General features: G+C 43.1%; 3 protein-coding genes, 1 long non-coding RNA gene and 1 pseudogene across 11 annotated transcripts; 2 read left to right on the top strand and 3 right to left on the bottom strand.

Moving 5' to 3' along the window:
- Positions 1-56,733: 56,733 nt before the first annotated feature.
- ATE1 (arginyltransferase 1) lies at positions 56,734-218,364 on the bottom strand. Of its 7 annotated transcripts, none has more exons than XM_080822854.1 (13): positions 217,832-218,364; positions 214,685-214,748; positions 213,494-213,556; positions 208,470-208,573; positions 206,458-206,709; positions 199,833-200,065; positions 197,828-197,956; positions 196,765-196,893; positions 168,370-168,402; positions 142,430-142,611; positions 138,575-138,674; positions 98,942-99,062; positions 56,734-57,439 (listed from the first exon to the last, which is right to left on the bottom strand). In XM_080822854.1, the coding sequence occupies exons 1-13, from the start codon at positions 217,914-217,916 to the stop codon at positions 57,261-57,263; spliced, it is 1,674 nt and encodes a 557-aa protein (XP_080678980.1). In that variant the 5' UTR covers positions 217,917-218,364; the 3' UTR covers positions 56,734-57,260. The 7 variants fall into 7 exon arrangements, with proteins under 7 accessions (XP_080678980.1, XP_080678979.1, XP_080678977.1 ...); XM_080822853.1 differs by lacking the exon at positions 217,832-218,364 and adding an exon at positions 217,296-217,447; XM_080822851.1 differs by lacking the exon at positions 196,765-196,893.
- On the top strand, positions 169,976-174,769 carry LOC308355446 (ubiquitin-ribosomal protein eS31 fusion protein-like; annotated as a pseudogene). The gene is made up of 2 exons: positions 169,976-169,980; positions 174,294-174,769. The product of its transcript is annotated as a ubiquitin-ribosomal protein eS31 fusion protein-like (transcript).
- An 18,153-nt stretch (positions 218,365-236,517) lies between the features above and the next one.
- Positions 236,518-237,135, top strand: LOC308354721 (uncharacterized protein ZNRD1-AS1; the record flags this gene model as incomplete). Its single annotated transcript, XM_080822343.1, has 1 exon — positions 236,518-237,135. The coding sequence occupies one exon, from the start codon at positions 236,518-236,520 to the stop codon at positions 237,133-237,135; it is 618 nt and encodes a 205-aa protein (XP_080678469.1).
- Positions 237,136-241,467: 4,332 nt separating this feature from the next.
- NSMCE4A (NSE4 homolog A, SMC5-SMC6 complex component) lies at positions 241,468-254,041 on the bottom strand. Its single transcript, XM_080823033.1, has 11 exons — positions 253,652-254,041; positions 252,892-252,969; positions 250,855-250,985; positions 248,889-249,040; positions 246,989-247,088; positions 246,014-246,104; positions 245,058-245,152; positions 243,470-243,518; positions 242,654-242,748; positions 242,478-242,563; positions 241,468-241,631 (listed from the first exon to the last, which is right to left on the bottom strand). The coding sequence occupies exons 1-10, from the start codon at positions 253,941-253,943 to the stop codon at positions 242,489-242,491; spliced, it is 1,158 nt and encodes a 385-aa protein (XP_080679159.1). The 5' UTR covers positions 253,944-254,041; the 3' UTR covers positions 241,468-241,631; positions 242,478-242,488.
- Positions 254,042-270,812: 16,771 nt separating this feature from the next.
- LOC308354862 lies at positions 270,813-273,846 on the bottom strand. The gene is made up of 4 exons (XR_013967912.1): positions 273,790-273,846; positions 273,122-273,478; positions 271,989-272,124; positions 270,813-271,170 (listed from the first exon to the last, which is right to left on the bottom strand). It is a non-coding gene; the product is annotated as an uncharacterized lncRNA (long non-coding RNA).
- Between the last annotated feature and the right edge of the window lie 14,512 nt (positions 273,847-288,358).

Genomic DNA, 288,358 nt, shown 5'->3' with positions numbered 1-288,358 from the left:
TTAAACTATCATGTTAATAATATTAAATTAGTTAAATATCAAAATTAATATTACTTAATAGAAAATTAAATATATTATATTATATTGTATTACATATTTAATATATATCATTATATACACTAGTATATCTATTATAACAATTATTAAATTAATATTCTATAAATATGAATTTCTACATTAAATATTTTAATATTTATTATTTATGATCTAATTTATTATTATTATTATTATTATTATTAATGGCTGCTTAGTGGTTAATAGCAAGGACCCTGGAGCCAGACCATATAAGTTCAAGTCTCCTAGTGGTTAATCTCAGTTTCCATCCATAAAATGGGGCTAGGAGGAGGATTAGCTGAGCTGCTAGGTGACAAGCATGCAAGACAGTGGTAGTGTTGCCAAGCCTGGCGCGGACACTACTGGACGTGAAGTCAGGCCAGGGTCTTTGCGCGCAGAGGCCCTGCCCATCTGCGATGTCACCTTTACCATCACCACATAAAATACAGTATGGGGCCTCCCTTTTCCTTCACCACTTTTTTCCTTTTTTTTTAAAAAGATTTATTTATTTATTTTGGAGAGTGCACGAGTGATCAGGAGAAGCAGCAGAGGGAGAAGGAGACGAGCAGAGTCCCAGCTGAGTGGGGAGTCCAATGCGGGGCTCCATCCCCGGACCCAGAGACCATGACCTGAGCCGAAACCAAGAGTTGGACGCTCAACCGACTAAGCCACCGGGCGCCCCTTCTTTCACTGCTTAAGTGAGGTTAAGTTGTGACCTGCTCTTCCTCCCACTCAGCGTCCTGGAGCTGGAGGCTGCTGTCCCAGGGGGGACCCGGCTGGCCCCCCGGCAGTCTGTGTCTGTGTCTGTGCCCCTCAGGGGGCCTGTTAGTGAGAACAAGGCCCATGGTGCCTGCTGGTGGGAAGCCGGGATGCAGGGTGGGTGTCCTCCTACGGGGAGATCCTGCAGTCCCACTCAGGGGGCTTATGGCCAAGACAGGAGACTCTTAGGGAGAAAATTAAGGTGCCAACCTTTGTGACCCAATGTGGCCCCCCACGGGAGAATCAGTTGGCTCAGACTGGAGGCCAAAATTCAGAAACAGCCTGTGAAAAGCTGCTTGGTCGTCTTGGGGAAAAGGAACCACAACAAAACAGGCTAGGCTAGAGATGGGGATAGGGAGAGGATCCCCCCTGATGAGATCGTTCTCCTGAGCATTGGTCATCTGCTGCCCGGACCTTTGGGGAGACCGTTGTCCCGGCTCCCCAGGACAAGGGGGCGGGGAGCCGGGAGGGGTGCAGCCCTGGAGCCTGGGATGGCGGCCTTGTTTCCTGGACTCCGAAGCCGAAGCTGAGTGAGGTGGAGAGAGCACACGCCCCAGAAGCGACCTCCGCACCTCCTAATCCAGGGCCTCGGGGTTCAGATTCCCTAAAGCACCCCAACCCCCGAGGTGTTCTAGCCCAATCCAACACACAGGGATTCATGGCCCTGTGGGCTCAGGGATTTCACTGTTGCGGCCACCATGTCCCATTGTGGTTTGCTTCCCCTTGAAGAGGCCCCAGCCCCAAATGCCAGGGTTGGGAGAGATCGGAGTCTGGGGCAGTCGGGGCTGTAAGGGTGGGCTCCCGCAGCCCGGCCACAGAAGTAGGAGAAGACACTTCACACGCTTCTCAGAGTCTGGGCAAGATGACAGCCCCTCGGGTCAGAACCTGGGCAAGGTGATAGCCCCTTATGTCTGGAGCACGAAGAAAGCGCAGTCTGTTTTACTGGGGCCGAGAACCTCATTTCCATATTTGCCAGGAGCCTCCTTAACTCCAGGCCTCAGAATGTCCCCACGACGCCCAGGCCCCAAGTGATGGTGCGACCCCAGGGCACCTTCACTCTTCCCAGTGGCCCACACGGTCTTGTCACCACGCCTTGGCTTCTGGGGTTCCCTCCCCCACAGACACCTGCACTTCCTGGGTCAAAAATCCTTCCTTGCAGGCACACCTGGGTGGTTCAGTTGGTTGGGCAGCTGCCTTCGGCTCCGGCCGTGATCCCAGCGTCCTGGGATCAAGTCCCACATCGGGCTCCTTGCTCAGCAGGGAGCCCGCTTCTCCCTCTGCCTCTGCCTGCTGCTCTGCCTGCCTGTGCTCTCTCTCTCTCTCTCTGACAAATAAATAAATAAATCCTTAAAAAAAAAATCCTTCCCTGCTGTTGGGAGAACCCAATGAAGTGCCCAACAGGGGACGAGAGGGACGGACCCCCCAGAAAGCTGGGGCGGGAGGCTAGGAGCCTTGGGGCCGAAGGTGCCCGAGATGATGGGCAAGTAGCACAGGGCCCTAGTGGCACCCAAGGGAACACCTGAGAATGTCCCAGCTCCAGAGCAGAAGAGAGAACCCCCAGCGTAGGGCAAAGGGTCACGGGTGCCAAGCGGGGGTTCAGCGTCTGACAGAGGCAAGCACAGCCCCAGGCGGGCAATTGTCCCACAGCAGAAGTCAGTGGGCAGGAAGCTCAGAAGCGCAGAGAAACACAGCACAGCTGAAGAAGGGGCCACGGCTCCCTGGCCGCCAACAATGGCATTTTAAAACACTCTCTTCTATTCTGAAATAATTATAGATACATAGGAAGTTGCAAAAATAGCGCACAGGGGACCTGGGTACCTTTCACCCAGTTCCCCCCACGATAACATCTCGCACCACTAAGGCACACATCAAAACCCGGAAGCCGCCTTTGGGACGACTCAGGGCCCTCACTCAGACTTAAACAATGGCATGTTAGGCACCTCTTGCAAGACTTTCAACAATGGCTGCATTGCCGGGAGTTCCAGCACCGCTCTTGAATGGCTCGGCTCCCACGCTCCAGGTGCACCCACGCCGGAGATGATCGGGAGACCCTGACCCCCCACGCCCCGCCATTGATTCCTGACAAGAGCCTCCAAGGCAGGTGGAAAAAGACACTGGCCCCTCCCTCGTTCCCTCAGTTTCACCAGCAGCCAAGGAGAGCGGGTGACAAGGGACGGGAGGAAAAAGAGAGGCAGGCAGCCAGGCTTCCTATCCTTGCCCTGCCCTTTAGAGGACCGTGACAGGTTCTAGAAGCATCATGGGCAGGTGGGGCTGGGTGCTGACCCTGCATATGGGTGGTGGGTTGTTTGGTCTCTTGAGTGTCCCCCTTAGGAAAGGTCCTAGCAGTCTGTGCCTCAGTCTTCTCGTCTGTAAAATGAACGTAATAATGAGTAAGAAGTACCTCATAGGACCATTAGGAAGGTTCAACGAGGTGATATTTGTAGAGAGCTCGGAATATATTGGGGGATATAATAAATCTACACACGAGCTTGATAAACTAATAATAAAAATTAAAATAAAATAAAATATCCGTAAATGACTTCCCAGAAGAGCTAAGCCAATGTTTTTCCAAATAGCCTGGAGCACGTGAGGCTTTAGGGAGGCATGGAGGTCTTTGATAGAGCATTTAATTGATATGGAGACTTTTTTGCTTATAGAATCAATATGACATGCACATAAACTGGAGATGATTGAAGATTATTAACCACGTGCTCTGAATATGAGGGTATTTGACAGCATCCATCAACCCCACTGTGAGCCTTGTCACCAGTCATGTTTTTGTCCCTAGCTCTGGTCGCTGCCCTCCTGTCTTGTGGGATTAGCAGGACTACCTCTACCTGGTCTGCAGAGTCTCTGTAGGTATCTCCACACTGCTGGGGGTGAATCTGGACATTTATTCAATGTTTGGCTCATTGTTGGAAAGTCTATCAGCCCTGAAAGGACACAGGCGTGAGCACGTTAGCCGGGAATTCCTAACAATGAAAGAACACCGCAGTTAGTGGCCACTTCAAGATAACCAGCCAGGACTCTGATCCCAGAACAGAACGTGCCCCGGGGCACATCTGCTGGTTGAGACTTGCTGCGAGGGCCTGCTGGCCAGGGGTTGACTCTCAGCTGGGACACACTCTCCCTGGGGCCGTTCAGAGAAAGCCAGAAATCCTTTTCAGTACAGACCACAGCAGCTGGGCCTGGGAAGTAGGAGGTTAAACAGATTATGTGCTCAACAGCAGGGAGCTCCTAATAGACCCTATTCAAAGGGGACCTAAGACCCAAGGATTCTGCAACAGAATCTGGCAAACCCCCAGTTCTTTATTTCATTATAGTGGTTAAAAAGGAAAGCTGTGCTTTTTTTTTTTTTTTTCTACTTTGGAAAAATATAAGTAACATCAAATTTACCATTTTAAACATTTTTAAGTGTACAGCTCAGTGGCATTAATTATATTCACAGTGTTGTGCAAATATCCCCACTGCTTATTTTCCAAATGTTTTTCAACACCTTAAACAGAAACTCTGTCCCCATTAAGCAATACCACTCCCTGCCTCCCTGCCATGACCCCGGGTAAACTCTGGTCCGCTCTCTGCCTCTCTGAATCTGCCTACTGTGGCTCTTTCACGTAATAAGTGAGATTATAAAATGATTTGTCCTTTTGTCCTTATTTCACCTAGAGTAACGCTTCCCAGGTTAATCCATGTCACAGCGTGTGTCACTACTTCTTGATAGGGCTGAAGAGCATTCTACAGTGGGTACGTCTCCCGTTCTGTCCATCCATTCATCCGTCGACGGACCCTGGGTTGCTCCCACCTCTCGGTGATTATGAATAACGGCGCTGCTACGAACACGGATACCTAAGCATGTGAAGTCCCTGTTTTCAAGTATTTTGAAAGTATGCCTAGGAGTGGAATTGCTAGGTTATGTGGTAAGGAAAGTCTCGATTTTGCTTCAGAGCTTTACTTTCTTGGCTAAGGCTTGCCCTAGACTACCAGACAGGAGCCGCAGGGACCATGTGTCCCACAGGTCTTGCTGCTGGAGCCCGGTCGTGAATTAATGTGTGCCTTTCTTACAGTAAATGGCTCATACCTTACGCTTTGGCCAGGAATGAGAAAAGTGAGCCAAGGGAGACCCAGAGCAAAGGTGAAGGATGATGAACGCCTTCCACATAGGAAGCCTCAGGTGCAGAAGAGCTCGCCAGGTACCCAGGAGGAAGCACAAAGCTGGGGGACAGAAGGAAGCCCTCTGTGGGACTGGAAGCCCAGCTGAGCATGGCACATCTCTTCCTTAGAAGCCACTAGTACTTGTTTGAAATTGAGTATTATCCTACCCGCACCATGAGACTTTTTTATTACCACTGACTTTAGGATAGCTTTTTTTATTTTTCAAGCAGTGAGTTTAGGGTGGCCTTTTTTTTTTTTTTTTTTTTTATTCGTGCATGGCTTCATGACAGGCAGAAGGTTCAATCCCCATCCGTCATAAGCAGAAATACCCTGGCGCCTCCTGGAAAGGTAGCTGTTGCAGGTGTTTGGGGATATGACATCGTTCATGTGTCCCGTGAAGATTAAATGGGGCGACTGATTAAGGAGCACATAGGATAACACCTGCGTGTAAGTGAGTTCTGGGAATGAATTTTATTCAAGGGATACTAAGAGAAGCCTGGACCCTGCTTCCAGGTTGCTCATAGTCTAAGAGAGATGATTTCTAGCCCAGAGGTGAGGAAAGTCTTACAGAGCAGAGGTGATGTGGCATTTTAGCTAGGCTTCTGGTGGACATGGATGGGGTTGAAACCCAGCCATTGGGATTTCACCACGGTGTTCGGGAGGAGTGCACTAGCCCTGTGGCACAGTCCTGGTGGCCACGCGTGTGCACACCACACACCAGGGAGCTTGTAAGAAATGCAGATTTTCCAGCTCCATTCCTGGAGGGAGCATCTTAGGGGGTGTGGAGCTGTGGAGCAGGGCTGGGAAGCTGAAGTTTTAATCAGTCCTTCAGGGGACCCTGGTGCGGGTGGTTCTCAGGTATGGTTTGGGGGTTGCTGGCCAGATCGGAGGGGAGCAAGTTAGGAGGAATCAAGTTTACATGAGTCATGACCTCTGAGGGTCTAGAACCAGAGTGAAGGTGTGGGCGGGAATGGAAATTCAAAAGAGAGAAAAGAGGACATAGGACAGTTATTCTGATACATGCCATCTTGTGGATGAACATGGAAGCATGACACGGAGTGAAGGAAGCCACACACCAAGGGCATGTAATGTCTGATTCCATTTACATGAAATACACAGAACAGGGAAATCTGTAGAGACAGAAACCTGAGTAGTGGTTGCCAGGGTTTGGGGGAGAGCAGTGGGGATGACTTCTCTTGGGGCAAGGCTTCTTGTAGGGGTGATAAAAATGTTCTGGAAGTAGACGGTGATGACGGCCGCACAAAGTCAGGAATGCGCCAAATGCCACTGAACTGTCCCTTTTAAAACTGTTAAGATGGCAAATTTTACAGTATATGTATTTTACCACAATAAAATCAAAAGGTAACTGAGCATATTTTCACATGGTGATGGGCCCATTTTTTAAAAGATTTATTTATTTACTTTAGAGAGAGAAAGTGCGAGCAGGGGGAGGGGCAGAAGGAGAGAGAGGGGAGCCCCACGCCCTGAGATCATGACCTGAGCCAAAACCAAGAGTGGGGTGCTTAACCCACTGAGCCCACCCAGGCATCCCACATGGGTCCGTTTTGTAAAGAGTAAAAGGCGACTTTTCTCCCATTCGAGAACATTCGGTCCGTGGTCCCAACCAAACAGTGTTGCAGTGTATTTTACTTATATTACTTTGAAGGTAGCTGCTCAGGACCTCTGCAGGGGACTTCTGCAAAAAAAGAGTCAAGAGAAATAAAGCCTGAGGCGTAAAAGATACGCTGAAATGCACACGCACAATCTCTCTCTCTCTCCCTGCCGCCGCGCACCAGGTCGTCTGGAGGGAGGTCCGCCATCAAAGCTGTTTCACGCTTTTATTTTTACTGGCAGGAGAGAGCAGGAGGCAGAAAGGAGAAACAGCAGACGTGGGGGCTTCGGGCCGGGAGCAGAACTGGTGCTCTGGTTTGCAGCAGCGAGGACAGAGTCCCGCAGCCCCGGGGGCCGGCCCCCAGCCTCTGGGATGTGGCTTCCAGAGTGGGGGGAGCTCACTGCTGCTCCCAGGTCTCGGGGGCTATATTCCCCCTTCTCGGATGGAAGCAGAGGGGCGGGATCCATCCCAAACCAAGATTCAAAGGCCTCGCAAACCGAGCTGCCAGCCTGGCCAGCTCTCGTGGCAGATATTCAAGTGCCCATGGACCCAGCCAAGACAAACACTCAGGGGCTTTCAAAGCAGCCTCTAAAAGCCATGTGCCCCTAGCACCCGGTTCCCGAGCCCACCCGAAGGTGTGCGAACTCCACGCCACCTGCATAGACGCCGCTGCCCCCGCCCCGGTTCCACAGGTGGGCTTCTTCAGGAAAGAACACCGCCAGAAATATTAGTTTAGCTGCTGGCCCTGAGGGGCGAGAATGCTAGAAAGCTCTGGTGGGTGTAAAGGACTGGTGTTTTCTTTTTCTTTCCTCACCGTAGGTTACGAGCTCCGATGAAAGGGTAGACTTTGATCCCACTCCTGCTCAGCCATCCCCAGGAAAGGGAGAGCCAAGGCCAGCCAGCAAAGCCAGGAACCTGCCACGAGCGGTGCAGAGTCAGCAGAAAACTGTCTCCCTTGATGTGGAAAGAAACTGTTGGTTGGGACTCTGAGCCCTTCCAGAAGGCTACATTGAGGAATCATCACATCTCGGTGTTCTGCTTTGGCTCCAGAGACCTAGGGAGTCTCTGGCGGCACGTTCTTTTTTTTTTTTTAATTGAATTTTTAAAAAATATTTTATTTACTTATTTATTTGAGAGAGAGCAAGAGCATGCAGCAGTGGGAGAGGGAGAAGCAGGCTCCACGCTGAGCAGGGAACCTGACATGGGGCTCAATCCCAGGACCCCGGGATCACGACCTGAGCAGAAGGCAGACGCTTAACAGACTGAGCCACCCAGGCACCCTGGGTTTACAAGCACTCCTGAAATAGCTTGCTTTAACCCAAACCCACTCATTCATTCATTCATTCATTGCTCGCTGAGTGTGTTCTCTGTGCACAGAACTGGTCCAGGGGCAGCGGGGGCCCAAGTCCGGCACCGGGCTCAGCACCCCGTAAGTAGAAAACACTGAATGTGTATCTGCTGAACAAAGGAACGAGTGAATGAAACTTGGTCTTCAGGAAATTCACAATCTAGTTTGGATGGCAAAACAAACACAAAAAGGGTAATTAATTCTATGACATAAATAACATGAGGGAGGGTCAGATTTGGGGTGAGAGCATGCGTGGATGGTTCAAGCTTGGGGGCGAGAGGGAGGCTCTTGGTCAGTGGGAGGAAGTCATCATGGGGAAGTCTGATTTGAAAGGAGTCGAAACGTAAGCATGTGGGGAAGGGGTGACAACAGGCATGCGGGGAGGTAAGTAGGACAGTCTGGAGGGAGAGGTGCAGAGAACCATGGGAGAGGGAACGAGGAAGGCTGTGAGGACAAGAGTATGCGTTGTCCTACCGGCAAGGGGAGTCTTGGCAGGCTTTGGCTTGTGGAACAAGACATAAGAGTCGATTTTGGATAGACTATGCTAACATCACATACAGGATGAACTGGAGAGAGAATGAAATCAGGAAACCAGCGAGAGTGACGGCAATGAACTTTTGCCAGGTCTCAGAGTCCTCCTAGATTCCACTGAGGACGAAACGACAAGCCCACTTGTCACCAAAACAAGTCTTGACACATACAACACTGTGTGTATGCTCTCAGGGGGTGGTTGCAACCCCAAAGCCCAGCCGTGGACTTCCTGGGGTCCGGGGACCACAGGTTAACCTCTGATAGGGAAACTAGCCTTTCCTGAATGACCGTGTGAGCCAAGCTGGATTCTATGGGGGGGTTTGAGAGTGATGCGTATGTGAGGGTTGAAGGAAGAGGAGCAGACTCTTTGCTCTGAGGGTTAAGCATGAAGCTCAGAGAACAGCCCACAGTGGCCATGGCCATGGCCCAAACCATCGGTACGTGCTGGCCAGGCCATGGAACAAGAGGAAATGTCAGGCTCGCCGCTGGAGACACTACGGGACCTTTGCCGTATGGCCGTGCGTGTCGCCCACAACACAGAACTGAGAGGGCACTTTGTGGGGAGCCGAGCAAAGGCTCATCACTCCAGTGAAAAGGACGTGATGAGGCAGGCATTTGAAAGGTAAAACTATTGCACACATTTCCTTTTTGTTATTAAATCAGGAAAATGCTTTTTCTCAAGCATGACACATACATTGGGAAGGGGGAGGGGGAGAGTTTTGCTTTTCTGGAAAGCCAAAGAAATCCATGTGGATCTTTGGTTGTTGTTGAATGTGTACCCCCATGATAGGGTGTGTGGTGGGCCAAGGCTTACCCAGTGCATAAGGATCAATTCTAAAAGGGAGAGGGAAGGAAATTAAAGTTCTGTGATTCCTATGTAAACCTACAGCAAATATGATAAGAGAAGACCAATAAACTAGAAACACACACACACACACACACACACACACACACACACACCAGAGGTTAAATGGATTATGCACATTCTTTGGAACTCAGTTTTCTTTTCTTCTGCTGCAGAGGCCTGGGACACCTCCTCTCACAGGGAAAGCAAAGCCCCATCGGCAGGAATCTATCTTAGTTTCGTATACTGCGAGCCTGCCGGGCTTCACGCCTCCTGGGCAGCTGAAGAAGGGAACGACTTGTTATGGACACACGTGGGGGTCAGAGAAAACCAGCAAGCAAGAGAACATGAGGGCCTCCAAGCCCAGAGAAGAGGAGACTGCCACCAGGTTTCTAGCATGTCCCGGGGAATCCAGGCAATACCTCAAGGAAAGTTTAAAGAAGGTTTTAAGTCCCCTTCGATAGTTTGCTCCAAATGGGCTCCAACAGCTGCGTTCATGGAAGACCCAGCTGCGTTTTTTCACTAAGTACCCAGCCGGCAAGGCATTGTATGGGAGAAGGAAGAGAGGGCCTTTGAAGTTGGCTGGGTTTCTTTGGGTGGCTTAGATGTTCCGGGGGGACCGAGCTCTGCACATCCATCTTCTGGTTCTAACTTGGCCTCCACCCAGCCAGTGACATAGGCTCTACCTTGTTGCTTATTAACTAGGAGGAATGCCTGTGGGGCTTTTAGGTGCTTTCAAGAACTTTGCCATTGTAACAGCGCTGATTTATGGTTCTGCTTTTACAGCTCCGACTCTGTTCAATGCGCCCAAAGAAGCGGAGGTCGCTCCCCCGTACAATGCACCGATGACTCACGGATCCCGAGGGAGGCACAAAGGAAGGGAAACCCAGCTGCCAAGGGGGGCTGCTGCGCTCCCTTCCAGGTCGGGGGTCCTGGATAAAACATGGACAAGAAACCACGGGCGATATTACAGAATCCCCCACCCTAGGGCAACCGAGTCACGCCAACGACAGGCGGGCAGCATTTCCTTGTTACTGGGACAGTTCCCGTTCAATCCCAGTCTTCGAGAACAGCCGAAACAGGCCTCCCACCAACCGGAGAAGTCCCTGCGCCCTCGCTCATCAATATTTCCTTTCCCTCCTGCCTGACAGCCGATACTTCATCTGTTAAATTGCTTCTCTAACACAAAGGGAGAAATCAGCGCGACTCACTTCTGAGAAGGGAGATGAGCAAGTCCTCTCATTAGCCGGATAGACTTCTTCTGGGTGAAAATAAAAATTGCAAGCGTGGAAATCAAAGGCGAATCCAGCCTGAAAGGCTTCCTGCAGCTTTGCGGGTTGGGGGGGGATTGGCTGGGGTTGCAAAGGGAAGGTCCGTGCTGACCTGTCCGCCTTCCCACCACCGCCTTAGCTGTTCCTTGCTTAACTAGAAGGGCTTTGGGATTTTTTCAAAGGCATTTTAAAGAAGTCTTGCTTTTTCCTTTACTCCAACCAAGGAGCCCAGAAGACGAACGCCTTCTGCTTCTGTTACTTTGCAGCACAACTTAGGGGGACCACTGCCTTCAACTTCTTCTTCCTCTTCTCCTTGTTAAACAGCTACATTTGAAGCCTTTGCCTTTATAAGTGCATGTGCCATTTCTTGGCTTTGTTTACTGGCATTTATTGGAGATGGCTTCCTTCCCTTTGGCTTCTTAGTGTTTACTTTTAATTAAAAAAATTTTTTTTTATTTGAAAAAAATTTGTTTAAACACACCATCAGTCCCAGCCTCGGATCCTGAAAGAAGTCATCGCCCACGCGGGCTGAGTCCTCTACGCCCACCCCGCCACCCCCCAACCCACACCGGGGGGTGGCGCACTGGGGACAGCTCTGTTGATTATAGCGTTTGCCTCCAGGTATAAAAATCTTGAACAAAGGCTCTTGTAGGCGAATCTGCAAACTGCCTGAGCTTGCCACATGTTGAAGGGGAAGGGGAAGCCAGCATGTTGCCAGGCTTCTCCTGGAGGGCATCATATCGCAGGGACAAGCACAAAGAAGGCTTTGCTCAGAGCACAGACCCCAATTCGCTTACATTGCGGCATGTCCTGTGGACCCCTTACTATTTTCGATCTTTAAAATAAATAGCCCTGAGGGGAAAGCTGGCTTTACATCAACACACAGAAATTTAATTTTAACTTCTATGAATACAGCTATTACAACGGTCCCTTTCGGGTAAGAAGGACGCCGACCAGCAGAGACCTTGGCTGGGACGCGAGCTCCTGTGTTTCCAGAGCAGTCCAGCATGTGCATCTAAGAGTGTGTGTTTTCAATAGTGAAAATAACACTGCACAACAGAGTGCCTTTTACCTCTCTGTCTCTCATGTAAAAAATTCTTTCCAGATCCTACCATCTTGAGTACGGGAGCCACCAACGCAGACTTTCCAGGGCTCCAAACAGAAAGGCACATGACTACCAACTTTGAAGGGGACGATCCCAGACCACAGCACCGAAGGCTGACTTTGGATTAAGGAGGGCAAACTCTCAAAGCAGATGGCAAAAAGACAGTTAGGAAAGCAGCGCCATGAGATGTGGGTCGCCGCAGAGGATGGCACAGCGTTCCTCCGAACGAAAGAATTACTCTCCTCGGAGGGGAGTTTGGGTGAAGGGACAGTGGGTCAGGCTGGGAAGAACGCATTCAGCAACATCCATGGTATGTATGTCGGAAAGGGCACAAGACCATTTTAAAGAAGGCTGCACGGTACAGAGACATTTTTCCTCAACTGTATTTTTCTGCAGTGTTCCCACTCTTTGGATTTTTAGAACAGCAAAAAGGGAGATTTCCCTGTGATAGCTTTGATCCGTTTGCTCTGTCGAAAATATTGTTTTTCTACAAAAGGCTGATCTCCTGTACGGTGTCTTCCCCCCCCCCCATAGGATCACACCCCCATCTCTAAGAAATCAATAAGACGTGCTTGGCTAAGGGAGCGTACCTATTCCATTATCCAAAGTCCCAGATCTAGTTTAAGCCTACAAAGTAATCGGTCCTGAATAGGTTGAAATGCGGCTCAAACAGCAAAGTGTTTTCTGTAGGAAAACCTGGATACGACGGACACATTGCCCATTGGGCCAGAAGGGGCCCCTTGGTTTGTACAATCACACCAACCACCTTTTCTCTCCTAGCACTAACCAGGATAGGCGGAAGGATTCTGCCGGTTAAATCACACATTAGAGATACCACAACTTGCCTCTTAATTCGTGATCTTTCTTTACGAGCTCGGACAGGTTCGTTGACATCTTGCTTCCTGAGTTAACTTCTCTGCAAAACGGAGGCTTTAGGGGTTTCGGTCACAAGATGAAATGACTGTAATTCAGATACAACACTTCTTTGTAAATCAAGGTCAAGTTTAGGAATTTGTGAGAATCATTGTCTTGTCCTCCAAACTATGCAGCCCCAACTTATCTCCATCCCAGCTCCAGTCCTCTGTCTTAGCAGAAAGCCCCAGGCTGGCCTCTGAGGCTCAGAATGGATCCCTTTCTCTCCTTCATCCCCTTCGTCCCCATCCTCTGGGAATGATTTTGCAAATGTTTTCACGCACTCCTCTGCTGATATCTACTTTATGCCCACACGGGCCCTACCCAGGGCATGGCCATGGCATGACTGTAAAAAGTGGTTATCTAAGCTAGACTGCTTATCAAAGATCTTGGGCCTCTGTTTCCGCCCTCTTAAGGACACGTACAATGACCCTGATTCTGGATACTGGATGCTGCCATTTCTACATTGGTTTTGAATTCCTTAGAAGATGCCAGGCTCTGACTTATTTTTTAATTTCTTACTACACGTGTCACTTCAGAAGAGGAATAGCACTGATAAGAACAAAAAAAGCTACGGGGGAGCTTGTAAGGAAAATGATCCCAATTACCACACATCCAGATCACAGCTCCGAAAAAGTAGCTGAGGACAGGAATTAAGATGATGAAGCTTTTTAAGGCTTGTAAGTACAACTCTTTGAAACCCACTATCTTTCAAAAACATCGTAATGATCTTGCCATCATGACTTCAAACAGTCTTAATGAAACCCACAGAGAAAGGCATGCACAGCTTCTCGGTGGTAAGGGGAAGAGGTTCGTTTAGAAAATTAATAGAAAGTGGACGAGTCATTACACGCAGCCGTCCTGTTGTTACAATAAATTATGACATTGTTGGAGGCTTTTATAAAATTAGATACCACGGTAGCAAGAGAACAAAAAATGAAACCCTGCCTCATTTATCAGAAGGATCAGTGGAAACTGAAATAACTCCATCCTGAGAGAGGATTAAATTCTAACCTTTCCAAAAAAATGTCATTGAAATGAAAAGGCCCATCGAGCACGGTGGCTCATGCTGGAGCCTGAGCCTGCCTCGGAGATGTGGACGGCGATAGGCACCCTGCTTGCCTGTTCCTGCAAGTCCTAACGAGATGATGTCTTCCTTATCCACCTGCCTGTCTCACACCCAGGCTGGATGACAGCTAATAGCCAGGAGCTCAGAGCAGGGAGCGGCCTGGCTGGTTTGAACTAGTTTGAAATGACACATGTAGCTTCCTTGTCACACGTTTTGATAGGTTCACGGTTCCCCTTACAGATCAGATACCCGGGGAAAAATATCTTCGGGATAATTTTCAATGCTCAGCTCCCTCCTTAAGGAGCATATCAACCATCTTGATCTAATTAAATTGCGAAGAAAACGTCTAATTCCAATGGCCTCCCAGACCACAGAGTTACCCCGGGGAACACCAGCTCGGCGGGATTTGGTTTACACGTCGGTCTTGTCTGGCCTGGAGGAATTGTATCTTCTGAAATTCTCTGATAACTGGAATTCCTTCTTTTTGCTCCAAAGAGCCTTTGCTTGGGCACCTGCCTTCCTCATGCTTTGCATGCATAGGGACCTGATGACCGGGCCCACAAGCAGCCTGGAGAACATGCTGAGGACCCTTTCATTAGTGAGGGTCTTCTCTCATTAAGCAGCCAGGAAGCCTTCTGCTTCTTCATTGCTCTCCAGGTGAGAAAGTGCAGCAGAAAAGACCCTAATCCAGGAAGACAGCCACCAAAGAACCAGCGCTCTTCTCGAAAAATTAGCTGGAAGGAACCTTCGAAGCCGCTCAGGCAGGTCTCCCTTTTTATGAATGAAGAAGATGTCCTGCTCTTGCCTTCTCAGATCGCATCCCTGCCCCAGCTGGCCCCCGTGGTGGCTTCCCCGCTCTCTTGCCACTCACCACGGAATGCTTTCTCATTGACCTAGGCCCCTCTGTGACAGACCCGTCCCAGCTCTGGGAACAGCTGGACCCTGGCTGTTCCAGGTTCCAGAACCAATAGCCAGCAACAGCGTGCCCGCCGAGGGAGTGAGGCAGCCGATGCCACATGGAGCCAAGGCAAGCTGCCCCACCAACTCCGGTCTCAGTTGCGGAATCCTGGGCAAACAAATGGTGGTTTTCAGTCCCTTTGTTTCAAGTAGTTTGCTGCACAGCTATGGATAACCAGCCACTATCTGAAATAATCTCGTTCCCACACTTGTTAACTTTCCACGACCTTCCTCCCCTTTGCCCCACCACCCAGCCAACGGGCCATAAGTTCCATGAACTTACCCATGGTCATCCCGGGATCTCCAGCACTCAGCACAGTGCCTGGCCCCCAACATATACTCAGTAAATATTCACTGCATGAATGAATGAATGAATGAATGAGAGAAGTGATACAAGTTTTGACTAGTCAAGCCTCAAAACCCAGCGTCCATGTTCTCAATCTTCCTCCTGTTCCGTCACTCCCAGACACCACCATTACGTGAATTTTTCTCTCACATATCATCCCTTCGGTCTTTAGTGGGGATTTGAGTCCTAGAGTCTGCCTGATCTACTCAAGTGCATATCTTTAATGCCTAAGGAAACATGCTCAAGGCTAACCATGTCTCCTGCTCACCATTCAGAGACTGAGTCCCTGCAGACACTACAGTAATCCTAGGGGACACCTGTTGAACACATCTACAGGTCAAGCACTGCATGCAGCCCTCTCTATGCATCGGTGCCTTTAATCCTTTTCACTCCCCTATGAGACGGGGACCATTACTTTTACAGATCGAGACACAGAGATGGGGAGAGTCTGTAACTTGCCCAAGGTCACTCAGCGAAGTGATTGGTAAAGCTGGGGGGTGGGGGAGACCAGGGTGCCCAGCAGAGAATGGGAAAAGGATCCTTCCTTCTGTCTTGGAGACGGAGCAGGCCCTCTGCTGGTTTCACCAGCACTGAGCATGGTTACCCGTCTCTCCCTGGTCTTGCTCCTTAAAGACTTGGGCTCTGGCTGGGAGATGTTGTTGTGGTGGGTCTCCTAGAAAGGGGGACAGCATCTTATCAAAGGCTGGGAAGGTAATGTGGAGGCCAAGAAAAATCAAGGCCATCCCACCTCAGGTTTAGCCTTAGCATAGGTACAGCCATCTTAGCTCCGGCAGCCACCTCAGACCCCTGTGCCCAAGGGCTGAGCTTTCCCCGACCCTGCTTTAGTAAGCCCCACCCCGCTTTGGTTCCAGGAATCCCCACCCTGCTTTAGTAACAGGAACCCGTAAATACCCCTGCCTTAACTAAGCTAGGGGTCCAAGTCCCTAATCCGCTGTGTCGGGTATACTTGGGCCCAAGCTTAAACTTGTAGAATAAACCCTCGTGTGATTGCATTGGTGTTGGCTCCTTGGTGGTCTCTCAGACGCAAAAACTCGGGCATAACAGTAATAGAGAAAACAGTTCATCTTCCTCTCTCTCTTTTTTTTTTTTTTTAAGATTTATTTTATTTATTTATTTATTTATTTTAGAGAGAGGAAGCTCGGGCAGAGGGAGAGGGAGAGAGAGGGAAAGAAGCAGAATCCCCACTGATTGAGCACGGAGCCCGGTGTGGAGCTCGATCTCATGACCCCGAGATCGTGACCTGAGGTGAAATTAGGAGTTGGACGCTTAACCCATGAGCCACCCAGGCGCCCCTTCCTCGTCTTCTTCTGAAGCCAAAAGTTTCCAGCAGAAACCCAGCCCAACTCTTAAGGCATGGTTGCCTTTGGGCAGAAGCTGGTATCTGGGTGGAGGGGGAGAGGTCTGCAATCCCACGCGGAGAAACTCAGGAAATCTGAGGTAGCGGTCCAGCCCCATGAGACCGGCCGGGCTGTCCTCCGGGGGGCACAGCCTACTGTCAACCATGTCAGTTCGGCATGGCACACGGCCAGCACGAGGCCAGCATGACCTGGGCACCGTGCCGAGGAAGAGCTTCCCACACCTTCCCTCGGAAAAGTAGAGCCCAGGAGTGGGCAGTGACCAGAGGAAAGGGTGCTGAAGCTCCATGGGAGCCTGGATGACTTTATTTCCAAAGGGTATCTTAAAAAGCCGTGGGGTCCCACACTCGGAAGTGAAGAAAAACTTTTTTTTTTTTTTTTTGTCTTATAGTTGTGTATTGAGGCAGAAAACCCACTCACAGGGCACTGGCTAAGATGACCCTCCATAGGAGCCCCACGGCTTTGGGGGCTTAACATCTTCCAACGGGTGAAATACACAGCTGTCTGGTCTACCATAGACGGCGTTTCTGTTTCACAGGCTCCGTTGTGCCAACCCTCGCGCCTTTTATCTCCCGCCCCAGCCACTGCCCGAGAGCCCACGTTCTGTCTCTGCAGTCGGCTTCCTGGCGTTGGTAGGAATTGCATGCCTGGATGGAGAACGGGTGTGGGGAGAAATGCTCTCGCCGGGGCTTCAGGTCAGAGCAAGATACCGGTGGGCAAAGGGAAGGCAGACGCCTTGATGCGGTCCGAGCCGGAGAAACAGCCCGTGTCAAGGAGGAATCCACGCCGGTGCCCGCTGCACAGGGGCAGAGGGCAGGAGAGCAGGCTCCACGGACCGGACTGGTCCCTGCTGTCCTGGGACGATGGCCCATTTGGATGGCTTTCTGTGGGTCCTGAGAACACCTGCCCCCCCACCCCATGAATGTGAGTAGACACCAGTGGAGCGGAAAACAGTGGGCGCACCAGACTCAGATTCTCTTTAAAAATGGTTCGGGGGGGCCTGGATGAACTCAGTTGGTTAAGTATCTGTCTTCGCCTCAGTTCATGATCCTGGGGTCCTGGGATCGAGCCCTGCGTCCCTGGGGCTCCCTGCTCAGCAGGGAGCCTGCTCCTGCCTCTCCCTCTGCCCTTTTGCCCCAATTGTGCTTCCTCTATCTCTCTTTCTCACGAGTAAATAGATAAATCTTTTAAAAGATTTATTATAAAAAATTAGATTATAAATTTAAATGAAATTATTAAAAATTATAAATTAATTATAAAAATAAGATCATTAGAAAAATAAAAAATTTTTAAAAGCTTCCCTCTCCTCAGTGTTTTCAAGCACAAACACAAGGAAACAGTAACGATCCTTTTTTATTCCCCTCGTGGACTTTATAAACACACCATTCTGAACCATTGACAGGTTCTGTCACAAACTCCGGAAGCCAGCCAGCCTTCTTGATCGCCTCTAGCTTAGGCTTAGAAAGTTGTGAAAGTTTTGAAAGTTTTTACTGGTTTGAAAAGTGAGAGGAGGCTCTCAACCCAAACTTGTTATTTTCAGCTCAGCAGAGCTTCCATCCTTGGGCTCCAGAAGTCACGGGGACTGGGCCGACCTGAGGTCCCGGCTGTCGCTGCCCAGCCGGGTGACCCAGGCACGTTTCCCATCACGCGGACGCTCCTGCAGGTGATATGGACGGCTTCCCCCAGAGCCTGAGTGGAGATCGCACCCAGCCTTTGTTGGCACATCATCAGCTCCAAATGTATTAGGTGGAGGACGACAGGAGGCTCAGAGCGAAGGACAGTCACATTCGCCAAGTTCCCTGGAGCGCACTTAAAATGTCACCTTTGAGGTTGGCATGACTGTGAATTTTTTATTTGAGAGGAAACTGAGGTTCGAAGAGCATGGAGGGGCAGCCCAAGGCCACAGTGCAAGGGAGGGGCTTTGAGGGTGTGGGAAATCAATGCCTTCTGATTGCTAGCCCACAAGACAGTGTCCCTGTTGGACTGGATCTGCCACGGAGGAGTGACAGGGTTGGGGCCACAGAGGGCAGCCACTTCAAGGATATATTTCCAATCCTCCAAGCCATTCTTTGTAAGTAAAAATGGGTAAATATTGGGTAAATGGGTAAATAAAGATAATATTGTTATTATTTTCAAATTTTAATGGAATGAACACTAGTGTGGTTATAACTTACAAATTTCAGGAAAGTATTTCTCTCTTCTTTTTTTAAATTTAATTTTTTAAGTGTTTTTCTCTCCTTTAGAATAGGTGTCCAGACTACCTCTTGTCCCTTTTTTTAAAAAATAGAGCTTTTGGGGGTGCCTGGGTGGCTCAGTTGGTTAAGCATCTGCCTTCGGCTCAGGTCATGATCCCAGGGTCCTGGGATCGAGCCCTGCATTGAGATCCCTGCTCAGAGGGAAGCCTGCTTCTCCCTCTCCCACTCCCCCTGTTTGTATTCCTTCTTTTGCTGCCTTTCTCTGTCAAATAAATAAAATCTTTAAAATATATATACATAGAACTTCTGATTTTTAGCTGGGCATATGGTTACTCAGACTAGAAACCAGATCTCCCTGATTGGCTTCCCAATCAGACATAGAGAAGCTACAAATTAACTTCTGGCAAGTAGGATGTTAGAGGAACTGTAGTGTGCAGTTTTTCCCCCTTTTCTACTGATTGGTAGGTTAATGGGATAGCTGGAGCTTATGCAACTATTTTGGACCATGAGGTTCAAGCTAAAGCTGATAAATAAGCAAGATAGAAGAAGCCAAGATCATGGGGCTACCATCTCAACATAGATTGCCTATCCATGGACCTTTATAAGAAAGAAAAATAAACTCTCTCATATAAGCCATATTACTCTGGGTTTTCTGTCACAGCCAAATCTAATCCCACCCATCTTCCCATATATTCCCCATAGAACCATCTCCAACCACTTATGACCCCTTTCCCCAACACAGTTGGTGATCTCTCTTTCTGACTTTATTTTTAAAATCTCTCTCATTGATTACATGCCTTTATTTCAAGATGTCAAACTTTGGAAATGGTATATAAAACCCAGTAAATACACAGTTGTAGTACAATCACTTATCCTGAGTGCACCACAGAAAACTCTATCAGGGATTTTTGTGGCTCTAACTGAAAGTAGCACTGGAAATATTAAATGAACAGGAAAGTGGGAGTCCATTTACTATGACTCTTGGGTTCAAGAACTCAAGCCTTCTTAGCACAGAGGTCTCCCTGGTCTCTCCAGAATGAGTGAATAGACTGGATCCCATTTAGAATAATTACTATGTCCCCAACCAGAACCAAATCACCTTAGCCAAGAAGTTTAGGCACTTAATGGATCCATGTTTGTGCTTTAAAGACCCTTGATGAGTTGAATGGGAAACCTCGATATTTGTCAAATTTCTTAGAACAATTTTAAACTTCCATCTAACTTTTATATACCTTGCAGAAAACACCCATTTTTTGCTACCACTTGAGAAGGAGGTTTTACTACTAGGATCAAAACCCCCAACTTCCTCCCAGTCTCACCCTTTCTGAGACCTCTCGAAAAACAACCACATATCCAAATACACCTGCAAAAGGCTTGAAACGATCAGAATTTCCCCTTTGTTTTTGGATTACTGAAAGATTTTCTGTCCTTCTGAAAGTTCACACAAACATAGAGGGCATTTTTATTTCAGCAAACCATCTTACCCCTCCTCCTATCCCACCCCCACCCCCCACCAAAAAAACAAAACCCATACTGACCTCACTGGCTCAGTCACAGGGACAGGCCACTTGGCCCTCACCCCAGCGTATGCCTAGATTTTTCCTCTTAGGTATTGCCAAGGAGGTGTTTGCCATTTTCCAAAATGCAACCCTAACAGGAATTACCGAAAGACATTCAGCAAAGTAAAGTAAATAAAAAATAAAATGCAGGAGTTTAAAATGATGGGAATATTAAAATTATTCCAAAGGCCATGACCATCTATCATGAGCTGACTCTCCTCGGAAGAAAACAGGCACATAATTAGCTCCCACGGTCTCTCCACTACTTCAAACATCCGGGCGTGTGTGCGTGTGTGTGGGTGTGCAGGTGTGTGCGCGTGTGTGTGGGTGGGTGCGTGCGTGTGTGCACATCTGATGCTGTTTTGTTCTATTGATATCAATTTGAACAAGTGCTTTAAGAAAAATCTTCCCTGGGTGTTACAAGTCCTACCTTAGACTCAAAATTAGTTTAGGCTTCAGTCCTTAAGCTCACCATTACTCATCTGGGGACTGTGACTCTGCCCCAGAGAGCGGAATCTTGGGAGCCTGACAATGACAAAGCCAAGGAAGGGTAAGAAAACGAGGCCCAGAGAGAAAGGCCTAAGGCCCGCCGGACTGATCGGGACGGCAGAAGACGGAGTGAAGGAAAGCTTCGTAACAACCAGCGGGGTCAAAGCCTCCTAGGAACAGAGTCCTTGTCCGTTCTCCATCTTGGGAGAAAACTTTCCCAATAAAAGACTCGGAGTGAAGAATGAAAGATGAAGGTACAGCAAAGGCCTAATTTCCAAGCCGGCAGAACCATTAGTCAAGGGACAGGCCACCGGCAAAGGCAGCTCTCGCTCATTCTCTGCGCATCTTTTAAAGGACAGAGGCCACTCACCTGGGCACAGAGCTGGAGGGTCGCGTGGGACATCTCTGTTTGTGGTGTGACCACGCAAACCCAGGTCACCTCCCGGCCCAAGATTTCACGTCCCGCCTCTCCTCGGGGTGTGGGCGGGGGGCGGGGACAGCTTCTTCTGGAGGTCGCATTCATGATGTCCCTGGAAGCACAAGGGGCAGACGTTGAATGAGCTCCCCCGGTTACGGACGGTCTGTGAAGTCCCAGTGTCACCCACGCCCAGAGCGTCCTACTGCGAGCCAGGGGCCTCTGTCGACACCGACAGCCTCGGCGACGCGGCCCTCACCTGAAAATATTGATTTTAATGGAAAATAACCCCGTGAGCTAAACTCAAGCAGAAGTGCCGTATTGCAGGAACATATTCCATTTACTCCAGTAGGTCTCTGAAAACGGGCGCTTGGAACACGTGCAAGCGAACCCCAAGAGAGGCAGGGCAGTCTCGGGGTCTCGTGAAGAGTACCTTCTCCCCCGCTTTGTTCCTGTTATAAATACAGTTCGGGTGCGGAGCGTCAAGGCCCAGCTACGGCGGACGCTATTATGAACACATAAAAGCGAGGAAATTCCGAGTTATGAATCCCATCGCCACAGTAACTCACACACATCATGCAACCTGTTTGTAACGCGCACTACCGAACGCCGTGTTCACTTTTACGGTCTCTATTACATATGTGTGATGTGAAGAGGTTATAGCGGGAGAGGGAGTCATAATTCCGAATTTTCTGATACTTATGACTTTCAAGTGAGTGTAAAATGGCTACTCTTTTTCCCTTGGTTTTTCTTGCTTTCTGGCTGAATCTGCTTTTCATTGTATCTTGGTTTCTCAGAACTTTTCTGGAAGATTCTTTGTTTCATCAGAGATTGATTATTTACTTCTGTCCGAAAAAGATTTATTAAGTGTCTGTTATGGGAAGAGGAGTTCCAGGACAGACCGAGGTAGCTAAATAGCTTTTGTGTTCTCGATTTTCATCACGACACAGAAAGGGTAGGAAGAGAGGGCTTCCTGATAACACTTTTGACTGCACAGAGGGTGAGGAAGGGGAAGGGATCAAAACTGATACTCACTATTGACCTCTACTGCACAGCAACGTGCTAAGTAGCTTGTGGACATTACATTTTATCCCTCACGTTTTATACAAAAGACATTATCCCATGTTAAAGATGTGCGTACACAGCTAATCCTAGCCTCTAAGTTAGAAGCTGGCTCTGAACTTCAGTTTGACTCATCAAAAGCTCATTCTCTTTTCTATCATCTGAAGAATTATCTCCCATCCCAGGCTAGGTCTTGAAGAATATGTAGGTTTTATTTTTGAAATCCTTTTTTGTTTTTTCTTCCTTTCTTAGGGCAAAATATATTTAATATCAAAAATTCAGGAAACCCACGGGGCGCCTGGATGGTGCAGTTGGTTAAGCATCCGACTCTTTGTTTCAGCTCAGGTCATGATCTCAGGGTCGTGGGATTGAGCCGCACGTTGGGCTCCCTTCTGGGCGCAGAGCCTGCTTGAGATTGTTTTTCCCCCTCTCCCCCTGTCCCTGCTGCTTATGCTCTCTCTCTCTAAATAAATAAATCTTTTTTTAAAATTCAGGAAACACAAAAAGTAGAAAGAAAAACCGCACGCATGACTCTAGTACCCAGAAACAACCACTTTGAATATTTTAGTGTCTTTTCCTCAGAGTTGTTTTTTTTTTCCCCTGAATGGGAGCTTTTGTTTATTGTTTATTATATAAGTGTTGCTCTTTTACATGAATGTGCTCATGACTTTTTTTGAGAGCGAGCGAACGTGTATGATTGAGGGTGGGAGGGACAGAGGGAGAGGAACCTTAGGCAGGCTCCGGGCCCGGTGCGGAGCCCAAGAAGGGGCTCCACCTCAGGACCTTGAAATCATGCCCTGAGTCCAAATCCAGAGTCGGACACTTGAACCAACTGAGCCACCCAGGTGCCCTTCATGACTTTCTTTTTAAATTCATCACAAGCCGTTCCAGGTGGGGAGAGCACAACAGGGGAGTAAGAGATGAGTGGAAAGGTGTGTGGGGTAGTGGACGTAGCAAAGACAGGTCAAGGGGTGTCCAGCATGCCACAGAGCTTGGCGGAAGCTTCTGAGAGCCAAATGGGCTCCAACCAGAGGCTCCCCGATTCTTGGTTTCAGGATGGGACTCTGTTCCGTAAGACACACACATGCATGCTCTTTAGCACATGGATGGCTGCTCTGAGAGTTTAAATACACTCGGAGGGGGAGATGCTGAGGGGAAATGCGATTGTACGTGTGCCCTAGGTCTGTTACTCAGGCAGCAGCATGAGGTGGGGTGACACAGGGCACGTGGGATCCCTCTCACCCCGTCCGCCAGGTGGGGGAAGGGCTATCGGAAGGAAGGCAGGTGCAGGATGTGAAGAAAGGAGCAGATGGATGAGTGAAACATGGACGTTCTCCGTGGAGCTGTGCAGATTTTGTGACCCCAAACTCCTGAAACAGGAGATCAGTGAAAGCTTCAGGTTGTAAGGGCTGAAAAGAAACCCAAACTGTTTCCTGTGTGGTTTTTAGATTCGCCTTAGAGACCGATTTCAGGTAAGAAAAAAAAAAACTCCGTTACCATCCTAAGGCAAATTTGCATTCTACTTCATTAGTTTTGCCCCTTTGATCACTTCTAATGCATGGGGGGGGGGGGGGAGTGTCCATGACCGCGTATTGACACAGAATTCTCTACTTTCTCCCTGAAGCCGGGCAGGTGATCCCGCCACACGGAGGCTGACTTCACAAGTCGGGGGTGTGAAAGCAGGCAGGACTGTGCACCTGGGAAAAAGTGACTGCAAACATCCCCATGTGCTTCATGCCAGTGGAGTTACAAGTATTTGTTTCCATATCTCACTCCTCTAGTGGTGAATTTCTCAGGCACAAACTGTGTATCGTCTGTATTCTAAGCAGCTAGCACCATAGCAAACAGAGCGAGCCCTTGATAAATGGTCCTTGAATGAAGCATCAGCTGCAAGAAATTGTGTGTGTGTGTGTGTGTGTGTGCATGCGCGTGTGTGACCACAGGTACACGTATATGTGCAAATCTGTATATGATTGTCTATCTACAGATATATGTACATGTGTATATATATTTCTGTGTATGTATATTCATCCAATAAGTTGTACCTGCCCCTCATCCAGCTGCACTACCCTCCTTCCTGACCTAAAGAGCTTAACAAAGAGATTTTTTTAAAATATTTTTTTATTTTATTTATTTGATAGACAGATCACAAGTAGGCAGAGAGGCAGGCAGAGAGAGGGGGGGAAGCAGGCTCCCTGCGGAGCAGAGAGCCCGATGCAGGGCTCGATCCCAGGGCCCTGGGATCGTGACCTGAGCCGAAGGCAGAGGCTTTAACCCACTGAGCCACCCAGGCGCCCCTTAACAAAGAGATCTTGCTTATTCATCAGTGTCCTACTCTACTAAAGAGGAAGGCCTTGCTTTGTGCAAGTGTTCTGCAAGAAATTCCCTGCAAATCAGAATTTTCTACACTGAATCCGATTCTAAATGCACTGAAGGAGTCTGTTGTTTAATGTTTCCCTCACATCGCATTTTGCAAAGGGCATTTTATGGAAACGCACATCAACAACCTTAAATTTTCTGTTTCAAACCCAGATACACCAGGTCTGCTTAAAATTGGGCCATGCCTACCCTCTTCCATTTCACCCTTGGCTCATCTCCCAGGGCAGTTGGAACAGGGACTTCCCTTCCTCCCTTGGCATGGCAGGACTGGCTCAGTGGAACGTAGGGAAGGATCCGTGTGGGGAGGTCCTGGGCCCTCAAACACTGGGGTTCCTGGGAGGCATAATAAGCATGGGCATATCATCCTGATCACGGTTAGCACAGAAGTTTTATGAAATAATGTAATAGTTCAACTTCTGCTCCATTAAGCGTGCCAATTACACATACCATCGAAGCCAGATATGAGTACGAAAGCAAAAGGTAGGCCGCTTGGAAGGGACAGACGACGGTGTGTGCTAACCCTGCTTTAACGGCGGGCTCTCTGGTTTAGGAACGGGACGTGTGTTTTTCTCCAGGGAGAGGGGAACAGGGAGAGGGTTGGGCTATGACCTCGGCTGTCCTCACACGGCCTTCGCCCACGCCTCTCCTGTCACACGTCACCCACATGTCCAGAGGAGTTAGAAAATTGTTTGGGGGGAGGGGTGTCTTTATTTGCCAGGGTTCTCATAACAAAACGCCACAGATGGGGTGACTCAGACAAGAGAAATGCATTTTTTTTCGCAGCTTCGGGGGTTAGGAATCCAACATTGACATGCTGGTTGGTTTGGTTCCTTCCGTGGCTTCTCTCCTTGGCTTGGACACGGCTGCCTTCTCGCTGGGTCTTCACGTGGTCTTTCTCCCACACCCACATACTTCTGGTGTCTCTTTGCAACCCAACGTCTTCTCACAAGGACGCCGGTCAGAGTGGATTGGCCTCACCCTAACGGCCCTCTTTTCACACCCCTCCTCAAAGATCCCATCTCCAAATGCAGTCACACACGAAGGGGCTTGGGGTTATAAGGTCAACGTAGGAGTTCACAGGAGGACACAACTCGGCCCGGCACTGGAGAACACTCCTCACGGCCCTACTGAACCCCACATCCTACCCCACTTCAAGAGCGCGTGAGGACCGGGAGATAGAAACACCTGCCTGCCGGTTCCTTCTTCCCCCAGAACAACAAACCGGTCCAAGAAGACCTGCTCTTTGCAAAGACCTCACCCGGGGAGCCGCGCTGGGAGCCCAAAACCTGTCTCTAAGATACAGAGTGTCCACCCAGGGGGAAAAGCGGCTCCCCTCACCCATGTAATTAATTCTCCATGCTGATGCTCTTCCCCGGTGTAAATTCCCACTGCCTTCTCCCCCCCCCCCACCGCCCCCCCCCATCTCTGGCGCAGTCAGACCAGGTTGATGCTGACAGCCGGTTATGCCGACCATGAATTCATAATTCAAAATAAACCCATCAAAACATTTGCTCTTACTTTTAACCCCATTGTACCCCGAGTGGAAATGTTAACACACAACAGCAGAAGAGATAAATATGGCAGACAAAAGTTTTCCCACAGCCTTTAGCCCCTTAAACATTCTAATCCCATTGAGGATCCTTGTGCCCGGCCAAACGCTGCCGCTGGGGGCTGGGCTCCCGCCGGCGGCCCCCTCGCAGCGCGCCCGCCGCCTTTGTAGAGACCAGCTGCCGGTTGCTATGGCGATTTGGTTACGGAAGGGCAGCGCAGGGCACCTCACCCAAGTGCTTTTTTAACCAAACCACATGCTTATTAAAAGAAAGGAGAAAGTTTCCATTAAAATATCTGGGCTGATTACATTTGGAAACTTAATAACATGTGTTGATTCAAATAACTCCCATTGAACTGAACCCCAGCAGGACTTAAGAGTTCACCGGGGGAACAAATATCTCTGATGAAACTTGGCATCTTAACCCTGTTTAACATTTTAATTAAGAAGGGAAAATTCGGTGTCATTTGCTTTTCTGCGGTCTCCAGGAGCGGCAGGGGACATGCTTGAGAATTCCTCCAAGAGGGCAGGCGGAAAGAAATACATTAGCTAATTAGGGACGATGCAAACATCTCTATACAAGTTCTATATGCCAGCACTCGCTTGCCGCCCGCCTTTTCTGCCGCCCTTCTCCTACCGGACAGATTTCTCAGAACCCAGGATGCATGAGTATTCCTTCTACTTCTTTTTAATACTCCTAATTGAGAATTCAGTGATGGCCGGAGTCTTTTGTTCTAGGCAGCTAGAGAAAAGCCCAAGACAGGGGCACCCATCTGTGGCCCCCGCTCTTGGGAAATGCCCAGAATTTGGTAACTTCACAAAACTCCCTCCAAGCCCTCATTTCATAAACATCAAAACTCATCTTTTTTGTATGAGCATTTCCTTTTTTCTGGCCCGGCAGGCACCCTGGGGAAAGCTTCTTCCTAGGATGGCCCAGTTAAGTAGAAAATATTATCTTCCCTGTTTTGCAAATGAGCTTGTGAAAGGGAGTTTGAAACAGCGGCCAGGGAAAAAATCTGGAGCCGCTGGCTGTGGGGACAGTGGTCGCCTCTATGGCCAGCTAGAGTTTGTCCCAGTTCTGGGGGAAAAAAAAAAAAAAAAGCAAATTGAAACAAGAGATAGGAGGAAAATCAGTTTCACCAGAGGGTGTATAGAGATCAGTGTATTTCCAACTCAAAAAGGAGCCAGAGGCTTTTCCCTCTGTTTTAGTTTGTGTTGCTTTGCCCTGAAACACTGAGTCAACCCGCACCCTGAGTTTTTGTTAATTTTAAGCTCGCTCCTCTTTGGGACGAGGACAAATACGCCACCTAGTCCTGTATCGCTGACAGTTTCCTTCCTGGGAACCCTCCCTGCCCTGCTTGCTCTGCCGTCTCTCGTGGGCCCCGGGGAAAGCCAGACCCCCCAGCCCCCTCCATCTTGGGGCCCCAAAGGGATGGGGAACAACTGAACTATGTGTTAATTGCGTTAAGGCGCTTTCTCTAATGAAATAGTGGCTTTCTCCATAGTAACGGTGATTAAAAGATGCAGAATGGCGGGTCCTTCAGGGCCCGTCTGTCTGGGAAGTGATTGCCACTTTACAGAACAATTCAGTCCAGATAGAAGTTTATTGTGTACATTTCGCCTAAGCTGACTGCTCAGGTCACACTTCCCAAAGCCGCTTTCTCTCCCTCTGAGCGCTATTTTCAGGCTGACTTGGGGGAGGGAGCCACAGGATATTTGCCGCCTGGCTGCGGGGGGGGGGGGGGGGGGCTGCAGTGAGGGGTGGGTGGTGGTAAATGGGGGCTGTTTGGAGCTAGGGCTGGGAGAGAGAGAGAGAGATGAGACCTGCTCTCACTCGTGATCAGAGGATGGAGGAGAAAAACCCAAAGCTTGCGGCTTGGATGTAGGTCCACTCTAAAGCCCCGTGTTTCATTAAGCACCGCTCAAAGTGCTCACTGAGGTGCCCAGAGCGGGTAAGGTAAATTCCCTTTCCACTTCATGCACCTTTCTAAAGCATCGGGCTTTCCTACTTTATACACTGTAGGGTAAGTGATTTTCCAAGTTGGAGGGAGGGGGAATTAACATTATGAGGAACAAAACATGCAGAACAGGCTAAGATAATGGTCCTAACTGATTGGAGACTCCCAAACGGGCCAGTGGGAGGCATCCTTCCTGCGCTGCTCTCTCCTGCTTCTTCCGCACCCGGATTCTGGGGTGTCCTCTCGTAGATAAACCAGAAAGACGACAGGCGGCTGCTGGGACGCAGCGCATACCCAGACCACTCCTCTGATGCGTACAGAGGGCGGGACGGTAGAGGCCACCCGTCAGAAAAGGAGCTAAAACTTGCCGGGAGGCACGCCCGGTAGGTAAAGCACAGTTTGGAATACGAAAAGAAACTAAATATGATCGTGATTTAAAAACCCAGACTCAAGTCTGAACATATCCTGGAATATGTTCTCAACTTATGATGGGATCAGATTTAAAAGTATCCAATTTAAGAGCGTGGGCTCTGGAGTCCCAGGCCTGGGGGAGATTGCTGGCTCCACCGGCTCAGCTGCCTGAGCTCAGCTAAATTCCTGAAACCTCAGGTTTCTCCGTTTGAGAATTAGAGATGAGAATTAAAGGAGACAATTTTGTAGAACACTGACTTCCTGGCTTGCAGCAACGGTCCCAAAATTATAATAAAAACAGTAATTTTTATTATGCAAAGTAAGGCTCTATTACATTTGTCGGCACTCTCTGAATCACAAAGTGCTCCTACTTATCTTCCCTTCTTACAATCTTCCTAACAACCCTGGGCTGTTCCGATAAGCCCTGGCTGTGCCTGGCTGGAGTGAGATCAAAGCCCCGTTCCAGGCATTGCCAGCTCAAGCAGAAAAGGCCGGTTGCTGGGGACGAAACAAACCCAGAAATCCCAACTTCAGAATCTACCCTGGGAACTGGAAGTGTTCTAGGCTGTAGGATCCAGGAGTGGGCGAGGGCAGCACAGCCCTGCCAACCTGGGGTGGACAGTTCCGGAGGGCCTCGAGGGAGTCCTGGAGGGGGCCATGGAAGTGGAGAGCCCAGGCAGTGGACCCAGGCCCAGGAAAGCAAGGATGTCTTGGCAACTCTATTTTTCTTAAAAAATTTTGCAGATAACCCCCTCGAAGGGCCTTCGAGTGTTTAGACTTCTGTAGGAAATGAAAATGCTATTTATATTGGCATAAAGTATAATTATTCACACTTTCAAAAGTGTTTGGAGACGACTGGAGGAGGGCCACAAATCTAAATATTTAGAATGCCAAGAAATCCGTGCGCTACCGTGATTTGTTTTCTACTTAGAAAATAACTCATTTTAAAAATTATTATGACCCCAACTTTTTAATCCTACGGGAAGCCTTCAAATTTTAAACAAAAGCTAATATACAATATAGCTTGAGCAAAGAGCCTTCTAATTACACTTTGTACACGGCCCGTTATGTGGGTATTTGATAGGAACTCAACACACTCAACATTCCCCAAAGGTATTTACCCAAACAGCTCCAGGAGGATCAGTTACACATTCATGAAGACCACAGTGGTCTCTAGGACTGACAGTGCCCGGATAGCCACCACAAAGCAGACCCGTCTACGCGGTCACCTGCACCCTTGAAGTGTGGTGCCTACATGTGGTCCAAGAGTCAACCTTTTCTGCTCCACCTGGGAGCTCCTGGAAATGCAAAACTGCAACATCCTCACCCCCTACCTATGCCTACTGACTCAGAATCTCCATTTTAACAAGATCCCCAGGTGGTTCATATGCGTATTAAATTTAGGGAGTAGAAGGTCTACCTACCCAGGGTTTGCACTTAGCAGGGAGAAAAGGCACAGGGGTTGACCAGAGACTACATATCCCAGCCTCCCTCGCAGTGAGGTGTGGCCGTGCGGCCAGAGCCTGGCCGTTGGTAGATGAGCAGAAGTCATCTGTACAGCTTCCCGGTGCCGACCTTAAATGGCAGAAGCTTGCCCTTCCCTTCCTCTCCACTTTTTTTGCCGGCTGGATAGGAGACTTGTGGCAGAGGATGGAGAAGCCATCTTAGATCCCAAAAGGGAATCCTCGCGCTAAGGGTGGCGGAGCGAAGAAGAGGCTGGTAAGTGACAAGAACACGGTTCACACCAGCTTCACCTCCAGATCACTACAACTCGTCTTTATTTCTCCGCCTCTTATGATACCACCTTCTAGTGGTTGGCCAGGATATATGTTCTTTCTCATTACAGACTGCAAGGTTTTTATGGACAAGAACCAAATCTTATTTTCTTTTCATACCCCTGACATTGTCTAGTTGTACATCTTGCCTATGATAGGTACCTGAAACTCTCAGTTGAATGAATGAGCAAATGAACTAATGAATCTATGAGTGATTTATTATCAAGAAGCACTTGTTAATTTCCCACTGGCCAAAGATGGTGCTCTAGGAGTTTCAATGAGGAGAATAATCACAATGGATTAACACTCACAGAATGTGTTCAAATATGTTAAATATGTTTCAATGTGCATGTATAATATGTAAGATTATATATCTATATCACTGAGACAGTAAAGGAAGGGATTCTAAGGTACTGGTAAAGTTCCAAGTTATGACCTGCATGCGATTTATGGGGGTGTTTGCTTTATTATAGTTCATTAAGCAATTTTTTAAAGATGTGCCTTTTTTTGGTTGTTTTGGTTTTTTTTAAAGATTTTATTTACTTATTTGTCAGAGAGAGAGAGAGAGAGCAAAAGCAGGCAGAGGCAGAGAGAGAAGCAGGCTCCATGCTGAGCAAGGATCCCGATGTGGGACTTGATCCCAGGACCCTGGGATCATGAGCTGACCTGAAGGCAGCCGCTTAACCGACTGAGCCACCCAGGCATCCTTTAAAGATGCACTTGTAAGTGACTTCCTGTACATGGGGATCAGGCTGAGGTGCCATGATTGTCACTCCGAGGCTGTGCTACCTATGGAAAGGACACCAAATTGACCGTGTCCCCTTAACCAGTCTCAGCCCAGGATCAAGAAGAAAGCTTAGGACCTGGTTAGATCTAGTCCACTTCCATCATTTTACAGATGGGAGCACTCCCTTCCAGAAAGGGAGCTCAGAACTATTAAATCACACTGTCTCCATATCCTGTATTTCCTATCCCACCCATGCTGTCTTCTCTTTGTTGCCCATCATGCATGGACATACTGACTATCATACCATGAGGGTTAAAATATTAAAATCCAAGTGATTTTCCTGCTTCCTTCTTCACTTAGTTCGAAGGTCTGGACAATTCTACCAGGACACTTTCCATGATTAAATCATCTGATTCAATATTCATTTAAGATAATATTTATTTACCTTTACTGACTACTGCTATTTAAGTATAAGGACCTAATCTTTGAAAAAAGAGTTGTAGTAAAATGAATTCATGCAATTAATGAAAAATCCAAATAGCAAAAAAGTAAAAAGATCGAAAACTCACTTTAAAGGCTATTTTTAGTTTCTCCATCCCCAAACCACAACCATTGCTACTTCACACATGCACTTCCAGAAAATAATTTATGCAAATGTATATGTAGTAGTATATCCATAAGTAGATATGTGTAGTCTTTAGAATTATTTTTACATGACTTAGATATCATATATAGATTGGTCTTTATCTTGCATTTTTCACTTAATATTTGGGGAAGATTCCTATTTTAGCATATAAAGTCATACTTCATGCTTTGTAATGGTTGTATCATATTTTATTATAAATCTGTTTCATAATTTATTTAACTTTTACTGGTGCCCATTTAATTCTTGGAATTTTGGGCTACCACAGACATGCTGAAGTGAACATCCTGGGACAGAGATTGTTATGTAATTTTGAAGGATGTCCATAGGGTGGATTTCTTAGCAACAAAATTGCTAAGTCAAAGGATATGTGGTTTTTGGATTGTGAGAGAGATTGTCAAAACACCCTGTCCACTTTCACAAAGTTTTACACTCCCCACGACAATGTGCTTAGTACCTACTTCTCCACGTCATTCACAGTGCAGGCTATCACCACACACTTACAGTTTCACAACTGAGTAAGTGAAGAATTATACATCGCTTATGGTTTGACTTGCATTTCTTTGATCGTGAGTGAAGTTGCTTATATCACGTGCTTATTGGTAACCTTACCTTTTTTTCTGTGAATTACATGTTTAAATCCTTTCTGCCTTTTTTTTTTTTAAGATTTATTTTTTTTTACAGAGAGAGATCACAAGTAGGCAGAGAGGCAGGCAGAGAGGGGGGCGGCGGGGGGGCGGAAGCAGGCTTCCTGCTGAGCAGAGAGCCCAATGCGGGGCTCAATCCCAGGACCCTGGGATCATGTCCCGAGCTGAAGGCAGAAGCTTTAACCCACTGAGCCACCCAGGCACCTCTCTGCTTTTTTTTTCTTATCAGACTCAAATTTGCTCTTATAGGGATCAGAAACCTAGAATTCTGACCGAGATGCTTTCTTATTATTACCAAGAGGATTAACTACACAGGGCATACCATTAGCTTCCCTCTTTTCAAATTTGGTCTCTCTGAAATGTTTACCATTATACAGTGTGGTCAGGTAACGTAAAAAAGAACCAGTCATTATATTTCCTTGCCATTTTCGTTATAGTTGCTGACATCTTTTTAGCCATGATAAAATTTAACCTAATTCCTAATCAAATAATTTTGTCATTATGCAAATTATTTGGATTTAATCTTCCCCCTTCCCACAACCAGTAAAAGGTCATCACATGAACACTCCTTACTACCTTGCACATTCAATTAAAAAAACGTTATCATAAGCACACTGGGCTTCTCTAAGACCCAATTTCCCTATCTGTAACAGAATTTCCCTATCTGTAATAGTTGAACTAGATGTTCCCTGAGTTTGCGGTTCTCTTTAGATCCAACATCCTGTGAAGCTGTGCCCACAAACTGGGATCTCAAACAGAATTAATTTAGGCCTGAAAGGAGGCCAGGCTGTGTGGAAGGAGAGTCATGTCTAATATGAAAATCTGACAACATGTGACCCAAGTTTCCTTTAACTAGTCTTATGGCACTGGGACTTGTAGACTGCCCCCTGCCCCGCCCCCCGGCAATCTCGACTTCACAGTTTCCATAAGTTTTTTTGCAACTAGTAATGAGACCAGTCAAAATCCACTGAGGCATTCCTTTGTTGACTGAATCCTCAGTGAGATCCTAATTCCGTGCGCACATGCAGTTAATTGTCCCAAATACAAATTGAGAAACTAAGACACTCAAGCAAATCCCTACATAATGTGTTGTTTAACGAAAGCCCATTTCAATAAGTGTATTGCTGGTGAGAGTGTTAGCATTATTATTCTGGGACTGGAATGTGTGTGTTGCTCATAAAGTAAATGAGTAATTATGTTGGTATCCCTGGGGACTGGGACTTTTCAACATGGAGCAAAGGGATGTAGGTAGATAGGAGATTGGTCTGAGTAAGTAAAATATATAGATTCCTAGATTTGGATCAGAAATATTATTATGAACTTATCCTATAGGTTTTTTTGTTTTGTTTTGTTTTATGTATTTCTTAGGCTTGTTCCTTGAAAGGGCCTAAAATGACCCCCAGCTCAGGAACAGTGAATGTCCTTAGTACCTAGTTTGTGGTCTCTAAATACCATTTCACACTAAAAAGCTCCAAGACCCCTTAGAGAAGTGGCTTCCTCCAGAATTGGGCAGAAATTTGCAAGATAAGCTTGCAACAACTTGTCATACCCAAAAGCTTAGAAAGGCTTCTATCAAAAAACATCAGAGACTTCTGGGATTCTGTCAAAAGGCCACAGCAACAAATCTGAAAAGATACCCATTGCCCAAAAATAGGATAACTGAGCGATCATTTAAGAATAATAAATATAATGGACTAAAACCCACCAATTCTGGGGGCACCTCAGTGGCTCAGTTTATTAAGCATCTGCCTTCGGTTCAGGTCATGATCCTAGGGTCCTAGGATTGAGCCCCACATTGGGCTCACTGCTCAGTGGGGAGCTTTCTTCACCCTCTGCAACCTCCCCAAACTTGTGCTTTCTCTCTGTCTCTTTCTCCTCCTGTCAAATAAATAAATATAATCCTAAAACAAAACAAAACCTACCAACTCTGTTTAAATCCATGAGTTTATGTGATATTTTACTTCTTCTTTTTTTTTAAGATTTTATTTATTTGACAGAGATCACAAGTAGGCAGAGAGGGAGGCAGAGAGAGGAGGAAGCAGGCTCCATGCTGAGTGGAGAGCCTGATGTGGGGCTCGATCCCAGGACCCTGGGATTATGACCTGAGCTGAAGACAGGCTTTAACCCACTGAGCCACCCAGGTGCCCCTATGTGATATTTTAAAACAAACTTGTTGGTTACCTGTGGAATATGCTAGGAAACCAATTCCTTGTTTCAAAAGTTGCTAAAAAGCAAGAATGAAGCACTTAGCCTAGCTTTTCTACAAGAACTGTGCTTTGGGGTCAAATAGTGGATGAGGTAAGGTATCTTTACAGATAACAAGCAAAGATGAAATGATAAAATTAGACTATCACCATTTTCAACCCTTAACTAAATAATAGATCGAGGCAATAATCACTAGTGGCTGCTAATATCAACAAAGAGGAAAAAACAGACATTTTCTTTCCACTTTTATTGGGAGAACACACATTATCTCTGAACGAGTCTTATTAAAAATCTCAAACCTGGATTTCGTTAAGCCTTGAGATGGAATCAGCAATTGACAAAAAGTACAGGGGAAAGAGGAACATGTTCAGTGACACCAGGGGGACATAACCAACAAAATCTGGACTTTGAGAAACTCTGCAAGACAAATGACCAGGTTTCTTTAACTAGCAACTTCCAAGGAAGGTAGAATGTGCGGACCAACTTACAGATGGAAATAAACTTAAGAGACATGTTAACTGATTACAATGAGTGGACCTAATTTGGATCCTAATTTGAGAAATTAGTGAAACAATTTATAAGATAATAGAGGAAATGCTACCACCGAACAGTTAGTGATATGGAGAAATTACTGACGATCACAAAAATGGAGCTGTGACAAGGAATGCTGGGGCTTATGGTTGTTTTAAGAACATGTATCTTTGGGGCATCTGGGTGGCTCAGTGGGTTGAGCCTCTGCCTTTGGCTCGGGTCGTGATCTCAGGGTCCCGGGATTGAGCCTCACATCGGGCTCTCTGCTCAGCAGGGAGCCTGCTTTCCTCTTTCTCTCTCTCTGCCTGCCTCTCTGCCTACTTGTGATCTCTGTCAAATAAATAAATAAAATCTTAAAAAAAAAAACATATATCTTTTAAAGATACATGCTGAAATATTTATTGATGGAATGATATGACATCAGGATTTATTCGAAATAATTCAGGATAGTCAAGGGGAGTCAAGATAAGGAAGAATCTAGGGGAGTCAAGGTAAGAGGGAACAGATAAAATGCATGAGAGGATTGTTGTTGAGGCTGTGTGATAGGTATTTAGGGGCTCATTCTATTACTCTAATTTGTGTTTAAAATCTTCCATAATGAAAAATTTATCTTTTTTAGTGGAATTACTACAATCCTAAGGATACTAGTCTCTACTTTCAGATCTGACACTGAGCACCCTGAGTGAGCCTGTTGGCCCCTTTCACTCATCACAGTAAATGAATAACATCAGAAACTTCTGGTCACAACTCTCAAGAGGTCAGCGTTGCTCATAGGTCCATGGGATGGACTATTGCTGTTCTCTCTTAAGCAAGAGCCTTTTTGACCTAAAGAAATATACCCCGAGGCACCTGGGTGGTTCAGTCAATGAAGGTCTGACTCTTGGTTTCAGCTCAGATCACGATCTCAGGGTCCTAGGGTTGAGCCTTGTGTCGGGCTGCACACTCAGTGGGAGTCTGCTTGTTCCTCCCTCTCTCTGCCCCTCCCCCCACTCACACATGCTCTCTAAAATAAATAATTAAATCTTAAAAAAAAAAAGAAAAAAGAAATACACCCTGACCAAAGATACCCCTGGAAAGGACCTACACACACACACACACCCCTAAGACGGGGTTGAGGAAGGAGGCATCGTAACTACCATTCTGGAAGTCCAGCCCCTCCTTTCCATCACCAACCTCTGAAAGCTCAACCTTTCCTCCTTTGGGAGTCCTCATTCCCAGAGAAATGAGTGTATGTTTCACAGAGTCATAGCACGGGCAATATTTTTAAGAGGTTCAATCCAGCCTTTAACTGGGATGTGTGGAGAAGGTGGGGCGACAGGTGCCATCAGCATCAGAGAACTCCCACCCTCAACCTGGGCACCTTCCCTCTGACCACTTCGCTACTCCCTCTTTTCACTGTTGGGCTACTTATGAACTGCGTGATTAGCCCTATGGCGAGGGATGGTGGGTGCAACAGTGACTTTAGTCCACAAACAAGACATGGCCCCTATTGCCACCATGTTTGCATTATCACTGTCCTGTTCTACAGAGGGATACTTCTTCATGGCTGTAGCCTGGGAAGCTGTATCATTTAAATAATTTGCATTGTAGAGTCAAAAGAACATTCTTTTTCTTTGGGCTCTTTTCAGTTATTATAGGGTAATAGATCAATAATATAAAGCCATATACATTCATCTTATCTGAAAGGGTAAATTACAATTAACTCATATAGGCTGGAAACAAATTAACTGTTCCCCAATTCCTTTTAATCACCAGCTTCTTTTTCTGCTGGAAAATGGGAAAGAGGGGGGAGGGCTCACTTGCTTTATTGGTGGTCAGAAGTGAATGAAACCTGGAATGCTTAGGTGGCTCAGGCAGTTAAGCGTCTGCCTTTTGCTCAGGTCATGCTCAGGTCATGATCAGGTCATGATCCCAGGACCAAGTCCCACACCGGGCTCTTTGCTCAGGTCAGAGCCTGCTTCTCCCTCTGCCTCTCCCCACACTTGTGTTCTCTTTCTCTCTGACCAAAAAAAAAAAAAAAAAAAAAAAGTGGATGCATCCCTACTGCCTAAACACATTCAATGAATAATCCTAGACTGGAAAAAAAAAAAAACCCAAAAACTATAGAAGACGCTATTGGGAAAATTGACTACATTAGACATACTGTGGATAACTATCGTGCTAATGTTTCATTGCCTGATTTTGATCATTGTACTGTGACAATATGAGACACAGAAAGAGGAAGAGAAAGAAAGACATACTGTTGACAATGGACGAAACGGGGTAAAAGATTTGCAGTAGTTCTTTGTACTGTTCCTGTAAATTTTCCATAAGCTTGAAATTATTTAAAAATACAAAATTTCAGGACATGATGAGGAATCTGAGAGCCAGGCCCACCGATGCTGGAACCTAGCCCTTGCCCAGGGCAGCATAGCATGCTCCCACTCCCCATGAGCAAGGCGGTATGTTATTCTAGGAGTAGAGGGTATCAGGCAGCCAAGGAAGAACTGATTCCTTTTCAAGGGCCAGAGATGAGCCAAATCAAAAGTTAGAGCCTTCAGCACTCTCTTAGGCCAGAAGCCTGGAGACATTTATTACCAAAACAAAATAACGGCAATCAGAACAAAACAAATATTCCGTATGGTTTAATCTTTATTTTTACAGGATTTGGCAGGAGCCGTAAGGTCTGGAATGGTGGGTCTTTTGGGGAACTCTGTATTTATTAAAATGGTCTGGACACTGGCTCGTATTATTCTTTCTCTTCCTTTGAAGTGGGAATGGAACGTCTCCTGATAAATGCGCAGCGCGTGGTCCAGATTTGGGTAACTAACTAGTCTCATAGCCTTTTGTGCTCCAGTACCAAAATGTACCCCTGCAATTTACTTTCTTAAGATTCTAAGTTCTCAGCTACCTAAACTTGCTAAAAATCCTGTGCCAAGTGGAGCACATGGACCGTTGGTCATGTCAACAACAGGACAAAGTTTCACCTGGAAAGTTTCATCTAAAAGAATCTTATAAATATTATAAGTTTACTACAGGGGATATAATTCATCCTTCTTAGAAGAGAGATGGAGTTTATATTTTGTTCTACAAGTTCCATACAGTTTACGAAGTTAACTTCTTCTGCCAAATACTGAAATTCAACTTCATGAAATAGGGCAACAAACACCCAGGTTGCTCTATTGTAATGTAAGCTTAATTTTAAAATTATTTTAAATATTTAACTGTTAAAATACGCATAAGGAAACCTACCATCTTAACCACTGACAATGTACAATGTTGTAGTGTCACATATACTCACACCGTTGCGCAACCAAATACCCAGGACTTCTTCATCTTGCCAAATTGAAACTCAGTACCCACAAAACAACAGCTCCCCTCTTCGCCTTCCCCAGCCCCCAGCAACCACCATTCTGCTCCCCATCTCCATGACTTTAACTCTTCTAGACATATCCGTGGAATCACACAGAATATTTGGCTCTTTGCAGCTGGCTTGTTCCACTTCGCATAATGCCCTCAAGTTCATTGATCATGAACAAGGTTCATCTGTGTTGTAGCGTGTGTCAGAACACACTTCCCTTTCAAGGCTGGCCAGTATTCCATTACGTGTAGTCACATTTTGTTCATCCGTTCATCCACGTGAGGACACTCCAGCTGCCCTCAACCCCGACAACTGTGATTAGCGCCGTCACGAACTCGGCCCACAAATGTATCACTCACATCCGGCTTGTGGTTCTTCTGTATATGTACCTGCAAGGGGAACTGCTGGATATACGGTAACCGTATTTTTCATTTGAGACACCCCCTTATAGAAGCGCTATCATTGTTCATTCCTACTCACAGTGCAGAAGGGCTCCAATTTCTGCACATGTTCACCAACACTTGCTCTGCTCTGACTTTTTGTTAATAGTAGCCATGCTCTGAGGAAGTGGTTTGATTTTTACATGGAGCATTTCATGGTACGACGAAAGGCTAGCTCAAAGAAATATGAGGAATCCGGGAAAAGGCATGGAAGGCAACCTCTTACCTTTTTCTAAGAGTTTATTTTAAAGTAATCTTTTTACCAAATGTGGGGCTCGAATTTACAGCCCCAAGATCAAGAGTCGCACGCTCCCCCAACTAAGCCAGTCCAGGCATCTCTAGCTTGTCTTCTTAGAGAAAGGAACGGCCTTTGCCAATTATTCAGCCGGACCGGACTGCACTGGGGAGCAGACTGAAGCTGGCAAGCCCACGAGGAGCCTCTTGCGCTGGCTGAGCTGAGGACAAATGCAGTGCACAGACGTTACTAGCATCAGAGGAACGAAACCACCGAGACGCGCAAACTACACCGGAGATGAAATGGAGAGGGCTTTCCAAGTGACTCTGTGTCGGACACGAGAGATCGGACTCCACGATCCCGCCGCACCAAGTTGCAGTGAATCAGCTCAAGAACGAAGGTGTTGGCAGGTAGAAGTGGGAGCAGAGAGGAGACGACGGCAGGTGACCCCTGACGACACCGAAGGAGGTAAAAAGAGATCAGGGGACTCGGCGAGAATAAAGGAATTTTGATGCATCGGTCCCACGTGGGCTTGTCCCGCCAACTATGTCACCCGGAGGAGAGCCAGGGACCCTCCCCGGCTTTGGCCGAAGTGTTCCAGCAAAGGCATCGGCAAGCGCCGGCTGAGTGCTGGGCACACCCAGGAACCACTCTCGCCCCCCTGGCTGCAGCCCACACGGGGATGCTCAGCTCTTCCTTCTGCAAAATGGAATCCACTGGGGGTGGCGGGGGGTGTGGGCTGCAGGCCGAGCCCTTCTTGGGAAAGCCAAGCCAGGCTCTGGCTACTGCTCCAGCAGTTGCGGGGAGTGGGGGTCCCTCCTTCGGGGGATACAGGGCAGGCCCCGCCCCTCCTCCAGCAGTGAGAACAGGTTGGCAGGGGAAACATCAGAAGATTTGAGGCACCTTCTTCGCGTTGGAAAGGCGCACTACCTTAGACACAAACAACACGTTGTCGACAGAATACGGAATCAGGGGCGCCTGGTTGGCTCCGTGGGTTGAGCCTCTGCCTTCGGCTCAGGTCATGATCTCGGGGTCCTGGGATTGAGCCCCACATCGGGCTCTCTGCTCAGCAGGGAGGCTGCTTCCTCCCTCTCTCTCTGCCTGCCTCTCTGCCTGCTTGTGATCTCTCTGTCAAATAAATAAATAAATAAATCTTTAAAAAAAAAAAAAAAAAAGAATACGGAATCAGCTGTTTTCCCACAGAACAGAGTCTGGTGATCAAGTCAGTGATTCAGCCGTAGCAGCACGGGGAGGACGTGGCGCACAGAAATTGTTTGAATCCCAGCGTTCTGCCTTCTAGAGAACCAGCAACAAGCTTCCATTTCAACATCAGCAACGACCCTTGGCCTATCACACATAATGAATATTTGCAGCGTGTGTGCGTGTCTGTGTGTGTGTGTGTGTGTGTCCGTGTGGGTTTGCATGCCACGGCAGACACATTTGGTTTTCATTGTCCTTGACTGACTGGAGGAGTAAAAGCCCTCTCCTCCCTGGAGAGAAAGCGTGGGTCAGCCCATACATTTTCCAAGCCCAGCATGTGGTTTCTGTCCCATGTCCCTTATTAGAGTCCGTGGAAGCTGTGTGGGGGTCGGGGAACGCATGGGCCCCAGCACTCGTTGAGGAAAGGGGGCACTAGGACCAGAGTTGGTAGCCAGAGCAACACAGAGTGAGGTGTTCATTCCAGACCGGGTCTCCGTGGTCCTGATGTCAGGGACGGGCTAGATCCCCAGCACCCCCGGGGAGCAGGACCTCGCCTATCGATTATGCATCTCACGGTCACGCCAAAAAGAGGTGGGCAGGACTGGGGCGAGCACGTGCCCTGGGGCAGATGAGCCCTGCCGGCGGGCAGATCAGGGAAAGGCTTGGAACCCCAACCAGCCTCATGCAAACGGCCTCAGTGACAATCAGGGCTCCAGCAGAGACGAGAGTCACCTTACACTTAAGAGAGACGTAGGTGGAGATTTTCCGGTTTTGTTCTTACAAAGCCACAATTTAAATAAAAGGAATATTTGCTTTTTCTTTATCATTGGAACTATGTCCCGGTCACCTTGAGTATCATGTTTCCGAAAGAAAGAAAAAAGGATCTTCAATGGATAGCCATATATCCATATATATTCTCAAAGAAAAGCACGGAGTGACCTTCACCGAGAAGGCCTTAATGCCAGGCATATAGGGAATTTCACCGGGTGCCTGGCTGGCTTCGTTGGTAGAACATGTGACTCTTGATCTCAGAGTTGTGGGCTCGAGCCCCACACTGGGTATAGAGATAACTTTGAAACAGAAGGAATTTCAAATTTTCCTTGATCCTTTCTCAGTTTTATCTTCTTTTTCCCTCTGGTGAGTCCCATTCAGTCATTCACAAAGTGTTCACTGAGAGCCCACTAGGGGCTGTTCCGAGTCTGGTGATATTGCTGCTGGCAGGCCAGACAGACGTCTGCCCCCAAAGCTACCAGTCCACGGATGAGACAGACGGACAGACAGCAGCACGAACAGGAAACACAGTCTGTAGAGGGCAGGCCCCACGCAAGAACGCAACGACATTCTAATAGTCTTGTTGAAAGCCGATGCTTGGGTGCTGATTTAAATAGGGGAACAGAGGCCTCCCCGAGGGGAAGCCAGCAGAGCCAGACCAGGGAGAATGGCATTCGTGGGGGGGACAGACAGTGGGGCCCCTGTACACTGGGCGGGCGGGAACCTTGTTCTTCCTCAGGCCATGTGAGGGTAGGACACCTGTCCAAGTCCCCAGCTCTCCGGTGTCAGATCCAGGGTGAGAACTAGATCCTCCCCTAGTCCCCTGTTCTCCTCATTGGCCCCAGGTGGCTCGCTGCCTTCATCCCTTCCCGTGTGTGTGTGTGTGTGTGTGTGTGTCCACACGTGCACGTTTTCTTTTTACTATCAAGTCCATTTTCTTAGCCTTGCCTCCTCTTACCCCTGTGATGCCCTCACACCTTCCTTCAAGCCCTAATTTCAGTCTTTCCAGATCACTCGTCCTTCTTATGTCAACATGTCTTTCTAGGTCCTCATGATCAACGGGCCGCTCTCTTGTGGACTCTTCCCCGGGAACACACCAGTTACAGGGCAAGGGGCTGATGACCGCAGAGCCTGGCTGCAATCACGGTGTCTACTCACCCCTGGAGGAGGAGGGCTGCAGGGACGGTGACTCCAGCATCTCGGCAGGAGGAGCTGGTGCGGTTCCGGGCAGCGGCTGCCGGGTTTTCTGCCTCTCCTGCCCCTCTCTCGTTCCCCCAGGCCCACAGGTGTTTCTCTGTGGGCTCAGAGCTCTCTGTTCACACGCCCCAGCAGCAAAGACTTCTGAGCCTTGTTGTGGACACTGCCGGGTGCCCAGACCCAGAGGCTGTGCGTGCGTGTTGGCCCTCAGCAGCTCCTCCTACCCCGCTGCGGGGGCGCAGCCCTGGGCTGAGCGGAAACCCACCTGCAAGGTCATTGCCCTCACCTGGCTGGGGCCTGGGTCCGCTGAGCCCAGCCCTGCTTAGTCCCTGGCCTTGTGCCCTCTGCTTCCTCCTTCCCCTTTCCTCAGCAAGCTCCCTCTGTCCAACTACACCCCCTGTCCAAGAAGCCCAGTAGGGCCCTGCGTCTGGGAAATCTGACCCAACACCCGCCTGTTCCTCTCGCACAGACATAGTTACTTACATATTCCGTGCACCTGCAGCGTCCTCTTCCAGGGACGCCCCCTTCTGCTCTTTCCTTTGATGCTAGCGCGCCCGTTCTCGGGATCGATCCTGCCGTTTCCTTCCTGCACTGGTAGCACACGAATTTTGGTTTTTACACTTAACATTCCAAGAAGGAAACGACAGTTTGCCCAGGAGCAAGGGCGGTCTCCTGCCAACCTCAGGGAGCGGCAGCGGGCTCGGGGGCGCGGAGGGCGGGCTCGGGAAGCCCACGCGCTTATCGAGGTGATGGGCCGCAGGTGCTCTGGGAAAGCTGCCCAAGCCCCGGTCAAGGACTGTTCGTGCCTTCCTCACGGACTTCTTTTGGAACGGGAATTTCTTGGTTCCCCAGCCACGTTGGCCACGCACTCTGTTGCATCCTTCTGGGGCTTTTCTCGTGGGGGCCCTGCCTTTCCGTGTGGCCTCCCCCCGGGGGGGCCCCCTCTGGGAGAGGCTTAGGACGCTCGCATATTCCGCCCTAGGTCTCCTGGTGAAAACAGCAAACCAGGTTAGCTAACGCTAAGCCATATCTGGTATGTGCATTTGTGGTGGGTGTTCTTGGTTTCTATCCTGGCGTCTCCTCTCCGGCTGGGACACGGCCCCTTCCAGCCATGGCTGCTCCCCACTGTCGCCCAAAGTGGCTCCCGGGGGAGCTGCCGGGGGCTGGGGGGGGGGGGTGATTTCGCACACCATGGCCTGCCAGTGTAGAAGCCCGCCCTCCCGAGGATCTTCACTCACATCTACCCCCGTGCCCGTGACTTTCTTTCAAATTCTTTAAAATTCAGCCGCATGAGAGGGCCCCCGCTCTCGCGCCCTGTCTTTCTGCCTCCGCACCGGGTCTTGCTCTATCCCTTCTGCCTGGGACGCCCTGACCCTCCTTTCTCAAAATTGACTGTACGTCAAATCAACTCCCTCCAGAAACGGCTCGGATCGTTTCCGTGAGATGCGAGCTTTCCTTCCTGAGTGTCCCTGGGATTTCGTCTACCCTCTGGGAGCGGTTCTCGTCCCAGTCCCTGGGTTTGGGTCAACCCTCCGCCACCGTGGTCTCCGAAGAGCCAAGAACACGAGCGCTCCGCCTCGGCATCTTTAGGACGCCACGTTCCCTTCACCCCGCGCCCACAGATCGTCGCCGCCTCCAAAAGCCGTCCCTGACACCCCGTCCAAAGTGGCCTTTCGTGCGACCAAACACAGTCCAGCACTCTGACTCCTCTGTTGGCTGCAAACCCGTCTGTCTCTCTCGCTGGAGTGAAATTCCAAGGAGACAGGGTCTCAGACTTGTTCACGTCTGTGCCACGCGCAACGCTGGCTGCAGGACAGGGGCTCCGATCGCTGCTGGGTGGACGGATGGATCCATCCAAAAAACGCTCGAACGAAGCCTATGTGTGGGGCCGGGATTTTGCGGAAGAGCTTTCCGAGAGCGAGCATGCGGACAGCCCCGGCCCCTGGCGATGTCAGGCCGCAGCCCCATGACGTGCCAGCCAGGTGAGGGCCGTTCGCGCTGGAACCACCCCTGCCCTCCCGCCGGCTGTAACGGCACGTTCTGCCGCTGGACCGGGTGGCGATTCCCTACAAACGCCGCTGTGTCCTCGTCCCTCTAAGCCGGTCACAATCCACGTGAACCGAGCAACCCGTGTCACCCAGGTGGGCCTGTTCTTGGGCGCCCTCTGAGCTTCCAGGAGAAGCGGTGGCCTCGTCAAGTTCAGGAAGAATTAACAGAATTTAAGACCAAGTGAAAGGACCAGCAAGGGAATCTTCGAGATGAATGCGGGGCCTCACTTCAGCACCTGCACCTGCCTGCTCTTAGGGAAGCCCCCAGCGCCTGAGGTCCCCAGGGTGGGCGACTGGCTCCCCAAGGCTCTCGGGTGGTGCCAGGGCTCTTTTCTGGACGGGGGTGGGGGGGGAGGAATTTGCAAGGGTTTTCTCCTGCTTTCAGGATCTCAGTTAGGGGCAGGCGGGGGGGGGGCTTCTCCCCCGGTGCAGAGCGCGTCAGGGTGGGTTAGAGGCCCTTTGTGTCCGTTGCAAGAATGTCTCGCCATATGCAAAATGAATTAAGAGGAGAAGTCCAAATTAAATAGGGATTACACTGATCCCCTTTAAGAATTTTCAATTCATATCAGTGTTTTGTTTTTTTCCCTTGGTAGAAGAGCTCTAAACCAGAACAGGCCTGCCCTCAAGTACTGGGTCCACAGACCCATTAGGCCAGGAATTTTTTAGGCAAAACAGCCAAATGTCCCCCGAAAATTCCTCCCCGAAGACTCCCCTGTCTGCCAAGACCTGCCTGCCCCCCGGCACGCACATGGGGTCCTTTATTCTCTCTCACTGTTCATTCGGCAGCAGGTGACCGTGAAGGGAGCTGTCGAGGCACAGGTATCCCCACAAGCAAAATCTTCCCCTCTGGGCCAGCTCGTCCCCGTTCACCCCGCCCCCGTGTGAACACGCTGCCGGTGGAACCGCGGACGCATTCCCTAGCGATCACCTTAGTCACCGCCCGTTCCAAGGCAAACAGACTGCGGCTTCTCTAAGGTTATAAAGAGAAACTCTTCACTTAGGTACGTCAAATTTACAGCTCGCCTTTATGGGCATTGCCGATGTTCTTAACGTGTTACGAGCCTGCCACGTTCAAGCGATCGCACTACGGACCCACTGCTCAGCATTTCCACCCGGTGCTGTGAAGCTGAGTCCGGGGACCAGACTCGTCCTGGGGGCCTGGGAGCCGGGTCTCAGCACCCACCTACCAGACACAAACACACTTTCTCGAGGGAGGTTTCTCCGAGGAATCCGGGCTCTGGCCGGCCCTCTGAGAGCAACGCGCATCATTCCCGTGGCCCGACTTGTGTTGCTTGTCTCGAGCCTTAAGAAAGAATTGTGACTTGAAGAAAAGCCTCGGATATGGTAGACCAGGGGTTCATGGGGAGGTGGCCGCTGGTGTAGACCTTGCAGATTAGAGGGTCTGCCGACGGAAGAGGTTGGAGGTCAAGAGACAGGCAAGAGACGGCTGAGAGTAGGGTTTATGGAAGGGAGATGCAGCGAAGGGCCGGAAACGGAGTGGGGCATGCCAGGGGGCGGCTGAGGCTTCATGCAGTCGGTAATGCAGAGCTGTCTGAGGCGGGACCAGGAGAGACAGATGAGGGTCAGATGTGTGCCGGGCGTGAGAACTGGCTGGGAAGGTTGGCAGGCTATCGCAGTGATCCTGGTAAAAGGGCCTGGGGGCCTGCACTGGCCCAGTGAGGCTGGAGACAGGGAGGAAAATGCGGGAGAGCCTGGGCTGCTGTGTCAGGCCTGGAGATCTCAGAGCTAAGTCGTCCGTCAATATAAAATGCCTTCATGGCTTTCCTTGCAGAAAGACGACTTAACTTAGAGACAACCCAAATCTGAAAAAAATCAAGGATGTGGGAAATAAGAAATACAATTTATATCAAGAACATTGGCCCAAATGGACCAAAGGAAATGTTTACCTTCCCATGCAGAGTTTAGTCCGGGGGTGGGGGGAAGGCAAGGAAGATTCTTTCTGCCCCCTGGTGGCTTCCGGGAGAATTGACTAGGAAGGGCAGAACGGAGAAAGGGGACCCGCTTCTCCACCTTGCGCCCAGCGTCAACGGAGCAAACACCGCACCAAACACAACGAAGACGTTTCAGACGTCCTGACATCTCAGATCTTCTGCCTGAGGTCGGCGAGCAGAGGTCGGGCCCCCGCCAGTGTGGTCTGCTGAGTGTGAGCCTGTGGCTCTGCCCCCCACGCCTGGCTGGACTGTGGAGTTGGTTGGCCCCAGAGATCCTAACTCCGCTTGCACTGAGCACTTGCTAGAACGTGACCTGGGAGCAGAGCGTCTCTGACAATGCTCAGGAAACAGCGCCACCGGCCTCCGTGTCGAATCGCACTGGCCCAGGCGCTGGGCACACAGCTCTGCACACAGCAGAATGCACTTTTAATTAGGCTGGGGTTTTCTGGTTTGAGGGGGTGTTTTGGGGAGGCAGTAAAAGAGACCAATCTATTTCCCACTTTTGTCTTCGGGCTCGCCTCTTGTCCCCCACGAGGGCGGCATTCTGCGGTCCTGTGTAACATCACTCCTTCTCCACTCGAAAAAATGTGCTTTTGGTTTCCTGCCCTTTTCGATAACGCTCTTCGGCTAACGTGTGGCCTTGTGAAAAGCCGATTTTAAGAGGTAACGCCTCTTCCAGAATTTGCCTTCATGCAGGGGAATAATGCAGGAGCAGTTGGGGGCTGGCTGAACACAGTCCAGGCATTACCACTGAAACTGTAAGTGGGTATGGCAGCCCGCTGTGCGGGGCATTTGGCCCGGCCTACAAAATGCTGCTGGTTTTCCAGATATCCTGTTGTTTAGTTTTGTCTCAAACAAAACAAACAAAAATGCGCATAATTGTACTGGGCCTCAAAACCCATTTTATTCTCCCAGTATACCAAGGAAGTTCTGAATGGTGGCACCACTGGAGAGCGAGGCCCTCCGTGGGTTCCTCTGAATAATTGTTTATCCACACTCTGTTAGACAGAGGCCAGCCAATGGAAAGTTTCTGCCTCTCTAACATGAGAGCATCCTTTGTGAATGGGCCATTCCAAATGGATTCTAATTCCGTAGTCGCGAAGACCTGTTTCAGTATGGTGAATTTTGCAGATAACTGGAACTCATCCAGTTAATGGAATCTTTTTACTATCACAATTTTGAATAGAAATATACTCGAATGTACTCGAATTGTTTCCTTGACCAGTCAGCATTGTCATTACCAATGTCAACTCTGATTGCCCTGACCACGTTGTGTGCTCGGGGGCTGTTGAGATGTTCAGGCTTCTAGGCCTTGGATTGGTAGGGTCTACTCTTTCTTTCTTTTTTAATATTTAATTAAAATATTTCTTCATTACCTTTCTTTTTGTCGACATCTGCTTTGGGCAAGGTGTAATGGGCTGCAGAGCAGGGGCCGGGCGAGGCCACTTCTGCAAGACAGCTGTCCTTGACCCCTACCAGCTGCCCCCCCCCCCCCACTTGCCCAGCTCACTGCTCCCAATGAGGAAGATGAGGTTTGCTTGCCTTCTGGTCCTGGCCTAAGGTGCCACAATTAGTTAAGCGATCCCAGGACTTGAACCTGGTCTGGCTTGTCCCCAGGGTCCCGGTTCCCTCCATATTTTGTTAACTTACTGAGGTTAATGAAAGGACCTGGTTGCTCGTGGAACACGGTCAGAAGGTCACTCTAGGTCTGTGTCGGCCCTCCCCGCTACAGTCTATCTTCCTTCCTACAGAACAGGCTCCCAGCACTGCTGTCCACGGGGCAGTGTTGAATGTCAGTGGGCACACAGTAAGAGCTGTCCAGGAGGTGATGTACACCCTTCCACTAACATGCCATTTCCACATTTTATCCTTTTCCTTCGGCACCAAAAATTTCTTCTCTTTATGCCACGCGGCCCGAGTGGCTGTCCCATTAATAGGGCATGAGCTCTAGAGCCTGGATTCAAGCCCCATTTTGCTTCTAAGAGGCAAGTTTCTTTCTTTCTTTCTTTCTTTTTTTTTAACCTTAATTTTGGACACTCTGTTCATGTTCCAGATGGTGAAGAGCCTGGATAAGCAACCTGCAGATAAGGACAGTCGGAGATCATCATGACTCACAAGGAATGCTGGCACAGGATAGTTTCCATATCTTAACAAAGGCAATAAAGGAGTAATAGAAATGAATAATGTGTTCATTATCATAAGCTCAAAGTGGTCTCCAGATTTTCTCCTCCCAATGTGGATCCTTTATTTCCAAACTTTCTCGACAGCATCTTTGGTGACATGATCAGAAATATTAATTACCGCAAGCGTGAACCACCAGCGGCTGTAGACGGAGAGCTCGTAATTACACACAGTTGGCTACACACGGATGCTTCTCTGGCTGACTTATAAAAAAGCATATGGAATAGAATTACGTAAATCACAGTGTGGCTCTGGAGAAGAGGCAGAGACCCGGGAGACTGGAGACCGTGACCCTTAATTCCTGCAGGCATTGCCCTCACCCCCTGCAGAGCCCCTGGAGGCCGCTGACCAACCTCGGGGGCTCCTGCGGACCTTCCCCACCCCCCACCGGCTCTGCTCATGGGTGGCCGCAAACAGTCTGGGGAAGTGAATCCAAACAGATGTCTCTGTATCTAAATCCCACGCCTCTGGTGAAATGCCATGAAGATCTCCACGTTGAGGACAATGACAGGCAGTTTGGGTCCAAAGTAGGCTGTACTAGGGGAAAAAAAAAAAGCCAGTATTCAAAATCACCCTTAAAAATACAATAGTAGGGATGCCTGGGTGGCTCAGTCGTTAAGTGTCTGCCTTTGGCTCAGGTATGATCCCAGGGTTGTGGGATCGAGCCCCGCATCGGGCTCCTTGCTCCGCGGGAAGCCTGCTTCTCCCTCTCCCGCTCCCGCTGCGTGTGCTCCCTTTCTCGCTCTGTCTCTGTCAAATAAATAAATAAGATCTTTTAAAATAAAATACAACAGTAAAGGCATAAAATATCTTTAAGGCAGACCTGTAAATCAATCTAATCTGTCTTCTGGACTTACTCATGTGAGGTAACCACCAGCTGTGTATTCAACAAGACAAGAGAGATGTGTAATGAGGATTTATTTTTCCCATTTTCTTTTGCACACAGGTTCACTGCATATTTTTGTGAGAGATGCATATAAATCCTTTTATTGGTACAGATTCAAAGATTTTTATTGATACATTTATAAAAAAATTTTTTCCTACTTGATCAAAATAACCATGTAACTAGAACTAGAAACCTAAAAGAAAATACACATGAAATATATAAAAATGGAAATATAAAATGGAAATAATAGGGGTGCCTGGGTGGCTCAGTTGGTTAAGTGTCTGCCTTGGGCTCATGATTTCAGGGTCCTGGGACTGAGCCCCTTGTCAGGCTCCCTGCTCAGTGAGGAGCCTGCTTCTCTCAAGAGTCAGATGCTTAACCAACGGAGCCACCCAGGCGCCCCCATAGTTTAACTTTAAATCACAGTGACGTGGCAGTTACATCAAGAAACTGAGGCAGCCTCACGGTAATGAGATACTGAGAATCTGCAAATTCATACGTATGGGCAGCAGCACTTACAGATGAGACAAGATCGCTCAATGTGAGTTACAATGAGAAACCAGACACTGTCAAAGTAAGTTGCCCTAATGTCCCACTGGATTCGCTGCGCGGTGTTTGGCCATGTAGAAACGTATAAAACATATCAAACCATGACATTTTCATTTTGTAAGATGGCCTTTCTGCAGCACCGTCCACTAGAACTTACAACAGTGGAATCGTTCTGTATCTGTACCGTCCAATGGGGCCGCTCTGGTGGGTGCGACTGTGTCCCCCACAGGGGCACGGGGCTGGCTCCGTGGGTAGAGCATGCAACTCTTGGTCTCGGGGTCATGAGTTCAAGCCCCCTGTTGGGCTTGGAGCCTCCTGAAGAAAAAGGAATTGTGTCCCTCTCCACCCCCAGCCCCTGGCAAAAAGATAGGTTGAAGTTCCAACCGTCGATGCCTGGCTGACGTATTAAGATAAGGTCATATACTAGATTACAGTGAGCTCTAAATCCAGTATGACTGGTAATCCTTGTGAGGAGTTGACCCAGGGAAACACACAGAGACAAGGCGGCCTTGAGAACAGGGAGGCAGAGACTGGGAACGAGGCAGCTGCCAGCCAAGTACACCGAGCATTGCTGGTAACCAGCCGCAGCTGGAAGGCTCCAGAAAGACTCCTCGTGGATCCATCAGAGGGAGCACAGCCCTGCCGATTCCTTGGGTTTGGACTTCCAGCCTCCAGAACTGTGAGAATCAATGCATGTTGTTTTCAGTCGTGATAAGCTATTACAGCAGCCCAGGGGCCCCACAGAACAGCTGTGAGCCCCTGAAATGTAGCTAGTGAGGCTGAGAACTTTTAATTGTAATTAAATGAAATAGACAGCCGTGGCTCTCGTGGACGGGGCAGCTTTACCGGTTTGTCGGACTTCTACACTAGTCCTGTACATCCAACCCTTTTAGTTGACCCGTGAACGACACAGGGGTTAGGGACACCGACCCCCCGCGTGGTCAAAAATCTGACTCCCCCAAAACTTCACTCCTCATCGCCTACTGTTGCCCAGAAGCCTTGCTGATAACATACCCAGTCGATTAACACATATTTCCTGTATCATATGTATCGTACACTGTATTCCTACCATCAAGTCAGCGCTCGTAGAGAAAACACAACGTTCTTAAGAAACTCAAGGAAAATACACTGACAGCACAGTACTCTACTTATTGCAAAAAATCTGTGTAGAAGCGGACCCATGTGGGCCCGTGTTGTTCAAGAGGCAACTGTATTGAGCTGATTGTTTGATTTAAAACTGAGAATAATCATACCCTTACGAGTGAGCTTTCATGAAGCACACGCTCTCTCCCACTGTATGTGTAGATACATACAATCTTTGCTTTAATGGTCAGTTAAACAACAGCAACGGTTAGCTTCCATTCTGGCCATCTCTGAACATTCTCAGACGTGCAGACAGTGTGTAGAAGGTTCTACATACAACCGATCTGAGATCCTTAAGCTCTGAATTCACAAACCCCCAAATGCTATTTTTCTTATTTCATGATCAAAAAGCTCTGTGAGTTGAGAGATGCTATTCAGACTCACTGAATACTGAATTAACGAAGTGTTATGAATGGGACTGCACGAAGTATTCATGAGTCTTCATTTAACACTAATTAAATAACATTTTATAAAAGGCCCGTGTTAAACGATTTTAAGACCCTGGCGCAGACTGACAAAAGCACGAAAAATTAAGGGGCAGGGGAAAACATGATCCAAAAACCACAGAGTTGAATTAGGCAAGCAGGGAGCACAGCATTTATACCTTTTTGGTATGATGGCTTTAGCATGCAACCTATAACTGGTTATAGAAACCACTTTCTGTCTATTGGTTTTAATCAAACTGTAATGATCAAAGAAACAGATACTCGTGCTGGTCACTCGTGGTCTGCTTGATGCATACCAGACAAGTGAGGGATGTCTTTCTCTCCTCCGAGGTGGCTGAAACACGTATTATGGAATTCCATATTAAAGGGTAATTCTTAAAAATCACAAATGCCACATAGATTTAAGATTTGCTCTGCTAGGTTTCATTTTTTTTTTAAAGATTTTATTTATTTGAGAGAGAGAGAGAGAGCACACATGCAAGGAGAGGTGTAGGTGGGGAGGGAGAGAATCCCAAGCAGACTCCCCACTGAGCTCAGAGCCCAATGTGGGGCTCGATCCCAAGACCCTGAGATCATGACCTGAACTGAAATCAAGAGTCAGACGCTTAACTGACTGAGCCACCCAGGCGCCCCCAGTTTTGTTTTGTTTTGTTTTTTAACAGCACGTCCATTTGAAATTTCTTCTTCCTATTGCAAGTGGAGAGATATAGTGAGAAACCCCAGCGATAAAAATCTGTAAGCTATTTTGGAGCTCTCCGTGAATAAAAAGTTGGCATACCAAATATATTTAGCAACTTCAGTTCTTGGTCTGATTGAGAATTAGACTGTCAATAGGAAACTATTTCCTGGACAGGACTGGACCGAAGATACCAACTGCGACAATTAACTGGATACAGAAGTGCCGTTTTACTTAGAATTAAATCTTAAAAAGCCAACATGTTTTTCAAACTAAAACACTTGGCTGAGCTAACAGTAAGAGCCCACCCTTTCCAGGTACCCATTTTAAGGGCTTCTGTTGTATAAAGAATCCATGAATCAGAACCTTAATTTGTTTTAAATAACCTTAAGTTTTTAAATAAGATATTTTCTAATTGGGAATTTTAGAGGTGTTCAAACTGTAAAAACGGTAGGACAGTCTCCCAGAAAATATTTAGTTGAGGGACAATGACAGGAGGCGGCACTAACTTTTAAAAGCTATACCTGAACGTTCAAGTTCGGCGGAAATCCCTACTGTTGGGGAAAGGCATTGGATCGAGGAAAAGGAGCGGTAAGAACCACGTAAGCCCCCTTTCTCAAAAGATACTAGACACAGCTATTACTGAACTGCCATGAAAACAATTATATTCTTGGGGAGCCTGGGTGGCTCAGTGGGTTAAAGCCTCTGCCTTCAGCTCAGGTTGTGATCCCAGGGTCCTGGGATCGAGCCCCGCATCGGGCTCTCAGCTCATCAGGGAGCCTGCTTCCTCCTCTCTATCTCTGCCTGCCTCTCTGCCTACTTGTGATCTCTGTCTGTCAAATAAATAAATAAAATCTTAAAAAATTATATTCTTCATTTATTTTCATGTTCACAAATGGATTCAAATGTTCAAAATTATGAAATATACATGACATGATTCCATTTTTTTTTTTAACAGAAGAATTTTTTTTTTTTTTTTTTTAGATTTTATTCATTTATTTGATAGAGATCACAAGCAGGCAGAGAGGTAGGCAGAGAGAGAGGGGGAAGCAGGCTCCCCGCTGAGCAGAGAGCCTGATGCGGGGCTCAATCCCAGGACCCTGAGATCATGACCTGAGCCGAAGGCAGAGGCTTAACCCACTGAGCCACTCAGGCGCCCCGATTCCATTTTTATTTAAACATAAGACAGGGGCGCCTGGGTGGCGCAGTCGGTTAAGTGTCTGCCTTCGGCTCAGGTCATGATTGCAGGGTCCTGAGATCAGGTCCTGGACTGGGTTTCCTGCTCAGTGGGGAATCTGCTTCTCCCTCTCCGCGCTACTTGTGCGCTATCTCTAGCTACCTGTCTCTCAAATAAAAATAAACAAAATCTTAAAAAAAGAAAAAAAGACATGTAGGTAGAAAAAAGTTTGAGAGTGTACAACATCAAAACATGAATGGCAGGGGTGGTGATTACTGATGGCATGGTAAGTGATTTTGTATTTTCTTCGGTAGATAAAAAAAAATGTCAGTGGGAATTATAACCAACATTTAAATCACTTGGAAAATAGGATTCATTTTATCCTAAACCTACCAGGGACCTCTTTACTGTAAAAAAGACAAAACACTTGTAAACGTGTTCCATAAATATACTGTGTACTATTATGAACGATTAAGGTACACTTGCTTTATGGGGTATTTTAAGAGAATTTCTCTGTAAACTAAGCTTTTTAAGAGAAATTATATTTGAGTTTGCTACCTAAACCCTATGTCTATTTCCTAATTTATCATGTGAAATCTGGATGTTTTTCTTAAAGTGAGATTTACTTTATTTTTGTTTACTCCTGAGAAAGGAATCCATCATGCTTTGATTTAGGTAACCAAATGATCTGGAATTCCCAGAGTTACTGTAAATGAGATACTGTGATTCATACAGCCAATGTTCTACCTCTGTTTTCTGCATATTCATTACAGGTAAAATGTAATAAGAAATTGAAAAGTATGGAAACACATGTCTTTTAAGTATTGATCAGCACAAACCACTGCAGATAGAAACAGCTTTATTTTTTTCATTCAAGATTTATCAAATGGACTGTTCAAAAGGCATACACAAGAGCAAAAAAAAAATCACATGCAATCAAACTTGTTTTGCTTTAGTCACTGGTTTTCTTTTGGAAAAGAACACACATTTGAATAACTTCTAATTCAAACATTATGTTTCCATTTCATTTCCTTCTTTTCTCTAAAGTTAGCAACCACCAAAACCTTCTAGATAACTCGTCATTATATTCTTCCTCACTTTTATTCACACTTAAATAATACAAAGCCTATACAATCAAACCATAGACTGCTCAGATATCTGAAAAGGTTCATTTACATAATAGATTCTGCTATGTTAAGAAACCACACACAAGTGATATTTTGCAAAATGGATAAAAAATAGGATACATTGTCTGAAAGCAAAGCTAAACAGTAATGATTTCTTATCTAAATAATTTTAATCAAATGAATAATATATTCATTTGGTAATAGGCTCTTTTATAGAATATTTTTTTTAAAAGTGCTCAGATTACATTTTTAAAAAATAACAAAAATCTCACAGAACTGGAAATATTTAAATAAAGATGGTGGCCTGGAAAACCTCGATGGCATTTCTGCTCCAGAGACAAGAAGCAGGTACGCATTTACGTGCATCTGGAAAGGAACTCCAACTCTGAGAGCGTGAATGCGCAGCTTAAAGCCTTGAAAAGATAGAAACTATCTTTGAAAGGTTCTCGAGTGTCTTTCTTTGGATGAAAGCCATGAACATAAAACCAGATTTCTCAGCTAGACTGCAGGTCAACCAGCCAAGCCGGGTCACTTGCCTTGCTGCCCTTTTCTAGCACGCTACCAGTACTCAGCCAGGATGCCAAAGAACGAATAATTAACTCATTAGGCTCAATCCACTATCTCTTCCCCAAAGAACAGCACACGAATACAGCAACTGAGCAAAGCATCTTCGTGGCCAGCTCTCTCTGGAGGTTCGCTGTAGCCAGCCTTGAATGCCGCCCACAGGGGCAGGACCCTGGTTCCCAGACAGGGATGTGATAGATCACTTTGCTCTGAAGGAACCCGGACTGAATTCTGCAGGAGGAAACCAGAGGCGTGGTAAGATGTAAGAGTCCGGTTTTCTCTTCATGGGCTGCTCAAGAGTGGTGATCTCTAGGGCTGCTATTTCACGTGCCAGTCACGGAGATAAAAGAGGGTGTGATGCAGTTGGTAGCATCAAAAAACATTCCAACGCCAAGGGTACCAAGATGCAGCCCCACCCCGCCACCTTTCCTGGTACTCAGATGACTCACACACTTCTGAAGTCTTCCTTTGAAACGTCTTTCAAAATTCAGCTACGTCCACAACACAGTGTATAGAGCATAATTCCATGTATATCCAAGTTATGTATGTATGTGTGTAGATATATAACAATTCTCTCTTTCTCTAGTATGGTAGAATTTCAGATTATATTTTACCTTCTTATTTATAGTTTTATTAATATTTGAATTGCTTACAGTGAGTACCATTTTGTGATTCTAAAAACATTAAGCTATCTTTTCGGAGGAAGCAGAAAAAAATCTACAGATACTGAAGGCATTTCCAAACAAGAGTCTATCAAATACTCTTGGGAGACGACTTTGAAGAACAAAATCTCAGAAGAATGTAAAACCCACACGATCAGAGAAAATGGCTTTCCTCGCTACTCTCACCTCAGTTGGCAAAGTACCTGCATGTGGCAGTTGTTTTACACACACACACACACACACACACACACCCTCTGAATGAATAAATACACAGTTTATTTGGATGTTGAATTCCTAGACATGTGATTTTTAAAATCATTGTTTAATGATCCTTCTTTTAGCTAACCGAAATTATTTTCTAATGTCTTATCTAAATTCAGTGTATTTAGAAGAAAAGTTTAAAACCAGTAGTAGATTTCAAAGTACTATGTTTTATAATGTGGTTTTTAAAAAAAATATTGATAGAAAACAGGCAAAATGGGGAATGGAATGAACTCAGTGGCCAAGCAGCGGGCAGAAGCCCGGGGGTCAGCTGAGAGAGCGCGCAGGAAACTAACCCTCCTCGGTCCTTCATCGTCTCCAACACAATTCTGTTCTGTGAACTGAGTGGCTGAGTCTCTTTCCTCCCAGCACAGGGCCTGCAACCTTGACCGGGGTGGACAAGGGACATTTGCGGACTGGGTGAGGGGCCAAAAGCAAGTGAGAGGACACAGGGCGAGCATGTGCTGACTCCCAAATCAAAGGGCAAAAAAGGGATTGCTCCACCCCTTGCCCTGGAACAGAGGTCAAGAGGATTCCTATGCTTCATCAAACGTGATCTGCAGCACAGCTATAAAAGTAGTCAGATATTAACTAATTTTTAATCAATAACCGAAGACAAGTGTTCTGAGTTCTAAGGAGTGAAAAATTTAGTATATAGTTACTTCTGATGGGTCTTAGGTCAAGGCAGGAGCTAACAGTTTCCTAAAACAGGCAAAAAAAAAAAGCCCCCAAAACAAAAAACCAACAACCCCCCCCAAAACCTCCATTTCTTCGATTTTTAGAAATAGAACGAATAATATGTCCAACTAGGGTAATCATATTACTTTGTTGTCAAACTGGGATACTTTTGAGAGTAAAATTATTTGAGAGTAATAATTAGTCTAGGAAAAAACAATCGTGTCAGGACAACAGACATGACAGCAGGGGGGCTGTCGTGGGTAAAGGATCCTCTGAGGCTCACTGGACCGCCTTTAAGGTTTGTATTTTCTTTTTCTTTCTATCAACTGCACAACCTTCGGCAGGGATACTAAAACGGGGTGCTCTTGAGAAGAGTCTGCGAAGAGGGAGGCCGACTCCCCGCCTCTTCGGCAGCCCTAGGCCTCCGGGCATCAGCCGACGTCTTGAACGGCTCTGAGCAGAGTCGGCTGTAACTTCTTGGACCAAAAAAGCACGACGGTGATTTAAACGACTTAAGAGCCACTTACTCATTTTACTTTCCAAAATATTTAACATGAGACATCGATACCGTATCTTGTTCATAAAACAAACTTCCGGAACGAGAGACCCCCACGAGGAGGCCAGGTCACGACCGGTTTTTCAAATCTTTACAGGGGCCGGGGATTCTCACGCAAACACCGCCACGAAATAGTTTAGAAAAGCCATAGAAGAGTCAAAATAAAAAACGTCTCCTCTGCGGGCAGGCCGGGGGCGTCCCCGGGGCGCGGGGGCGCTAGGGGGTGGGGGAGGGGCGTGGGGGGCGCAGGGGGGCGCAGGGGGCCGGCGCGGGGGGGGGGCGCGGGCGCGTCAGTTCCGCAGCAGCAGCATCCGCTCGGCGCACGCCTGCCCCACCAGCCGCGCGTACTGCAGCACCGCCGCCTCCTCGGCCGCCGCCTTGTGCTGCCTCTTGTAGACGCCGTAGGGCAGCACGGCTTTCTTGTGGAACACCTGCAGCCGGTCAGGCTCCTTGCTGCGACCTTCGTCCACTGCAAGGACAGAGAAGACGCATTAAGCCAAGTCACGGTCCCGCTGCTTTCGCCCCCGAATGCAAGGATGATTCCCGCGATACGAATGAGGGAGGAAGACACCGCCCTTCGGGATGTCCGAGCGGGGACGGCGGGGACTGACACCCGCAGGCAGGAAGAGGCCCTACCCCTGGGGGAGCTGAAACGTCGGAGGAGAGCTGTACACAGCTAAAGCCCGGGCCTTCAGCCCGCTGTTCTCTCGGGCGGTCAGGTTTGCCACCGTCCTTCCTGGGTCCGAACTGCACTGACTCTGCGTCTCCCCCAGGCCGATGTCCTGAGGTTCCCCGCGCTGCAACGAAGCTTTCTGTGACTCCGAGGCCCAGGCGGACTCGAGCGGGGCAGGTCCTGGCCCTGGGGCGTTCAGGATCTGGGGGCGGAGGGCAGAGCTCACAGCCCTGGGGAGGGGACAGGGCAGGGGCGCCTGGTGGCTGTGGCTCCCGGTTCTTCTCCTTTTTCGATAAGCAAAGCCCTGGCTTCTACAGGACACACTGGTCGCCTGGAGGAAAGCCTGTGTCCAGCTTCCCCTGCAGTTGGGTCCGGCCCTGTGACCAAGCTCTGGCCCAGGGGACACAAGTGGAAGTGTTCCGTGGAAGTTTCTAGGCATCTTTTAAGAGAACAGCTGGTCTGTGCCCTTCAACCCTTCTTCCCTCATTGTGCTGCCTGCATCATGGAAGTCATGGCAGAAGCCCTGACCCCTCTTCTGTCTGTCTGTCTGTCTGTCTCTCTCTCTCTGTGTCTCTCCTGTTCTTGAGATTAGAAGATTTCCCTTAGGTCAGCAAAAACAAAAGCCAGAGGAACCCGGGTACCTGAGGACTCCGTGTAACACAACTCTAGTCCTGGTCTGCCTATGTAAAGAATTTCATAGAAAAATGAAACGATCTTGTTTAAGCCAACTGACTTTAGATTTCTTTTTTTTTTTTTTTTAATTTTTAAGATTTTATTTATTTGACAGACAGAGATCACAAGTAGGCAGAGAAGCAGGCAGGGAGAGGAGGAAGCAGGTTCCCTGCTGAGCACAGAAACCAATGTAGGGCTCGATCCTAGGACTCTGGACTCTGGGATCGTGACCTCAGCCGAAGGCAGAGGCTTTAACCCACTGAGCCACCCAGACGCCCCTGACTTTAGATTTCTACTACTGGCAGCTGCTCCTAATTCTAATACAGGGAACAACTTTACACTATCAACTAAAATGTACCATGTTTTTTGTCACTGACTCAGCCAGGCCACTTGTAAGAATCATCCTGCAGCTGCGGTTCTCAACCCTGACCACATACTGGAATCATCCGAGGACCCTTTAAAAAATACCAAAAAAGTCCTGGATCCCTCCTCCAGACTATCCTGATTTAGAAACTGGTCTGAATAAAACCTGAGCATCGGTATTTTCTTAAGCCTTTTAAAGTGGGTTGAGTTGGGACGCCCGGGGGGCTCAGTCGGGGTTGAGCGCCCAGCTCTTGGTTTTGAAATCTCAGGGTCATGAAATCGAGCCCCCGCCCCGCTTGGCGCTCAGCACGGGTCTTCTTGAGATTCTTTCCACCTCCCTGTCCCTCCCCCTCTGCTCCTCCCCCAACTTGGACTCTCTCTCTAAAACAAATGAATAGATAAAATCTGAAGAAAATAATTTAAAAAATTAGGTGGGCTGAGAACAGAGAAACACACACGTCAGTATTTATACGTGAGCATAAGCGTGTTTAGAGCCACACTCAGCGGTACTGAGGACATGGAAACAACGCACGTGTTCACCAACGGAGAACCGGCCAGATGTGTAACATCTGTTACATGTGTTACAGGCATGTGATAAAATGCTACACAGCTATCAAAAAGACAAAGGAGGGCAGATTGTTAAGTGAAAAAAAACGGAGGCACAAGGTAACTACTGTTCTTTATAAGCCTAGTATATGCACACAACAAATCAGAGCAAATATGCATCAACCTTTTTACAGTTACTTCCCTCCATTCCCTTTGCCTAGAAAGACCCTTTCTTTCCCCCAGAAAAAACCCGGCTCACCCTCCTGCTTCCTCAGATGACTTCGGAGCTTGGCTCAGAGGGCCTTCCCGGACTCTCTACAAACCAGCGCCCGGTTCCCCGAGCGCTCCTTGACTGCCTTCATTGCACTGACTACCACATGACATACGTAGTTATTGCCTGTTTCCTTTTCCACTAGGAAGCCCTATGTGAATACAAATTAAATGAAAAATTGTGACTGTTTTGCCCACTAGTATTTCCTCGGTGTCCAGCACAATGCCTGACGGCAGGTGCTCCATACATACTCGCTGGACGAATAAACGCATCTACCTCTGGAGGCAGGAGCGTTACAAGAGACTTTGACACTGTGGGAAACACACACACATACGCTCATCATTTCTTGGATTTTCTATAATCGGCATAAGGCTTTTATAATTTTAAATAGTTGTTTTTAAGGTTGAGTTAGGCATTTAAAAAAAATTAATTTGGGTTGGGGCGCTGGGGTGGCTCAGTCGTTGGGCATCTGCCTTTGGCTCGGGTTATGATCCAAGGTCCTGGGATCGAGCCCTGTATGGGGCTCCCTGCTCGGCGGGAAGCCTGTTTCTCCCTCTCCCACTCCCCCTGCTTGTGTTCCCTCTCTCCCTGCATCTTCTATCAATTAAATAAATAAAATCTTAAAAAAAATTTAATTTGGGTCTTCTGAAACTGAAAAGTGGAACTGCTAGTTTCCTTTTCAACAAAAGGATTCTTTTAGAAGATTTCTCAGGATCTTTCAGCTATAAACTTCTTCAAAAGTCATCATAGTTTCACAATAGAGTTGCTATAAATTCAACATTTTATTGGGCACCTCACAGAAGGCTCTATGTTTTTAAACATTTGAACTGAATTACATCCCTTTTTACTGTGAAATTTAAGCAACAGTTAAATGTTTATTCTTCCTCAACTGAAGCTGTTTCTTCCACTGGGTATTCACTAATTAGTCTAGGTTAATCATCCAGCATCAGTTTCAGAAGAGACAGAAGTCAAACTACGCTTCCAATATTTAAAAGAGAAAGAGACATCACATTTTTGGACTCATAGCATGGGCTAGCTGATCTCAATCATCAGAAAGTGATAAAATGAGGTAGGGCATTCCAAAATTATACTCTACATCTGTTCAGAAATTTGTTAAAGGGAGATGCAAGCTCATCATGTACTATTACCCCAAAAGAAGTTCTCCATTGTCAGAGAACGCCACATTGGTCCACTGAGAACCCTACGTGGGAAGGCATGCAGATGTGAAGGAAAGGGGACACCAAGGATGCCAGCCAGAGGGTCTTCATGTCCTCAGAACCAAGTGCCAGTGTAGTTTTAGATTTTCACTTCAGGGGAGATCAAGGTGAAGGGGGACAGAATCTGGAGAGGCAGGGATCCAACCGCTCACTACTTGATTTATCTCCAGCACCATGCCTAGGCCTGTCTGCCCTCCCTGCTTCTACTGCTTGGCTCTGCGCTGCAGGAGGCTGGACCAGGGGGCGGGGGGAGACGGAGCCAGGGTTTCTCCCCCAAACCTGGCCTCTTTCTTGGCTCTGCTTTTCAGCAGCAGCGACAGCTACGCTTGAAGTGGTTAAGGTTCCAGCTTCTATTGGTAACCCTGGGGTGGCGCAGGGGTGGCCCAGAAGAGGCAGTGGCTTCCAACTGTCGCTCATCTCTGGGTCACTCTGTCCTTTGCCCGGCTCTCAGCAGCACCACTCTCTGTTATCACCGATTCCCCGCATTCAATGTTCACTGTTTTAAGTACCAGAAGTGGTTTTGGTGCTCTGGTTGGACATACCGACTTCAAAATATGTGTGCTCAACAAATTACTTTGTCCAGCTGAAGGAGGAAACCCACATACTTTAACACAATGAAATACTTCGCATTTGCTAGGTCTCCACACCCTTTACTAGATAAGTGACAAAGGAGAAGGGCAAGGGCCTGGTTCCTGATGTCAGCTCTGGGGATTTCTAGGTCCACATACTGCAACACAAAAACTAACTCCATCACCTGGGTATAAATGCAGCAAAAAAAAGGTAGGCTCGAGTATGTTTAGAGTCTAATACAAATAGAAAACTGGTAAAGGTCACTGAGAGCAGCCAAGGAGCAAGAACACTGGCCAAACTGTACAATATCGTCTAAATCTAAAGCCTTTGAATTTTTTAAATTGGAATTTTAAAGTATGTCTGCTGAGAGACAGCAGCAGAAAAATGCTCCCTTTTAGCCCCGAAGGCTGACCTCCAGCCCGCATAGCTCCGATAAGGATCGAATACGTGCCGGTTACTACATTCTTAAAGGGTCTCATGACTGCCTGTACATCTCACCGATAGTTAACATCAAGCTGAGTGATAAGCACTGGAGAAACGCTGCAGAAGTAGTTTTATGAGTAGAAATTCACGGGTATTTATGATCTAATACTCCCTGCAAAGCCCCTCCGCCTTGAGCACTAAGCACATAACCAGCAGCTTCCTACAGCAAACACGCACCTCTTTCTGCCGAGCCCTGTCCCAGTGCTGTCACAAAAGCACCTTTTTGCACCGAAATCATCTCATTTGTCAAAATAGAGAGTTCATTTCTCTTTAAGATTACAGGGAGAGTTTCCAAATGAAATGGGTGTCAAATCTGGGAGAAGGACTACAAATATGCGAGCTTCAACCACCGAATTCCACGTTGGCTTGTGACCCCATGCTGCTGCATCCATTGTGAAAACATATATAGTTAATTAATTTTCATAGAATTTCTAAATTAATTTATTGCATTTTCAGAGAGCCTTATAGCACAGAAATCAATCAAGCTCCCCAATTCTTTTTACTCCAAATACTTTTGAGGTCTTGTTCTGAGTCAAAGTAAAAAGTAGGTATGGGGGGGGGTGCACCTGGGTAGCTCAGTGGGTTAAAGCCTCTGCCTTCGGCTCGGGTCATGATCCCAGGGTTCTGGGATCGAGCCCCACATCGGGCTCTCTGCTCAGCAGGGAGGCTGCTTCCTCCTCTCTGCCTACTTGTGATCTCTGTCCAAAAAAAAAAAAAAAAAGGTAGGGATTGGGGGGCGCCTGATGGCTCAGATGGTTGAACGTCTGCCTTCGGCTCCGGGCATAGTCCCAGGGTGCTGGGATCAAGCCCCGCATCAGGCTCCCAGCTCAGGGGGGAGTCTGCTTCTCCCTCTGCCTCTCTCCCCTGCTCAGGCTCCGTCTGTCTCTCTCTCAGATGAATAAATAAAATCTTAAACATAAAAAGCAGCTATTGACCAGCGATTCCTTTTAACATCACATGTAACGACAAAAAAGAGGTAATGATCAATTTTGGAATCCTCTCCCCATCCTCTTTAGTATTATTTGGAGATGCAAATGTATTTGGTCTTGGTGTTTAAATAATTTGGAAGTTCGTGGCGTTAGTGTTATCGTCATGTTGTTTAACACGGCACTGACTCTATCGCCAATTCACTTATCTGAAGCTTTTTATTGATTTACTGAAATACAAATAGTTTTCTTAATTGCCTTAATTCTTCAATTTCCCCGTTAAAACAACTCTGACCTTAAAAAAGGCACTGAAACGTGATACAGATAAGAAGCAGCACTGACAGCCTTTCTCTCCCACCTAAAAAGACCTAAATTGCAAGTCAGACTTGAAATGTAACCTAGAATTCTGTCTACCCAAACATGCCAAAGATATGCCTCTAGAACTGTCAGAAAAGGGGGTGCAGAGCTACAAGACATATAGGAGAAACAAATGAAAATGAAAGACACACTTTTATAAATTTTTTAAAACCTGACATTTCGGGGTGCCTGGGTGGCTCAGTGGGTTAAGCCTCTGCCTCCGGCTCAGGTCATGATCTCAGGGTCCTGGGATGGAGCCCCGCATCCGGCTCTCTGCTTGGCAGGGAGCCAGCTTCCTCCTCTCTCCCTGCCTGCCTTTCTGCCTACTTGTGATCTTTGTCAAATAAATAAATAAAATCTTTAAAAAAACAAACAAACCTGACACATCAATAACTTGAACTCATGTAACAAATTTTCTGGGAATTAGTCAACAAAATTACCAAATACTCTAATAAGCACATTCATTCTTAAATTTTGTATCTTTTTAATCATAAAAGTAATGCTTGTAAATATTCAAATAATCTAGAAGTAAACAGAGCGATATCAGCCCTCACACAGAACCCTTTCTCTCTCAACTTCTCCCTGACTCCCATCCACATTACCAGCGCTTAACAATTTCAGAGGATGCATTTAGGTATCAGGAGTTTGGGATCACACTCTATGCATAACTTAAAATTAAGGCCAGAAAGTGAAATCAATCACCCTTTCAATGGGTATACTGTATTAAACTTCAGAAACCGGGGGTTCCTTGGTGGCTTGGTGGGTTAAGTGTCTGACTCTTGATTTTGTCTCAGGGTTATGATCTCAGGGTCATGAGATTGAGCCCCACATTGGGGTCCACACTCAGTGTGGAGCTTGCTTAAGATGTTCCCCTGCTCCCTTGGCCCTTCCCCCAACTCACATGTGCCTTCTCCCTCTCTCTAAAAAAAATAAAATAAAAAATAAAGTCTTAATTATTAAAAAAACAAAAACAAAAACACAACACTTCAGAAACCACCGATTATCATAGACATAGACAAAATCGCTTCTGGGCTTAACACTCCACAGTGTTATTATCACCCGTTACATTTGCAATGAAGGCCAATTCTGATTCCTAGCCCATTTATTAAAACCAATTTAAAACCTAAACAAGAAAAATTCTGCCAGATACTTAAAACACCAAAAAAAGTTATGATTTATTTACTAAAGTTGAAAAAAAAAAAAAAAAGCATCCCAATCCTCACAAAACCTTGTGTGATCACGCTGACTCGCTTGCCTGACAAATGCCATCAGTGCTTGTAGACAAAACCCTCCACAGTTCAATCCATACAGCACAACAGAAGTCTTCTTAATGGGATCCCAAAGAGACCAGAAAAACAACCCATTCTAAGATTAACGACCATTTGCCATCTCATCCAAGGGAAACTGCCAGCTTATTGGAAGGTCTTGGAAATGTGTGCCGGAGCGTCTGCCTTTGGCTCAGGTCATGATCCTGGAGTCACAGGATCGAGCCCCGCATCGGGCTCCCTGATCATCGGGGAGTCTGCTTCTCCCTCTTCCACTCCCCCTGCTCAAGCACTCTCTAAAGTAAATAAATGAAATCTTGATTAAAAAAAAAAAAAAAAAGGAAATGTGTGTCAACAAGGACCTCTTCTACCTTTTCTTTCTCTAATGGATAACAATTTAATTTCGTAAACTAAAAACCAAAGGCAATCCTTCGAACTCTGAGTTGAGCATCTGATCACTGGCAATACAAATGTACTGTTAGATCAATGATGTTTTAGTCTTCAAGGAAATCTCGTCATGAGGGGCCACAACTGCTTGATTTTTAGTCACAAAAGAGGAACCGTGCATCACAGGTATCTTCCAAGGAAAAGAATCTAGAGATCAAGGCTTTACTTCTTCTTATGGGGATTTGACTCATTCATTATTCTTATAACATCTACACTTTCCTGAAAATGATGAAACAGTCTATTTTCCTAACTTCATTATTTATTGCCACTGCATTATTACATAAAGATGAAGAGAAGTTACATATTTAACGTTTCTCATGAAGAAGGTGGTTCAGGTGGCGGACCTGGCAATGTGAATGAAGCTAAATACAGTTGGGGGGAAGTTGTGACATAAGGAATGTGAAATTGTGAAGAGAGACATGATAGAACTCAACTTTGAAACCAAATGCAACTCTGGAAAGTTCAAAATAAAACATGATTTAGAATATTCTGGAGTGACAGGAGGTATTAACAAATGTTCCGATCACCGTGGAGGAGGGTGGGGAGGATGTGTGAAAGGAGTGTTCAGTATGGGGATCAAAGGGCTCGGCACGGGAACACGTAGTACCTGTCAGAAATGAACTCAGGTCAGTCAGCTAATTCTTCAAGCCCAGCTGGTGGGAGGCTCCAAAAAATTGCTTTGAGAATCCAAAAGCAATTAGGGAGAATTACGCATTTTCATCATCCATAAGGAAAAATATTGCCAGTCACTTTTTAAAAAAAGATTTAATTGATTAATTAATTAATTAATTAATTTGACAGACATCATAAGTAGGCAGAGAGGCAGGCAGAGAAAGGAGGAAGCAGCTCCTGGCTGAGCAGAGAGCCTGATGCGGGGCTCGATCCCAGGACCTTGGGATCATGACCTGAGCCGAAGGCAGAGGCTTTAACCCACTGAGCCACCCAGGCGTCCCACTTTTTTTTTTTTTTTTTAAGATTTTATTTATTTATTTGACAGTGAGAGACAGCGAGAGAGGGAACACAAGCAGGGGGAGATGGAGAGAGAGAAGCAGGCTTCCCGCGAACCAGGGAGCCTCATGTGGGGCTCGATCCCAAGATCCTGGAATCATGCCCTAAGCTGAAGGCAGACGCTTAACGACTGAGCCACCCAGATGCCCCGACCCTTGAATATTCTTAAATACTTCCTATTTCACCATCAGTGTTTAACCTAAGAAAGGCTACATTTAAAAACTGATGACAATATAATGAAAGAAATGTCCATTAAAACACACAAAACATCCCATTACAGAATTCCTCCAAGATAAAGGGGAAGTTGGTTTGCATAGCTGCTGTTGTGTGCAGGGGCTGGGGCTGCAGCCGAAGAGGTGGTCGGGAAAGTTCAGGGCCGGCAGGACTGGGCCACCTCTGACCTGTGTGGTCACATGATTAGTAACATGCAAGGGAACTGGTTATATAAATACATATATTGAGAAAAATGGGAGTCAGATTGCTCTGTCAGAGAAGGGAGAGAGAGAGACAGAAGACTAGAACAAATTCTATTGTGTTGGATTAGAACTGGAAGTACTGGTGAAAACTCATGGTTCTTACACATTTTATAGACAAGCAGATGTAAAAATAGAAGTGTGTATGTGTGCACACCCGTGCATGTACACACACACACCATTCTGTTCTAGATCTGTCTGCTAAGAGGACTTGGAAGCAAAGAAAGCCCTGTAGTGATGAGCACACTTACTGTCCAGATCGTGTTTTCCAAATATACTCTCCATGACAAAAATTAGAGCTCCTCAAAGAAAGGCCTGAATGCAGAGCTGGGTCAGGTGAAGTACAAGATGAGCCTGGAATATTTGGGGCCACAAAGTAATTAAATGCTCAAACAAGGATGGGGAGATGTCAAAGGAACACAGGAGTCACCGTGAAAAGGTTCCCGCTGGCCAAATCTGAGACAATGTGAGCATTCACAATAAGTAATGAGAGCAATGGATTATAATACATTGACTAAAATGCTAGGATTCCAGGAGTCCACACGGATACAAATGAACAAGGAGAAAGGATTGCTCTCTCTTCCAGCAGAATGCCAATCAATAGAAGTAGAAGGAATGATGGAATCAGAAAATCCTCATTCGGCAGCCATCTCAGTAATAAGTGATTCAATAAAGAATCATCGTTAGTGGATGTAAAAACTAGCGACATAAGTTTGATAGAACAGGATATTTACACTGTCTCAAAGTATCTCCCAATAAGATATTTATCAGTAATTAACATATACAAAATACTTACTGATTTTAGAGTGGAGACTCTTGGCACCTATTACTTTACCACGTGATATAAATTCCCACGCCCAGCAGTGAGCTGGGTGGACAGCATCACTTCCCACTCCCTCACATGATGCAGTAAGAACACAGCGCCCGTTCTAGGGTATTCTTGCCAAAACCATGTAACCTACATCTAATTATGAGGAACAGCTGATGAACAGAACTGAGGAATGTTCTATAAAGTGACTGGAATGTACCTTTGAAAATGTCAGGGTAGTAAAAGACAAGGGTATATACAAAGAACTGTTCCAGTTCTGAAAGGAGACTGAAGAGACATGACAGTAAAGCAGCATACAGTCCTGTCTTGCACCCTGGATTTAAAAAAAAAAAAGAAGAAGGAGGAGGAAAAAGGAGAGTAGGTTTGCAAGTGTGTGCATGCATTTTTGTGTCATAAAGGGCATTACTGGGAAAATCTGGGAAATTTGAACAGGATTATATGGATTAGATGGTAGTAATGTAACACTGCTTGCTACTTTCCTGGTCTGGATGGCTGGCTATGTAGGAAAGCATCCGTGTTTTCAGACAATACACACTGAAATACTTATGGGTGATGGAGCAATATATCTGCAACTTATTCTCAAATGGTTCAGAAAAAAATACAGAATAAAGGAGGGGGAGTGAGAAGGCCAGTATTTACAAGTGGGGAATCCGGATGAAGGGTGTGCAGAAGTTCTCTGGATTAGTCTTACAATTTCTCTGTAAATTTGAAATTTCAAAATAAAAAATTAACAGATGCTAAACTGTTTTCTTCAGCCTCTCATCATATTGTATTTGTGGATTCTGAAACCCCAGCCTTACATCTGTACTAATTGTTGAATTTTGTTCTGACACATTCCCATCACTACAGCCTCTTGAGGTATTTTCAGCTTCTGTTTCTTCTGACATGTTAGAGATCATAATATCTGGAAATTCAGCTATCAAGATTAAGAATAAAAATCTTAATATTTATTAAATCTGAAAAAAGGGAAAAGAAAGGATAATACTGCTTTTAATGTAAGTCGATACATGGATAGCTGATATTTTGATTATCAAATACACTGAATTCAGTGTTTTTTTTTATGATCTATGTTGTTCAGTTGGTTTGACAAATTAGTTTTTTTAATCAATAGCTTTAAATTCCATATTTGACAATTCATGAAAACTTATTACCATGATAATAGGTAATCCCATCAGTAGCCTCACTGATATGTGACCTCACTGAGTCCTAAAACCATTCACAATGAAAACTAGCCACAACGCTTATTTCCAACAAATGAAACTGGCATTGGGTTAATTCTGATTCCATCCAAGGATTTTGGAACTGAGCTAGAAACTTCCAAAAGTACCTTCAAACAGAGCAAAACTTTTGAGAATTCCCAGGGGCATAAAATTCAATTCAAAATTATAGTATTTTTGCCTTCAGAGCAAATACAAATTCACTTTTCTTTGCCAAAGGTCTCGATCTGGAAATGCGTCCTCTTCCCCATTCTTGGCCTCAACCCGATCTGCATACAATCGCTGTAAATTACAACATCTCCTGTAATCCATTTTTCTTTTTAACTAGTTCCTTTCTATTCCCTTTCACAAAAGCTTAAGACTGCCTTCGGACAGAAACACACAAAACTCTGTAGTCTCTGTTTACCCTCCAGCTAGTTCATTCCACTTTTCTCTCCTTCTTTAAAGGGTATTTACTTAACGGCCATTTCCTCGCCTCCCACTCACTGAACAATCTATTTATTGCCATGTGTGTCTTGCTCCGTCAAGTCCACTCTACTCACTGAGGTCAAAGGTCTCACTGCTCTTGAATATAATGAACACATTTCAGCTTTCATCTCCCTCAGCAGAGTGTAAACTCAGAGGAGCACGTCCTCTTCCCTGAAATCCACTCCAGCCTTTCTGACAACACTCGCCCCAGGTCTTCTCTTTCCACCAGGCCAGTTCTTCACCGGACCGTCAGACGCTGGGAGACAGACAGTGTTCTGTTCTAGGTCATCCCCTCTTCCCCGCTACACTTTCGTCCTAGGAAACTTCATCCATGTGCATGGATTCAGTTACCATCATTAATCCGACCTCCAAATCCTCAGGTTAGAGCTGAAATCCTGCTCTTGAGCCTCAGGAAGACACGGTAACACCACGTGCAGCTGAGGTTAGGAGGCTGTGGTCTACAACTTGTCTTTTGCCAGGCAAACTCACATGGTCTTAGAGCAATTCTTTTAGGACTGTGTCCTGCAGAAATATTAGTATGTGTGCAAAAAGATGTATATTTAAGAGTATGTTGTGGCATTATCTGTAATAGCAAACTACGTAAAACTTAAATGTCCATCAATGAGGGTAATGATTACCAATAATACATATCACTGTATATAGCCTTTAAGAAAGTACAGGTAATCACACTTAGACCATATGGTCCAATAAATATGCTTCTCAGTATTTCCCCAAAGGATCTGAAAACTTTTTTTCTTCAGTTTTTTTTTTTTTTTTTAAGATTATTTATTTATTTATTTGACAGACAGAGATCACAAGTAGGCAGAGAGAGAGGAAGGGAAGCAGGCTCTCTGCCGAGCGGAAAGCCCGATGCGGGGCTCGAGCCCAGGACTCTGGGATCATGACCTGAGCCGAAGGCAGAGGCTTTAACCCACTGAGCCACCCAGGTGCCCCTTCGGTGTTTTTTTTAAAGATTTTTTTTTTTTTAAATAATCTCTGCACCCAATGCAGGGCTCAAACTTACAATGCCAAGATCAAGAGTCCCATGGTCTATCACCTGAGCCTGCCTGGAGCCCCAAGGAGCTGAAAGCTTATGTCCACACAAAAACCTACAAACAGATGTTTAAAGGAGCTTTACTTGTAACTGCCAAAATACAGAAGCAAGAGAAATGTTCTGCAATGGGTGAATGAATAAACAACCGTAGTACTATCATTCAGTGATGAAAAGAGATGAATTTTCAGGCCGTGAAAAGACATGGAGGAACTTAAAATGCATATGACTAAGTGTAAGAAGCCAATCTGACAAAGCTATGTGCTACCATAGGGTTCCAAGTCTATGACATTCTGGAAAGGGCGAAACTGTGGAGGCAGGATAAACATGAGTGGTTGCCAGGGGTTTATGGCAGGGAAGGGGGATGAATAAGCAGAACACAGAGGGTATTTAGAGCAACGAGACCATTCTGTAGGACACATGTCACTATATGTTTGTCAAAACTCAACATACAACACAAAGAGTAAACCCTAATGTAAACTGTGGACCTCAGTTGATCATAATGGATCAATACTGGCTATCAGTTGTATCCAAAGTATCCCATAATGCAAGATGTTAATAATGTGGCAAATGGGAGGTGGGAGTTGAAGGGCAGATGGAAATTCTCCGTACTTTCTGCTCAATTTTTCTATATACCGAAAACTGCTGCAAAAAAGTCTATTTAAAAAAAAAGAATGAGAAAAATGTAAGATACTGACAAGAGAGGAAACTGGGTATGGGGTATGGGAGAAGGCTCTACATTATCTCTGCAATTTTTCTGTAAAGCTACAACTCTTCTAAAAAAGTTTATTTTTATTTTTTTCAAAGATTTTATTTATTTATTTGACAGACAGAGATCACAAGTAGGCATAGAGACAGGCGGGGGGGGGGGGGGCAGGGAGCAGGCTCCCCGATGAGCAGAGAGCCGGATGCAGGGCTCAATCCCAGGATCCTAAGATCATGACCTGAGCCGAAGGCAGAGGCCCAACCCACTGAGCCACCCAGGCGCCCAAAAAGTTTATTTTTAAAAAGAATGAGGAAGTCTATTATACAATAATAAAGATTTTTCAAGATAACCTAATGTTAATGTAAAAAACGAGCCACAGGATATTTTTAGAATGATTTAATTTATATGTATAAATTGTATGTTAAATAAATGATATAATTAAAAATTGGAATTAAAAAGCATATCCACAGCAAAGAACCCGAGGCCTTCTCACCAAACTTCAGCAGCGCTTACCTCTGCAGAGCCAGGCATGTGCGTGTGTGAGCAAGTTCCCTTGCGCTGGGATGCGCTGTGGGATTTTCACTTTCCGCATCATATGTTTAATAATCACAAGCGTATTACCCAATCATGTTTCTGGTAAAAAAAAAAAAATTCTTAAACCAAAAGAAGCCACCCAGAGCTCAAGCGCTGGTGAATAAATAAATATGAAGCGTCCAGCCCAGGATGGGTGCTCAGAGCAGCAGCACGACTGCCACCGCTGATCTCAGTAAAGGCAGTGCCGCTCTTCTCAGCACCCACGGGAATGCCCACTTCGGTCACGAAGGCTCTGTTTAAAGAGAGTGCTCACATCTGCGCTGCCTTTACCGTGTGAAGCTGTGGGCCGGAGCTGGGTGTGGGGAAGGCCTGCGCGCGGAGCTCCTGGAAACGGGAGGGAGCTTCTGAGTCAGCTGACTGGGGCTGCACACAAGGCAGGGTCCCCCCACCGCAGTGCTGGTCCCAGGCCGGGACCTGCCTCCGTGCGAAGTCGCCCCTGAGGGCTCATCTAAACTTCCGTGTGAACGAATGGTCCCAGAGGCAGAAGAAAGTGCTGCCAGTCTTCCAAAGAAACCAGGTATTACAGACAGTGAGCTAAATTCTACTGCGCTGGCTCTCCATTTTGATGGCATCTTAGGGTCCTGTGCGAGGTTTTAGGCAACTCTGATCCTCAACATACACTGTGGGGCCATCAGAGTCTCAGGGAGTGGGGCCCAGAGATAACAGTACAGAAATACCCCATCATGCCATCAGACAAAGAGGAGATCTTTAAAACACACCAGCGCGTGAACCTAAGGGTATGTTAACAATTTCTTGCAATTGGCTTTAAAAATAGTGCTCTAGGACAGAGAACTAGCAACCTCCCCCACTAAAAAAATCCAACCCCAAAACCAAAAACCAAGGCTACAGCAGGGAATTCCTATGCTACCATCTTCATGGGGCCATTTTTCATTTCTGCTTCCATTAAAGCTTCAGAGTGGAGAGGGTGGACCTCAGGAGTGCCCGGACAACGGCGCTAATAGGAACCTACAAGATAACCCCGCTTGTCTTTTTATATCTGATAGAATAATGTTCTGATCCACTAATTTTGTGTTAGAAGTCAGCAGACTTCCAATTAATTTTATTTGTGACTTGATAAAGTGACTCAGTGAAGACTAAAAAACCCAATATATTAACATAGATGAGAGAAAAAGAGACATTGATAATTCCTTAAGAATCAGTTTACAGACCGTCAAAACGTGAGGAGTAAGGGTCAGTGGTATCGTCTCTGTAAGTGCTTCGTTACTGTTTAGCTTTATGCTTTTGAAAGTTTTCTTTTTTGGATTTTTAAACCTAAAACTGGTTGCTATAATCTCTCTGAAAGTTCATACGGCAAGTTAACGTTAGTGATACAAATAAGCCTTTTACAAAACTTGGATCAGATTTTATCAGGTTTCATTTTTACCAGGTAGTAAATTAACCAGATTTTCTCAATTACTCGTTTGCTACACATTAACTACCGGCAGCATGTTTAATATTCTTCCCAATATAGCTGGAAATGCACAGCTAAAATAACAGTAATAGTTTACACATTTCTAACTACAAAAAAATAGTTCTGGGACTTTTTTTTTCTTTTAAATTAAGACAGGAGGGTTTCCACTTCCAGAAGAGAATCTCTGCCTACTTCTCCCTCCTGTCCCATAGGACAGAAAACCCTGCACATTATACAACAAACGTAAGAAGACAGAGAAATGAAAGAAGAGGCAGCCCAGTAGGGACTCTGAGATCTGAGGCACGATAAGGTGAGCATCCTGGGCTTTCCTTTTGCCTCAGGTTTTCCAGAGGGGATACTGGAAAGCTAGCAGCCCCGAAGAGCCAGTGCACTGAGACAAAACAAACAAACAAAAAGTAATAAGAAAAACCTCCCTTTAAATAGAGATCCAGGAAAGTGGCAGCCTAGCAAGAAAGGAAACTTTCTGCCAATAATCTCAAAAAAACATAAACTGCCACAACTCACCCAATATGTACATAGCCCTAAAGCTAGTAAAGAAATTGAGTTTGTAATTAATTTTGAAAAAGAAATCTCTAGGCCCCAATGGTTTCACTGGAGAATTCTACCAAACATTTAAATAAGAATGAGCACCAATTCTACACAAAATCTTTCAGAAAATAAAAGAGAAGGAACCTAAATCAGAGCAAAAGAAAACTGCAAAGCAGTGCCCGCTAGGCGTATGGATGCGGAAATCCTTTACAAGTTGTGGGCAAACACGATCCTGCCGCTGCACGTATTCCCAGAAGGCAAGGCTGAGTCAGTATTTGAAAGCCAATCAATATACCTCCCCTATTAACAGTTTAGAGAAAACATTTACATAGTCACATCAACTGCTGCGGGGGGGGGGGGGGGGGGGGGAACACCTCAAGGGTTCAACATCCAACCAGGCATGATAAAAACTCCCAGAAAACTAGGATTGCACAGGGATTTCCTTAACTTGATAAAGAATGAACGCTTTCCCCCTAAGGTTAGAAATAAGGTGGAGCGCCTGGGTGGCTCAGTGGGTTAAGCCTCTGCCTTCGGCGCAGGTCATGATCTCAGGGTCCTGGGATCGAGCCCGGTATCGGGCTGTCTGCTCAGCTGGGAGCCTGCTTCCCCCCCTCTCTCTGCCTGCCTCTCTGCCTACTTGTGATCTCTCTGTCAAATAAAAAAATAAAATCCTTAAAAGAAAGAAAGAAAGAGAAGGCAAGAATCCGTACCCTCACCAGTTTTACTCAAAATAGTGCTGGAAGTCCTAGCTAAAGCAATAGGAACAGAACTGAAAACAGGAACTGAAACGCATGCGGATAGGAAAAGAGGAAATAAAATTGTCCCTATTTGCATACAACATAACAGTGTCTGTAGAGAATCTCAAGGGTGCTAGAAAACAAATCCTCCTAGAACTGTAAATGAGCCCAGCAAAATCACAGGATAAAAGATCAACATACCACAATCAACTGAACTGTAAATCACACACCTTGTAAGGGACCAATATCCCAGATATAAAGAACTCCTAAAACTCAACAACAAAAGAACCCAAATAAATTGATTCTAAAACAGGCAAAAGACATGAATAGACATTTCTCCAAAGACGACATACAGGTGGCCAATGATCATATGAAAAGATGCTCAACATCACTCATCATTAGGGAAATGCACATTGAAACCACAATAAAATACCATGTCCCACGCATTAAGAAGATCATTGTCAAAAAAACAGAAAACAGCAAGTGCTGGCAAGGATGCGGAGAAACTGGAATGCTCGCACCACTGCTGGTGGGAATGTAAAAGTGTGCCCTCTGGGAAAAACAGTATCAGTCGTTCCTCAAAAAAGTTAGAATTATTATATAATCCAGAATTCCATTTCTGGACATAGACCCCAACAAATAGAAAGCAGGGTTTCAAAGAGATATTTGGAGGATACCCATGTTCATTGCAGCATTATTTAAACAGCCAAAAGTGGAAACAACCCAGGTGTCCATGAATGGTTGAATGGGTAAACGAAATATGGTCTATCCATACAATGGATATCATTCAACCTTAAAAAGAAATGAAGTTCTAACGCTACAATATGAATGAACCCTGAAGGCATGAATGAACCCAAAAGGACAAATAATGTATGATGCCACTCTTCCATGAAGGACTTAACAGTCAAATTCATAAAGACAGAAATTAGACTTGTGGCTGCCAGGAGCTGAGAAAGGAATGGGAGTTATTGTTTAATAGGTAGAGTTTAGTTATGGGGCCATGAAAAAATATCTGAAGACGGATGGTGGTGATGGTTGCACAACAATGTGAATGTACTTAATGCACTAAATCATACACTTTTTAAATTCATGGATTGGAAGACTTTTGAGAAAAATATTAATTCTCTCCAAGTTGATATACAGATTTAACACAGTTCCCAACAAAATCTTTGTAAGTACTTCTACGGATATAGGCAAGATTATTCTAAAATTTATACAGAAAGACTGGGAGAGCTGAAACAACTCTGAAAAAGAATGAAGTTGGAGAAGAATCATTCTACCCAACTTCAAGGCTTGCTTCACAGCTCCAGCAATCAAGACTGTGTAGTATTTACATGGGTAGACACACAGATCTGTGGAACAAGACAGAGGATCCAGAAACAGCACCGCACAAGTCCGGCCAACTGATTTTGACAAAAATGCCAAAGCAATTCGGTGGGGGAAGAGCCTTTGTAATCAGCAGTTTGGGAGCAATTGGATACCCATAGGCAAAAAACTAAATCTTGATCTAATCTTTCCATCCTAAACAAAGGCTAACTCATGAATCATATGTTACATGTAAAAGTATAAAACTACGGAGGGAATACCTCTGATACCTAGGGCTTGCTGAAGAGTTCTTAGGACACAAAAAGCATGATTCATAAAAGAAAAAGAAAAAAATGATAAATTGGACAGCGTCAAAATTAAAAACTTTTCCTTTGTGAAAACCAACAAAGGACAAAAAGACAAGCTACTGAGGACCTGTATTTAAAAATACATAAAGGGGGGCACCTGGCAGTCTCAGCTGGAAGAGCATGCGACTCTTTTTTCTTTTTTTTTTTAATATTTTATTTACTTATTTGACAGATCGCAAGTAGGCAGAGAGGCGGGGGGGGGGGTGGTGGTGGTGTGTGGGTGGGAAGCAGGCTCCCCGCTGAGCAGAGCCTGAGGCAGGACTTAATCCCAGGACCCTAGAATTGTGACCTGAGCTGAAGGCAGAGGCTTTAACCCACTGAGCCACCCAGGCGCCCCGTGCACGCAACTCTTGATCTTGCGTGAATTTGAGCCCCACATTGGGTATAGAAATTCCTCAAATAAATTTTAAAAACTTTACAAAAATAAAAAAGTATATAAACAACTCTAGTAACTCAGCCATATAAAAACAAATAAGACATGGGGTGCATTTCACTGAAGGGAATATGCAGAAGGCAAGTAAGCACATGAAAGGATGATCAACAGGTATTGGGGAAACACAAATTAAGACCATAGTGGGTTACTGCTATCCACCTATCAGAACAGCTAAAACAAAAACAGTAACAAAACCAATGCTGGCAAGAATGTGAAGAAACATCGTCTTAAATACATGTTGGTGGTAATAGAAAATAGTACAGCCACTCTATAAACAGTTTGGCAGCTTTGTAAGAAATTAAACATATATTTAACCATACAACCTAGCAATTATACTCTTGGTCATTTATCCCAGAGAAACAAAAAATAAGTTTACATGAAAACCTGTGAGACAGATGTTTACAGCAGGTTTTTTGGGTGAGAGTCCTAAAATGGAAACAAACCAGATGTCCTTCAACAGGTAAATAATTAAACAAGCTGTGGTATAACCATGGTCCATACCATGGACTACTTCTCAGCAGTAAGAAGGAACGGATTATTAATACATGAAGAAAGAGAGAGAGACACACACGTATACTCCACCCGCCAACCCCACCCCCTCACACATATAAAGAAGGAAAGAGGGAACTCACAAAGGAAATTTAGTAAAACATCTAGTACATTCTTATTGGGCCATGTCTTTGTAATTAAGTTATTTTAGCATAAAAACCCCTAGTAATCTCTGAGATTAGTGGTCAAAGGTAGTATATTTCAGGATTTTACTTATTTTCATAAGCAAAAACAAAACTATAGCATTTTATGTATAAATTTAAAATATTTTCAGGTTTTATTATATATTGTGTTCTTTAAAATTATCTATCTGCTTTTGAACCTTAAGATCAATTACTTTCTTTAACTTCTGGCTCAAAGTTCACACAATGCTATAAACCAAATACACTGATCAATAAAGCCAAAGTTCAATAAGTCTGATCTGACTTAATAAATAACTCACTGTGTTGATTTTTAATAATTTATTATTCAAAATGAGTAGGGGATTTATAAGATTATTTCCTTAACTGAAAAAAATGATCGTATCAGGACCTTTCATTACATACTGCAATTAAGAACAATCTCAAAATGAGACTTTGCACATTCACTGTTTTAAAGAATCTTGAATGAATGAATGAACAGATGTCTAAAACTTCTTAACCATAAAAAACTCAAGTCTAGGTGCCTGGGTGGCACAGTCGGTTAAGCATCTGGCTCCTGGTTTAGGCTCAAGTCATGACGTCATGGTGGTGGGATCGAGCCCCGTGTTGGCTTTGTGCTCAGGGTGGTGCGATCGAGCCCCGTGTTGGCTTTGTGCTCAGGGTGGTGGGATCGAGCCCCGTGTTGGCTTTGTGCTCAGGGTGGCATCTGCTTGAGATTCTCTCTCTGGCTCCCTCTGCCCCTCTTACTCATGCTCTCTCTAAATAAATAAATAAATCTTAGAACAAACAAACAAAACTCAAGTCTCAGAGCTAACCAGGATATCTATAAGAATGACACTTGCCTCACTGAAGCTCGCAAAAAAATTTAAATAAAGAAACATACAGCACTAGCAAATGAAACCAAGGCTGTCAGAGAAAAAAAAAGCAACCGAAACAAAACATCAAATTAGGTCCCTCAAAAATCCTCATAAAAGGCTGAGATAAAGTGAAGGCCATCTCTCTCCACTGTAAGTAGTGATTACTATTATTTTTTTAATTTTATTTATTTATTTGAGAGAGAGTGCACACAAGTAGTGGGGAAGGGCAGAGGCAAAGGGAGGAAGCAGGCTACCCACTGAGCAGGGAGCTCGACGCAGGGCTCAATCCCAGGGTCCTGAGATCACAACCTAAGGACCTGAGTGGAAGGCAGACGCTTAACTGACTGAGCCACCCAGGTGCCCCTGATTTTTCTGAATATCAAGATAAAGACAATCTGCGGGTCTCGAAGCATGCTTAATGCAAACAGAGGCACTGTTTACCTAGGAAGAAAGGCCAGAATCAGCTCCACTTCTGGCCCCAGATTCACCAGCCATGAACAATCCAGCTATCCTACAATCCTAAAGCTTTTTCATACTCAAAACACACTTTAGATTTTTTTTTTAAGATTTTATTTATTTATTTGACAGACAAAGATCACAAGTAGGCAGAGAGGCAGGCGGGGAGAGAGGAGGAAGCAGGCTCCCTGCCAAGCAGAGAGCTGGATGCGGGGCTTGATTCCAGGACCCTGGGACCATGACCTGAGCTGAAGGCAGAGGCTTTAACCCACTGAGCCACCCAGTCGCCCCTAGATTTTATTTTTAATCCCAAACAATGGTGGGAATGCAAAGGCCAGTGAACAGAGTTAATGGCCATAATCAAAGTTTCCAAGATCTTTTATGCAAATTAGAGAAAATATAACTTTTTTAAAAAAAAATCCTCACCCCATCCATCCCTGGGATCTAAGCCTGCAGGTCTGATGGAAGCCAAAGTAGCGAGAAGAAAGTGAAACTCTTACAGAGTTCACTTTGCATTTTTAAAAATGCAAAGATTTGCATTTCTATGGATACTGCATATCCATTTCTAATAATTTTTTAAATGTTCTCACAATTCAGAGACTAAAATGGAATGAGCAATAAATTCAATACCTAAGAAAAATTAGCAATGAGGAAAATGCATGCAGCATTTTTTTCTACTTTGGCCAACTTTGCCTGGAAAAATGCAATTTAAAACCTCAGCAATTTTGTCCCTGTAAGCCATCTTACTGTCTACTGAGTTTTTCCTTTTATTATGACCACTTTAAAACGGAGCTTTCCTCCACCCAGCTTCACTGAGGTAAACCCGACAAGAATTAGGATCGTGCATATGTAGTGTGTACAGCGTGGTATCTGGATACACGTACACACTGTGAAATGAGTATCACCGTCAAGCTGATTAACACATCTATCAAAAGTGGTTTTTCATGCAGAAAAAGCCTTTTATAGGAAGAGTATTCTGGTTGCGTTTTGCCATTTTCTCTGTGGGTAGCCTAACCAACCTGACTGTAAACTCCCCGAGGGTGGGAAGCAAGTCTTGTACTTCTCGGCTGGGGGCCCAGGCACCCCATTCCTGAGATGCTGGGGATGCGGAGACACACGCGGCGCAGTGCTGAGTGGGCATCCGGTCAATGTTTGTGGTTCCTGGGGCTCATCTTTCTCCCACTCTAATTAATAGACAAGCAACAGAAGACAGATCTTCAGAGCAACTACCCAGCTTTCATCCGCTTTCTTGCTAATTAGTACCTCATGTTTATTACTCAGTGTCTGAATTCTCCAATTAAATCATTCTTGGATTGTTTTGTTTCTGAATGTGTAATAAATATTGAAATTAATCAGGTCACAAAAGCTTTAAATTGTGTTCTGTGCTAATCCATTTTTAGGACAAGAATGGTATCTGGCATCTTCATAAAATTCCCATTAATTAACCACAGTAAACTGTACGGAAATGATGTTAACTGCAAACAACCCGTCAAACATGCCCTAGGTTTATCTGGAATGAAAGGCTGTGTCTCATGCTTCACATCCTAGTCTAGTCTATGTCTGCTTCTCCAGAGAGACTAAGAATTCTAGAAACAAAGAAACTGTGTGGGGAGTACCCATGCTCCAGACCTTTTATGAACTGGCAGAACTGAACTGATGATTTGTACAAAGAGAGGAGTCTGGGCCCAAACCGGACAGTGAGCCACAGCCAAAGTGAACGGCGTAAGCAGCATTTAAGGATACTCCTGAGTCAGGCACGAGCTACGAGTTGCTTTGCTACTGCTCAAAGGCCCCGGTGCTCAATGGTCCCTAATCCAGTGAGCATAACCTATACCTGAGTGTTTGATTCTACTATCTTTGGACACTAGGTCGGAACCCGCAATCCACTTTCGGAAAGCAAACTCCCTTTCCCGAGGTGATCAATGAAAGCATGACACCAAATCAGTTTTGCTGTTGCTCAGAGGAAGGAATGTTTTCTTTGACCCTCGGAGAGCCACGCAGGTTCCGCTGTTTTTGCTTTAATCTTACTAGATCCTTCCACCCCTCTCGCGTGCCAGCGGGCTGGTGGATTCGTCCGTGCACTTCCAGAGCTTCTGCTGTGCTCTCACTGGGTCACATTTGCTTATGATGAAATCCATTTGTTACTTGCTGACTCAGATCTCCCCAAGTGACTTAATGCTCTTGGTTTTCATGTTCTTCACAGTGCACTGAAAAGCTCTACTTTGAAGTAAAATGTTTTAAGAATGAAAATGTGTACACTATAATAACAACATTAAAACTCCTTTCTTGTCATTAAATAAACTAACCAGCAACCAAAGGCAAAATTTCACCATCGATACATAGAACCTCTGAACAACAGAAAAATTCTCTTTTGTTCAGGCTACATTTCAGACTCTCTCCCGTGTTCTTCATCAGCTCTGACGGGTCTGACACAGAAACTGAGTTTTTGTCTTCCTGTTGCTCAGCTACAAGATTTATCCACAAGCCCCAAAACTTGAGACTTTCTAAAGTAAATTCCAGTTTTTTTAAAGTTTAAAATAAATCTCTAAGAACTCTTCCTACATCCCAACTACTTCTTTTTCTCCTCCTTCTCTTGCTTTTTTTTTTAGATTTTTATTTACTTACTTGACAGAGAGAGACAGCAAAAGAGGGAACACAAGCAGGGGGAGGGAGAAGCAGGCTTTCCGATGAGCAGAGAGCTCGATCCCAGGACCCCGGGATCATGACCCGGGCAGAAGGCAGATACTCAACAACTGAGCTACCCACGCACCCCCCAACTACTTTTTTTCTAAGACCTGAACTTGTTATAGAACTTTTGAGGGCAACAACACAAGACAGAATCAGAGGCTTTTATAGAACAGTGTTGCTTGGTCCTTTGAATCCAAACATGTTTCTGTTACATATTTTTTTTAAAACTCTCAACTATTCCTTTAATGTATTTTGAAAAACAAAATAAGTATTGTTACTAAAAATGAATAAAGCAGTGTTACAAAGCACTGTATTTTTAGTCCATACACACTCCTGTCTCTTGAGAACAAATTTATTTTAAAAAATACAAGCTGATCCTTAAATAAGTTTGAACTGCATGGGTCCACATACACACAGATTTTTTCTTTTTGATAAATACAGTATACAACTGTGAATGTATTTTCCATTCCTTAGGATTTTCTTAATATTTTATCTTGCTGACTTTGTTGTAAGAATAGACTATACAATTCATATAACAGAACAATTATGTGCTGTTTATGTTACTGGTATGGCCAACGGTAGGCTCTTAGTAGTTAAGTTTTGGGGGAGTCTGAAGTTATATGCTGATTTTCAACTGCATGGGGGGTAGGTACTCATAATTCCTGTTGTTTGAGGGTCAATTGTATTTTCAGAAGTGTGCAGTTAAGAAAAAAATGGCTACAGTTTGTAGTGAAAGCCAGGTCTATGGTTCCAAAATGACCTCTAGCACCACTGGCAAATCAGAAAGTGCTCATAAACTGAAAGGTCCCTTCTGATTTTCCTTGCTTTCTTCAAAGCAGTTTGAGTGCTTCAAGAACATGTTCGAAACGCCGGGAGGGTGTGGGTGGCTCAGGTGGTTAAGCGTCTGACTCCGAATTTCAGCTTAGCTCATGATCTCAGGGTTATGAGATCGAGCCCTGTGTTGGGCTCTGCACTGGGCATGGAGCCTGCTTGTGATTTTCCCTCTCCCTGTCCCTTGCCTTTCTCTCTCTCTCTAAAAGGAAGGAAGGAAGGGAGGAAGGAAGGAAGGGAGGGAGGGAGGAAAAAAGTCTCCTATTCAAAACTCCTCATTTTTAAAATGACAAAGTAACACAATAACTGATTAGCCGCACTGCAGAAGAGCCTTGGTTTTGTCAAGATTCACAGTAATGGATTTAACAACAGGGTGTTTTTCAAAAAACATTAAGAAATACAGTTCAATTTACAATCACTTTTCTGAAAACAGTATTGTATTTTATAGAACAAGGATCCTGCAAATTTAGTGAACTAGCTCAAATGCACTATTTACACTGAGTCAGTACATCACAGCACCTAATCCCCCTGCTCCCCATACCCTCTAATTTCGTCAACTTGAAAGGAAAGTTTTCTGGTTTAATTCACAGTTTTGAGGAACTACCTGGCATCACTTTAAGATGCGTATCAAAGCTCCCACGTGGGCAATAATTCGCTTCAGGCTGCTAAGGCCTATACAGACGGAGGTGGAAAAAGTGCCGAGGAGAAGTTCAAATCATACTAGTGTCGTTCCAGAGCCCTCCCAGGCGCCTGCAGCGCGGGCGTCCCTCAACAGCTGCCACACGTACAACTGACTCTTCGGAAGAGACAGATCTTCTTTATGAAGGGACTTAACTCAGATCTGAATGTGAAGTTAGAACAGAGATCCTAAAGCCGAGGCTCAGACCACTGCAGTGAACTGCTGTTGTCTGCTCAAAGAAACGATCTATGCGATTTAACATTAAGTAAGCAACAAAGAAATTAAAAGAGGAAAATACAAATGGTATTTATTTAAATTTTCTCTAGCATACTCAAATCATGTTTACTTAAAGTAAAATACTTTTTAGGGATGCCTGGGTGGCTCAGTCAGTTAAACAACCGACTCTTGGTTTCGCTCAGGTCCTGATCTCATGGGTTGTGAGATCAAGCCCCATGTCGGGCTCTGAGCTCAGTGGGAGTCTGTTTGGATATTCTCTCCCTCTGCCCCTTCCCACACTCACACTCACTCTCTCTCTCAAATAAATAAAATCTTTAAAAAACACACATACACATAAAATAAAATCTTTAAAAACACATATATATAAAATAAAATCTTTAAAAACACATATATATAAAACACACATATATATGTGTTTTTAAAGATTTTATTTATTTGAGAGATAGAGAGATTACAAGTAGGCAGAGAGGCAGGCAGAGTTGGGGGGGGGGGAAGCAGTCTCCCCACTGAGAAGAGAGCCCGATGCAGGGCTTGATCCCAGGACCTTGAGATCATGACCTGAGCCGAAGGCAGAGGCTTAACCCACTGAGCCACCTAGGTGCCTCTAAAAATATATATTTTTTAAAAGGCATCTTTGAGGGGGCACCTGGGTGGTTTGGTCGGTTAAGTGTCCAACTCTTGATTTTGGCTCAGGTCATGATCTCAGGGTCACAAGATCGAGCCCCACACTGAGCTCCATGCTCAACGGGGAGTCTGCTTGAGATACTCTCTCTCCCTCTCCCCCTCCTCCCCATATGTATGCTCTCTCTCTCAAATAAATAAATCATAAATACATAAGTAAGTAAGTAAATACATGGCATTTTTGGATAACAAAATCAATGGACATAGTATTTCAGTCCAGGCTTTGTTCCAGGGATATAAGCCTATAAGGTCACTTCTTTCTCCAAAGGCAGACACATCTGGAGAATCCGGATGCTTGGCAGACAAAGATAGTTACATTACAAACAAAACAAAAGTGAGGAGTTATTTTAAAAATTAGGCATGCAATTGTATAGTTTGCTAAAATACATAATAAACAATGAGATTACTGTATGACACCACAGAATATAACTTGGTTTCATTTTGGACAGTTTTCAGTTAATTATCTAGCTAGGGACATAATCTTTGGCATACCTGCCCAGTAAAATTACAAATTTAGGCTGTAGTAAAATATAAAAATGTTAAGAATCTTGACCAAGACAGTAGACCACTTGTAAGAACAGAAAGATCTGTGCTAACTCTGTCTGTATCTGTGGCAGCAGAAGAGAGAAAAAGAACCAGTTTGTCACTTTGCCAACAAACAAGTGACTTCTCTTACGCAGAGCCCATATATACACGTGGATACACAGAATAAAACACAAAATGAAAACCCTGTGCAAAACTGCTGTCTTGGTTACCAGTATCACTGGAATTAAGAAACAGAGAGAGGCCTGCAGCCACAGACCAGTTCAAACTTGTACTAGTTTTTCCTGCCTGTAGCCTAGTTCTCGCCTATACTTTCCTCAGGCTTTTGATGAGTGCACCCATTATGTCAATCAGGCAAGTTTCATCAGACAGGCTCAAAATATCCATCTAGAACCCCCACCCGAAGCTGTCTCGGGTAGTAACTGGTCGTTCAAATATGGCCACTCAGGGCTGTGGCGGGCGTGTTCCCTGGTCTGACCTCAGTGTTCAGGGATCACTGGGTATACCCACCACACACCGATAACACCCACTGGTCACGGTCGCAAAGGACTCTCAATAACCACAACGGTGTGATGTTTACAAAGTAATTTAAAGAAGTCTTCCCAATGACAGATATACTCTAAGATGCCTGCCCACCCCAGCCCCTTTCTACTACTCATCAGTTGTTTGCCTCATGAATATGGATTTAGAGCAACAGGGTCAGTGTGGGGCTGAAATAAGCATTTAGCACAATGCACGGACCAACAAATATTAATCACAGCACTCGCTGCCACCATGACTCCGTCTCCCAGATCAGAAGTGGAGCACAGCTGGAGCAAGAATCCAGGGCTTCTCCCATCCCTCCTCGTCTCTTGGTTGTAGATGCGTGTTTTACTCAGCCATAAAAAAGAATGCAATCTCGTTATTTGCAATGACACAGATGGAGCTAGAGGGTATTATGCTAAGCCAAATAAGTCAGAGGAAGATAAATACTATATGACTTCACTCAAATGTGGAATTTTAGGAACAAAATAAACAAGCAAAGGGAAAAAAAAGAGAGGCAAACGAAGAAAAAGACTCTTAACTATAGAGAACAACTGATGGTTACCAGAGGGGTGGTGGGTAGGGGAAATGGGTGAAACAGGTGATGGGGATTAAAGAGGGCACTTGTGATGGGCACTGGGTGATGGGAAGTGCTGAATCACATTGTGTACCTGAAACTAATATAACACTGTATGTTAACTTTGGGAATTTACATAAAAACTTAAAAAAATAAATAAAAAACCCATACTAGGATTCTTAACTTTATATAGTCTGAATTTCCCACTTCACAGATAATGAAACTGAGGCTGAGAACTTGTGACCTCCCTGAAGTCAAAAAGCTAATGTGTGACAAAACCAGAATCTTTGTCTTTATATCTCTGCCTTAAATATGTTACTTGGCATTCACACTCCAGTTACTTGCTATTCTACGGTAGTAATGGTTAAGTATTAAATACAAAGTTAATAGACTGATTTTGGAAGTTGTTAATGAAAAAATCAGAAAATGCTATGAAAGATACTAAAAATTCAACTGAATAATAATATTACTCAACTCTTAATTTGAATGATCCTAAGAACACGACAATGTAGTCAGTATGTTGGTCAATATGACAATACCATCGGTTCAAAGATCTTTAGAGTTAGTTATGAATCAATGACATATTTTTTTTAAAAAGATTTTATTTATTTGAAAGAGAGAGACAGAGAGAGAGCATGAGAAGGGGGAGGGTCAGAGGGAGAAGCAGATTCCCTGCTGAGCAGGGAGCCCAATGCGGGACTTGATCCTGGGACTCCAGGATCATGACCTGAGCCAAAGGCAGTTGCTTAACCAACTAAGCCACCCAGATGCCCCCAAATCAAGGACATATCTTAAGACCTATATGCAGTGCACACGACAGTCAAGATACAATCTTTGGGGCTTAAGCAATGCAAACTTCAATGAGTAGACAAGAAATTTGCTGAGGAAACACATGGTCATGGGCTATGTGTCCATCTCTTTGGGACACAGTGTCCCTGAAACGGCACTATACAGCTCTGGTGTGTCTTACAACCTGGAAAAACTGAATTAAGAAGGAAAATGTTTGAGAATAAATACTACGGTACTAATAATGGTGTTGAGGAATCTGAGCGTATTTGCTATTTTTGGTACTTATAATGTTTGACTGACCTGGGTCCATTAGAATAATAAACAGATCGCTCTCATGATCTCATCTGTCACCTTAACAAACATTCAATCTTCAGTCTATGAATGTGGCAAATCTCTCCATTATTTAGGTCTCTGAAGAATGTTTTGTAGTTCCCAGACTTGTAGCAGTCTTGATAAATATATATATCTAAGTAATGAATATCTTTTATGCTACTGTAAGTAGATTTTTTTAAAAAATTCATTTTCCAATTGTTTGTTGCTAGTAGGTTAAAAATTCAATTGATTTTTGTATATTAGCCTCACATCCTGCTATCTTGCTAAAATTTACTTACTAGTTCTAGTAGTTGATTAGTATACTTCTGAAAATTTTTGACGTAAACAATAATTTTTGTCTCCAACAGGAAATGCATAGTTAAATAACTGATTAAGACTTGTTACTTCCAAACTAAGTAAAAATTTAGGTTCATCACCTCTATAAATTTATTACATTTATATCAGAATTCTATTTTAGTCTTTTTTTTTTTTAAGATTTTATTTATTTGAGGGGTGCCTGGGTGGCTCAGTGGGTTAAAGCCTCTGCCTTTGGCTCAGGTCATGATCCCAGAGTCCTGGGATCAAGCCCCGCATTGGGCTCTCTGCTCAGCAGGGAGTCGGCTTCCCCCTCTCTCTCTGCCCGCTTCTCTGCCTACTTGTGATCTCTGTCTGTCAAATAAATAAATAAAATCTTTTTTTTTTTAAAGATTTAAAAGATTTTTTTAAAAGATTTTTTTTTAAAAGATTTTATTTATTTGAGAGAATGAGAGACAGTATGAGTAGTGGGGAGGGACAGTGGGAGAGGGAAAAGCAGGCTCCCCACTGAGCATGGAGCCCGATGTGGGACTTGACCTCAGAACCCTGGGATCATGATCTAAGCTGAAGGCAGATGCTTAATGGCTGAGCCACCCAGGCAACCCCATTTATATGAGTATTTTATCAGACAACTGAATTATAGGGAAACAGATTACATTACATTTATAAAAGAAGTTTTAAAATGTTGAAAGAGATTTAATTCACATTTTATAAATACAATCAAACATTATTCAAAAGCCCCTTAAAAAATGATTGCTAAAATGTGCAAAACTTGCACACTGAAAACAAGATTTATAATCTGAGTTTAAATGTCTAAAGAAGAAACAGATGTTATTTTAATAAACTATCACTGTAATGAACAATAAGTTCTGAAATTAAAGTGAACCTTGACATTGTCTTTCTTGCAAACAAAAATCATGCTCACAGGCACCTAAAACTTACTCTTCAACAGCTGATACCATTATACCCACAAATTTGAAAACCCAATACATAAATCTTTAAAAGCTGAGATAAACCAGTCTTCAAAAATTCCAAGTGGTCATTTTTTAGTGGGTTATGAATCAATGTAGTGGGTCAAAACGGCCTTTTTTTTTTTTTATAAAATAGTAAAGCAAATGGAGTATATCACATCTAATGAGGATAAGTCTTATTTCATGAAACTTTGGTTTCAACTGCATATCTACACGGACAGACACAACACTTGCACGCAGGCACGTGTACAAGGGCTGTGTGCTAGGTGGAGATACAAATTGTATTTTTCCTACGGGTTGTAGTTAAAACTGTGAAAAAAACAAAGACAGATGCCCTCAACATCACTATCTACACAAAATGAGATTTTTCTAAAAAACGGTACTCTCTCTATTCTCTGTCACTTACTGATGCCCAGGAGGCACTCCCACCCCCACCCCACCCCCCGCCCCGTGTTTACATTACTGGGGGCTAGCAGCCTGAGAATTATCTGGTAAATGAAAAGGGGCTTCATTCCGGGACATCACCGCTCCTGTATCTAATCTAATGGCACCAAGGAATGGAAACCTCTGGCAGGTCTGTCTGCTGCACCATGTGGTACTGGCCGCGGCTGTCGTCCTGGTTGCGTCAGTCTTCCTCAGTAAGCCTACGTTCATTCCACTTTAGCTCCCCAAACCCCAGGCCACAGCCTGCCGTGCCTCTGGAACTGTAAAACCAGACACCCCTTTTTCTCTGGATGCCATTTCGTATTCTTGATGGTTTCAGTGAGCCCGTCACCTTGGTTTTCAGAGATGACCAGTCCTGTGACCCTTTCTATGACGTTTTGCTCCATTTGTCCTAGCTTTGGTTCCTTTCTGACTGACTTCAGATGCTATTACCATACTTCAACCATTTCCCTGTCAACAGCTTTAAATTCTTGCCCTTTCACGGCAACGAACAGCCTGACCAGACGACTGTCTGCCTTCTCCAGGCTGGAGAGTCTCCATCTACACAATCACCCTCGCTGATTTTTTTTAAGTTTTATTTAAGTAATCTCTACCCCCCAATATAGGACTCGAACTCACGACTCCGAGATCAAGAGGCACATGCTCTTCTGACAGAGCCAGCCCGGCCCCCCTCACCCTCGCCGATTTGGACAAGGACTGGCAACTGGCTCTGTCTCCCGTTCCTCTTGTCCCTGTCACTAGTACCTATTTTGAATGGAAAACAAAAGGCATCAGAAGAGAAAGCTTTCAACCTGCCGCCACCCACCGATCCAATGATGCTCACCGCACTGAGCCTTTCCTCACCCTCTCCTACAACAGAGGAAGGGTCCTTACTCTCTAAGGCTCATCTTCCTGTCTGTGTGCTTGGCTTTTCTTGTGCTTCATGCCAGAGACCTGGATATACTGGTTTCCAGCCCCTTCTGTTATCGTTACACTTTCTCTGCCCGAACCCCCGTCAGCTTGTGAAAATGCTCAAATCTCTCTCAGCTCTGAAGGCCTTTAGTCATCAGATTTACCTTTCTGACTAGCATCTTCAAAATTCAGATTTGATTATGTTACCTTCTTAACTTGAACTTCGTTTTTTTCCCCCAAGATTTTATTTATTTGAGGGGGGGGGGTAGTAGGAGCACGGGGAGGGGGAGAGGCAGAGGGAGAAGCAGGGAGCTCAATGTGGGGCCTGATCTCGTGACCTGAGCCGAAGGCAGATACCTAACCAGGTGCCCCCTCTCAGTTTTTAAGGCTTGACCCTGCTTCATCCCCCCTGAGCTGAGACAGTTCTTGCTGAGCGACTCCAAAGGTGCTTCTCAAGCCCTGTCAGCAGAGTCAGATGCTGCTACTGCTCCCCCTTCTCCCTCTTCTTGAACATGCTTCTTGTGACTTCCATGACTCTGCGCTCTCTTGGCTTCTCCTGACCTCTCTGGTCTCTAGTGGGGATCCTCATCTATTCGGTCACTCCACGGTGGGCTTCCTCGGGGTTCTCACCTCAGACCACTGCTCGTCACTGCAAACAACCGCACTCACTCGTCAGGCTCCTTTGCACATTCTAATGCCGCCTTCCCAGGCCCTTCATCGGTGTCAGGTCTGTAAGTCCAACTGCCTCCCCGACACCTCTGTTCATGTCTCCAAACACCCTCAACTCAACGTGTCCAGGCTGAACTCACCGTCCCTCTCCTCCCCCGGATCTGCTGCTCCTTCCATGTTCCTCATGTCAGAAATGAAGAGTCAGCATTAATTCTGTTCCTGTCAGGCTTGACCACTCTCTTGCCTCACCCTCACCATATACAATTAACTGGCCAGTTCTGTGTGCCCCATCTCCTGAATACCCTTAGCATGTGTTCATTCCTGTCCCAGTCCCAGTTGTCACCACCCTGGCCCAGGCCACCATCATCCTTTGCTTAGCGCACCCCACGCAATCGCTCCAGATTAGTCTCCCCACCTCCAGTCTTAACTGAGTCCTGGTCATTCTCCGCATGTAGAATAGAAATGACAGAACTGCAGATGTTACTTAAAACCCTTCCCTGGCCTTCCAGTGTGTTCAAGAGAAACCTCGAAGTCCTTAAAATGATAGAGCCAAGTTCTCTACTAGCCAGCTGCCTCTCCCCCACCAAGCCCAGCATCCCCTGCCAAACTCTAGCTGTGCTCCCTGCGCCGCAGCACCCCCTCCCCGACCCAGGCCTTCTAAATATGCCCTTCTCTCTTCCTGAAGCTCTTGTGTTCCCTCCCTTTAAAAGTTCTAACAGATCACTTCATCCAAGAAGCACTCCCTGCCCTCCCGAGTCCAAAACAGGAATGAGGATCCTCCCATGGGAACTAACTGCTTTTATCTCCCCCAATATGCCACTTACACACTTCACTGAACCTGCTGGGGACCTGTCGGCATCCTCCGCCGAGCTCCCGGGGGCCTGGGATGACTAATTTACATTGCCCTCATGAAGCATAATACTGGGCTGGATAAACATGTGTTGAATGAAAGATTTTATGAATTCTTCCCACTTCTGATTCTAGTTCTTGGCTGGCTCCTCCAACTATTTCAAATCAGACTAGCCTTTTTTTTTTTTTTTTTTTTTTAAATCTACTACTTTCTCCTGTTTGTGGTCCTTACTCTGTCTGTCCCAATGCCACGGACATGGTCAGCTGACACTAGGGATATGCCATCTCAATACTTCTTCTATGTCAGACACTGCCTGGGCATTGCCTCTCATGCCCCGGGCCTCATCTCTGACTCATGCCATGACTAACGCGCACAGTTCTGTGAAGGGGAGGTGGACGAGGTCTGTCTTGCTTCCCGCCTTTCCGATGTAGCAGCCTGATCTCCACTCGGACATGTGCAAATGTACAGCGCAGAGACGTTAACACCCAGTGAGACCATCATCAGCCAGGGGACCGAGAAAGCCAGGGGACACATACGTCTTCCTGCGGTCCTTCAGGCAGCCAATTCTGAGACATCCCTCATCGTTTCTCAAGGGGCTCAGTGCAGTCATGTAAGTGCCCGTCCGCACCATGCGCACCCACCATTCTGTTATCTCTCCCTCTTCCCTTCACTGGTTCACTGTCTCTGGTCCCCACTCCTGCTCCTGGGAAAGCAAGCCCATGTTTCAGGAACTGCTTCTGGAGGGAAAGCAGGCTAAATAACTCTTCAGCATCACAAATTTTACTCTTGTTTTCTTATTTTGATAGGGGTTGGTAGAATAGGTAGCTTTACTTCTTTCCCGATTGTCAACATGTACTTCCTATTTTCAGACAAATTTCATTTTATTATCATTGAACACTCCACAGAAGCACGAACAAGTTAAGTCTTCCATAAATGATGTCCATTTCAAATGAATGGCAGCTAGGAAAATACATTTCTTACAAGAACAGGAATTCGACCCCAGTTTCCATGTTTATATTAAAAACATTTTGCTAGCATCACATAAAAGAACACTTATAAAATAAACAGACCTTCTCATACCTTCATTTTATAGCTTGCTTATTTTTCTGCTGAGAGACTGAATATTAACAGACACAAAAGAGAATCCAAACAGTTCAAAAATACCTTTCAGACAAAGGCAGAGACTTCATTCTTATATTGAAGCTGGGTGTGAATGATATAAGAAACTCTGGATTGTTATGTTTGTCTTTGGATCAGTTCCTCTAACAGCTAGTAGACACTGTATTACGACTAGCAAATGATGCAGGCTCTGAAACATATCACCAAAATATAGCACCGAGTATCCTTCAAGAATTTTTTTCAATTAAGCTAATGATTCATGCTCTGTTACTAGAGAGGCACAAGTTAAACCAAGAATACTTACTGATAATTTGCAAGGTTGAAAAATGTTCAGTTAATTGCACATTACTTGAGGCTGATGATAAGCTTGACTGACATCCTGGGATATGATATTTTGCCCTTTCTTTACTTATTTAATCTTTAATCACTCCATCATTTGTCAGAGATAATTTATTGGCTAAGCAAAGTTTATGAATTCTCTTTTAGCAAAGTTTTAAAATTTTTAAAATTTGTTTGAAACCAGAATGCACAGAAATCATCAATGCTTATTAAGGAATTTCAGTGCTTTGGGGGTAGTAATAAATTTTTACTTTCATTACAATAAAGTATCCTTGTGAAGGGGTTATGTGTCGTCTCAAAATTTTCTAAGATACCTGGGTCAGAGTATTAAAAGAATTCTACTATTCTCATACATCAGTGACAGTAATTTTATTTTTATAAAAAAAATGTGAAATCCATGCCTCCCAGCTCTGATACATTAAGTATATACTCCATTTATAATATATGTAATGCCTAGAACGAAGATGTCACAAAGCTCCCTAACAAATAACAAGTGTCTCTCTCTCTCTCTCTCTCTCTTTTAATAAGATTTTATTTATTTATTTGAGAGAGAGAGCAAGTAAGAGAGAGCATGAGAGGGGAGAAGGTCGGGGGAGAAGCAGACTCCCCGCAGAGCTGGGAGCCTGATGTAGGATTCGATCCCGGGACTCTGGGATCATGACCTGAGCCAAAGGCAGTTGCTTAACCAACTGAGCCACCCAGGCGCCCCTCTCTCTCTTTTTTTTAAAATAGATTTTATTTATGTATGATGGGGAGAGATAACGAGAGAGGGAACACAAGCATAGGGTCTCTCTCTCTCTCTCTTTTTCTTTTATAGATTTTATTTATGTATGATGGAGAGAGATAGCAAGAGGGGAAACACAAGCACGGGGGAGCTGGAGAGGGAGAAGCAGCTTCCTGCTGAGCAGGGAGCCCGACGGAGGGCTCGATCCCAGGATGCTGGGATCATGACCTGAGTTGAAGGCAGACACTTAAAGACTGAACCAGTCACCCAGGTGTCCCTAAAAACAAGTCTCTTAAAGTCTCTTAAATAGTCTATAGCTTTGCCAGGTGACCCACACCTCCTCTATGTTAAGATTCACATTTTTACACATTCTGATATTTCTGAAACCCAGATGCATCTTACAACTGATGGAGTCATCGTCTAATTGGCAACATTTCTCCTCTCTTAGTAGTACATCAAATAAAGGACTGAAATTGATGACAGCTCACGTTGTTCAACAGGACACCATCGTTCATCCAGCACTTAGACAACAGTACGGGCTTTATTTTTATTCTTTAACTGACACTTTGGACAGCCTCTTCATTATATAAAAAATGTCAAAAAAAAAAAAAAGTCAGTTTTTTACCCAAACAAACAAACAAACAGAGCAGCACTGGAAGACGCCACACAGTAGAGCGAGGCTGAATGAGCATTTTATAGACATGCTCTCAAGCATCATGATCATGTCCAGCTTGCTGGATGGAATGATTTCAAAATGATTATTATTTATCATAGAACTAATTAAATTAAAAACTGGGTGACTACAAAAGGGAATTATTTACTTAAAAAGTTTATCTATTCCATCAGAAAAGAGAAAGGGATCAGAGAAATATTTCTTGAACAACTAAATGGAAACCTCAAGTCTACTTCAAACTTCTTCAGAACTACTTCAGTCTGCCTCCGGGCAGGACTCTGGCAACTTTCAGTCATTGGCTCACTGTTCATGCATGCCTTTTCAAGCAAAGACTGGCTGGTAAGAATTTGTAAAGCAGTGTTTTTAAAATTTCTCTCATGCAAGACTGGCTTTAAGACACTCAAAAAAAAATGGGAGCAGTGGTTTCAACTGTTGAATTTACTTTAGTAATAAATCTGTTGCACATTTTTCAGCAGAAAATGCAAATACTAAAATGTTATAATACTTTAGTGATATGCACAAATATCATAGGAAAGCCTTGTTTTCTTGCTCCTTACCGGCCTCATTAAAAAACCATGTCAACTAGGGATACCTAGTTTCTAAAAACAGGAGTCTTATTAGTGTTACACTAACATCAGGATAAGAAAGAATATCTTTGAAAAACAGGTTAAGTGGGAAAAGACAGAAATAACATAATGACGTAATATTTTCACATGGATAGAGTGCATTTTGAGCTAATTTTTTTGAAAGATATAAGGTCTGTGTCTAGATTTAGATATTTCTGAATTTGGTTGTCAGTTGTTACAGCAACATTTGTTGTAAAGACTGTCCTGGGTGGCTTAGTCCATTAAGTGTCTGCCTTCTGCTCAGGTCATGATCCCAGGGTCCTGGGATCAAGTCCCACATCAGGCTCCTTGCTCAGCCAGGGAGCCTGTTTCTCCCTCTGCCTGTGCTTCCCCTGCTTGTGCTCTCTTTCTCTCTCTGACAAATCAATAAATAAAATCTTAAAAAACAAAACAAAACAAAAGACTGTAACTTTTTATACTTTCCATATCAAAACACATTCTCCAGATTCACCAAATATAAAAGCCAAATTTCCAAAGACATTGGTTCTCTCTCCACCTGGCTACACACCCCAGGACCATCTTTACTGGCAACAAAGAATATATGTTTACTAAGTATCCAACAATCAGTATCAAAGTATGTAGCTCGACCCCAAAGTCAGCTTAATTCTATACCAATAATAATTAAGAAAGTCACTGTCCATTTAGTTGTAAGTTAGCGCTGCAGCACACTTTCAGGGCCCCTCGGGAGTTCTGGTGATTCTGCTCTCTCATTATGTAGTATTTCCCAGTGATCAGGGGGACACGGCGGCCAAGGCAGGCCCTTTCGAGGGACCACGACCACAGTGTTCAGGAAGTGATACCAGGCTCAGAGAAACCAGGCAAGCAAAAACAGGTCAGAGCTCTTTCTCAACCTGATTATTTCACACACGGTCAGAGTGGGACTTGCTTTCTCCATGAGCATATGTGACAGAGACTCCAAAGGACAGAAAAAGTGCCAGGGAACCATGTCAGCAAGAAAGAAGAATGGAGTTAAGAGACCAATGAAACGACATAAAATAACAGGCTGGAGCCCTGGAACTTCAGGGATCAAACCAGAAGAAAGCTCCTTACGCCCGGATTTTCACTAACTGCCTGGGAAGTGGTCAGGTGTCCTAGAAATTCTCTAACCTGGGGAAACACATAAAGCACTAAGACAAAATTAGGTGCCATTATTCTTACAGCAAATTTAAATTCAATATCCTTACTAATATTATGACTTAGACAAATTAAGAAATTTCTAAACAAACATTTCACATTATGTGTAGAAAGGAGGGAGCGAAATCTAGACTAATCTGTGGTAAAATGATTCTATCACTGCAATTATCAGTAGAGACAGAAATAAAGACCATTCTAATTAGCTCCTTTAAAATCAATACCAAAGGGGCGCCTGGGTGGCTCAGTAGGTTAAAGCCTCTGCCTTCGGCTCAGGTCATGATCCCAGGGTCCTGGGATCGAGCCCACATAGGGCTCTCTGCTCAGCCCGGAGCCTGCTTCCTCCTCTCTCTCTGCCTGCCTCTCTGCCTACTTGTGATCTCTGTCTGCCAAATAAATAAATAAAATCTTAAAAAAAAAACAATACTAAAAATCAGTACTTATAAAAATGAGAGAGCAATATTTGAGCTAAGATTATTTTAAATCTCTGATTATAAACAAGTATCCGCTGGTATTTTTCCCAATAAATGATATCTGAGGGGGTCAGTGACAAAATATTCCCTCGTGTCCTGAGGATCAACTGAGGTCACCCAGGAGGAGCCACGGGATGGCACTTGGGAAGTAACATATGCTCGGTGACGTCGTCCCTGGTTACAAATTTCGAAGCAAAAGGATTTTACTACCAACAATAAATAATACAACACCTGTACAACATTAAGAGTCAAATCAAATCATAATTTATCATGGCTCTAAAACCAACTCCAAAACATCTGGTTTACTCTGTCAACGACGCTTATAAATATCCTTGTTGGACACAGCCTACCACCCGACTCCTGGCATTTGTCTGCTGAACCCCAAACCAGTGGTCAGGGAGTTTTCTGCCTTCCTAAAAGGAGGAAGCAACACAGAGCATTCAGTAAAAACAAGAAAAGTGTGAAGGAGGATTCCTGCTGTTTTTTAAAAAAATGTACACAGATGTAGAGAGAGAAAAAAAGATCAGATGGAAAGCATAAAAACACTGACGTGATCACTGCCGTATAGAGAGATGATAAGGTCATTTCAATTTCTTCTTACCAGTGGTTTATGCACTTGGATAAATCTACTACTGCTGTTCGCAGTAAACATGTTTAAAAGATAATTTAAAACAAGAAAAGCAGAATCTAACTGTGATGAAGAATTTTTAAAATTCTATACATATCCAACTATCAATTTAATAAGCAATCAACAGATTTTTACTCAAAAATCAGGTGAGAAACTTCTAAAATCCTTTCTTTAGAGCCAGCAGAGGTCCTGAATTCAAAAACAAAAGACCAAGATTCATGAACAAAGGACTTTCTTTAGAGTTTTTCAAGTCGCTTGTTTGTCAGCACCGCCCCCCCCATACATTAAAGCAGTAAATACAACAGGTTTTTACCATTCTGCAGACTTCCTAGTTAAGCAAATAACCATATAACCCAAACCTCCAAAATGTGGTGGGTGGGGGAGGGGGAGGTTGAGGGCAGGGAGGAATGGCATTTCCAGAGGCTAACAATTCGGGATAGAGGGAAATGTAATTTTTCTTACAAGTGGCCCCAATGTACCTTGTAGCCAAGCTTTGTTTTACAGGGACCCTCCGTGATCGGCTGTGCTTTCTGCAGAGCAATTTAACTACTGAACAGCTGGGAGAAGAAACAAGATTTAGGGGGCCGGACGGTGGTGGGGGGGAGCACCGTACCGACTCGCAATGGTGTCCACATTAAGCTCTGTATTTCGTCTGAGTCAGAGTTTGGGTCACCTAAGAGTAAAACTGGCCCGAGTGAAGAGAACAGTTTCTCACAGACTGGCGTTTAAATCTCAAATGACCATGTTTCACAGCATGCCCAATACACTCCTGCGTGTAACTGCATTTTAATTTCCTAAAACCACAGGATAGAAGTCTGATTTCAAGTAGTGTCTGGACTGTGACATTCAATACTGACAGAACTGTATGGTGTTCTCTGGAAAGTTGCAAAGATTCAGCATATGGAAAAGGATCTTCCCTTTGTTTGAAGCACTATTCTTGGGGAAATTTCCTCCTCTGACTTTTGTAAATGAATTCTAAACAATGAACATTAAGAGCTAAAGCTTGTGCCTTAAGAAAGGTAATTTAACAGACTACAGGAGGAGGGCATCCTACATACTCTTCACTCCCCACGGGCTCACACCATCGAAACGGGACTTCAAATTTTGCCGTGAAATGCTCATTTGTGCTTACTTTGGAAAATGAACTTAGAACCTATTAACACGAATGAATCTTTACTTGAATGTCCATTCAGTGTGTGAAAAGTATTCAGTTACCGTTTCAACTTTACAGGGCAGGGAGAGCCTGTGATGGGCTTAATTTCCAGGCACTATATAAAAGAAGGAACCTTTAAAACGGATGAAAAAGGAAAGAAAAGGGGAAAGGTGAAACTGTGTCTTAAGTTTGGAAGTCGGAAACCAGTTCATGATCATATTACTTAGTTGGAAGGAACTTACACATTTTTGTATGTGAACGTGAAATAATGCAATGAAGATGGTTAGCAGTTTTCACCATAAAGGAATGGCTCTGAGCCCCCCTTGAGAAAATTTGTTAAAAAGGATAAAAAACTTTTTTGAAGGGACAGTGGATTAAGTATACGCTTTCCTCTAAACTACTTATTATTACTGCTTTTCCCTTTGAGCTTGACTCAAATACTAATTGACAAATGCAACAGGTCTGTTTTTAAGCAACACATCTGTTTGATGAGTCTGGTGTAATTTTACTTAGAAAGAAAGAATAAAATTCTGATTAACAACTGAAGGTACAAGAACTGTAAAGCCATGGTTGTTCTATGATCCTAAATACCTAGGAGACCTGGGGGTGACCCTAGGGGCCTGGCCGACGAGTCAGACATCTTCGTCAGATTCTAAGCTATCATCATGGGTAAGAAGTGCCCCCTCTTGATTTTGTAACAGCTTTTCAAGGAGAGACCAAAATACAATGGGACATGAACCAATTTTTTTTTAATAAGAAAAAACCTGATTTGTCAGCGGGAAACGCACACCCTAGAACAGAAGAAATTACTGAATTTCTTTTCTTTCCCTTTTGTCTTCCTATTTGATTTTCCCATTCATTCCCTTCCCCTCCTCTGGCTTTTTCACTTCTCTTTTCTGATTTTTTTCCCCCAAGTTTAGACCATAAATGACAAGATAAAAAATATTTTATTCTTAATTGTGCATCAGGCAATCTCCTCTGGTGGGCTGGGAGGAGTTAGAACCCAGGAAGCACACAGGGGAGCACCCAGGCACTTCAGTCTGAGGAAGAACACGCATGGGGACTTGATGCAACCCACAACGAGAGCATCGCAGCTCTCCGGTGTGGAACAAAGTTGCAGTGGAACGCAGGGAGGGTGAGGAGGGCCGTGTAGGGGGGACTGCTGTCAACTGAGGGGGGTCTAGACAAAAGGGAGGTGAGCAGAACTGCACATTTTCTTGGAGACAGGAAATGGACTAAATAAAGGCAGATGCAGACGAAAGTCTATGGTACAGTGTAGGGGACACAGCATGCTAATTTGCCCAGCAACCACCAACTCAGCAATAATGCGGGGCTATTCTCAGCATGTCTGTCTTCCTTTAATCCTCATTACAGCTCAGTAAGGTAGGTTCTATTATTATCTTAATATTGAAGGTGATGAAATTGCCTAAGGGCACACAATTTACAGGCTGCTGATGAACCAGGAAGCAAATGCAGGCAGTCTGACTCCAGGGCTATACTTCCAGTGTCTGTGTCTACTACCAGTGCACAGAGCGTCCAAATGCGGAATACCGAGGAGATTAAACATGGCTAGGGCTCTACCGCGCTGGAGGTGGGAGAAGGGACAGGAAAGGAGAAGCACCAGAGATCTATGAAGAAAGTCAACAAAGTATTACACACACACACACACACACACACACACACACACACACACGAAGAATAAGAAAGCATTTTCACAAAACCCATCCCAGCCTGTTGGCCCTCAGGAAACCCTTCCACAACTTTATGCAATCCAACTGGTCAGTATTTCTACGTTCTTTGCCCTAGCTAAATAATCTAGGGACTAATTTCTATGCACTGTGATAGCTGTAAAGAGAAATAAATGATAAGTGGGGTCAGCCCTCAAAGCGTATAACAACTAGTAACAGAAGAAGACAGGTTAGTGAGCAGCAGACGCACAGGTTTCCGCATTTATCTCCGAAAGTGAGAGTGCTGTATGTGTGCACATGTGTTATCTCCCCATCATATGCATACACACACAACACACACATGCATGCACATGTACATAGTCATGCACATTCTACAATAGATAAAAAGCTACCCGGACCCTATGAAGAGCCAAAGCCATACACACGGAACCTAAAAACATTGCCAACAATTTCCAGCGAGCTCTGCTCTGAACGTACCTGCTTCTGGGTCCTGGTTGAAACGGCAGTACTTGGAATTCTCAAGCAACGACAGGCACTGCTCAATGGGCACCCAAACGTACGTCTCAGGACATAACAAATCAGAAGGTCTATACTGACCCTAAAGGAAAGTGAAGGAGAAAAAAAACCCACAGGCATTACAAACACAGTAACTTCCTGGTTACATGGCTCCACAGTTCCAGGAAAGGTTTTAATCACCAGTTTAAACAAAGTCAACCAGAAACAGCTTTCTTGTAAATACTAAGTGACTCTCCGAACTGCTTTCCCATCTCAAGAATGCACACTGGATTCAAAAGCTCTCCAAAAGTAATGCATCGCTATTTGTGACGCCCGTATTGATCTGGAAGATTCGAGTTTCTACTTTCCTTTTCAAGAAATATTTAATACGTGATTCTTGCTTAGCTGATTGCAGAGAATACCCAGTTTTGAAATCAAAGTGAAATGTCTTTTCACATACGACAGCATTACAATTTACATCTGGAGCAAACTCTTTTCTGAAATGGAATTTCAGGATGTTTTCATTTGTAGACTCAGTTGATAATACTCATTCCATGTTAATGTATTTAAAAGTACTGTTTTGTCAAGAAACTTACATGAACAATCTAAACAAAGAGAAGTTTAAAAAACATTACAGAAATTTTAGGGAAACTTCTATCATAATAATCCTCTCAAGTTTCTTCCAAAACACCATTTTAGCAGAAATGACTTATACATTTATAACCCAATTATATACCCCAAATCTAAAACAAAGACTATACACTAGATGCTGAAGAAAAAAAGTCATTTGCCTATAGGTAATGTAGTAATCAACAGAGGATGGTACAAATTATGTGAAATCACTCAGTGAAAATTTTCAGAAGTATCAAAGTTAATTAAAATTCCAAATATCTCTTCTCTAAAATTCTGAAATACAAAATTCATTACGGAGGTTAAAATCCAGTAGTGTTTTCCAACTGTTTCATATAACCTGCAGTAAGAAATACACTTACATGACAACCTAGCAAACACATATGCAAATACAGAACTAGAAACAAACCTTTTACTATAAAATGTTTACCCATCTTATGTAATCTTTTATTTCCCATCCTACTCTATCTCCTTTTTTAATGGCGCTCTTGAACCATAAATACTGCTTTTACAAACAGCTAGTGGGTCACAACCTCAGAGTTTGAAAAACATGATGCGGCACAAAGCCCTTTACAAAGAATACAGCTGTTACAGACCCACCACTGTTACAGACCTTTTTATCAGACATGTACTCTGTCACCTGCCTGCTATGTGCAGGTCACTATAGGAAGCCTCACTCAGATACACAAGGAACACCACACCCTCCCAGCTCTCGAAGCATCCAGAAGTTCACAAGCGAAGGGGGGAGAGCATACACGAAAAAGTATATGCGAATCAGCTCCCGCTGGAGAGGCTGGGAGAGAGGTCAAGGGGGATGCGGAGTTTTACTGGGGATTTAACAGATGACTGGAGTTAAGTCTAGGGCAGGATGAAAAGGAATGAGAACAATCTAAATGAAGGGAACAGAATAAAGGAGGACGCACAGTGGGGCCTGGTATGAGATCACCCCGAGGAACAGGAAAGAGCAGGGCGCTGGAGAAATGGAAAAGTGGGCTGGGACAGATTCTGTGAGGCCACAACATTCATGTTTCGGTCTATATTCTAGATGAAATGGGAATATTTGCTGGCTAAGAGAGAAAGCGTGACAAGAGAGAGGAGACTAGAACTCAGGTGCCTGACCCTGACCTTCCCAGACTGTTCACGGCATTGCTGATGCCTCGAGGCCCCAAGCAGGATAGGCCATCTGTAAGGGGAAGCTCCAGGTGGTCCACATACTCATCTAACGTGAAAAATACTAACAGGATTCTTGGGACGCCTGGGTGGCTCAGTTGGTTAAGCGGCTGCCTTCGGCTCGGGTCATGATCCCAGGGTCCTGGGATCGAGTCCCACATCGGGCTCCTTGCTCAGCAGGGAACCTGCTTCTCCCTCTGCCTCTGCCTGCCTCTCTGTCTGCCTGTGCTCACTCTCTCTGACAAATAAATAAATAAAATCTTTAAAAAAATATATTAACAGGATTCTTTAGAGATGAACTAATAATTAAGTAGGTGCAATAAAGCCTGATAGTGAATGGTATCTATCTTACCAAAAGCAATGCCATTCTCTCCATTAATTCAGAAATTGTTTTATTGATGGAAAGCAGCAGCATGATGTGATGCTGACCTTGTTAACAAAGTTGAAAAACTAGCAGTCTCAAACAATGGGTCTGAATCTTCTTTATTTTCATTTTGGGTCAGAGACCATTTTGAAATCTGCTGAGGGAAAAAGGCTGAACATAAAAGCTAAAGATATAAAACTTCTACGAGAAAAGAAAGAGTAAATTTTCTTCACCTTGGAGTACACAAAGATTTCTCAGTGAACAAAAACACATTAACCATAACAACAACAACAACAACAAAAACCAATAAAAACAACTGATGAGCTGATTTCATGAAAATTATATACTGTATTCAAAAAATTATTAAGAGAATAAATAGGCAGGTGCCTGGGTGGCTCAGTTGGTTAAGCGACTGACTCCCTTTGGCTCAGGTCATGATCCTGGAGTCCTGGGATCAAGTCCCACATTAGGCTCTCTGCTCAGCAGGAAGTCTGCTTCTCCCTCTGGCCCTCCCCTTCTCAGGATCTCTCTCTCTCTCCCTCTCTCTCTCATTTTCTCTCAAATAAATAAAAAGTGTCAAAAAAAAATAGGCAAGCCAAAGACTGAGAGAAAATATTAACAAAACATATATTGGAAAACAGATGTGTATCCAGAACACATTAAAAAAACTTAACAACTCAAGAATAAAAAAATCCGTTTCTTAAAAAAAAGGCACCAAATACAGATGAATGCCTAATAAGCATCTGAAAATAAATTCAACATCAGTTATCAGAAATGCCAATTAAAACCATAACACATCACTGCACACCCACCAGAATGGCTAACATTAAAAAGACTGAATAACAAGTTCTGGCAAGGAATTGGACTATGTACAACACGGATACAGCGGGTTTACAATGGTATAACCACTTGGGAAAATATATTCTTGGACATTTATCATTTGTGAATATGTTTAGGATAAATTCCTTGAATTGGAATTGATGCGTGTAAGGGTTTTTATGTTTTACAGCACAAAACTATTTTCCATAGAAGTTGTGCCATTTTACATTCCCATTAGCAACATATGGACACAAGTGTTCATTACCCCACATACTTAGTTAGCAACAGAGCGTACAATTGAAACTTTCAATCTCTGCCAATCCGAGAAATGGCAATTCACTGTGGTTTTAATTTGCATTGCAAAGCTTTCCATACGTTTAAAGCAATTTGTATTTCCTTTCCCATAATGTTGGCCCACTGTTGTTAGATTTCTGGTCTTATTATTTGAAAAACTCTTTATATATTAAGGAAATTCATCCTTAGTTTGCAAAATATGTTTTACTTCCCTAGTTTATAGGTCTTTTGACTATGCCATTTTCTTTCACCAGGTGGAAATCTGGTAAGTGGTCAAATTCATCATCTTTAAAAATGGTGTCTGAGTTTTCCAATATAATTTTAAAAAGTCACTATCACTCAAATATTATAAAAACATTCACTTTTTTCCTAGTACTTTTATGGTTTCATAATTTTACATTTACATTTATGCTCCATATGGAATTTATTTTGGAATAAGGTATAAGAAAAGGATCTAACCTAATTTCTTTCAGATGTTTACCAAGTGGCTTCAATATCATTTTAGGACTGTGGTTTCCCCCACTGATTTAAATGTCTTTCTGATAACTTACTAAATTTCCATATACATTTAGATGTCTTTCAGCACCTCCCATTTATTTTGATATACTCACCTGTCTACTCATGTGCCAGTGCCACACAGTTTTAACTGCTGAAGCTTGACATTATATTTTAACATCTGGCAGATCTAAACACCCCCCCCCCCATCATTGCTCTTCATTTACAGTATTTTCTGGCTCTTCCTGCTTAATTTTTCTAAAATGGCTGGCTGGCTCAGTCAGTGTGCAACTCTTGATCAGAGGGTTCTGAGTTTGAGTCCCACGATGGGTATAGACATAACTTACATAAAATTTAAAAAATAAATAAATAAATAAATAAATAAAATCCAGTACTTAATACAAAAATGTTACCATTATGAACAATGAAACTGTAATAAAAATGTTATGGTGTGTTTTGTCTACTGTGATGGCAAGACATAAAAGCAGAGAATCCCAAGAATGTTAGTAAAAAGAAAATATATGTATCATCTTAAGTTAAAAAAAAAACCAACCCAAAACATACAAATGACACCATTTTCTAATTTAAGGTAGAACTGAATGATGACTGGCTAAGATGCTCAGATCAATTACTGGGGGGCAGGGTAGGGCGAGGCGGTCAGGCATCACCTTAGACATCTTTAAAGATTAAAACAGACAAATTCCCTGCAGCTATGCAAATTCATCCACAGACACCTGAACCCAGTGCCTGGATTTAACAATGACGTTGACATTAAAAAATATTCAGTCACTGAACAGGAAAAGAATCCTCACTATGTGACAGACACCAGATGCCTGGAATAAAACAAGGCAAATGAATGCATGCCTCCAGATAATTCACCATCTACCGGCAGTGACAGACCCGGACAAAGATGAAATGAACGTAAGAACATAGCAAGGGGACGCCTGGATGGCTCAGTCAGTTAAGCGTCCGACTCCTTACTTCAGCTCAGGTCAGGATCTCAGGGTCATGACATCAAGCCCCACACTGGGCTCATGCACTAGGCCTGGAGCCTGCTTGAAATTCTCTCTCCCTCCAACCCACCCCTTCCCTCCCTTACCCTCAATACCTCTCTTGGAAAAAAAAAGAAAAAAAAAAGAATAAAGAATACAGCAAGTGTAATTGTGTACAGTGGTTCAAAGTTCCTAAATTTTCACAACATTCTTTTTAGGTCATACTTGTTCATAGTGGGCCAGAGATTTTTTTTTTCTTTTTTTTTCCCCCAAAGATTTTATTTATTTATTTGACAGACAGAGACCACAAGTAGGCAGAGAGGCAGGCAGAGAGAGAGGGGGAGGCAGGCTCCCTGCTGAGCAGAGAGCCCGAAGCAGGGCTCGATCCCAGGACCCTGAGATCATGACCCGAGCCGAAGGCAGAGGCTTAACCCACTGAGCCACCCAGGCGCCCCCAGAGATTTTCTTTATAACTCCTTAAGTACACTTCATTTATTTCACTGAAAAGTCACAAATGGGGGCGCCTGGGTGGCTCAGTGGGTTGAGCCGCTGCCTTCGGCTCGGGTCATGATCTCAGGGTCCTGGGATCAAGTCCCGCATCGGACTCTCTGCTCAGCAGGGAGCCTGCTCCCCTCTCCCTCTCTCTGCCTACCTCTCTGCCTACTTGTGATCTCTCTCTGTCAAATAAATAAATAAAATCTTAAAAAAAAAAAGGTCACAAATGTATACACTTTAACTTCTGCTCATCATCTGAAATCAAGTTCTAAAGACTAGCTTAAAATGTTATTTTTCTCTTGGGACGCCTGGGTGGCTCAGATGGTTAAGCCTTCTGCTCAGGTCATGATCTCAGGGTCCTGGGATCCGGTCCCACATTGGGCTCCCAGGTCAGTAAGGCGTCTCCCTCACCTCTCCCCCTGCTAGTGCTCTGTCTCTCTCTCTCTCTCTCAAATGAATAAATAAAACAGAACCAAAAAAACATTACTTTTCTCCAAACTACAGGCTTATCTTAGTGCTTCATACCAAATATTCCCTCATGCCACCAAAGAATACAAAGGGTTTTATGTAATAAATCACTCTGAAATGTTATGTTTTCTAACATTCTAACGTTAACGTTAGCTGGTTGAGTGTTAAGAGACCAAAGTGCTTACAGCTCAATCTAAAGTTGCCACCACACAAATGAAAAACGCAGGGGCTTGAAATCTGCCCTGCCTTTGCAGCCAATGTAAGAAAATGAGAAATGTCTGTGTTAAGAATGTAATTACTTAAGGATTTGGACATACTTTCCCATAGCCAGAAGAAAAAAATATTTAATCAACTTCTAAGTACATTCATTCATACTGGAACAATGAGGTAAAAGCAGATCATTTCTTTCCTAGGGTGCTGACTCTTTGTAAATAAGAAAATCAGAGTTACCACAGATTTCTCAAGTACTCAAAATTCTGAAAATGTAATTGGTCTGACAGGGCTTATCTCACAATTTTTTTGAGCCTTCTTGCAACTGGATGTAGAGTTTTAGAAGATGAGCTCCAGACTCTCCACACACCATCTCAAAACCACCACCCAGCAAGGACAGCACCTCAGGAAATGTTACAAAGCAAAGGAACCAGTTTCAAGAGGGGGGTTCCAGCAGAGGATGACCCCGTTCAAGATTAAGAAGGCTGGGAAAGGTAAAAGCGATCTTGTAAAAAGCCTAAAATTAGAAGAGGGAATAACTATTCCTCATTACTAATTACATGTTTCTGGGGAGGGATAACCATTCCATTCAAAGTCATGAAACGGAGAGAAGTTCAGCCACCTCTGTGGTAGGTTCTGTAGCTGTTTACAAACTGTTTTGGACTGGAAAACAAGAGCAAAAACAAAAACAAAGTGCCTCTATGTTTTCAGTCGTCAAGGAAGAGGGAGGTTCTGCTCAGAGTGCTCAGCAGTATCCAGTTCAATGATTTTATTCCTTGATTTCATTTTGTTTGAGGAAAACCACTTAGACTACTTGTAAAACCCTAGTTATACTTACACCCCCCACATAAAAAGGAGAAGAAATTAAAATATAGTCATATTTCTGTCAACTTTACTAGGTTGTCATAGGTTGAAATTCAGGGAAATTCCGAAGTTAAATCTAAAACAGGAAGGGAAAAAAACTAGCTAAATACATTTCCTGCTCTATTTCTATTAAAAATAACTGCTTCTTCTAGAAGAGGAGATCATACAATTTTGGCTTTTGGTCAATGGAATGAAGAGGAATTCCTTTCACTTGCATGCTTTAGACCATAATCTGAAGAACATTATCATACTGATCTACTTTTCTACCCTATAAAAGAATCACAAAATAAACTAGATGGAGATTAGCTTAGTTTAGTAAAATATATTAATCAAACTTCAACCTAAAAATTACATTCCTCTTGATAACCAGAGGTTAAAAATACGGTGCTTTCCTTTCTTACCAAATAAAAGTGACACAGGTATATAAAGTGCATATAAACAGGGGTAAGCATCTGGAAATCCTTGATTTCACAATCTTTAACAATTTCAGAAAAGATACTTTGAAATAGATCAACATTCTTTACTTCCAATGAAAACACAGCCAACAATACTAAAAGTCTTTCCCTTAAGGTATAACTAGTTAGAAATCTGGATCTTTGAAGGCAAAAGCAACATTAAGTAGATGGAGGAAGGGCAAAAAATGGTTCTAGCAAGGCCCCCCAAATCTATCTTTTCTTGTAATTTTTTTTTTTTGCTACACAAATGATGTACCATAAAATTCACCTTTTTAAAGTGTACATTTCCATTGTGTTTAGTATATTTTGCAAGGTTACCCAATCAACACGACTACCTAAGTCCATAACATTTTTCTCACTCTTTAAAAAAAAAAAAAAAAGCCCTGTGCCCATTAGCAGTCACTTCCCATGCCCGCTCCCCGCAAGCCCCTGGCAACCATTACATCTCCTGGCAATCCACTTTAAAATGGAGTATTTGTTTACATTGCCACACTTCCTATTAGAGGAGGAGTAAAACCCAAAGCCACAACACAGCCTACAAGGCCCTAGTGATGTGGCCCATGTTACTTTTCTGGCTTGTCCTCCAGGACTTTTTTCCTCCTCCCTCCATTCACCCTGGACACGCTTCTGCCACCTCCCTGTCTAGACACAGCGGAAGTCACTTTCATACACTCATCCTGCATGTTAACATGGCACACAGGGAGCGACAAGTGTTTGCTGAACTCGTACTTATGATGCAGCCCCACCACATTTTCTCTGCAGAGAGACAGTGCCCAACCTTCAAGAACGCTGGGAATTATCACTGAGGACTCACAGTACATGATTGTGACAGGATCCAAGAGTTACTGCAATTTAAAAAGAGGCTCTCATACTCAAGGTTAGAAACTACTAGTTCATGTCAATACAGTTTTTTTTTCCCCTCAAAGCTGAAAATTTTTCTTTCCTTATTTCACTGGCGTATACTTTCTTTTAAAGAAATGCATAGTTCTTCATATTAAGTTTCATTTTAGGAAAGGAGAGGGAAACATGACTTGAGAAAAGGCAGTGTCACTCTGGTGAGGCTAAGAACAAGGACAACGAGCTCCCCCGGCATTTAAGAACAGTCTTCATGGGGTGCTTGGGCGGCTCAGTCGGTTAAGCATCTCACTGTGGCTCAGGTCGTGATCCTGAGCTCCTTGGGATAGAGTCCTACCTCGGGCTCCCTACTCTGCAGGGAGCTGCTTGTCCCTATGCCTCTCCGCCCTCCCCCTGCTGTGCTCTCTCTCTCAAGTAAATAAATAAATCTTAAAAAAACAAAAAACAAAAAACATAATCTTCATAGTCTTCATGATGATTCACTACCTCATAGGAGCTCAGTCTCAGAATAAACGACAAAAGTAATGAAAACGGTCACTCTTTCTACTGTGCAGCTGGAAGAGTAAGATCATGTAATGGTAGTGATCTAATGTAATGTTTCTGGAAATGAATTCAACGTAGACACCGGATTCCCATTCTCTTCCTATACCTAAGTTTTAAAATACTCGCAATTTTTAAAAGGATTTTCAAAATAAGTTCCAAAAACCTTAAAAATCACAACTCAGTTCAACATGCACGGACTCTGCTCATCATCAAGGATGAAAGGATGGGAAGAGGCTCGTGGTGCCTTCGCGATATGTTGGGGAAAGGGAGGCCGTGTGCGCCAGTAACTTTCGTAGCCACGGTCAATGCAGGGGCACAGGCACAAGGTCCTGTGGAAGCACAAAAGGGCTCTAACATGGCTGTGATATCCGGAGGAACAAGCTGCTGGTCAAACACAAGGAAGAGACAACCAGCTCAGAAGAGGTCCCTTCCACGGCGCATCCAAGTCTGAGGAGCACGTTTCCATGTTTGGAGAAAAAGTTAGGCAGTTACCAAAAGCACAAACAGATCCAAGACCTACATTGCCGACTCCCTCCTGAGCTCCCGAATACATGTCCATCATCATTTTACCAAATAGGAAATGAAATGGAAAACGACTGTTTCAGCTCCACGGATTAGCATGTGGTCCTACGTCTGTGGTTTGTGACGCTTCAAAAATAAATGTCTCTTCAGCTTTATATTCAAAAGGTTAGGTTAAAGACTAACTCTGTCTTTTCTCTGAACAAATGCCAATTTCCATAAATTCAAATTTATAACCAGCATTTATCTTTCTTCTTAATTTAGAATGACATATTCAAAGTAACTTTCAAGTTCATAAATGGACCCTACTGTAACTTGGTATTATCTGGAGAAATATTATGAAATTGACAATTTCAAAATTACATTCTGGGTTTCTTTCATGTTATTACATCTTCTTAGATTCCTACAGAAGCATTTCTTACAACTGAATATACAACTGATCAAAAATAAAAGCTTATTACTAGCCACCCCTTTCTAAATAAATGCACAGTAATAAAAGGTCTATTCTTTGACACAGCAAATCCAGGAGTATGTGATTTTACTAAAGGACTCCAACATCATTTAAAAGCCTTTTTTTTTTTTTTGGCCTTCATAAGACGATATATATGAACTCATATGCATTCAGGACTACAAATGTTTACAAATCTGACATATAAGAATTCTCTTTGAGTACTGCATTTGTCTTTGTATGAGTTTAAACAACATGCAAGTAAGAAGTTATTTCTTTAATTAACGTTAAAGGATTTGAGACTTACTTTTCTCAGAAAAAAAAAATCAGAGAAAAGTAAAGAAATGCTTTCATATGATATTCACCCAAGTTAGCATTCTTGGCTTTTAATTGGAAACATCTGGGGATGGGCTTGGCAGATTGCAATAAAATTGAAGTTACCAATTCACACCCTGCCATTTTGAGGGTATTTTGTTTTTACAGTTTTCAAATTAAAACCAAACGGACTTTCCTTTGAACTCTGGTCCTGAAGCAAAGATCTCTGTGAGATTTCACTCTCAAGAATACTTTATAAATATTTTGAAAAATATGACGGATTTCGCGCGTATTTGAGGAGAGGATAAACCAGCAGAGTTTATTTTTAAAGTTCAAGTTAAATTAAAATGTAAGAACACTAAAAAGGCAATATTATTTAAATACACACATGCAAACACACAGACTAAGCCCCAGCAGCACTGAACCAAGATTCACCAGACACTTAAATCTTTTTATCAGGCAAAGTTGATTATCAGTATCCTACTTTTCTATAAATCTACTGATTTTCTAAAACCAATTGCTTAAAGAGAAGTTCTAATACTACATAAACAAAAATAGTTCGAAATAATTCATTAGAGTGGGCTGTACCTCCAGAGAAAGCAAGAAAGAACAAGGGCTTATTAAATCCAGTCTTTTCCCTGAAAGACAACACCAATGCAATCCTGTCCACAAAGTACTACAGCAGACCCCTTGCTCCCTGATTTCATTACATAAACAGAGATTGACTTTATCAGTTCCCAAGAGAGTGCTTGAGAGGTAACTCTAGCTGCTCTGTTTTCAGAAACTGTGTTTGGATTGTGCCACACTCAGTTGGCGAGGTGAGCAGAGACCAGGGAAGACAAAGGGCCTAAACATCTGAATCCATTTGTGTTCCCCAAATTCTGAAAGCCAACAGATGTACTCCATGTGCTGCTAGGCTAAGCTTTGAAAATTTAAAAATACATATTTTTTCCACTGACAAACAGAAAGTGATGGTATTCTGTGTTTCTTTAATTAAAATCCAAGGGTTCCAAGGGTTTGCAAAGGCTCTGGGACTTACTTTAAAGCTTCCTTAAGTCTGGGCTATTTATTTTACTATTAGCAAATAATAGAGAATAAAGATTCTAATTCAGTTTTAATCACAATCTTTGCTTTTATTTTGGAAACCCTGGGTTAATCTTTTTTCTTCTAGAAAATACAAAGAAAGCTTGTGAAGAAAAGATTCAGGGAGTCAACTTACAGCCCAAATTTAATTTCAAACTGAAGGGTCATAAGTTGAAAAGGATGAAGGAAAAAAGAGAATGAAAGACGAAGACAAAGAAAATAAGACAAAAATGAAAAAGTAAAACCCAAAGCTGCTTTAATTTCTGTTAAAGATTAGACATTCATATCAATATTTGTGTGTGTGTGTATATTAAATCTGGCCTTCCCCGTACTAGGAAGAAGTATCAGGTTAGGTGTTTGCTTTGTCAGGCTTAAGGCTCTTGTGGGAGAAGCAGCAGGGACCGTCACTGGCTCTGCTCCTGCCCAAGATGGAGCCATCCTCACTTGGGGGCAATGGGGGCTCCAACTTCTGCACTGACTCCATCCATCCTCCCACTGCCGACAGAGTGAGAACCGACTGTGTCAATGCTCCACTTAAAACCCCTTACTGGCTCTCCAATATCTATAGCAAAGCAGGATAATCCCTTCTTAAAGTAAAACAAAACAAAACAAAATAGACCTTTATAAGATACTCCTGTGAGTTTAGTTAGAGCTGATGAGAAATTACGTAAGATCAAAAGCAGTACAAATTCATAAATGCTTTTAAGTGAGTTTGGATTTTACTAAAGACAACAGAAGGTATGTGTTCGCACACTCATCATACTGTACTCACGTGTTTATTAGTCTGCGTGCACTATGTGTATAGACTCAGTCTGCTTGTTCCCTGGTGTGGACAGATCACGCACCCTAAGTGCAGGGCCCAAGTCCTGCTATCAGCCTCCTCTCTCCCCCAGGCACACTCACGCCAGGGCACTCACATCTAGGCACCAGGCTGAGGAGTCCCTTGGTCTAAATGCCTCCTGTGGCCCTAAATGCTGCCTCTTTGTCTCCCGAGGTCTCCTCAGACTGCTTCCCTCATCACCAGCTGCTCTCATCCTCGGGCAGAATCATCCCCCGCACTTTCTTTCCCGCAAGTCAGTGGGTAATTACTAAATGCCTCCTGTCTGCAAGGCTCTATGCTAAGGTCCTGGGAACACCACGGTGACAATAACTTGTCAGTTTCAGTTCTCAGGGACCTTCCAGTCTAGAAAGAGAGGTGGCTTTAAGAAAATAATCATACAGAATTCATATATCATTACAAAATGTGTCAAATACTATGAAGAAAAAAACATCAGACAGTACAAAGGGAGGCCTAATTTAGATTGTGAGATTCAGGGTTGGTATCTTTAGTGGATATCTGGGTTTCTACAGAAGTCTTTTCTAGAAGTTAATACAATCTATTAGAGTTGTCTGTTGACATGCTGTTTCTCTCTTACTACTGCAATCCCCCATACCTCCTTCCCCAATCTCAACTTGGGAATTTCCACACAGCTGGGAGTACAACATTTCTTTGCATTCCTTGTGCCTAAGCAGAATTCCTAATATGAACTGAGTTTTCAATAAATACTTATTGAATATTTATCCAATTAAACTGAATGTGTCAAACTGTATTTCTTAAAAATAGATAATTTTATTATTTTTTAAAGATTTTATTTATTTGAGAGAGAGAGAGAAGGAGAACATAAGCAGGGGGAGGGGCAGAGGGAGAAGGAAAGGGAAAGCAGACTCCCTGCTTAGCAGTCCGGACTCCGGACTCCATCCCAGGACCCAGCGATCACGACCTGAGCTGAAGTCAGACTGAGCCACTCAGGCGCCCCAGTCAGATAATTTTAAAACTAGAAGGGCTGCAGACCTCCCTAGTTAGTATCTAGATTCATCTTAATATTTAAAAAGGGAAGGGGGACAGAAAAGCTAAATGACTTAAGGCCAATTACTGGTAAAGCCAAGATCAGAAGCTCAATCTCAGTATTTTCTGTTAAAATTCCCATGCTAAAACCAGACCTAAGCATGAACACCTAAAATGTGTCAGCAACATCCTATGTTACCATTTATGAAAATGTGCCTAATCAGAATTATTTAGGATCTGGACCCATTAGAAATATGTAACTGGCTTTACTTTTCAACATTAAGTTGATATGCCGAGTCAAACAGATGCTAAAAGCAGTTCATGACAAATACACAGCTTTAATAAAGTCAGTAAACTGTATCTGATTGATCATGTCTCTGACTGAAGCTATTATTTTTTTCCAGTAAACATTTTTCAATGCCTGAAAACCTTAATCGTAAAAGTCTGTTTAATTACACCCCTGAGGGAAATAAGAAGTTAGCTATAACCTCATATTTATCCCAAGGGTGTGATCTTTGGTAATCATTCCTTTTTTTCTGCCTGATGGAAAATACATCACAAATGACTTAAATGCTCCTAGTTTAAGGATAACCTTTCCCCTCTCAACTGTAGCAGTAGGAGTCCTGGTAGAATTTACATCCTGTCCCCTTGGAAGTCATCAGTATTCTGCGGCTCTCCAAGGCAGGACTTGGTGGAAGGTTCACATCCCAGCTATGTGAAGCGCCCGCCCTTCAGCAAGCTCAGAACATATCTGGTCGGTATGTCTTCCTTTTCTAAATGGTTGGCTCTGTAATTATGATGAACATAGCCACTTTTAACTTAACCAGTTTTCCACAGGGTGAGCAAATAAAGTCCAGTCACAGAACTGTAGATAAATGACTGTGAATAATTTCTTCTGTTGCAAACAGCAGATAATCTCTGGCCACGATCTGAGAACCCTAAGTTCTTCATTTCTTCTAAGACATTCAGCCTAAAATATCATTTTGGTCCGAACTGACCATATCGTTAGAATAAAATTTAGAGTGATAGAGCTCTCCGGGAGCATAGTAATCATTGATGTTCCTGTGAACATTATAATTTTATCCATTTTTTAGCCCATTACAAAACCATATATGCACCAAACACAAAAAATCTTGATGATGTGATAAGAATTTTTCATATTTTTATGCATCTTCTGAAAGTGTTATTTAGAACTCAATTTTAAAATATATGCATATAAAGTGAAAAGTGTTCAATAGTTAAACCATTAAAATTCTTCTTTAATGACATCTCTCACTTTATACAAAAAATATATTATCTTAAAATTTTAAGGAGCTAATCATCACCTTTCTATCAATAACAGTTTGGTGAAATCAAAACAGCATAATTATCTTGTCAGTTTACCATGTCAGAACTCTCTGGAAATAGTATAAATAAAATTAAACCTGAAATCTACAACTTCCAGATGTGGGAAAGTATAGTTTTGACAAGTTACTATTAGCAGAGCCTGAAATTATGCTATCTGTATGGTTTTGAGCCTAGAAGTGTGGAGCACTGAGGACGTCTGGACGCTATGAATCTACAGACGGGCTGTCAGCTTCTGGTGATGCGGTATCTGGGTAATACAACGTGGGACACAGCACAGACTCTAGCAATGATTCTTCTGTATCTTTACGAGCTCCCAGGTCTAAAGATATTTAATGTGTTTCAATACACTGTAGTTATCCTTTCTGTTGCTCAAACTGTCCATATTTTGGCCAGTGGGAGTCAATTTCAGTTGGCCCCTGAGAGCTTTTGATATAATCTTAGTGGTTAACAATGACACTTGCTAACTTCATTTCATCCTCACACAGACTGTTTACTAAAGGAGGTTTTATGATCCTCACACTTCACTTTGTGTTTTTGAGCTATAGATTTGAAAAGAAATCCCTGAATAAATTAAGCGTTCATCCAATTATTTAACTTCAGTCTTGGGGTACAGTACAGTCTCTAAGCCTCTGAGCCTCCTTCCTGTAGTAACAGTATGAAGCATTTACAAGATGACTGCAAAGAACCACACAAGACAGAATTAAATGTAAGTTTTCCAAAGCAATTGTAATAAAATATCCACCTTTAACTGAAATGCATAGTAAAGTTGTCTAAAAGCTAAAATAAATGCACTGGGAACAAAAAGGAAACTAATTGTATTTTCAGACCAAATTTGACTAAAAGAACTAAACAAACAAATGTTTAATTTTTTCTTCCTATAACTAGAAGTCACTAATTTTTTGTAAAGATTTTATCTACATATATAATTAAATATGTTCCTATTACTGAAAATCGTAATAATAACCTAGTACTATGAGCTGGGCACTATACCAACAGCCCTACACGTACTACCTCATTAATCCCCACAACCAACCCAAAAGGAATAGTGATTAGTATTCCCATTTTACAGAGAGAGACACTGAGGCTTAGTCTGTACTTATAACAAGGCATGAAACCAAGATGTCTGTGGAGACTTGATCTTAACTCTGCTTTCTCCTGTTGAAATGGTAATTAATGTTTAGATTCTGTAAGGAAATATATTTCTAGTTCAACTTTCAACAGTATTTCATTAAGAAAATGCATAAATAAATTTTTAATGTTTGTAAAAAAAGGGAATTTTGGAATATGTTTTTTAAAATCCTACTGTTCATAAGAAATTGTGAAAAAGAAAAAGATTCTATCCCTGGGTAAAAGGTTGAGAGAAAAGGATATTCACAGTCTCTATGACCCCACAGGTCACTCACAAACTGCAAAGGGGAAAATGCGGCTCCATGGACTTGTGATGACTGACACAGCATCACCTTGGTAGTAGCCTGACCATAAAGTTTTACCTGAAGAAAATTATGAAGAAATAATCACAAATTCAAATTATGAGACACTGAACTCTTCCAAAATGCCAATGGCGTGAAAGGGAAAAAAAAAGCAGTTATGGTCCTAGATTAAATGACTCTTTAAAAAATCCGTAAAACTAAATGAAATCTAAAACCTTTGATAAGATTGAGGCAAAAAAAATAAAGGGTATGACTGGAACAACTGGGAAATCTGAATATTAATTCCATATTTGAATATGAATATATTCATATTTGAATGTATTATTGCAAGATTATTAAATTTCTTGAGCATGATCACAGTATATAGTTAAGTACAAGAGTATCCTCGTTCTTAGCAGACCCATGCTGAAATGCTGAGGATAAAATATCATGATCTTTGAAACTAACTTTAAAATCACTTAGCAGAAAAAATACACATACACACGAAGTCACGTGTGTATACATATAATGAGATAAATGTGGCAAGATGTTGATAACTGGTCGCTCTAGGTAAAAGTGTATTCTTTCAACTTTTCGGTAGGTCGGAAATTTTCAAAATTTGGCAGGGGAGAATCAGATTCAATAAATACATACTTCTCCCCACCAAGCATCTATGCACACTCTCACAGCGCTCTGTCCCTTTCTTCTAGAACGTGCCACATTTGATCTGGCAGGATAATTTTAAAAGTGTTTGTTTTGTCAAAAACCCCCTTGCAGACAGGATCTACCTCATCAGGACCAGCAGAGTGACTCACTCACTGAAGACCCTCCATGTGCCTCATTCAAAGTGGTTCTAGGGAATGCGGGCGGAATTAAATATTTGTTTCTTCTGATATACTACCATGTGGGTGACAATAAGAGGTTTTAAACAATACTGAAAAGGACTCACAACAGAAGTATTTCATGGTTGATATACTATACTATATAATCCCTTAAACTTAGAATCATTTAAAAACTATTAAATATCTGAAAAGCTAAATTTTAAAAAAAAAGCATAACCAAAGAATCAAAGAATCACCATTACAGAAGTTTAGTCTAAAAACCACTATGGAATAACTCATGGTATTACCTCATACAGTGTAAGTTTACATTTATGGAGGTAAGAATCCATTTTAAAATTTGTATCCCAAGTTGGTAATATGTATTCTAGAGACAGCAGGGTCATTTTATCATTGAACTTCACATTCCAAATGGTCCTAATAACTGGGTTTTGTCATTGCAGGAGAATGGCTATTATGTGCTAGATGATGAAGATGACAGTGATGTTAATTCAGATGCATATGCACTGGATCAGCAGGACCATAAAACAGAAGCAGGTTACTGCATACTGTAAAGTAAGGGTCAGCAAACCATGGCCATGGGCCCAAACTGGCTTGCTGCTCATGTACATTCTTAGGCCCACAATCTAAGAATGTTTTTTTACATTTTTAATGGCTGAAAATAAGTTAAAAGAAAAATACTTTATGACAGATGAAAATTATATGACATCCGACTTTCAATGTCCTTAAATAATGTTTTAAGAGCATAACCAGTCATGCCTGTTTGTTTATGTGTTTTCTATGGCTGCTTTTGCTACAAAGGCAGACCATATGTTCTGCAAACCTAAAATATTTACTATCTGCCCCTTTACAGAATAAATACCAGAGAAAGAAATTTCAATATCCAGTAGACAACGAGGACCCATGGGTATGTTTATCTTGTGATGACAATGGTGTGCTACACTTTTGTGGACTTTTCTACATGTACAGTATGCCTCAATAAGAAGGCATCTTTAAAAAAACCCTATTATAATGAATGGTATGGGTGTATGAAAGAGATAATATTTCCACGTTTCCAAAATTAAAGATATAAAATAGTGACTTTCAAAAGGTGCTGTCAGAACCAAGGTTTGACCTGTAGCAAAGAGTCCAGATTATGGATGGCCAGATAAAGGCAACTCAAGAGATTAACCAGAGCAAGTCAGTTAAAGACTCTCCAGAAACTAAAAGCAGTCCAGGCAAATAGACAGTAACAGCAGGACCTGACTCAAGTAACAGACACACCAACGTAGTCTGGGGTTTAACAGTAAGACTCTGGGATCTAGGAGGACTCAAAGAGTGAGGAGAATTAATATGGTTTTGATTTAACACTTAAATGGCAACTTTGGAAGTATCTGAGCACGAAACCATATCCAGCTACTCTCCAATCTTACTCAGATGCCAAGACTGAAGGCTTGTGAACTCTATAGCAATGCTTACTGGTTAGACCTATTTAATTACAATTGGCTTGAGTATCTTCAACTATAAATATTACGGAATAATTTATAGCAAAAGCCATCTTATCCCAAGTGAACCAGAACTAGTGGTGAATTAACTGAAAATGCCCTTACAGTGTGTATATGGGAAAACGCATACAAACATGCATACCCTCAACGTTTTACTGTTTATATCACTCATTCTTTGATTTAGGACCAATCCCTTTCTTTGGGGATGTATCATTTTGACTTTCAATTACTGGTTCTTTAAGATACAGTCAGAACTGGGGTGACTGGGTCAGTTGGTTGAGCACCTGCCTCTTAATTTTGGCTCAGGTCATGATCTCAGGGTCATGAGATCGAGCCCTGTGTCAGGCTCAGCCTGGTGTCTGCTTGTCGCTCTCCCTTTGCTCGTGCACGCTCTCTAAAATAAATAAAGTCTTCAAAAAAAATACAGTGAGAACTTAAGATACTTACGGAAGTGTAGAATCTTTCCAGATTTTTATGGATTTTTTTTTAACCTCAAACTCTTTTAGTTATCTCATCTATGACTAATTTGGCAGTGATTTATGATTCATCTTTGAGTCTACCTAAAGCATTTAAATTAAGTTTGATGCAAATACTACTTTTAAAAACATTATTCGTCAGTTTACTTAATACATAATCAGATTATATCATTTCAATAATAAGTAAAATTGGCATTATGGATAAAAATAGACATGCATGTGTACTAAAGTGTACTCTTCCAGCCATGAACATGAGACTGCCATGGGCTTCACACGGGTAAGTTTTATGGACGGAATGGACGGCATCAACAGATGAAATGAACACATAAATAACAGATTCAAGGCACTGGGGAGGGAGAAGCAAGCCAGAGCCGGGGCTCTGACACCAGGGCACAATGCTGACCTACGCACACAGTTACAGTGTTCTTAGGTTCCGTGCGCTGAGGGTGACACAGCTGAAAAGGGGCATCTGCAGAAGATTAGTGACCATACTTAGGGGTTGTAAGGGAAAACTGGAGTAGTCAGGACGGAGCCACTGTTGCCCTATCAATGGCCTGAGAGGGAATAAAGCTAAAGAAGGGAGAAAACAGAACAAAAATGGCAAAAGACAGTGACCTTAGTTTCACATTGTTTGATGTATTCCTCATTTGTTCTGGCAGACTGTCCCCTTCAGAGAAATAAATTTAAAAAATATATTTTATTTACCTTATTACAAAGAGGGCTGACATCACTGAGCTATTCCATTTTTCTTATAATCCTCCTGAGGACTTGCAAACTAAGGCTGGGAAGTACTGAAGGGAATGATAAAGTCACCTGTAGCACTTCAACTTGAAATCAAAATAGCCACAAGAGATCCTAAAAGGTAGTACAAAACATTCCAGCACCTAAAGAGATCCACAGAACGGTGGGAATGGGGCAATTAACTTAACATTTTACCAACTTATAAAAAGAACTAAAGGCAATCAAGTCAAGTGAATTTTTAATGTAAAAGTTCGAGAGAAACAGAAAAATTGGAATAGAAAATCAGCTGGCTTATTTTTCCCGAAACAGAAAGTAATCTTTATTATATTCCTGTGCATGTGTATGAGTCTAATTTTAAGCAGCTTTTGGCATATGACATTCTTCTACTCTCCATGGAAGAACATTTCCCAAATGAATAGACACACAATATGGACGGGTTCCTTACACTTAGGACTGTACAGAAGAACTAATTCTGTGATAATATCTCAAAAGGAAATATGCAAAAAGATGTTTGCCATGTATTATCTGGAACAAAAAAGCGGAATGAACTTAAATGTACAGTGAGTAGCTCTGTAAATTATGGCACATTATTATAACATTTACAGTCACTTAAAATCAGGGGTAAACAAAAGATTTAAGGAGAACAGGAAAATACCAGTGGGAAAAAGGTGGAAAAGAAAATTGTATATATCATCTACTAACTGTGAGGGAAAAAGAACCACACGCATATTTACTAAAGCCTGAGGAAATACCGTAAAATGTCAACAGTGATTAGCTCTGGGTGAGAGAACTGCAGGCAATTTTTATTTTTAATACTCCCTTTATTCCCTTTTCCACAAGAGGAATTATTTTTAAATTAAAAAAAAAGAAAGAAAGAAAGAAAAGAATTAGAATGGGGGAACAGCAAATAGAAGGAAGCCAGAAATCATCATTTCAAGGAAGGTGACCCCCGAACTGCACAAGCTACTCCACTCGGTTATCTTTCTAATTCTCACAACCCCAGAAGTCAGAACAAATTCCAACAGGAAGGGGATCTGAGATGTCTTTTCAGAAATATTTATATATTTTACTTGATAAAGTTTAGCATGTCTGGACTTCACACAAGTCTACAATATTAAATAAAATGCAAGAGCCCCTCCACCCCTTGGAGCCGCTAATCTCAGTGTCATTTTCCCTTTCAGGTAGGAAGTGGAAGACACAGACAAGACACACACACACACACACACACACACACACACACACACGCCAGTGGCCACCACTGAAACGGTGTCCAAGCACACCACCAAAAATAGCCACCAAGTTTGCACGCACAAGTACATAATGACAACTATGTCACCATCCACTCTGTAAGACACACACCTGAGATTTTAAAATAAAAATGAGAAAAAAGTGCATGTCCCAGAGGAGCTGAGATACAGACTTATAAGGCCAGTGATGACTCAGAGGGCTTTTGAAACCTACACAAGTCTTCACATTGGAAGTTTGCTATGAGGGAAGCAGTGCAACACCGCAGAGCCAGGGATGGCTTTAGCCTGTGTCTTTGCCTGCGTGCAAATTCTCCGGCATTAACCAGCTGTCCGCCCTTGTGCCCTGTGTGTCCCAAGCTTCTCATCTATAAAATGGTGAAAATGGTAACACCTGTGTCTGGGACTGCTGTGAGAATCACCTGTGTAATTATACAACTTACTTGTCAAATGCACCAGGCACATAGTCAGCAAGGTTATTTTAAAGAACCAGACAATATAGTCAACTTGCTTTCAAGTTAAAAAAAAAAAAAAAAAAAAAAGTTAAAAAGATAGCATGCGGGACACCTGGGTGGCTCACTTGGTTGGGCAGCTGCCTTCGGCTCGGGTCGTGGTCCCGGCATCCTAGGATCGAGTCCTGCATCGGGCTCCTTGCTCAGTAGGGAGCCTGCTTCTCCCTCTGCCTCTGCCTGCCACTCTGCCTGCCTGTGTGCTCTCTCTCTCTCTCTAACAAATAAATAAATAAATAAATATTTTTAAAAAAAGATAATATGCATTATTATGTATGTGTAAGTGTACAACCACACACACTCATACACCTATGGGTAATGGGCGGGAGTGACAGGAGAGCAGACGGGTAAAATGTTACCAGTAAGTGAACCTGAGAGAAGGGCATACAGGTATTCACTGCATTTTTTTTTTTTAAGATTTTGTTTATTTATGAGAGAGAGCGCAAGAGAGCGCTAGTGTCTGTGCTGTGGTGTGCGCCAAAGTGAGAGGAGGGGCAGAGAGAAAAAGAATCTTAAGCAGACCCCCTGCTGAGTGTGGAGCCTGACGTGGGGCTCGATCTCACAACCCTGAGATCATGACCTAAGCGGAAATCATGAGCTAGACGCTCAGCTGACTAAGCCACCCAGGCGCCCCTCTCTGTATCATTTTTATTCTTGTACCTTTTCTGAAAGTTAGAAAATATTTCCAAATAAATAGCTAAATAAAAACAAATTCTACTCTTTGACTATTAGTTGTAATAATATGGAACTGAGCCCTCTGGTCTTATGGTCTCCGTTCGAATACTGCCTGAGGGCCCTGGGCCACAGCTGGAAGGGGCAAGGTGTCCAAAGCAGAGCTGAACTAAGAAAACGGCATTCACGGCATGCTCAAAAAAACTCAAGTAAAACTGCTTGCCAGACTCTCATCTAGGACTCCTCAATTCTACAAAGTTGACCCCAAACAAGAATTTAATAAATCCTTTAGGAGTGAGTTTATTAGATTTAATCTGAATTAAAGCAATAAAAATACTTAGCATCTCCCTAGATCTTTCTTTCCAGGATTTTATATCCAAAACTATGAAAAACTTTTATCATCCTCACGTTTTCCCTTGTGAGCCAAGAGCCATGCAACTACTTGGACCTGTCCTAGAATATGGAACCTAAAATACAGAGAAGGCAGAAATTCCCCTTCTATGAGCCTAATTCCAAATTCCTAACTAAAATATGTGCCTACATTCAATGTGATTCCACGAGCATATCAAAGGCACATAAACACCCCCAGCATGTTTTCCTCAGTTCACCCAAAACTAATGGGAAGAAAATGAAAAGGTAAGAGAAAATCAACAAATGGTAACAAAGAAGGAAAAAATGGATCCCCCAAAAGGAGGCCCTTACTTTCTTGACTTCCCCTAGTACTTCTGATTTCCTAGCTCACCAAGGCAGTCTTGTAGCACTTTAAAGCCTTTCCCACATCAAAATTCAAAGAAATGCAGCTGATTAGTTTTTAAGTAAGTTATGCATTTCTAAGTTTCATCATTTCAACTTATTATTTTGTTCCCTAAGAATATTATTAGTGAAAAAAAAATAGACATTGGCTACTGTTTGATTTTCTACACCAATGCGCTTCCTCACCTACTCCCTCCCCAGGCTTCAATGCTTCACCATAATAGAGTTTGAAAAGCAAGTTCAAAACTATGTGCTTAGCCACACTATGCAGTAAGCACCAACACACCCCGGAAAAATTACTGTTTAAGTCAAACTTGATAGTTCCAGGTGAGAAAAGCAACCATTACATATCCTAGGAAAAACTATAAACTCGTTAGCGCCACTTTGGTCTCAGTTTCCAAGAGTCAGGCGGAAGAGTCCAGATGGCCCTGTCTCTAAGGGATCAAAGTCCTTTATCTTTGGTGACAATGAAGATCTGTTTGTCATCATTTTGTTTTTCAAGATCCTTGGGAAAAAATTCTCAACCTTAGTAATCTGTTTCAGTATTTTAAAACTGCAGATAATAGAATATTCTCTACCATCTGCTCATATTAATTTTTTATAAAGATTTTACTTATTTGTCAGAGAGAGAGAGAGCGCACTCAAGTAGGAGGAGTAGCAGGCAGAGAGAGCAGCAGACTTCCCGCTGAGCAAGGAGCGTGATGCGGGACTCGATCCCAGAACCCTGGGATCATGACCCGAGCAGATGGCAGACGCATCCCTGCTCACATTAATTTTTTTTTCCTCACATTAATTTTTAAGTCAGTTTTTTAAAAGTAGAATTTATCTCACTAAATACTACACTGAGTCCAGGCACAAAAATGCTTAATAACTATTCATCTGAACTCCCCATCACAATCCTAAGGACAACATCTTGGAAAAAGGATAAAATGTTTCACCGATGGGAAAGATTAAAAACTATTCCTGAAATGGGTTTTATCTAATTCTATTTATACAGAATAATTTACCAGCTCTTTCCCTTCTTATTCTCCATCTCAGACTTGGGTGGGCAAGTGCTTTATTCATGCGGACACGCCTAGCAGGTACTGACCACAATCCTGAGCACCCAAGGAAACGGCACAACTGTTGGCCTCCCCAGAGCACCCATGCTGCTGGCAGACATGTTTATTAGTTTGGCTCTTGGCCTTGAAGAAACAAAGAAATTGACTCAGGTGATCCAGTAAGTGGTGTAGGGGAACACAACACTTTAGGGAGACACATTAGAAACTGAGGGCAGAAATATTACCCACGTGGGGTGAGGCTCCAGAGAACGCCAGGCTGTCCAGGAACAAGAGGAGATCCAGGCCGCATGAAGGCCTCACGGGTAACAGGTCATAATTCGAGAACTGGCAAGCAGGTCTAAAAAGAGGTTATCATGTCCCCTCAGCAGCAGGAGGCCCCAATCTGTGTTTTTATCTGTTATTCGTTGACTCTGCTTCTGCTCCCCCTAATCTCACTGCCCTCTCATCTTGATATCTGCTGATTTACAGACCCCTTTGAAAACCAGATGAAAGAAACCCAAGGACTCTCTCCTCAAGATAAATGTGCACAGAGACAAAAGTCTGCCTACAATTCAAACTTTATGGACCTGTGTTTAGGAAGCCTTAAACTCACTCTGAGCTTCTGGGTCAGAGCTCTGGGTGGCTCTCTGTAGGACTATCCCCTACTAAGCACTGATCCTCCCTACAGTCTCAATTCAAACTTCCTTCTAAAAGAGCATCTCATCAATTTGGTGCCCCACTATTCAGTGGGCAAAGCTTTAACACTGAGCCCTACGTGCCACTAATCCACCCAAGACTGACTCCCTTTCAGTCAGGCACCCATGCCTAGTCCAATTAATAGTGATTATGATGGCAGTTTTAACAGTCACTAAGAACGGTGACCTAAACTCAAAGGCTGCATTTCTTTTGGTAGAGTCTACAACAAGTTCCCTCAGAAAAGGCGTGTGGGCATGGTAGACATCTGAGGGCAATGGACTTCTCTAGGCAAAACAAACATAATAGAAAAAAATGGAGGATAAGTACAAACCCTCACATGGGCCACAGATTAAGTTTTATATATATATATATATATATATATATATATATATATATGTATGTATATATATTTTTGAAGGGATGGCAAAAAAAGAACAGTAAAGGTAGCATAAGATAGACTATTGGAGTTTTACATTTATATTGCATTTTACAAGAAAGAAGAAAAATGAGTCGGCAGAAAGAATGAATGAAGCGTATCCTGGTGGACAACGTCGTGTCTGAAGGCCAATGGTGAACAACTGGAAGAAAAGGGGCCCTTGAAGACCAAGCAAAGGAATCTGGACTTAAGAGAGCTGTGAGAAGGAAACCACAGATTTTCTAGCAAAACTGTTTTGTGCACAGTATAAATCCTCCTTGAATAGTTCTGCGGTTGAAGCTAGACATCGGACGGAAGGGAGTGAGGCAGTCCACCACCAGCAACGGATACAGGGCTTCCTCTGCTGCTAAGCGTGGTCCTTCTCAACTTAGTGCTCTGTAGCCGAGACAATTATACTACTCAAGGTTGCTCCAATTTAGCCAATACACAAATGTAGACAATAAGGCTTTTGAAAGTGCTCCATATGAAAATCTTACAGTGGCCTGCTTTTTACACAGAAGACCTAAGAATCAAGAGAGCATCTACAGCTATAGTAAGAAGGAAAGAAGATCTGTGCCGTGCTAGAGACACAGGGGGAGGGGTGGGAACTGGTTTCATTCTAGCACCGACACCACGGCAGAATATTCAATGATAAACAGTTGTTAAACACATACTACACCAGTGCTTCTCTAAAACAGCTTAGTTGTGAACGTGCTAGGTTGAAGCACATGAACACAGAATGTGCCAAACCTCTATCCCCGTAAAGCTGACAGTGAGTATAACGTCCCATCTTACGACGTATATGCCAACACTGTGTTGTCTATACTAAAAAAATGAACGAATTTAGCTGTTAGGGTAAGTTCACTTGGCTATTATTAAGCTGTCAACTTTCTTTTTATTTCTAAAAGCAAGGGTGCCTGGGTGGCTCAGTTGGTTAAGTGACTGCCTTCGGCTCAGGTCATGATCCCGGAGTCCTGGGATCGAGTCCCGCATCGGGCTCCCTGCTCAGCAAGGAGTCTGCTTCTCCCTCTGACCTTCTCCACTCTCATGCTCTCTCTGTGTCTCTCTGTCAAATAAATAAAAAAAATCTTTTAAAAAAATTAAAAAAATAAAACAAAAGCAAGGAAAACAGAATGATTTATAAACACTAAAGACAGACCCTACCCTACACATCGGAACTAGAAAAAGAAAGCACCACAGTTTGGAATTTTTAACCTTATTTGTTGTTAATGCTGCTCCTTCTGAGAGATGTTGGATTTGCTAGATATATCCCCTTGTACAGAAACATTAAATTATCTTCAAGTTGACATGAAGGCTACCCATAAACCCCCTAAAGAAAACTTAAGACAATCCTGGGGTCATCAATGAGTATATGGCTGGCTCAGGGTTAGGAATTAGACACAAGAAACTTCTCTCTGGTGTGTCATACAGGATAGTTTGTTTTGAGACCTTTATGGTGAACCTCAAATTAATCTTTCTGGCAACTCCTTTTTGACAGCAGTAGTCAAATTACCCATGGTAACTCAGCAACTGTAAAGCCCTACAGACTTCAATGGCAAGTAAGTAACCCTTAAAACAGGGTTTCTAAACCTTGGCACTAGTGACATTTTGGGCCAGAGACTTCTTGATGCTAGGAGTTCTTGTGTGTAGTGTAGAATGTTTAGCGGCATTGTGGGCCTCTGCCCACTAGAGGCCAGTAGCACACACACCCCTCCCCCACTGTACCACTGGGACAATCAAAAGGGTCTCCAGATACGGGGCAGGGGTCGGGGCAAAATTGCTCAATAGAGAACCACTGTTTAAGAGCAAGTGGCAACAGGAACTCAGAGTGCAAAGCCCTTCATTGCCCCATTATAGCTAAGGTTAGGTCATGAAACAAATAAATCCATGTTAGTTAAAAATAGTGTTTAGACTGTAAATTTACATAACACAATTATCAAGACTAGAAAAGACTATACTGTTATTTCAAGGGCTTCACATATAATGAACTTTTTTTCAATTGGATACATTTCTAAATCAACTTTTTAAAAATAAATCTTTTAATTCAAATATAAACCATGTGTATCTTTATACAGGGTTATCATTTCAGAATTACAAATGTTATAAGTTATTGGCAATCAATGCTTTTTCAATTTGCAGAAATATGCTACACAAAAGTATCTTCACTATTTATGTGACAATTCAAACATAACTTTCTCAGTACCTTAAACAATCTTTTAATAAAGTTACCTTTAATATTGCTGAAATCATAAAAAGATCTATCCTGTAGAAATACCAAATGATACCACTTACGGATATGCACTTTCCCTCTAACCAATAACCAAATCAGTCATTATTCTCATATTACCATCCATCTGTTCATCCAAAGATTTACAGAACAATTACTATAAATCAGGGATTTCTGTTAAAATTAAATGAAAAATGAACTCAAACTCTACTTCCTGAGAAGCTTAGAGTCTGAAAAAACAAACAGATGGGAAAACATGTATTTAGCATACAATGCCGTTAGGCAAGGTCTCAGAGTGGGAGCAAACAGGAGCTGAATTTCGCAAGGTGAAGAGGAGTAAAGGGAGGTTACCACTGTTTTAATATGTTGGCACAGAGAAGGTCTTCTATTTATTTTTTTAAGATTTGCTTATTTATTTGAGAGACAGAGAGAGTCACAGAGACAGAGAGTGCCTGAGCCAAATCACGAGTTAGATGCTCAAGTGACTGAACCACCTTGGCACCCCAAGAAGGTCTTTTAGAGGAAAAGGATTAATAAACCGGGTGACACAAAAAATTTTAACTTCTGCATAATTAAATAAATGTACATACAATAAACAATGATATAAGGTAAATGAGAAAATGGGATGTGACCAACAAATGGTAAATGTTTGATATTACAAGTATTAGTAATACTAATACTAAATACATTGTGTTTTAATCATTCTTGTAACTGAATTTTCACAAAACATATCATCCTGTTTCAGTGAAGAGATGCTCTGCATCTCTGCATCTTTTATTTTTTAAGTTATTTGGAAGAAATGTCCAAGAGCAGGTGACTTATTTGCATACCCTTCAGTACTGAAATTAAGAACAGGCTGGCCAGTATCATTCTTCAGGGAGAAATCCAAAGTTAAATGAGGTATTTCTAATTTAATGGAATCAAGGCTAAGTCTGAAAAAGGGAAAGCAGAGACAGTTTGTTACAGTACAAATGTAACAATGCAGGGCTCATCTGATTGAGATACTAATTAAACTGGTTATGTGCATGCAGGCAATGCCCTTAAAAAAACTAAAAGTAATGATCCATCTGGGGGAAAATTCAGTCTTGACCCTTAGCACAACTATATACCAAACATTTCCCATCAATTACTTAAGTGTGAAAGGCAAAACTATAAAAATCTCAGAAGAAAATAAAATATTTCCAAGGACATAGGATAGGCAAAATTTTCTTGAACAAGACACAAAGGCCCTAAAGATAAATTGGACTACATTAAAATTAAGAATTTCTCCTCATCACAAGATACCATTAAGAGAATAAAAAGGCCAGCAGCCAAGTGGAGGAAGTTACCTGTAAAACACATATGCAACAAAGGATTCCTACCTAGACTGCTGGGAGGACTTCTACAAATAAAAGCCAGACAACCCAACAGATTAATGGGCAAAAGACTTGGGACAGACACTTTACAAATGGCCAGCAGACCTATGACAAGGCATTCAACATCAAAACGCAAATTAAAACCACAATGCTCCTCCCACATGACACTATCAGGATGGGAGGCACCTGGGACTCCCTCCATGCTGTAGGCAACAGTGTAAATCGGTACATTCACTTAAGTTATGGGCAGTATGAACTAAACCCACAATCTAGCAATTCCATACCTAGATCTATGCCCATCAGAAATACATATGCTCACCCAAAGACATGTAAAAAATGCTCACAGATGCACTTACAATAGCCAAAACCTAGAAAGAGTTCATCCCCCGGAGAACGGGAATACAAGCGATGAGAATAAACCGCCTATCGCTCCGCACACCACATAAATAATTCTCACGAACAGATTGTTGAATGGAACACGTCAGTCACAAAATAAAATACACTGAGTGATTCTAGTTATGTAACGTATAAAAACAGGCAAGAAGAGACTACTGTGGTTATCTTCGGGGTTTGATCGTAATCAATGGGGGCAGGAAAGAGGTTTAAGCGGGGCTGGAATATTCTGGCTCTGGATCTTGCTGCTGGTTGTACAGGTGGAGTCACTGAAAATTTATCAAGCTGTACAATTAAGAATGTGCACTTTTCTGTATGCTCACCATGTTTCAATAAAGTTTTTGTTTTTTTTAAATACTGCAGCTAGGTAGCAGAGAAAATTCTTGGAAGATATAAACTGGACCACTGAGGCAGGCCTGACTACACTTCCTCTAAGCCCGGTGTTCCAATTAGAGACCCGTGAAGAAGCCAGTTGCCCCCACGCCTCTCATATTGTACCGCTTCCCTTAGCTTTCCAGCTTTCCTCATTCAGACAGTTGCCCGCCTTCCACAGGCAATGCATGTCAATAAACTCACTGAACACCTTCTATGTGCCAGTTAACGTGCTGGGCACTGAGGACAGCGACAGATCAGCCACGGTCTGCTCAGGGACCTGACAAGCAGAAACATGTCTGATCATATTCCTTTTGCCTTGGCGTCTAGCAGGATGTTTTATACAGAGGAAGCCCTCCAGAAACACGGACTAGTCATGTATACCTACGAACAACTGGGGCACAAGCCCAGCTACAGATAACACACTTTGAAACGCCAAGAGTTCACAGGATCAGAAAGACAGCCCCCAGCTTCACTCGGCACATGCGGTGTGGGGTTGGTGGCAGCGGCGATGGGCAAATACAGCGAATGGCTTCACCGAAGAGCCGGAGTGTGGTCTGGAATGGAAGCCCCAGCCGGCACGCACAGGGCTAAGTGCAAGACCTTTCAGAGGTAGGAGGAAGGGAAGCTCCAGAGCACGGAGGAGAGTAGCGCCTGACAGTGGGGGAATGGGGGCTATGTGAAGGAGGAGAGCAGACTTGCTTTTTCAGTGGGTCAGGGCGCAGCTCGGGTAGTAGCATCTTTCCAAAAGCTCCAAAGATGACTGCTGATTTTCAAAGGTTAGGACTCGTGCACTAGGGGCGCCTGGGTGGCTCAGTGGGTTGAGCGTCTGTCTGCCTTCGGCTCAGGTCACAATCTTAAGGTCCTGGGATCAAGCCCTGCATCGGGCTCTCTGCTCAGCAGGGAGCCTGCTTCTCCCTCTCCTTCTGTCTGCTGCTCTGCCTACTTGTGCTCTCTCCGTCTCTCTGTCAAATAAATAAATGAAATCTTTAAAAAAAAAAAAAAAAGGAATCATGCACTATATCAGGCTTTCTATTTCACTGTGCATGCACAAATGAGGAAAAGGATGGGAAAAGGCACATGATTAAATATGCTTTTATCCCCCATTAACATTTACCTTTAACTAATATGCAAAGTATTACAGAATTATCCAAAATTAAAAGTTACATGCAACTCATCATAAATCTAAAAAATAAAGCCTTTTATAGGAATTTCAATGCCAAACTCTCCCTTATGTTACTAAAATGAAAATGTGAGGAGTGCCTGGCAGGCTCAGTCAGTAGAGCATGTGACTCTTGGTCTCGGGGTCATAAATCTGAGCCCCACACTGGGTGCAGAGTTTATTTAAATAGGTAAAATACTTTTTAAAATGTGAGTTAATTCAAACTCTGGGCAAGTTAAGCACTTTGAGCTTCAATTTTCTCATCTGTAATAAGTAGCTTAAAACACTTGGCTCTTAAGGAATTGCCTTTTGACTCTGATGCAGCAAATTTCCACATGGGACAATTTCAGAAACAAGAATTTGTGATGAGCATGTGAATTCTTTTACCTCCCACTGCCTGTAGGAGGCATCAAAAATCCCTTACTAAAATTATTCTGTGGTCATTTTTTCTACTGACTATGTCTAATTCATCACACATTTAACATCCCAAACAATAGATGCTGAATCACAAACTCCAGAGTTGTGTCCTCTGCTGTGGGTAAGCGATGAGATCACTTGTATTTCTTTCCGACCAACGGCAGCAAAGTCACTACTACATGTACCCAAATGCATCACCCGGGGCTGCAATGCTGTAGTAAAATAACATTTGCTAATTTGTCTGGTCAGGAAACTTTGAAAGCGTGGGAGCTTGGGGGTTTCAACGGCTCATGATTTGGCAGATGTAGCTTTGTAAATAAACCCCAATTTTTTCCTGTAGGCACTTTTGTAACAGTGATGCCAACTGCCTTCTTTTAGGCAAACTCCTGCAGAATTTCAGAGGTGCTGTATGACCACAATTAAGCTGAGGCACTGACTTGAAGAATGATTAATCGCAGATGAATTAGCTTTTTGTTTCTTTCCTGACATTTCCGAACCCTTTCTGGTGTTTCGACTATCTGATGTCTGGCCATGTCATGCTACCAAAGCAGACTGCCTGAAATCACTGTTTACTTTGGCCTGCATACAAGTCTGGATAAGGATTTAGTCAAAACACCTCTTTCAGATCACAGAAGAGCCTTACAGCAGCACTCTGTGCGACAGCACGGAGAAGAAGTTGTAAAAATTCTACCTATCATCATTTCTATATACTCCAATTTTTACGTTCAAAGGCAAACAGTTTTGAATTGTATGGAAAGGGGTCAAAATAGGGCATATGAACTAAGCCTTACATGTAAATATTAAACATTCTGGAAGCACAGGAAAATCCATTTAAAAAATATTCAGAAAATAAGCCAACAGCCTGATTTTTATAAAAGCATATATAATAATACCGTGTGCATACATACATGCGAATTATATAACATATAAATGAGATAATCCATATATAAAATAAATAAATACGAAGCCACAGCTCAGTTTCCAGGACATACTGGTGGTTAGGCTGCATGAAGAGAAAACCTGTTCAGGTGTTCGCTGTCTGTAGCGCCACGTGCTCCAGGAAGTGACTCCTCCCATTGCACAAGGTCGGTCCCATCCACCTTGCCAGGGACTGGCTCAAGGCACAACTCTGACAGGTAAAATGAGTGAACTGGGCTGGGAGGCTTCTTGTTAAGGTTTCCCTTAATCTTAAAAAGAGATATGGACAACCTCACACACATCGGGATAGCTACTGTCAAACAAACCCAGAAAATAACAAGTGTTGGCAAGAATGTGGAGAAATGAGAATCTGCGTGCAGAGCCACTATGGAAAACAGTAGGGTGGGTCTTCAAAAAATTAAACATAAAATTACCATACTATCCAGCAATTCCACTTCTGGGAATATGCATGAAAGAAGTGAAAAAGGAAACTTGAACAAATATTTGTACACCCATGTTCATAGCAGCATCATTCACAATAGCCAAAAGGTGGAAGCCACCCAAGTGTCCGTCAATGGACGAACGCATAAACCAAATGGGGAATATACATAATTTGGAATATTATTTGCCATAAAAAGGAATGAAATTCGTACACTTGCTACAACATGGATGAACCTTGAGGACATTATGCTAAGTTAAATAAGCCAGTCACAAGAAGACAGATACTGCATGATTCCAGTTATATGATGGGCCTATCAGAGTCAAATTCAGAGTTACCAGTAGAACGGTGGTTGCCAGGGGATGGCGGGATGGAGCTTGGGGGTCTACTGTTTAATGGACACAGAGTGCCAGTTTTGCAAGATGAAAAGAGTTCTGGAGACGGATGGTGGTGATGGCTGCACAGCCCCGTGGACATACTTCGTACGTCTAACTCGTACACTTCAAATGGTTAAGATGGTAAATTTTGTTATGTGTATTTTACCACAATTAAAAATATTTGTTAAAAAAAAGAAAGAGAGCAGCACCTGAGTGGCTCAGTCAGTTAAGCATCTGACTCTTGATACCAGCTCAGGTCTTAAACTCAGGGTCGTGAGTCCAAGCCCCATGTTGGACTTCACGCTGGGCATGGAGCCTACTTAAAAAGAAAAAAAAAGGGAGAAAGAGAGAGTGAGTGTGTGTGTGTGTGTGTGTGTGTGTGTGTGAAAGACACAGGAGAAGACATTATTACTCTTTTCTTATTCTAGCTACTACTAATGGCCTACGATGCCCAGATGGGTGGCAACCACCTTGGAACTCTGAGAGAAGCAGACCTGGAAGATGGGCATCACTGAACATGGCAGAAAGCTGAACTGTCCCCTCCTGCTTAGTAGGGCAACAACTCCAGGAAGAAACACCTCTAGGTTGAAAACACAATTTCTCTTCATGTCAGCCAGCAACTAAGCCCCCAAACTGGTACTGAGTTACGTTAAAACTGTTATCAAATCCCATTAACATGGCCACGATTATTACAACAGTTAATGTGAACAATGATAACATGACATAATCAGGCCCATTTCCTTTCATTAATGACTATTTTCCAGCTCTCACTGATTCCTCTGTAACTATCCTGTGCCTTACGTCTAAGTATAGGCACAAACCAAACATATCTCACTAAGGCATGTTTATGTCAATCAACCTTTACACATACAAACACCACCTAAATCAAAAGAATTCAATAAAAAGGGCATTTTAGGGAATATCATGCACAAAAATAAAACTGCTGGAAATTAGCAAACCACAGGGAATTCATAGCAACACGTGTCATCTACAAAACCACGAAAGATGACCACACGGTGATTTTCATCTTGCAGTGCTCATCATAATCATAAGCGAGACAAGCAAAATCAAAATTCATCACGTTAAGAAATGCCTCGTAGGCTCAAGTCTACTAAATGAAATGCTTTACAAAGATGACTTCCCATAAGCCAGTTGGGCACGTCTCTAGGTATGACTGCATATGGACATTAGGTGACCGTGTCAAAACTCTCTCACACTGAGCCATCAGAAACTTCTCAGATCAGTTCGGCTCACTCCAGGGTCAATTCTGAGTCTGCACGGCTCCTCGGAGAACAACTTCTCTCTACGGGGACATCTACATCTCTATCTAGTGATCTCCACCCCATACCATGTGTTTTCGTCATCTGTTGCTGAGGAACAAACCACTCCAAACTGCAGCGGCTAAAAACTACAATAGTTTATTATTCCTTGTGATTCTGTGAGTTGGCTACGGCTCAGGGAGGTGGCTCCTCTGACGGTATCTCCTGGGTTCAATCAGGCAGCCGGACCCAGCCAGCAAGCTCAGCTGGAGCCGAAACGTCCAAGATGGTCTCGGGCCTCCCAGGTGGCGTCTCTCGCCAGCAGCAGCCGGCCCTTTTACGGGATGACGGTTGGCTCTGAAGAGGAAGGGGAAGCTGCCAGTCTTCTGGAGGCCTGGGCCTTACGACCCAGAGAGTTCCCTCCGTGGCATCCTGCTGGTGAGTGCAAGCCAGAAGGCCCGTCCGGCGTGGGCAGGGGAACCAGAATCTACTTCTGATGGACGGAGCAGCGAGTGCACACTAGGGGAGAGGCACAGATGAGGGACCCACACCTTGGAAATCATCGACCACGCCACGGTCCTCCCTACCCATAAAGATGGACCCGTCATTCCAGCACGCCCTCAGCAAAACTCATGACTCTGTAAAAAGAAAGCAGGTATAACCAGCTCTTCTGTGCCTCAGACCTGCTGTTAAATACTGCCATTTGCTCTGCTTCACGTAAGTGTGTTACATGGAGAAGGTGGTAACTTAACATGTCTAAATCTACACAAGAAAATCCAAACGAAACATTACTCTAGTTTCAGGTACAGTTTGCATCGCCATGTGCCGCTCGGCAATTATTACCAACATGCCCCCTCAGCTGTAACCCTCACCAGCTCAGAGCCCACATCTGCACTGTTCACAGTTGTACTCCCAGTGTCTACAGAGGGTACCAGGTACCTAAGACACTGCTGCTTCTCAATTATTAAAAATATCCCTGGGCGCCTTGGTGGCTCAGTGGGTTACAGCCTATGCCTTCGGCTCAGGTCATGGTCTCAGGGTCCTGGATCAAGCCCCGCATCGGGCTCTGCTCAGTGGGGAGCCTGCTTCCCCTTCTCCCTCTGCCTGCCTCTCTGCCTACTTGTGATCTCTGTCAAATAAATAAAGTCTTTTAAAAAAAAATTTCTATTTTAAGATACATTCCTTTTTTCCTTAAATACCAGCTAGAAATACACAGATTTTTCCACGTATGTTTTACAGTGTGGCAAAAATACACCTTTACTAACGCTTTAAGCACTTAGTTATGCTGCAAGAAAGAAGACACACTTTTAATGATTCCCGCAGTTATATACTAAATTTACCCTCGCTGAATCTTGAAAATGAGAGATTTTACGATGGTGTCCAATTCATTTTCTGTGAGTTACCTTTTGTTGGTGTCTAGCTCTGTACCTTCAAATTGCAATGAGAAATATTCATGCTTGAACCAACATCTACCTACAAATTTTGAACAGCACATTTCTGATTAAGAATTCCCATTTTATAAGCAGTTGTGCTGTTCCTTCATAACTGAGGGCTCTCATCTGCTGAAAATATAATAAAATATCCTTAGAAGAAATGAAAACATCTATAAATGGAACAAAATAGTCATTTTTATTCTGCCCACAAACATCTGAACTCAGACTTTTTCTGCCCTCAACGGTCAAGGCCAAAACCAACAGACACCCTGCGGTGCAGCACAGGAATTATTCTGGAGAGGTTCACCTTTCTGCTGCACTAACCCCAGCAGAGTTCAGTGCCACTTTCCTCCAAACAAAAGACAGAAGTGTCCACAATCCTGCAAATTTTCATAAAGGGAGGCAGTACTGGCATATATTAGCATAAGCCTCTGCTTTTCCCCAGCATCTGAACTAAACTAAGAAGCATGGCTAGTAGCACAAGCAGGCCGCTTAGCAATCTGCCTGCCATTTATCAGTAGATAAACACGGAACTTTGACAGGTCTCAGCAAAAGCAAAAGTAATGATGTTGTGCATGCTACCCAACTGGGTAGGTTCTATCCTACTACTCAGTGCAAGAAGATTCCGTTCTCAAATTGGGATTTAAAAAAACACACACACACAATATATATATCTGGCTGGCTGTTGGTAGAACATACAACTCTTGTTCTCAGGGTTGTGAGTTCAAGCCCTACACTGGCACAGAGCTTACTTTAAAAAACAAACAAACAAACAAACAAAATCACAATATATCTCATTTTCTACATCATTCCCATTTTACAGTTCAAAACCATGACCAGCTGTAGTTAAGCAACTTCTCCAAACCATCATTACACACTCCTGTACCACAACCTCCCTTTGATATCAGAGTACTTACCAGTACTCCACGATATCCAGTGTATTCCCTTAAAACCACCTGTGTGTCTTAACTAAGTTCTAACCTATTTGCAAAGCAGAAGCTATCCTAGTCACGCTCAATAAATACTTGTTAAACAAGAGGGAGTTCCTTGACCCTCAACACTAGTATTTCTTCTCATTAATTCCACAAATGTGTATTAAAGATTAAACATCTATTGTGTGGCAGGCCCACTTTTAGGTACTTGCACACATGTATACAAACGTATACAGAGGAGACGGACCTGAACTTTGAGAAGAAACACAGAATGCTATGGGAGCTGGGGATGGTGGGTGGGTGGTCGAATCTAGTCTTAGTATCCAGTATAGATCGCTGGAACCGAGTGACCGCTCGGCTGAGAAATGATGGAGGAGGACGTGCAGTGGGAGAGAGAAAAACGAGACATCAGTTAAGGGTAAAGGCCCCTGGCTGGGAAACCCAGCTCAAAGACTCCGGTTGGTCAGCCTTTAATGTTCCAAAACCCAGATAACAAGTGTAGATGGGAGCTTCTTCAATATGAGTGATTCTGAATTTAATGAACAGAAAATAGCCAACTTTAAAATGAGAAATAATCATCCTTCCAGTTCATTAATACGCTCTCGGATGTGAAAAAATTAATCTAGTGCAATGGTTCTCAAGCTTGACTTCACATTAGAATCTTCTAAGCATTAAAGAACAAACAAACAAATAAAAAATACCCATGGTTTGACCCCCAGCCAATGAGTCAAAATCGCAGAAGGTAGGGCCCACATATTGGTATTTTTTAGAAGCTCCTCAGGTCATCCTAAAGTACGGCCAAAGTGGCTAACAGCAGCAACTCAGAAGGAAAAGAACACCCGCCGTCCTCCGGGCTCACCCTGAAATGACCCCTCAGCTTCCCACTGGCTGACTTCCTGTCAGTCAAACCTTAGTCTAAACATTATGCCTCTGAAAGGCGCCCCCTGACCGACTCTGAAGGAGCCACACCTCGTAAGTATTCACCACATCACACAGGGCGTATTCCTGTCTGATTATCTGTCTTCTTTATTAGCTTGTCGTAGGTCCTGGAGTCTAGGGATCGGGCCCGTGTTGCTCAATGCTGCACTTCCAGTAGGAGTGCAGGCAGTATTATGTGAATGAAGGAAAACAACGACAGGTGGGCACAGGGGTATCTCTTATGCAAATGGAATTTTAAAAAATAATACCCTAAAGTTATAATTCTGACAAATTTCATTTGGGTATGATTAAGCCAAATGGACTGAACAGTATGGAGAGCACTTTTTAATTCTTAACTAACAACTAGCTATGAGCCAGACTTCTATTTCCAAGCAGAGCGCAACCTAGGAGGGAGACTGAAGGACATACGGCATTTGGTCTGGACTGGAGTCAACGAGGCGGAATAAAAAGAGAAAGGGGTAATGAAAATACGGTCAACGTTTCCGTGAATAACAACAACAACAAAAAAGAAACAGGTTAAAATACAGAGCAATTAAGATTTTAGCTTAGGCATAAGGAAAAACTAAGGGAAAAAGCCTGTGACACTAATGTGACCATTACGGATGGGAAGAAAAAGTGAAATTTCTCCAAGTCCCTAAGATTGGCGTAAAAATACTTCTGTTTAGAAGGGGTCATGCACAAGTACACAAATATACAGGGTGAACGAATATAAAGGGTGGCTAGACTTTTCTTCTGAGTGTTATTATTGTACTACAATACCTAGAGCATTTGAGTTTCCTATCCTGAATTTATTTAGATCTGGTACCACAAAAATGAGCTAGAAGGAGAGAACACTAGTAAAAACAGTACCAAGTAAGTATTTTTGAGAAAAGAGAAATATAGTCATGCTTTTCTTTCCACAGAGTATAAATGTTTAGACCTATCAACTAAATTAATAATTCAGGCATAAAGGAACTATTTGAATAAATAATTATTAAATTCACAAGTTACGTACAATGCACACTTAAATATGGGATTAAATGCCAGCAGGACACCTTGACCAGAAGACTTGGGCCATGTCAGCATAAAACCAGCAAGATAGTGTATATCACTCTTCTTTCAAAGCCAGCTTTGCTTCTAGGATCCATAGTTTCTAACAATGGAAGCGTCCCTTCCCCAGACATTCAGCACCTGACCTCAATGCTCTAGAACCACTTTTGTTCATTCCCACATTTAGTTAATCAACAAGTTTTGTGGATTATTCATTTGCACAGGGGGAAAAAAAAGAGAGAGGGGAAATTTATGGGTTAAAAATATTTACAAGACATACCAATCAAATGTACAGACCCTGTGTGGGTTGTAAGTCAAACAAACTGTAAAAAAGTATTATGAGACAATCAGAAAATATAAGCACTGACTGGAGATAGAGGAGGGGATTTAGAAATACTGTTAATGCTTTTGAGGTGTGATGCTAAGACTTGATTATGTTTTCCAAATGCTCTTATCTTTTAGAAATACCCGTTAAAAGATGTACAGATGAAATGGTATTCTGGATTTGTTCCAAAATAATTCAAAGATGATGGAGGTAGGAACGGGGCTGAAAGAACAGATGAAATACGACGACGACGACGACGACCACAAAATGCTGCAGCTGGGTAATGGGTACAAAGGGGTTTGATTACACTTTTCAATCTGGTTTATGCTTTTAAAATACCCATAACTTTTTAAAAAAATGGTAATTTATACATATGAATATGTTCTTTGAGTTCCACATGCCATGCTCTTGGCTCTGAAACCTTCAATGACTCCCAATGGCATAAATACCTCAGAATAGCTTTCGAGTCCTTCGGAGTCCTCAGTTTCCCCCTTTTTAATATGACTATGTCACAGGCAAGGTCACCGGCAAATCCTTACTTGTCTGCTCTTTCTCTTTGCCCTGTGCTTCCCCATCTGCCTACTGGACATCAGGCCACTTAACCAAACCATTATCCTGATCTGTTCTCATATAGAATACTCCCAATCCTCACAAGATTACAAGTTTTAAGAAGAAGATTCATGTTTACATCTTTTTGCCTCTTCAGAGCTGAAAGCAGCGTTCTAAGTAAAGCAAAGATGTTCTGTTCCTGTTTTTAAGGTGGGCGGGATGTGGGAAACCTGCTCCTTTACACTGCTCTGTAGTTTTTACATACAGTAGGCTTCTAATCCTTAGAGAACATCAAAGAGTTTAATTAAAGAGAGTCATAAAAGGTAAAACTTTTTTAAAAGGGGAATTCTGACATACAGTTAAATCTCACAATAATACAATAAATTACAAAGTCAGAGCAGTAAAGGCTGTGGTTCTCACTATAGAAAGCTTCATTTCTGAGGCAGCAAAGTGATTTCCTTAATTAACCCATTCGTCATGCCTTCAAAGCACAAGTCCTATATGCCCCGAGACAAAAATCATATTAAGGATTCATTTTTCTTTGATAAAAATCTTATAAACATTTGCATTATTACTATTTTTATTATTGAAAATACCTCCCTGCTTACACTGAGCTCCCATTTTTCTGGACTGTGACTGGGTCCAAAGGAAACAAAGCTAAAATGGAAGGGAAGGAGGAAAAAATGGAGGGTTGGGGAAGACTTAGATTCCTAGTGGGTGTACTGTGCTACCCCAAGTAAGCAGGGCCCTACTGGATGTTCTAGAAGAGGCTGGATCTCTATATATTTGGTTTGTTTCTACAGATCAACCTGTAATTAGCAAATATTAAGTGTCTATGTGTCCAGCACCGTTTTAGGCAATGAACAAGCCAGATTCCATGAAAAGTTTAAAACACATTTAAAAATAATTCATTATATACATTGTAAATATATAAGCGAGTTAAATTAATATGAGAAACCATGAAAGCACTAATGTCAATGAACTACATCTCGAGCAGACGCGCATGAAAATCAGCTTTACCTTATATTTCATCTTGGGACATGAATGAATGTAGAAACCCATATAATAATAGCTGAGTTGAGATGTTTTCTGATGAAGTTGCCTAGTAAAACCAATTTCTCTGCCAAAAGAAGAATAAAGATGAAGGTACAGTTAAATCTAGGTCCAATACTCACAGTATATGTAATTTGATGTCAAATATCTGATAAAATCCTAAAAACCAATTGCTAAGTTATTAAGGAACTTCAAGTGTTGAAGCAGAAGAACTTTAGAAAATACTTTAAGATAGCTTTTACTAAAAAGACATAAACAACTCTAAATTATTTGAGCAAATGCATCTAAGTTCACATTTTATACTTTATTGAGCATATCAGTTGATCTGATATTCAAACAGCACAGAAATAGATCTGTTTAATACATTGAGCATTACCCCCTCAAGTTCTCAAAAGGCTGTGTTTATCAAGTGAAAAACAGTGCAGCAAGTTTTATAAAACTGAAAAACCAACACGTTTCAGGAAGAATGACTATTATGACCATTAACATGCAAACACTTGCAACTGCACATGATGTGTAACTCCTTCCTACATCTAAATGCTATTCTAATATTTATTCTCCCTAAAACTAAAGAGTGGAGAAAACGATGCTATCTCACCACTTTTTCTCTTTTTGTCGGCAGAGGCGAGGATTAATTGAACAAAGGCACTGTCAGCAATGCCCATGCTTGAAGTGGTTTTAATGTGCATCCGGATAAATCTGGGCACAGAACTTCAGCTCACTTGCCCACATGAATGACTACTTGTATTTGAGTTTTAAGGGAACTTTAGTACATTTCTAAAGTAGGAGAAAAGTTGTTTGTTTCGTTTTTATGTTTCTTGAAGGCTTTCTTTCTCTTTTTCTTTCTTTCCTTCTTTCTTTCCCATGAATGCTTCAAATTCAAGGAGAAATTTTTTAAGTGAATAGTCTGTGCATTTTTCAAGTTCAAATTTAAATCACTGAAGGGCTGTGATCCTACAAATTCATCTGGAAAATAACAGTATTTCTAAATCCAAGCAGACTGAACGTTATTAGCCTATAACAGAGTAACTCTCACTATTCCTAGAACGAATCCACTTTCACGGTTCAAAGGGAGGAAGAAAGCACTGATAGAACCAATGCGGGACCACCCACCGCTGACCGCCGCACTCCTTCCCTTGGTCTTGGTCTTGCATGGCCCCTCTGCTCCCTCAGTTATCCAGGCCCAAACCTAGAACCATCCTTAACTGTTCTTCTCCTCTCACTCTCATGTCCAATCCGTCAACAGGTCCAGCTGGCCCCATCTCCAAAATACACCCTGAATCTGACCACTTCTCACTACCTCCATCTCAGCTGTTCTGGTCTAAGCCAGCATCATAGTTCCCCTGGATGACTGTAACAGCTTCCTGACTGGCTTTCCAGTTTCCACTCTTGCCCCTCTATAAATCCCACGGAGTGGTCTAAGTCATTTTTTACAGTATGAATCAGATCAGGTAACCTCCCCAAACCCTTGGCCTTCAAACTGGGTTGGAATCACACATAGATAAGATCGAACCTCCCTACCATGACCTATCAAGTGCAGCTCCCTCAGCCCCTCCTCACCAGCGCCTCCTGCATCTCTGCCCTCCCTGCTCAGCTCCTGTCTATATCCTACCCCCCATCCCAGCCCGACCAACTCAGATGCTGTACTACCCATACTTCTACCCTTAGATTTTTATTTACACATTTGGGTGCTTTAATTTTCTTGGCTCCTCAAATGTCACCTGTCCAGAGAGGTCTTTCCTGACCACCCTATGCAAGAAAGACCTCATGCCCACCACCATGATTTTATTTTTGTCACAGTATAATGGAGTACTTAATGGAGTATTATGCTGGCTTCTAATTTACTGTCTGCTTTGACAAAGCTGGAAACCCTTACTCATTTCTATGAAATGTGTCCAGAATACATAGGTTCTTACCAAATAAACATCTGCTAAACAAATTAATTCATTTCTAAAATTTATCTTGCTAACAAAACATAAATAAATGCCACGCTCATGATCCCTAATTCAAATATTTTTTTAAACCTACAGACTAGGTTATATAAAAATCTGTATTGATTATAGATTAAAATATAAAAACTATATTCACTGTACAATTGCTTAAGAAATTAAAGAAATGGAGGGATACTAGCTAAACAGATTTCACTGAAATATACTATAATCAATAACAGAACTGGCAATTTATAGCCTATTCTCCCCAATTTTGCTTGGAAATATCAATCTCCTGGCTGCCTCTCTTCTTCTAGAAAACTCAGCACACATATTCTCAAGGACACTAAAAGGAAATGACAAGACTATAATGCAGAGGCAACAGCTTTCAGGCTCCCAGGCTCCTCTGCGGCTTCCTCAAAGCTCTCCAGCTCTAGAATTTCAAGAGACATACCAAAGCAGTAAACAAAACTCTTAATAATTTTGCTGGGAACTGATTATTTACTATCTCGAGTGCAGTAGGATTTCAATATCCCTTGGTCTATTGAGATATGAAATGATATGTCATATACAGGTTGGGATTCACTATGTGGCTATATAAATATTCTCGATATTTACCTGAGAAGTTTAAACAAATCCAATGCTACACAATGTAAAGTGACAGATATAAAAACAAAACAAGAAGGAAAACGGCAATAATTTCAAAGTGTTGGCTGATGTTTGTTCAAAGAAAAAGTAGCTTTTCTGAAATAAACAAACACTTCTAAAGTTACAAAATATAAATGTTTTAAAGTATTGATGTCATAAGTGTCATGATATTCTTAATTAGTTTATACACAAATACAATTAAATACATAAGAAAAAGAAAAGATTATTACAGAGTTCAGTTATAAACACTGTATAATTATGAATCTGCTCTAAGTTGGCATTAGGAGACATATCAGGTTGAAAATACCTAGATGGGGAATTTTTCTTTATATTACAGACCACTGAAACACACAAAAGCAATTATGGGCCAGATTTTTTACAAAAATCAAATGGAGATTAAAGAAAAATACCAACTCTTCCACTTTTATAATTCAGAAAAAAGCATATACACAACAAATAAATAATCTCAAAATACATCTTCCCAAGATGTGAGAATGTGACCACTGCACAGAGACTGAGAAACGAGAAAACAATGACACCATGAGAAAGAAAGAGTCTCAAGGTCCCAGAGAAGCAACAGAAAAATAATTTTCAATCCTCCTTCCCTTCTCTACCACATATATATGCAGACAAGAAGGAATAAAAATAGAACAAGTATTTTTCAAAGAATAAGGTCCTAATCTTTTTACCATGAGGATAATGCAAAATATCTCTGCTATGCTGTGTATATTTGCAGTCATGGACATAAAAGAGAAATAATCTTTTGATGAGAGCCACAGAATTAAGTGGACAGTTAGGTCCTTCTAGTCCTGTTCTATATACTTTCTATCATTATATATCTTTCCAAAAGACTCACATTACTTACACGAGATTCATTTAACCTTTAATCATGAAACAAATATATACAACAATGACAAAAATATGTAAATACTATAATATTTAAGGAACATTAAGGTGTTCTTGATAGAGGAGCTTAAATAAAGGCACAAACAAAAAAGCACCCCACAAATACAGTGACTTGTCCTATCCTAGACGAGATGGATAACTTAAAAACCTAGGGAATTACCATCAGACATTGGCCTCACTTCTAAAAGCGGTATTCTAAACACCAATATATAACAGACTACTAAAGCAACAAATACGCATTGTCAAATAGGATTTCTGCTGATACATGATGAACTCTAATCAAATGAGGAATTATCTGAAGTTCCACCTGACCCATTACCGCTGTCAAAAGTAATCTTACCGTAGTGCGGAGTAGACACCCAAAGACAGGAATGAATAATCAGGATCATAGTACAAATAAACAGACGATACACAGTATGGAAGGATGTCAATCACTCCCACAGCAATGATTCTTCCATCAAGCCAGTACTGCTGGTGAAAGGAGCCATAACCACAATCTGGTCCATGAGGGGGGTTCTCAGCCTGTTGAGAAAATAGATATACATATAAACATTTTGTTTTTATCTTCATATTAAAAATCTTAATAATTACCTAATATACTTTTATTTTCCTTCGTGACTACTAAAATTTCCCATGTTGCCATCATCCTCTGCAGTCACACTCTATAAAACTTTTTACTTGTATAAACACTGAACAAAAGAATGAGAAAAAGAAATAAACTTAAGATTTTTTTTAACTTGTTTAAAAAATATAACAGTAGGAAATACAAATTTCACAGGATAAATAAATATTAAACTATATTTTTCTGTTCCACATAAAAGTTGGGAAAGAAATGGTGTACGAGTGAAGATGGAGAACACAAAAGGAGAGGGATGGGTGAGAACAGAGCTGCCCCCATACTGCCAGCCAGGCCTGATCTGTGATGAGCCCACACTGATAAGGCATATGATCCCGTTATTTTTTCTAGGTAAGAGTTCCTGTGTAAATACAAAAGGGCTATAAAACTTTCCCCTTCTGGCCTAAAGAAAATAAAGTTATTTCCTTACCATTATCTTAATGTAACTATAATCCCAGTGACATTTTTCATTTTAAAATTCAATATGATTTTTTTTTAAGATGTATTTATTTACTTTTAGAGAGAGAGAAAGAGCACGTGGCAGAGTAGGGGAGGAGCAGAGGGAGAGAATCTCAAGCAGACTCCCTGCTGACCATGGAGCCTGATGGGGGAGCTCAATCCCACAACTCTGAGACACTGTGACCCGAGCCAAAACCAAGAGTACGATGCTCAACCCAACTGAGCCACCCAGGTACCCCTAAAATTCAATCTGATTTTAAATATAACTGTTCCTAAATGAAAATCATAAAACAAAAATTATGACACATCATAAAACAATGCTTTGCTAGAGACAAAATAGGCATGTTAGAGATTAACAATTTAAGTGAACAAATACAACATAATATGTATATCATTTTCATACAGCTAAAATCACAGATAGTATGTATGGATAAAAGTAGATGAGAATGAAGAAAAATGAAATAAGTTGGTCTACTAATATTAAAACCAGAAAAAAAAACCCACTATAAGATAGGAAATCTACAGATCAGTATCTCTCATAACACAGGTATAAAAAACCCTCAGCAAAGTATCAATAAATCAAATCCAAGAATGTATAAAAAGAATTATATATGTAAGTGACAAAGTAGGATTTATTCCAGGTACAGAAGGCTGGTTCAACATTAGAAAAGTAATTTTTTTAAAAAGGCAATTAATGTATTCCATCATGAAAACAGGCTAAAGGAAAAATCCTATGATATATCAACTGATGCGGAAAACACCTCTGACAAAATCTAACATCCATTCACGACTAAAAACAAACTAGGAAGAGAAAAGAACTTCATCAACTTGGTAAAGAACATATACAACAAATCTATAGCTGACATTACACTTAATGGTAGAAAAATTGATGCTTTCCCAATAAAATCAGGAACAAGGCTATGATACCTCTCTTATCACTCCTATTTAACATCATAATAGAAATCCTAGCTAGTGTAATAAAATAAGAAAAGGAAATAAAAGGTATAAAGATTGGGAAAGAAAAAAATAAAACTGTCCTTATTCACAAATGACATGATTTACTATGTAGAAAATCCAAAGAATCAATAATAAAAAATGGAAATAATAATCAATTATAGCAAGGTCACAGGATACCGAGTCAACAATATAAAGAAATTTGCTTTACTATATACTAGCTATAACTGGAATTTGAAATTAATAATCCAACACCATTTATAAAACCAAAAAAGCTACATGGCTAAGTATAAATCCAACAAAATATGCATAGAATATATACGCAGGAAATTCTGACAGAAGGAATCGAAAAAGAGGTAACTAAATGGAAAAATATTATATGCTCATAGATTGGAAGACTCATTCTTTCCAAGTTGGTTCACAGATTTAATATGATCCCAATCCAAATCTCAGCACATTATTTTGTGGATATCAACAAATTTATCTAACGTTTATATAAAAAGGCAGAAGACCTAGAATAGCCAACATAATACTGAAGAACCAAGTCGAAGGTCTGATACTACCTGATATCAAGACTTACAATAAAATTGGGGCACCAGAGTGGTGCAGTCGGTTAACAGTCCAACTCTTGGTGTCTGCTCAGGTCATGATCTCAGGGTCATGAGACAGAGCCCCATCCATGCTGGGCTCTGCACTCAGTGCAGAGTCTGTTTGAGATTCTCTCTCTTTTTTCTTCTCCCTGCCCCTCCTGCTTGTGCATTCTTTCTCTCTCTAAAATAAATAAGTCTTAAAAAAAAAAAAAAAAGACTCACCAATAAAGCAATGAAGCTACAATAGTCAAGACAGGGTGATCCTGGTGAAAGAACAGGTAAGTAGAAGAGTGTAACAGAACAGACAGCCCAGAAAGAGACCCACGTAAGTATGGGTGACTGACCTCTGACAAAGAAGCAAAGACAGTTCAACAGAGAAAGGACAGTTTTTACAACAAATGATGCTGTAACAACTGACGCCCAAATGCAAAAAAATCTAAATCTAGACACAGACCTTACATCTTTCAAAAAAATTAGCTCAAAATGCACCATAAGCCTGAATGTAAAATGCAAAACTATAAAACTTCTAGATGATAACACAGGAGAAAATCTAGGTGACCTTGGGTTTTGCAATGAGTTTTTAGAGACAATACTGGAAGCACAATCCATGAAAGATATAACTGGCAAGATGGCCTCCATTAACATTAAAAACTGCTTTGGAAAACACTATTAGAAGAATAAAAAGTGAAGCTACTGACTGGAGAAAACTGTAATACATGTATTGGATAAAAGACTGGTATTCAAGAATAGAAAGACTCTTAAAATTCAACAGTGAAAAAACCAACAGCCCAGGGGCGCCTGGGTGGCTCAGTGGGTTAAAGCCTCTGCTTTCGGCCCAGGTCATGATCCCAGGGTCCTGGGATCGAGCCCTGCATTGGGCTCTCTGCTTAGCAGGGAGCCTGCTTCCTCCTCTCCCTCTCTCTCTCTGCCTGCTTCTCTGCCAACCTGTGATCTCTGTTTGTCAAATAAATAAATAAAATCTTAAAAAAAAAAAAACCATTAAAAAAAAAAAAACCAACGGCCCGATTAAAAACTGAACAAAGTACCTGAGCAAACACCTCCCCAAAGGAGAGGTACAGGTGGCAAATAAGCATTTGAAAAGATGCTCGACATCACTTGTTAGGGAATGGAAAAGAAAAACAATGAGCTAGTATGACCCAACTATTAAACTGGCTGAAATCCAAAAACCTGAGTATTAAATGCTGGCCAGGATGCAGGACAAAAGGAACTCTCCTTCCCTGACAACGGAATGTAAAATGGTTCGGACACTTTGCGGAGTACAGTTTGGGAGTTTCTGACTAAACTAGGTATGGTGTTACCATATAAAAATAATAATCACATTCATAGGTATTTATTCAGTTTGTCTGAAAACTCAGATCACATAAAACCCCAAAAGCCTGCATCGAAATATTCATAAGAATTTTATTCATAATTACCCAAGCTGGAAGCAAGTCAGATACCCTTCAGTAGGTGATAGACAAATCATGGTCCACGGAATACTATTCACCGATCAAAAGAAATAAACTATCAAGTCACAAACACACAAAATGAAGAAACCTTAAGTACATATTGCTAAGTGAAAGAAGACAGTCTGCAAATGCTACCCCCATACATTCCATACATTCCAAATATATCCTGCAAAAGGCAAAACTACAGCGACAGCAAAAAGATCGGTGGCGGCCAGGAGTGCGCAGGATGAGCAGATGAAGCATGAAGCACAGGGACACCCAAGGTGACACTACACTCTCTGACTCTGTACTGGTGGGTCTGTGACATCATGCTCGTATCAAAACTCAGAACTGTACGACACAAAGAGTGAGCCTTTATGGATGCGAACCAAAAGACAATCATTTAGGAGGTGAAGGGATCCCAAGAAGGAACAGAAATATGACAAGAGAATCTAACTGTATCACAAATGTAAGAATTGGCTATTTACATTCATTACACTCATATTCATATTCATATTCATATTCATTATGAATGTCTGGAAGTGGCTGGGAGGGGAAAGGTATTGACCTCAGTAACCTTTGGGTCCAGAAGAACGAGGGCAAAAGTAAATCTGCCATAAGCACTGTATTCTGTCTGATAAAGCTGTTTTACATGAGACTACAGGTTAACAATTGATACATTGATAACACTGATACACATTTACTATAAACGGATGGAGGTTTCTCACTATTGGCAGTGGGAATTTACAAATAAGTAAGATAAAATCCATGGGGTAATAGATTAGAATCAGGGACAGGAGTCCCCACCATATTAAGCTAAACTGTTTAGGGACACCTGGGTGCCTCAGCTGGTTAAATGTCTGCTTTCAGTCATGATCCCAGGGTCCTAGGATCCCAGGGTCATGGGATTGAGTCCCACCATGGGGCTCTCTGCTCAGTGGGGAGCCTGCTTCTCCCTCTGACTCTGCCTGCTGCTCTATCTACTTGTGCTCTCTCCCTCTCTGTGTCAAATAAACAAATAAAATCTTAAAAGAAACTGTTTAGCCTAATATAGAGGAGATGGTTACATACAGAAATATGTATGGGCGTGTATATATCCCAAGATATGTTCATACAATAATAGTACGCATATATTATTTCTTTACTCTGTCAGATGAGAAGGCCTAAGGAAATGATACCCTAGTAGCAACAAGCATGCACGCCCAGTACCCAGATCTTGGTTTCTCCATTCTGTAGTAAAAGAACAAGCCTCTTTGGGAAATGGCTGATTCCAGGACTGGGACAGGAAATAATACAAGCCTGGCTCATCTTTTTAAAGATTTCTTTATTTCAGAGACAGAGCAAGCAAGCAAGTGGGAGGAGGGGCAGGGGAAGAGAGAGAGAATCCCAAGCAGACTCCACACTGAGCACAGAGGCTGACATAGGGCCCAATTCCAGGACCCTGAGATCACGACACAAGCCAAAACCAAGAGCTGGACAGTCAACCAACTGAGCCACCCAAGTGCCCTAAGTCATCTTGTAGTGTCAAAAAGTAAGAAAGCACTTGAAGAACAAAAAGAACACACTGATGGAGTTCCATGAAAGGGACAAAGGCGATGACTAAAAGAGCTCCCAATGGCCAAAGCTGCAACGATTTGAGCAACAAAATAAAGTAGGATTAGTTTACAATCCAAAGTATAAAATAAATATCCATGAGTCCATACTAATGTATATGACTGAAAAAATTAGTGAATGAGGGAGAAAGACAAATTTCCCATGCAGAAGAATTCCAAAGAGTTTATGTAAATACTCTGCCCTAAAGGTAAGGGAGCGTAACTCCCTCCTTAGTGTGGGCTGCACACAGGAATTCCCTTCCAAAGAGTACAAGTATGGGAAGGGGTTTAGGAGACTAACTGCACAGGTGGTCAAGATCAACAACAGCAAACGGGTTCCAGCAGTGTCCGTGATTTCTAAAGCTTCCATGGTTATAGTTAAAATGTTGTTTGGGCAATAACTATATCTTTAAACTTTTAAGAACATCCACCAATAATAATAATGTTATTATTATTATTTGTCAAACCCCAGTTCTAGCATTCACTTTCACATATTCCTTTGCTCTTTAAAAAGCCATGAATATCTCCCTAGAAATGAATATAGTTTGAGGAGTAGAACTGGCAACAAACAGAAGCAAAAAAAAAAAAAAAAAGGAAAGGATATTCATCTGTTAAAACTACAATACCTGAACTGACACCAATACTCTAAATTCTTAATGGCCTTGAAGTTGAATCACCTGTCTCAGAAGCCAGACTACTCCAAATATGTACACAAATTCCTATGTATCACTCAATTTTATGAAAACCATCTTTTAGATAGAAGCAAACTCTGAGGCTCATAAGAATGAAGCTCCCGTCTTTAAAAAGAATGAGGCAGGAGAGCAAGCAACCTGGCAGTGACAGGGAGCCAAAGACAAGCCGTAGTTTATGCTATGGAAGGCGGGGAGCCGGCCAATGTCAGGAAGCCTCCAAGGTAAAAGGTAACTGGATGACTTTGAAACGAATCGAAATTCTTGCATAATTTCAGTTTAGCATCATTCTAGGACTCATTAAATCTAATGCGTGCATTCATTCACTAGAAATGTGAAACACATAGTATGACTTAATAAGCATTATCTCAATAAGTAAATGACCAAAAGCTTATGTTAACCCTAAATATGACTCAGCCCTGCTTGTTGAACAAGCTTGAAAACTTTTTTCCAAATTGCGACTACCTTCTTGGTTTCCAATTTTAATAATTTCATTCATTCTCTGGACCTCCCATTTAAAAAGCTGCTTTCACTTACTTTACTTGTTTGTCCTCCTGTGAGTCCAGTCACAACCAATGTGTCCTCCCACCACTACTCCCAACTCTCGATGCATGTGGAAGTCAGGGTCTTCTCCATCTGCAGGACTCTATTTAGCCTTATAATTACTGAGGAAAGAATGAGTCCCTCAACTATGTATTCTGACCCCCACGACATCACAGATGAGGAAACAAGAAACCCAGAAGTCAGTTCAGCAATACAATCAATGATCATTAAATCATGGAGTTGTAAACTGACAGACAAACTTGCCTCCCAGTCCCTAGGTCAATGCTAGTTTTATGCGATCCTAAGAAAATCCGCCAATCAAATACATTTAAACATCTTCACTTTTCGAATATCCCTAGGATATCCAAGTCAGCAGGTAAGGCAACATGAAAAACAAAGTTTTTCAATGCATGGTTTCCAACAACTTTCTTAAGACTTGTTTTGCTGTATTCCTTTTCTTTCCAACGTGTTTTCTGACAATTAAAAAATGAATGATTTCCTTTACTCTCTTGTGGGAGCTTCACTGACCCAATTTTAAAAATCAGATTTAAAAAGTGGAAAACAATCTAAGTGAAGGCAGAGAAGAAGCTATTTTCCAAAAGGTACATCTGGTTGCCTCAGCACTACTGATTAATAATGATTTGCGGTTCTCAGTTTGGTAAATCAATTAATACTTCCAAGTTTTTCAACCGGTACGTGGCAGCTGTGGGAAACGGACTGAAGGTGAAGCTGAATGACTGACTGCCTTGGCCCTCCGTGACTGAGCAGCGGGAGCCCCCAGGTCCCTCCCTTCTGGCTGGGAAATGTGGAAAAAATCCAGTGCCTGCCATGTTTCCAATATCATAAACTGAACTGATTTCACCAACATGCTTCATATTTGTGAGCACACACACATCTGTTGAATCAGTATTATCCTTCCACCTGACATAAAACTGCTGTAACAGGCTTTCCCTCAAATAAGATCCCTTAGGTCAAATTATTTAACACGAAAACATGGGAAGAATACAGAAATTTGAGGGACAGAGTGAAGGTGGTAAAAAGAGAAAGAAAAGTAAGTAACTCTGTGAAAGCAGAAATCAGCAGAACTCCTGGTTACATCTCTCTAGTCACTGAACAACATCCTTGACATCCAACTCACTGAACTTTCTCATGCCACGTGTTTCAATATGCTAGTATTTTGATACCTGCTGGTTTTTATGAGCAGCAACTAGAGATCACATTTTTTACAAATGTGTGTATCTTCAGTTAACATAGATTTGTCACCCACACCCCCACTAGGTCAGAAAGATCCACATCTTAAAACAGTTCCTTCTCTTAATTCTCCAAGGGGCTCAGTCCCTCTGCATCCAGTCAATGACTAGTCTCTCTTTACTGACTGCCTCGAGAATCCTATTTCAATACTCGGGACTGTCGCATTTCTTCAACCTCTTACTTCTTTAAGCCTATTAATTGTTAACAAAACAAAATGAAATGAAATGAAATAAAGTCTATTAATTGTTAGCATCCTTCAACTGTTACTTAAAAACACAGAGGGTGATACAATTACAGATTCTACAGGAAAGGAGACACTTTGGGAAAGAGAAAGTAACAGAGGTGCGGGAAGGATGTGAATTGGCAGCTCTCACACTTCTTGGTCTCCAAATCTCTCTACGCTTGCAGAACTTACTGAGCATGGGGCACCTGGGTGGCTCAGCGTTTAAGCCTCTGCCTTCAGCTCAGGTCATGATCTCAGGGTCCTGGGATCGAGCCCCGCATCGAGCCCCGCATCCGGCTCTCTGCTCAGCAGGGAGCCTGCTTCCTCCTCTCTCTGCCTGCTTCTCTGCCTACTTGTGATCTCTCTCTCTGTGAAATAAATAAATAAAATCTTAAAAAAAAAAAAAAGAACTTACTGAGCATGGCAAGGAGATTTTGCTCGTTGGAGATAAGTTCAGGAGATACTTACTGTACTAGATATTAAAACTAGTATTTTTAAATTTTAACAAAACCGAAAGACAACTGACAGAATGGGAAAAGATATTTGCAAATGACATATCAGATAAAGGGCTAGTATCCAAAATCTATACAGAGCTTAGCAAACTCAACACCCAAAGAACAAATAATCCGATCAAGAAATGGGCAGAGGACATGAACAGACATTTCTGCAAAGAAGACATCCAGATGGCCAACAGACACATGAAAAAATGCTCCACATCACTCGGCATCAGGGAAATATAAATCAAAACCACAATGAGATACCACCTCACACCAATCAGAATGGCTAAAATTAACAAGTCAGGAAATGAGAGATGCTGGAGAGGATGTGGAGAAAGGGGAACCCTCCTACACTGCTGGTGAGAGTGCAAGCTGGTGCAGCCACTCTGGAAAACAGCATGGACGTTCCTCAAAAAGTGAAAATAGAGCTACCCTATGACCCAGCAATCACACTACTGGGTATTTACCCTAAAGATACAAAGATAGTGATCTGAAGGGGCACGTGCACCCGAATGTTTATAGCAGCAATGTCCACAATAGCCAAACTATAGAAAGAACCTAGATGTCCATCAACAGATGAATGGATAAAGAAGATGTGGTATATATCTACAATGGAATACTATGCAGCCATCAAAAGAAATGAAATCTTGCCATTTGCAACAACGTGGATGGAACTAGAGGGTAACAGGCTCAGCGAAATAAGTCAGTCGGAGAAAGACAACTATCATATGATCTCCCTGATATGAGGAAGTGGAGATGCAACATGGGAGGTTAGGGGGGTAGGAAAAGAATAAATGAAACAAGATGGGATTGGGAGGGAGACAAACCATAAGTGACTCTTAATCTCACAAAACAGAGGGTTGCTGGGGGGAGGGGGGCTGGGAGAGGGTGGTGGGGTTATGGACATTGGGGAGGATATGGGCTATGGTGAGTGCCATGAAGTGTGTAAACCTGGCGATTCACAGGCCTGTACCCCTGGGGCTAATAATAGATTATATGTTTATAAAAAAAAATTTTTTTTAGTATGTATTTGTTATTTGCTTAAAAATAACAATGAATAACACTTGTTAAAAAAATAACTACTATATTTTCCAAAACAAAACAAAAATTTAGTGAGAAAAATGGCACTGATTTCCATTTCTGGAATCTCTTTAATGTCTGGTTTGGCAGAGGATAGCTGGATCTCACATGTGCTTCTGTATTTGCTGTCACCATGCAGCCTCTGAAAAATACCCCATATGCCCATAAGAGAATGAGAGAGAAAAAGGCTAATAAAATATCATTTTGACCTCAAGGATTCCTTGCTGAGGCTTCAGGGACCACCAGGAATTGCAGGAAACTTTTGAGAGCACTCACATAAATGAATTTTTAAGAATACAGGTAGTGAAGGAGGCTATGAACTATAAGCTATAAAAAGGGAGGACCGTACAGTGACTTGAGTCCGGGATTTGGAATTAAAGTAGCTGGAGATGAGCCCTAACTTCACTGTACACTTTCTGGCTATTTTACCTTACCAAGGCAGTAACTACTTTTAAACTATCCATTTCTGCATTTTTTAAAAGTAGGCTCCATGCCCAACATGGGGCTTGAACTCAACGACTCTGAGACCAAGATTCCCATGCTCTACCAACTGAACCGGCCAGGTGTCCCCCCATCTCAGCATTTTTAAAACAGGAATCCTACTACTCTTCAACCTCAGAGGTCATTGTGAAGAACAAATGATAATGTACAAAGAAAAGCATCTTGAGACTGTGAGCAAATCTGGGTCAGTTTTAGCTTTCCGTTTTAAGGGGTCTGAATGGCACACCCTAAAAGTTTACACCTGCGAGATTACACCAGTAGCTCCTGGAACCGCAGCTATTCTAATTAATAGGCGCTATCTGAACTGCACCATAAATCAGTGATGTGATCAATAATATCTAATAGTTAACCTTCCCATGCTTGCATTTTGCACATTCTGGCTATGTGAAAGAATTAATAAGCGAAGTTATTTCTCAGAAGTTCCTCCACTGCAAGGATTTAGTTGATAACAGGAAAAAATGTAATAGAGCTCACCACTAGCTAGACAAAAGAAAAAACATCTTAAAGGCTGGGGAAGAATGGCGAGGTTTATGGATGAGTGAGCTCTGCAGTAGGACACCAAAGGCGCTCTGTAGAAATGGCATCAATATTAATATGCCAATTTCGGCTTCTACCTAAACCACTCCCCAAATGAGTGTATATGTACTCTGATAGTACACCTGTCTCCTGACCCACCTGCCTTCATGTGCCTCATTCAGGCCTAAAAAAACACTGTTAAGACTCAAAGGAACAGACAAAGGGGGAGTCATGTGCCAGGGACCAGAGGCAGAATTTATTTGTTGGGCAGACTTAACCATGGGCCCCAAGATAGTATTATCTTTGAACAGGGAAGGTCTTCAGGACCTTTAAGAAAGCAGAACCTGCACTGTCCTCCCAAGACATCCAAAAGTACCTCTCCCAGACCACGCCTGTTCACACAAAAATCTACAATTAGACAATTAGTGTCCTGCATTTTTTTTAAACAGCAGTTCATGGAGGCCCCCAAAGGAAATCATTTTAAGCACCTGATTCAAAGTCTGCATTGTACTGAAAACACTTATTTCTGCAATTGTTTTCTTTTGTTAAGTTTCACGAAACACTGAACTGAAGTTCGGACTGATTTTATTTTGTTTAAAAAGATTTATTTACTTAATATGAGAGAAAGGGAGAGAAGGCATGAGCCAGGGGGTGGGGGGGGACAGAGGTCAAGACAGAATCTCCAGCAAACACCCCACTGGGCATGGAGCCGAGGCAGGGCTGGCTCTCAGGACCCCAAGATCATTACCTGAGCTGAAACCAAGAGTTAGTTGCTTAATTGGACACTTAACTGACTGAACCACCCAGGCACTGCATCGGGATTTATTTCAAAAGTAAAAACACAAAGATGTGCTAAACCACTCTGATATCAAAATCTACCTAATTTCTTAAAAAAGAAAATTCAAAGCTAATTTGAAAAAATATGGTCTGTAATTAAGAAATAAAGAAAACAAATAAATTTAAGTTGGAAAATACAAATAGCAATACTCATGGTTACTACCTATCACGTAGTCTTGTGTAAGTGATTTAAAAATCAAATGTGGGGTGCCTGGGTGGCTCAGTGGGTTAAGCCTCTGCCTTCACCTCAGGTCACAATCTCAGGGTCCTGGAATCAAGCCCCACATTGGGCTCTCTGCTAAGCGGGGAGCCTGCTTCCCCCCTCTCTCTCTGCCTGCCCCTCTGCCTACTTGTGATCTGTCAAATAAATATATAAAATCTTTAATAAAAAATCAAATGCAACCAATTCCTAATTTGTTGGCAATCAGTACACTATAGATGGCCACCAATTTAACACACTTCCTGGCTCAGAGCTATATTATAAGGTAGATATAACGACAATCTACCTGGAAGACTCCAGCCCTGTTTCTAGTTAGGTCCAAAAGTATGTGAAATTAAAATCCTTTAAGGACCAATTCTGAGAAAATATATGGTGACTGGAGTATCCACCAAAGAACATTCCACTTTCCTCTAATCAGAATCCTCTAAATGTCCAGGACAAGGAAAACTCCATAACCGTGTGCTTCCACTCACTGACACAACACTCAGGTAGCTCGAGTCCCTGCTCGCTGACAACCCCCCGCCTAAAGAAGACAACTGTAGCCTTGAACTAGCTGGGAACATTACCTGATGGGTTTAGCTACCAATAGGCATTGCAATCACCACCACCAAGAAATATTTTTGTCTTTCTAGGTTACTTTTTTGGGGGCTCATTCTGACAGTAACAGAAACTCTGAGTACCCTAATTTGATACCCTGCTGGATATCAGTACTTTACAACCCAGCTTACATTATAGGGGACAAATTTATTGATCTTAGCCTTCAAAATATTCAACTATCTTAGTTAGGTATTACAAATTAAATAATGCTAATTCTGTAACAAGCCTGTACCACAATTATTAGTCTATTCAGGCTTATTCTGATATGATTATTTCCAATCACCACTTATATTCCAATTCAAAGACAACTACATTTAAATGATGTTAATAAAAGAAAGTGCATGTAAAAGTTACAATATTTTCTTTTGCTGTATTTTAAGCAACACTTCCTCTGCTCATAAAGCATATAAAAGTTGATTTTGCTAAGTAACATAAATGACTTATTTTTTATAGACTTAGAATTAGGAGGAATTCCTATGATGTTCCTATTCACACAATTCTCTCTAATTGCTACACAGTACTTTATACTGGGTAAACTTCTAAATGCCTTGACTTTATCAGAATCCCTGAGTTGATGAAGATTAGCTGGTCATCGGAGAGGAACAAACTATACCAACTGCCTCAATTTCTGTTGATAATCTCAAAAAACAACTCATTAGCATCTAACTTAACAATTTTAATCAGCTCCTACTATGTCCATGACACCGATACCATGACAACATCTATGTACTTCCAAATTGGGAGAAAGAAACAAATTAAACAAAATTCTAAGATAAAATAAGCTAATTACAGTACATTTATATGAGGAGCTATTATGTAATAAATAAAAGCTATTTTTACCAAGAATTTTTAGTAACATTATAAACATTTCTCCAAGTCAAGTGAAGACAATATAAAATGCCATGTATGATCCCAACCAGATAAAAATTTTCTCTCTCTACATGTGTACAGCACACACACATAAACTGATAAAGATGGGAAAAAATATCGGGTACTATCAGTACAGGGTTCGTGGATGATACATACTCTTTTCTCCTTTTATTTTTAATAAAAATGCACTAATATATAATCAAGAGTTTTAGAGACTGAGGTTGAAGAATTATTAGTATGTGTTAAAAAGAACCAGTGATACCTGAAATTTTATAAAGGCCAAAAAAAATGACTGGGTATTCTTTTTTCATTTATTTATTTATTTATTTATTTAATTTATTTGACAGACAGAGATCAAAAGTAGCAGAGAGGCAGGCAGAGAGAAAGGGGGAAGCAGTCTCCCTGCTGAGCAGAGAGCCTGATGTGGGGCTTGATCCTGACCTAAGCCAAAGGCAGAGGCTTTAACCCACTGAGCCACCCAGGCGCCCCTCATTTATTTCTAGATACAATTTAGTTAACATATAGTCCATACAGTGTATCATTAGTTTCAGGGATAGAATTTAGTGATTCATCACGTGCAGTTAACACCCATTGCTCATTCCATCACGCAGTCACCCTATCCTCCCCCCACCCACCTGCCCTCCAGCAACCCTCAGTTTGTTTCCTAGAGTTAAGAGTCTCTTACGGTTTAAGAGCAGTTCTGGGCTTGATTATTCTAATCAACTTAGCAAACTCATCTCAACCCCTTATTAAATTGTGTGTGTGTGTGTAACTCAGTATCTGTATTTTCACAAATGCTCCTTGTACCAGCTTTACTGTTACTGATACTGGCACTAATTAATGTGTTCATGGTCTGTTTGTATGGTTATCAGGCTTTTCCCTACCTGACAATGTAGCTGAGCAGTTTTGGAGGTGACCTACTGAGAAGCTCAAGCGACACTTACTGGAGCTAAGAAACGCACAAGGGCCCTCATGGTCTGTGATGCCCAGCCTGTCTTTTCTTGACTCTCGAAGACATTCCCAATGCTCCAGCTATGCTGTGTTTCTCTGTCTTTTTCTCCCTCTCCACTAAGTTTGTGCCTTTGTTTTTGTTTCTGTTTGATAACCAGTAAGTTAGCCCCTCAGTGGCAGTAGTAGTTAGATTCGGTTTACGGTCTGTTGGATGAATGACGGTAGATCCATTCTCTGTTTAATGAGAGGAGGCAGAGACTCTGGTTCACCAGGGGTATTTTTGGTCTGGGTATCTGTGAGCTCAGTCAGCTAAGGAGAACAGCTCTTTGAGATCTGAACCCATGAGTTTCTGTGTTTATGTGTGACCTGTAGCTCAAGTTGCAGAACTGGAGCTCAGAGTTCTATGTCTGTGAATTTGTGATTCAGAAAAGTCTTTATTTCTCATTATATGTGAAATATTTTCCTACCTTCAGAAGGTATTAATGGATCATAACATCACATTTCCTTATTAGAGGAGCTCTGTAAAATTGATTTATAGACATTATATAAATCAAATATTCTCCAAATACACAGAAAATAAACTCCTTACAGAAAGTGCTACCTCAGAAACATTTTTAAAATAAATCAAACTGGCTTAATAATTTTGGTTTAAAAAGAAAAAAGTGGGCGGGGGGCTGGATGGCTTAGTTGGTTAAGTGTCTGCCTTTGGCTCAGGTCATGATCCCAGGGTCCTGGGATGGAGCCCCCAAGTGGGGCTCCCTGCTCAATGGGGAGTCTGCTTCTCCTTCTCCTTCCCTCTTACCCCCAGTCATGTCCTCTCTAATAAATCTTAAAAGAGAAAAAAATAAATAAAAAAGCATGTCTTTCTCAGATTTATTAGTATTACGTGTAATATATGAATAGATTTTTTAAAATTATGAGTTTGTTTGAGTTTGCCAAGTATTTCTATATCCACTAAATAGTAACTCCCTCCCTCCACCTTCCCCAGCCCCTGGATCCTCTGCTCTACTTTCCGTCTCTGTGAATCTGCCTACTCTAACTACTTCAGGTAGGTGGAATCACATAGTATTTGTCTTTTTGTGACTGGCTTATTTCACTTAGCATGATATCCTCAAGGTCCATCCATGTCATAGCCTGTGTCAGAGTCTCCCTTCTTCTTAGGGCTGAGGAATATTCCCTGGGATGCACAGACCACATTTTTTTATCTCTTCATCTGTTCATAGACGCTTGGGTTGTTTCTACCTTTTGGCTCTTGTGAACAATGCCTCTACAAACACTGGTTCACAGTATCTGTTTGAGCCCCAATTTTCAATTTTTTTGAGTATAAACCTAAAGGAGAAATTGCTGGATCATATGGTAAATAAATTTTTAATTTTTTCAGGAACTGCCACTCATTTCCCATAGAGGCTGCACCATTTTACATGCCTACAAGCAATGCACAAGGGTTCTAATTTCTCCACATCCGTGCCAACATTTATTGTTTGCTGTATTTTTGATAACAGCCAACCTGATGGGTGTGAAAATGGTATCTTATAAACAAATAATCTTTGACTCCATGAAACTTAACTACTAATAGCCTAGTATTGACAGGAAACATAACTGATAAAAGAAATAGTCAATTATTTTGTGTTATATGTATTATATACTGTATTCTTACAATAAAGTAAGCTGGAGAAAATATTAATAAAATCCTAAGAGCAAATATATTTACAATATTACAAAAATTACAAAAATCCATGTATTAGTGGATCCACAGTTCAACCCACATTGTTCAAGAGTCAACTGTACAAAATATGTTAAAATGTTAGCTAAGATCACTCAGTTTGAGGGAGCTCTTCATTTGAGATACCCTTAATCACTTTAAAAATGAAAAAGTAAGGGTTGGGGTGATAAAGGGGCCTGTCCAAGGTCACAAGACCCATTTAGATGAACGAGAAGGACCCAAACTTGGAATTCTCAACTATTGCTGTTTTTCTCACTGGACACTGCTTCTGTGGTGGCCCACGTCAGAACACAATCACAATACAGTAACATGTTCTATTTAATGTAATGAATTAAGATGCTTCAGTAACTTACTAAGCCAGAGGATGAATCAAGAAATGTATTCCTCAATGACATAATTCTTAGGAAATGAAATGCTTCAAAGCAAGCAAAATAGTCCACCCTAATACTCATAACTTAAACTAGAAGCAGTGTGATGACAAAAATTTGAACTTTACAGAGCTTAAATCACTGAGAATGATTTACAGTAAATGTGTTTAATAAGTGTGACGGAAATAAGAAAGGAACTTATTTTTGCATTTCTATTGCAGAATACAAAAAAATTAAGATGTTAATCTGTTAACTGTTTACTTTGACATTTCCTTATATTTTTAAAACCTATCCAACAAAAAGACTTCTACTGAGGCACCACAAAACCTTACAAGGAAAAGTAACAGAACCTCAAACCTCACAATTCTACAGATTAGTCAATATTTATTGAAGATGGGAGCCTGGATGGCTCAGTTGGTTAAATGACTGCCTTCGGTTCAGGTCATGATCCTGGAGTCCCAGGATCGAGTCCCACATCAGGCTCCCTGCTTGACAGGGAGTCTGCTTCTCCCGCTGACCTCTTTCCTCTAATGCTCGCTCTCACTCATTCTCTCTCTCTCTCTCTCTCAAATAATAAATAAATAAAATCTTTAAAAAATTTATTGAAGACTATGACAAACACCTTAGAATCAAGAGTAACTACCTTAATGAAACTTATTTAACATCAGTTCAATTTGTGACCTGTTTTTCCGGTCTTTCTTACAGAGGGGAAAAGCATCCCCCCAGTGACAACCCAGCCTGATATTTTTATTTAAAACTGAATGACTGCAAACATCAAACAAGACTGACATCCCCATGGAAACTAATCCACCCCAGGATTTACCATTCAAACATTTTCGGAAGCATTCATGCACATGTAATGGGTAATGAAAACTGTCAAGGCAGATGACCTTAATTTTGAACACAGTTGAAGGATCCTTGGAGTAATGATGAAAACCGTAACTACTTGCTAAAGGAAGACTGATCTGGCAAAAGGTACCTGGAAAGGACTTGGATTTTAAGAAGCCTAAACTAATCTAAGCTCCATGCCAGAAACATCTTCAACAAGGAAATTTATGGCATTTTTCCTCTTTAAGGTCTGGGGTTTTTATTCTAGTACCTTTTCTCTTATTCTCAGAATAAATTTTCATATTTTTATCACAGGAGACTGGTTTCCAGAAAAAGACTTCCAGTTTATACAATTTCATTCTAAAACATAAAGTTTCAAGTAACATTGGCTCAACTGTCATGTGATACCCAGAAGCACGCTGGAATTCCACCCGCACTGGCCGGGTGTGAGCCCAGGGAATACTCTTCCGACTACCATATAAAAGATGCTTACGCCCTGCTTACCAAAGTAAATAGAGGGCAAATAGGAAATGTCTTTAGTTCAACTGATTCTTTGTCAGCTGCCTCAGCAGCAGTCCCGCCCCAGCCGTAAGAGCCCAACACCCTTCAGGTGTACCGAATGGAAGAGCAATCAAGTGATAATCCCAATGATTATCTCATCTCTAGAATTCTAAACTGGTGCCTCCGCCCAACACTACTCAGCCTGATTCTACAGCAAACGCGACCCAGCCTGAAAACTACAGGACTCTTCCCCAACCCACGTTAGCCAGAAAAAAACAGCACCTCTCACTGTAACTCCCTTTTACCCAATAGGCACAGCCTAGCTTTCCTTTTTAAATTATTCAGTACCAATAGCAGCCTGACAACCATTCTCTGAGATCTAGCCCTCGGTCAGATACCTCTGTCTGCCCTGGTCCTGGCTCTCTACGCACAGCTGGTGCTCCCAGGCCCCAGACCAGACAGCAGGTGAAAGCTCCTCTAAGTCACCCAGCTGAACCCTCTTCCCAGCCTTCTCTCCCGGCTCTCCACCTCAGGCCAGCTCCCGGGCTATCAGATCCTCAGCATCCTCCTTGTTTGGTAAAACGGTTTTAACTCCCTTTCCAAGTTTAACAGCTCAATCTTCTCCACGTCACCCCTTGACTACTACCTCTGCAAGCTCCCTTCAACTCTACAGAACCCAGTTTGGTAACAGCCATACCCTCTTCCAAATTCTGGCCACTGGAGATACCCTGACATCTACCAGAGCCACCCCAAGCAATGATATTTCATTTGCTTGCAGATTAAAGAGATGGTTAGGTTTTTAATGGTCCTTTTTTTCCTGCTACTACATGCAGATTGCAATCAATGTACACAGAGGCACCCAAATGTCCACATTATTCCAGTCTATCACAGAGCTCCAAGTGAGAAGTCGCTCTCAACTTCAAAAAAAAGTTTGGAAAGATGGTTTTACAAACTATCAAAATACACTAACGGCCAACACTTAAAATTAAGAGTATTAACTAAATAGCTAATATTCCTTCAAACACATCTATTTCAATATATAACACTGTCTTGGGGAATACTAAATCTACAAACACTACACCACAACTAGGGGTATAGTAAGGAAGTAGGATACCAAATTGAATCAGATCTTTTCTACAACATTTTAGAAAATTAAAGGATGAAGAAATGATATATGCCTTTTTCCCCCAGCTTTATTCCCCCAGCTTTATTTACACATGATTAAAAACTCACCCATTTTAAGCGTAAATTGTGTGATTTTTAGCAAATTTATAGAATTGTGGAATCATCACCACAATCGAATTTGGGATTATCTCTATCATCTCCAGAACTCCTAAGAGCTCCGTATGTACTTAATCCTTCACTCCTACCTCTAATTACACTCATCTGCTTTCCACCTCTCTAAATTTCCCTTTTTTGAGTAATTCATTAAAACTGAAACACAGTACGTAGCCCCCTATGTCTGGCTGCTTTCGCGTAATGTTTTCAATGTTCACCCACGTTCTAACCTATATCACAACTGGTGCCCGTTACAGCTGAATAGTACTGCACTGTACACAGAGACGTTTATCCACTCACCAGCTGACGGACATTTCAATTGTTCCCAGCTTCTGGCCATTATGAATAATGCTACTATGAACATTCACATCCAAGTCTTTGGACGTCTATTTTTCATTTTGCTTGGACATTCCTATATTTTGGGGTCAAACAGTAACCCTATCTTTAATATTTTGAAGAAATGCAAAACCATGGCTATACCATTTTAACCGTCCCCACAGTGAATAAGGTTGCCAATTTCTCCACATCTTGCCAACACCTGTTACTGTCTTTTGATTACAGCCATTCTAAGGGGTTTGTGGTGGTATCTCATTGTGGTTTTAATCTGCATTTCCCTAATGGACGGTGAGCATCTTTTCATGAGCTTATTAACCAACTGTATGTTTTCTCTGGTGAAATACATAATCAAGTCTTTTGCCCATTTTTTAACTACATTGTCTTATTACTACTGAGCTATGAGTTCTTTCTATTATTGAGTCTAACAATTACGTTTTGATCAGGGATGATTTTGATCCTTTCCGTTACTGAGCTCTGCATAATGGTACAGCATCTGATCTTAGTGAATGTTCCCTGTGTACTTGAAAAAATATGTCATTTGTCACTGTTGGGTACAGTGTTCAGCAGAGATCAATGAAGTAAAATTGTGTGATAGTGCTGTTCACATCTTCTGTAGTCCTTCTAGTTTCTAATTCTTCTGCCAACTATAGAGAAAGTTGTCCTAAAGTCTCCAACTATGACTGTGGATTGGACTCCTCCTCCTCTCAGTTCCACTGGCTTTTGCTCCAGGTGTTCCTGGGCTCTATTACTGTCTCACCCTTTGGATTACTGCGTCTTTGTATGATGAACTGACCTTTTAGCTCCATGAAATGTCCCTCTTCCTTTCAGTTGCCAGCCCATGCCCTTAAGTTTGCTTTGTCAGATAAGAATATAGCCGCTCCAACTTTTTCAGGATTAGCATTTGGGTGGTTTGCCTTACTCTGGCCTTTTACTTTTAAATGATCCATGTCAGCACAGTTAAGGTACATCTTGCCTTTTTTTTTTTTTTTTTTAAATCTAATCTGACAATCTCTAACTTTTAATTAGAGTGTTTGGATGGGTACTGTCCAACAGGAGAGCCCCTGGCCATATGTGGCTTCGTGAGTTCACTAATCATAAAATTTTAAATTCAGATCCCAAAAAGCTCAGTATCTATGTAGGACCACTAGCTATATATGTGCTTGGGACAGTGTAGATACGGAACATGTCGATACAGCAGAGTCCTGGTTCAGGTCATTTATATTGGATGCAATCAGCAGGGCTGGACTTCGTGCGATTCGCTGTCCGTCTCACTTGTTCTTTGTTCACCTCTCGTTCTTTTTCTGCCTCTCATGAGACTGAAAACATGCTATCCTGGCAATTATCTTCAGTATTGGCTTATCAACTGTATCTCTTTGTTTCTAAGGCTGCTCTAGGGCAGTGGTTTTCAAGAGGGAGTCAATTCACTCCTCTGGGACATCTGGCAGTCTAGAGACATTTTGTTTCAACTCAGGGTGCTACTGGCATCTATTAGGTAGAAGTTAGAGATGTTGCAAAGCATCACACAATGCACAGGATAGCGCCCACAATAAAGATTTAATAGATCCAAAACATCAGTAATGCCAAGCTTGAGAAATCTTGCCCTTGGGTTTACGAAATACATCTCGAACTTATCACTTCACATAGTGCAAGAATCTTACAGCATTACCAGAGGTGGGGAGCAGAGAGGGTGAAACAGGTGATGGGGACTAAGGAGGGCACCTGTCATCATGAGCACCAGGTGATGTATGGAACTGTTGAACCACTATATTGTACACCTGAAACTAATATGACACTATGTTTTAACTAATTAGAATTAAAATTAAAACTTAAAAAAAATCTTACAGATTATTTCATTTTCTCCTTTCTGTCTTGTTATTGTTGCCACATACCAACAGCTGTGATGTTACGCTCAACCAATGTACCTCTCCGGGCTCAATTTTCCTTAGAACACACCTGGGAATATCTACCTCACAGACACTCTATGAGAATTAAAACAACATAAGAAAAGAGCTTAGCATAGCACCCACCCACTACAGGTGCTAACATCTCAGTAAGTTACTATGATACCTACTAAATGAAGACTGTAATTGATTTGAAATGAAATAGGAAGGACATACCTTAACAGAACCTAAGCCACCTACATTCACACATGGTGAAATGTCTTACAAACACCTCTCCTGTCGCTCTCCGCCTCCGAAATGCCGACAAGACTGCACCCTACTGGACTGGCTGGCAAAGTCTGATTCGGAAGAGAATTTCAAGAATCTTTTAGCCTCTGATATATAATCCCCTTTATTTACCTACATTTAATTGAAGACATCTGTAGGTGGTGCCACACAAAATGTAATTCAGACTTAGAAATGTCAATAAAAATGTCTGTAAGGAAGAGGGCCGATGTAAACCTAGCAGGGGAGTGCACATCAGCAACCACAGAGCCACATGAAATTAGGAATATAATGGAAATATGTTGCCTGACTTGACGAGGTGATAAAAGCTCTTTTCCCATAAAGCGTAATGAGCTCTATTAGTCTTCAGCTTACAGGAATGTAAAAGGGTCAGCCCCACAGAGGGAAGTAACTGACTCTCCACACATGGCTCCATTCAAATGACAGCAGATCAAGTTACTGATGTAATTACTATAACCTGACAATTTCGTTAGATTCATGTGGCAGTTAACTGTTTAGGACTTACAACAAAGGGACATGGCTCATTCATACTAGTTTTGTGGACAAAGTGAAGTTTAAAGTATCCTTCATTTTCTACTGCAAGACTCATGTATTTTATGGTCTCTACCAGATTTTTCTTTTAATCAAAATTAGGGAAGGTGTTTGGGTATTTACCATATGTGTAACTTTCCTTCTCCAGCTAAAACATGAGCTCAATGGCAAAATTAAGCATTTGGGACTCCTAACACTCTCCTGCTTTGGCTTTGCTTTGGCTCGCAGGCTCTGTGAGGTGGCAAAGGAACAGAATCCCGAGCTCAGTGCTGCTGAAAATTTGGGGTAGCAGCCACTAACTAGGTCATCAGGAAGCCCCTGCAAAATTCCAACAGAAAGCCCCCAAAGTATATCCCAAATACTTCAAGCAAAGAAAAGCACATTGGTCATCTGTAATTTTGACTTTTTTTTTTCCTTTCCCAAGTCCATAAGCTCAGTAAGAAAAGAGATATTTAAAAGGTAAAACACAACTCCAGATCATTAAGTGGAAAAAGCAGATCAGACAGAAAATGACAGAAACTATCACTAAAATTTGATCATACTTTCCCTCTACTTTTCACCAAAGAGTAAAGCTTTTGCACATAGATTCTCAATATTTAGCCAGATATAATAAAAAAAAATTTGTTTGGCATAACTCTAGCTGTACAGTTGGTAAAGGTAAACTCCAAGCCCTATCTATACCTGAGAGCGTCCAAAGATGAAAAAAGACAAAGATCCTGATCTTAAGTAGCTACAGTCTTGCTAGAAAGACTGTTAACCATATTGAAACATAAATATCAGGCCTCCTGTGTTTTTAGCTGACCGCTGCCAAATTATCGGTAAAACCCTGTTACTTGCTGCCTCAGCCCCACCTAGCTCATTCATTCATTCATCCATCCATTCATTCAACAAATATTTACCCACAGCCTCCACTGTACTATTTACTATACTAAAATCAGACCCACAGACAAAACAAGATAAACAGGGTCCTCTCACTGGGCTTACATTTGAGAAAAGTCTATCAGTGAGTCTGTTTAGAAGGATCTTTGCCATTGTTTGTAAACCTGCCCCAGTAGTGCCGTGGACAGCAAGCTCCAGCCTCCTAACTCACTTCATGGCCAGGTAAGCCAATCCAGCCTAAATGTCTTCTGCTCAAAACCATTCTTCCTGGTTACCCCTCAGAGCTCTTGCTGTAATCAGAGTCCAACCTCAGACCTTAAGCGGCATTCTCTTCACGTAAGCTCCTGCAATTTCTCCCCACCCACCCTTTTCCTACAAAACTAGATCCTGTTTGCACATCAATCAAACTTGCCTGATGTACTTCCCAAACACTGATGACAAAAGCCACCGCTTAAAACCTACCACGGTTTCTCTTCTCCCCACTGTGGCTCCTTCGTGGAAGAGCAAAGGGTCAAACAATTTAACATCTTGAATATCTTCTTTGTAACTAATTTCTGTATGCTTAAATTATTTTTAAAATGAGATTTACATGTATAATTTTACACCCTACTTCTATCCCTGTTTTGTTCATCAACACACACTCATGAATATGTAGATGCATAATCCCCCTATAATGGCTGTCGAGCGTTCTATCCGTAATATGGCTGGCTGTACCATTATTTGCTTGACCTTCTCCTACTGCTGGACATTTAGACTGCTTATAATTTTTTTGCCATTACAAGTTATGCTGTAATAAACATTTATGCAAGTTTTGTCCTCACTTCTGATTATTTCTCTGGCAGTGATTCTTAGACTAGAATTACTCGGGCACACAACCCACAGATATGAATTTATATAGATGACCAAACTGATTTCTCTAAAAGACAAAGTTTAAAAACATTCCATCCTATCAGATCTTCTTAAGCATTCATTAAAAAAAATATATATCTAAATAGGTAAGCAAGCATTTATCACTGTTCTTTTAAACTATACTTCTTTGATTACTTACAAGGTTAAACTCTTAAAACATTTATTACCATTGGTATTTCACCACACTATCTCATAAAATACAACCAAAAGTTATGGGAAAGAAAATAGTACATTTTAAAATTGATTCCAGGAGATCATTAAGTATAATAACCTTATCACACCTTCCCCAAACTGCCTTCTATCTATATACGTTTTAATGAACAAAAGTAAGGATTTTTTTTTTAAGATTTTATTTATTTATTTGACAGAGAAAGACACAGGGAAAGAGGGATCACAGGCAGAGGGACTGGGAGAGGGAGAAGCAAGCTTCCAGCTGAGCAGGGAGCCGGACGTGGGGCTCGATCCCAGGACTCCGGGATCATGACCCGAGCTGAAGGCAGACACTTAACAACCAAGCCACCCAGGCACCCCCAAAATTAAGGATTTTTAACAGAAGCAAATCTTATTTTTTAATCCTTTCCTTTGTGATACTTCCCATCCTACTATACTTATAAAATGCTTCATCAACTAAAGAGTAAATTATATAATTTATACTGTCTTCAAATTTTTTATGGTTTGCTTTTTTTATTGTTCTTGCAATAAACTTTATTTAGAATTCTATGTGGCAGGCATTGTGCTCAGTGTTTGTCACACACTATTTCATTTTGTTTTAATAACCAGAAAATATCACCATTTCCATTTTTAGATTACTAAAAGATGAAATGACTTGCTCATGGGCCAACATTTCAAAGCCCATAGTCTGTCCAAACAGAGCTTTGTTTCCCCCTTGATGCTGGATTATTTAGAAAATGTAACCAAACCGGGATGGTACTCTCTGGCCTCGTCAGTGTCCTCTGGCGATCATCAAACCGGTCTCTAAGAGTATTCAATGTGCCAGACTGGGCTACACCATATACCCGCAATGCTTCAGTAATTTCGTGAACACAGTGTCACAGAAGCAGAAAAGGGAACAACTGCCTCTGTGTGCAGAGGTACAGGAGGGCCAGGCAGCGGACAAAGCGTGTAGGCTCAGTCTGAAGACGGGCAGGATTTGGACAAGTCGGGAACGGGGGAAGGGAACATAAAGGCAACAGAAGCAGAAGCAGAAGGAAGAACAAAGGAAAGGCAGATGACAGCGTCTCACTGTGCAGGGCTGCGGCACAGCCCAAGAGGAAAATACGAAATATTACTAAGGTTTGAGTAGCACTTTTTTTACTAAACTCACTTGAACTCCTGACCCTGGGATCAAGACCTGAGCCTCAGCCACCCAGGTGTCCCTGAGGAGCACTTTAAAAATGCTGCTGTGTCCACTGCTTCACTGGACAGGTAGGAATTATCATCTGTGTTTTAAAGACAAGAAAACCCAGGCTCAGGGAAATTGCGATTTGCCCGGTGTGGCCAGTAAGGGAAGGAAAGCTCTGAAACCCAGCTTTGCTTCTGAGAGCAAGCATCTCGCCACACAATCTGCTGCCTCCTCCTACCTCCAAGCCTTACCCATCTTGTGTCAACTCACAAGTGAGGTGCTTTCCTAAATATCTTTTTTTTTTTCAGCGTAACAGTATTCATTGTTTTTGCACCACGCCCAGTGTCCTAAACATCTTTATACCCCAGTGTTATCACTGGAAACTCAGCTCTACACAAGGTGGCAGTGCACTGAGAGGGGGGAAGGGAAAGGAGAGGAGAGAAGTGGGAGAGGGAGGCAGAGCAAGGGAGCATGCCTGCGTTTAGGAAAGGCTCAGCAACAGGTAAGTCCTTTGTTCTTCCCTTATCAATCCAGGGGTTTGAAAAAGTGCTCTCAAACCAACAGAAACTTGCCTGACAACAGCACCCCTCCCCACCGCCCCCCCACAACTCCTCCAGCTCTCAGTTAATGCCAGGGCAGTTAAGACAGAATAAAGCTAGTGTCAACAGTTGCGAATGAAACAGATACAATAAGGCTCTTTATAATGCAAGACTGATTTCAGTTTACTTAAAAAAAGAAAATGTCCTTAAAAGAAACAATGACCTGTTATGAAGGTGAGCAGTTCTGTAACTTACAGGAATTCTTATTCTAAAAAAAGTCCGCATTCATCTCATTACCATTATTGAAGAGTATGTATTAAAACAAAATGATCACCTCTAAATTACCAAATAAGTGCCTAACAAAACATGCCAATGGCGCCATCCCATTAGTGATCCTAGTATTAACGTCAGGGAATAAACTCTTACCTCCAGAGGGGAGCTGCAAAGGAACCTTGTAAACTGCAGAGTCACGTTTGAATATCAGGATCAGTTTCATCCAATAAATGTGCAGCAAAAGACAACAAAAAAGGAAAAATTATTATTACATATCTTTTCAATAACAGCATTTAAAGTAAACTTTAAAGTCGGCAAAATTAACATTTTTGATATATTGTGTAGTTTATCCACAGAGTATAGAAAAGTTCAATCTACCCCACAGTTGGTATCCAGCTATTCGAATGAAATAAAATCTGTATAAAAATGAATTAAAGCCCAACAAATTAGTCTTAGAAGCTTTCCTTTTTTAAGGTTTCATCTTACAACCCCTACAGAATATATCATCCTTCTGTCAGCAATCTCCCTGACAACGAATGCCACAGGCAAAATTAAGTAAAGGCCAAGAGAAGGCAAAGACAGAAACCAAAGGGGAACCAAGAAAAGAAAGAAAAAGTCAAGACCAGGCAAGGAGGCTGGGGAGCAAGAATGAAAGGAGAGTCCCGCCCACTCTGGTGCCTGGCCACAGCGTTCACCCTGTTCTAAGCACACATGCCTCCTTCCTCTCTCTACTATCTCTTTCTCTGACACATGCCAAGGCTTACAGAATTTCATCCGAAACTAAGTGTTATACATGCCATTGCTCAGCATTTAAATAAAGAAACATAAACTTTGGCAGGGTAGGGAGGAGCCAGGAACCAGTGACAAAGCAAACTGCAGGTCAGCTCTGAAGTGAGGACTGTCACATAACTCCACATACATTCGTGATGATAATTCATCATGTTTTTTAGCTGTTGTTTATAAAATCAACATTTCAAATCTTTTGAGAGTTACTGGAGTAGTAAAATACCCAAGTAGTATAAACTCTTGATCTTTCTAAATGCAAAATAACTACAATAAAATGCAGTAACAGGCTTGTTTCCAAGCGCTCTTGAACTTCCTCTCCACAACAAAGCTAGCTAGTATTCACAGGGAATACAAATAATTTGATTCTCTTTTAGAGATACACATTGAAATATTTCTCAATGAAATTACATGATGTCTGGGATTTCCTTCAAAATCACTGGGGGCTGTCAGGAGGGAACTATTGTAGGATAGTGTGTAGATAAAACAAGACTGGCCATTATATTAAACTGGTGAGGACAGGAGATGAATACATGCAGATTCATATAGAACTCTTTCTACTTTGTGAATATTTCTAGTTTTCTATAATAAAGTTTAAAAAGTATATCAGACACTTCCTCCCCACAAAGCTAAAGCAAATATATTTGTAAAATGTTACTAGTGCACACGAAAGCCATGTAATTAACTACTATCATTCAGGTCCCATTACTTAAGGAACCTTTTTCTTAATTTAAATATCAATATACAATTTGATTATATTAACTGTTAAGAGAACTTTCTGAAAGTGCAAGATATACCAAAATTTTAAGTTTTCATAATGCTGATATGTAACAAATTAACTCTGTTGAAATTTAAAGGGCAACCTTGTGATCTTTGATTATTTTCACAGTAGCCCAACACAAGACTATCCCTACCCTTCCTCCCAGGACTAAAAAGAAAGAACTGAAAGACTAGCCAGTTTTAACAGTGGAGAAAAATGAGGTATGGAGAATTTTTATCTCAAAATGAGAAACAGGCTCTTGCCTGGGTTCCGGCCACTATGTGCATATTAATGACATGGCACACATTATGCTTTAGGACTTAGAAGTAAGTTCTGGTTCAGTAGTAACTGATGTGTCAGTTAGGATGGAAGTCACTTGACTTTAAATAACAATCAAGAGAAACATATGATTACTCTCAAAGAAAATGAGGGTCTCCCTGTGGATCCAGTAACTGACACACACCTTTGTCACATGTGTATGTAACATTCCTGTCACAGCTTTTTCAAAATAGACCTAAAAATTCCTATGCTGCTTAAAGCTGCCAAAACATGAAGTACATAGGAAGAAGTTCTCAATTCCCAAACCAGTAAAAACAGAATAACAAATCACAAGGTGCACATTCACTCTCCTACTCAAAGGACATGAAAAAGTCCAAAAATGCTATTTCTCGATTAGGACACCAGAAAACTCATGGCTAGTTCCCTTCAGTTAATTAGTTAATAAATTTTCATTGTGAAATGACACATATTATATTCAAAACAAATGGTAATACTTTGAAAAAGAACTATAAAATAGCAAATTAATTACAAAATATATTTGTACATACACTCTAACTGACAGTAGAAACAGATGCCTCTTAACAGATACCATCAGAATGTCTGATCAGTATAAAAATGGCTCAATGATGCTGTTACAACAACAAAAAGAGTATGGCCACAGTCTATAGTCCACATTAACACCACTTTTCTAACATAGTTATACTAATATGGCTATTTAAAAAATATTATGTTATGGGCATAGTTAAGTTAGTAAGTTTAAGGAAAAGATCCTATTTTAGATATTTAGGCAAAATGTTGAGAAACTAAAGAATTTAATATGCTTACAAAACATCTTACTGATTTTACAGACAGGAATATACTTCATCATTCTAGAAACAACGGGAAATAAATATAGCCACAGTTTTTATCTATTTTATTTTATCTATTTTATCTATTTTAAAGACTACGTCTAAGACATGTTGATTTATACAGTTGAAAATAGGAACAACCTCCCTGACATCTGGCTTTTCAAACGCAAACAGGTTTCTCCTTACAACATCAGTAACACTACTACCTGGACTTACTTGCTAAAATTCATAAAAATGTTGTCAATTATCTCATCTACTCTTGAATTATTAAAAAAGATTTTATTTATTTGATAGAAAGCAAGAGAGCATAAGTAGGGGGAGCAGCAGAGAGAGAGAGAGAAGTAGGCTCCCTCCTGAGCTGGATCCCAGGACCCTGGGATCATGACCTGAGGAAGGCAGACGCTTCACCGACTAAGCCAGGCAGGCGCCCCGAATTTTTTTTAAAATTAGAAGAAGTATGTTCCGTATTTAGCATTCAGGCATAAAGGGTATCAGTACTATTTTTAAAAACCTTTCAGGCCTCTAAAAAGGGAAAAAGGATAGGCCCAGATCGGTTCTCATGTTCCACACTACTTACTGACCTTGCTTAAGTATCCTCACCACCTCTAGCTCCATCCGTAGCCTACGTCATAACACCTTCTATTTCCTTCCAGAGAAGCACTTAGCGCTTACCAAAATTTTCTCAACAGTTTTCCAAGCACACAAAATTGTAGTTAAACTTCTTGTCAGTTATGATCAGGAAGTTCTTTCTTTCTTTTTCCAAGACTTGTTATTAACCATGCCAGTTACGCTGGGGTGGGGGGGGGGGGCAGGGCGGGCGGGGGGGCGCGGGCCGGGGACTGGATGGGGGAGAGGAGGGGTGGGGGAGGGAGGCAAGAAGGAGAGAAGAGTGCACACCACTGGTTTTGTAAAAATAGCCTGGCAAAACTATGATCAACTATTTATCTTTGCAATAGAAAACATTCAACATGTAAGTAATATAAGCTACTATATTCCTGAAATGCCTGTTCTTTTTAATAAGGAACCATGTTAAATCCTATATTTTAACAACAAAGAAACATTAAACAGCAATTTTTTTACAAGGCATAACTTTTTTTTTCTAAATCAAAGCATATAAGTGAGTTATGCCTACTTGTCAAAGTGGAGTTCAAGTCTTTCATGTAACTGTTTATACCGATTACCCAAGTGTCCCTGCATTAACCAAATACCGCCGCTGTTCCTGCTTCCTTGACCTTTCACCCCGGCACATGGTACTTACAAACTGTCAGGGGACAAGTCTAACAACTTTAGGCTATAACCTAACAAAATCTTTATTTAAAACCTATATCATACCTCCATGTAAGATGCTAAGTTTTCCTACCAGGAATCTGGCAGTTTTGATTCAGTGAAGAGTCTAAATTAAGTTAAATGAGGCTCCTTTCCATTCTCCCACAACTGCTGGTCCATATTTGGACTACTGGAAATTGACTGTTTTAAGGCAGTGCAGGAACTAAGTTTTGTTAAGAATGTGTTTCTCGTGAATCTCCAACTCTCAGACATTAATCTGATTCTACAGAAGAAAATAGTTTCATTATTTCATTTCACTGCAGAAAAACAAAACCTTCAAAAGCAGCCTACATAGCTAACACCCATTGAACAAGTCATCCAGAGAATAGAATTAAATCTGTACTTAGCAGGGAGTGACAGCTAAGGTCTGAGGACAAAGATCCTGTTTACTCTGACTTTAGCGGGGAGAAAACAGAACAGATTCAAGCAATCCTTAACTTCCTTTCTAGAGCTACTCTCTAATCCACCTGCCGGCAAGGAGGCCGAAGGGACTAACACTTGCACTGGCTTATTTGGTTAGACCTGGAGCCCTTGGACTAGCCATTAAGCTTCAATAAACCTTAAAAGATGACAAAGAAAATCATACTTACATCCTATTGTATTTAAACCTATGTCCCCTAAGCCACTAAATGCCCTTCTTTTGTCAATAGAAAGGAAGAACAATGATCTAAGAGTCGATCTGGAATCTCACTAGATTCATCTACTTGAGTGAGTACCTTCAATGATTAGGGCCTTAGTTCTCTATCTGTAAAATGATTTCAGCCAAACCAGTTTTACCAAAAGGTACTGTGGCACACCAAGTTCCTGAGGCACTCTCTAAAACATGACTCCACGGCCACAGGGGTTCAAGAAATGCTGCATGTTATTGCTGCCTCACCTCCCCTTCCTCATCCTAGAGAATTAGAAGGTACACTGACATATTGAAGGCTTCAAGAATTCCATGAAAAACAAAAAACCCTACAAGATGAGTAAGTTCTGGGGATTGAAAGCCAGCATTATGATCATACGTAACAACACTGTACAATATAGTGAAAGTTGCTTTAAAAAAAAAAAAAAACCCAAGTAGATCGATCTTGTGTTTTCACACAAAAGTGTTTTCATGACAAAAGAGAAATGGTAACTATGTGATATAATCAAGGCGTTAGCTGACACTATGGTGGTAATCACGCTGCAGTATATGGGTTTCAAATCAGCATGTTGTAGACCTCACACAATACTCTATTGTCAACTATATCTCAATAAAGTTAGAAAAACAAAAACTCTTCAACTTTATTTAATCTAGTGCTTTCCAAAGCTACATGACCAGAAAGTTTTGTTTTTTGGTATGTTTTTAACTTCACGTAACATTTAGAAACATTCTATAGAATATTCTACAAAACTCATCCTGGGAAACACTACCAGCTCTGATTCAGTTTCCCCAATCTGTATTTAATTAAAATGCTCACTGAAAATATTCCATATGCCTGTTTATAGTCTGAAAAATCTAATACAAATTATCAGTGAATTACTGGCCCCCTTTTCCCTCCTTTTAAGAGGTACGGTTCCTACCCAAAATTACCCCTCCTAGCATAAGATTTTGCACTTTAGATTGGTGAATGGCTTAATGCTCAAGCCAACTCCACGGAAGGAACTATAATAAAATGCCTCTTGAAAGACTGTAATATTTTCCCAGAATCACAAAAGTCCATAACACTCATACAAAGAGCTTCACAGCTTTCGCTGTGTTGAGTCTGGTTGGCTAACGCATGCCCTAAGTAGTGAGCTACTTTGATGCATACTCTTTAACTACTTGCCACTTTCCGAGAGCAGCAGAGATTTGGGCAATAACTAAGTCATTCATTACCATCTACCTCACTGCACGTATTCACTATAATGACAGTTGTACGTCTTACAGTGACTTAGTATCTATTAAAACAAATAACATATATTTGAACGTATTAAAAATTTACTTATTATTTACTACCTCAAGTTACAGTGCTTCCATTTCTAAAATTAAATGGTGAAGACTGCAAGATGAATCTATAATCCAGATAAGAATATAATTCTACAGACTTTCCTTTCCAATCTGCGATCTGCGGTAGAACCACTGCCAAGAGGCAGATTTTCATGAAAACCCTTACAGGGAAGACCATCACCCTCAAGGTTGAACCCTTAGATACAACAGAAAACGTGAAGGTCAAGATTCAGGATAAGGAAGGAATTCCTCCTGATCAGCAGAGACTGATCTTTGCTGGCAAGCTATTGGAAGATGGACGTACTCTGCCTGGTTATAACGTTCAAAAGGAGTCGCTCTTCATTTTGTGTTGGTGCTAAGAAAAGGAAGAGGAAGTCTTATACCACTCCCAAGAATAAGAGAAAGAAGGTTAAACTGGCCGTCCTGAAATACTATAAGATGGATGAGAATGGCAAAATCCATCGCCTTCGTCGGAGTGCCCTTCCGACTGAGTATAGTGCTGGAGTGTTTATGGCTAGTCACTTGGCCAGATATTATTGTGGCAAATGTTGTCTGAACTATTGCTTCAACAAACCAGAAGACAAACAATTGTATATGGGTTAATAATAAAAGACATGAACTAAAAAAAAAAAAATACATATATATATATATATATATATATATATATATATATAAAATTCTGCAGCATGAAGAGCTCAAAGAGAATGGAATTTAAAAGAATTTCATTGTTTTACAAAACTATCAGCACCAAACAAAATCACCATAAACAGAGGTCATATCAAAGGGCAAAGAAAAGTTCTTGGCAAAGTCACCAAAACGAACACCCACTAAAAAAAGACTCATGTGTTGGTGACATCATGTGCTGAGTCCAGAATCATGGGCTTCTCTAACGGAGGAATCTTTTGGGGGCACTTGGGTGGTTCAAATGGTTAAGGGTCTGCGTTCAGCTCAGATTCTGATCTTGGGGTCCTGGGATCGAGCCTGCATTGGGCTTGTGCATGTGCCTGTGTGCTCGCCATCAGATAAATAAATAAATAAATTTATTTAAAAAAAAATAATAATTCTGCCACAAGACCTAATAACCTAAAGGCAAGCTTGTTTACAACACTTACATTAAGGACTAGAACAAAATATTAAAATAGATAATAAGAAATGTGGAAATAATTTAAAAGTGTGCTTACGAGGAAAAATATCTTGGGATTTTTTTTTAAATGAACATTGGAAAACTACATAATTAGAAAAATCTTTAAACCTGTTGTTCTCTTAATCTGTAAACTGAGTGGGGAGGTGTCAAAGCTGAGGTCTTAAAACTGCATTCTTCTCACTGTAACATTTTCTTAAGTATTGCATACAGGTTATTTCCAGATTGGGAAAAAATATTTAAAAGACACATATATGTGAAAGGACCTCTAGCCAGAGAATACAGAAAACTCTTAGCAATCAATAAGGAGAAAAGACATGAGAACCTAATTTTTTTAAAGGTGAGGCAGACTCTTAAACAGGCACTTTCCAAAAATGAGGATAATCAAACGGCTCATACATTCATGAAAAGGTGCTTGGCAAAAGGCAAAGTTAATCTTCAATATAATACCGCCAAAGATACCCACCAGAGAGGCTGATTAAAATGTCGTACACTACCAAGCGGTGGTGAGAATGTGAGGCAATAAGAATTCTCGTAAAGTCCAACCACTACGAGAAACGGGCCGTATTCACAAAAGCTAAGATATCTTTACGCTACGATTCAGGCATTTAATTCCTAAGTATATACCCAAGAGAAATGAGTGTCATGTCCATCAAAAGACAGGCAGAAGAATGTTCATAGCAACTTTTTTCATTATAGCCCCAAACTGGAAGCCATCCGCATGCCCATCAGCAGGAGAAAGGACTTACTGTCCGCTACCCACACCACGGAAGACTACACAGGACTGAGAGAAAACTGCCCCCCCAGATGCAGCACACGTGACTCTCACAACAGATGCTGAGCAAGAAGGCGACACAGAAGAGTGTATATCGCACGATTACATGTATATGAAGCTCAAGAACATCTTAGGGTCTGAAGAGGAGCTGCCTCTGGGTGAGAGCGTACTGACTAGAAAAGGAGCCTTCTGGAATGCTGAAAATGTTCTTTTTTAATCCGAGTGGTGATTAAGGGGCATATACAAATGTAACATTTCAATAAGTTGCACACTTAAAATTTGTGAGCTTTGCTGTACATAAATATAAAAATTAAATTCAAAAAAGAAAACAAAAAGAAAAAACTACGAGTGAGCTCCTCCTGTGGATTTTTCCTAAAAATTATTTAAGCCATAGAATTTTATGGTTAAAAGGAATTTGGTAATAATCTAGTCCAGCTCCTCTAGCTTGCATCTGGATAAACTGAGGGACACACGTGTTACACCCGGTAGTCCGTTAGCAGCAAAACTAGAAGCCTTTCTAGGTTCTTGCTCTCCTTCCATTAAACCAAGGATTCATCACCACCGTTAATCAAATTCACACGAAAGCAGTAACACCCAGAGATACCAAATCTCCATGTTATAAAACAAAACTAAGATATGGTGATAAACAGATGTTCACGTAACAAGGAAACAAAGCAGCTAAGAAGACTATAGCAGAATGCATCATGTTTATGGTAATGACAAATTCAGCCAACAAAGGGCAAAAAGGCAGGGTTTTAAAAAATATGTTCACAAGCAACATAAATGAGGAAGACATCCTGTGTCCCATTTCCCGGCCTCACCAGTGCCAGTCCTTACGTGAGCCGCTCACGCCTCTCCTGTGGCCCTGAAACGTACCTTCCGACAACACACAGGCCTGTGCTCTTCATCCAGGGGTCTGCCAAGGGGCCCCTCCCCTCAGAGCCTCTTCTCGACGTCCTTACTTAACCATCACCACCACCACTCTCTAACCCTCCCCTTTTCTTCATCAACTATTAGCATCTATTACTCCGATAACTTACCGCACATACTTTATATCTTCCTCACAGGTGTGTAATCTGTGGGTTAGAAATTTCTGTCTTGTTCACTGTGCTGCACCCCTGGAGTCTAAAATAATGCCTGGCACACAGTAGGAACTCAATATTTGCTGCTTAAGTGCCTACATGCATTCATGCATGACTTGAATTAATCATGAACGAATAAATGAATATTCATAGTCTTTCCTTTTTCCCTATGTCTCTTCATGGCCCCTGGCTACTTTGTAGAACTGGGTCACACCTGGTCAATGTGAAATCCCATAACCAGAGAGCAGCGGTCACCAGTAACCAAGAACTGCTGTCACAGAAGAAACCACTTGTGCCCTGCTCATTTGATCTTCCCAGGAATCCAGAAACACCTTTAATTTCCTGCAGAGAAACTTCCAGTAAGTACTTCTGAGGAACAGCTACTCAAGAGACTGAGGACAAAACCAGGTATCATTAAATGACACTAAGTTGGGCAAAAGGATTCAAATTGACCTTGAAAAACTGGGTGTCTTTCAAAATCTGAATGACCTGAATTAAGGATAAGCAGAAAATACAAAGCCTAGAAATAAAAATTAGCAGGAAACCAACTGAGACAAAATTTTAAAAGTCCTCTGGTCAAAATACTAAGAAATAAATATATTATCATTAATTTAATCATTATTAAAAACTAATAGTTTATTTTATTAACAAATATTTATAATGGTTATAGGTACTTCTTGCACACTTATCAAATCAACTGATTCCAAGCAAGATCACATATCTCCACATCATACCAGGTACATATATACCCAATAATTTTTTAAAATTTTTATTTATTTATTTGAGAGGGGGCAGGGGGCGAGAGAGTTGGGGGAGGGACAGAGAGGAGGGAGAGAAGCAGACACCCTGCTGAGCGAGGAGCCCAACATGGGGTTCGATCTCATGACCTGGGGTTGAAATCAAGACCGGGACGCTCAACTGACTTAGCCACCCAGGCTCAGGTACTATTAATATAAAAATTATTTCAATAATTTTTAATATTGATATTTTAACATTTTTAACATTAATGTAAACCTATGTCAGGATGTTTATTAAAGTATTTTTTAAGCAATTTTTAAAAGGATTTTATTAATTTGAGACAGAGAGATACAGAGAGAGGGAAAGCATGAGCAAAGGGAGAGGGAGACAGAGAGAGAAGCAGACTCCCTGCTGAGCAGGGAGCCCGATGTGGGGCTCGATCCCAGGATGCTGGGATCATGATCTAAGCCCAAGGCAGACACTTCATCATCTGAGCCACCCAGGCACTCCTATTAAAGTATTATAAAATCCATTTTATTTGTTAAATAAAATGAGCAAAGGACCATGTTGTACTCGTGTAAGTAACCTTAGGACCTACCACAGTGACTGAAACATGCTAAGAATTCAATGTTTATATGATTGGTTGAATAGAAAAATCACCCTCTTCCACAGCTCAGAAGAAAGGAACATGGAGCCTTTCTAAATAAAAAATTTTGCACTATTTCTAGAATGACTGTCACAGAAAAACATGTAACACACACATCAGTATTTACAGACCCACACAAATATATCCCCCGTTTCCCTTAAAGGCAGAATTATGCTCTGGATAAATAAGCAGGCATGTATATTTTTTTAACCTTTACAACTAACTACTGACTAGAATAAAATCAACTGCTTCTTAATCATGCAAGTAGTTACCTAAAATTATTTGGCACAGCGAATGAATTACCAGAGCAAAAACAAACTTTCCTGGTTTGGACTAGTTATCAATAGGCAGTACTGTTCACTTGTCACGTCACTACCAGGAGGTCATAAAACCTGAGGCTCCGCAGATTTAATGGCAAAAGCAGACCTAGCACACAAGAGCTGAAGACCAATCGTGCTCACAAGATTATTCCTATCACCTGAGCTTTGCACTCACTAAAATGTGCTTAACTCATTGTAGGTAAATTTCTCAACACTCTCCTTCAGGAAATTCAAAACAGCTTTTACTTATTAGAGAAGGACAATTGTCAGGAGCTTTTGACATCATTTGAATTCTCCTTTCGCTTCATGAGCCGAGTTTCAAGAACATTATTTTCTGAGTAGTTTTCCACTGGCAACAAGAGAGCTCTCTTTCCAGCTGTTTCTCAAGAACAGGCAACCCGGCTGCTCGTTCACGCAGTGCGCGTTCACTGGGCATCTGCTCTGTTCCAGACACTCCGCTGGGCATCGTGTATTTCTTCTGATTCTGGAACCATATTTTTATAAGTAGGCAAAACAGCACGAAGTATGCCATAGATTACGGTAGACTAATGAGCTAATTTTTCAAAAGTAGAGATGTACCCTAAGGAATAAGCAAGAATCTCTATCACAAGAGTGAAAGAAAAAAAAAAAAAGGCAAAAGCATTCAGTTCCTTTCCCATTGTAAGCAAAGCAGGTAAGAAATACATGTACAAATCTTCACCAACTAATCCCTTTTATAAGTTTTATGTGGTATCATGAGATTTTAAAGACTCAAATTACATATCGATGAATCAAACTGGTTTTGAACTTTTTTCCTTTGAAAGAACTAATTCAAATTTAGTATTAAAGTTTCAAACGTGTGATCTTTTTAATTCAAATATTGGAATTACAATGGAAAAACAAAACAAAAAAGAAAAATATAATTTAATTTGCAAATGCTGACAGGGTGGGCCAGGAGTATCCCTTACTTGCCCTTGACCTCGGTATTCACTGACGATTCCTAATGGTTTATGATCATTGCATCCCAACGACCAAAGTTTAGTCAATGATTATCCTCATGACAAACCCCACTGTACTATTCCCCACACGTTTACAAATGAGGAACCTGAAAAGAATAAAGCAGAGGAATCAGAAACTTGCTCAAAGCCAGACAGACACAGGCAGTAAGTGGGCAAGTTGTTTTTTTTTTTCTTTATTGCTCTCTTCTGGGGTTTTGTCGTTAGCTTCAATGTCTGAAATTCTGGAGTAGCTTGACAACTGACTGCTAGTTATGTAAGTGTAGCAGTACAGAAAACAAACAGTAGACAAAAATAGTACAGCGGGGTTTGTCATGAGGATTAAATAAAGGTAAAGGTGCTTGGTTAAATGATCATTGACTAAACTTTGGTTGCTAGAATGCAGGTGATCATAAACTGTCAGGAATCCTCAGAGAATACCGAGGTCAAGAGCGAATAAAGCAGGAATGCAGAGTCAGGTTAACCAAGATTCTTAACCAAGAATCCACATCCAGGGCGCCTGGGTGGCTCAGCTTGTTAGGCCTCCGACTCTTGGTTTCAGCTCAGATGGTGATCTCAGGAGTCATGGGATCGAGCCCTGCTGGGGGCTCCCAGCTCAGCAAGGAGTCTGCTCGAAGAATCTCTCCCTCTGCCCCTCTGCCCACGAGCACATGTCCTCTCTCTCTCTCTCAAATAAGCAACTATTAAAAAAAAAAAAAATCAACATCCATTCATGCCAAACACTCTCCTTGACAGCCTAGCATTCCATGTCATTGCCCTATCCCTCAGGTTTCAGAAAACAATGTAAGCATGTATATATATGTTACACTTATTTAACTAGCAGTCAGTAATCAAGCTGCTCCAAAATATCAGATACTTGAACTAAAGACAAAAGCCCAGAAGAGAATAAGGTCAAAATGAGGATACAAAACAGAATGTTTACATCCCCAATTCTCAGAGAAGTCTAAGCTCCTTTTCCCATTTTCCTCCTGACCACTACTTCACTAACAATAAACTTAGCGATCTAGTTTCCAAGCCAATAATTAATATTTCCACTCCTCCCTTATACCTGCTCTACTTTTCCTTAATACTTATCCCCTGCTAACCTACTACATAATTTACCAATTTATGATGCTTATAGTTTAAAGGATTGTCTCTGACCACCTACTCCCACCTCTGAATGGGGGCCCCATAAGAGCAAGGGATCTTCATGTGACTAACTCACTCATTTGCTAACTGTACCGAGTTGCTTCTGGAAGAGCACGTGGCACACAGAAGTGCTCAATAAATATTTTAACAAAACATCAAGAAAATAAAAAATTAAAAATTTTTTAAAATTTTTTAAAAAATCAAGAAACCACAAATTCGAAAGAAAAAGAATGCTCAAACTAGACAAACTAATACAGTTAACTACTTACAGCAAAAAAAAAAAAAAAGGAAGAAAGATTAAAACAGAGAAACACTTGAGAGAAAAAAGGAGTCATCGAGGGCATGTGCCGCAGCAAATACGGCAAGTACAGAACGTTTCGGAGGGAGTATAAGAACCACTAACAACAGGCAAGTCCTGCGCAGTATCCTGTGTGAGAACGCAGGTAAGAAAACCATACATTTGGGAAAGGAGATCATTTTAACTGATTAGAGTACATAAAACCTTAGTAACAAAAATGTTCCAATTATTGGAAAATCTGCTTATGCTGAATATTTCATTCACTGATGTCAGTTATTCTCTATTAATTGAATACTTAGGCCCATTTTCACTTTTTCATAAATGAGCACTGTGGTCTAGCATAAAAAACACGGAAACTTGCAGACACTGCTCTGCCACTAACCACTATGTTATCTTGGACAATCTACTTTAATTCTCTAAATAAGAGAATTAATACAATCACTAAGGTCCTTTCATTTCTAATGTCGTATAAGACTATGATTTTATAATCTGAGATAAGTTGTAGATATTATTGACAAAATAAAATTTAAGGAAAAAATGTTTTTATTTAAGATTCATTTATTTTAGGGAGAGAAAGCAAGAGAGACAGAATGCAGGGGAGAGGGGGAGAGAGAGAGAGAGACTATAATATCAAGCAGATCCCCCACTGAGCACAGAGCCCGATACAGAGCTCAATTCTAGGACCCTGAGACCAGGACCTGAGCCAAAACCAAGAGTCGGACACTTAATCGACTGAGCCACCCAGGCACTCCTTAAGGGAAAACATTCTTAGTGATACCTGTAACTCCACCCCTTTGCATCTCCTCCCAAATTAATAATATCCTGGGGATATAATTGTGCCTCTGTTCTAATATATTTAGGTAAGTGATTCACTAACAATGAAAATACAGAAAGGGAAATTAGAGAATCGATTCCATTTACTATAGCACCAAGAGCCATAAGATACCTGGGAATAAACCTAACCAAAGAGGTAAAGGATCTGTACTCAAGGAGCCACAGAACACTCATGAAAGAAATTGAAGAAGACACAAAAAGATGGAAGACCATTCCGTGCTCTTGGATTGGAAGAATAAACATTGTCAAAATGTCTATACTGCCTAGAGCAATCTATACTTTTAATGCCATTCCGATCAAAATTCCACCGGTATTTTTCAAAAAGATGGAGCAAATAATCCTAAAATTTGTATGGAATCAGAAGAGACCCCGAATTGCTAAGGAAATGTTGAAAAACAAAAATAAAACTGGTGGCATCACATTACCTGATTTCAAGCTTTACTAGGTAAGTGATTCAAAAGCTTTAGTAATTTAACTACTACTAGTGACAAATATCTTGAAACAAACTGAAGACACACAACTTAAGACACACTAAAGTCCCTTTATTTAGTGGCTGTTCGTAAAAAGTGACTTTTTTAATTGATTGTACAAATAACCATCTAAGCCTTCTCCTTTATTCACTCAAGTTCCCCCCGGCCTTAAAAATAAATAACAAATATTTCAAAATGCTGAGAACTTGCCATCATTCAAATTCTGTATTCAAATTATGTAACAGTTCTTTATAAAACAGTACATGCCTATACGTGAGTGTGTGATTTTTCTACAGAATTGAAGAAAAATGTCAGTCTGATACAGTGAATACTTTTCTAAACATAAGTCATTATTTTTATATACATAGAGAAAAACTATTGAGAGAAAAATGGTCAAGGACACCTGGGTGGTTCAGTCAGGTAAGGGTCTGCCTTCAGCTCAGATTATGATCCTGGGGTCCTTGGATCAAGTCCCACATTGGGCTCCCTGCTCAGCGGGGAGTCTGCGTCTCCTTCTCCCTCTGCCACTCCCCCTGCTCGTGCTCTCTCTCTCAAATAAATAAGATTTAAAAAAACCAAAAAAAAAAAAAAAACCGGTTAATGGCTTCTTTGCGTTAAGTTCCAGGAAATATTTAACTCTCTAAGAAGCAAAGACTCATTTATAATGACCATATTCAATGCCTCAATGCAAATTACTTCCAACAAAGGGCAAAAGTTAAGCACTTATCCGAACCTCACAGGCAGTGAGCACACAACTTGCACAGGGGCTCAGGGACAGAGTGGAGCTAGGATGTGGACCTAGACCGCCACCTCGTGGCGGCAGTGAGAAAACAATCCAGTGTTGTAACCTTTCATTGCTCCATGGGGTCAGCATGGACCCATCACAACCATCTCCCCTTTTCTTTATCACACTGTCGAAACATATATGCCTGAATGAAGATAACTTTCCCCAAAGTAAGTATTCTTCAGAAGAGGAGGTCTCCTTATATTTGAGACTCTCATAGGAAGTTCTCTGAGCTAATTTAGAAAACGGCTTTCCAGGAAAGCACAGTAGTTTGAACTAACCTCAGTCCTAAGTTTTAAATTAACACAAGACGCCCTGATGGAATCTGCAAACAAAAAAAGGTATTTGTAGGTAAAAGGGAATAATTTCTGGAGCTTGTTTTTGGAAAACCCAACAAACAACAAGTGATAAGGAGGGATCAAGGCTGTGGGGACAATGTTGTAGCCCAACGGTGGGCACACAGGGGTTTACCATACTGTCTTTATCCTATGAATGCTTGAAATTTTCAACTTCAAAGTGTTTTAAAAATAAATCATTCAGATATACTTATTAATCTTAGGGCTATGTCTTTCAAGTAACATGTGAGCTTCTCTCAAAAAAAAAAAAAAAAAAAGCCTTTTAACCTAAAACTCCCCAAAAAAATTAGTCATCTTTTTAAAAAGTTTTTTAAAGATTTCCTTAAAAAACAATAAATGGTAACACTGTGAATGTCCTGATTACCTACAATCAAACAGAGAAAAACTCTCCTAATGTTATTCACTTGGGTACTTACGGCCTAGTGTAACATTTCCACTTGCTTCATCCACACAGTCAGTGTGCTGTGTCATAAACTATCTGAACAAAAGCAAAGACGATGTGCTGTGTAATTAAGCCAGAGAGTGGCTCTAGTGCTGACGAAGACACCTAGCAGGTGAGAAACTATTTTCATCTTCCACTATACTTTCCTGTTACTAACTCGTGAATGTGTGATATAGAGGGAAGAATGAAGGGGTGCCTTGGTGGTGCAGTTGGCTAAGCCACCGACTCCTGATTCGGCTCAGGTCATGATCTTGTGAGCTCAGGCCCTGCATTGGGCTTTATGCTCAACGTGTAGTCTGCTTAAGACTCTCTCTCCCTCTCCCTTTGCTCCTCTCTCTGTACACGCACTGTCGCTCTCTCATTCTCTCTCTAAAAATAAAAACATCGTTTAAAAAAAAAAGGAAGAATGAAAACATAAAACAGGGGTGATCATGAAGCCTGAGAACTCTGTTAAATCAGATAGAGAATGGTATGCTCCCAAAAGGAAACACTTTCGTGATCTTTGATAGGAATTTATTAAAAGCAGGCAGGTGTTAAACTGCCAACAACAAAGCCAGGAACAAGCAGTTTAAGGAGGGTTCTAGTCAATACCATGGAAGGAGAATGAAGTCAGAGAGATCACGATCCATGGGCAGCAGCTCCCCAATCCCTTACTCTAGCCCCAGGGACTGCAGGCAACGGAGAGGGCTGCACAGTAATGATGCCACCAGAAGGCCCCTTCTGCTTGACACTGGGTGTGCCTCAGGATGTGACCACACAGTGACTTATAAGCAAATCATACAAGCCAGGCTTACTTTCTATCCTCCCTAACTCTGTCTCAGGTAAAAGGCTCGACCTCATAATCAATCAATCAACCAATAAGTAAATGGAAAAGTAGGAATATGTATTTCTCTTCAAATTTAAGTAAAAATTCTTTTAATTCTCTAACAATGTGACTATGAGATTATGTACACATACATATAAATATATATACACACAAAGTCACACATTTATTCCACAATGAAGGGGAAAGGGCAAGTATAAGTCTACCTCTTTAGTGCAAATGGAACACTTCATACAGACCAGTTAGACCAGATCTTATTTCCTGCTGCTTAAATATTTTATTAAGGTGGGGCGCCTGGGTGGCTCAGTGGGTTAAAGCCTCTGCCTTCAGCTCAGGTCATGATCCCAGGGTCCTGGGATCGAGCCCCACATCGGGATCTCTGCTCAGCAGGGAGCCTGCTTCCCCCTCGCTCTCTCTCTCTGTGCTGCCCTGCCTACTTGTCATCCCTCTCTCTGTGTCAAATAAATAAATAAAATATTTTAAAAAAATATATTTTATTAAGGTAAGAACCTGGGTTCAGTCACTAAATCTATCAGAGCAGATTCATATTCTTACTGAGAAAAAAGTTATGGGTCATTCAAGAGGCTGGTTGTTAGAAAGATAACCTTGAAACCTCAGAATTTACACTCCTAAGAACCTTCCTAGTTACTCATGACAATCAAGTGATGTCAGTTCTGTCACATCCACTTGACTGCTCACTTCCGTTCATTTTCCTGTTGCCATGGGCATCCGTCTGCCACTTGTTCCCCAAAACTGTATAAAGTAGAAATGCAAAACACAATTCTCTCTAAATATTTCAGCCTATGATTGCAAAATAAGATACTTCCTCTAACATCTTCCCAATAATTTAAAAATTAAGCAGGGGTATATTTCTCACCTGTCATCAAAAAACCAAAAGTCTGGTACCATACTCCATAGGGTATGCTGTAGAGTAATGCCCTCCTGTAAGCTGTAGTGCAGAAGGGAACACCTGGGAAGGGAATTTGGCAAAATCTAGCAACATTGTATGAACTTCTGCCCATTGATGCACTCTATGAAATCGACCACAAAAGCACACCTTTACACAACACATAATGACAAAATTATACTACCTATAGCAGCACAAAATTACAAATAACCTAGGGGCACCTGGTGGCTCAGTCAGTTGAGCGTCTGACTCGTGATTTTGGCTCAAGTCATGATCTCACGGGTCCTGGGACTGAGCCCCATGTTGGGCTCCGCACTCAGCAGGGGAGTCTGCTTGGGATTCTCTCTCTGCCCCTTTCCCCACTCAAATGCTCTCCTTCTCTAAATCTTTAAAAAAAGAAAAGAAAAGAAATAACTTAAAAGTCCATTAGCAAGAGACCATTTCAATAAACTACAGCACATCCCTTCACAAAACAGCATGTAGCTGAAATAACGAAGAATTAGGGTTCTCTATGAGATGCTAGGACTGTGACCTTGGGTATGTTTTTAGGGAAAAAAGAAAGGTGCCAAAAAGTGTACACAGGATGTTTATCTTCATGAAAATGAGAAAAATAAGATTATTCATATGTATTTGTTTACTTTTGCAAAACCAAACAAAACACCAGAAGGATAAACCAGAAACTCATCAAAATGGTTATTACTGGGGGCACCTGGGTGGCTCAGTGGGTTAAGCCACTGCCTTTAGCTCAGGTCATGATCTCAGGGTCCTGGGATCGAGCCCCGCATCGGGCTCTCTGCTCAACAGGGAGCCTGCTTCCCCCTCTCTCTCTGCCTGCCTCTCCGCTTACTTGTGATCTCTCGCTCTGTCAAATAAATGAATGAAATCTTAAAAAAAAAAATGATTATTACTGGAGGGCAGGGAACAGGCTGGAGGAGACGTGGAAAGAAGACTTCTCTGAGTGGATCTTTTTGGGTGACTCTGGAACCACATAAATGCATCACCTATTGAAACACTAAAATTAAGAAGTAAACCTCAAATTCAAAACAAACTGAATAAATGACCATAAGTCAGTCTAGTATCACAACCACATAAGAGAATAAAATTATTCCATGCAACTTCTGCACATAGTATTCTGATGGAACATCTGAATGGGATTATGTCCTAAGGACAAAAAAGAATCACAAAAGAATCATAAACCGCATTTATCAGCTATCATTAGTACTGTTATTGATACTGTAATATTGAATCTACTTTATGTATATCATAATACAAACCAAGTTCATAAATATGCTAATGTAATCAAGAAACACAAAAAAGAGAAACAAACATAAAATCAGAAGAGATAATACCACGTGTTAAATTTGAATTGGAAATATCAACATAAATTCATACTACCTAATTCTTCTTGGTCTCTAAATTCAATCTTCATTACGAGGAACCAAGGCTTCTTGGAAAGCTGGCTGGCAGATTCCAAGACTGGGTTGGGAAATGCGTAAGATGAGGCTGGGGTATGGTTCTGTTCTAGAAAGCATGAAGGCTCTCAATACTAAAGGAGCCGATCAGAGGACAGAGGGGATACCTCGATGGAATGTGCACGGAGCAAACTCGGGACCGGTTGAGCATCAAAAAGAATAATGACTGTGACTACAAAGTACTGAAAAAAATATATATCCAGAAGTTTTGCAGTGGGGAAAAAAAAAGAGGAGGGAAACTAATTTGTCACCAGCTCCTTTCTCCAAAATTCGTAATTAAGGTGAAAGAATTCAGCATTTACCTTGCCTTCTTAGGACAAACTACAGGTTATCTTTGATTGATTAGGAAAATCTTCTCCAGCCTTTTTAACCAAGAATGGCTATTACTGCATGTATTACAAGAGAAAAGGGAAAGCTAAGCAAATATCTGTTCAAAAACCAACAGTGGAATGATGGACCCAAAGATCACCAACAGACACTAACACCATTACCTAAAAGGCTGTTGAAGAAAGGGCATTCACCTGTGCTGTAATACCTCTTACAGATTACTTGCTAATCACAAAGGGGACATCTTATCCTTAAAATGAAGAGATCTAGAGGTTACCACCTTAACGGGCTGTTCAAAATTAGTACTATCAATACTGAGACATCCCATCATTCCTTATCTTCTGACATAATATGATGTACAAAAAATTACCTAATGAATTAAACATGCCAAAATTATTTTACCTGAATCTAATCAAGATTTAGACTTAATTTTTAGTCTGTAGGAGATTGGAGCCACAAAGGAATAAGTTAAATTAGACCAGGAGGAAAGATTCAGACAAATACAGAATTTGGGACATCCTATAAGACAACTGGCCTGGACTTTCAAAATCCAATGCCATGTACTGGCATAGTAAGAAATAAAACCAGCACCCTAATTAAGGCATAAATATATGACTCTACACTAAAAGGAACTGGAACTGCTTGAAGAAAAGGCAGATTCCAAATCTGGAAGGAAAAGCTACAACATGAGTCTAGAATGTCCTTGCCTCGTACCAGATAAAAAGGAAATTCTTGACTAACGGGGTCATAGCATACGGTCATAAGAGGAATCCTAGTGGCCAAATTTGGGATAATTTAAGCATTAAAAAAATTATGGCAATGGATTATAATAATTTAAAGGTTTTTTTAAAATCCATAAGCCCACAGACACACCAAAAGGAAAAAAGATGGTGTGTGTGGCAGGGGTGAATGGAGAGCTAATGATCTTTTTTACAGCAAATATGCAATTTCAGATCATAAACGAGGTCATAGGGACGCCTGGGTGGCTCAGTGGGTTAAGCATCTGCCTGTGGCTCAGGTCATGATCCCAGGGTCCTGGGATTGAGCCCCGCATCGGGCTCTCTGCTCTGTGGAGAGCCTGCTTTCTCCTCTCTCTCTGCCTGCCTCTCTGCCTACTTGTGATCTCTGTCTGTCAAATAAATAAATAAAATCTTTAAAAAAAAAAAAAAAAAAAACCCAGGTTGGGGGCACCTGGGTGGCTCAGTCAGTCAAGCACCCAACTCCTGATTTTAGCTCAGGTCATGATCTCAGGGCTGTGTGCTGAGCATGAAGCCTGCTTGGGATCCTCTCTCCCTCTCCCTCTGCCCCTCCTCCCTACTCAAATAAGCACATGATATCTTTAAAAAAAAAAAAAAAGAAAGAAAGAAACCTAGATTGTATATTCTTTTTTAAAAATGGGAAAATGTAAATAAATATAGAATTAGATATTAGATGACATTTGTAAATCACTGTTAATTTTCTTATATGTGATAATGACATTGCATTTTGAGTAAATAAATCTTATTTTTCAGAGATGCATGTTAAAGAACTTAGGAATAAAATGTCACGTGTACAATGTAAATTAAAATGACTCACACACAAAAAAGATGAGGCAAACATGGAAAAGTAACTATTATTGAATCTAGGTGATGAGTATATAGGTGGTCAGTATACTATTCTATTTCCTTTTTGTTTGAAAGTCCATAAAAAACAATTCTGTCAGTGCCTCAAAAATGTGAAGAGACCATTATAGCTGTGAGTACAGTCTGTTTTTCAGTGAGTTTAGAAAAGTTGAGGTCAATTTTAATTATTCTAAGGAACCAATGACACTTAATAAACATTATTAGATAATGGCATTTTCTATATACAGTATCAATAAAATTCCAGCTAAGATCCCACGTTTATATACAAAATTCATGGTATTTTAAAAAACGAAGATTCATATATGCTGGTTTTATATTGTATTATACAAAAGATAGGTCACAAATTACACCCATCTGATTTTATTTATATTATATTATTTTCTGAAACTCTGGTATCTATCCGAATGATTGAAAACAGGAATGGAAGCAAACATGCTAGAGGTAATTCATCAAGTCCTTTACAATCTTACTACTTACAATTATGTGCTACTTCTCTAAGGATGTTACTAAAAAGAACTGACTTGCTATTTTATATATCAAAGCCATCTATATTTATCTTCTCATCAAATCTTTAAAAAAATTATCTACTTTTTGGGATGCTGAAATGATTATTTTATGGTTACCAATAAAGTTAAAATGGATTTTATGCACTGATATGATTGCTTGAAGTCTCCAAAGTTACTCTGCTGACTTGCATTTACTTTAAATGCTTTACAACTGTGAGAACAAAAAATGTATTTTCTTCAACACAAGTGAATTAGTTTCACCCATTACATTCACAAAACCACACCAGAGTGAGCTGCTGCACAGAGCCCTTAAAGCAAGTCAGAAGAACACTTGAACTTTTCAGAGGAGAACTTTTTTGGCTTCTTTTCCTGAATCCAAGCACAGAACACTGGCCATTTAATCATGCAGAAAACTGTACTGATATACAAAGGGAAATTCTGCACTCGGTAATGAATGAAGTGGTTCCTTCAAAACAAAACACCACACTTCAAGACTGGGAAGCAAAAAACTATATTCAGATCAGTTTCTCAAGGCAGCCAGCCTTGCAAATAGAGTGTGCCTACTCTCCACCTGTAAGCAAGGGTTTTGCCAAATGAAGTAAGAATTTCTAGGATGAAACACACTAGGTGAAGGACCTCGTTTACAGCAGTGACCCTCTCCTTACATGGAACCATCTCCAAGGCAGCTCACAGGCTTGAATTCCCTATTAATTAGCCCCAAATTTAATTATGTTACCGAGAGAAAACCTGAGGTAGTGCTCCTGACCACCGCCCTGCTTATAAAGCAGGGGTATCACTCAGAGAGAAATGACCGTGTTCACTCCTAACTCCAGAGTGGTGGCACAATGAGGCACAAGAGGGCAGGACACAAAAATAGAGAATAGCTCACCAATTCCCAAAGGAAGTAACTGTATTTGGAACAGTACAAGGGCAAGTTCAAGTCTAAGGGCGTTCTTAAAAATTGAGATTTTGGTGATAAGCAAAGAAGAGGAGACCAGCAGTTTCATGAGATGACATGCTAAACCACAGGCCCAGCTAATATAGCAGACAGAAACAGAAGAGGCAGCTAGGAAGAGCCCTCTTGGGGTCAGAACAAACTACAACGAATGGCCTCAAAAACTGTCCCTGCAAAGGGGCACAAATTTAATTAAACCAGACTACAAAGCAATTTAAGCCCCGGGACACTGTTGAAAACCACAGAGCAAGTGGCCAGCAACTGGTGTAGCCTAAGAGCTGGGTCTGATAGCATAAAGGACAAACATCCTAACAACAGATCAGGGGAAGAGAAAGCAGAACACTGGGGAGACCGCTAGCACCCCAAGGTAGCTGCAGTGTTCAAGGCTGAGACCTAGCGAGTGACAGCAGAGACCTCTCATACTTTACATAAATGGATACTCTCCTCTCTTCCTTACTGATTTTAAAACCAATTGTTTAAAAGAGCGTAATTGTGCTTTTGGAACAATGACATACACACAAGAAATGTATCTGATAACATCATCCTAAAGAAGGTGGATGGGAACAAAGCTATAACACAAGAAGGAAATTACACTAGATGGTAACTCAAATCCAGTCCTGGATATATTCCAAAGAGAAATGAGTATGTCCACATAACACCTGTACACAAATGTACACAGTATTTCTCAAAGGAAAAAAATGAAAGCCATCCAAATCCCCACTGATGGATGGAGAAACAAAATGTGGTATGAGGAACTATTATTCACTCATAAAAAATAAATACTGGGATATGCTAAAATGTTAATGAACCCTGAAAACCCTATGCTGTGTGAAAGAAGCCAGGGAACAAGAGACCACATACTGTGTGATTCCGCTTGCATGAAATACCCAGATTAGGTAAATCCAGAGACAGAAAGTGTAATAGTCATTGCCCAGAGCTGGGGCATTCAGGAAAAAATGAGGACTACTGATGGGGATGGGGTTTCTTTTTGGGATGATGAAATCTGGCATTAGTGATGATGGTTGCATAACCGTAAACGTACTAAAAACCACTGAATCATAGACTTTAAGTGGGTGAATTATATCTCAGTAAAGCTGTTATTAAAAAAAAAAAAAAGCACAGTGCAGAGTCTTGACCTGCAAGATATTATTTTACATTTATTTCTTAGAAACTATATTCAGAGAGATGACAGACAAATCAGCTTATAAGAAAAACAATACAATTTCCTCTGTCTCTGAAAACTGTATGAATTCAGATGTCAAGCAAATAAAATGCTATGGCTGATCTCAAAGTCAAAGGACATATCAAACCCGATACAGTATTTACCAAGCCATACTCACTTATATGATATCAAAGTACTATTCTGTCAAAATCATTTTCACCAGTAAAAATTTGCTGTAAGCATGTGACCCTATAAAACAGATCATTAAGGCAAAGCTATTCGGCTCTAATAAAGAAATCCATTACATATTTCTATTTAAACACGAGGTCAAATCCATACCCAAAGTTCAGTACTACTGCTGGCAGTGAATGTAAATTAAAAAAGCTACAGTTAACTACAAAAGGAAATACAAATCTGAATGGCTCAAATTAAAATTTACTGTAGAAGAATTTTAATTAAATACCATGTTCAGGGGCACCTGGGTGGCTCAGTGGGTTAAAGCCTCTGCCTTCAGCTTAAGTCATGATCTCAGGGTCCTAGGATCGAGCCCTGCATCTGGCTCTCTGCTCAGTGGGGAGCCTGCTTCCTCCTCTCTCTCTCTGCCTGCCTCTCTGCCTACTTGTGATCTCTGTCTGTCAAATAAATAACTAAAATCTTAAAAAAAAAAAAAAAAAAGCCATGTTCACCTTTCTTAAAAAAATATATACCACTTTTATAGCATGGATTATTACCCTACAAATGCATCATTTACACCACCTATTAGAGTTGTCCCATAATATATAATAAAATTGAGAAAACATAACCTAGCACACAAACAGAAGAATACAAACCTTCTTTTTTAAATAGCGTCAATCAGGGTACCTGGGTGGCTCAGTTGGTTGAGCATCCAACTCTTGATCTCAGTTGAGATCTTGACCTCAGAGTTGTAAGTTCAAGCCCCACGGCAGCAGGTGGAGGGGAGTATCTATCATACCTTAAGTCTAAATACCGACCACCACCCTAGAGCCTCTCCAGATGCTAAATTTCAGACGCTCGTTTCTGATCAGTATCTTCCCAGTCATTTGTTCCACAGGCTTCTCGAACTCCAACTGGCCAACACAGAACTCATTTTCTGTCCCAAATTCTTCTTCCTCTTGTATTTCTTATCTCATATAAGGTCTTCATGATCTACCCGGTCATGCAAGCCAGAAAAGAAAAATCAATCTGGACTCGTCCCTCTCCTCTATTTCCAACTCCCAAACATCCTTCAAGTCAAACACCAAATCCTCATCATCATCAACTCTACCTAAAAAGTATCTGTTGTACCCTCTCCATCCTCTTCCTACCAGGATGACTTCAAATTCATCATGCCTCATCGGCTCTGCCTCAAGTCTCACCACTCTGAAACAAGACCCCCCACAGACACCTCCACGTGGCTAACACTAAACACTATTGTGGGAACCACTCCTCTACTCTTCTGAAAACACGTGGTTCAAATAAGCACCTTCCTCCACCTAAGCTCTTGGGTGGGACATGTGATCCAGACATGACCAGACTCTGGATCCACTGGATCCAGATCACAGTGACTGGTTCAGGGATAAGAATGTATCTCAATTTGGGCCAATCAGTACCTTCCTCGGGACTTCTTACTGAAAAAAAGCGCACATTATTTTTCACTGAGATCACTTGCTGTGAGAACAATGTACCTTAAACTGGCAGTATTCATCTCTGCCACCACGTGCCTGCTTCAGATTCCAACATCACAAAGAAAGCAAGCTGGGAGACCATGAGCAAGGGACGCTAGTGGTATTTTCCTGAGATCTAATGAAGCCAAAACTTTTTTGTTACGTATGCAAATAAATCTTTTCTTAAAATCAATTCCACTTTGGTTTCTGTTGCCTATCAAGTCCTAACACATTTCTTAACAACGAAATGGGAATTCTCTAGCTCCACTATCTAAAATCTTTCAATCATTCTTTATTACTACTAAGGTTAAAGTCCAAGACCTTAAGGTCTACAAATTCTAGCCCCTTGATTATATGATGGCATAATAATCAACTTTGGCACTGCAAGACACCATAAGCAAAGTAAAAAAAAAAAATGATGAACTAGAGAGGAGTATCTGCAACTTTTGCCCCAAGGGCTTAGGTTTTTAATATATAATTATATATATATAATATATATAATATATATAATATATAATAATTTAATATATAAAGTTTCTAAGAAATGGAAAGAAAAAAAGTATTCCTAGAAAAACAAGCAAAACTATGACCATGTAGTTCGCAGAATATAAAACTCAAATGGATTTTAAACATAAGAAAACATGCTCAATTTCATTTACAATAAAAGGAATGAAAATTAAAATCACACAAATTTCATTTGCATATATATGGCAAAAACTCAAATTCTTACAAAATCTCAACCACCAAGGCCATGGAGGAACGGGCAGACATTCACATAGATTGCTGGCTACAAAAGGGTACAACCCCTGGGAAGAGGAATCCCTCTGGAGACTAAATGACCCAGCAATCCGGAAGCTTATAACAAAGACACAGTGACAAAAAGACAATTCTACGTACAAGGGTACTCACTGCAACACTATGCCAGGGTAAAAGACTAGAAATTGCCAAATGGCCACCAGTAAAGTCAGAATGAAGAAACCATTCTAGTACTCAGCAGCTAGAAAATGAAGATCTCTATCTATTGTTCTTTTTTTCCCCTATATATTGTTCTTGTGTGACCTCCAAGTATACTACGTTCATATAATAAACAGGGGGAAATGTGTATATCTCAGTATATGTATATGTACTGGTATGTTGTAAAAACACACAATACACAGAGATACACATACACACGCACACTATATACTCAGAAAGATCACACACAAGCACACACAGATACTGCATGTATATGTGCTTACATTTTCACTTGATCTTAGCCAAAAGGCCGAGAAGCGATATATATGTGCTTACATTTTCAAAAAGTATCAACAGGAGCAAAATTAATTCTAAGATAAATGACACAGTTTCTTTAAAAAATGCTATTAAAAACAAGAGGGAAATTTACTTTAAATTAAAAGACGTTCAACCAAATGGGATGTATAGATCTTACATGAATCCCCATCCAAAAAAAACCAACTATAAAAAGACACTAAAAAAAAAAAAAAATTTGAGACAACTAAAGAAAATTGAGTATGTACTGGGCATTAGATGGCATAATTTATTGTTAAGCTTGCTGGGCATGATTATGGTACTGCAGTTATATATTTTTTAAAGTTTATAACTTTTAATTTAGAGATTTCCCTTTAAAAAAAAACAAACGAAACACTATTTATTATGTACTTGTCTCACAGAAGTGCCCAGGTATCATTTCAAATAATCCTTTATCTCTCGTATTTTTTGTGAACTGATTATTCCAGCTAGAAGCTTATAATTCAGGTTCAATTTCTTCAGCAAGAACATTCCATAGGTGGCATTTTATACTTCTTACATACAGCCCTGTTGCCAAGGATGCCATTCTCCTTTTTGGCCCGACAAACACTTACTTACTCTTTCAAGACTTAGCTCAGAGGTCACCTCCTTTGAAAAACCTCCGTAACCTCCAGGCCCATACTAAGCTGGCGTCCCCTACTTACTAATTCAATAGCTAAACCTAATGGCACTGGAACTGCCTGCCCCGTTGTCCCAGTCAGGCCGTGAATGCCGTTAGCAATGGACTAGTGTGCAGGACCAGACCCCACGGAGGTCTGAGGCCTAAGTGGGCAAAGTTCCAGAAAGTAATCTGTACCCAGTACACTCATCAGATCATCGCCTGGTGTCATGGCCCAACCATTCATACCTGGTTAGCAGGCAGCGCAGGGCCAGAATCTCGAGGTAATACAGGAAGTAGTAATGTCCAGAAGGGGTAAGACCCCTGAGAATATCAAAGGGAGTTTCTGCACCTGGCAGACTCCTTACTATTTGTAAACACTATCTCCCACAGCAGCACGTCTCAATGGGGAACTTACGGAAGCACTTCCCAAACTGGGATGGGCATTCAAATTGCCCAGAAACCTAATTCAAAATGCAGATTTGGATTCAGCAGGGCTGAAGTGAGGCCCCAGATTCTGCATCCCAGGTGGATGCTGTTGGTCTGCAGACCACACTTCCCCCAGTAAGGTTCTGGGAGACCTGAAAGTCCGCCCTCTCTCTGGGAACATTCAGCATTAACTCCTGTCTTACTAATCATCTCTTTTAATCTAACACAGTCTGTGTCATTAAAACAAACAAATCCAAACTTTAATTCTTCTGCACCTGTTGGCATCTTTCTTCTAATATATACCCTCGTGACAACTCTGCCATCTCTCCTCCATCTACATCTTTCCAGCCTCGAAAATACAGGCCCTCAGTAAATGCTTGTTATGTCATAGTCTATATAATCTCAACATATTTAATTCTTTCCCACCGGCTTCTTGTTAAGATATGTTTGTTCACTGGTCCATCTTTCCCATGTGTTTATCAACCCCTGGAGGGCAGAGACTCTTCCCTTCGTGCCCAGGGTCCGGTCTGGCACCTAAGCAGCATCAGCGGTATTTGCAGACTCAGCCTGATGATGAACACATAAACACACTACGCCAGGTTCTTGGAAAGAGCCCTGAATACGAACCTCTCCTTTCTCCTGAGGGACTTAAACGCTCACGTGTAGGACTTGTTTTCATAAAAGTTTAGTTAACATACACCGAAAAGGATCATCAGCTCTACTTAACAAATAAGAAAACAGCAAAAGAAAGTTCTATATTATGCTTCTTCATAGACAACCTCATCAAGATAGGAAAAAACGTTTCACAAAAGGTACCTCCATCTTCCCACATTCATCAGGCGGATCCTGGTGTATGGCCATTTGATACTTGACATATAAAGAAAATGACTGGCTGAAGGACGACTTGAACTCTGGGTCCTCAAAGGAGACAGGTACTAGCCTCACCTTCAGAGCAAGGAAATACAAGCAAATGCTATTGAAACATCTCTACCCACTGGCGCGCTTCTGAAGGTGAGGCTAGAGTAATATCTCCGCAAATCCACTTCCAAAGCTCAGCGCTGGAGTTTTTCATGAAATGAATTAACCCCGGAATGTGCTGACTGGCCCAGAGCCTAAAGCGCCAACTTTATACTAACACTTAGGAAAATTTTTAACCTCTAAGGTCCAGGACAATTCATTTTTCTTTTGTTTTTTACTCTTTCCACCTATTGTGATTCTCTGCAGAGTCAACAGCGTTGCTCACGGTAGTGGCCATTACTTTCGTCCCCTCTGCTAGTATTAAGTGTATTAACATTTTTCCCCTTCCATATTTTTCTTGGGTATTCTGATTTATAAGATTACAAACATATGAGAACTTCTATTAAAATATTCTATTATCTTAAAAAAAATTCTAATATCTTACTTTTCTAGTCCCACTCAGTTGTGTATGGGGATGACATCAACAAAGTATAATTTAGCTGTCATGAACTCTGTCTACACATGACTTTTAAAAGGAGATAAGGCCTATTAACCACGTTGTGCAAATATGCCTATCATAAAAATATAAAGACTTTTCTGTTTTTTCTCATAAATATTTTATCTTAGAGCTCTACTTATTACTAATTTTTAGATAAATACATCCAGACATAGCAACGTGAAAGATAATTCATTTTACGTGCTACTTTCCACTTTGCAATTACGCGTGACTGGCACTTAACATGTCCTAGGTAAAATCTGCACTTTCAGAATGTTCGTTACTCCATACTCCTATCCTTTTGCAGATATGCTGCAAATTGAATATAAATAAAATGTACCACAAATAAATCAAGTTATAATACAATGGTATCAAATGGAGGGGAAAGTTCCATTTGCACAGAAAAATTACACTTGGCCTGCTGACCTGGCTCACAGTTGGTTTATCAGGTGGGTCCTGGTGAATAACCATCTGGTAACGTTTATAGACCTGGTAAGACTCCTGAAATGTGGCTTTGAACTGAGAACTTGGTGGAGATGATCTCACCACCCTCACCTTCAGAAGGAGTTAAAAAACAATGTTCATTAATTATTTATTCCACAGAATATGCATTAACAGTTACTCCCACCCAAAAAGAATCAAAAGTTTCCATACAAATATTAAAACATGCACATATAATATTTTAACATTAAAAATTAACAAGATAGTAAATTTTTGTTTAAAAAGTTTTCCTCCAACTTTCAGACTTATTAAAAAGGCAAAGGATCCTATCTAAACTCTTCAGACTAAGATTTCCTTTTTCTCTTTTAACATATAATGTATTATTTGTCTCAGGGGTACAGTTCTGAAGACTAAGATCTACGACTGAATTATGGAAGATTGACTCTATTGGAAAATGGCAGAACACTTCTGGCACTCAAGACACAAACACAAATAAATACTCTTGAATTCTAGTTGTATGCAACTCGCCTTCAGTAAATCATTCAGAGTCCAGAGTGCTAACCATTACACTATGGAACCCCACTCAGTAAATCATTCAGAAAAACTAAAAATGTGAATATATTTTTTAGACATTCTTTATGCATCACTGCTAACTCTAAATTTACAATTTTTTTTCATAACTGTGAAAGGCAATCCTCAAAAATTATTCCTATTCCATGGCATAGTTAAGAACGAAGACCCTAAAGTGAGATTTCTCTTACTCAAATTTTCATGTCACCATACTGGTCAAGCAGATAAATTTACCTCTCTGTGCCTTGGTTTCCTCACACACAAAATGAGGATGAGTTAACAATAGTAGCGGCACAGTAATGGTGAACACTTATTTTAATAGTGATTATTTACTAACCAGTTAAAATGTGTTAGCAAAACAGAATAGTCAAACAGGAAATCGAATGCAATATAACAAAAAAGCTAACTGGAAAATTTTCGTGTGTGCCGTAAGAAGTAATTCTTCTGCAAACAAGGAGTAATATAAACACACGGTGGACCAAAAAACCTCTGCCCATCCAAGGTATCATTACATTAAAAAAGAACTGCTGTTCTATACTCTAAGTAGCATGTCCAATTCTCTTTACAATTTGAGAAGGAGACAGTCAATACCAAAATCAGAGCAGTTAAGGGATTATAATAGTCAAAGTTGTTAAATTTCTGTCTGATAATATAGATGATCCCAAGGTTTAGATTCCATTAAAGTTAATTTTCAATATCAGGTCCTTAGTGAAGCTCTCAGATGATATTAAGCTACAAATTCAAAGGCTGACCAGTTATTAATGAGATATGAGAACATAATAAAATCATTATCATTAATATTTCAGGGGAAAAAATGTATAAACACCAAATACTGAAGAATGTAGATTTAATCTGGAATGTAAATCAAAAACAATAGGAATACTCTAGAAGTAATCATACCTTACCTACAGAGGTTTGAGAGAACTACTGATAGAAGATTCAAGTAGTGCCACCGAGTACTATTTAGTCAATTCCTAACTGCTGGCTGGCACATGTATTCCCTCTGTTTACCCATTAGAACGGGTAAAACAGTGATCTGCTGGTGTGACCTATTCTTCTTCACGATCGAACCAAACTGCTAAAAATGAAATTTTAAATGGCATATTTTGTCACTTTAACTACTAAATTTCAATCAAGGGATACAATAAGCCAGAGTCCCTTACACAGTAACATGCTAAAACTGGAATTATTTTCACAACTTCAGTAACCAAACTGCCTGAAGTATTTATTTTAAATCTTAAAAAAAGGTTCTTCTCAAACAGTAGTTAACTTAGTAAATACAAATGCTACTTCATCCCAATTCACTATAATTTCCCATTATTTAAATAGCAAAATATCAACTGAGTAGTATAACCTCAAATGAAAATAAATAAGGTATCAACAACAACAAATAAGTAAAATAAAACACCCTCCAAAGTACCTCTAACTTGTGTGATGCATTCTCTGGTAGAGATTCAAAAATTAAATCTTCAAGTGATTTGGGCTGGTTGGATTTATTAGCCTTTGGTGGGAACAAAGATGGTGGTTCACCTTGAGCCTGGAAACCCTCAAGTTCTCCAGCCACATTCTGCTGCGTGAGTTTTAACCTTCTCCTTTCTTTTCGGATTTCCTTTGCTTTCCGACATGGAGGCTTACTCAAATCTGCCCCTTTGCCTAAAAACAATTGCAAAATATTAAACCAATCACATCTGACTCTAGAATTTTTTTGTTTTTCCCCAAAGTCTCAAAGATTCTACAGAATTAAATCTAGAGTTCCAACAGTTAGGTTAGCTTTGCAGGTAGGTGTTTCAGAAGACTCTGATGTAGAGCCTTAAGGTGATCTTAAAATTCTACCTTGGATGGAGGAACTGTCAAAGAAAGTAAATAGTCACAGAAACTTTTCACATAGCTCTTATTATAAAAATAAAAAAAATAAATATTCATCCACTTTTTTGCCTTTGTAAGTTGAAAAAACATAATCAAATGTCTTCTACTCTAGGACATGGATATTTCCAGCCCATTCTTGAGGAACATTCCTCTCAAAGCACTGGTGACATAAATACGTGCTTAGGACCTGGGTGTAAGAAAACACTCCAGCAGGTTTTTTGATGAAAAAATACTCTTGCTTACTTGAAAGTATTTGTGTCTCTCCATCTAACAAATGGATGGGGTCTCATTTGTTCAGCTCCAGTTAATGAGAGTTTTGTTTGAATTAAAAGAGCAAATACCAAATTAAAAGGCATTTAAGATATGAAAATTTTAGGGGTGCCTGGGTGGCTCAGTGGGTTAAAGCCTCTGCCTTCGGCTCAGGTCACGGTCCCAGGGTCCTGGGATGGAGCCCCACAACGGGCTCTCTGCTCAGCAGGAAGCCTGCTTCCTCCTCACGCTCTGCCTGCTTCTTTGCCTACCTGTGATCTCCGTCTGTCAAATAAATAAAATCTTAAAAAAAAAAAAAGATGAAAATTTTAACTAAAATAAACCACAAATTTTAGTAAGTGCCCTTTCATCTAGCAGAGTCTTCATCTAGCAGAGTCTTCAAGTTGAGAAGATCATTAAGAAGTAGAGGCAAAAAATGAACACAAATGAAAACTTCAAAATAATTTAAATGCCCAGTAACAGAATAATTATACAATTTTTAAAACAGTTAAACCACAGACTATCAGTCATTAGAAATGCTTAGAAATTTTCAGGGATTACATTACACAAGGTTAAAAAACAATTCCACTTATGTATAAATTGATACATGAAAAATACTTTTAAAAAAGCCTAGAAAGAAACGTAACAGTCATTTTACATGGGTTTAGAACAGAAAGGACTGTTCTTGTTTTTTGTTCTTGCAGTGTTCTCTTTTCTCCAAATTCTCTAACAATGAACATACTTTTGTAATTTTTTTAAGGTCATTAACAATATAAAAATGCTATTTTAAGATCCTAAAACAGTATTTACAAATCATGTAAAAGTTAACAATATGAAGTTCTACAAGACTAGCAAGTTCAATTTTATAGAAAAGAAATTCAAGACTCAGGGTGTTAAGGGACTTGCCAGAGACCAAGAGCTGGTCTAAAAAAATGAATCTGATACAGGGTGCCCAGGTGGCAGTTGGTTGAGCGTTGAGCGTTGGTTGAGCGTCTGGCTCTTCATTTTGGCTCAGGTCATGATCTCAGGGTCATGAGATGGAGTCCCGGATCCGGCTTCATGCTCAACACAGAGTCAGCTTGGGATTCTCCCTCTCCCTCTGTCCCTTCCCCTGTTCACGCACATTCGCTCTCTCAATAAATAATAATCTTATTTAAAAACAAATTTGATGAGAAAATAGTGACTTCACTAATAGTAAAATCATATTACTTCACTAACATGTTTTCCAATTAAAAACAAACTTTACGGGGCGCCTGGGTGGCTCAGTGGGTTAAAGCCTCTGCCTTCGGCTCAGGTCATGATCCCAGGGTCCTGGGATCGAGCCCCGCATCGGGCTCTCTGCTCAGCAGGGAGCCTGCTTCTCTCCCGGCCTCTCTGCCTGCTTGTGATCTCTGTCTGTCAAATAAATAAATAAAATCTTTAAAAAAATAAAAATAAAAATAAATAAATAAATAAATTAAAAAAAAAAACAAAACACAAACTTTACGTATAAAAACAGACTTTGAATAATTCTAATACCCAGGCAACGAAGGACTGATTCTATAATTAACCATTACTTTATTGCCTTAGAGAATGAATTTTCTTTGGCCTGGGAATCTGTCTTCCTCAAATTTGTCCTGAGAGGCACAAGAGCATTTGGTTAAGAGCACACTCTCTGACATGGGCTGCCTGAGGTCATCTCTGTCACTGGCTAGATGACCTTGGGCAAGTTTCCTTGTCTATACAAATAAGATAATAACCAATCCTACCTATGGAATTCTGTGAGGATTAAATGAGTTAACACATATGTAGCTCATAAAACAATACCTACTATTGGGTACCTGGGTGGCTCAGTTAGGGCTGCCTTCGGCTCAGGCATGATCCCAGAGTCCTGCGACTGAGCCCCGAGTCACCCTCCCCATTCAGCAGGGACTCTGCTTCTCCCTCTGCCCTTCCTCCCCACTTGTGCATGCTCTTTCTCCCTCTCTCTCTCTCTCACAAATAAATAAATAAAATCTTTTAAAAAAACCCCACTATTTAATTAGGGTTATCTATTATTAGCTATCATATGCACCACCAATTCCTACAATGTTTTATCTATACAGGTATCCCATTAATTGTAATAAGGCAAAAACAAACAAACAAACAAACAAACAAACACACAAATAAAATTTCTGCATTTTCTGAAAGTTATTTAAAACTACATTCCCTACGGAAGTTTCAAAACTATGAACAAATTCTAAAACTGGAGTGAAGTGAGAAACAAGTTTTCAGCATTTTTTTCCAGAAATACCACCTATGTCAGCTCCACACTAATTAATTCATTGGACTAAGCAAACAATATTTACTGTGGTTGCTTTACTCTACACGTATGTACTATCACATTACCAACTGCAATAGACAGCAAATTAGGATTTCAGCTTATTTAGGGGATAAAGATTTCCCCAGATCAGTAAGATCCTTCAACATAATGGGAACAGATCAATATAAAATCAATACACCATACCAACCCCACACCACAGAGGCTCATACCACTCGAGGATCCTAGATTAGTCCCAAGAGTTTTGAATAGAGTTCAATAGACTGCATAATTTGTAATTACATTTCAGGAAATATACTTTTCACATTTTTAAAATAAAAAGGAAATGCGCGCTTCAGGAGAAAATCCAGAGACTCCTATATTTTAAAATCGTCTCACATTTTTAATGAGAAATAGCATAAAGGGAAAATAAGTGCAAACTTTTTTTTTACTGTTTTAGTAATCACATGCTGAAGAGCGGCCTGGAATTGTTATTCTAAAACTTTGTGTTCGACAAGTGGGTAACTGCAATATTCTAATTCTAATTCTACCATTCTCTGTGTCCTTGAGACCCAGGTTTCTCAGTGTGGAAGAAAAGAAGATCTAAATGTCAAACAAACATGAAAAAATATGATAGTCCTGAATTTGAACTGCAAGTATCAATACGATACATACTCCCTGGAGAAATGGCTGTACAAGATGACCCAGGAGCCTCAGGTCATAGGAAGCTGCTACGACTACTACCATTTCATCCCCCGAAAAACTAGAAGGCAACTTAGAGAAATTCCCACAGGAGCAAAGAATTAAGACACAGCCAATGTGTTTAGATCCACGAGTTCACAAGGATACCAGAAATAAACAAAGAAAGAAAGAAAAGAAAAGAAAGAAAGATTGATTAACTAGTCACTGTTAGAAGAGTTATTTTGTAGGATGGACAATGAAATGCAAGAATCAAGCATTCCTCTTGCCTTTCTGAGTTCCGTGGGAAAGAGATGAGAAGAGGTTCTGTTTACGGAAGTATCTAGCTAGTAAATGAAAAATGAATGACAGACGGAATATCTAATGGATCAATGGATTTAGGCATTGAGCATTGACCCATGGCTAGTTGCATTAACAAAGAGAGGTACTCAGACACTATGTGTCTCCTGAAAGAACCTCCCACCACCCATGAAGTAACCTTACCCCCCTCAAATAAATAATTTGAACTCAAATCTAATTAAGACTTCTCTATCTCCCTGAAAAAGCGAAACAAAACTGAAACACACACACAAAAAAATTACAATTTAATCTTAATTCGGAACTGATTTAATCTTGACTCTCTAGATCCAACCATCAATTTACAGGCAGGTAAAGGAGTATGTTAAACTGCACTGCGGATATAATCAGACAACCCGGAACAGCCAACCTAGTTTCTTCAAAAAACAAAGTGCAAATAAAAAAGTGGGAGTGATGGAAGGAACCTACAGATCTACCGGGGTTTTCTAAATGTGTCAGTCAACTGCAATATGTGGCTGTGTTTGGATCCTGACACAAACAAATACATAAAAATTAAGAACTCGAACATGGACTATTCAGTAATAGTAAGAAATCTTACTTAGGTGTAATGGTGGTACTTGTGTATTTGAAAATTCTTTTATTTTTTTTAAAGATGTATTTATTTTAAGATTTTTTTTTTAAGATTTTTATTTATTTATTTGACAGACAGAGATCACAGGTAGGCAGAGAGAGAGATGGGGAAGGAGGCTCCCTGGCCAGCAGAGCCCAATGTGGGGCTCGATCCCAGGACCCTGGGATCATGACCTGGGCCATGACCTGGGCCAAAGGCAGAGGCTTTAACCTACTGAGCCACCCAGGTGCCCCTAAAGATGTATTTATTTTAGAGAGAGAGAGAGAGAAAGCTCGCAGATGGGAGTGGGGAGAAGGGCAGAGGAAGAGAATCCCAAGCAGACTCCCCACGGCACGTGGAGCTGGAGTCAGGGCTTGATCTCACAACCCATGAGATTGTTACCTGACCTGAAATCGTGAGGCGGACACTTAACCGACTGAGCTACATGGGTGCCCCAAAAGTTATCTTTTAGGGGTGCATTCTGACATATGGGATGACATAATGTCCGGAATTTGCTTCAGTACAGTACTGGAGAGGGCAACTGACTGGATGGGAGTACAGATGACACAAGAGTGCCCATCCTGAGTCAGTAACAGTGTCACACGAGAACAGGGTACGTGGAAGTTCATTATAATATTCAGTCTACGTTTCCAAAATGAAGGTTTTTAAAATTTTAGAAACTGTAAGTAGTCTTTATAATAAACAATTAAAATAATAAAAGAACTGACCCTATCACCCAAGAGAATAAAAGTTGAAAGAAATTATCTAAATCGTTTAGAACATTTTATTGGACTATTCTTACTAATTAAGATGAAATCTCAGTTGGCATCCCTTTAAACGTCATGAAGTCCTACGTTAAGAAAAACTATATATGAAAAGCACAAACACACACTTTTCTGTATAGTAACATGATTTAGATAAGGAAAACTAAAATAGTAATAAAAATGTCTCCTTTGGGTCATTTTATATAAATAAATATAAGAAAAAATTCAGGAACTGAAGCATAACCATCCAGACTGACATTTTGTGAAATAATTTTTTTTAAAAATCAGGGGCACCTGGGTCGCTCAGTGGGTTAAGCCTCTGCCTTAAGCTCAGGTCATGATCTCAGGGTCCTGAGATCGAGTCCTGCATCGGGCTCTCTGCTCAGTGGGGAGCCTGCTTCCCCTTCTCTCTCTGCCTGCCTCTCTGCCTACTTGTGATCTCTCTGCCAAAAAAATAAAATCATTTAAAAATAAATAAAAATCATACAAACACACGCATGCACACATATATATAACAAACCCATTTAATGCTGGATACATTATTTTTATAAAGATTTATTTGAGAGAGAGAGAGAGAAAGGGACGGAGGGATAGAAAGACTCTCCAACAGACTCTACACTGAACCCAGAGCCAGACATGGGACTTGATCCCAGGACTAAGAGATCATGACCTGAACCGAAACCAAGAGTCAGACACAACTGAGCCAGTCAGGTGCCCCAATCTTGGATACATTTTTAAAACTTAATTCTTTTACAAGTGAAAATATAGAAAAAAAAATTTTTGACCTTATTAAAGGTGAAGTTAAATATAAAAATTTGGAAATTTTTAAACTAAAATTCATCATGATTCATAAAGAAATCTAATGATAAACTAAAGAACTTTAATGTCTGCACTTTTGAACATAATACCTAAAATTTACTCTGTCTCACTTCATACCAAAAATAAGCAGCATAAATAGCAGCATATCTTTTCACAGATAAAATTTGATTCTCAAACCTCTAGGATCCTAAGGTAGTAAGAAGAAATGAACTCTTTTAAAATATCTGTATTTGGGGATAATAAAACTATTATTGCAGGCTTTTTAAACATAGCATTTTTTAAAGATATGATCTGTCCCTCTAAATCCAGGTAAAACTAAATTGTACAATATACGGATCTATTTTGCAGATTTCACATAATTCGTGTGTTTAGCTGATGGAGAGCCCAAAGGCTACAAAGTCTCAAGCACAAAGAAAATCACTTACTAGGATTTTAAAATGGCCACAGAGCAAACTTGCCTTACCTGGCTTGGGAGCCATGTGCACTTTAACTGGATGGGATGGCTCACCAGAGCCCAACTTCTCCTCTATATGTTGTGACTGAATTAATTCCTTAGGCTCTTCTTTCTTTGGGCTTTTTCCTTTCTTCTCTCCACTCTCAAAGGTCTCTTTGGGGTCATCACTGAGTGTTTTAAGGTCACACTGTATATCCAATTTATTTATTAATGCAAAGTCACCTGCAACGCCCTCCTCCATGGTGGGTTCCATGGGCTCATCTACAAATCAGAAGTCAAAGTCCATCAGCTAGGCAATCTGACACAGTTAAGATACACACAGAAAAAAAAACAATACCCTTCTTTCCCATGTGGAAGAAACTACTGTGTGTGCATAAAACCCATTCTCTTGGCTTCCAAAGTAACAGAGCTGTAGTTAAGACTGTGGCACCCAAGCAAGGGTATGCACCCCAGTCCCTCTGCAAGTTGTGACCAAGCTTCCACCAATGGAACATAACCACATTGATATGTCCAATTTGGCCTCGCTTGTTTTTAAAGGAATTTTATAACCCTGAAATTTCACTCTTTATCCTACCCACTGGCTGGATTGGTGAAAACCAGAGTGACCTTGGAAATCACACATTGAAGGGAGTCCCACAACGGATGGGGGGAGGGAGGAGACAGAGTCACAGGCTAACATGGAACACCCAAGCTGGGTGGTTATATGAGGAAAGAAACAGAGTTCGATTATTTTTTAGTCACTGTATTTTGGTGTCTTTCTGTTACGGCTGTTTATCCTTCCATTCTATATCACTCATGAATTAAGCTGCAGACATAAATAATTTAGAAGCCTGTAACAAGTCAAATAAAGAACCAAATATAAAAGCTATGTGTAAAGACAAGCAACCATCAATTTATAAATGGAAGGCACCTCGAAGTTTATCTGAATATTAATTTTGAAACTCAGAACGTGATTCCCAGCCACTGAAAAAAATGTTTGACTAACAAAATTTATTTAGTCTTCATGATTATGTACAGACAGTACTAACCAGAGCTGCACCAAAATTCTGATGTTTCCAATGCCCGTTTGCCCCTGAACCTCTAGACCCGAGTCTTCCCGCCTCTTTACTGTTCACAGTTCTGCCAAGTCTGCTCCAGACTGTCCTGAATCTTGGTCTGTTAAGGACAGTATAGGAGGACAAAGAACTTACCTGTCCTGCTGGCCACTGTAACACCAGTGCTTAAAACAGAGACCGGCACACTGTGGGCACTGAAAACACACTTGGGCCATATTAACAAGTTAAAACTGGGATGGGAAGCTCCCAGGATTAAGTATTTTCTATGGCAGAAGTGAGAAAGAGCTCTAAGGATAGGCGGCATTCCCAATTATTATGCTCATGTGTTAGACACTGCCTGCATGAAAACTTTAAAAAGGAAAAGACAAGACACTGAAAAAACTGAAAAAGCAAAGTATCTGTAACGAAAGTTCACTAAATGTTTCTAATTATCTTGAAGGAAATTAACTCACAATTCAAAATTTATCACACAAATAAGAAAATTTCATATTCTATGATTTACTGAAGTAAGGGCTTCCTCCAACACAGAAAACCTGAGCTTTATGCATCATTCAAAGCGACCGTGCAATCTTGTGTCAGGTGCACCCAAGCACCTGTTTCTCAGACGTAACACCACCTTCCACTTACTTCACAAGGTGCTATCAGGATCAAGTAAGGTAAGAGTTGTCGCAGTACTGTGAAAACTAAAGTTCCAATAAACTCCAAGACATCACAGTATCATCAAAACTGTCCTCCACCTTCTTCCCAGGCTAAACTTTCCCTGACAGACATTCCCCATGTCCTTGACTTTCGGGCCAGTGGTAACAGTGACAGCAACACTAGCAGCAATGCCCCCCATCAGAGGAACGGCACTACCTGACCGCAGTAAGGACCCATTCCCCTACTTAAGAAATAACCGAAAGAGACCACCTTGGAAATCTACATCAACTGCAGGTAAAGAGGTTTTAAAGCCCCAACTCATCTTACCCTCACAATTTCCTTTGGAAATTTCCCCTTTAGCCAGAAATTTCAACATTTTTTTCAAAACCTTCTTGTGAGATTTTGATGGCTGAAACTGTAAAGGTCGGCACCTAGGAAAGCAAAATAAATATTTAAAAAGTGAACTCAAACTAGAAGAAATAAAATGAGTTCTGGACAGTAAGGCAAAACTCATGCCTGGGATTTCTGGGTAAAGGCAGGGCTTGACATAGCCTCTAGTTCCACCCCAAATCTCACTAAAACTACCTTAAGGAATTAGAAAAAAAGAAAAAGACATAAATTACTGAAAGAAAGGGAAGAGGAGAAATGCTGGAAGCTGCACAGAGCATGCACAAGTGGTAACTGACTTAGCAGCCAAAGAAGGTTGAATCCTAAGCCAACAGTGGGAAAAGCCAGAATGATAACTAATTTTCTCTACCTTACCCCTACAAATTTTAGGGATTGGTTGACACCTGATACCTCAGGAGATAAGCGTGAAGGGGGTCTGAAAATAGATCTCTTAAAAGTCTATTTTGGAAGCAGTTAGATGTCTGATGCCCTCCACTACTCCACACAGATGACTCCCCACACAACCCAGGAGAAAGTGGCACATTGAGTAAAAAATAGGGCCTCCCACATGAGGATGCAGGCACAGTGGAAAGCAATGGAAATGTACTAGAAACAAGAAGCTTAAATGAAAGTGTACCTACTGAATGCTGAGACCTCCAAACCATTCCCCAACCCAGCCACAAACACGGGCACTTTCTCTCCAGAATGTGACCAGACCTTGAGATCCCTCGAGATCCAAGGATCCCCACCCCTGGAAAGTCAGAATCGTCAGACACTCAAGAAGAACCTCTCCAAAGACAAGTAACAACAACACTGGAGAAGGTAACTTGGAGGATACCCAGGGAGAAGAGAGCCTAAAAATACAAACATCCTAAGAAGAACAAGCTCTTATTTCTCTTTAGCTATTACAGACACACAACAATGGGAGGTTATTAAAAAAAAAAAAAAAAAAGAGAGAGAGCGAGCGAGAGAGAATCCAAAACCAAAAATCTCTCAGAAGTAGAAATATAATAGAGGAAATAAACAATTAAACAGCGAGGAAATTTTCCAAAAGATACAACAAAGGGGATGGAAAATTGAAGAGAAAAAAAAAATTAGGGGCTCACTCTAAAAGTTCAATATCTCGGGCACCTGGGTGGCTCAGTCGGTTAAGCATCTGCCTTCCGCTCTGGTCAGGATACCAGGATCCTGGGATCGAGTCCCGCATTGGGCTCCTCACTTAGCAAGGAGCCTGCTTCTCCCTCTGCCTGCTTCTCCCTGTACTTGTACTCTCTCTATGTAATCATAGTAATCTCTCTCTGACAAGTAAGTAAATAAAAGTTGAATATCTGAATGAAGACCTTATAAAAGAAGAGAAGAAAAAACGGCAGGGTTGGAAGAAGTTGAACAAAATAGTAAAAGAAAATTCTGTGAAGTGAAGGATATGATAGGAGGCCCCAAGCAAGAACGGCCCTTTAAGTCTGTATGCAATGGATGCAAACAGACACATCATTAGATGTGGAATATCAGAACACTGGGGACAAAAAAACCTTCCAAAAAGAAAGAACATTTTGGACAAAGGAACAAGAATCAGAAGCAAAGCCTTCAAAATTCTAAAGCAAAATTATTTCCAGTCTACACTTCTATGGTCTGGCCAAACTAGAAGTCTGAGTGGTGAATTAAAACATTTCAAACAGGGGCACCTGGGTGGCTCAGTTGGTTGAGCGTCTGACTCTTGGTTTGGGTTCAGGTCATGATCTCAGGGTCATGAGATGGGGCCCCAAGTCAGGCTCTCTGTGCTGAGCATGGAGCCTACTTAGGATTCCCTCTCTCCCTCTCCCCCTGCCTCCACCCCCACTCACACACTAACTCTTTCTCTCTTAAAAAAAATTTTTTTCAAACATACAAAGTCTAAAAAAGGTACTTCTCATGTGCTTTATCCCGAGAAAGCTATTGGAAGATGAGCTGCACTAAAACAAGGAAATAATCCAAGAGGTCAGAGGAGACAGAAAACATGAGATCCAAAGAGAATCCCCAAGATGGCAGTAAAACGAGATCCCAGGGTGACAGTGATTCATCAGTTGGAAAGACAACCTGTCCAGATCATAGCAGGTCAGAAGACAGCACAGAGATATCATCAAGAGGACACAAGTGATAGAGGACAAGTGATAGAGGACCTGAAGCATCTAAACATACCACAACTGTGGGAAGATTTTTAAAATCGACTGGTGATGCGTAGGTACATAGAAGACTATGCAAACAAAAGAAGACCATGGAAAGCAAAAACTTGTGAAGGAAAGAAAATGTAATCATAGTACACTGCATGGTTCGACCATACAGCATATTTACAGGCCATAATACAGCAACTACACCATTCAATATTACGATCTTCTGAGCTGGGAAGTTAGCAATGAGGACAAAAAGGAGCTTGACTATGACAGGGGCAACAGGGATGAAATAAAATTAAATCCTTATCTTCCAAAGAGAGAAATCCAGAGATAATGAGAAAAAATAGAGTTGAATCCTTACCTTTTAAAAATAGAGACCCAGAGATATGAGAAAAACCCAAAGGTAATGAGATAAGGTTTCTGTAATTATATAAGCACATCATTTAAAGGTAGAAAGAAGAAAAAAAATCAGTTAAAAATTTGAGAGTACACTGGGAAACAGGAAATAGGGAGGTTCGGGGACTGCAATTTTGCAAAATAAGTTTATGGAACTGTTTGATTTTTAAATTACTAGCATATTTAATTCTATGTAAAAATAAAAACTAAAAAAAAAAAAAAAAATTCATAGCCAAGGAAGCTCACCCTCACACTCACATACAGCCCCTGACATCTAACAAGAAGCTACGTTGTAAGTTAGAATTGCCTTGCCTTTGCTTTAGGTCTCATTAGAACTACTGTCGTAAACAAAGTAAAAAAAAAAAAAGAAAGAAAGAAAGAAAAAACAGAACAGTAAATGACTCCATAATATCAATACATACAATGAAGTTGTGTAAAGGATAGCAATTCAGGAAATGTTTGTGATTTCATGGAAAAAAAAATCACATTTTATAATTTTTTTAAAATTTATTTATTTGATAGACAGAGATCACAAGTAAGGAGAGAGGCAGGCAGAGAGAGAGGAAGGGAAGCAGGCTCCCTGCTGAGCAGAGAGCCCCATGCAGGGCTCAATCCCAGGACCCTGAGATCATGACCTGAGCCGAAGGCAGAGGCTTTAACTCATTGAGCCACCCAGGCGCCCCTATAATTATTTTTGTTATGCAATGTTAATTGAATTCCTTTTCATAAAAACAAAATACCTGGAGCAGTGCTTTGCATTGAGAGACACCCAATAAATTACAGAAGCTTGGTCTTTTTCTTTAACCCACTGAAATGGACTTTTTTTTTAACCTCTTCTGATTAGAGATTCTCAGGGTTCTAGCAAATCAACTCCAGATTTATTCAAACAGAATCCTGGCCATAATCCAATAACAAATTGTTATTTGAAGGAAAAGGACTTCTGTCTTTGACGATGTCACTGCTTCATAACCATTAAAACTGCAAGAGGACATTTGGGGCACCTGGGTGGCTCAGTGGGTTAAGCCTCTGCCTTCGGCTCAGGTCATGATCTCAGGGTCCTGGGATCGAGCCCCACATTGGGCTCTCTGCTTGGCAGGGAGCCTGCTTCCCCCTCTCTCTCTCTGCCTACCTGTGATCTCTCTCTCTCTCTCTCTCTGTCAAATAAATAAATAAAATCTAAAAGAAAAAAAAAAAAACCCTGCAAGAGGACACCACAGCTGTCCTGGGATAGTAAGTGAGATGATGTCAGTAAACCAGACACCCATCTTTTCTCTTTATTGCTCCAGTCCTATGACCAGTTAGATAAAAGAAAGGATTCTTAACCAGGAATTAGTGGAACTTTGTGAGCCCAATGGGAGACCAAGATCATCCTAAAATTAGTATGCAAGATGTTATTACATATTTTTATCTATACACCCCCTCCCTTTTGTTTTGTTTTGCTGAAGAGAGGGTCTGTAACTTTTCATCAGATGGTCAAAAGTCTTTAATCCCAAAGCAAATTAAGAGCAATAAGGGAAAGAGGTATGAGGACCAGTCACAACATGATGGATACAACCGTGTTTGCAATGAAACTGTAGACAATGCTTAACGATGCAACATACTTTCCCTAGTTTGTACCAGAAGAAGAGGAAGGCAAGGAGCACAAGGGAGAAGAGGAGGATCTTTGTAACTTGAGAAGAATGGAAAATCCTTCCATGTCAGACTGGGGTTTGCTGGTTAAGCCATCACTTTGGAGGAAAATAGATATTTTAGTTTAAGTTTTACAATGAAGAAACCTGGACTCTAAATGTATGCGGCAGATTCAATGTCAGCCCTCCCCCTCCTCTACCGACAGATCCTATAGTACTGTTGTAGTGTGACTGTGTCCAGTCATACACCAGAATGTGGAAAGCCACAAGCTAAATTCTATAAGACAGTTGGTATCTAAAAGTAATTTGAGTATTTTCTAATATTCTCACAATATGTCTGAAATCATTGACAAGATTGCTAAGTAGGATACTTTTTCATATCCTATTTACACCCAAACTATTAAACAGTATTATTAAAAGCTACTGACGAAGTATAAATGTAGCACCAGTATGGAGAAAAGATACAACTCATTTGCTTTTCTTTATAAAGAGTCTAGCTGGAATGAAAATTAACATGTAAAAAAGCAAGATGTCACTAAAGAATTATACATACTCTTCAAATTATATATAGATCCGGGGCACCTGGTTGGCTCAGTAGGTTAAAGCCTCTGCCTTCAGTTCAGGTCATGATCCCAGGGTCCTAGGATTGAGTCCTGCATCGGGCTCTCTGCTCAGCAGGGAGCCCACTCCCTCCCACCCCCGCCTGCCTCTCTGCCTACCTGTGATCTCTCTCTGTCAAATAAATAAATAAAATCTTCAAAAAAAAAAATTATATATAGATCCTCTTTCTTACCTTATCGTGTACTGAGGACAACATGTTTGATTCATGACAGGCTTGTACACATATTTCCCACTTCTAAAATTAAAAAATAGTTTTGTTAATGTCTTACACATTTCTCACTTCTACCAAAGACTAGTCTAGGAGCACAAAATTGAGTAAAAATCTAACCAATAACATAAAAACATTTAGATTTACTCTTCATAACCTAAATAATCTTGCAACATAGACATACCGAAGACAGAGTACAGCCTTTTCCTAACCCTTGATATATGTACTCCAAACTTCTTTACCTCCATTAACCCTCTCAGCAGCACCTGCAATCCTTCCACGTCTCAACCCACCATCAATCCTCAACACCATAAAGGCAATCAGAGGAAAATCTACTCAAACTAAGTAACAGATGACATCAAAGAACCTCTGTGTAAAGGATGATAATGGTATCGTAGATGCGTTAAAAAGGAAAAAAGAAACCTTTCTTAGGAACATATATTTATTACAGGTATACTAATAGGATATACAAAATTGCTTTAAATTATTTTGTGGGGGAGGAAGGAACATCTTAGTCTGTTCAAGCTGATATAACAATATGCCACAGGCTGAGTGCTTATAAACAACATAAATGTATTCCTCATAGTTTGGTTGGGAAGTCCAAGACCAAGGTGCTATCATATTCTATGTCTGGTAAAGACAAGCTTCCTGGTTCATATTTCTGTTGTAAGCTCACATGGCAGAAGGGGCAAGGGAGCTCTCTGGGTCTCTTTTACAAGGGCACTAATCCCATTTGCGAGGACTCCACCCTCTGACCTAATCACTTGGCCCACCTCCAAATACTATCAAATTGGGGGTTAGGACTGAGCCCATGTACCTGGAGAAGGCGGTGAGAATGACACACCAACATTCACTCCATGCAAGGAGCAAGGAGAATTGATAAAACAAGATTGGCAAAATGTTAACAACTGTTGAAGCCTGCGGAGAGGACATGAGGTGTGCTATACTGTCCTCTCTACATTTACGTGTATTTGAAGTTCTCCTAATAAACATCTTTAAAAGGAGAAAAGAATCACTACACAAAGAAATAAAATAAAAAAAATTTCTTAAACCTCTTTCCAAAAACAGAAAAACATTTTAAAGGCAAACAATATTTTGCAATTATAAGAAAAGCCTGAGTAACAAGAGAAGTATCTTTGTATTAAAGAGCTTTACCTTCTCCATCCTCGATCTATAAGATCCTGATAATCCTGTACGGTCATTGAATGCGCCCACATGCCTGAAAAAATAAGTGTCATGTGCCGTGTTAATTACAGCAAGTTCAACTTTTTAAAAATTTTTTAAATTCAAAATATTTATTTCAAAATGTGAATACTGAAGCAAAAAAAAAAATCTAGCTCACACTGGAGAAATGAAAGTCTGCACATACTTCATACTTGTTTGACATACAACACAAATGGAAAAGATATTTATCTTAATTTTATTCATTTATTTATTTTTAAAGATTTTTATTTATTTATTTGACACAGAGAGAGAAAGCGAGAGAGGAAACACAAGCAGGGGGAGTTGGGAGAGGGAGAGGCAGGCTTCCCCCCGACCCCTCCCTGAGCAGGGAGCCTAATGTGGGACTCAATCCCAGAACCCTGGGATCCTGACCTGAGATGAAGGCAGAGGCTTTAACCCACTGAGCCACCCAGGCACCCTATTTATCTTAATTTTAAAAATCAAACATATCAAAGTGATTATATTTAATACAGGATTAGCCAATAGTCTCTATGACTTCATATATTTAAGGTCCTTACTGCAATCAGATTATATCACACTTATAAACCATAATAACATCCCCAATAATTTAATAAGATGGTCTCTACAGAAGAAGTGAAGAGGAAATGTTTTCTTAAGCATATAAATTTTCCTCATTTTTATGTTTTTAGCATAGCTTTGGATATTGAAAATAGAACAAAAATATAGAGCAATATTCCTTTTAAGTATAAAAACTGAAAATAATCGAAATGCCCAGGAACAGAAAAATGATTACAGGGACTATGATATTATCCATATGATGGGATAATTATGCAACCATTAAAAAAATGAAGACAATGAGAAAACATTAAAAGATATATTTGAATTGATGTTAAAGGAAAAGTAAATTTTTCTCTTGTAAACGGCAAACTGCATCAGAGATATGTAGAGGTAGGCTTGATAGTACAAAATATATTCAGAAACAGAAAGAAGCTTGGCAGGTGCTCACTGAATTACTTTATGAGCTTCAAATTCATCATCTATAAAATAGGAATAATAAAACCTACCCACCTAATAGGTGGGGTGCCCTACAGTAAAGATAATCAGAATTAAAATAAACATAATGGAAATTTACAGTTCTCTCTTTAGATGAAAAGGGTGAAAGCAGGTTTCTTCCACAGGACTTTAAACAAAGGACATCTATATTAATCAATTTCCTCTTACAAAATTACTGGGAAAATAATTAAGGATCTAAAAAAATATTCATTTTACACACCTTTAATACAAAGTGCTTATCACACACATACTGTAGTCACAATACTAAAATTCTGAAACGGGAGCAATCTCTAATACCCTAAGGCAACCACTGCCACCAGCTGGTGTGTTTCTCCTGGGTTTTTATCCTCCCAGAAATGTGATCATGTCACACACGTCATTTGCGTCCTGTTTTTCTCCCTTAAACCGCACACTCTAAACATTTTTCTGCTTAGCTCATCTTCATAACCATCACTCCTAATGACTGCATTATATTATGTTCTGCTCCCTCTTACCCACAAGCATCTAACAAACAATTTCAATTAGTAAGTGGACACACCATACTCGTCCAAATCATTCCCCTACCGTAGGGCATGCATATATATATATATATATATATATATACATACACATACATACACACACACACACATATATATATATTTTAAAGGAAACTACCTAAATTTGTATCTTCGTGTTTATCCCATTTTCCACAATGTTGGGCTATTCCTTAAAACAAAATTTTTTTTTATCTGCCAATACGTGACAGGGCAGGAAATAAATACAATGTTTTGTTTACAAACAACAAGTCTTCCGAAAGACACCTGAACTGTGACGGTGGCGGGGGGGGGGGGGGGAGAACAACAAAACAACGTGTAAGCTGGCTTTGTTGTCGTTCTGGAGGTGGGTGGAGGAATGACAAGGCATAGAAGCACCTGGTAAAATTTTCAGACACCTTAGTACAAACAGGCTCCCTCGCCAGCAGCGCCTTGGTGGGTCACCAGCGTCTTGCACACGCTTCCAGACATTTTATCCGGATGCCCATGCCCACGTATGCACACACACCTCTTCCTGCACAAACGGCCCACCCGACACGCCGCATTCTGCAATAAAAATCGGGGAAGATCCCACTTCGGCATCAGCACTTGGGGGTCCGCCCCAGCGGAACTGACCGCACTGTCGTGCTCCCTGGCACGGCATGCTGTCACACACTTAACCGTCTCCAAAGGACTGAAGACGGACACCTGTTTCCACACTTTGGGCCACGGCGAGACAATCATTATCTAGCCCGTCCCAGCACCTGCGTGAAGGATACGCTCCTAGGGGCTTCCCTGATGAATCAGAGCTGAAGTTCATTTTTAATTGGCAGCCACGGCCCAAACCTGCGAGCCGCTTTCCGTACACCCGCCTGGGACAGGATCCGGCCGGAGGATCCGCGCGTCCCTCGAGCCGGTCAGCCCGGGTCAGGGCGCCGCGACCCCCGAGGACGCCCGCCGGCCGCGGAGCCCCCGAGGCCCCGACGCCCTCCGCCGCCCGCCGGCCCCCTCACCATTGGAGCGACTGCCCGACTCATTCTTGCAATAGCCGCAGCGGTAGGAGTCCTCGCCCTCGAAATACTCCACGATGCTGGGCGAAAGAGCGGCCCAGGAAGCCATGGCCCCGGCCCTCCAAACGCGACGCGACCCAGCCCAGCCCCGCTGCCGCCGCCGCCGCCACCGCCACCGCCACCCCACAATGCTCCGCGCCGCCCGGGAGTCCCCGAGGCGCGCGCGAAGCTGCTCGGGCGCCCGCAGGCCGAGTTCGCCAGGAGTCCCGCACGTTGACGCCGCCCGCGCCATCTTGACCGAGGGCAGCCTTCCTCTATTTCCGTTCCTTCTCTAACCGGGACCGCCATCTTCGGTGAGGGTGAGGAGGAGAGAGGCCGTGAAGGGAAATAGTCTGAGAAGAAACGTCTGGGAGAGGGGAGTGAGAGTTGGGGGAGCCGGCCCTGTGCGCTCCCGGGCGAGGGGCTGGCGCGGGGCGCGGCGGGCGGTGCTAGAGTCGGATGTCGGCGGCCGCGCCAGCCCTGCCCGTTGGGACACTCACCGCAGGACACCTTGCCCTCCTCGGAGCCGCAGTAGCCGCAGTGGTAGCTGGCCTTGAGCCCTTTGTATTCCACCACCGAGGCCATGGCCGCCTCCAGGGTCCGCCAGGGCCGGCCACGCCTCTCCGCGCCCTGGGGCCGACCTCGGCGGAGCGCGGCGGCCCGCGGCGGGGAGGGGAGGAGGACTGAAGCCTGGCGGGTGCGTCCCTGCTCCTACCGCCTCCTCTGGGCTCCGGTCTTTGCTGGTGCCGGGGCCTGCGGAGACCTTAGCGAGTGTGGTATTCGTGCCCCCGGGCCCCGAGTTAGGGCCAACCCTTTGCATAATTCCTCGTCAAGCCGTCGCCAAGCATCGCTCATTGTCAGCGCCGTTTTACAGATGAGGAAACTGAGGCACGGAGGTTGTGAGTCAGTCTTTCCCGCAGGGCTCAGTATAAAAGTTACTATCTCGGGCGGTCCCTGACAACCATGTGGGTAGCCAGCTCGGGTATCTTCCAAACCAGCACGTCCACCCTTACGTGCCATGTGCAGGTGTTCTGTGAGTGGCCGGCGTAGTTGAATTGAACACTTGATGCTTTTAAAGCAAACAACTTTTGGAGCCAGTAGCCGCCTTCTGACGCTATAAGCCTATTGCTGCCACATCTTACAGCTTTGAAAGAGATCTCGATTTTTTAATGTTCCAGTATTTGTAAATGTTATTTTTTTTTTAAATTTTAACTGCAAGCAAAACAAAACATTTATGTAGGTTGAATTCAGCCTGTGGACTTCCCTATTTTAAAAAGATATTTATTTGACAGACAGAGATCACAAGTAGGCAGAGGCAGGCAGAGAGAGGAGGAAGTAGGCTCCCTGCTGAGCAGAGATCCTGATGTGGGGCTCCATCCCAGGACCCTGGGATCATGACCTGAGCTGAAGGCAGAGGCTTTAACCCACTGAGCCACCCAGGCACCCCTTAAAGAGGGTTGTTTTTTTTTTTTTTTAAGGAAGTAATAGTCTGGAGCAAAGTATAAAAATGAGTACTGCCAACAAGGTAATATTCCTTAATCTTAGTGCATAGGTAATTTAAGATTGTCTTTATATTTTTTGTCAACAAGCTGATTATCTTTTTGTAGTGTTTTTTTTTTAAAGATTTTATTTATTTATTGGTTAGAGAGAGAGAGAGAGAGCGAGCGTGCACAGGCAGACAGAGTGGCAGGCAGAAACAGGGAGAAGCAGGCTCCCCTCCGAGCAGGGAGCCGGATGTGGGACTCGATCCCAGGACGCTGAAATCATGACCTGAGCCAAAGGCAGCTGCTTAACCAACTGAGCCACCCAGGCGTCCCTTTTGTAGTGTTTTGAAAAGTGAAATCATGAACATTGGAGAAACAGGTAAACTTTGAGGTCAGTTTTAACATTCTTGACCGCAAGGTGCACTATGTTGGATATATGTGTTCTTAAGTTGAAGGGGTTTCTTGGTAGCCGCATGACCTGTTATATTACTAAGGATCACTTGTGCCTCACACAACGGGAAGAACCTCAGGGACAGCTGTAGCATGTAGGAGGTTCTCAGGGCCCCTCTAGGTTTCTCCAGTACCTCCTGAAACTTGAAGTTTTGGTACATATTAGTACCCATTAAGACAGACTTCATTTTGTTCATTATGGCAGATTTGAGTATTCCTGGTCCTTTCCCAGGCAGGCTCTCATTCTGGAAGAAAGTAAAGGCTTATGAAATGAAACAAAGACAGCAGATGCCGTCCTCAGAAAGTAGGAAACCAGGAGGCTTTTTGCTTTTTCTTACTGTAGTTCTTTACCAATTTACTTATGTCCATTTGTCCCAACCTTATCCCAAGCCTTAGACCAACCTCTGCCAGGGAATGCCAACCTAGAGCTGTAATGCCAATGCCCTAGGTATATGTGTTAAGTCATTTAATCCTTACAGTAACTTCACAACATAGGAAATGAAGACTAGAGAGGCTAAGTAACCTGATCAAGATCACACAACTAGTAAGGGACATAAGACAGTTGTGTGAGGAGGGCAGGAAGAGACCAAAGATAGAGGCAGGTCACTCCAAGTTGGTAGTTGGCAGGTTTCTTGTTTGTTTGTTTTTAAGATTTATTTATTTATTTTAGAGAGAGTGCGGGTGTTGTGAACACAAGTGGGAAAGGGTAAGGGGCAGAGGGAGAGAATATCCAAGCAGATTTCCACTGAGTGTGGAGCCCAACGCAGGGCTCCACCTCATAAGCCATAAAATCAGGACCTGAGCCGAAGCCAAGAGTATGATGTTTAACCGACTGAGCCATCCAGGTACCGCCATAGGTGGAAGTCAATAAGCAAAGGGAACTTGCATATGAGGCTTGCATTGGGCAGCAGCAAGATGAATGGATCCCCACACCACCACACTAACCATGGCTATTGAGCACTTAAATCTTAAAAGTTTGTATAGAGGGGCTCCTGGGTGGCTCAGTTGTTTGAGTGTCTGCTTTTGGCTTAGGTCATGATGCTGGGGTCCTGGGATGGAGCCCTGCATCAGGCTCCCTGCTCAGTGGGGAGCCTGCTTCTCCCTCTACTTCCTGCTCCTGTTCTCTCTCACTATCTCTGTCTCTCTCTCTCTCAAATAAATCTTTAAAAAAATAGTTTGCATAGAGAGAGGCCTTAACTGGGTTTAGTCATGTGCCCTGTGCAGGTGTTCTCACCATCACATCATCATCTCAAGGCAATATCCTTGCAGCAACCTCTGGGAGAGCAAAAGGCAAGTGGGACCCACATTCCAAGGACAGGGGAGGAGGCAAGGAGCCTCTGATCACCTGGGTCCAGCTCATTCATGGTTTAACCGGTGGTCATGTCTTTTCAGTGACCTTCCACAAGAGAGAGAGAAAGGTGATAAAAATAAAATTGTGAAAAAGATCAACAAAGACTATAGGGCAGTGGTTTCTAGATGTCTCTATTTTGCTGAAAGTTAGAGACAAGTTTTCATCTTCCAGGCCTAAATGAGAAAAATAAAGCAAAGCTTTAGTTCCCCCTTTTGCAGACAGACATGGGAAAAGGACATTATCAGAATGTCCTTTTATAGAAAGAACAAGAACTATATGATACTCTCAATAGATGCTGAAAAAGCATTTGACAAAGTAAAGCATCCTTTCTTGATCAAAACTATTCAAAGTGTAGGGATAGAGGGTACATACCTCAATATCATCAAAGCCATCTATGAAAAACTCACAGTGAATATCATTCTCAATGGGGAAAAACAAAGCTTTTCCGCTAAGATTAGGAACACAGCAGGGATGTCCATTATCAGCACTCCTATTCAACATAGTACTAGAAGTCCTAGCCTCAGCAATCAGACAATGAAAAGAAATTAAAGGCGTCAGAATCGGCAAAGAAGAAGTCAAACTCTCACTCTTTGCAGATGATATGATACCTTATGTGGAAAACCCAAGAAACTCTACTCCAAAACTGCTAGAACTCATATAGGAATTCAGTAAAGTGTCAGGATATAAAATCAATGCACAGAAATCAGTTGCATTTCTATACACTCAACAGCAAGACAAAAGAAACAGAAATTAAGGAGTCAATCCCACTTTTAATTGCACCCAAAACCTTAAGATACCTAGGAATAAACCTAACCAAAGAGCCAAAGAATCTGTACTCAGAAACTATAAAGTACTCATGAAAGAAACTGAAGAAGACACAAAGAAATGGAATAATGTTCCATGCCCATGGACTGGAAGAGCAAATATTGTGAAAATATCTATGCTACCTAAAGCAATCTACACATTTAACACAATCGTTGTTAAAATACCATTAATTTTTTCAAAGAAATGGAACAAATAATCCTATAATTTATGTGGAACCAGAAAAGATCTTGAATAGCCAGAGGAATGTCAAAAAAAGAAAGCCAAAGCTGGTGGCAATACACAATTCCAGACTTCAAGCTCTATTACAAAGCTGTCATCATCAAGACAGTATGGTACTGGCACAAAAACAGACACATAGATCAATGGAACAGAACAGAGAGCCCAGAAATGGACCATCAACTCTACCGTCAACTAATCTTCGACAAAGCAGGAAAGAATGTCCAATGGAGAAAAGACAGTCTCTTCAACAAATGGTGTTGGGAAAATTGGACAGCCACATGCAGAAGAATGAAACTGGACCATTTCCTTACACCACACAGAAAAATAGACTCAAAATGGATGAGCGACCTCAGTGTGAGACAGGAATCCATCGAAATCCTTGAGAACACAGGCAGCAACCTCTTCGACCTCAGCCACAGCAACTGCTTCCTAGAAACATCACCAAAGGCAAGGGAAGCAAGGGCAAAAATGAACTATTGGGACTTCATCAAGATCAAAAGCTTTTGCACAGCAAAGGAAACAGGCAACAAAACCAAAAGACAACTGACAGAATGGGAGAAGATACTCGCAAATGACATATCAGATAAAGGGCTAGTATCCAAAATCTATAAAGAACTTATCAGACTCAACACCCAAAGAACAAATAATCCAATCAAGAAATGAGTAGAAGACATGAACAGACATTTCTGCAAAGAAGTCATCCAGATGGCCAACAGACACATGAAAAAGTGCTCCATATCACTCGGCATCAGGGAAATACAAGTCAAACCACAATGAGATACCACCTCACACTAGTCATAAGGCTAAAATTAACAAGTCAGGAAATGACAGATGTTGGCGAGGATGTGGAGAAAGGGGAACCTTCCTACACTGTTGGTGGGAGTGCAAGCTGGTGCAGCCACTCTGGAAAACAGTATGGAAGTTCCTCAAAAAGTTGAAAGTAGAGCTACCCTATGACCCAGCAATCACACTACTGGGTATTTACCCTAAAGATACAAATGTAGTGATCCGAAGGGGCACATGCACCTGAATGTTTATAGCAGCAATGTCCACAATAGCCAAACTATGGAAAGAACCTAGATGTCCATCAACAGATGAATGGATAAAGAAGATGTGGTATATATATACAATGGAATACTATGCAGCCATCAAAATTAATGAAATCTAGGAAGGAGGTGTGGCATGAACAGAGACAGGGAGGTGGATAGGAACACCAAGGGTCTCAGGTGCTGGTGATGGTAGAGTCCTAGAAAATGCTTTCCTTGTGGGCCATTCACTGCCAAGAGGCTCTTGGAGGACTTCTCTCTCCACCATATAAATATACACTCTCCAAATTAGTAGTGTAAAAATTAATAACAACCTCATTTAGAATGGGGGTGGGGCAGCTCTCAAGCCCTACTACTTAACATTAATTGCAGACCCAACAGGAAGAAACATCTTGCAGGGTGGATACTACTTTACTATCCGGGAGGATTAAGAAAGTTCCTCCACTTCTCCTGGCAACAACCCAACCAATGAAAAGCCACTCTACTTCAAAATTCCAGTGGACTTTTTATTTCCATCCTCCTAACTTCCTCCTTTCCTCTATAAAAGAGTTTTCCTCAGCTTTGCTTTCTGGACCAGGCTGTGGTTTTGCTGTGGCTTGCTTATCCCAGATTGTAGTTCTCTGCTATCCTCAAATAAACCCATTTTTGCTAGGAAAATAAATGCCAGTTTTATTTTTAACAGTAGCCACTAGCCACTGGTGGGTATTGAGCACCTAAAATGTGGCTAGTGTAGCAGGGGTACTGAGCTTCTTATTTTACTTTATTTAAATTTATTTGAATGTTTAAATTATAGCAGTGTAACACCTGGCAGGATAAATGTGAAAAATCTACATGTAAGCATTATCATATTCAAAATGCTTACAATCAAAGATAAGCAAAACTCTTGAAAAAGCCAGAGGAAAGAAAACCCTTGCTAATAGAAGAGCAGGAATAAGAATTACATTGGACATTTCTTTGGAAAATATGCAAGCAAGAAGAGAAGGAAGTGAAATATTTTAAGTGTTGGGGGGGGGACAAAATCCCACCAACCTACAATTCCATATCCAGCGAAATTATCCTGCAAAAGTGAAAGAAGTATAGCCATACCTCGGAGATGTTGTGGTTCAGTTGCAGACCACTGCAGTAAAGCAAATATTGTGATAAAGCAAATCAACTGGATGTTTTTGGTTTTCCAATGTGCATAAAAGTAAATGTGCAAATGGCATTATGTCTCTTTAAAAAGTACATTCGTTAATTTAAAATGCTTTGTCACTCAAAAATGTTAACCACTATCTGAACTCTCAGCTCATCATCATCACTGGTCACAGATCACTATAACAAATATAATAATATCAAAAAAATTTAAAGCATCACAAGAACTAGCAAAAGGTGACACAGAGACACGAAGTGAGCAAATACTGTTGGAAAAATATTGCCAAGAAACTTGCTCAGTGCAGGGTTGCCACAAACTTTCAATTTATAAAAAACAATATCTGCAAAGCAAAGTGAGGTGAAGCACAATGAAACAAGGTATTCCTGTAAAGACTCTCAGCAAACAAAAATGGAGGGAATTTGTCACCAGTAGACCTGATTTGCAAGAAATGTTAAATTCTTCAGAAAGAAGGAAAATAATATAGGTCAAACTAATCCACATAAAGGAAAAGCATTATTAGAGAAGGAATAAATGGAGATAAAATCAAATTTTTCATTTTTAAAAATTTAATTGCTCTAACGGATAACAGGTGGTTCAAAATAATAATGGCAACTTGCATACAGTAATTTTATAAGTTTATGGGTAAGTGAATAAAGTGGGGTATTACATGATGATAAGTGGTCAGTTTTCCAAGAACACAACAATTTTAAATGTATATGCATCTAGCTACAGAGTGGCAAAATATGTGAGGTGAAAACTGAGAATTGCAAGGAGAAATAGATGAATCCACCATGATATTTAGAGATTCCTATACCCATATATCAGTAGTTGACAGATCCAACAGGCAGAAAATTTGTAAGGACATGATTGAACCCAACAATACCATCAATCAGCTGGTTCTAAGTGACATCTTTAGGACACTTAATCCAATAGTGGCAGAATACACACTCTTCTCAAGCTCACATGAGACATTTACCAAAATAGACCACCTTTTGTGCCATAAAAAAACAAGTTTAAAAGAATAGAAACCATGCAAAGTATGCATACCAAAATGGAATTAAACTGGATATCAGCAACAGAAAGGTGGTAGGAGAAATCCAAAATAATTAGAGATTAAATAACACACTTCTAAATGCTTTGATCAAAGCAGTTCAGAAATATTTTGAACTAAAGGAAAATACAGCTGACCCTTGAACAATACTGGGGTTGGGGTGCCAGCCCCCCCCCACACACACAATCAAAAATGCACATATAAATATTGACTCCCCCAAAACAATTACTAATACCCTACTGTTGACAAGAAGCCTTATCAATAACACAGTCTTAATATATATTGTGTTATATGTATTTTATACTATATTCTTACAGTAATCTAGAGAAAGATGTTATTAAGAAAGTTACAATGAAGAGAAAATATATTTACCGTGCTTATTTCTCAAAATCCACAAATAAGTGGACTTCTGCATAAGCGTTCAACAGTCAACTGTACAACTTACCCAATTTGTGAGTTGCAGCAAAAGCAGTGCTTAGAGGATATTTATAGCATTGAAAGCATATATTAGAAAAAATATCTAAAATCAATAATCTAAGCTTCTACCTCAGGATACTAGAAGAAGAAGAGCAAATTAAATCCAAAATAAGCAGAGGGGCACCTAAGTGGCTGTCAGTTAAGCATCTGCCTTCAGCTCAGGTCATGATCCCAGGGTTCTGGGATTGAGTCCCGCATCGGGCTCCCTGCTCTGTGGGAAGACTGCTTCTCCCTCTGCCTCTGCCTCACTCGCTCGCTCTCTCCCTGCCTCTGATAAATAAAATATTTTTTAAAAAGAAAACAACAAAAATTAAAACTAAATGAAACAATACAAGAAATCAATAGAGAAATTCAATAAAACCAAGTTAATTCTTTGAAAAGATCAATAGGATTGATAAACTTTCAGTGAGGCAAATTAAAACAAAATGAGAAGACAAATTGCCACAGTCAGAAATGAAAGAAAGACCATGGACATTAAAAGTATAACAAATGAATATTACGAGCAACTCTATGTCCATACATATGATAACCTACAGGAAATGAATTCATTCTTTGAACGATGCAATCTACCAAAACTCATACAAGAAGTACATAACATGATTACACCTATATGTAAAGAAATGGAATTAATAATAACCTTTGAAAACAGCCCTGGAGCCAAATGGGTTCATTGGTGAATTCTACCAAACTTTTAAGGAAGAAATTATACCAACTCTCTGTAGTTTCTTCCAGAAAATACAAGCAAAGGGAATTTTCTAACCCATTCTATGAGGCCAACATTACCTAATACCAAAACCAAAGACATTAAAAGAAAACCACAGACCAGTATCTCTAATAAATGTAGATGTGAAAATCCTAAAAAAGTGTATTAATAAATGGAACTCAACTATATATAAAAGGAATTATATACTATTATACCTTTCAAAACAATGTAATCCATGTCATCAATGCCCTAAAGAAGAAAAATCATATGATCATATCAGTAGATACAGAAAAAGTGTTTGACAAAGTCCAACACTTACTCATGATAAAAGCTCTCAGCAAACTAGGAATAAAGAGAAACTTCCTCAATTTGATTGAGTAAAGAACATCTACAAAAAACCTCACCATTATGAAAAACTAGTTGCTTTCTCAATTAGATCATGAACAAGGCAAGGATGTCCCCTTTCACCACAGCTATTCAACATCATGCTGGAAGTCCCATCTAATGCAATAAACAAGAAAAGGAATAAAATATTTATAGTTTGGGAAGAAAAGAATAAAACTATTTTTGTCCACAGATGACATGATTGTCCAAATGGAAAATTCTGAAGAATCAACAACAATAAAAATCTGGAACTAATAACCAGTAATAGCAAAGTTGCAGCTTTATATGGCAAGAACTAGTCTCTTTCCTATATATCAGAAATGAACAATTGGAATTTGAAATAAAAAACACAATACCATTTATATTAGTGTAACCACCCCTCAGAACAACATACTGCTTAAAATATGACTTATGAGAAATTATACTAGTTACCAAGCATGCTTAGATGTAGCCTTAAGAAAAACATGTATTGGGCACCTGGGTGGCTTGGTTGGTTGAGTGACTGCCTTCAGCTCAGGTCATGATCCTGGAGTCCTGGGATCGAGTCCCACATCAGGCTCCCAGCTCCATGGGGAGTCTGCCTCTCCCTCTGACCTCCCCTATCATGCTCTCTCGCTCTGTCTCTCTCTCTCTCTCAAATAAATAAAATCTTTAAAAACAAAAAAAGAAAAGAAAGAAAAACATGTATTGGCAATAGGCCTCTGGGGGAGAGGACGATACACATCCTTGAAGTCAAGCAGCTGGGAATGCCCAGCCCACTCAGGGTGGAAGGCCACCTGCTTCATTTTTCCATTATCTCTCCTTCCCCAGAGAGCACCAGCAGTTAGGCAATCCTTTCATTTGGGCTTGCTCACTATAGGTCATGTACTACGTACCCAGACATGTTTTGCCTTTTTTCTTTCATATCTACAAGATTCATGATCAATGTGTAATCTACAACCACTTCTTTGCTGGTTGTTAGGCACTTTCTAATAAATATGAGACTGAGGAGTTGTTCAGGGAGAGTCTCTTCTACTGTTGTCCCCTGCTCCCTTTCTCTTGCAGCTGACTTGTTTGTGCCTCATTCTTCTCCCTGCGGCATATTAGTACCAGAAAGAAAATGAAATACTTAGGTATAAACCTAACAAATTATGTATAAGATCTATTTTATAAAACAGGAAAACAACAGACCTCAGATGGAACAAATCAAAGATCTAAATATACAGAGATGACCCATGTTCATTGACAGGAATATGTATACTTTTAAGATGTCATTTTGTCCCAACTGGATCTTTAGATTCAATGTAATCCCAATAAAAGTCCCAGCAAGTTATTTTGTGCATATCAACTGACTCCAAAATTCATATGAGGAGGCAAAAGACTCAGAATAACCAAAACAATGTCAGAGGAGAAAACAAGACCAGAGGATGGACTCTACCAGAATTGAAGACTTTTGCAAAGCTACAGTAGTCAAGACAGTGTGGGATTGGTGAAGGAACAGACAAATGGACCAACAGAACAGGACAGAAAGCCAGAAATAGACCCACACACATATAGCTAACTCATCTTTGACAAGGGAGCAAAGACAAGTCAATGAAGAAAGGATAGTCTTTTCAACAATGGTGTTGGAACTGGGCATCCACATGCAAAAAAACAAACAAATCTAGACACAGACCTTATACTTTTAATAAAAATTAACTCAAAACGGATCATAAGCCTAAACATAAAGCCCAAAACAAACCCCTAGAAGGTAACATAGGAGAAAATCTAGGTGACTTTGGTTTTAACGATGACTTTTTAGATAGAATGCTCAAACATGGCCCATGAAAGAAAAAATTAAGTTGTACTTTGTTAAAATTAAAAACATCTGCTTGGCAAAAGACACTGCAAAAGAATGAAAAAACAAGCCATAGAGTGGGAGAAAGTCTTAGTAAAACACATTCCTGCTAAAGGACTGGTATCTAAAACACACACACACACACACACACACACACACACACACAAAATCTTAAAATTCTCAGCAAGAAAATAACCCAATTAAAAATGGGCAAAAGAAAAAAAATGGGCAAAAGATCTGAACAGATACCAACCAAAGATAAATAGATGGCAAATAAGGTTATAATAAGACGCTCAGCATAATATGTTATTAGCAAATTGCAAATTAAAATAACAAATTAGCATTCACACCTCCTCCAGGGGCTAAAATTCACAACACTGACAACACTACTAGACCAACAGGAACTCTCATTCATTGCTGGTGGGGAGGCACAATGCACATCTACTTTGATAGATACTTCCGCAGTTCCTTATAATAGTAGACATACTCTTAACCATATGATCGAATAGTCCTTGGTATATAACTGAATAATCAAAAGTTTATATCCACACAAAAACCTGCACACAAATGTTAATAGTAGCTTTATTCATAATTTTCAAAACTGGAAGCCAGCAAGATGTCCTTCACTAGGTGAACGGATAAACCAACGATGGAATGTTGTTCAGCCATAAGAAGAAATGCACTATGTATGAAGCCATGAAAAGACATGGAAGAACATGAAAAGCATATTACTTAGTGAAACAACCCAATCTGAAAAAGCCTTTTCAGCATGAAAAAATCACACGGTATGATGCCAAGTATATGACATTCTGGAAATGGCAAAACTATGAGACAGTAAAAAGATCAGTGGTTGCTGGGGCTTAGGTTGTGGGGTGGGGGAGTGACAAAGAGTTGGAACATGGAATTTTTAGGGCGGTGATACAATTCTGTATGATGCAGTAACGATGGACACCTACCACTGTACATTTGTTAAAACCCATGGAATGTACCAGACAAAGAGTAAAACTCAGTGTAAGCTATGGACTTTAGTTAATAATAATGTGGCAATATTGATTTGTCAGTGACAACAAATATACCATACTAATACAAGATACAAATAATAGGAGGAACTTAGAGGGAGAGAGATTACTTTTAAATCAGTATTCCTGGCAAACCTATAGGTGCTCTTAAAAAATTAAATTTATTTAAAAAAATTAAATTTATTAATGAAAACAGAACAGCAGTATAAAAAATTGAAATTGATTCCATGTTGAGATGACAATATTTTGGATATATCATGGGTTAAAATATGTCACTAAAATTAATCTCACCTGTTTACTTCTTTTTAACATAGCTCCCAGAAAAAGTTAAATTACATCTGACTTACATTCTATTTTCAATGAACAATGCTCATCTAGAACCAGGTTCTCACAGCACCAATGGACGAACCCGATTTTCTACTTATCTCTGCTTCTAGGCCCTATGGTTTCAGAATCTTTTCTCTCATGCCAGTTCTTTTTAATAATTTTTGTATTAACATTTCATAGTTCTCTGTTTGTTTGGGGGAAGTCATCATAATTCTTCTACATCATGTTCTGGCTCCAGTCTTTGCTCCCCACATGTGGTACCCTGCCTGTGAAACTTCCTCTGGCAACCACCGACAGAGTCATCTCTTGCTTCTTTGGTCTCAGGAGCATCTCCCACGTTTCTGCCGCTGTACTCAGCATGTGCTCCCAGCAAGCCCTCCATGTTCAGTCCCACCTCATGCTGATGACTCCTGCCCTTTGTTTTCACTCCATCCTTGTGCAATGCCTTTGTATGGCTACATCATATATGTGCACTTGTGTCGATTTCTTGCCTCCCTCACTGGGTTGTGAGCTCCACAAAAGCGGTCTGTGTTTCCACCCCTCCCGTTTCCCAAGGTCGGATAGGATAACATGTGTAAGATCACAAGCTTGGCTTTTAGACATCCATGTTCAAGTTTCAGTCTCCTGTTTGGCAACTGCGTGGCCTTGAACAAATCACATAACTCTCTTAGCCACGTTTCCTCCCATGGAAAATGGGCAGAAGAATAAGAACATTACTGAATAGGATGGTTGGAGTGCCAGTGTTTTATGTTCAGATACAATCAGAGGCACTTTTAGTTTTTAAGTCTGTTTTCAAACTCCTGCAGAATGGGGCCAGCGGACAGCGTGTGGTTTCCAAAGCCAGCAGTAAGTCTGTGACGGTACTCTGGTTTGTTTCAAGTTCCATGTCATGAGAAGTGGTTAATGACACTTCCAGCTCAGGAACCTCTATCCTGTCCTTCCCCAGTGAGGATTTCTCATGGCTACTCAAACACATTTCATGACTTTTGACAAATGATTAGAATTTAGGTAGATGATAAAATATTTGTTAGCAAAGTGTTCTTTTTATATTTCTCACAGGAAGACACAGCTCAGGCCACCTTTTGTTTATGTTAGGGCAAAGTCTAATCTTGTCAATAGTTTGTTTCAACCTGATTTGCTATGGAAAAGGTTATTTATCTCCCTGACTTAAAAACTTCATCCCTTTTTTCTCTTATCAGGAAAAAGGAACAATTCAAAGCATGTTGAATGAAAAGTACTGTTAGGTCCACATGATAGTCTTTTTTGTTTTATTTTAATTAAATTGATTCCTTACTTAAAAAGAGGCCCATATTAGGAACTGCATATTTTTCTTTGTCAGAAAGGAGGCTAGGGACACTTGAGTGGCTTAGTTGGTTAAGCATCTGCCTGACTCTTGATTTTGGCTCCGGTCACGATCTCAGGGTCGTGAGATTGAGCCCTGTATTGGGCTCCATGCTGGGCATAGAGCCTGCTTAAATTTCTCTCTCTCCCTCTGCACCTCCCCACGCCCCGCTCATGCTCACTCTCTCGCAAAAGAAAAAAAAAAAAAAAGGCTATATTCAGTTTTCAGGAGGGTAAAATAAGAGATTACCTTTTGGCATTTTTTTTAGAAGATTTTATTTATTTATCTGAGAGAGAGCACACAAGCAGGAGGAATAGCAGAAGAAGGAGGAGAAGCAGGCTTCACACTAAGCAAGGAGCCCAGTGCAGGCCTCAATCACAAGACCCCAGGATCACGACCTGAGCTGAAGGCAGGCACTTAACTGACTCAGCCACCCAGGCACCCCTTCCTTTTAGCACTTTACACAGTGCCTGGCTCATAGTCAATGACTACTAGGAACTTGGGGTAGTATGATGCTGTCATGTCACACACAAATACAAATTTTGGCTGAATTAATAGCAAGTAAGTTTGATATTTGAGTGACATGACATTTTATCAATGTTAAATGGTATCTTGTAAATAATAAAATGTAGGTTGTAATGTAATTCAAGGTTTTGGTATGAAAATCAACAGAAATCACTGTCATGACAATGTTTGAAATTCTTTTGATTTTTGATAGAATACCCATATTTACTTCACAACTGTTTAATTTCTTTTCTAAATGAGTTCAGGGCTGTGATGTCAAACATATCTCTGCATACAGCATATTTGGGGAGGGATAGATTTTATTCTTAATAAGTAAGAAGCCAGGTTCTAACTAATCACTATATTTTCTCCTTTCACATTGTAAGAAGTAGAGACATTTCAAGAAATAAAAACAGGACTGGGGTGCTGGGGTGGCTCAGTCCTTGGATGTCTGCCTTCAGCTGGGGCCCTGATCCCAGGGCTCTGGGATTGAGCCCGGCATGGGGGTTTCAGCACAATGGGAAGCCTGCTTCTTCCTCTCCCACTCCCCCTGCTTGTGTTCACTTATGCTCCCTCTCTCGCTCCCTCTCTCTCTCTCTGTCAAATAAATAAAATCTTAAAGAAAAAAGAACAATGAGGACTTTATTTGGACATCCACAGCTCAAATATATGGTGACAAGTATCTTGAATATGCAGAATCATTTCATTAATGTGTATTTTGACACTGGAGTACCGTCTGCTTCCTCGTCCTTGAGTAATGACCAGTTATGAACATAATTAAACATGTGGCTGAAAGTAGGCTGAAGAGGGGTAGAGCTCAAAACCTCCACAGCAGAGCAGCATTCAGCTGAGTGATGGTGAGAACACGCGACCAGACCACCCGCACACTCACCCACCCTCTGCCGCTGGGACTGTGCATGCAGGACCCGCCCCTCCCCCCAGGCCCTCCATAGATTGTATTTCTACGGAAAATACATAATATATATCCACCCTCGAAAAAAAAAATAAAATCCAAAAATGACAAAGACGCTCCAGAGGCCTTGGAAGACGCTTTCTCCAGCTGCACCCGAGGGGCTGTGCTGTGACACTCCGCCCCTGGGACCTACTGTCCGGGGCCACTCAGCGCCGCTCACCCCGGTGCATTCCGCGCCGGCCCCACGATGTCCGCACCTCCCTCCTCACAGTAGTGTCAATCTGGGACGGCGATGACACACACAAAAGCTTGTGACTGTCTCTGGTTGCCCTAGAAATCAAGCCGAGGCACGCGGGAAGGCTCGGCCGTGCAGAGCCGGAGCCCGGGAGAGCGCCGGAGCGCCGGTCGGAGAAGCGAGCCTTTGCAGGAGCGAGAACGAGACGGAGCCCCGCGCGGGGACAGCCGACGCCGTGACGCAGAGAGCGAGGAGGCAAGCGTGTCATCCTCCAAGCTGGCGACCGTCCGGGCACTGGCGGAAGAAAAGGACGCGGAAGAGCCGCAGCACGAGGCTCCTCGAGGGGTGGCCGCGGGCACCGGGCTGGGAGGGCGCCGGAGGACGCCGGGCGGGGACGGTGACCGACTGGCAGCGCGGACCCCACCCTCACGCGGCCCCCTGGTGACAGACTCCGAATGGCTGGGTCTGAGTGCGGAAGAACAGTAGGTATTATTTCCTTCCATTCTGGGTTAAAGGCCGGAGAAGGTTCGGTTATCCGCGAAGGAGCGAAGCGCAGGGACGAGTCGCGCAGGCGCACTCCTGCCTCCGAAACGCACGTCCCGGGCCTCTCCCGCCTCCGCGGCCCTCGCAGCGAGGCCAGCCGAGTGCCCCGCTGACGGCTCGGGGACCCGGTGAAAGGACCCACTGAAGGCCCCAGCACATCTCCCAGCGTAGAGTAAGCTCAGTAAATGCTGTCATGGAGATAATGCAAGAACCTCATAGAAAAGAAAACATGAAAGCAGGAGGAATCTGTTTAAGAAATTAGCTGTACCTACAACGGTCGTTATAGTTGTGTTTTTAAACCAGTGGATATTATAAAATCCTCTTTGGCTGCGGAGAGAAGTCAGAGAGGGGCGCCTGGGTGGCTAGTCGGTTGAGTGGCTGCCTTCGGCTCAGGTTATGATCCTGGGGTCCCAGGATCGAATCCGCATCGGGCTCCCTGCTCAGTAGGGAGTCTGCTTCTCCCTTGGCCCCTCACCCTGCTCTCGTGCTCTCACTCTCTCAAATAAATAAAATCTTTAAAAAAAAAAATAAGTCAAGAGAAACAATATTTACAACCTAGGCTGTTAAACACAGAACCTATTTACTAACTAAACCCGTTAAGAAATAAGAGTTCTCCGGGATGCCTAAATGGGACAGCAAATTTCTCGGCTGTATTTTTCTGCATTAAATTAAAAAAACAAAAAACAACAACAACAAAAAACTTTCCTGCCATCAAATTGTTTTATTGGCTATCTAAAATGTAAACGTTTGACAAGAATTATGAAATGTTATAGTTAGCTGTTGTTAGAAATTAATGATAGCTTATACTATTTATAATTTTATGCATAACTGAACTTAAAAGGGACTTACCAGCTTTGAGAACTTACTCTCTCATCAAAGGTATGGTTCTTTGTTCTACCAACAATTCTACAAACTGTGGTTTGTAGAATTTGAATCAGTAACTCAGCCTCCCCTCTCCAGTGTCAAAAGTATTTCTGTTAGTCTCAACCTCAAACTCAATATGATTCTTTGTTCATACTTTTATCAGAGAGCATTCCTTCCTTGTTTCAAGGAAAGCTACAAGTTAGCCATAGTCCTGCCCATCGGCACAGAGAAATGCCTCTTGCTATTAAAAAGCATATGACAAGCGGGTGAACAGTGAGTCCCAAATCAACTCCCTCCCTCATTTCACACGAGGGCCATGTTTCCTGAAACCTTTCTCCAAATCCTAGTGCAATTTCTCTTTTTAATCTTCCAGATTGGCCTGGGCCAAAAACACTCAGGACCCTCGGATTGCAGTGGGTTCCCAGTCCCCATTAGAAAAGAAGATTAAGGTGAGGAAATACATTTGCCATGAACTTTGGAGCCAGTAATACCATCATAAAAAGTTTATCCCCAAGGTAGAAAGGGCCTGACTGTTTCGAGCCAGAGTGCTTTGTCTGTTAGGTTCGCCTCCAGCTGGACAACACAGGATAAGACAAACATCGCTTGTATCCCCCCCAGGGCCAGGGCAGGTGAGGGACACGGACACTAAACAAATTGTGATAAGGGTCATGAAAGATGGGATTTTTTTTTTTTTTGCATGAATACATGGAGGGTCTAAGGAAGTAACATTTGGCTAAAACCTAAAGATTATGTACGTAAGTACTATAGAGTCGCTGTGTTGTGTGTTTGGGACTATATAAAGGAAGAACACGTGAAAATATTTGGATGGCAAACAGAATATGGTTTTTGAGGAACAGAAGAGTCGGGTTTGCCACAGCAGAGTGGGCAAGCAGTCCAGCTGAGAGGTAGTCAGAAGCCAAATTATGAAAGCCATACCGGGATTTGGGATTTTCTCCTAAAAGCAACAGGACACTATTCTAAGGTTTCAATGTAGGGAAGGGACACGCTCAGGTTTCTGTGATACAAAGACCCGCCCAGTTGCTGTGTCCATGGTCCGATGGGGCTGGGAGGCAGAGAGAGAGAGAGAAGCGCGGATTCAGGGAAGCTAGTTAGACTGCTACCCTAGGTGAGGGCATTCTTAAGTTAGTAGGGACAGGACTGAGAAGGCGGAAAGAGAAGGAAACACTTCGGAAGAAGAGCCAAGTGGAGATGTTAAGCCGATCGTGTCTAGGGGTGAAGCTGAGAGGTGAGTACTGGGCAGCCTCGCATGTCTCAACGGACTCACTCATCTCTCCTTGCCCCGTCTAGAGCAGTCCCTGACACACAGTAGGTCACCTGTGGAGTGATTGAGACTGTCCATGCCCAAGAAAGTCTAAATGAGACTATGCTCATCTTTAGTGACAATTTCTGTTGTATTTTCTTACATTACATTCAAAAGACAGAACCAGCAAAGTAGGTGGAAGGGCGTGGCCATAGAATGAGGGGCTATTCGGTCACCTGGGGGTATTCAGCTAATGGCTGTGTTGCAGTCTAGGGGGATCCAAGATAGCCTTGGTCACATGCCCTTGGCCACAGCCTGGAAGCCAGAGGAGAGTGAAGTACTCAACTCTGTAAAATGCTGCTGACGTCAAGTATGACAGGGACAGAGACAGGACCACCGAATTTGTTGCTGTGCAGATGCCTCACAACCTAGACGAGAGCAGTCTGGGGGCAGTCGGGGCCTGGAAACCCCCCCGAGGACCAAGGGGGAACTGGGAGGTGGGAGTGGAGAGGGTTTCTAGGTGTCTGCTTCATGGCCCATGGTGGAAGGGAGCCAAGATGGGATGTGTGGCAAGGGAAACGTTTTCCTTTCCGGTTTAAAGATGACACAGACGCTGGAACATAGTTTTATGCTGACAGGAGGGAGCCAGTATAGGGGAAATTTTGATGAAGCAGGAAAGAGAATTCGGTAACTGCAAACTGAAGTTCCTGAAGCTTCCCAAGGACGGGGGTGGAGAACTGGCCTTTGACAGAGAAAGGGGCAACGTTTCCATTGTAAAGGCAGAGTCCAGGATCGGTGCACAGTGGTGGTTCTGGCAACGGAAGAGGAGGGCGTTCCTGACTGTGTGCTCCTGCTTTCTCAAGGAAGCCTAAAGTGAACTCGTGAAGGGAGCCCTGGAGGAGGGGAGCCTGGGAGGTTTGGAGAAAAAGCCAGAGAACATGGCTAGGAGACCCCTGACCAGGGACATGGTGTCAGAGTGCCAGACACTCTGTGATCTAGGTCATGGCCTGCAACGAAGGACGTCCAACTTAAAAACCTTCTAATCCTTCCCTCTGACAAGAGTTTAGGTGGTGTCCATGCTTCAAAAGTGAGGAAATTTTTGCTCCGAAAGTCTCAGCAGGAGAACGAAACCCTTCATCAGCTCAAAGCCATGTCTTTTGACTTCCAGTTTGCCAAAGCAGAGGAGTATTACTATCGACGGCATCAGGACACGACGCTGGGAGAAGCATGGAGATAAACGATGGCTCCAAGGTGGGAAATTAAAATAGAGAGACAGAGACTACAAAGTGACAAGACAGGAGATGCTAAAAAATGGGACTATTTAGTGTCTGAGAGGGAGCTGGACCACATAGAGAAGCACATCTACCGAGCCGAACGAGCCAGAGGCCTCCGAGACCACAAGTACCGGCTCCTCCCTCAAAGGGTTCCAAGTGAAGCGGTCAACCCCAAAATACTAAGCCCAGGGAAGGAGGAGAAGACTGCGGCTGTCCAGAAAACCCACAAAACTAAGACCAAAAAGCACAGGGCGGCCTGGGCAAAGGAACAGATCAAGGGACATCAGGATCGGATGGTTCGAGGGCGAGAGCTCACGGAGCAGAGAAGCGAGAGGCTGCGGGCCTGGAAGGTCTCTGCTCCCGCTCCTCCTCTCCACAGGCCTGCAACACACAGGGAGGAAGAGAAAGAATTCGAACGGATCACGGCCTACCCGATTGCCCAGCCTTACCAGGAAGCGCTCATAGAAGTGACCATCCTCACGGAAAAGTCCAGAAAGGAGGAAAACGTAAAAAAGCCACTCCGACGAGAGCTCTTGAGTATGCCACCGTTTTTGAGAAGTCAACTAGAAAAAAAGGAAGTTTAAGTTATTTTATGGATGATTCTATTTCTTTTGCGGGCTGGCATCCTTTGACAACTGTCAGCGCAGTAAAAATCCCATAACCCCCGAGTTGTGTTTCTAAGTTTGTTCGCATCAAACTTGGCGTGGGGGGAGTTAAACCAAGTGTTTGTTTCACCTATCTGCATGCTTATCCCGAAACTTAGTGACTTCAAACGACCACTATTTTGTTGTATCTCACAATTCCGTATCAGGAATTCAGACAGAGCTCAGCTGGGTGATTTTTCTTCCCTGTCCTGCACTGCCAGAGCTGCTTGGGCATGATCAGGTGACAGCTGGACAGGAGGGTACAGGCCACGTGCCCTTGGGGTTGACTAGAAGGCTGGGTGTAGCTGGTCCCAGTCCCTGTCTCCTCTCTCCATGTGGTTTCTGGCCTTATTTCACTGTGACCAGGCTCCAGTGACCTGTCAGACACCACAAGATCTCTCGTGACCGAGCATCCGCAGTCCCAGAATGTCACTTCTGCCATATTCTGCTGCTCAAACAAGTCACCAAGATCAGTCCAGACTGGGGGGCAACAGGCGGGGGCAGGGGGGAAACAGACCCTTCCTCTCAAAGAAACTTGCAGCGAGCTTTTAATCCATTACTGCAAGGCTCTGAAAAGTCTATCACACACGTCTATCCTTCTTTATCCTTTCCACTGTCTTTTATGTTAATACTACTCCTAAACATGAAACAAGTATTTTTATACAAAGAAACCAACAAGTCCATAGCTCCTGGGGTGATCTCGACTGAAGAGACCCGGCTCCCTCCCTGGAAAAGTAAATACAGATCGAGGGTTTAAAAGCCTGTTGCAGGCGCAGCTGGGTGGCTCAGTTGGTTAAGCCACTGCCTTTGGCTCAGGTCATGATGCTGGAGTCCCGGGATGGAGTCCCGCATCAGGCTCCCTGCTCAGCAGGGAGTCTGCTTCTCCCTCTGACCTCTCCCCTCTCAAGCTCCCTCTCTCTCTCTCAAATAAATACATAAAACCTTTAAAAATAAATAAATAAAAGCCTGTTGCAATTATGCTGACAACACATTGTCTTGTATTCTCCAGTGCACCTAGAATTTTATAGGATGTCGGAAGCCTAAACCCTAGCCCTGAGAGAGACCCAAGACTCTAGGACTTAGCCCCTCAAGGAGCTTACAATCTACTTGGAGAGAACAGAAGTCAAAGCAGCAAATGCCCAGTTCTGTGCTATGAAACACTGGATGGAGAATACGGACTACAGAGTAGGACAGCTTATGGGCAATGCCAGCCTGAGAATACCCACCCTGAGTAAGAAGCACTTGAGCACGGCAGTTAGGACAGGAAGGCCTGGACCCAAACTGGCCACCATCAGCACAGAAGTAAGGCACACCTGGGCCCTGGGGGAACTCCACTGGAAAACAGGTGCAAACATGACAAGCACAAAGAGGGTAACTGAGGTAAGAATGATGTGTTATTAGAACACAGAGTTCAGGAGGAAATAAAAGACTTTGGGGATGTTACATGTGCTTGATATTTAAATGATAACATGTATTCTTTGTTTTTTTCCTATTCATAAGTTTATAACTTCTTTTTTTAAGATTTTTTTTAGGATTTTATTTATTTGACAGAGAGAGATCACAAGTAGGCAGAGAGGCAGGCAGAGAGGGGAGGAAGCAGGCTCCCCACTGAGCAGAGCCTCCAATGTGGGGCTCGATCCCAGGACCCTGGGATCACGACCTGAGCCGAAGGCAGAGGCTTTAACCCACTGAGCTACCCAGGCGCCTCAGAAGTTTATAACTTTTAAGTAGGCTTATGCCCAACATAGGGATTGAACTCACCACCCCAAGATTGACCCTGAGATCAAGAGTTTGATCCAAGTGTCACGCGCCCTCCCTATTGAGCCAACGAGGTGCGTCTCCTATTCAGAAGTTTGAAGAAAGTGGCCTCTAATCTCCCTGCCCAGAGAACTTCAGTTGATACTTTTTTTTTTTTTTTTAAGATTTATTTACTTGAGAGAGAGAGTGAGAGAGCATGAGCAGGGGGAGGGGCAGAGGGAGAAGCAGACTCTACTGAGGAGGGAGCTTCACTCTGGGCTCCAGCCCAGGACCCTGGGATTATGACCTGAGCCAAAGGTAGATGCTTAACTGACTGGCCACCCAGGCGCCCCAATACTTTTTAAAAAATAATGAAAAGCATGGTTAGAAAACTCGAATAATTATAGAAAGGTACAAAATGCCAAATGACACCTAGGCCACTTTGGTTTGTCAAAGGCCACCACTCTCATATATATATATATATATATATTTTAAGATTTATTATTGAGAGAGAAAAGCACAAGTGGGAGGGCAGAGAGAAGAGGAGCAGAGAATGTCAAGCAGACGCCACACGGAGCGTGGAGCCCCACATGGGTCTCGATCTCATGACCTGCACTGAAACCAAGAGTCAGACGCTCAGCTGACTGAGCCACTCAAGTGCCTGCTACATTTCTGACATGAGCAGAGTTTGAAGCAAGCAGAAGGAAGGCCAATGAAAGGGAAAGAGGAAACAACTCAAAACATGCGTGCTTGAAAAACTGTAATGTCTAGGCCACAGGTGTGATTCCATTACTGTGAAATGTCCAGAATAGGCAACTTCTGTCAGAAGGCAGGTTATCGGTTGGGACTAAGGGGTGAGGAGGTGGATGTGGAAGGGTGACTGCCCCTGGCTGGGGACAAGAATGTTCTCCATCAGGCTGTGGCGGTTACAGAGCCCTGTGAACAGACTGAGCCAACAATGAATTCTTCGCTTTAAGTGGGTGAATGGCACGGAATGTGAAGTTCGACAGAGAGGGAAGAGAAAGCCCGAGTCTGGGGGAGGGGGGAGTTGAGCCTGGGTGGAGGCAGGGAGCCCGATCACGTAAGGCCTCCACGGGTCTGCAAGCTGAGGTCTTTCAAGCCTCGGAGGCAGTGGGGAGTCACTGAGAACTGACAAGTGGTTTTGAAGATTGGAGGGGATGCAAAGAGCAGATAGGAAGCAGGGGGACACCAGACAGGAGTCTGTGCCAGAAATCTGGGCGGGATGGAGAGAATCAAGACACCAGATGGTATATCATGAACAATTAAGTAGGGGCTATAAGGGAAAAGGGAAAAGAAATCCCAGTTTCTTTGGAGGAAATAAAGTAGTCGAAGTACCCTCCTACGGATTAAGGGAGGACAGATTTGGGAGCTGTTTATACATAAGCCAGACCCTGTGCTGCCAATAAGCCAGGGGCCACAAATGCCTGTAGCTTTTCAAAGTGGAGTCAAACCAATTTTGGAGGATGTTGAGGACATAGATACAGTAGGACTTGTGAGGATAAGACGGGGGAAAGCAGCCAAGGAAAGCACGAGGCGTGAGGATGTACAGCTTTCCAGGAGTAGAATGTTTTAAGATTTTATTTATTTATTTGAGAATGAGCGAGCAAGCAGGGGGACGGAGAGGGACAGGCAGACTACACTGAGCACAGAGCCTGACGCAGGGCCCGATTCCAGGACCCTGAGGTCGTGACCTGAACCGAAATCAAGAGTCAGACACTTAACCAACTGGACCACCCGGGCACCCCTCCAGGAGTGGAGTTTTAAGTGTCAAATGCATAGCATTTAACCCTGGGATCAAACTATTTGGGAAGGAATCCCCAATGTGGCCTAAAACAGCCTCTGGGGAATGCTGGGGAAGGAGGTGCTCCTCTGCCCAGCTTCCAGGATGGCCAGAAGGGGAGCACGAAAGAGATTCTTGTTCCAGGAAGAGACAGGACAGTAACTAAAGGTCACGACAGTTGTTTTATGATGAGAGATAACCATGGTTGAAGGGAAACTGCTAGGTATGGAGGGGGGCGGACACACCCACGCACCAGGAAGGGCTGGGACCCAGAGAAGGAGGCTGTAGAAAGCTGGAGAGTGGGAAAGGGGATGAGGGAGGGACATCAAAGCCAGGCCTGAGGGGCCAGCAAAGACGGGAAGCATGGGGGGGGGGTGGTCCACCCCGCAGGATGGTTTTCCTCTGTGGTGTGTATGCAGACAGGACTGCCGCTGGCGACAAGTATCCAGCCTGGCCTGGGAGATGACAGAAAGTGTTTCCTTTGTCTAAATCACAGGCTGAGCCTATAAAACTGCTGATATGTGACTGTATTTTCCTTACAAAAACAACAATTTCATATAGTTCAACCTAAGATCTGTGGACTTGACCAGCTAATTTTACAGCTAAAGAGACGTGAAAAGAACCATAATGCTGTACAGGCCGTAACAACTTAGCCAACAGAGTTTCAGTGGGCCAGGACTGGAGAAGGGACAGACTCTGGCATGATGGGAAAATAAAGAGTAACTACAATTATTTGTGAATATGGCAGTGAATTTCCTTTAATCAAAGACAACCATGACAAATTCATTAACTATCAAAAGCTACATTTTACTAAAAACAATCTTTTAAAAATGTTTAATCATACAATATATACAATACATGCTGCTTTCCTTTTTGGATCTCACTATCCATATGAGTCCTAAAAAAAAAAGGGAAAAATAGCTGGTTAACAGTTTATAAATGATAAAATGAATCAGAAGTTTCCGTAATATGTGAACTTGATATACGTTGATAGGATCTAACAACTAGTCCCTTCTCTCTGAGTAGGGCCCCGGTCTACCCACATTATATACCTTCTGTCTGTTCACTTTCCCTCTGTTATCTTGGAACAAAAGCAGCTCAGTTAATTGAGGCAGATATTAAGAGTTTACATTAAGTATTAAAAGCTAGTTTTAAACTCTCAAAATTATAGAAAATTTGTGATACCAAAAAAACCTTAATGATCTAACCCAAAATCCTCCCATTTTACAGAGAGATTTATAGAGAACATGAAGCTGAGTGAGATTAAGTGGAGCGTTCAGTAATTTTAAACTAAGGGTATGGGGCAAAGAGCATCCAGGTCTCCTGACTTCCACCCACAAGTAAATGCCCGATCATCATGAAGATTTCCTTCTAGCAGCTTCTCCTTCATAAAAACAAAGAAGTGTTCCACAGCATAAATCAGATTTCAGAAATGCCCATTTACTGACATTCTTCCAGGTAACTCTGTCCTAAACCTCCTTTTCTACTTCGTAACTGTAAAACAAGCCCATCGAATCGAACGGTGAACACAGCTGATGGGAGGGTTCAATATTCCACTTAACCGAAGTAATCCGTAGAAGGGTACTTGGAGCCACTGGGCCCAGCGCTGCCTTTCTCACCGGCACAGTTCTAAGAATAGAGCACTAGAGGGAGGCAAATCCCAGTTTCACCCAAATGCAAAAAAAAAAAAAGGAAGAGGGTCTGGAGCGCTAATTAACATTTAATACCACATAGGAAATCTTACCTTTGCTGGTGTCAGGCGCTTAGCCTTGGCTGGCTCTGGCCTGAAGCGATCACCGGCTCTGAGATCTCAAAGTTCTTCACGATCTCCTGGCAGAGAACAAAGAACATTTGGGGACCGGTTTACAGCAAATGACGAGGGAGGCAGAACTACCCCCGGGGCAACGTGCAGAGCTTTACCTCCCAGTCCCGGTAACTCAGAGCTATGATTCCTTGATTCCTAATTTGGGTGTTTTGGTCAATTCCCTCACTTTCTTCATTGATGTTAACAGGCTCTGTTTGAAAGACAAAGTTTTCAAAGGTTATCAAATCGCAAGAGGGACTCTGAACAGAAACTGATGAGAAGGAATGAACCCATATGGAAAAGACACTTAAAATATTACCTACTTTTCGGGATTCCATGCATCACTGATGTGTTAAAGAGTTACTACGGCAGCAAGTAATCCATTAAAAAAATACCCATTAAAAAAATACCTCCCGCAGCAGAGTTACAAGGGGCAATTGTTTAAAGACCTCTATCTACCTACCAACCTCAGGGCTGAGCCCTGGTGAGTCCAAGAGAAGCTGAGAACTCGTGAAGTAGCAAGCAGGGCTACGAAAGGACTCGACTCTCGACAGGGGACCCTTAGCAAGGGCTCACTGAGTCGGTGAAATTACTCAACTACGAAAGATTCTCTCAAGGAGAAGAGGGAGGCGGCTTCAGGGGAAAACAGAAGGAAGGAAAGTACAACAGTAACTATGATTACAAAAATTCTCAATTAGAAATGGAGGGACTTTCTTGTTCATCTTTATGGCCGCGGATATTGAGTCAATGATACAGAGGAACCCCTGGTTTGAACCGATGACAGTGTCTGCGGTATTAGTTAGCTGAGCAAGACACAGCCTTGTGAAAGTTACCTAGAATGTAAACTCGGTTCTGTTCAGAACACTGCATTTCATGAACTCAAATAACACATTTTCTCTAAAACTAATTTCTCTTAACGTACTATCACTTACCTATTATCGGCAGTCGGTCTTGGTCAAGCTTTATTCTTGCAAAACCATCCTAAAACACAAACATAATTTTAGATTTAGAGTCAAAAGCCGATTTAAAAAATTGGATTCAAACCCTATAACCATTGGATAAAAAACATTAATTAGAAAACTCCATACCCCAGAGGGCACCCGGGTAGGGCAGTCGGTTAAGCCTCCGACTTGATTTCGGCTCAGGTCATGATCTTAGGGTCATGAGACTGAGCCCCACATTAGGCTCCACGCTCAGCGGGGAGACTGCTGGAGATTCTCTCCACCCCCCACTGCTCCCCACTTTTCTCTCAAAAACAAAAAACTAAACTACAAAGAAAAAAGGAAACTCCGTATCCCAGACAATCAGAATGTACCATAAGAGATTACATAGGCGAGACTTTACATGGGGGCCCCCTCTCAGGTTCCTCATCAGCGTCCATCCTAAGAATCTCCTAAATAAAACCGAAACTTCCTTGGCTCTTAAAACTTGGCTCTTAAACAGGATTCAGGCCTATTTTTGGACACTTGGCATCTTATTATGCATAACTCATTTACCACTGACAAAATACACCTTTGTTATCATTTCTGGGAAAAAAAAACTTTGGTCGATAAAAGATTTTTGACTGAGGTTAAAATCAAATTCATCTTCCATGAGTGGGAGTACAACCTGTTGTAAGACTAAAGAGAGTCGAAAGCAAATTTCCATAGTATATTTCTGAGTAGGGGTTTTCTTTTCTTTTCTTTCTTTCTTTCTTTTTTTTTTTTGGAACCTCTATTTTGAAATAATTTCAAACTGAAAGAGCTACAAGGCTACTGTAAAGACCTCCCATACATTTTCCCCAGCTTCACCCCCTGTTCAAGTTCTGTCATACCATTTCCCCTTCTCTACGTATCAGGAATTTTCACGAGAGAATAAGTGATAGACAACCTGCTCTCTTTCCTTAATGCTTTGTGTATATTTCTCAACAAGAACAAGATCTTTTCTTACAGGACAACTATCAAATTTGGGAAATTCCACATTTAATACCATACTGTTATCTAATCTCTAGTTCCATATTCAAATTCTGTCAATTCATTCTGTAAATAATTCCTAAAATATAAAAGCATACAATTTTTTTAAGTTTATTATGTTTAGTAATCTCCATACCCCACATGGGGCTCAAACTCACAACCCTGAGATTAAGAGTCGCACATTCCACCAACTGAGCCAGCCAGGCGCCCACAGGCGTTTCAGCTGGTTTCTTCTGCCTGTGTGCCAATGCTTTGCTGCTACGGGTCTACCATACACGCCGGTCAGTACGAACACCTTTGCCAGCTCCCATCCACAGTTTTTATTATTTACCCCTCTTTTTTGAGAGAGTGAAACAGAGCGAACAAGAGAGGGGTGGAGTAGAGAGAGAATCTTAAGCAGGCTCCACGCCCAGCGCAGAACCGGACACAGGGCTCAATCTCATGACCCTGAGATCATGACCTGAGCCGAAATCAGGAAATGCTTAACTGACACAGCCACCGAGGCACCCCTATCATTTACCATTTTAAAAGCTATAAAAGAAAAAAGAGAAACAATCTTAAATCTTACCCTTATAATGAAGGAAACATGAAAGATGTTTTCCACCGTCCGGGGGAAAGAATGTGGATCCACCACAAAGTCAAAGAAGGACATAGGAGTATCAGCTACAGACGAAAGAGGGAAAAAAAATTCTTCAAAACAGGAAAGATAATTTTTGCCGATCAGTAAGACCAATATTCTCTTGTATTGGCAGAGGAAGGAAATGGGCACTCGACCTGTCGTGGGAGTGAAACCGATGCAGCCCTTCTGGGGAGGCAGTGTGACTTATCTATTAAAAATATGTACGCCCAGTGATCTGACAACCCTCCTCCCAAACCCTGTCCTACAGAAGTGTCAGCACTTGTGCACGAAGTTGTGTACCACGATTTCCCACTGCAGCGGGTTTCCCAAGAATAAAATGCTACAAAGAACCTAGTCGTCCACCCACTGATGGAGGATACAGCCATACGACGGGAATCACTGAAACGAGTAAGTGCGATCTGCACGTATGGATATGGCCAAATGTCCATGTGGAAAACTCATGTTGCAGAAGAATGTGTATGTTATGATTAGCTTTGCAAAAAGCTACAAAACCAACAAAAATCTCCAATTTACTTATGTGCATGGTTACGTGACTAAAGGTCTGAAAGTAGACAAGCACGTTGTACAGGAGGCCGCCTCTGGGGATGAGGGAACGGGTACTTGACTCTACTTTCCCCGTTCTATGGCACCTTTTATTTTGTAACAGAAAAAAATACATCTTTTAAAAGCAAAAATGGAAAGTTACTTTGCCAACACTCTCACACGGGATTGCTAAAGGAAAGAAGCTTCATCAAATATACATGCCAAAAAGAGAATCGAAATGACTCAAACATTACATATAACTGAAAATGCTTTAAAAAAAAACCCAAACTTCTCAATGCAAGTGATACGTGTCTAACTGATAAATACAAATTGCTCTACTTTGAACTTGGTATCACACTTACGATCTTCTCGAAAATATGTCTGCAGCAATCCCAAAATTCTTTCCACTTCTTTTTCTGTTGCTTCTTGATGAGACTCTTCCATCTCATTTAACTGAAAATACAAAGTTGTTACCAAGCAGACTGACCTACTTGCCTGCCCATTCACGTTTTCTGCTCCTGACATATCCAAACTCCTCTAGCTGTCTTGCATTGGGGATTGCTAGCAGTTTTTATCCTTGTCTTAAAATTTACAGTTAAGGAGCACCTGGGTGCCTCAGTGGGTTAAGCCTCTGCCTTTGGCTCAGGTCATGATCTTGGGGTACTGGGATCGAGACCCACATTGGGATCTCCACTTAGCAGGGAGCTTAATCCCCCCCACCCTCTACCTGCCTCTCTGCCTACTTGTCAAGTAAATAAATAAAATCTTAAAAAAAAAATTTACAGTTAAAAAAAAAAGATTTTCTAGTTTCAGTAACATTTTCATATTAACTTTTTAATAGAGCAGTAACACTACCAAATCAACCATTTTCAGGTTGGACACAAATAGCAAAATACACAAAGTGCAGTTAAGAACAGTGGTTCTCCACTGAGAGTGATTTTGCCCCCTGGGGACATGTGCCAGTATCTGGAGATGGTTTTGGTTGTCACAACTGTGGGGTTGGGGGGATGGAGGCTACTGGCACCTAATGGGGGGAAGCCAAGGTTGCTCCAGGGGGTCCTACAGCACACAGGACAGCCTCCCACAACAGAGAAGGACCCGGCCCCAGTGTCGATGGTACCGAGGCTAAGAAGCCCTGGTTTGGGAGAATTGATCCAAACTACAGACGTGGATTAAAACTAAGACAAGGGGTTAATCCAATAAAATGTTCAAAAGCTAAAATTATTTAAGTAATTATTTAAGAACCAAACCTGACTCTAGACCCTACAGCTTGGGAAGATGGCCAGATTGCCTGAACATTGTATTAATGTAACCTGAGGTGTTTTTAAAAAACAAACCTGGTCGGGCATTGTCTTCTTCTCTTCTGTCGTGGGACCTTTTCTTGGACGATCACTTCGTGGCTTTGGCACAGGGAACTCTCCTTGTATTGAACCCAACCTAATGAAAAATACGCTTTCATGTCTTTTTTTGTTTGTTTTTAAACGAACTGATTGCACTAACCGGAAGCTGTTCCCACGGAATGGTCGAATTCAGACCTGGCTCCAGTGATACTCGAACTGACATGGACCAAAACTCTTGTGACTTTTTGTGACATCCTCTCTGTTCCCTTTGTGTGTCTCAAAGGACTCCTAGGAGCTTTACTGAACCACAGATGCCCCCTGAACGCCTTCCTATTTTGCTCTCAACAGTAAACCAGGAAATACGCCTGTGGTCTTCCCAGCTAGCCCACTGCCTCTTTGGCAAAGCCAACTTCAGATCCGTGGGAAGGCCAAAAGCGTGGGGAAGGGGAACAAAAAGGGGAACAAGCTATGGGGTTTTTTCCTTTGGACTCTCTAAAAAAAAAAAAACCCCTACTGCAGACTTCAGCTATAATAATACATGTACCACACAGAGACCAAGGCCCTGCGAGCATAGACCCGCATGGTCCCTGCCCTTGAGCAGCTCAAAGCGTGCAGTGTAGATGGACAGATCCAAATCCACACGCACACACGTCCATCTCAACATAGTACACTAGATCCTACAGTGCTGTGCTAGGGTGATACGCAAGTGCTCCGAGAGCATGGTGGCAGAGATCTATCCAGACATGGGAGGGATCAGGCTGGCTCTCTGATGTTACGATGATGCCTCTGTCTGGAGAAGTTACTGGAAGCTTCCAAGTTAGGGCCTGGGAGATAGGCAAACCCTCCCAGATGGAAAAGACGGGGGGAAGACTCTGCAGGCCAAAGTAAGAGCAAGTGCTAGGGCACTAAGCTGTGAGTGATTTGCTGTGGACACAAGCTGTGCGAGGTGAGGAAAGTTTAAGGCACAGCGCCCAAGGCTGCATTTAGAGCCCGGGATTTAGGACAGAGCCTTGAACTCAACAGCAGAGAACAGACTTGGACCTCATCCTGTAAGGAAGAAGTCTGAGCTTTAAGCTGTCATGTACGGAGTGGTTCTGGGCCCCGGGGTTAGCCGACAGATGCCTGGTCCCACACCTGTGCATCTCCAAAGCCTTCGCACTGAGCTACTCCCGCCCTCCGGAGCTTTGGGAGGGGGAACTGGGATAGACAGATGCCAGGAGTTAGAGCACTTAAGGAAGAAACAACTGGGTGCTTGCCCCAGAGAAAGTATCTGCTGGGGGACACAACCAGTGCCTTTGAAGGTGGCCTTACAAGAGAGAACCAGTAAGGGCCGGTCCTCGTTTCTCCAGAAGGGCTGAACTAGGAAATTAAGACAGAAGCCAAGTTGATCATGAAGACAAACTTTTCAGAAGTATAGAGCTGCATCGAAAAAAATGAGCGGGGCAGCTGACGTGAGTGACTGAGGCGGGCTTCAAGTACAAGTACGTCAGAGACCATCCAACAGGCAATGACAACGAATGGCACTTTACAGACGTCGGTAAAATCTTAAGAGACCCTCCATAAGAGGTATCATCTGCCTCCGGGATAAGAGTAAAGACGACAAAACAGAGTCACACATTATGCCCCAGACCCAAAGCCTCACACACCAGAAAGCAAAGGAGCCAGCAGAGCCCTGGGCTAAGAGGTTCTGGCCCACAGCCTTTCCTGCCCAAATTTAGAAGGATGAGGTTCCATCCACATCAAAATTTTATGGGCTTTTCAATCAAAGTTTAGAAAAATCTCCAAGAAATGGAATCCTCATCATCACCTTCACCCTGCCAGATAATTCTCATTCCTACAATAAAAAAGCTTAAGGTTTACAAATGGCTGGTCTGTCAGATTTTTAAAATAATCTTACAGAAAGTGGAATGTATGGGTTTTATTAAAGGTGTTTTCTGCTGTTTTGCCTGATATTTTCCAGGAGTCATAGACTATGAATTCAAAATCAGAACTATCTTCATCACGGATGAGTTCTTCAGCTTCTAGCGGATTTACACCCATATGTGTCAGCTACAAAAATGAAGGGAAACAAAAAACCCCAGTTAAGCCACAGGCAATCATTCACCACATCCAATAATCTCTATCGCTAAACTTTAAGAGGCCAGAGGCAAAGGGCCTACTCAGCGTTAACATGCTGGCTACATTTCTTATTATACAAATAATTTTATATAAATTCCAACTTTTAAAGGTAGAAATATTAGAATGAATGAATCCTTAGCCCATCAAAGTATTAGGAAAGCTGTACCAACATACGAATCTGAAATCACATCCCTAGTCAAAGGCTCCAAGACGGAACAGGCAAGTTTAGCGGGCTTTTGGGATCTTTCGTTTTTAGCCAACCTCCTAGAGACCTCTACTCAGCTTGTGTCTCGGTATATCCAGACAGCAGTGCCCTAGAGTCAGAGAATCGCTCATCTTACAACTGCCTTCCTGGGAAGAGTTGCTAGAAGTCTAGTAATTCTCTTATCCCACACTATCTCACAGAAAATCAAAATATTACATTATGAAATCATAAAATACCTACAAGTTATCAAACTAAAACAGTAATAGCAAACATAAACAATAATCAAAGAGCCCTCAGGAAGCTTGCCCCTATTAAAAGCAATCAAACTCTGAAGAGAGGCTTTGAGAGCCTGATCAGAGACATAAAGTCAGCAAGCCTCCATCCCCGACCACCCCCCCCACACACACACCGTCATCCCCGTCCATTTCTGCCTGTCAAATCTACCCATCTTTTCTTTATAGTACCTATACGTGTATTGGGAAGGGCCCTCCCGACCCAGAGATTACAGAGCTGTAATTTAGGGTTTTACATTGAATGCCTTAAGACTTCCAGAATTTATTTTGATTTGTTACGGTACACAGCTCACCTAGATAAATACCAGTAATTTTAAAAAAGATAACTCAGCACAGGATCACTTTATTCATTCAGCTACACATGAGTGTACATTTTCCAAATGCATTATATCTCGCAATAAGAAAGTTAAAAGAGAAAATTTTAAAGTTTTAAATTTCAGTAATTTTAAACCATTTAAGGTTTTAAAAACAACAGAAAATTCATCTGCCTCCTGCCTTTACAAAAGAATTAATTTACCTGGGCCAGTCTCCTAGCACCAAATCATTTTAATAACCATTTCACAAATATGCAGTCAGAAATGCTAGGACAGAGGTTAGCTCAGAGTGGACCCAAAAAACAGAAACAAAAACAAAAACCAACCACAACATAGTAAAATGTAAGGTCAGCCTCATTGTCCTTTTTTGGTAAATCCACCAAGGAAAAGTGTAAACATTTTAGCTAACAACCATTCAAATAAAGGTGAATAAAACAACAAAAGATCCACAAAAAAGCAAAACCCCAAGTATATTCATAGGGTTCCAAGATATTGTCAAGGACCGATGAAATCATGCCCGACCAGGCCTAACTCCCCTCCAGCTGAGCTCTGCCCACCTGCACTGTAGGTTTTGCCCAGCCCAGGACAAAGGTCCAGGGTCACTGAGAATGAAAAAATGGCCATTTCTAAATAAAGGGAGCACCCAGAGTCTTAGAATGCTAACAGATTTTTAAACCTCTAAGCTGCCACCCTAAATTCTAAATTCCTCCACAGGGCTCTCCCGTCAACCTCATCATCATCCTCATCGTTTAACTTGGTGAGATCTCTTTGGAGGAATCTGAGACATGCCCCCACCTCCCCCTGCCCCCAGTCCCCCCCCAAAAAGGAAAAGGAAGTGAAATGATTTGCATACAGATCTAAGCAGAGCAGATAATTATACAATATGTGACATGGGAAGCATTTTTTATTAAGATTCTGTAGCTTTGAACTTACTAGAGTTTCAACATATCTTAACATATCAAATGAGTTCAGATCAGAACGCAGCTGCTTTGCTTTCTCTTTGCCCAAATCTGAAGCCAAAACAAGAAACTGGGCATCCAGCACGGCTTCTCTTGCTCGGGACACTATTCAGAAAAGAAGGAAAATACACATTACTATATACCCGTTACTCACAGGATTTTCCCCAAATTTCCACCTACTTACTTGACATTTCCTACTGGATGAAAGAAAAAAAAAATTCTCGAACATACCCATCTCCCTTGAAAATCTGCCTCCTCGACCCAACCCACCAAAATCCGGAGTCACAGCTGCCCAGTCCTCCTAAAAGCCACTCTCCCTCCAGGGTCCTGCTCCTGGGAACGTCACAGCTCGGGTTCCACAAAGCCCCTCTCCTCTCCCACACCAGCTCTTGCCTCTGACCCCAGCAGCCCATGTCTGCCATGACTCCCACCTGCGCGGAGCTAAGTCAAAAGGGAGGCCTGCTCCGTGTAAGACAGGGTGACCTGTTGAGGGGCAAGGGTAAATTGTCAAGGAGCCTCACTGAAGGAACAGAGCGGGCTTGGGCAGGAAGCCTAGGACCCCCACTCCGCGAGGCAGCATAGGCCACCAGGTCAACAGTCTACAGCAGGACAGCGACTGTGAGGATGGGTGACCCGAAAACGTTTGAGAGAGGACTCAAGATAAGCTATATAGAGAAAAAGATTTCAACAGAAGGAGACAAGGAGTGAGTGAGGCAGGGAAACTGAAGGAGGAAGTGGGGAAGGGGATGGACGGGGCCTGTGGAGTTGAGAGCAGGCCTGATGGGCCCCAGGAGGGAGAAAAGTGCCCTGGGAACACCTGGAAAGGCAATCTGGAAAGGGAGCCAAGAAGAGGGGAACGGGGCAACACTCAATCCCAGAAACACCTGTGCCTGGCTCACTTGGATCCCCCATTTCCTGAACCTGCTTCAGGCCGCTGAACTGGCTGACTCTGGGTTTGGTTTGTATACATCATTTTTCTCCCATTTTGTTTCGGGAGCGAGGCAGCGGAAGGGACCACGCATGAGAGAGGGCAGCAGAGGCCACCACTAGAGGCTCATTCCTGGGCTGCCCCTGGGGGCCTCGGCCACCCGCCTCCCAGCACGGCTGGAGAGAAGAGCACAGACTTCTGATGGCTTTGAGGCCTCCACCGAGTTAAAACCACGAATGCCAAGGATCTAGAATTCTCTGTTTGCTGAGCGACTCCCAAAGCCCAGCTGAGTGAATAACTTTGCCTTACAGAAGTGACCCAATCCGCAGGACAGAATCACCCGAGGGCGAGGCGATGTGTGGCTCAAGATTAAGACCCACAGTAAAACAGCAAGGCCATGGACGAGCCCAGAGGAACCTTGAGGACATGGACTGGGAGTCCAGGAGTGAAGAGAAGACAGAGCTAAGGATGGTGGAGGAGGGACTTAACCAGACGGAGCGGAAATGCCCCGTTCTGGAAGGATTCAAATGAGATTCAGCAAATGCGGGAGACCCACCTGGGGAATGGCGAGGATGCTGTGACCAGAGCTAGAAAGAAACTCATTTGAGAACAGGCAGACAGAAAGACGTTAAGGGCGGTCAACAGGTGAGCCATTAGTCATACTAGGACATGACCAGACATAAAGCTTCTGGTCCGCAAAGAACACGAAGAATCATGTTCTAATCACCGAGTGCATCCTGGGGATACAGCAGTCAAGACCAGACAGATAAAACAATAGCACATGCAAAGTTCTCAAGGCCCATCAAGCAACAGGACCACCTTGGGGGGGGGGTGCGCTTTCTGAAACAGGCCGCTGGCTGCACCCCCAGAATTTCTCATAAAGCCTTCAGAGGGCCTGAGGGGGTGGCTAAGTGCAGCAAAAGCAGTATCACCACTACAACGAAAAAGCTTCCAGCACCTGTAAAGCACTATTGTATTATGTGGGGACTGCTTGAGGTCAGTAATTTGGCTCTTCTATAAAACTAATCAAAATTATTCTAAAACTTATAATAAAAAGCTCCCATACATAAAATAACGAATTACCTCCATTAAACAGAGTGTTGGCCTCTTCAAGGACCTCTGTTAATTTGTCGCTGGCATTCAGTATATCCTCCCGGTTTTCTATGTAAAAAAGTACAAGGTTTGGGAAATGTGCTCCTGAGGCACGGACAAGTCCTTGACAAAGCGATCACCGATCACCCGAGTACAGCCAAGCCCGGGCCCCTGCTCCCCGGGGAGAGGGGGCTTACTTCACACAGTTCCATCTTTTTAACCCAAGTGGCTCGGAAAGAAAAAGGCGACCGTCCCTTTAAGCAGCGTGAACTTCAAAAGGGGCCCGGCTGCCTTGAACCTTCACCCAAGGGGCTCCACAGCTTCTGCAGCCTCCGAGGAGCGCTCCTAAGGGCGGTTCCCAAACTTCACAAGCCAGAGAGGCCCCTAGAGGGTCACCCGGCCGATGGGCGGGCCACCCCGGGTTTCGCAGCGGGGAGGGCCGGGGTGCGGCCCGAGGACTGGCATTTCTGACAGCTCCCCCGGGGGACGGGCGGCCGCGCGCCGGACCCGCCGATTGCCCGAAAAGACGCCCGGGGCCCCGGCGTCCCGCCGCCGCCGCCCCTTCCCGGCCGTCCCGGCTCCGGCGGCGCCGTCCTGCCCCCTCGGGGCCCGCGCGCCCCCGCCAAGGTCGCGCACTCGCTCCACGCGACGGCGCGGGGCGGCCTCGCGAGCCAATGGAGGCGCGGCCGGGCGGCGCGGGGTCGGCCCGGGCCTGCGTCCGCCACCTGCCCCCGCGCGCGCCCCGCCTTACGTTGGACCGAGTTGATGAGCGCCCGGTACTGATGGCGGATCTGGCGGCACAGGCCGTGGTCGGTCTCCGCCTCCAGGCTCGCGGGGTCCACCATCTCGTCCCCGGAATCCGACGGCTCCGTCTCCTCCAGGCTCGGGCGCTCCGGGGCCTCCCTGCGCTCGGGCGCGGCGCCGCGGCGGGACACGGGCGACAGCGGGGACCGCGAGCGGGAGCGGGAGCGGGGGCGATCCCGGTGCGGGTCGCGGCCCCGGCCCCGGCCCTCGGACCGGCGGCCGCTGCTGTCCCCCGACATCGCGCCAATTCGCCGAGCAACTTCGGAACGGCGGAAGTTCGCGCCAGAAACTGAAACCCCTGCTCGGCGCGAGCGCCGCTCCCCGCGGAACGCGGCTCCCGGGCCCGCGCCAGCGCACAGCGACGCCTCTGGCGGGAGGCCGGCGGCGGGCGCGGCGCGGGGCGCTCCCCAGACGCCGCGGGGCCGGGAGCGGACCCTCCGCGCCCCGCACAGTGGCCGCACCGGGGACCCGCTGCCTGCGCCGTGCGGGAGCTAGAGCCTGGCCGGGCTGGGCCTCCGAGGCCCACCGCACCAGGCCTGCGTCCTCCCGGGTGTCTTCGGTTCCCCGGGACCCAGCCAGGGCCGGGCGACGTCAGGGCGCGCGGAGCCTGTGTGTTGGCGGAGGCCGCTGCGTTGGAGCAGGGCGCGCTCTGTGCTGGGAGACAAGAGATGTGGCTCTGGGACCTCAGTTTCCCCGAGTCCTCGCGGGGCGCATCAGATGAGGTTCACGGGTCCCGGGGCAATCCCACTCTGGAAGACAAAAGAACCACAAGCAAAAATTAACGACAAAGATGGTCTTTCTCCTAGTAAACTCTGTTTACGATCCCTTCTGAATGTCTACATCGTGGCAGTTTATGTTCACAACAGGTTCTCAAACTAAAATATTCTAAAAGATCCTTAACAGGGTCCAAGACAGGTGGAATTATATTCAGAAAATGCCTAAATTTCATTCTTCATATTTTGAGTTCTATTGCAAATGTTGTTTCCCAAAAGCAGAAGCAAGCAAAGACAAAAAGTGGAGACCAGGATTGTGGTAATTCGCAACAGTAGGAAACTAACAGTGGTACCTGGGATGAGCAGCCGTGGGAAGACCTTACTCTTTCTGGGCCTGAAGTGTCAGAGCGAAGAAGCAGTGTCACCGGAACCCGATGAAGGTTGAGGCCATGGAAAAGGGGCCACCAGACAGGAGCTGTGGTCCTAGAGGCATGCAATCATGCCAAAAGAAGAGGAAGTGCTGAGAAAAGAGGAAGTGAAGAGGAAGTGGGGGTAAAACACCTTGGTTTCTCTCTCCTGAACATGTCTTCAAATGATTTTACCTCCCCTTGGCTAAGGGCAGCATGAAGCTAGAGGGCAAGAGAACCCGTGTGATACACTCCATAAATTAGTCTCTGAGCAGAGCAAGGCTAAGAAAGGTGGAGATTAATTTGATGTAAGGCTGAGGACAAATGGAAAATAACCCAAATGATGGGTAAAAGGTGTATCAGGGTCTACTTAGCTAGGTATAATAGAAACTCCACTACAAGGCCTTAGTCAAAATAGTTAGAATTTTCCTTGTGACACTGGAAGTCCAGAAGTAGACAGTCCAGGATTAGTGAGTTGGCTTAATTGCACCAACCCAGGATGTGTGCATGTCACTGCTGCTCATAGTCCGTTGGCCAGATCTGGTCATATGGCCTCAACCCCACCACAGGGGAAGATGGGAGACATATCTTCTATTTCTCTGTTTCCCTATCCTTTGTTCTATACTGTCAAAGCCCCCTTTCCACCACAGAGGCCAAAAAGCAAACAAACGAACAAAACCAGATATTCACCTTCCCTCCCAGCTTCCCTTGTACCTGTGGCATGGAATATGGCGCAATCCTGACTGAAAGGACTAAGGAGAAGTCTACTGAAGGTCTTCTCAGAAACGTTTTCTCCACATTAAAAACAGACACTGAAAGGAAATGCTCCCCTCTAGTCAAAGGTTGTCCACCTGTGTTCTTCAAAATGAGGCAGCCATCTTGTGGCCACACGAGGGAAAATTAACAAATTAACATTACAAGGCAGAAAGACCCCAGGTCCTTGATGACTTAACAAAATTGCTGAACCCAAGCTGCAACAGTCCTCCCCCTGGATATCTTGTCACAAGAGGTAATAAGTGTCCTTGTTGCTTAAATCACTTTTCACCAGGCATTCTGTGATTGGCTCACAAAACAACCCAAATGATGCATTTCTTTCTTCCTTAAGCCAGTTTGGTGTAGATTTTCTATTACCAAGATATAAAGACTACGAACGTGCAACCAGATGGATCCAGAAAGTAGGAACTGTGCCTGAAACAGGAAAGACTGATTAGCACGGTAGTCACGCACAGTCATCAGGAACAGAGTGTTACAAGATGAAGGAGCAGAGACCAGTGAGGGGAGAAGAGCGGACCGGGTAGACTCCCTCCTCCCTTCCTGGGAGGTGAGCTTCTGGGTCACCCTCCTAACTAACATGATAGGACAGTGAGCTATTGCCAAGTTAGGACTAACCCAGAGGGGGACATCTGGAAAACAGGCCTTTATGACCACCAGGCAGAGGGGAGGGATGCAGGAGAGTTCCAGCTGGGGCTGAGGTAGAGGCAAGGAATGGCCTTGCACGGAGTCTCCACCACGCTGTCGCTGGGCACCAGCGTTCTTGCAACTCAAATGGGAAAACATGTACATTCTCGGGTGGGAAACAGTGTATGATTGTTCTGGCACTGAGGAAGCCGGCCAGCCACAGGGGGATCCTTTGGGTCCGATCTGATTTGATGCTAGGAATTCCGGATTTGGGGGCTGTATATATGTCCAGCCAGGACCCAGTTAGGTCATCTATAATGCGTTTATAGTGGCTAGTGTCGTAAACATGTCACTTGGTGTGATTTGATATTTAGTATATCTCTCAGGGAGATAGATCTTGGCTATCCTCATCGGCCAGTCTCCAGGAGAAGGTAGAAGGTAGTAAAAACTTGGGGCACCTGGGTGGCTCAGTGAGTTAAGCCTCTGCCTTCGGCTCAGGTCATGATCTCAGGGTCCTGGGATCGAGCCCCACATCGGGTTCTCTGCTCAGCAGGGAGCCTGCTTCCCCCTCTCTCTCTCTGCCTGCTTCTCTGCCTACTTGTGATCTCTGTCTGTCAAATAAATTAAAAAAGTGTTTAAAAAAAAAAAGAAGGTAGTAAAAACTTGACCCCTTAGTCCTCCAATTGTACCTGCTGTGCTAAAGATTACGTGAGTCAGTGATGAAAATCTGCCCCTTTTCTGGGTGCTTCATTTGTTAATGCATGTTTATCGAAGGGTCCACTAGGTGCTAAGCCACGGGCTGGAGGCTGGACATACAGTATTGAAGACGGCAAACAAGGGCCTACACTCAGGGAGCTGACGGCTTTTGGAGGTAGTCAGATGTCAAGCAAGTGAGACAAAGACGAGTATAGAACACCTGTTGTGTTCAACGCTCAGAAGGAAAGGATTTGGAGCTAGGCAGGAATTTGACCTGGATAGAAGAGTCAGGGCCATTGAGGGAAGTCCGGGTCATGAGATGGGAAGGAGCCCATGAGGGAAGTCAGGGGTGCAGGCAGGGAGGAGAGCAAGGGTTTGGCAGCTGGGGCATCACGTGGTGTTTGGGGACTGCTTCGTTCAAGGTGGAAAATGATCACACGTGTCCGAAGAGTCTCGTGCTATGAAACGACTCAATCCTGTATATGCCATATTTTGTACGGCGCTACCGGGCTCCCTGAGAATAAAGGGAATTTCTACAGGAACACAAAAGAGAGCCCGGGAGCTCGAGGTGGGAGTTCTAGACACGTGAACACTGTCCACCCAGGCCATGGGTGCGCTCTGAGGCAGCAGGGGGCGGAGGGCCTGAGCATCAAAAGGCCCGTGACACACACTGTTCAAGCTCAAGGGCATCACGTGCCCATGAGATGCCAGGCTCTGCGAGCAAGACAGACAAGATCCCTGCTGTCGCGGGCAGGCGCCAGCTGGCAATCTTATCAGGGAGAGAGACAACAAACAAGGAATAGATAAATAATTTCAGATGGTGACAATCTGAGGCAATTAAAAAGCATATTGTGGCAAGGAATTACCTACCAGGCGGTGAGGAGTGTGCGTGGGTTACTTGAGCTGGGGTATAGTCCGGGAAGTCCCCTCCGAAAAACTGACATTTCAGTTAAGAGGCGTCAGCCACGGGGCTCTGGGGTGTCTCAGTCGTTAAGCGTCTGCCTTCGGCTCAGGTCATAATCCCAGGATCCTGTGATCGAGCCCCGCGTGGGGCTCCCTGCTCAGCCGGAAGCCTGCTTCTCCTTCTCCCACTCCCCTTGCTTGTATTCCGTCTCTCTCTGTCTCTCTCTCTCTGTGTCAAATAAAAAAACAAAACAAAACAAAAAACAAACCAGAGTCAGTCATATAAATTTTGTGGGATAGAACTTTCCAGATCTAGAGACTTCTTTTTCCCAAGCCCCCTTAAGTCTACAGGCTGATCCAAAGGCTTCTGAGAGGAAACAAAGCCCAGGACTGGGACATACATTCCTATTGTCAAGACCTCAGGGCCAGGTGAGCGAAGACCCCTGAGTGTGGGAAGAAAGGGGACACATGGCTCCTAGCACTTCCCACTTGGATCCAGACAAGAGAGAAAGCACCCGTTCTGCTGTGATTTGGCAGGAGAGCAGAGGGGCTGCTTGTGGTCAGATGTATAACACAAACCCAGAGAAAGGCGTCTACACCTTCAATACCGCTTACCCGGGGCAGGAATGGGGAGAAGAGACAGCAAGAGATTATGAAATCTGTACTGTTTCAATGGTGCGTTATTTTTATCATTTCAGATGAGAAGTTTAACGAGAAATATAAATTTTTCATCTGTATTGTCAAACAATATGTGCAAATTATTAATCAAACAGTGCAAATGAGTATTTTACAAGCTCTCAAGACTTATGGGTCCAAAGGTCTAAAAGGATTGTTAGCCTCCCCACCCCACGGTCTCCTCCCTCTTTTTATGGAAAAGAGCCACAGCATATTAGTAAACAGCAACGGGCCCTTGAAACTTCTGCACCTGGTGTGATTTCCAGTTGGCAAAACAAACAAACCAGTGTTAGCTTGGGGACATTTGGGAACACGCGTAAGCCTTGAGCCTCACACTATCTTCCAAGTCTCTCCCTCCCCTTTTCTTTCATTTCGTTAACATTAAAGAGGATTTGTGCATAAATGAAAAAGGCCTGTGAATTAAATTTTTTTTCTAATCCCATGTTAATAAGTGTCTTGATGGGATCACACCTGTTATGTATTTGTCACCCCTAAACTCGACTACATGCCCTCAGTAACACTTTACACCAGTGCGTTCCGAATGTTAGTGTGCATTTGATTCACCTGGGGATGGCTGTTAAAACTGTAGATTCTGATTGGGTAGGTCTGGGAGGGAGCCTCTAATTGGCCATTTCTAATTCCCAGGTAATACCCAGGCTACTGATTGGGGACCATACTCACACCTGCCGGAGGAACAGCGAAGCAAGACAATTTAAATATGTTTACTCACTTCTGAAGGCCAGAGTGAGATTTATTATTATTATTATTGATCTATAATTCACCTGCCATAAAATTCACACTTCTTAAGTATACGATTCAGTGGTTTTTATTATGTTCACAAGAGTGGTGCAGCCATTACCACAATCAACTTTAGAGCATTTTCATCCCCTCGGGGAAAAAAAGCAACCCATACCTAACAGCAGTCACTCCTCACTCTCCCCAAGTCCTGTGAAGGATTTAGAAGAATTTAGGCTAAGGGTAGAAATGCTGAATGCAACTTATTTTAGATATGATGGGCAGGGACATCTTCTCTAAGAAGGGGACATTTGAGATCTGACTGGATGAGTCATGCGAAGATACACGGAAATCGTATTCTGGTCAGAGGGGATGGCAAAGAAAAGTCTATGTGGATAAATGAGTCCGGCACATTAGAAACTTTAGGAAGACACGCATAGGTGGAGAACGGTACCCAGGGGAGAGAGTGCTGGAAGGTGAGTTTGGTTTTGACTCTTACTATCAGTAATTGACCTATATTGTTTTGTTTCCAGAAACGTGTAGGTTTGGTGGTGAAATCTTTGACACTCGTCCCACTGAGATGGCAGATCTCTGTCCCCTCCCCTTTAACGTGGGCCCCACGACTGTCTGACCAACAGAATACAGAAGTGACCCTGTGCCAAGTTCTGGACCGAGGCGTTAAGAGATCGGCCGCTTCTACGTTCTGCTGAGTGGAACATTTACTCTTAGAACCTATTCTCCATACTGCAAGGAAGCTGAAGACAAAGGGAGAGGCCATGTGCGGGTCACAGGTGAGCTGCTAGTCTGTGTGACCCGCCAGCCACGTGCATGAGGCTTTTCGACCTCCAAGCCCACTGAGCCCTCAGAAGGCTCTGGTTCTAGCTTTTGTCTGACTGCAGCTCCATGAGAGCCCTGCCCCCGCCACGAGAACCACCTAGCAGAGCCCAGCCAACCCCGCAGAACCATGAGGGAGATTTTGAAGTTACTGTGCTGGGCCCTTTTGATCTGGGGCTTCACCTCCTTCAACTTTGGAAAATATTCTTATATTATTTCCTTGATAATTTCTTCCTTCCACGTTCTGGTTCCACGTCTGCCTCTCTGTGAATGTGATGCAGGACCTCATGGATTGATTCTCTAAGCCTGTAATATTTTTTTCATATTTTAAGTCTTTCATTAATTCTATTTTTTTTTGACATTTTTTGTTTGCCTGCAGCCTTCTATTCAATTTTTTATTTCAGACTACGTGGGAGGTTTGGTTTTTGTTTGATTTCAGCTTTTGTCTGCTCAGTGGGCATCAGGGGAGGATGGGAGAAGGGGAAGCCACACACTCCGCTTAGGCCTGTTTTTAATTTTCAAATATTCAACCCCAGTTCTGTTCCCTCCATTGTTCCTCGTATTTCAGATCTTGTCCTGGGTCTGCAGTGCAGACTGGGTCTTGGTGGGGCTGAAGTCCCACCACCTCGTTTGACCCCAGCTCTAGGATGAGCCTCCTATGCCCTCCATGACCAGACCTCAATCCCCTTCCCAGCGTCCACAGACATGGACCAATCGTTTGACCGAGGTGCCGTCCCAGTTTGCTTTCTTAGGATCTCAACAAACTTAAAAAAAAAAAAAAATCCCTGCCGTCACTTCAGCAAACTCTCAAAGGAAAGGAACTCATTAACTTCATTAGCTTCATTAACGAGGGTTTCCTTTTCGCTGTGTAGGGAGATAATAGGCTGTAAACATTATCCTTTTATTTTTATAAATCCACCTGTTTGCTGTCATAACATCACTTTGAATTATTTTCCTCTCAGAATTTTAAAATAATCACCAGCTCGAAGCACTGCCTGAGAAATGTTTTTTCTCGTGTTCTCTGCCATATGCCAGTCATTTTCAGCAAGGCCGCATTTGTGTGAATTTACATGGGGCAAGTAAGTAATACGTAATAAAAATATTAATGAAACAGCACTTTATGAGCAAATCTGAAGACATTTCAAATCTCACCAGATTAAAACAATTTTTTGCTTTGGGTAATTAATTAGTTTGAGTGGAAAAGCATTTCAAGGCTGGCGGGTCACATGAAGGGTTAAAGCTGCCCAGACAGTGTGGCCACACGGTGGCGCCATTTCAGCCGCTGAGCCATCCTGTGGTTTCTCATGGGAAAGGTGGGAACCACCCTGTTCCTGGGCACTGGGCCTTTGACTTGTGATCTCAGCGTAATTAAACAACAAAACAACAAAACAAAACAAAACAAAACAAACAAAAAAGCTTTCTTACGTCTCAAGGCATTTTCAACCAAGCATTACGTGTTAGTGCAAATGCAAGCCCTGAAAACTGCTCCTGGTTGAATGAAGTGGGAACCGAAGGTAGAGACAGAAGAAAGACCCGACCATGGGACATGCCAGGAGGCCACTCACAGAGGCGCCCTGCACAGCGGAGGGGTGATGCTGGGGACATCAAAACTGGTGCTAGGGAGAAAATCCGCTCCGGAGACCGTAGACCCAGGCCCTCTGGAAGTATCTGCTTTACCTCTATGCTTGTGCTCGTGGGAACATTTGCGTTCTGAGTGTTGAATTACCCAAGAACTTCAGAAAAAAGTCCTGCCAAATGTGATCACTGCGAACAATTCTATTTCCGAATAAAGGCTTTCTGTTTGCAGAGGGCTTTTATGTACAATGTCTTGTTTAGGCCTTGCTGGGCCCGTGGAGAAGGTGGGCGGTGGGGCGGTTCCACACCCAATGAGGCTCGGGGACACCTGCTCCAAGTCATGGCTGCAGAGGAGATGAATGAGGGCCCAGGCATCCAGCCCTCAGACTCCTCCTTCGGAACCCACAGACAGGGCCTCTGTATGACAGGCTCCTTACAACCCAATCAAAGATGCTAAATATGTAAAAAAAAAAAAAAATTAAAAATAAAAAAGTGTTATGGTCAATTGAATTCAGTGCCTGAAAAGCAATTTTGAAAACTAAACATTTCTATTGGAAATTAAATTACTTCTAAAATTTTCTTTGAAAAATTACTATTCAGGGGCGCCTGGGTGGCTCAGTGGGTTAAAACCTCTGCCTTCGGCTCAGGTCATGATCCCAGGGTCCTGGGATCGAGCCCTGCATCGGGCTCTCTGCTCCGTGGAGAGCCTGCTTTCTCCTCTCTCTCTGCCTGCCTCTCTGCCTACTTGTGATCTCTGTCTGTCAAATAAATAAATAAAATCTTTAAAAAAGAAAAATTACTATTCACATGAGGTACAATTCCTAGAATAGAAAAACATGTGGGGAGACAATCTTCCTCTTTCCCTGTCCCCCAGTTTCCACCCCTTCCTGGTGGCAACCACTCACTGCCACCAGTTGCTTGTGTGAATTTCCAGAAGGTCATTATTTTATATATTTTTACAAATATTATAAAATAGTGTACGGCACCGAGGTGGCTTACTCAGTTAAGCATCCGACTCTTGATTTTGGCTCAGGTCATGAACTCAGGGTCATGAGATCGAATCCTGTCTCAGACTATGTGCTGGGCATGGAGCCTGCCTAAGATTCTCTGTCTCCTTCTCCCTATGCCTCTGCCCCCCAAAAAATAAAAATAAAAAATAAAAAATATATATATAGTGCAGTATGATTTTTTTCAGAGCATAGAATTAACATACTACATACAATGTAGCATGCACATAGATTTATACCTTTTTTACACAGATGGTAGCATTATACATACTGTTATATACCTCGATTTTTTTTCCCACTCATCAATGTATCTTGGAAAGTTTTCACTGTTGGCACCTAAAGGGCTCCACTCTTTCTAACGGTTGCTTTGTTTTCCATCATACGGCTGCACATTTAATTCATTCAGTACTGATGGAATTTTAGGTAGCTTTGCCATTTAGAAATGCTCTAAGAGTAACCGCTCATCCTCCCTTTCTGATGGGAGCACTCTGACGCTTTCAAAAAAGACAGCCTGATTTTATGAGGTCAGGAGAAGCTGACAAAGACTTATTCCCTTTTACCAGAAGCACCTCTAATTTTATAGTTTTTCATTTTGTTCGGTGTTTAAGGCTGCTTTGTTTTGAAAAGTGGCTGGTCCAAGCCAAAATATAGAACTGCCCCCAAGCAAATGAAATTGCAGCCCCAGGCAGTTGAGACGGGATCGGGGTCCCCAATAAAACGTAGAGTGAGAAAAACAGGGAGTTGCAGACTCTGGGCACCTGTAAGCTCGTTGGCCTCTGTTATTCCCCCTCAGGGGTGCAGAGCCTTCTGGAAAGCCGCTGCCTAGCCTGGGTCAGATTGCTTACACGCTGCTGCTTCCCGGGCCAGCTTTCCCAACCTTAAGCCAATGCACATTTATAGAACACTTCCATGTGATCCTGGGGGAAGACAGACCACGGGCGGAGGGCAGTGCTGAGAAGTCCTAACATCAGGAAGAGAAGGCCTGTTCTCAGCTCTCCACTCCCCATGCTCAGAGCACCCTGGGTAAGTACGTCTCAGACGGCCAGCTTTCTTCCTTTGAACAACGTGTGGCTTTAAACTGGTTTGGCTACTGAGATTAGAGGGGATAAATGCTTTTCTTTCCTTTCCTTATAAAGGGAGACGAAAGGCACATTTGTGCTTCTTATTGTCACCTTCCCCCACTCCATGGTCTCCTAAGCTGCATGAAATGTATTTTTTTCTTTCCAATAAGTTACTGTCTCCTTTTGGTAGGATGAGTTCCTGTGGATCTAGACCTTGGTCCCCTCATTCGTAAAACAAGGGTTTTTGGTTGGAGGAGATTTCATTCTTCTGGCCTCTGTTATGACTCTGCCCCTTGCAAACTAGATTTTCAAGTATTTATGGTTCTGCGGAATGATGGTTTCATAGACCCCCTGAGGCCCCAATACACCGAGACCTTATGGGCACAAGTTATTTTAAAACTCCTGATGGTGTTGACTTTGACATGTTTGCAGTGTTTCTCTAGACTCACACAAGTACCTTTTCTGACCAGTTTTGGTGCTGCGGCTGCCAGCTCGAGCCGCCATGGGATTTCAGCAAACACTGTGTTTCTGAGTCTGACTTGGTGTCAGTTAGAACTGACTCATCAGGCCACACCGAAGGAGGGCAGAGTGCTGAGCCTCATTTGAAAATCTTACAGCTCAGTGAAACCCAGAGTAGTGCATGTGTGTTGTGTGTGCATGTGTGGGTCTATTTCATAGGACGTTCCATGAGACAGAAATGCCCAGACTCAGACCACATGCCCTCTCATGTGTGATTTCTGCACATGCATGTGTGCAGGGGGCAAGTCTCCTCCGGTGTTAGCTGCTGCTCCCCAGCTGACACGCTGTCCTTCCTAGTGAGTACCTGTTGGCTACTCTGGGATTGTCCTGCCCTCACGTCCAGCTGGCAGGGCCCTCTGGCTTCTGTCCGTGTCCTCCTGCACGGACACCATTCGGAGGTGGGTCTTGTGGCTGTTGGTGGTCGATGTTCAGGACAAGGCTTACTGTCAAGTTTTGCTTTAAAAGTCCACAGGTTTTGGTTTTCCTATCTTGTTGCTCTGTTTATATGGGGAGATTTGGAAAGATCCAAAAACTCTGCACCCGCAATGTTCCCAGAGCGCCCCTTGTCAGGTTTGTCATCGCAGTCAGGAGACTGGCTCGCTTCTGCAGCAGCTCTAATGGGTAGTGATAAGGGTCTGGTCCAGAAGTAAAGGGGATGGGAGGAAAGGGACAGTGAAAGACACTCCGGGAAGGAAGAATCCAGAGGTCTCCGTGAATGTATATTGGAGAGACGAGGAACGAGACAGAGGCGACATTGAAACACAATCATTCATCCCTTCTGTCCTCTCAGCAAACACTCAAGTGACCCCATGTACCAGGTCCTGGGAATGAGGGTATCGTTGTAAGCCACTCGCACGTGACCCCGGAGCCTGCAGAGCACCTGGGCTGGAAGGGAGGCAGATACCGAGCTGAGATCACTGTGAGACACAGAATCACCATGAGGACCCCAGGGGATGTGACTGAAAGCCCACAGTCCTGTCAGTGGAAATCAGGGAGTCAAGAGAGGGTTTGGGTTGAAGAAGAAAAATACACATTTATATTTCACGAGGTTAAGTGATTGTGAATCATCTACGTAGAAATCTCCGCCAGAGTTGAAAACACGGTGGGTGCAGGAGTAAGTGAGGAATGGAAGCCTAGATCTGGAACCTTCTGCCTGGACGCTGTGGAGGAAGTTATGGGAACAAAGGGAAGCTTCTGAGGAGACCAGGCTGGAAGACCAGACCCTGGGTCTTACTAGACGGTTCCCCTGAGAGGGTGGGAGGACCGCCTGGAGAAGGCCAGGGAAAGCGGGTTTTGTAGCGCCTGCATAAGGGGACAGAAGTTCAGGGGAAGTGGGGGCGATAGTGTCACAGAGGCAGTGGAGATGGTGAAGGAGGGTGAGAATGGAGCAAAGGCCACAGTCTGCAGATCCTGGCCACTTCGGAGCGTGGAGTCCATCAGGGAGCATCGGCTGAAAGAAGCAGAAACTCACTGTGAGTTGAGAAGACACCGCTCTGGGCTGCAGCAGCTGCTTGCATCCGGGCTTCTCGGCTACCACCTGCTTCCTTCCGGTCTGAGGGTGGGCTGGTGTCTGCTTCCTTCCGGTCTGAGGGAGGGCTGGGGTCTGCTGGGCTCCTCACCTTGCTCCTCCCTCAGGTCACCACGCGTCGTCTCCAGGTCTCTCTGGCACTGATCCTGGCCTCCATTCCTCATTGCCTGGCGATTTATGCCCACCCCCCATTTTGATTAACTTCCAGGACCCCTATTACATATCAAGAGAGAAGATCTGACTGGCCCAGCTTAAGCCCGGCAGCAGTGTCTAGGAAGGAGGTGGTTTGGTGTGGTAGGCAGGATGCTACGTCCGTGGGGGGTGGGGAATGAGGGAGAATGAAAAAGGAGCCATTTTCAGAGCAAAGGACAATGGCAGGGCCTCAAAAGTTGCCTGTGCAAGCGTCTGATCTTATGGGACTGCAGTAGAGACGCGGGTTGTAATGATGGGTGCCCCTACGGAAGCACAAGGATGTGCACCAAATGGGCCGGGGTTGTGTGGGGCATAGAGGCAATGCCGGGGGGCCAGGACAAATGCCTCGTACCAGACTGTGGGGTGCTGACCTGTAGAAACCCAGACTCACTAGGATGCGGACCGTGCTCTCCATCTCTGATTCCCGAGGAGATCAGAAGCCCGGGTGAGATGGTCCATCCCAGCACAGGAGGTCCTATCCCAGCACAGAAGGCAGGGCAGGGGACCGAGATCCAGGTGGCGACACCAGGGAGCAGCTGACCCTGTCCAAGAAGACCGCACTTCATGGGCTTGTCTGAACCCTTTGAGAGTCACTGGACAGTCCACGACCTTTGTCCTAGGGTCCTTAATTCCGCTGTGCTTAGAAGCGGTAGATACCTGTGTTTTTATAGTCCTACCTGCTGCGGCAAGTCTGGGCGTGTGTTTCAGCCTCGTGAAACGGCTGCATAGGGCAGGAACAACTCAAGAGAGTTGCCACCTCGCCAACCTTTCATAAATGTTGTTAATGAGGGTGTTTAAAATTGACACAGCGGAGGGAGCCGCTGGGATGAGTGAGCGCTCTGAGTTTGTGACCTAAAAAGGGGAAATTCTGCTCCGCTCTCAAGTCAGGGAACGGCCTCAGCAGAGCCCCGTGCCAGAATTGGTGCCAGAGAATTATAAAGAGATTAAACCCAGTGAGACGGGCTGTGTTGTTCTAGCAAAGAGAGCTAACCTTGTGTAGTCGAGCTGCTCACGTGGGTTCGGGAATGACTAAAATTGGTTGTGTCTCAGTATTCTGGGGCTCCAAAGAAATTCCCAGCCTCTACCAAAGGCCTTTCCTCAGAGTCGTTGTCTTTCACGCTTATTGAATCCTGAGTTGCAAGGCTTAGATCATGAATGATTTTTCTTTCTGGCTGTGCTCGTTTTGGGTGAAGGGACAATAAAGGGTATCGTGTGGGTACGGCTGGAGTGGTCACTCGTGAGCGGGGACAAGTTTTTCATTTTGAGGGGATGTGGTTTTATTGGTCAGTCTGGGGGCTTCAAAAGCAAGGCCTTATATTCACTTCTGGCCGTTCAAAAGGCCACTCCTGCGAATATGTTTCTGCTGAAGCAGATAACGAGGCTCAAGTTAGGATCTGACAGAGTTATCTTGCGTCTTGTGTTTCAAAGCGAACAGATGAGACGACCAACCCTTGAGTCCTGGTCAGTCACAAGATCTTCCTCTCATGCGTTCCAGTTCTTTGAAGAGCATTTGGTGATGTTATTGTTTGCATCGCCTGGTGGCAGTTTTACTGTTTGGCATGTCTTGGATACGCTGCCCTCTCTCCCAACTCCAGCCTGCTCTACTGCCCCGGGACTGCCCATGCTTTTGCAAATACCTCTCCCTCCTTGAGTCTAAACAAGGAGATTCAGGTTGACTTGTCTTGGTGAACAGGTGTGAGGGGAAATGACGCAACCACAGATGCCCACCTTGGAGAGCAGCTAGATAGAGGAGGAACGATTCCTGTGGGCAGTCAGTCGTTAGTACCAAACCTTCTTATCAGCTGGGCAGATCCGACCCGTAGGGAATTCAGGAAGTTATCCTTTGGGAGCTGTGTTTATACATGGCAAGATGAGTCCTCACCCCCACATTCTGGAAACCAGGTAGTGGTCAGACACAGGGTCCTAAGAACCAAACCAGGGGGGACGGGTGGTGAGAGAGGGGCGGGGGCTTGGGAAGCAGTGCTTGGGCTGAGCTCCCCTGGAGGCACCGGCTCCCACATCTGAAGTCCAACCAGGAAACTTAATCATGAGTTTCAGCTTCCTTCTGTCTTCTCTGCTGTTTTCCTGTAGAACCGGGTCTTCCTGTGACTTCTACAGATTCATGGAGGGCCGAGGTGGGCACATGCGAAACTGCGCTCTGGGATTGTCTGACTTTCCTCTCGTTGTTCACAGTTATTTTGAAGAATGCTTAACAGTCTCTATTCTGATCTTCAAGTTATCCTGAGGGTCTGGTGGTTGCACACACTGACTTTCTCTTTCTCATTGTTTTATATATTTTTTTAAAGATTTTATTTATTTATTTGACAGACAGAGGTCACAAATAGGCAGAGAGAGAGGAGGAAGCAGGCTCTCTGCCGAGCAGAGAGCCCGATGTGGGGCTCAATCCCAGGACCCTGGGATCGTGACCTGAGCCGAAGGCAGAGGCTTTAACCCACTGAGCCACCCAGGCGCCCCTCATTGTTTCATATCTTTTGGGGAGGAAGCATTGGGATGTAGGTCACTACTCCAAAAGTTAATTATAAAAAAAAAAAAACCAGGAAAATATGATTAAGATTTTTTTTTTTGTTCTTGTTGGAAAGCATTATAGTCTGAGCAAATGGGACTTAACAAAGTCTTATTGATAAGGTAATTATTACTAACCTTACATTTAAAAGACGAGTTTGCAATAAAATTGAAGAACAAAAGTCTTAAAAGCTATTTTCTATTTTACATAATAAAATTGCCTGATGTTATCTGAACTCTCTCTAAGGGCTAATAATTGCATATGTCATATTATGTCATATAGAAGGCAAATACCTTTAATTTCTTAATGCAGCTCTAACATATGGCTCATCAGTATAATATCTTGGCTCCAATATAATTGGCACTGATATCCCATCCACACTCAAGATTTCTGCTGGGTCTGCCTTCCCACCCCCTCATCCCATCTCCTCCCACCCTCCCCTTGGCCTGCAGTCCCCAATTATGTTCATACTGTATTCGATTTCCAAAAATGACAGCACAGTTTAGCATTTAGATTCAAATGATGTCTGAAAGTTTGTGGGTTTCAACAGCTTGTTTTCATAAGAAATATGGTTTTGATAATATCCAGTGTGCTTAGGACCATATGAAAATCATGAGCAAAGAGAATCTTGTATTTGAGTGTGTCATCAAATATCTGTTTTAGCACGAGGAGAAGAGACCCCTTACTGCAGACCAATATGTGCCTTCACGTTTCCATTTTGGACTAAGGGACTGTGCACTGTTTCAAGTGTGGGGTGCTCAGAACATAATCCTCAGAGAGATATAAAGCAGTGATACCCAGTCTGGCATGGACCAAGATGATGCTAATGGCCGGTAGTCAAGGGGCCATGCTTGTAAATTGTTATTTTACCAGGGAGAGGAATAGGACCCTTCCCCCACTCCTCCGTCATGGGCCGTGCTTTGTGCTCCAACGCACAGATCTTCAAGATGGCCAGCCAGGGTTGGGTGTAGGCTGGTATAAAGGAGAGTGAATGGGCCCTCTGGGGGAAATCTCATCAGTTAGCTTTTGCCATGTGACAAATGACCCTCATAAAACAATAACCATTTATTTAGTCTCTGATCCTGTGGGTTGGCTCAGATGTTCTTCTGGGTTGTTCTCTTGGTCTCGGCTGGGATCCCTCAGGTGTCTGTGGTCAGCTGTGACTGGCTAGCTTTTAACAACTACTCATCAGCCGTGAGGCTGAGAGAGTGCAGATTCAGAGGGGTCCCAGAAGAAGGCAAATTTAGGTTGACCCTTGAGTAAAAGGGCCAGCCCAAGATGATTGTTCATAAGGTCAGCCAGATTGTCCCTCTTGTCCTCAAGCCTCACCACTGACCATGGAGCAGCCCAGGCCTCGTGGTGTCATTATCGTCCAGAGCCCCGGGATGTGATCTCATGGAATCATGGGTGGCACCTCAATTACGGAGCAAAAGAAAGAACTTCCCAGAAATCCAGTTATCACTCTCTCCAGAGGGAAGCCTCAGGACAGAGAACCGCCCATCACTGGAGGTATCCAAGCAGATCTGGAGAGTCCATGATTATTCCCAGGTTCTGGCTTAGACGTGCAATACTTAGAAAGCATCATCACCAAAAGTACCTGGCCTCTGTCCCCCGCAAAAGAGCCAAAATCCAGCTGATGAACTAGGCCTTTCAAGACCTGTATCAAACATCCCAGGATATGATTGCCAGTGGAGACCCCAGGTCTCTCCATCAAAAAGCAGCACAAGGCTACACCGCTCTCCTGAGACGAGAAGAAGCCTCTCTGCTTCTGGAGATGTCCTCCATCCTCACGTTGGCAGCAGCCCTCTCACGGCCTCCAGCCACACTGTGTCCTTGCACATCCAGCCCTCCGCCTGCTCTCCACCCTGATGGTCCCTACCTCTGTGTTTGATGCTGCCGACCTGACTGGGCCCCCAAGTTGGTCCCCCATTCACAGTTCTCTGGACTCAGTACTTTCCTGCTTGGTCTGACCTGCAGCTGGTCTAGGCTCACCAGGCTCCTCACCCTGCAACCTCTTCGACCATCCAGGCCGAGACAAGCATACAAAACGAGATCTCCAAGCAAACACTCGGAGACAACTTGGTGTCCACTTCAGCTATTAAATCAGATGTTACAGGCATGAGGAATTGCTTTTGATATGCCACTGAAATGGAAAACAAAAAGCAGTTTCAAAAAGAGTACAAACAGGGGTGCCTGGCTGGCTCATTCGGAAGAGCGTAGGATTCTGTCTTGGGGCTGTAGGTTCAAACTCCATGTTGGGTGTAGAGATTACTGAAAGAAAGAAAAGTCTTTAAATAACAAAACAAAATAAAAAAAAAACTCAAATGAGTACAAACAACATGCATGATCCCCAATTTTGACTCTGTGGGTTTTATTTAAGTTTCCAAATGTCTGCTCACCCAGATGTCGGCTGGTGTTTCTCTGCGCCTGTAGACTCCAGCTCAAGCTTGTGCCTTGTGGATTGCCAAGGTGCACCCCACGATTTCTGTGAACCCTCCAGGGCTTGTATACTCCGGTCTCCTCTGTTCTCAGGTGCCTACTTGACTACTGTATTGACCCAAACATGAATAAAATGCAGCTTCTTCAAGGTTCAGCCCCCCAACCCTTGCCAAAAGTAAAACACAGCAGAACAAAGCGCTCACAAGGGATTCGTGACTGTAGTCGTGTGACGATCTGGGGCCCGAGAGGAGGGCTGTGCGCTACAACGGAAGGAAAGTGACATTGGGCGTGATTATTCAACTGTCCTCTGCCGCATCCAGGGGATGTTTCCCTGACTCTCCTCCATTGTTCTCTATCTCATACCAATGCCCAAGTCCTTCCTCCGCCCTCTGTCCTCTTCTCTGACCTTCACCTCAGGAACCAAACCACCTTACTCTCGTATCACACGGGGCACCCCTTAGCCATCTGAGCTGCAGCTCCTGCCAAACCTCACCACCTACACAGACGAAATTCAGTTCTTTGCCCAAAGAGCGTTCCTTCCCAAGAGGAATTCTGGTGCCGGGCTGTGAATCAGCCTGACTAGGCAGCTGGAGGAGGAAGGGGAGTTGAGATTTAAATTCGGGTAAGCTACCAAAGGTCTCTGGCCTAGGCTGGTCATCTGTAAAATGGGGGCATTAGATTAGGTCTGTGCTTCTCCACGTGGAGCAGGGCTCACTCGTGTGCAGACGGGCCATGGGTGCGCCAGGATTCCAAACCCCTCAGCTCTCGGTGTGGTCAGGTGGAGCCTGAGTCACCGAGCTGGGCATGAGGCTTCACACACCCTTGTCCATGTCCCCAAGTCAGGGGCGGGGCACATGTCTTCACAGTAGAGTATGCAGGCCAAGACGTGAAAGGTCAGGTAAGCCCCACAATGAACTAGAGCTATCGTGCACCCCGATTCTAACAGCTGCTGGTAGAGACTGGCATTGGCGTGACAGCAAGTGTACGTTGTGAGTGGGCGACAGTGGGTTGCCGGGGGTGGTGGGGAATCCCAACCACATCTTACTAAAGTCAGAACTGATGAATGGAGGGAACTCACCTTGTCATTGGTTGAATGGAACACACGATTATTGGATTCCAAAGCAGGGAGTACGGAACCAGGAGAAAGAAGATCTTGGGTTGGAATCCCAGCTCTGCCAGTCTACCCGCCGGTCGAGTTAGAAGACGGAAACGTCCTGGTTATTAACAGAGAGAGCTGGTTGTAAAGAATTGTTATCTAGGTAAATAGCAGGGCAGAAAAGGCAGCTCAGAGTTGTAGGGAAGGCGGCCCCTGCAGGAGGTGGTTATCAACTCAGGGCTTCGGGAGCGGAGAGAAGTTGGAACTATTAAAATTTAGAGGCTTAGAGCGGGGGTCCCACAGAGGGGAACCTCAGAGGGAGCCCTAGCCATGAGGCAAGCTCTGTAGGCCTCGAGACAACTGCACATGGGACCCCAGCCCTGGGCAGGAGGGGACTATCCTCCCCCTGCCCCCCAGGGGAAGCCAAGAGGCTGGACACTGCTCCCAGAACTGGAAAAATGGGCAAGAAGGAGTGCGCTCTCCTTCCTCCTTCCAGCAAGGCCTCTGCCTCCACCCGCAGGGCCTCGCAGAGGTGGGCTGGCGGAGTCCCCCCCACTGGAACGCAATAGATTTGAGGCTGGGAAGCAGAAACTGAGTATCTGGCCCAGCCTCTCCCCAGCAGCGGCGCTGGTGACGTGGTCTCTGGTCTCAGGGGCAGGACAGACGATTTCGGAGTTCCCCCCAAGTCCCCACGTTCCACGAGGCTGGGCTTCTCCCATCAGAGTTTCCCGGTGGCCTCAGAGATGGGGGAGGGGAGAATATGGGAGGCGGGGTGGGGGGGGTGGGGGTGGTGATGGCAAGTGGCGAGGAAGCGCCATTGTGTCACTCAAACCCCGCATTGCTGCCAGGTCCCTGGCAGACCAGAAGGCAGGCGAGCTCTCTCAGTAATTCCCCTTCCCAGGCTACGGCTGTTTGTTTGTATGAAAACGGGAACATGATAACGGAGCTATAAGTAGCTCCCCGCTCAGCTGCTCGAGGCAGGGAGCTGGAACAACTGAATTCGGCCACTGGAGGGAGAAGATGAGGTCTCCTGCCTGCTGGGGCTGTCTGTGGGAACAAGCCCCTGGCGTGTCCGGCCGCCCGAGTCACCGCTGGTCCCGTGAACCTGAGCTCACCTTCACGGAGCAGACATAAGCGGTCGCCTCCAGTCATCGCCTCCCACACGCTCAGCCTTCACAGGCCCGGACTGGCTGGACGCCACTTGGCCCGAGGGCAATGCCACAGCAGGGAAGGCAGGTCACGGCTGACCTTGCTGGTCTCGTCCGGAGGCGACAGCAGAGCCAGCAGAGGCCCGCTCAGGGGTCGGCTGTTTGCAGGAAGCACGCCTGTTCGGGTCTAGATCGGGCTCCGGGCGCTGCTCCCTGGGAGACCAGCGTAGTTCATTCCCACCCTCTCGGCCTCGGCTTCCCCGTCTGTGAAGGAGGCGTCGGTGCAGATGATCTCCAAGCTTCTCCCAGCGCTGACAACCTAACCTGCTCAATGCGGAAGAGAAACCAAAACTTCTCAAGCCCTTAAACCAGATACATTCCCATCACATACACAAAAGAGGTTTTTTAACTTGGAGAATAAAAATCCCTAAGTAGAAAACTCGGTACAATTGTCTGATGTATCTCAAATCCCAGCACGCTGTTCTCACAAGACAGGGGAGGTGAGTTGCAAAACCTCTCTGAGCCTCCGTGTTATCGTCAATGCCATGAGGTCGACGTGATCTTGTCTCTGATTTCCCAGCTCCCCGCACCTCCCCACCCTACACCTAGCACGTAAAATGGGGCATTGGCCCGACCTGGACATGGCGATCTGGGTCTGAGCGGCGTCCTCCACCCACCACCGGCCTCTCTGCGGCGCCCAGCTGCCGTGCCGGTTCTCACGTTTCCACTCCCCCTCCTCCTCCACACTTGGCCCCAGGCCCCCTTTCCCCCGGTTCTACTCTCTCGGCTCCTCTCAGCAGTGCTCTGGCTACGCAGCCCTGCTAGGCTGTCTCAGCCGCCGTGCCAAGTGAGCGGCCCCAACCCCGCACTGTTTGCAGATCAAGAGTGGGGGTTGCATCAGCTAGGACCCTCCCAAGCAACTGCCCGTTGCCAACAGCTAAAAACCATGCTCTGCTCTAGAAGTCAATGAGCAGAAAAAGAAATGGGAGAAAAAGGTCTTCAATTACCTTTGAACTGTATAGAAAAATCTTCTAAGTTGGTAGCCTCACATCCTTCGTGAATGCAGGGCCTGGGGCCAACCAGACTCCCCATCCTTCCTCCTGCTTTCTGCTGGCCTTTGACCATGTGACTCGATTCCTCTGGGCTTCGGTAGTTCATCCATGAAAAGAGAAAATACCTACCCATCGCTTCGCCGTAAGTAGTAAAGAGCACATGAGCCCCTCAGTGCTTGGTACATAAAAAAGCTCAATATTTATAGAACGCGTGAAGGCGTGAATTAATGAGTCAAAGACTGTCCTGTCTTACATTCGGGGTCTTTGAGGGTTCCGATGATGTGACACCAGTAAACCAGCTGAGAAACAAAAATCCTCCCAAACAATCATCCTTTAAAATGAATTTTATATATTTAATTATATTATTATATCATGATTATATATGATTATATATAATTATATATATAAATTGTATATATAATTAAAATTATATAATTAATTATATATTTATGTATTTTATATATTCGATCTATGGGAGGGTTGAGGTCAGCTGGCTGTTTAGGCTCCGCACAGGGACAAGTGGGTAGAAGAAAGCTTTGTGGACTCAGTCTCATTTGTAGCAAGCCACTGGGATGAATTAAAAGCCTAAACTGTGGATCCTTTTTAAAGCCATGCAGTTTCATTCGCCTGAAGACACAGAGGTCTTCTAACTAAGATAATACCTGGTGCCCAGCGAGGGCCAGGGAGAGGGACGGGATTGGAATGATGTGTCACCAGCCCAGTAAACATTTCAGTGTAAATGGCTTGAAACCATTTACTTTCTTCTTAACTGAGCCCATGTTTTAAAATGTCGTAGTCCCCATGTGTTTCTTCTAGTGCACAAGTCAGTTTAGCTGAGCTCTTATTGTAGATGTACCAATCTCTAAGTAGTTGCACCCAAACTCATGATCTTACTGAAGGGATACAAAGATGGTAGTAAAAGCCTTGTTTCCCTGAGGGATTTGCCTATGGGGACTCCAAACAGACCCGCAGCCGGCAGTTAGAGAATAAGCAGCAATTTATGGAGGGCTTACCCTGTTCTGAGAGCTTTACTGAAATTAAATCACCACGGCCACGAGAGGTGGGTATTGCTATGAATCCCATTTTAGAGATGACAAAACTGAGGACACAGAAATGAAATAATTTGCCAGAATTTACACGCCAGGGGAGTGGCGAAGCTGGTATTCGCACAGCAGCAGTCTGGTTCATAATCCCAACCCCGGCCTCCAAAGGGAGGTTGTCCCAGAGATGAACAAGGGAACCCACACCCATGTGGGTGGGAAATGGGAATCTGGTTGCTCGCTTAATGTCCAGCCTGGAAGAAGACGAAGAGGGAAGCTGATCAGCACGGACATGTGTAGACAGTGGTGAGTCACGGAGACTGACATTGAGGCGCCATCAGAGCACTGCCTTGGGGAGAGGCAGTCACGACTAAGGAATGTGGACACCCTGGATTCCATCGTGCCTGGCATCTGAACACGTCCCCAGTGCCCAGGCCGTCTATTATAAGAGATGGAGTACCCGCTTCTGGGATGGAAGCTGAAAAGTTGGTCTATTTATTTGTTCCCTTCCCCACGGGCTGTGGCCACCTCTGGCGCCCAGAGGTGGCCAAGGGCAGTGGTGGTGGCATGGGTGTCAGTGGTGATGCCCAGTATCCAGCAGTCATGACAGTGGCGGTCCAGGGACCAATGGTGGCAGAGGGGATGGTTCGTGGAAGGAATTCACTCTGCCAAAAGTACGCAGCTGAAACTGAATACAGAACATTCCCCACATTCAACGTCCTCATGCGACTCCACCATCTTCGTTGGCCATCCTCCTTCCCTCCTTGTCCTCTCCCCTCAGGAGTCTGCCTCCAATCCTCCCCTTCTATTTCTCTATGTTTGCCCCCTGTTGCCCCCTGAATGACCTCGCTTCATTTCCAATTAGCTCATCCAACATATTTCACTTAGAAGAATTCTTCCTTAGAAGAATTCTCCTGTGATTCGGGTGGGGTGGGGAAAGGGGAGAGCAAGCGTTCTTGTTTCTCATCCCACCAATCCTTAATTGTACAGAAACCTGGTGTTCATAAACATAAAAGTAACAGTTTTCAGATGTTCCTCCTGCCCCCCCCCACCGTGAAGCTCCTTTTCAAACAAGAGTGGATGCAGAACCCCAAGATGTGAAACACACACACCTTTAAAACATGAAATTCATGTCACACAAAATTAACCATTTTAAAGCGAACAGTGCGGTTGTATTGACCACATTCGCAATGCTGGGCAACCACTACTTCTATCCAGTTCCAGAAATATTTTCATCACACCGAAATAAAACCTTGAACCCATCAAGAAGTTACTTGCCCTGCCGCCGGCCCTTGCAAACCATCAGCCTGGTTTCCGTCCCTCTGGATTTGCCTCTTCTGGACATTTCCTATCCGTGAAATTGCACAACATGTGACCTTTTGTGTCTGACTTTTTTCACTCTGTAAGTCTTTGAGGCTCATCTGAGTTGATTACGTGAATCAGAACTTCACTCCTTTTTATGGCTGATTAATATTCCCAGGTATGGATGTGCCACAATTGGATTACCCACCCATTTGTTGAATCCTACACATTTCTGCTCTGTCGGAACCGCAAGTGCGGGCTCCGAGATCCCCCCACCCCCACATCCAACATGCTCCTCCAAGAAACTCCCACACTCCTCCAAGCTTGGTCTCTGGGAGCCTCGGGGGCAAAGCCGACTTGTTTCCCTGGAGAGGTCATACCCTGTGGCAGGGATTGGGGCTTCTGCAGAGAGAGGGACTCTGCCCTCCAAAAAACAAAACTGAAACCAGCTGCATTCATGCAGAAGAGTGGCTGACCCGTGGTAATGGGAGGAATCCTGGGAGGTGGGAGGCTGCCAGGCACCAGGGGCTCCCAGCGGCTGCCCATGGGTCCCACCCAAGGGCCCCGAGGCCTCCTCCTCCCCCTTGGGCAGGTATGCCTCTGCGGGCTCCACCAAGCCTGTGGCTTTTTATGACTTCACTTGTTGAAACTGAAGCCACGCCTCGGTGAGTACATTGTCCGCACAGCACACCATCCAGAGGGGCCGGCCTGCCGGCGTCCTCATAATTGCACAAGTTTTCTCTGTCTTGCCCCTTTATTTAGGGGGGATTTTCCCAAGTGCCACCAGGAAGCCCTTGGTGCATTTTGCTCCTTTTCCCGACAGAAGGTCTGTCCCTGCTCTGCTGCGGAAAGGGGCGAGCGAACGACCCGGGGAGGGAGCACCCGGCTTGCAGGGCAGGACCAGGCTGAGCGCTTTGGTGCAGTCAGGTCACGAGGCCAGGTTTAGTCGGGATAAGCCCTCTCTGAAAGGAGCCCTGCTCATGTAATAACGGGGAAAATCCTCTGCGAGAAGGGCCTGTGCCGCCCCGGGCTCAGAAATGCTGATTCCACGACTGGGTGATCCCAGCGGCTGCGCACGGCCCGCAGCCCAGGTAGGAGGCGCAGCTGGTTTGTGTCAGTGTCAAGGGCGGAGGCGGCTTGTTTGCACAACTGGATGACGTGGGTCAGCGCCTCCTAGGAGGCCTCACCTGCCTCTCAATGGGAGAGAAAGTTCAGTGGCTGGAAAGCAGACCTCCGGAGGGCTCACAGCCTCCAAAGCCCCAGACGTTCCCGGAATGTAAGTAGACGGCAGAGCTGCACCCGCCTGCCTTCCTGGTCTTGGGGGAGCCCGAGGGGGCTGGCGGTGCTGTAGCTCGGGAGGAGGGTTCCCCAAACGGCCACGTCTTCTCACCGTGGTTTTGAAATTTACACTGAGCCAGAAGTAGGTTTATTTTTTTATTTTTTAAAGATTTACTTATTTTAGAGAGAGAGCGTGAGCCCAAGCGGGAGAGGCAGAGGGAGAGGGAAAGAGAGAATCTCAAGCAGACTCCCTGCTGACCACAGAGCTCAACACGGGGCTGGATCTCCCCACCCCAGAGGTTATGACCTCAGCCGAAATCAAGGGTCCGAGGCTCAACTGACTGGGTCACCCAGGCTCCCTGAGCCAGAAACAGTTTTGTCATTGCGGTTAGTCTATTTACCTGTATCAAAAGCTAGTTCAAATGCTCTGATTTTTTAATAAAGATTTTTATTTATTTAATTGACAGAGAGAGAGTGAGAGAGGGAATACAAGCAGGGGGAGTGGGAGAGGGAGAAGCAGGCCTCCTGCCCAGCAGGGAACACGATGCCCAGCTGGATCCCAGGACCCTGGGATCATGACCTGACCCAAAGGCAGTCGCTTAATGACGAAGCCATCTAGCCACCCCAAGTACTCTGATTTTTAATATAATTATTTAATTTAATCTAGTGAATGAGTTGCAAAAATTAATATTACATCGAACTGGGTGGTTCAGTGGGTTAAGCAGCTGCCTTCAGCTCGGGTCATCATCCCAGGTGGAGCCCTGCAAGGCAGTGTGGGGTGTGGGTCCTTGCTCAGCTGGGAGTCTGCTTCTCCCTCTGCCTGCGCTCCCCCTGCTTGTGCTCTCTCTCTCTGATAAATAAATACATACATACATACATACAATATTACATCGAACTGTATGAAATCCCAACTGTGTGTAGGTTAAACTCGTGGGCAAGGGGAAGTGACAATCCTTGATATGGGCGTAATGATTAACACTCATCATTGTTTGCTAATGAGTCATCATTTTCCAAATGAACCTCAGAAGAAAACCCTGAAGTGATCAATTTTAACTACATGAAGATTTTTATGTTCTGTTAGCGAGCATGTGACTTTTTTGGTCCATCTTATGAACAGTAATGGTAAGAAAAGTTTAAGGAGTTGTATCCTTTTGATCCAAAGGTTTGGAGCGAGAGAATCAGTCGTTCACTACAGTGATGTCACTTCGATTTTCTCAGTTTGGGGGCATTTTGGTGCTCCTGAAAATGCTCCCATTTTCTTTTCCAGTGGCCGTTCAGTACGCGTAGCACGCAGTAGCTACTCAGTCCGTGCTGGCTGAATGCATAAGCAGTCAACGGACACATTTTATTAGAAGTGTGTCAATCACTGCAGTTTTCTGGGCAAATATTGTGGTAGAGGAAACCTTAACTTAGAAGGCAGGAGACGGAGTCTGTTTTCCAGCTTTGCCTTTCCCACACTGGGTCTTTGGCAAGCCCTCTTTCCTTCTCTGGTTTCAGTCCCCCCCCGGATCAGACTGGTCATCTCTAAGGCTCCGGCTCTAAAAGTCAATAATTTTACAAGTTTTCTGTAACTTAGTTTCTCCGGTGCCACAAAAGCACGGGTAAGAATCCCCGTCCTGATGGTGTTAGGGGGTCTCGTGGAACTCTGTGAGCTGTGTGGACGCCTCCTCACGACACAGCGATCAGTCATCGGTGTCGCTAAGTGAGCCTGATGGAATGGGGTCTAGTGGTCCCGGCCGCCCGCCGCTTTACCTGATGATTGATTCCTTGTCTGGCCCCGGCGATCCATTTTCCTCCCCAAGAAAACCGTTCTGACTTTGTAGAAATATGTGCAGAAGCGAAACTGATTTGATGAAACAAGTGCTTAGAGTAAAAAATATAAAAACCATATGTTACTGAAGGGAAGTGGGTTTCGTGCCTCCTGATGTGGGACACCAGGCTCTGTGGTCACTTGTCGGGGGAAGTGCCACACTCGGCATTTCCAGAACGAGCACCGGTGGGAACAGAGAGCACCCCAAGAGCGCCACCCCTGGAGCTCTCTTTGGCACCTGCGTCCCTTCTGTCACTCCATTACCGGATACACCTATGTGTGTGCATTGGCGTTCACACAGACTCAGGAACAAACTCGTTTTTCAGAAGCGGCTGCCAACCCCGGGGCTGGGGAGTAAACACAGCAGCCCGTCCTGGGAAAGAAGTCTGGGAGGTATATAGAAGAAAACTGTTCAAGGGTGATTTTTCCATGATGTGACCGCAGAGATCCATTTTTCCCATCATCTTGGCTTTTGAGTTTGGGGAGACATGCCGCAGAAAAAGCCTCAGATCTCCTTCAATTTTACAGATGTGTGTACCTTTTTATTTCTTCTAGTGGCTTCTGGTAAAATCCTGAGGGACGCTGGCACCCTGAATCACCATGGGCAACGAGACTAGCACCTCGGGAAGCCAGGTGGGTGTCAGGGTCTCCCCCCTACCCCAACCTACGAGGGTCCCTTGACTGACCTTGACTAGATTTTTTTTTCTCAGCATCTCCTCTCTACCCAGGAAGGAGCAAGCTAAAACACAGATTATGCATAGATACATAGGGTACATATGTATTTCCAGAAGCATTTACCAGTTGCATTTTCAGAATTCTTGTATCTTGGCTAGTCCTGATTTTATAAACCATATTAAAAAAAACCAAGTTTATTTTTTTAAAAGATTTTATTTATTTATCTGATAGACAGAGATCACAAGTAGGCAGAGAGGCAGGCAGAGAGAGAGAGAGGGGGATGCAGGCTCCCTGCTGAGCAGAGAGCCCGATGCAGGGCTCGATCCCAGGACCCTGAGACCATGACCTGAGCCGAAGGCAGAGGCTTAACCCACTGAGCCACCCAGGCGCACCCCCCCTGCCAAAAAACTAGTTTAACTGTTTATTCCGTGCTTTAAAAATTGACATAGTAAGAATTTGGCATATTTTCCCCAGATTGTATCCCCCCCAATCCATTTACTTCTGTGGATACATTGGAGGAGGTTGAAATAAAACCTTATCCACACTTTTCCCCAAAATAAAGTTATGGCCCTTAAAGAGTGATCTTCAAATCTGTCAATGTTGAGCAGATTAAACGTGAACTATCATTTCCATGTTAGGGAAGGTTTTCACAACTGAGGGATGAGCCTTAACTGCTTGATGGCACGTACAGCAGTTATATTCAAATTTTATAGCAATTCTGCATTTTCAGTTTGAGAGACTTAATTCAATGCCCTGGTGAACAAAATCAGGGGGACGCTTTCCTGTTTATCTGACACACATTGGAAATTTCAGATTAATGGTATTGAGTTTTCTGAAGGGAGATAATTGGATCTGAAAGCCAGTATAAGGCAATCTGCTTTCCCTCCGCTCCTTCTTCCCTACAATATTCTTTTCTCAAGGAGGAACACAAGGAATCATCAAGACGAAAGGTGGCAAATTCCCGTGCCAGAAAAGTAATTGTGGTCAATGGCAGGGTGTGAGACAGTAGGGAGAAGGAAGGACTGTGGCAAACAGGAGGCAGACAGGAGGGATCCTGTCCTGTTGTCTGATGGAGGCCCCACCGTCAGCTCCAACTGATGGCTGCCTCTTGGGAGTGCAGGCCCAGTGTTATAAGACCTTCCTATCTCTTCAAGAGAAGTCAAAAGGGTGCATTTTTCTATGAAATTGTATAGTTAAATATGTTTATGTTGAGACCATGGTAGATCCCAATACAGAGAGGTCCCTGATCCCTTTACCAGTTTCCCCCGAGGATAACATCTTTCGAAACCACAGTGCACACTCATATCCACATTAAGACAGTCAAGATACCGAACTATTTCCATCACCTGAAGGATCCCTTTCAGTTTCCTTAGGGCCATGCCCACCACCTCCTATTCCCCACTCCCAACCCCTGGTGCTTCCTCATTTGTCCTCTACGTCTGTAATTGTGGCTCCCTGAGAATGTTCTGTAAGTGGAGACACACGGTATGGGACCTTTTGGAATTGGCTTTTTTCACTCGGCTTCAATTTCCTGGAGATTCATTGAGGTTGTTCCATGTTTCAGTAGTTCACTCCTTTTACTTGCTGAGTGGTGCTCCATGGTCTAGAAACATCCGGATTGTTCCCAGCTCGGGGAGATTACCAACAAAGCAATTGTGAACATTTGTATACAGGTTTTTGTGTGCGTGTGAACATGTTTCGTTCCTTTGACGCAAATGCCCAAAAGCACAATTGCTGGGTCGTTGTTAGTTGCGTGTTGTATAAAGATCCGCCAGACTGTCAGGTAGAATCTCTGTGCCGTTTTTCATTCCCACCAACAACGAGCCATGGGTGAGTGATTCCCGTTTTGCCACATCCTGGCCATCGTTGGTGTTGTCCCTGCTTGGGGACACCATGCTGATACGTGTGTTGTGATGTGTCGCTCTGGGTTTCATTTGTATTTCCCTGATAACTGGTGTGGCTGATCTTTCATGAGCTTGTTGCTGTCTGTGTGTTCTCTTTGGTGAAAAATGTGTTCATGTCTTTCATGCATTTTCTAATTGGTTTTTTAAAAATAAACCCTTAAGAGTCTTTATACAGTCTAGATACTAATCCTTTGTCAGATTGTGGTTTGCAAATATTTTCTCCCACTTGTAGCTTGCCTTCTCATCACCTGAACAGGGTCTTTTGCAGAACAAAAGTTTTTTGAGGTGCAATTGATCAGTCTTTCCTTTTCCTTTTTTGGTCGCGTCTGATGCTTTTGGTGTCACATCTAAGAATTCTTTTTCTATCCCTACGTCCTGAAGATTTTCTCCTATGTTATGTTTTTCAAAAACTGTATAGTGTGACATTTTATATTTAAGCCCATGATCCATTTTGCACTCATGTGTGTGAATTTAGGTTGAAGTTCATTTTCTATGTTTTTGTTCTGTTTTCTTTTGCCTGTGAGTGGCCATCTCTCCACTGCCATGTGCTGAAAACACTGTTCTTTCTCTGTTAAGCTGCTTTTGCATTTTTGCCAAAAATCAGTTGGTTGTATTCGTGTGGGTCTGTTTCTGGGTTCTCTTTTCTATTCCATTGATCTATGTGTACTCTTCTGCTAATACCACATAGTTGTGATTACTGCTGCTACATAATAAGTGCTCTACCTTTCAACTACTTTTCAAAGTTGTTTTAGCTCTTCTAGGACTTAAAACCTTCCATATAAATTTTAGAATAAGTTTGTCTGTGTCTAAAAAATTCTGTGATGGGATTTTGACAGGGATTACATTAAACCTATAGATACACTGGGGAAATTGACTTCTCTACTATGATGAGTCTTCTAGACTGTGAACACACAGTGCTTTTTTCTTAAATTTCTTTCATCATCGTTTTATAAATTTTAGCATATGGATACTGCATATGTTTTAAGTGTATGCCTAAGTATTTCATTTTCTTTGCAGTAATTGTAAATAGTACTGTGTTTTTAATTTTGGTTTCCACATGTTCATTGTTAGTGTATTGATTTTTTTGTGCTGATCTTATATCCTGTGACCTTGACTTTGCTGAACTCACTTATTTGTTCCAAAAGGCTTTTTTGTAGATTAATTGGGATTTTCTATGTAGGCAATCATGGTATTTGCAACTAGAGAGAGTTGCATTTCTTCTTTTCAGTTCTTTCTCCTGCCTTACTATTGTGGTTTAGGAATTCCCATATTATGTTAATTAGAAATGGTCAGAGTGGACATCCTTACCTGGTTCCCAGTTGTGGGAGAAAAGCTTTCCGTCTTTCACTGTTAAGATATTCACTGCAGGTTTTTATAAATTCTCTCTCTCTTTATACTAACTTTCTTTCTTTCCTTCTTTCTTCCTCCTTCTGCCCGGCTGCCTGCCTGTCTGCCTTCTTTCCTTCCCTCCCTCCTTCCTTTAGCTCTAGGCCCAATGTGGGGCTTGAACTCATGACACTGAGGTCCAGAGATGCATGCTGTACTGACTAAGCCAACTAGGCCCCCCCATAAATTCTCTTTGTCAAGTTAGGAAAGATTCCCCCCCCCCATTCCTAGTTTGCTAAGGATTTTTATCATGAATGGGCATTGGATTTTTTCAAAAATTTTTTATTATTCTGTGTCAATCCATGTAGCCGTATGATCTTTCTTTCTTCTTTGGGCTATTGATAGGTTAGAGTACACTGACTGATTTCCTAATGTTGAGCCAGTCTTGCATACCTGGAGTTAGTCCTACTTGGTCATGGTGTATAATTATTATAAGGACTGTTAGGGGGACACCTGGGTGGTTCAGTGGGTTAAGCCGCTGCCTCCGGCTCAGGCCATGATCCCAGGGTCCTGGGATCAAGTCCCACATCCAGCTCCTTGCCCCACAAGGGAGCCTGCTTCTCTCTCTGCCTCTGCCTGCCACTCTGCCTACTTATATGTGCTCTCTCTCTCTCTCTGACAAATAAATAGAAAATCTTTAAAAAAAAAAAAAGGCTGTTAGGCTTGATTTGCTAACATTTTATTGAGGATTTTTGTGTCCAAATTCACAATAAACATTTCTTGGTGGTTTTCCTTTCTTTCTCTGGTTTTGGTATCATGTAAAAACTAATCTCATGGGACGCCTGGGTGGCTTAGTGGGTTAAAGCCTCTGCCTTCGGCTCAGGTCATGATCCCAGGGTCCTGGGATCGAGCCCCACATCAGGCTCTCTGCTTAGCAAGGAGCCTGCTTCCTCCAATCTCTCTCTCTCTCTCTGCCCACTTGTGATCTCTGTCTCTGTCAAAAAAATAAATAAAATCTTAATAAAAAAAAACTAATCTCATAAAACGAGTTGGGGAGTGCTTTCTCCTATTTTATTAGAAGAGGTTTTGTAAAGAAATTTTACAATTTTCAAAATGTTGACAACTAATTTAAATTATTTTTAAACACCCTGTGAGCCAAAAAGATGCTCCTGCTGGCTGGGGTTGGCTTAGGCCCTACATCTTTGTAACCTCTAATTTAAAGGAACGTTCTGTCTTGTGTTCTAGAGTGAAGCAGACCATGGCCATTGGTTCAGAGCCTTCCGTGTGCAGACACAGGACAGGCACTAGACTCTGGCCCTTGGTTCTGCTGATTAACAAACCAAGTGGCTCAGAATCAGTACCTTCTCTAAACACTTGCAGATCTATGGGCCCCAAACCACCAGCAAGCTCCACTCCTGGCTACAAACACAACAGAGCACTGGTTCTCACTGCGGGTGTGTTTGCCTCATCCCAGGACATTTGTCCATGTCTGCAGGCAGGTTTGGTGTCACAGCTGCAGAGTGAAGGTGCTGCTGGTAACTAGGAGGGGTCAGGGAAGTTGCTAAATGTTCTCCAGGCACAGGGGCAGCCCCACAACAGAATTATTCTTCTCAAAATGTCAAAGGTGCCAAGGTTGAGAAAATGTAGAACCGAGGTCTTACCTGCTTGAAGAGACCTCCTTGGGGCAGTGGCTGAACTTCTTGAATCCGAGATGAATTTCTACCTGAATACAGGCAAATTAAAGTGGCTTACATGTTTTCTCATCAGGGTACAAGGGGGCTCAAATCTCACTATATCCTTGTAAGCAATGACTATAGTTCAGTGTTTCAGATCTTTACTTCTCAATTCCTGCTAGACCCCAACCCTGTCCCCCCTCCCCAGTTCCCTCCCGGAGCAGACAGGAGCTGTCTTCCTGCCATTGCGAATTTTCACAACTGCAGCCTCATTCACACATGGCCCAGTGGGGCAGGATGGCGTTACCTCTAGGACTCCAGGGTCAGGTCAAGGTTTGCCTTCCACAGAGAAACAAGGGAGGATGAAGCCCAAGTACATGCAGCTACAGGATGGGGGCTCCCCCATGGGGCTGGTGTTCCAGACTCATCTTTCCACTGTCTCCCAAACATCCACTGTTACCTCACATTCCACAAACCTGAACTAAGCTCCTCTTCCCCATCCTTTTCTCCTGCTGTGTCCCCCACTCCCCCAAACCATGATCATCTACCCTACCATCCAATACAGGAATCTGGGGGTCACCTCTGACTCCACTCACTCCCATTCTCCCCATTTAATAAGTCACTCTGTGATTTGTAATTAATAAATGAATGGCCTGGCCATTTAGCCTTTCAAGTTTCTATATAATTAGGACTTTTTTTTTTTTAGTCGTGGGACCCAGAAAGCTGTCTCCAATGACCATAAGCAGAGAAGGCTTATTTGGCTTATAGAATTAGGAAGTCCCAAGAAAGGCTCTCTCCTCAGCAGTCCCTGAGTGCAGAGGTTCAGAAGAGGACGCTGGAGCTCTGTCTTCTCAGGCTCTTGCTCTGCTCTCCTCCTGGGTGATGCCTGGGTGCTCAGGGAGGGGCCCTCAGCCTGGGAGAAACAAAACAGAACAAAACAAAATTTTAAAACCCCAGTGGCTGTTCCAGGCATCTAGACTTCCTCCCGTTAATGGTCCAGCCTGGTGATCAGCACGCCCTGAGGTCTGGCCCTAATGGTGTCACATGCCCCATCTGGGACCGGTTACTGCGCCACCGGATGTGGACACTCTGATTGGCCAGCCTGAGTCATGCAAGGGAAAGGTGGGCCCCGGGGGGATGACGGCCCCATCCCGGTCAGAGCGCTTTCTCAAAAGATGGTCATGTAGCACATGCCCAAGATGTAGTTTTTTTCCTAACAGTTTTTTTTCCCCCTCCCCACCCCCACCACACACCCTTTTACCCCATACCTGGATCAGGGCAGGTTGCCCAAAACCAGTTTCTCTGCTTCCACGCTTCCTTCCCCCCCACCGCATTCATGCCCCCAGGCCTCGCCCCGAGCTCTTCCTCTGTGAAGATGCACTTGGAGGTCCCAGCATTCTGCTCACAAGTGAACTCAGACAAGGAAAGACAGGGATCTGAAGGACCCGTCTGTCCAGAGATGGAAGACTGGGCATCAGGGACCAGCCACGCCATCAGGGCAAAGGATGAGGATGGGCCCGCCCAGGGCCCACGCTTGCCGTCTTCCTACACCCGCAGGCTGCATGTGCCTTTCCCTCTGGTGACTAATGTCCCCTGGTAGCCGTGGGCAGGGTGGGAGCACCGCCAGCAGGAATAGAAACCAGCCAAGGCTGTCCCTCTGGTGCCGCAGGGGTTTTCTGTTCGCTGTGGCCCCTCCTAACGGCGAGACTCCTTTGCTTTCAGCAAGAGAACTCCAGCTTGCCTGATGTCGTCCTGTGGCCTCCGAAGCCTGAGCCTGTGCAGGTACCGGGCGTGTGCTGTGCGTGTCTGCTTCTCGGCCCCTTCCTAACACCTAGGTGTTTGCACACCTTGTGTGTGGTGTGTTCCTTTAAATTCTTAGGTTTTCTCCACCTTCTCCCATTGCCTCCTCTCACCTACCTCAACGGACTTGTACAACACAGCAGAATCTGCAGCCGATGGTTAGGTTTTGTAAGATAACATTTTGGTGGGCCTGCGTGAGAAGTGGCCCAGCTACTAGGCTGCGAGAAACTCAACAAAGCTCACGTTCTCGATGTAATGCAGACGCTGGGAGCCCGCACTAACCTTCCATGCTTCTGGGCTTTGCTCTCCCTCGCCCCCGCGTGAGGCTTTGTATGGGACAGCGACTCGTGGCCCCGTCTTCCCCTTGGTGGGCAGAACTGATGTGCCGCAAGAAAAGATGGCACTCGCAATTAGTCGTCTGTGTTGTCAGGCCCCTGGCTGAGTCCCGGAGTTTTCGGTTTGGCTGAAGTGTTTGCCATCCCCTGGGGGGAAAGGTAAATTAGGAGCTTCGCAGCCATTTCAAGGAGATTTTTCCTGGAGAGAATGTCAGGCCGGGTTGGTGTGCGCTTGTGGGTGTGGTCAAGGTGGGACAGTAAAATGCCACTCGCTCTGAATCCTGTCCCACCAGGGAGGGGTGTGAGGCCCGGGGTGGTGTGTTCCTAGCTTGAAGAAAAGAGCCTGGGGGCTCAGTTGGTGAAGCTTCTGACTCTTGGATTTGGCTCAGGTCATGATCTCAGGGTCCTGAGATCGAGCCCTGCGGAGTCTGCTTGAGATTCTCTCTCTCCCTTCCCCACCACTGCTTGCTCAAGTGCTCTCTCTCTCTCTCTCTCCCCCCCTCCCTCTCAAATAAATAAATAAATAAATAAATAAAATCTTTAAAAAAATAAAAGAAAAGAGCTGCTCTATCCCCAAGGGTGTCTGCCTGGTAGGTCTGATCGGTGCCTCTGCTTCTCTGTATATCCCACCAGTGACGTTGCAAACTGACCTCTGTGCTCCAGCAGCCGAAGACAGAGATTGGGGACAAAGAGGAACAGTCATTGTTGTTACTTTGCCAGGCAAAGGTGGCTGCTGCGGGCTAATGCTTTCAACACTGCAGACCAGGCCTGAGTACCAGGTCGATGGGTTTTACAGGAAAATACAGGATCTGGGCCGTTTCAGTAGGAAGGGGGCGCGTGCTGCCAGCCGCACGGGCATGTCTGCCAGGTGGTCTCCTGATGGGCGCTGATGCCTGCTGATGGAGGGAAGATGTTAGGGTTTGAAGCTGACGTCCAAGAAAGAATTCTTGAGATGTCTTTGGTGCAAAAAGGCGATTTTATTAAAGCACGGGGAGAGGACCCAGGAGCC

Source organism: Martes martes, assembly GCF_963455335.1.
Source record: "Martes martes genome assembly, chromosome: 14".
Taxonomy (NCBI): Eukaryota; Metazoa; Chordata; class Mammalia; order Carnivora; family Mustelidae; genus Martes; species Martes martes.
This window is presented reverse-complemented; position numbering and strand designations above follow the sequence as displayed.

What these genes read in the sequence shown, in the direction of transcription:
- NSMCE4A (XM_080823033.1), bottom strand. Translation starts at nt 253,943, where the DNA reads ATGTCGGGGGACAGCAGCGGCCGCCGGTCCGAGGGCCGGGGCCGGGGC. An exon ending in CAACACTCTGTTTAATGGAG is followed by an intron (nt 250,986 to 252,891) that starts GTAATTCGTTAT and finishes TTTTCTGAATAG; the next exon opens with TGTCCCGAGCAAGAGAAGCC. An exon ending in ACCCATACATTCCACTTTCT is followed by an intron (nt 247,089 to 248,888) that starts GTAAGATTATTT and finishes ATTTTTCATTAG; the next exon opens with GTTGGGTTCAATACAAGGAG.
- ATE1 (XM_080822853.1), bottom strand. Translation starts at nt 217,401, where the DNA reads ATGGCTTCCTGGGCCGCTCTTTCGCCCAGCATCGTGGAGTATTTCGAG. An exon ending in GGTGTCTACTCCGCACTACG is followed by an intron (nt 138,675 to 142,429) that starts GTAAGATTACTT and finishes TTCTTTTGGCAG; the next exon opens with AGAAATTGGTTTTACTAGGC. An exon ending in CAACCAGGACCCAGAAGCAG is followed by an intron (nt 57,440 to 98,941) that starts GTACGTTCAGAG and finishes CTGTCCTTGCAG; the next exon opens with TGGACGAAGGTCGCAGCAAG.